General features: G+C 39.1%; 8 protein-coding genes across 10 annotated transcripts in view; 4 read left to right on the top strand and 4 right to left on the bottom strand.

Moving 5' to 3' along the window:
- Nucleotides 1–111,612, top strand: part of LOC134654203 (beta-1,4-N-acetylgalactosaminyltransferase bre-4-like) — a 325,142-nt gene extending 213,530 nt beyond the window's left edge. The window contains exons 2-10 of one of the 2 annotated variants that reach the window (XM_063509666.1): nt 100,546–100,649; nt 105,342–105,549; nt 105,819–106,168; nt 108,134–108,269; nt 109,009–109,106; nt 109,456–109,645; nt 110,139–110,261; nt 110,683–110,778; nt 111,225–111,609. In XM_063509666.1, the coding sequence (XP_063365736.1) occupies nt 105,371–105,549; nt 105,819–106,168; nt 108,134–108,269; nt 109,009–109,106; nt 109,456–109,645; nt 110,139–110,261; nt 110,683–110,778; nt 111,225–111,357 (1,305 nt within the window). In that variant the 5' untranslated portion in view covers nt 100,546–100,649; nt 105,342–105,370 and the 3' untranslated portion in view covers nt 111,358–111,609. Of the gene's footprint in view, nt 1–100,545; nt 100,650–105,341; nt 105,550–105,818; nt 106,169–108,133; nt 108,270–109,008; nt 109,107–109,455; nt 109,646–110,138; nt 110,262–110,682; nt 110,779–111,224 lie in introns of those variants that run through there. The other variant, XM_063509667.1, reaches the window with a different exon arrangement.
- Nucleotides 111,613–119,612: 8,000 nt separating this feature from the next.
- LOC134654285 (beta-1,4-N-acetylgalactosaminyltransferase bre-4-like) lies at nt 119,613–124,679 on the bottom strand. Its single transcript, XM_063509751.1, has 8 exons — nt 124,612–124,679; nt 123,979–124,181; nt 123,357–123,492; nt 122,744–122,841; nt 121,921–122,104; nt 121,436–121,558; nt 120,863–120,958; nt 119,613–119,913 (listed from the first exon to the last, which is right to left on the bottom strand). The coding sequence occupies exons 1-8, from the start codon at nt 124,677–124,679 to the stop codon at nt 119,613–119,615; spliced, it is 1,209 nt and encodes a 402-aa protein (XP_063365821.1).
- Nucleotides 124,680–127,457: 2,778 nt separating this feature from the next.
- Nucleotides 127,458–130,931, top strand: LOC134654357 (beta-1,4-N-acetylgalactosaminyltransferase bre-4-like). Its single transcript, XM_063509821.1, has 7 exons — nt 127,458–127,509; nt 127,870–128,008; nt 128,483–128,581; nt 129,573–129,761; nt 130,032–130,154; nt 130,407–130,505; nt 130,685–130,931. Exons 1-7 carry the CDS (start codon nt 127,458–127,460, stop codon nt 130,929–130,931), a joined length of 948 nt encoding a protein of 315 aa, XP_063365891.1.
- Nucleotides 130,932–132,107: 1,176 nt separating this feature from the next.
- LOC134653848 (uncharacterized) lies at nt 132,108–134,330 on the bottom strand. 2 transcript variants are annotated; one of them, XM_063509211.1, is made up of 2 exons: nt 134,145–134,330; nt 132,108–132,298 (listed from the first exon to the last, which is right to left on the bottom strand). In XM_063509211.1, the coding sequence occupies exons 1-2, from the start codon at nt 134,231–134,233 to the stop codon at nt 132,118–132,120; spliced, it is 270 nt and encodes an 89-aa protein (XP_063365281.1). In that variant the 5' UTR covers nt 134,234–134,330; the 3' UTR covers nt 132,108–132,117. The 2 variants fall into 2 exon arrangements, with proteins under 2 accessions (XP_063365281.1, XP_063365282.1); XM_063509212.1 differs by having other exon boundaries at nt 132,108–132,295.
- A 980-nt stretch (nt 134,331–135,310) lies between these two features.
- Nucleotides 135,311–147,809, top strand: LOC134654356 (beta-1,4-N-acetylgalactosaminyltransferase bre-4-like). The gene is made up of 7 exons (XM_063509820.1): nt 135,311–135,554; nt 136,692–136,815; nt 137,058–137,155; nt 137,531–137,714; nt 138,174–138,293; nt 147,045–147,140; nt 147,626–147,809. The coding sequence occupies exons 1-7, from the start codon at nt 135,311–135,313 to the stop codon at nt 147,807–147,809; spliced, it is 1,050 nt and encodes a 349-aa protein (XP_063365890.1).
- A 315-nt stretch (nt 147,810–148,124) lies between these two features.
- Nucleotides 148,125–175,715, top strand: LOC134654228 (vacuolar protein sorting-associated protein 11 homolog). The gene is made up of 19 exons (XM_063509698.1): nt 148,125–148,238; nt 148,479–148,547; nt 148,973–149,146; nt 150,770–150,919; nt 151,310–151,440; nt 151,819–151,966; nt 153,301–153,493; nt 154,676–154,893; nt 156,762–156,897; nt 157,699–157,838; nt 158,490–158,709; nt 162,114–162,336; nt 162,891–163,049; nt 166,432–166,610; nt 167,712–167,793; nt 168,336–168,551; nt 169,019–169,141; nt 174,017–174,198; nt 175,232–175,715. The coding sequence occupies exons 1-19, from the start codon at nt 148,224–148,226 to the stop codon at nt 175,609–175,611; spliced, it is 3,138 nt and encodes a 1,045-aa protein (XP_063365768.1). The 5' UTR covers nt 148,125–148,223; the 3' UTR covers nt 175,612–175,715.
- LOC134654284 (bombyxin A-3 homolog) lies at nt 160,502–161,691 on the bottom strand. Its single transcript, XM_063509749.1, has 2 exons — nt 161,373–161,691; nt 160,502–160,700 (listed from the first exon to the last, which is right to left on the bottom strand). The coding sequence occupies exons 1-2, from the start codon at nt 161,492–161,494 to the stop codon at nt 160,502–160,504; spliced, it is 321 nt and encodes a 106-aa protein (XP_063365819.1). The 5' UTR covers nt 161,495–161,691.
- Nucleotides 175,716–185,080: 9,365 nt separating the features above from the next.
- On the bottom strand, nt 185,081–257,555 carry LOC134654227 (kinesin-like protein unc-104). Its single transcript, XM_063509697.1, has 39 exons — nt 257,405–257,555; nt 251,520–251,677; nt 236,372–236,454; nt 232,742–232,820; nt 230,731–230,885; nt 230,112–230,296; nt 229,196–229,307; nt 228,303–228,446; nt 225,765–225,928; nt 224,692–224,831; nt 221,427–221,471; nt 219,605–219,736; nt 218,874–219,074; nt 217,067–217,224; nt 216,599–216,740; nt 215,919–216,082; nt 215,510–215,624; nt 214,549–214,682; nt 211,797–212,008; nt 209,890–210,081; nt 206,678–206,815; nt 206,064–206,194; nt 204,353–204,517; nt 203,543–203,723; nt 202,316–202,406; nt 202,136–202,234; nt 200,766–200,978; nt 200,498–200,636; nt 197,451–197,571; nt 196,495–196,597; nt 195,094–195,268; nt 194,460–194,572; nt 193,813–193,941; nt 192,198–192,324; nt 190,705–190,831; nt 187,877–188,063; nt 186,783–186,919; nt 185,922–186,023; nt 185,081–185,244 (listed from the first exon to the last, which is right to left on the bottom strand). The coding sequence occupies exons 2-39, from the start codon at nt 251,617–251,619 to the stop codon at nt 185,193–185,195; spliced, it is 5,187 nt and encodes a 1,728-aa protein (XP_063365767.1). The 5' UTR covers nt 251,620–251,677; nt 257,405–257,555; the 3' UTR covers nt 185,081–185,192.
- Nucleotides 257,556–261,337: the final 3,782 nt, after the last annotated feature.

Genomic DNA, 261,337 nt, shown 5'->3' with positions numbered 1-261,337 from the left:
AAATGTCTACGAGGGCTGTTTGATAAGTACCCGTTTTCCAAATGTATTAATATCACGGGCCGAAAATATGTATACAATCGTTTTAAGCCATTTTTCAGAGGTGGGAAAATTAAAAAAAAACAGCATTCTTTTGTTTTTTTCTCATTTGACAGCGATTCAGTGAAAGCGTGAACTTAAAATTGTGAAAATGGAGAAAGAGCAGTATCGGTCTGTAATTAGATTCTTGTTTTTGGAAGGAAAAACATGTGATGAAATAAAAGTAAGAATGCAAGCGGTTTACCATGAATGTGCTCCTTCTATGACAACCGTCAGATACTGGTTTAACGAGTTTAAGCGGGGGAGAACAACCGTCTTTGATGAGGATCGCCCAGGCCGCCCAATTGAGGTGACTAACAGACGATATGGTTAAGAAAATTGAAAATATCGTTTTAGCCGACCGCCGAATTGAACTTCGAGAAATCGTTGATGCTGTAAATGTTCCAATCAAGCGGGTACAAAACATATTAGAAGAAAAATTGGGTATGAAGACAGTATCAGCGAGGTGGGTGCCGCGTTTACTCACGGAGGAGCAAAAACGGAACCGACTGACTACTTCGGAGCAGTGTTTGGCCGTGTTCAAACGTAACCCGAAGGAGTTTCTGCGTCGTTTCGTGACCGTGGACGAAACGTGGGTCACCACTACACCCCGGAAATAAAAGGGCAGTCGAAGCAGTGGATTTTACCGGGTGAACCTGCGCGAAAGATAGCAAAAATCGTTCCATCGGCTGGAAAGGTCATGGCGATCGTTTTTTGGGATTCGCAGGGTATTATACATATTGAGTTCTTAGAAAAGGGGAAAACGATAACAGGGCAGTACTATGCCAATTTATTGGATGAATTTGACGCTGTGTTGAAGGACAAACGACCCCATTTAAAAAATAAAAAAGTACTGTTTCATCACGACAACGCACCAGCTCATTCGTCTAGAGTTGTGATGGCTAAATTAACACAATTACGCTACGGCCTATTGCCTCACCCCCCGTATTCTCCAGATTTGACCCCATGCGATTTATTTTTGTTTCCCAACCTGAAAAAATGGCTCGGTGGGTAAGCGATTTGGATCAAATGACGAAGTCATTGCCGCCACAGAGGCCTATTTTAATGACTTTCCGAAATCATACTTTTTGGATGCTTTATTGAAGCTTCAATATAGGTGGAACAAGTGTATAGAGTTAAAAGGAGACTATGAAGAAAAATAAATGCATATAAACAAAAACAACTGATTATTTTTTTCATAAACGGGTACTTATCAAACAGCCCTCGTATATAAAGACACCCGTTCTCGTTGCTATTGAGCGCTGCTTATTGTTGGGAAACAGCTGTTTTTTCATTAACTTTAGGTAACTATACGTACCTGTTTACAATTCTTTCTAAAAACATTTTATGTCGCATAACGTCACCTTCTGAACTGTTTATACGACAACGGTTTCACTCACTTGAATTTTTAGTCGCTGGCGACAAGTTTCGGGCCCTTCGGGGGTCCTTCCTCAGGCTCGAGTGCTCGCGGCGACTGCAACTCGTGCACGTGAGTGAAACCGTGTCGTCGTATAAACAGTTTAAAATATGTCTCACGAAAGTTTAATATCGGTCACCTTCTGAGTCTGCAAAATACGCTTTTCTTTTAAAATTTTCATCTCCATCAAACTAGAGTAACAAATAAAATACAAAGTTTCTCTCAGCGTCGTATTGAAACAATTCGCACTGTACAAATTTGCCTGTAAAAGTAGTCGGTACGGAGCTCCAAACAATTTCACACGAAATACTTCGAGCGCTATCCCACGTACCTACGAATGGCGTCAGGAGAAAATTAGAGCTTCGTGCCACACATACAGATGAATTAATATATGTACCTATGAATTTGAAAGCCAAAAAATAAATTTATCTCCAGCATTCGCTATTTTCATAGCGAACTAAGAGAACACGAGTTATGGAGTCTATTATACCTACCTCATTTGATATTTAAATAATAACTAGTTCTAGCGTTTTCTACTGACAATGCGACTGATAAAAAAAAACACAACCGATATTTGAATGATATCGGAATCATATCAGTTATTTAGCCAGTCTTCTCCGAGACCACGGGGACAAACGCCGTCCTCGAAACGTCGGAGGTAGGTAAATTTTAAACTTATATTACACGATTAAGTCCCGATGTAGTGAGTAATAATGAGTAAAAATCGTGAAAATTTTAAATCTGTGTTTTTCGTCAATTAGCTTGAGCAATCTTCAAGGTCGTATCAAAATGAGATCAAAATCGTCACAAATTGTTACATGTCAATCGGGCGCTAGGAATCGTGGCTTGTAATGCTCACAGCCCCAAATAACTCCCGTAATTCCAAATTCCCCTCAGCAACGGTATCGGATAACGATGGCTTTAAATTGGACTTCATAGAAGCAGCCAATCGGACGCTTCGCTCACGTGTCTGGTGTCCGAGATAAGCACGCTGCACAGAGCACCAAGTTTGCATTCGTAAAATACACCATTCGAAGATTGCAGTTTGAACTGTTTAGTGTAAGGCCTGAGTGCACGCTCGAGTTGGGCGTGCAGCGGGGCGGGGCGTGCGGCGTGCATGTTAAACAAATGCAAGCGTATAGGAGCGGCCTTAGTGCACGCTGCTCACATCACGCGTGAGCCCGACGCCACGCTGCACGCCCCGCCGAACGCTCCGCTTCGAGCGTCCACTCAGGCCTTACACTTAGAACGACAACGGTTTCACTCACTTCGTCGCTATTGGCGACATGTTTCGGGCCCTTTCGGGGGTCCTTCCTCAGGCTCGAGTGCTCGCGGCGACGGAGTGAAACCGTTGTCGTCTAAACAGTTTAAAATATGTCTCACGAAAGTTTAATATCGATGATTGCAGTTTGATATCAGTTATAACCGAATTGTTAGGAAAAAGTCAGTAAAGAATCAGCCTCAAGAACTTAAGTTTTGTGTTGTGTGTGAGTCGTACAGTCGAGTCCAGTCAAGTCAACTGGCCTTTGCGTCTATTGCAGACGATTTATGGTGCAAATCGGAGAGACAATGACCTCTCCAAACTTAACACCACCTGGGACGGAATTAAGGAAACGCAGGGATGCCCAGCACCTGCATTACCCTCTCGGCTTCACTGTCTTATCCCACAGGAAAGGCGAGCCAAGACGTGTGGAGGCAGGTCAGCTGCAGGAATCTGCCGCTTATTTCAGGTTGGACCCTACTCGCGCCTTACTGTAATTCCATACCGGGATTTAATTTTGGAGTATCCTTCTCCTAGATGGATTGCAAGCTAATGCTAAGAGGACCATCTTCCCTGTGACGAAACAGCTTTTTGCTTCGTTTGTTAGTCGCCTCGTACGACACCCTTATCCCATGTGAGGGTTGGCGCTATTCTAAAGCCGGCCACCACATGGCAAAGTCCAGTCAAAACCTTCTGTCAAAGAATCTTATATGTATATGCAGCTTTCCATCAGAAAAGGGTCCTTATGCACACAGCATAAGAACCCTTTAGGCATGGACCGCCACATATGTACGAGTATATTATGTGCACTAATCAAATGGCCCCCGTCTGGCGTTATATTATACCCCACTGTCAGCCTTCTATGTTGTCCTTTATATGTTGGACTGTATTAGGAAGGAATAGAGGCGGAAATAGAGTGACAATTAAAAGTATTAATAATGTTGAAATTGGTTGCATGTATATGTGTGGATTTTGTTATCAATAAATAAGAAATTGTTTTATTTTTATTGCAAAATTATATTTAGACTGCAAAATTATCATTTAACGAGTGTTTACATTCAAATTATTCAAATATTTACAAGCCAGTGAGGGGTTGAATGATTCAAAATATGTAAGGTATTTTGAGGTATGCTATTAAGACGACTGTACCGCATTACTGAATTGTGGAAAACATTCTTATACATGCCTCTAAAAACCTAGAATTTTCTCTTTTCTCAAAACTAATTTTTCATAGGCTGGATGGGGTATTTTTAATTTGATTTGGATATTTTAAAGTTTTTAAGCGAAACACATAATTAAAAGCTGTTTTGTAGCCTAAGTACACTTTCAAATTATTTTTTTTTGTTATTTAACTTAATAATATCTACTTGTGCAAACTAAATTCCTAACTAACAATGAACTTTTCCACACTAAATGGGTTACCTAATCAACTTTTTCTTGTCACACGTTGCTATGGTTACGGTCCCCTGAGTCACTCTTAAAATTCTAGGTTTTTCGTATTTAAATGAACCAAACTTGCATTTTATGGTAGTTAAAGACCTTTCCATAATGGGACATCTACTGAGCATGTTAGTAGAACATGGTACAGCAGTTCTTCTAACAATCTATGCTACTATTGTCTTCTCGCTGATGGGACAGAATAACAACAAGAAATAGTTGATTGACCCAAATACAAGCAACAAAGTGATACAGCGAGAGAAAAATCTACCATTCTCCGTAAATATATCGCGCTACGAACACTGCACGATAAGCTCTACGGCTGTATCGCTACGAAAGCTGGATTTTCCGCGTTGACTGCTACGGCGTAGCGTAGCTTGCATTTTGTGTGAAATAGCTACGATTTGGATAGGTAAAAATGTAGCGCGAATGTATATCGACACATCTCTTATTTCCACTGAGGTTTATTTTGACCGTGTGACTTTAAATTGAAGCATCGGGGCAGTATTGAATTATGTTTTTTTTGTGTTGTATTGTGAAATCTCTGCCATAGTCCTTCCAGTTAGACTAATGGTGTAGCATACTTACTTATATTGGATATTTTTACGTAATTAAAATCAAATAATCTATTATGCCTTGTTAGAGTTTTGTTATTTACGTAGGTAACAGTGGCGGCATGTCAAACATATCCATAGGCAGGCCGGGCTAATTTGGCTTACGTATTTCCTTTACAACTCTGCTCTAACGTCCAAAAACAGGCAAGCCGGTGGGAATCGGCTTTTATGAACGTGTCGCCACTGGTAGGTTATAGGTATATCGATCCAAATAACATTAATTCCGTAAAATAAATGCAGCCAAATAAATACAGAACCGCTTAACAACTGCCCTGAATTGATTTACCAACCAACCAGGCCAAACATACCGGAGAAACTTACTGTCGATAAGATCGTGCGATAATCTAATGTTTCGAACAACTCAGTCGAGTCCGGTCCAAGTCGGACTTGGACTTACAAACTTCGGAACTAGGAACTGGACTTGGTGTTATTCACAAAGTTCAAGAGAAGGAGATCAAATTTTAAGTTCAATTTAGGAAAACTCCTAAAATTGTAGACTGGACAAGTTCTATATTTTCAAACCCCTTACCCCTTATTCGTAAACGCGATACAAACTTCAATAAGCTAATAATAGTTTGTCCTTATCGGTCATTTTGACTTATGTATTTGTACGAAAGGGATAAAACCTAATTTAACTAAATCAGCCAGCCTATTATGGATAGCTTTATCCATCTTTATCCACGTGATAAAATAACTGTCACTGTTTAACACCGTGGGAAAGAAAGTGACGGACACCGTTTTATCACACTGTCACGTAGACAAGAACGACCATCATATCCGTACAGACCAGCTATCATGGTCGCATTTTTATCACCTGTCATGCTATGCGTCACTTACGCACTTACATATTTATTAGATTAGAACGTGACAGCCATGGTGACAAATGATAAAGAGCCGGCCATCTTAGCCCTACAGGCCCGTAAAGTTTTTATGAATAAGGGGGTAAGACTTAACTGTTCCTCTTGGCTGTTACTCGATACAATATTTGATTTATTGCCTAAGTATGTTTTGATGTTACAATTTTTCAGCTAAACTCCTGATCCTTTACAACGTGCAATTGTTAAATTTGTATGTTTGTCTGGCTATCGTGCTTAAACTGCTGAACCGACTTACACTACTTATTACTTACTTATTTTATGTCCTTTCCCGAGATTTCGATATCCATGCCAAGTTTCATGTAAGTCGGTTCAGCAGTTTAAGCACGATAGCCAGACAACCTACCTACCTACCTACCTTACCTTGATACCTTGGTATGCGCTAAGTTCGCAGCCGGTTACGTTGTTTACCCGCTCTGTAGCGAAATACGCCTAAGTGTAAGGCCTGAGTGGACGCTCGAAGCGGAGCGTTCGGCGGGGCGTGCAGCGTGGCGTCGGGCTCACAAGTGATTTGAGCAGCGTGCACTAAGGCCGCTCCTATACGCTTGCATTTGTTTAACATGCACGCCGCACGCCCCGCCCCGCTGCACGCCCAATTTGAGCGTCCACTCAGGCCTTACAAAGTTAAACGGTAATGCTATAGAAAGAACAGTCGGCCGTCGGGAGTAAACGTTTCGTGAATGTCCCACAAGTTGACTATCAGCACCTGTCGCGGACTCGTGCCCTAATTTAATTTATGGTTAGCCGAAGTTGTGACAGTAACGGTTTGTTAATTACTTTGTATTTCCCTGTGAAGTTGGGGCACGCAACAATTTGCATTTTTACAGCTGTGTTGTAATAAATATAAGTTTCATGTCGACGTTTTTTCAATTTCAATTCATTTATTTAAACATCATAGTCGTTAGCCTTGGCTCCTACACTGTAACTTTTTTTATAGGCATTGCCTGTCATTTTCGATATTGATATAAACTTTTCTCGCCAACTGTACTTTTAATTCAACAGTCACTAGGTTATATTGAACTAGCTATTTTACGTTACCTGCTGCAGCTAACCTGCAGGCGCAGCTAGGTGACGTCTTTGGTAGAAGAATTGTCGCTTTTGACACTGACAGATTAGATCCATAATTAATCCAGATCTAATTCACAACCTGTTATTAAAATAAGAATACACACCTGATAGTCTCTGTCAAAATTTAACATTCAACGGTTTCGTAATAGGACAGTTATATTGTGTTAACTACAATACAATACAATACAAATCCTCTTTATTGCACAACCTCAGAATAAATGTACATGGAAAGACAAATAATACATGAAGACAGAGGTAAACAACATCAACAACGGTCTTATCGCTAAAGAGCGATCTCTTCCAGACAACCTTTAGGTAGTGGAGAAAGGAAAAATGATATAATTAGGACAGAGGATTACATTAGGATTACATTATTGGACTAATGAACAATGTTAGTTATAATGAGTAACTCGTCCGCAATCACATTCAATTGTAGGATGGATAAGGCTTAAGGTTCCCTCCAAGGCTAGGAACCGGTTTTTTCTTCATACAAAAAATACCGGTATTATTACGTTCTTTTTCGTTCTTTGGTTTATTATTTCATTTTTAATCGGACAATCTAATAATACAAAGGTGTTGCCTAAATACATGATTCAGTCTTACGTAAAAAGCATAAAATAATTAAAAATATTGGGCTATTTTGGATTTTACATAAAAATCGGTTCCGAGCCCTGGTTCCGTCACACAGGCGCATTTTCCGGGCGGGGCGTGTTTCATATGTAAAAGCGGCGCGCCCCGCTCACGCCCCGCCCGGGTAACGCGCCTGTGTGACGGAGCCTTTATCGGTCTGGGTTTTCCGGGATTTAATTGGCAAAACTCTTACATTTTTTGCGTTGGGGAAATGAATGTTACGGTCAAGGAATTAGACATATCTAGGTACCATTTTGCAAAATATATACCTACGGTCAGTTACTTTTAGGCAGCAGCAAAAATGTTAAAGAAAACCGTAGACTTTTTTTAAACACACCGATAAACGTTGGTATAATTACAATACTGTAATTTATTTAAGTGCAGATAGCAACATCGCGTAATTATACCGGCCGAACACACGTTTATGGCAACACCACGCTATTAATTAAAGCGAATGGTCATTCGTCGCGCGATACATACACATCGATTATTTGATTGTTTTTTTGTTATAAGCGCATTGAGTCCCACTGCTGAGCTTATGCCTCCCCGTTTTTAGGGTTCCGTACCCAAAGGGTAAAAACGGGACCCTATTACTAAGACTCCGCTGTCCGTCCGTCCGTCCGTTCGTCTGTCCGTCTGTCACCAGGCTGTATCTCACGAACCGTGATAACTAGACAATTGAAATTTTCACAGACGATGTATTTCTGTTGCCGCTATAACAACAAATACTAAAAACAGAATAAAATAAAGATTTAAGTGGGGCTCCCATACAACAAACGTGATTTTGACCGAAGTTAAGCAACGTCGGGCGGGGTCAGTACTTGGATGGGTGACCATTTTTTTGCTTGTTTTTTTTTGTTTGTTTTGCTCTATTTTTTGTTGTTTCCACTCATCTCGGTTTGGCCAGTCTTTCAAAATAGACCATGTTATCCCGCCATCAGCAACGAGGGGTCTTCAGACAAAAAAAATACGTCAATTATCGATCTCGTAAGTATGTAAAAGATAGGAACGTCACTGAGTTCAGTTTTATTCTTAAAAATGGAGTTAAATAGAGAGCGCCTCGAAAATTATTTTAAATTTTAAATATTAGTTAAAATTTTGACATTATAGCGCACCAATAAGTGCCAGTTTAACAGATTTCTAAATCATAATTCAGTCAGCAGCAGAAGTTGCTAAGCGGGCGAGGTGTTCAAAATTACCTTGACGCGCTCTTATTCTCTTAACAATAAAGTCTCGTCAAGATCATTTACCTACTGCTCTTAGATAGTTAAATGGAGTTTTTAACCTTTTTTATACAGCTACCCCTGTGATCGATCAGGGTAAAAGGCACAGAACATATTAAGTAAAAGGATTAGAATTTTACTACCCAACTACATAGTTATGGACGAATGCCTCGTAACGGCATACTTAAAGTAACAAAACCGGCCAAGTGCGAGTCGGACTCGCGTTCCAAGGGTTCCGTACATTAAGTCCGACGCTTGACTACACATTTATAATAGGTTTTCCTGTCATCTATAGGTAAAGAACTATTTTGTGTATTTTTTTCAAAATTGTAGACCCAGTAGTTTTGGAGATAAGGGGGGGGATGGTAATTTTTTGCTTATTTTCTTGAATAACTGCTAAACTATTAACCCTAAAATTATAAAAAAAATTCATTTGATATGTAACACGATATAGTTTGAAAAACTTTATTTCTTTATTTTCTTATTTCCCCCCAAAAATGGCCTCCATATTTAAAATTCACTTATTTCCGTTACACGTCCATCTTTGCGTCACAAACTTACATATGTGTACCAAATTTCAACTGAATTGGTCCAATAGTTTAGGAGAAAATAGGCTGTGACAGACAAACGCACGAGTGATCCTATTAGGGTTCCGTTTTTTCCTTTTGAGATACGGAACCCTAAAAAACAAGGAAAAATGTTCCACCCACGTTTCACCCATCGGAAAGATCTTTAAAACGATAACCGTTTGATGTAATAACCTCTCTTGCTAGAGATTTCCGCTGTAATAGCCTTAATCGACCTTTTTGGTATAATTACGTGTCCAAGAACTCAATTTTTGCCGGCATGCCCTTTTTTATGATACTCTAGTGCCTTTGAAGGAAAAAGCAGCTAAAGTTATTTAGTATTTGCAGATATGTACCTACCTAACGCTACATTGCAGTACTCTTAGTGTAAATTTCATTCTGTAGCGTGACGTACGCGTTTGCGTTAAGTGTCATTTTGTATGGGATTTTGAGTTTCCAAAATGTCCCGCTTGGCGCGCTGTTCAAAATCCATAAATAGGCAACGCAAACGCGAACGCTCGTCACCTTATCTAGGTGGTTAGGTTAGGTTCAGGTGCTTTTTTTTAATTTGTGATTATTTACTGTCATTTACTGACCATTAGCAAATTTTATTGCAACTAAATAAAGAGGCCAAATAGAATGAACACTTCGACATCAAATGAAACCTTAATAATGTCAAACCCACAACACAAGCCTTATTGAGCTTACTGTGGGACTAGGCCGATCTGAGTGAAATTATACTTTTTTTTTATCACAGTGTCTGCTTTAACACATTCAGTGGTTTAACACATTAAAACCGACTATCGGGTATTTTATGATTTCGTTCCCAGGCAGGACGACGCGATAGTCGGGATCGTGGTACTAAGATTAAGAATAAGAAACCATTTATTGCAACACAAAAAGCATACAGGTTACAAAACATAAAGGGATTGAAAAAATAATAATAATTGTGCGGCAAAAGGAACGGGCTCAGCATACGCTGCGTCAGTCATTTAATTACAAATTGCCTGCGCAGCGCTGATTTTCAGTCCGTCCCCTTCACTGAACCACATTGACATTTATGCGGGGGTTAAAGGAAATTTTCTAAACAAAAAACAACCACAAAGATAACATCTCTAGTTAAAGTAGGTAATAATAGTTTATAAGTCTTGTTATTTGAATAAGTCTTATCTCAAGTCGGTACTACAGCTTTATATGACGAAATTGTTGTGGCCTGGCGCGGAAACAATAATACCTGTTATTTTGTTCACAGGTAACGCCTACATCCAGAGTTATCACCCCGGCCCGGTGGCAAGTTTCTAGTTAAGATTAGTTTTATAGGCGTTTTCATTTTAAAGGAGAGAAGAATGACACAATTAATCTGTCAGCTCCCAGCGGCTCATATTTGAGCCATAACGCTTATGGGTGACGTCATATCGTGGGAAACGACAGGTTAATGACGGCACGACGGCAGTCAGTACAGTCAGGCGTGTCTCACTCCGCGATTTCGTAGCTTTGCTACAGGTATAGCTAAAAGTACAACCGTTCAGCCCCAATTTTGGGGAAAGCCATAAGCCGCGCGTGCCGCTGTCGCCACCTAGCGGCCATATCTATGCTGATCGTAACAGACGCTTTTTGTTAGAGAGTGAGTCTTCTGTACTTAGTACTATTATTTATTCTGTGGTACAGTCAAGTTCACAAAACTACGTTCCAAAAATATATTACGCAACCTTATTGTCAGTTACTTAGAGTCATTAGAGGCGTGTTAATATGGCTGATGTTTTGTGAACTCAACTGTACAATTTACTGTACTAACTACTGTATTATTTTTTATACGTATTACTTTAGCGACGCTATTCGCTATTCGTATTCGCTAGGTGCACGACTGATGCTGCCCTCATTTTGGCGGACTTTCTACGTTTAATCTTATGGAGTAAAATTAGTTCAAGCGGCTGCCGCTAGTACTAATGGCGGACATTCCATAAGATTACCTGTGTTTGTGACGATCAGCGCCACTTCCCCCTCCACCGACTTCGCACCTTGCCAATAACCAGACACTTAAATTACCATCACGCCACGCAATCTATGGGGATTACACGTGGTTATGAGTTATCCCTATAGATTGCGTGGCCTGGTTTTAGTATCTCATATTTTGTGTGACACTTTGACCTTCGATTATTACATTTTTAACAATTGTATATATCAGCTCATTAAGATTTTTAGTAATAAGTACATAAATATGAGCTCACTAAGATTTTTAGTAATAAGTAGGTACATAAATGGCGTTTTAATTCGAACGAGTACAGAATAAAACACAGAACATATTAAAGAGGTTAGAATGGCTATCGCGCGCAGTTAGTATCGGAACTAGGGTTGCCAACCGTACTATATTACCTATATAGTATTGTACTATATTTTGGCTCTCTGTACTATATATTTTTGGGAAAATATATAGTACGCTAAAATACTATATTTCCAATTAAACGTATATTTACACTTAAGTTTAGTATTTTATCTAAAAGTACTATATTTTTTTGAAATGTATTATATTTTTGATGCCTTATTCTGGAAAATACTATATTCCACCAAAAAATAGTTGGCAACCCTAATCGGAACCGGTGTCGCCGCTCGTTCCTCTCCACATTTACTAACACTCGCGCAACGGTAGTAAAAACTTGTGTGCGTGGTGAATGGATACGCCTCTTTTAGACAGATTTGATGTCTGGCTTCTTAATCTGAAGGTTATTGTGGCGCAAAAGGCATGTTTACTTCGTTTTTTGGTCAGCGCGGCGCGGGCGAGTAGCATGCGAGCGTGTAGCATGCGAGCGTTTGCTCAAAACCGGCGGCGACACGTACTCTGCTCGCATCGCCATTCTAACTTGTTCTGTGGAATAAAACTACCTACATATAGGCAATATCTTCGTTTCAAAATTGAGATATGTATCATTTTTGCATTGCGAGAAACCTGAACCTGATGCAATTTTTTAGGGTTCCGTAGCCAAATGGCATAAAACGGAACCCTTATGGATTCGTCATGTCAGTCTGTCTGTCTGTCCGTCCGTCCGTATGTCACAGCCACTTTTTTCCGAAAGTATACTGTTGAAACTTGGTAAGTAGATGTATTCTGTGAACCGCATTACGATTTTCACACAAAAATATAAAAAAAAAAACAATAAATTTTGGGGGTTCCCCATACTTAGAACTGAAACTCAAATGGATAGGTCTTCAAAAATGATATTGAGGTTTCTAATATCATTTTTTTTTCTAAACTAAATAGTTTGCGCGAGAGACACTTTCAAAGTGGTAAAATGTGTCCCCCCCCCCTGTAACTTCTAAAATAAAACCCTTCATGGGCGAGTCCGACTCGCACTTGGCCGCTTTTTTCAGTTTAGTGACAAAGCCATTATTGAGAGTAACAGTTCTTATTGTTTACCTGTCTTTAACGCAGCGCAAATGCAGCCACATACATGTTATCTATAAATAAGTAGTATAAAATAAGTAGGTACTTCTTTGATAAGCTATCTTGGAGAAGCAGAGTATTCAACAAATCTCAACTTCAAGGTAAAGTGCATACGTGTGTGAGCTGTGCAGTGTTTGTTTAAAGCTGCAGGCGTACGATGGATGCCGTTATCAACGTGATAAAATTAAGTGTCACGTTTTAACTTTTCACGAATAAAAGAGAATACTGTCATCATTGTCACGCTGTCGCATAGACAACTGCGACCATTATAATGGTACTCTTCTTAAATTCTTCTTCCTCGCATTATCCCGGCATTTTTGCCACGGCTCAGGGAACCTGGGGTTCGCTTGACAACTAATCCCAAGAATTGACGTAGGCTCTAGTTTTTACGAAAGCGACTACCATCTGACCTTACAACCCAGAGGGGAAACTACGCCTTATTGGAATTAGTCCGGTTTCCTCACGATGTTTTCCTTCACCGAAAAGCAACTGGTAAATATCAAACGATATTTCGTACATACAAGTTCCGAAAAACTCATTGGTACGAGCCGGGATTTGAACCCGCGACCTCCGAATTGAAAGTCGCACGATCTTACCGCTAGGCCACCAGCGCTTAAAATACTAATTAAATACTAATTAAGAGTACGAACAGAAATTCAGATACCGACTTTTCTGACAGGCCAATTCGAAATAACACTGACATCAGAATGATATCGTAATGATGTCAATTAGTTATCGGTCTCACTCGCGCCAATACTCGTACGAACAAGTACGGCCGAAATGCACGATATCAGAATGGCATAATTTATGTCATTCTGATATTAGTGCATTTCATTCTGTCGGTTAAAATCCTCAGAGGCGCTACCACGAAAACCGAATTTCGCAAATTGCGGGGATATTTCTCTTTTACTCCAATGAAGGCGTAATTAGAGTGACAGAGAAAAATGCCCGCAATTTGCGAAATTCGGTTTTCGCGGTAGCCCCTCAAGATATGGTAATCAGTAAAAAGGCACCGTTAATGTGGGGAAACGAGCGTATGTTTTACTCAACAGGTCCCAATGTAAAATTTACTTTTTTCGTTTCGGTTTCTTTTCGCTAATTCCGTCGTCTCGTGCATATAAATAACTCATTAGGGTCCTTTTATGGAATTGATAAAGATAAGATAAAAGATTTTTTCGTGACGTTCACAAAACATGTACAGACAACAACAGCAAGAACAGAAGAGAACAATAAGTGAATTGCCCTCATTCTTAAATTTTTAGGAGTGTATTTAAACAGTGCCTTCAGTGCACTTGTGTCATCTTTACATGAGGTCAGTCACAAGGGTCAAAAACCTATTTATTAAGAGTTATATAAAATAAAACGAATGAAAATTAAAGATCGGACTTACCCTAATTTTCGTACTTTATGGCCAGTTTTGGGAATAAATCTAGTTTACGTTATTATACGGGTAAAAGATGACTCACGTTAGACCGGGCCGTGTCCGGGCCGGAGCTTCCGGCGCTTACTTTTCTATGACAGATAACAGGTGATCACGTGATGCTTTCCATAGAAAACGAAGCTCCGGAAGCTCCGACCCGGACACGGCCCGGTCTAACGTCAGTCATCCTTTAAACCTATAACGAAAATTATGAGTATGTTACAAAGACGACAAACTAGAGGTAGTGGTCCTGTAAGATAGCCTAGTAACGTACGTTAAATTAAGCCTGATATCACCAACGGTTACCGAGTAATCGGCTCTCACGACGTCCCACGGTGGGCTGAAAATCGGCCTCCATAGAAATAGAAACCGAAGTCTTAAATTTGAACTTTTTTTTTTATTGGAATAGCTTTTGTTAGGTTTTATTATGTCCCAAAATTAATCTTAGCTAATTTGGTTGGAAAAATAATTAATTATAATTTTTTTTCAAAATCTTTGTATGGCGCGTATCAGAAAAAACGAGTTTTCTCCGAAAATAAAAAGTTAACCGTAATATCCTGACAGATGATTTTAAAACCAATTATTCTTGATTTTTCCACATAATTAGAATTTTCCTACGGGGTGCACTTTTTTTTTTTAAATCGATATATTTTTTTATTTTTATTATCTTATTTTTTATTTTAATACGGTTATACTCGTTATTTTGACTACAAAAAATGAATTTGAGTTTGATCGAACCAATAACTTACGCGTAGTGAATTTTTGTTGTAAGCAAATGTATGGAGCGTACGAGTAAAACGGATTTTTTTTCAAAAATTAAAGGTATACCGTAATATCCTTGCAGATGATTTAAGTACCAATTATTAATGATATTTTGACATAACGCGAACTTTTCTACCGTGTGCACTTATTTAATAAAAAATAAAAAACTTATTTTTTCATGCTGAAATAGCTTTTTCTCATTGTTTTAATCAAATAAATAATAAACATACAACAGTTACAAGTAGAAAATTGAAAATAAAACCATTACATCCTTTACATTATTACCATTGTATCCTCTTTATTACATTATCTTTGTACTTAATGAAACAGTATTTAACAAATGACACATTGACAACTTATGAGTCTAAAATTAATGATCATTAATGAGGTCCGGTTACAATCGTTAGTAGATATTATGAATGCAGTTTAATCATTAAGGTTTTAATCATAATGCTTATAATTAGACGTAAAACTAATTATAATAGCAATGATATACTCGTAGAATGGTGGTGTTCATTAGTACTAGCAATAAATAGGTAAGGGGTACATTTTATATTTTAGTTCATCTTGAGCTTCTTAACCGCTAACTTACACGACCATAAACCATGGACAGTCTTATTACGAACTTGGACTTGTTTGTTATCCTAAAATCTCAAGGATCTAGTTTAAATCACGAAGCTTTGTTTGATTGTTAAATATTGTTTCATTAAGTACAAAGATAATGTAATAAAGAGGATACAAAGGTAATAATGTAAAGGATGTAATGGTTAAATTTTCAATTTTCTACTTGTAACTCTTGTATGTTTATTATTTATTTGATTAAAACAATGAGAAAAAGTTATTTCAGCATGAAAAAATAAGTTTTTTATTTTTTGTTAAATAAGTGCATACGGTAGAAAAGTTCGCGTTATGTCAAAATATCATTAATAATTGGTACTTAAATCATCCGCAAGGATATTACGGTATACCTTTAATTTTTGAAAAAAAAAATCCGTTTTACTCGTACGCTCCATACATTTGCTTAGAACAAAAATTCACTACGCGTAAGTTATCGGTTCGATCAAACTCAAATTCATTTTTTGTAGTCAAAATAACGAGTATAACCGTATAAAAATAAAAAAAATAAAATAATAAAAATAAAAAATATATATCGATTAAAAAAAAAAGTGCACCCCGTAGGAAAATTCTAATTATGTGGAAAAATCAAGAATAATTGGTTTTAAAATCATCTGTCAGGATATTACGGTTAACTTTTAATTTTCGGAGAAAACTCGTTTTTTCTGATACGCGCCATACAAAGATTTTGAAAAAAAAATTATAATTAATTATTTTTCCAACCAAATTAGCTAAGATTAATTTTGGGACATAATAAAACCTAACAAAAGCTATTCCAATAAAAAAAAGTTCAAATTTAAGACTTCGGTTTCTATTTCTATGGAGGCCGATTTTCAGCCCACCGTGCGTCCTCACAAGGAACTTTTTGAAAGTAGTTATTTATTGTAGGCTGTAGCAGGGATGTTGCGAACATCCGCATCCGCAACCGCGGAACATCCGCATAATTTTCAACATCCGCATCTGCATCCGCATCCGCATAAAATCGATACGGAGCTTATGCGGATGCGGATGTCGAACAAGTCGGTACAGGGACGTCTTAGTGGCGGCGTAAGTGCTAGGTAATTTCGTCATTACTTATAACGAAATCGTCTAGATCCAGTAAAGTCGCCAAGTTACTGTTTATTAAATATAACGCACCTATATTCTTGCTCAAATACTAAAGGTTTCGTTTTTTTTTAATAAAAAAATACTAAAAATGTAATATTTGACGTTTTCTCAGTACCTAATCTTGACATCCGCATCCGCATCCGCATGCTTGCGACAGATAACCTACGTGGTGTAAAGCCCGTTAATAGGTACCAACGTGTATCAAGAAATCGACTCAGGACTCATGTTCCGACGAGGCTCCGATGGGTGAAATACGCATGAATCTTTAAGCTTTTTGAGTGTCTATGCTATTTATTTTTATGAAAACTAGCGACTCGCCCCGGCTTCGCACGGGTTACACAAAAGCTTAACATTTTATACACCTAAACCTTCCTCAAGAAAACAAGAATTCCGTTTAGTCGTTTTTGAGTTTATCGCGAACATACATGGACATACAGATAGACGCGGCGGGGAACTTTGTTTTATAAAGTGTAGTGATATAAATACGGACGATTAAACCATAACTATCGCATTTTTATCGTCATTTTAACTGGTTTTTAACGCAAATGCTCGATTAGCGATGCGAATAGCTAATACAATGAGACAATGCAGCACTGTAATGGAAATGTAATTTCCTTGTCATACAAACGTAGGTTCGGTCTAGACAATGTCGGGTTAGAACTAAAGGATATTAATTGTACATTTACACGAGCTAGTGTCATTGGCACTAATGCTAACCTCCGTAATATCTGCAGCTGTAGTGTTAGAGGTTTCATATCGGTAGGATAGTAACCTACTTACTGTAATCCTGGCCGACGGCATATGACATATCAAAATGTGATTGACGTGCTTGTTATTCTTTCTATTCTTGTTCTTGTTTTTACTCTTGTGCTGAATATACTCTGCTTACATATTTTATAATAATATGTGTTTAAATTAACCCATACATCAGGTTATGATCAGCGTAAAATAGTTTACCGTTGTTGTGAATATGTCGGAAAGTAACAATAATCATTTCTCACACGAAAAATTACGTGGACGTGAAAATTTCGTCGAATGGAAATTTGTTATAAAAAATGCTTTGATACACGACAATTTATGGACCTGTGTAAGCGGCTACGCCGAGGGCGACACTACAACGCCCGAGGTAAGAAATAGACGTGACGAAAAAGCAAAATCAAAGATTTGTTTGAGCGTCGAGAAGTCTTGTTTCGTACATTTGATGTCGGCGAACACGGCGAAAGACGCCTGGGATGCACTGGAACGTGCGTATGATGATAAAGGTCTCGGTTCTAGAGTGAGAACTCTCCAGAATTTGTGCGCTGTCAAACTTGAGAACTTCAACAGCATGGAAGCTTACGTCAATGGGATTTTATAGCTAGCGCAACAATTAGCGAATATGAACAAACCAGTTGATGACGAGTTTCTTGGTGCGCTGATGCTCAAAGGTTTACCGACGGACTACGAGCCCATGATCATGGCACTTGAGCATTCGGGAGTTGTCATTACGGCCGATCTTGTCAAATCCAAACTGCTGCAGGATCAACGGTGGACTACTCGTGGAGATTCGAGTGAGTGCTTGTCTTCGATGAGAAAAGGCGCTACTACGAGTGACTCCTGGACGAGAAAAGCGCAACGGCACAAGGCCGAGTCTAAAACGAAGGACACTACTGATCGTAAGAGAGAACCGTGGTGCTGGAAATGCAAACAAAAAGGTCACCTGAAGAAAAACTGTCGTAGCGACGTTGGTTGTTTAGGCTACTGTGACTTGTCAGCATACAGCACTGAAGCTTACTCTGAATCTTCGTGGTATGTGGACTCGGGAGCAACGAATCACATGACTAGCAGGCGCGATTTGATGACAGACTTTAGATCGCAGAGTGGATACATCACTATTGCTAGTGGAGATAAACTACAGTGCACAGGTATACCTATAGGTAATGTTAAGTTGTCGGATAAGGCGATGTTGACTAACGTGCTGTTTGTACCTAAACTGTCTGTTAATCTCATATCTGTTTCTCAAATGATTAAGAATGGTTGTATTGTACATTTTGATACTATTGGTTGTACAATTTCTATGTTGAGCGATGTTTTGATTAAGGCAAATGACGTAGGAGGTGTGTACAAACTTCAGACCTCTAGTTCAAGGGCGAACGTGACTATTAGCACTGCAACTTGGCATAAGCGTCTTGGGCACTTGAGTGGCAACAATATGAAGCTTTTGAGGCAGGGACTTGCTAATGATATTAGTTTTCAGGACGACCCTTGTAAAGATGTCGCATGTGAGGTTTGTTTGAAAGGAAAGCAAGCGCGATTTCCTTTTGTCAGCAATCCTGAGAAGTCTGTGGCTGCAAATCGGTTGGATTTAATTCACACTGATTTGTGCGGTCCGTTGCCGGTGAATTCGCTTGGAGGCAAGAGGTACATCCTGACATTCTTGGATGATCATACGAGGAAGGTGTTCGTGTATTTCCTGAAGCACAAAAGCGAGGTGAGTCAGTACACGAAAGACTTTATTACTCTAGTTGAAACTCAAACTGGTGATAAAGTGAAAGCCCTGAGATCTGACAACGGGACCGAGTATGTGAACAGAGAACTTGACAATTTTTTGAAAGGTAAGGGAATAGTCCACCAGGTGACAGTTCCGTATAGTCCTCAAATGAATGGAGCCAGCGAGAGGCTCAACCGTACCCTTCTGGAAAAAGTAAGATGTCTGTTGTACACGTCAAACCTAGATCACAAATTTTGGGCTGAAGCTGCTCGTACGGCAGCGTATTTGATAAACGTGTCTCCTTCAAAAAGGCTCTCGGGCAAGACTCCTGAGGAGGCCTGGACAGGGAGGAAGGTGAGCTTGAAACACTTACGTGTCTTCGGCTGTGAAGCTTATGCTCATGTTGATAAAGTGAAGCGGAATAAGCTTGAACCCAAAAGCAAGCGTTGTATCTTTCTTGGCTATGAGAGTAATGGATATAGGCTGTACGATTTGGCGAAAAATGAAGTTTTTCGTAGTCGTGATGTTGTTTTTAATGAAACAATTTTTCCAGGTGCCACCAGTAAACGGTCGGTGGATATATTCTTCCCTGTACGTGACGGCGGAGCTACCGATGAAGAGAGTCTTATGGAAGATCAGCCTGTGATTGAGCTTGAGGTGGAGATGCCAGTGCTACCAAATGTAGAGGTTCAGGTTGAGGCGGAGAGGCCAGCAGTACCTGAAGTTTGGTTTGAGGCGGATGCGCAGATGCCGAGTTCATCTACTGATACAGGCGGTGCTTCAAGGGAACCGCATGGTGACGGACCAGCCTATAATTTACGACCCAGATTACCGATATGTAATGTTACGTCGGCACTCGAGGCATGTGAGCCGACAACTGTCAAGGAGGCTTTGCAGTCGAGTGATAGCAAGCTGTGGCGACAAGCTATGCAGGATGAGATAGATTCATTTAATAAGCATGAGGCTTGGGAGCTTGTTGATAGACCGGCGGGCAAAAATATTGTGAAGAACCGGTGGCTATTCAAAATAAAACGCGACGCTAATGGAAAAATAGCGTGTTATAGAGCACGATTGGTTGCGAAAGGGTTTACCCAGAAGGTCGGAATTGACTATATGGATACGTATTCTCCTGTTGTTCGACATAGTTCGTTGAGAATGTTGCTGTCTCTTGCGGTCGACTTAGATCTGAAGATTGATCACCTTGACGTTAAAACTGCCTTCCTGAATGGCAATTTGAGTGAAGAGATTTATATGTCACAGCCGGAAGGATTCATCAAACAAGGCAATGAGCATAAAGTCTATAGACTCAAGAAAGCTGTGTATGGGTTAAAGCAGGCGTCCCGCGCCTGGTACGATAAGGTAAAGGAAGTTTTACTCACAGAGAAGTTCACGCAGAGCAAGTACGAGAGCTGTATCTTCAGTCGCCGTGTGGGTAAGCGAACCATTATTATCGCACTTTATGTAGACGATTTTTTCGTATTTTACGATTGTGACGAGCTTGCGAATAAGCTGAAAACGTCACTGAAGTCTCACTTCACTATAAAAGAATTAGGTGAAGTTAAACATATGTTAGGCATTAAAGTAGATCGCACTAGTAGTGAGTTGAAGCTGAGTCAGAAAAACTATATCGAAAAGATGCTCGAACGGTTCGGTATGAAAGACCGTAAAGTCGCAAAGACGCCCTTAGACTTAGGTCTGAAGTTTTCTGATAGTGTTACCCACGATAGTAATCTACCATATCAGGAGTTAATAGGTTGCCTGATGTACTTGTCTGTGACTACTAGACCTGACATTTCATTTGCTGCCAGTTTTCTTAGTCAGTTTAATAATCGTTTCACAGCTGAACATTTTGCTGCGGCCAAACGTGTATTGCGTTATTTGAAAAGTACAATGAATTTAGGTCTTGTGTATAGGAAAAATGATGTTAATGATAAATTTCGTGTTTTCGGATTTACTGACGCTGATTGGGCTAACGGGGCGGATCGTAAATCATACACAGGGTATTTATTTAAGCTAGGTAAGAATGTCATTTCCTGGGGTTGTTACAAGCAATCTTGTGTCTCACAGTCGTCTACCGAGGCGGAGTATGTAGCTTTGTCTGAAGCTGCTAAAGAGGCGGTATACGTCCGTGCGATTCTTGCTGAGTTGACAGGTCGTAGTAATACTGTTACTTTGTATAGTGATAACCAGTCTGCTGCTAAGCTGGCTACTAATCCAGTTTTTCCACAAACGATCTAAACATGTGGACGTTAGATATCACTATATTCGTGAGACTATTGAGAATAACGTTATAGAGTTGTTTTATATGCCTACTGAGCAGATGACTGCTGATATACTTACGAAGGCATTGCCATATTGTAAACACGAGTCTTTTGTTCAGGACTTGATGGAAGTCGTCCAAGATTAAGAGGGCGTGTTAGAGGTTTCATATCGGTAGGATAGTAACCTACTTACTGTAATCCTGGCCGACGGCATATGACATATCAAAATGTGATTGACGTGCTTGTTATTCTTTCTATTCTTGTTCTTGTTTTTACTCTTGTGCTGAATATACTCTGCTTACATATTTTATAATAATATGTGTTTAAATTAACCCATACATAATGTAGCAAGCAGCCATCTGTTTAAACAGTGGCATTACATGTAAAGCCCCGTCTCCATATCGCGCGGCAAACCATCGAACATTGGCTTGCGCGGCAGCCGCGCGCAATGGATACCGGGCGCATCGAGTGGCTCGCGCGGCAGCCCGGTATACATTGCGCACAGCTGCCACGCGAGCCAATGTTCGGTGGTTTGCCGCGCGATATGGAGACGGGGCTTTATAGCATTTAGTACGTACTGACGTAGGTACAGTGAACAATACTAATAGCTTAGCACTATTGCATAAAAATTGCTATGCTGACTATACACGATGTACTGACTTACGGGGGCCCGTTTCTCAAAAGCTTGTAAATTATAATCCAAGTGGAAGTCCCTGTCTAACAAAAGCTGTCAAAAAGTGACATCCGCTTGTATTTGAAGTAACAAGCTTTTGAGAAACGGGCCCCAGGGGTCAATCATACGGTAAACGTATACAAATCATCTAGATTGTTTACTTTATATTTGACAAATAGCATAAAGTGGCATACGTACAGAATTAGACAGGGTAAACTGACTGACTTTTGTTTAAAATTCAAAAGCTTAAAAGTTCTGTAAGTAGGCCTTAAGGGCTCTTTTATAAGTCAATACATAATTTACTATAGGTCACGACTTGAGACTCACACGAACACGCCGCTAAAAAACCGCTCCCATACAATTTACTTACAAGGTAATTACTGAAAAATTGCATCAGATTCGTCAAATCTACCTCACTTAAAAAATGTAACGAAACATATTCTAGTAATTCATATGAAATTATAAGGAACCCATTACCACTTTCAATTTTATAACGCAACTATACCGTAAGTAATGTAAATCAATTCTAGATTTCTTTTAGTACACAGTTTTTTGGGAAATTCAAAATGCCAATGGAATAAAGTTAGTGATATTAAGGGTGCCACGAGCGGTCGAAAGGCATTGTCGAATACTCCCCCTGAAACTTGTATTGTTGCATAATATTAATTACATCCGGTATAATTTAGGACCGGGGTCGTAGTAAGAGAAACCCTACGGGAAACCGTATCTGTACGTATGTGTGTATGGATTGTACCCTTTTCCCGCCATTTTATCCCGCGTCCCTTTCAAAACTTCTAAATTAAGTGCAGTTTTCAAATAACTTTTCGCTTCACATAAATTGTGAGTATTTTTATGGTATCGTCATGTATGAGACTTAATAACTTAGAAAAATATGTTAGAAGTATATTATTTATTTTACCTACTTACTTACCTGCTTAGATAATTTTGTGTCGTGTCCTAACTTCATGTCCGTCATAACTTCGTGTCTCGATTTTGATGAATGAGATGTCAATCGATCCATTTTTGTTGTCTAGAGATTGGTATCATTTCGAAAAGGTTTTCAACGGTGAAAAGCCGTCGTTCAATGATTGAAACTTTTTACTTGTAAGCAAATGTGGGAGCAATTTGTTATTTTTACTAGGAACAAAGTTGACAATAACAAATAAAATGAGCAGAAAATTCAAAGTGTCAATAATTGGTAAAACTTCCATGGCCAGACACGGATTAAACCCACTGCCCACACAAGAAAGTATAGCTCAAAATAGACTCCACCCACACAAGAACAATCAAACTGACACTATTCACTTAACACGTGTATGGCGAGAATTTAATCAAACCAGCCTGCCTACGTTTTACGCAGCACTATGAAATTAGATTAACCGCCAGACTTCAGTCTACAATATTGTTTTTAATTAAAATTAAACTCTTATGCGAACTATACTTAAACAAACCTAAATATCAATTTTGCCGAATAACAGCCGAAATGTTTATGTTCGGAATTGGAAGGTTGTTTTGTATAAAAGAGGTTAGATATTGGATAATATAATTTGACTGAGCGGCAGTCTTTCTTCAACCACAGCGCGGAGCGCACGCCGCTATTCCACTTTTCCTCTACGAATCGAACTGCCGGCTTCAATTTGGATCTGAATTTCAGTGAAATACTACTGTATATTTGTAGTGTTATAGTGACGGTAAAAATACTGTAGTGATTTTGTGTGAGTGTCTACAGTAGCTGACAGTGTATCTATTATTATTGCAGAAAGAACATAGTGTAATAAAAACTGACCTACGAATGATTTTAATATATTAAAGGTATGTTATTACGGTAATTAAATGAATAGGAATTAATTTAAATGGTTACAAGTGTAAAATAAATACTTCAATGTAGATTGAGGTTACAAAAATTGCTGCCGGCAATTTTCCTCATTCATTCTCGTTTCGGCCTGAACAATCCTTGTAAATACACAATATCCCGACATCGGGTTTCCCTTTCCATAACTTGAACGGGTTCAAAGTAAATACATGAATTAAGGAAGTAGGAAGTAGGTTAAATAATATTTAACCTCCTTCCTACTACTTATATTATAATGTTTCATAATTTAATACTTATTTCAGTTCAAGGCAAGGATAATCCAGAATAGATATTTAGGACATACGTATTTCCTTTCTGTTATTGCGTCACTTAAAATAATGTAATGTTACTCTATTGAACGTGATTCTATTGTGAAGATGTTAGAATGATTTTTTAGATATTTTGAGCATTCTGTATAGATTTAATGCAGATCCCTGATCCCTGCCTATGAAGCCGATGGTCCCGGGTCCACATTACTGACTGGACCTAGCTAAATGTTATTAGCAGAGATTGGTATAGTTCTATAGTTAATAATTGTCCGTAGTATGTACAATACTAGGTACCAACCTAGTACGTACTCGTACAAGTAGGTAACGTTAACGTTCCATGTTTAAATTATGATGTAATTATCATATCAGTTTTGCAAACAATGTAAATGTCGCAGGGAATTGATCAAAACAGAGATTTGAACAAATCTCTAAGGGATATATATGATCAAATCACGCAGGATGTTAAAATGGCGAATCTATATCATCATTTCCCTAGAAAAATTCAGTCATTTGACCAAATCACTGACTCTGTTTAGTGAAAAGACAAAATCGGCCAATAAACGCGAAACGCTTTTTCATTTCACTAGATCTGTTTAGGAATTTGATAAAATCCCTAACCACGACAGGAAGTTGACGAAACGAAATTAAAAAGTCAACTAGTTTTATCATTTCGTTAAACAGGTTTAGTGAAATAATAGTCTCAACTGGAAGTCAGAGATTTGATCAAATCGCTTAACTGTAGAGCAGCGGTCGGCAACCTTTTAGCAGCCAAGGGCCACATAGTAGTTAACGAAGTTGACGCGGGCCGCACGTTTTTAATATATTTATGACTTTATCAGACATTGTGGTTTGTCAATATTACATACAAAATAGCCAGGGAGGCTCGCGGGCCGCGGGCCGCAAGTGACAGGTTCACGGGCCGCATGCGGCCCGCGGGCCGCGTGTTGCCGACCGCTGCTGTAGAGTAAACTGTTGTATTCTGTACTTGCTTTCGTCATTTCATCAAATCACCATATACCATCTTCCAGTTGAGACTTTATCATTTCACTAAACCTGTTTAGCGAAATGATAAAACTAGTTGACTTTTTAATTTCGTTTCGTCAACTTCCTATCGTGGTTAGGGATTTTGTCAAACTCCTAAACAAATCTAGTGAAATGAAAAAGCGTTTCGCGTTTATTGGCCGATTTTGTCTTTTCACTAAACAGAGTCAGTGATTTGGTCAAATGACTGATTTTTTCTAGGGAAATGATGATATGGATTCGCCATTTTAACATCCTGCGTGATTTGATCATATCCCTTAGAGATTTGTTCAAATCTCTGTTTTGATCATTTCCCTGCGACATAAACATGACTTCTTTCATTTCTTACTAACATCTTATCAGTTTTTAGGGTTCCGTAGCCAAATGGCAAAAACGGAACCCTTATAGATTCGTCATGTCTGTCTGTCTGTCCGTCTGTCCGTCTGTCTGTCCGTCCGTATGTCACAGCCACTTTTCTCCGAAACTATAAGAACTATACTGTTGAAACTTGGTAAGTAGATGTATTCTGTGAACCGCATTAAGATTTTCACACAAAAATAGAAAAAAAACAATAAATTTTTGGGGTTCCCCATACTTCGAACTGAAACTCAAAAATTTTTTTTTCATCAAACCCATACGTGTGGGGTATCTATGGATAGGTCTTCAAAAATGATATTGAGGTTTCTAATATCATTTTTTTCTAAACTGAATAGTTTGCGCGAGAGACACTTCCAAAGTGGTAAAATGTGTGTCCCCCCCCCTGTAACTTCTAAAATCAACACTAGTACTCTAATTCAGCTCACTCTAAGCCCTACAGTTCTAGATCCAGATATAGTAGTCGACTCGGTAGAAAAGAGCAACAAAGAATCGGAACAAACAACGAATAAACCGAACCGTAAGCTTCGGCCCATTTTTACGGGAGCTGGTAGGAAAGACAATGACCTACTTACCATCGACAAACAAAAGTATGTACAAGCGTGGCTATTTAGACCTGAGACTACCGCTGAAAATGTTTTAAAATATCTTAAAGAACACATACAAAGTAATGACATAACCGTAGAAAAAAGAATTATAAAAACAGATAAACATGCATCATTTATAATTGGTTTTCCTGAGCGCATACAAGATCTAGTCTACACGCCGACTTCGTGGCCACCAGGCGTAAAAATATCCGAGTGGTTTCGACGTCGCACTGGCGGCGCGCGACCCGCGCGATCTGCCGATACTCCCACCACCGTTACCGATCCCCGCCGCGAGCGCTCGCCCGGCCCGCCCGCACCGGCCGCCAGTAGTAACGAGCAGCGGTAAACACAACATCTACGGGACGAATGAATCCAGTGCAAGCGACTCGCATGTAATTAAAATATGCCATCAAAATATAGCTGCCCTGAAAAATAAAACCTCACGTCTGGAGGTTTTGCTTCAAGATGACCTGTCGTGTGACATATTAGGGATTACGGAACACTGGCTATCGCTGCCGAAACTAAAATGTATACAATTAGATGGATACAAGCTAGGGTCGTGTTATTGTAGGAGTAATGCATTGCACGGTGGCTCATGTATTTACGTGCGGGATAGTGTTAAATGTGTCGAAAATACCGACTTGGTGCATTTATCTGTAGAAAAATATTGTGAGATATCTGCTATAGATCTCATTGAGTATGGAGTAACAATTATTTGCATATACAGAACTAACTTAATAAGTGTAAATGATTTCCTTGTAGTTTTTGAACGGGTGCTCGAAAAAATAGATGAATTAGAACTGCATTGCATTATATTGGGGGATTTTAATATAAATTGCCTGGGTGACGATAACGCACACCTTAAAAAATGGGCCGATATACTCTGTATGCATGGGTTCGAAAATGTAGTTAACTTTTACACGCGCATTACAAAAACCACTGCTACTTCTCTAGACCATCTGTACTCAAACTTGATGGCAGGATCCATCAGTGTTAACCCAGTAACTACCAATCTAAGCGACCATCTAGCAATTAAAGCGGAAGTAAAATTACGCAATAAAAAAATAGTAGTGAACAACACCCATACATTGTGTAGGTACTATTCAGAGAGTAACCAGGCACACTTTAGCGCTGCCATCTTAAGCGTAGATTGGGCTAACATACTTATAAAAAATACGTGTGCTGATAAACTCGCTACCGCAATTATAAATATAATAATAAATAAATATGAAATATGCTTCCCTCTCCGAAAACGAACCATTAGACAAAACCCATCTTGGATTACAACAGATATTAAACTGTACAAATCCCTTTTATTCGACATTATTGAGTTTAGAAATAAAAACCCAAGTTATGAATTAATTGATGACGTTGTATGCGACATGAAACACCGTTACGATAGTTTAGTCAAGAGTAGCAAATCTCGTCACTACAATAATATTATTAAATCAAGCAATAATGTCTCGAAAGCGTTATGGTCCGTAGTTAACAAAGAACGCGGGAAATACAATAGTTTAATGTTGGATGTCACTGATGCGATCCGAAATGATGACGGATCGGAATTCCCTACAAAAAAACACGCTATGAACGCAATGAATTTAAGGTTTCTGAGCGCTGCCACGGCCTGCGGCGCCCCACGGGCTGACGTCACCTGCGCTTTGCGCGAGCTGTGTGCCGCTCGACCAGCGTCAACGCATACTCTTTCTTTCAAACCGTTCACTGCAGGTGAGGTGCACAAACTACTAACTGTCAGTATACCACCAAAAGCCTCTAAGGACGCTTATGGAATTAGCATGAGACTGTTAAGACTAGCCCCTACTCCCCTTGCCTTTGCCATGGCCGAGCTGTTTAACCGCTGTATAGAGGAGGGAGCTGTCCCAGCAGCACTAAAAATCAGCAAAGTAACACCGATTTTCAAGGGTAAGGGCAAGAGGGGGGAAATTGATGGTTATCGGCCGGTCTCGATCATCCCCGCGCTGTCAAAGGTTTTTGAAAATGGTCTGAGTACTCGCCTTACCAATTTCTTAGTCGCCACGAACGCATTGTCTGACCGACAGTATGCATATCGTGCTGGCCGATCAACGACTTCGTTAGCCCGAGAACTAGTCCGTCGCATCATGGCCGCAAGAGAGTATCAACAGCAAGTAGCCATCTTGTGCTGCGACCTTTCCAAGGCATTCGATGTGGCTGACCACACCGTACTGGTTGCAAAGTTAGGACACTATGGCATTCACGGCTCAGCTCTGTCCATACTTAGAAGTCTACTTCAGAACAGGTCCCAAATTGTGGTAGGCGATAGTGGAAATATTAGATCAGATCCCTCAGAGGCAACGATGGGAGTAGCGCAAGGATCGTCAGTATCCAATATACTTTTTTCACTACTCCTCAATGACCTACCAGATGTGATACAGGCTGCCAACATTTTAATGTACGCCGATGACGTCGCTGCCATTGTAACTGCACCTACCGCTGAAGGTCTAGAGCGGGCCCTGAATGAAACGGCAGCTCAGCTTGCTCAATGGTTCACATGGAACGGCTTAGCTTTAAACCTCAAAAAGACACATTTTTTGCATTGTAATCTTTCGGGCCGCATTGTCACTCCGTTGACAGTCCAAATTGAGGGTAAAATACTCGAACAAACATCCACTACTACATTTTTAGGTTTTGAAATCGATCAGGGCTTAAAATGGGACAAGCAAGTTGACAAACTGTGTGGTAGACTGGGAAGTGCGTGCTTTGCCCTGGGTCGAGTTGCGAAGGCTGTAGCTCCAGAGGTGGCCCGGACATGTTATTTCGCCACCGTACACTCGTTGGTACAGTACGGTGCAGAGCTTTGGGGACGCTGTGCCGAATGGGAGAGGGTCTTTCGCTTTCAGAAACGAGCGGTCAGGATCATAGCGCAGGTACCAGCAAATACCCCGGCGAAAGACCTTTTCAAAAAATTAGGTATCCTCACGCTGCCTGCGATAGTCGTAATGCAGGTAGCCATTTACGTAAGAGAGAACCTGGCAGCATACAAGACGAACAACATGAGTTCCAATTACAACACACGAAATGCCGGAAAACTAGTAGGTATTGATCGTAAATTAGTGAAATCCAACAAACTAACTCACGTGATGGGCCCCGCAATCTATAATAAATTACCCCAAAGTATAGTCGAAGCGCCTAATTTATACAGCTTTAAATACCGCCTAAAAAACTGGCTAGCTGAGCGCCCGTTCTACAATCACGAGGAATTCTTATTGAATAAATTATGAGTATTAATTATATATTATTACCCACTGTAATGTTGACCTTTAACCGTATTAATTATGTACTAAGTATTCTTAATGTTGCTATTATATTTTTCTTCCTTTGACGTGTAAATGACTTTACAAATAAATGAGTATGAGTATGAGTATGATAAAACTAAAAAAAATATATGATGTACATTACCATGTAAACTTCCACCGAAAATTGGTTTGAACGAGATCTAGTAAGTAGTTTTTTTTTTTATACGTCATAAATCGCCTAAATACGGAACCCTTCATGGGCGAGTCCGACTCGCACTTGGCCGCTTTTTTTTTTATTTGTCACTATTTCTACGGAAGCTTGAGAAAAACGTTTTTATCTTTTCGATGCTGCGCAATTAGTTGTGTTAGAAAATTATCAGTATTTAATTTAAAAATCATCATGTGTTACGCATCTAAAATATTATGTAAAATCTCTACTATAGGTGCATTGGGATAACTTCGAAAACGAGGTTATTCCGAAAAGAACATATATAGCCGGTCAAACAAGTTTATCAGTAGCAAAAGGCGCGAAATTCAAATGTAATATGGGACGACTACCCTTCACGCCGACTTTTTTTTAATTTCGCGCTTTTTTCTACTGAGTAAAATGGCTTAACAGACTTTATCTACTAAAGTAACTAAACTATAAGCAATTTCTGTTGTAAGCTGCTTTATTAAGCGCTACAGTGTAGCGTAAGTGTTGCCAAAGTATTAAGTGCTTCTATTAGTTTAGTATAAACTAGCCATTTTTCACTATTACTCATTTGACGAAGTTATCCCAAGGCACCTACCATTAAAACTACATACCAAATTCTCGAGCAAACTATCAATTGTTATAAAAATAGGAACATATTTCAGGAAGTGCCTAAAATGGTCGCGTTTTTATCGGATTTTTGCAGCCGTCACGTTCTCACAAGTGCGAGAGCGACCGACACATGACACAATAGTCGATAAAAGTGCAACCATCGCATCCCGGCAGGAAACATTAAAAATTATCGGTCAGTCGTTTAAAACAGGAAAATGACCTAAAAATACGTTTACATTTTTGTTTACTGCGGCATAAATATTGTTGATAATTTTAACAAACGTTTGCGTTGGTGTTTCAAACCTAAAGGAGTATATTTTGAAGATAGGTAATCCGTTTTATTTTAATTAAATGACTGTAGTTTCAATTATTAGTGATATTTTGTAAAATATGTGTAAATAACAAAAATATTCCTAAAAAATATTTGTGAGCATATTTCACCCACGTTAAACTGGGGCACAGGCTGTGATGAATAATTACAAACCAACTGGTTTACAGTGTAATTAACAATGTCTTGTTGTTATCAGTCCCGTTGTACAGGGGACAACAGTGGCACAGTTTGTTAAAATACCTAAATTTTGTATCACACTACTAACATGCTTAGTAGGAGCATTATGGAAATGGCTTATTATAACTAACACGAATATACACGTTTAGTAAATTGAAAAACCATAAAAACAGGGTAATATAAGTGGCCCAGGGGAAAGTGACCATGGCAAAGTTCAAAAAAATCACATTAAAAAATTCATTGACCTAACTAACTTATTTCTTCTTAAGAACCTCGAAGCGTATAATTTCATGTATAACACCATGCAGTATTGACGCTGTAAACTCTTTACATAAAACTACGTATTTGACTGTAAAGGCGTTTTACAATTTACAAGCACATTAAACATGTATTGATCCATGGCATAAACCAGTCCCAATTTAATTGAACGTAAAACAAATGTAAAAGTCAAATAAAAGCTTATACTAACAGCAACACTCTTAACTGTCCAACAGTGGACCTTATGCCTTTTGTAATAAGGTTTACGAAGTGTCATTTGACAGTGTGGGCGATGGTTCTAAGTAAACACGATATACGCAGACCCCAACTTTTTCTGTTAGAAACAAACGTAAATATAGACTGCTAAAATAATAACGCTTCCGGCCTTTGGGGAAAAGGTATAAATTACCTACCTATTTAGGTCGCCTATTCCTTGTTATGAAGTGAAAGTGTAATTTTCGACTTCAAATACGTGTCTGACTCTCTGACCCCTTTTAATATAAATAAATCATTAATAAAATGATTTCACGCTCATTACAGTATTGAAACTGAGGTCAATAACAAAGATGATTTCTGATCCGACGTCAACTTGTATAGAGTAAGCCCAAAGAAAGTCTGCAGCGCTAGATTAAAAGTAGTTTTTAAAAATCAGTATACGACAACACCACAGAAAATGGATTAAATAGTCTTGATACTTGTGAAATTTCTACCATATTTACCGTCTATGAAAAAATTTAGCTGTATGCACAGCTTAATTTTTATGGTAAAATAAATTTCATTCCAACAATAAAGTGTCATTCAATAGAACTTGCTATGTAAACAAAAGTTACTAGTAAATTGACATTCACTGTCAATTTTAGTATGGCGGTTTGTTTACATAGTTAGCAAGTTCTATAGAATGATACTTTAGATGTAACTATTAATATGTAGACATATACTAATATTGATAAATAATATTGGGAAAATGTGACATTTGGCTTCATCAAAATTAATAAGCTTTTGTAATATCTGCGACGGCGGTAAATAGGTACAGAGGGCCTACCGCGAACACCGAAGTTCTCAATATGCGAGCATCTTTCTCTTTTACTCCCATTAAGGCGTAATTAGATTGACAGAGAAATTGCCCGCAATTTGCGAACTAAAGTTTTCGGAAAAACGAAATAAACCATTAAACAATACCTAAACATATATAAAAATAAATTTTAGCTTTAACTAGTAGGTACCCATGCCGTGAGCATAAGCATGGAGGTTGTGGGTTCGAGCTCAAAACCCGGCTAGTACCAACGAGTTTCTCGAAATGTTAGAGGAAGTTCATAAGTATGCCTATACCTATTAGGTGTGTTCAATTTGCTGTGAAACCTTAGTCTAAACCAATATTATATTATCTAAGTAGGTACATATGGTGAAGTATTAAGATGTTTCATTCCACTTACCCGTCATCAACTCCAAATTTTGTAAACATTGTCGTTTTTCAGCTTGAATCGCCTCGTGCTGACTTTTTACAAGTGTAAAATTATTCGTCATGCGGCAAAGTAACTCCCGCACGCCGGTTTTGTAAGGTTTCACCATGTTTATTCCGTTCATCACAAAACACAACGAATATTTAAACGATTTTGACAAACACATACCATAGTGCATGACGTTTACTGACTGCTAAAAAACATTGCCATATGTAGTTTTTTAATTCGATGTCAAATTATTGCGCTGCAGACTTTCTTTGGTTTGACTCTAGTAGTTTGTCATGAATATAAAAGTCACGTTTAAACTAGTTCTGAAAAGTTCTTCTCGCATCGATAACACAAGGCTCAGACTCCAAGCCTTGATAGCCCAATTTTGTTTATACTCGTCCGTTTATGAGGCTCGCTCGTAAACTCGTGATCACACGTCTCTACGCCCGCCATATTATGATTTATCCGGTCGAAGGACCAGAATTACTGAATTAAGGGATCGAGGGTGCTGTTGACTTTGAGACGCTGGCTTTGACCAAGACACTGGTAAATAACGAAGGAATTTACAAGCTGATATCATTTAAAATAAAATATTGAATATGCGGCTTGGCTTATAGTAAATTATATATGAAAATTAATAAACGAGTCAATTCGTAATGTGTGAATTGTAGATAGGGTTTGCTCGACGGATCCGAAATGTATGGGAATAACCGCGGATCCAGTAGGGCTAAGATGGCCGGCTGTTTATCATTTGTCACCATGGCTGTCACGTTCTAACAAATATGTAAGTGCGAAAGTGACGCATGGAATGACAGGTGATAAAAATGCGACCATGATAGCTGGTCTGATCCGGATAATTTCATACATTTCGGATCCGGATTGCAAACCCTAATTGTAGATGTAGATAAAATATTAGTAAACGGCGCCAACACGAGCCATGTAGCTGCTTACATTCTGTACATGTAAGCTGTCTGAGAATGACGTAAATGAAAGAAATGTAAGTGTATTGCGTTATTATTATAGAAATCAACAGCAAATGCTGAAAAAATGGCTTCGAGCACGTTTTTTGCATCATAATCTAAAAATAAATCTATAATACAAAAAATAATGATATTTTTAATATGTATTTTTGTACAATGAAGAGTTTACTAGCTACTACTACTAAAATTATTGCGAATGAAAATGTTCATAATAAAATCAAATAGACCTGAAAGCCAACACAACAAAGTTAAGAAATGTGACTTACAGTCTTTATTATAAACTTATCTCTAATTTATTATCATACGTCATGGGGTCCTCTTAAGGACTAATGAACAATGTTAGATGGGTGGCTTAATACGTATGGTCGTAAACTAGTCCAACAGAGTATGCGCGGTTTATTTATACTTATTGCTCGTCATAAGATGTGACGACGTACTAAGTTTTATGATGAATAATTTCCGTTTTAAGTAGGACTTGGATTACAAAAAAAATAAAACCGACTTCAAAAAGGATGAAATAAAATATTATTGAAGTCTATGCGTTACCAACTGATATGTTTGAAGTCGGTGCCAAGCCATGTAGTAACAATACCAGTCAAAAATGGGATTTATAGCCATAAAGCTGATTATTTTTGACTGGTATTGTTACTACTTGGCTTGGCACCGACTTCAAACATATCAGTTGGTAACACATAGACTTCAATAATATTTTATTTCATCCTTTTTGAAGTCGGTTTTATTTTTTTTGTAAAAAGTTTTTATTTTTCTATTTTTAGTTTCCTATTTTCTTACCTTAAGGTTGGATTTTTTTTCCAAATTTATAAACTTCGAGAACTTCGAGGTATACCCTTTCCAATAAAAAAATAATTATCAAAATCGAACTACTCTGTAAAAAGTTATGCGTGGTCATACATAAAAAAAAATATATATATATACGCCTCAGTTTTTTTCGTCGGTTTAAAAGTAGGGAATTACGTTTTTATATGACATACTTTTGGATTCAGTACACGTATACCGGGTGTGGCCTGTAATACGAGCAAAAAATTAAACTGTAGGATGTACTCCTCATACTGACCAACATTAGTTCAGCGACTTTTAAAAATTACTTGTGTTTTGGTTTTTAATACACTTTAAATTTTTTGAAGTGAAAACTTCTTTTGCGGCGCTGTGCACTTTTTGTGATGGGGAAAAGACGTTAAAGGCTTCGTCACACAGGCCTGTTATCCGGGCGCGGCGTGAGCGGGGCTCGCCGCTTTTACATACAAAACGCTCACGCCCCGCTCACGCCCCGCCCGGAAAAGGCTTCGTCACACAGGCGCATTTTCCGTGCGCGGCGTGAGCGGGGCACGCCGCTTTTACATGTAAAATGCTCACGCCCCGCTCACGCCGCGCCCGGAAAACGCGCCTGTGTGACGAAGCCTAAAACGCGCCTGTGTGCCGAAGCCTTAAACTCGCGAGAGTTTAAGACGTAAGACGTAAGATGTCATTGAGTTTTCACTTCTGTCGGCACTCCCGGAGTCCAACCCGTTGTTTTTTCTAAGACGCAATGTATTCCGAATTTTGTTATATATAGGCGTTACAAGCTACGTCAATCACAATATAATGGCGTACATTGAAGATAATATTTATTTTTTATGGAGTCTTCATTATTTTTAAGTCACTGAACAAATGTTGGTCAGCTACACTTAATGCTACAAGGCTCTACCAGTCAACCTTCAGCCTACCCTAACCAGCCCTACCCTACCTAGCCAACCTATTTATCTGTAAGATTTTCTTAGTTTGGGGTTAGGTCATCTGTGGAAAATTGTTCCTATAATATTTATTTTTATGAATCAAGGTGTGCTATCGAGTGATTTTAGAAGAGTTGCCTCTATTCATTCAGGATTCTCCCATCATATCTTGTCGTCATTATATCCCCAGGAATTGAGTGCGTCCTATAGAGAGTTACTGTCAAGCTAAATTATGTAGCCCCAGTATATTTACTGCCATCTTTTGAAAAAATATTAAAACTGTTAGACCGCCATTTGACTTTGACCCTTATTCTTTCACTGATATGTGTTAATTTGTTAAATATTGAAATTAACGTAATCTACCCGAGTGTAGGCCAAAGGTTATGGCGCCATCGCTCGAAAAGATTGCACCATACCTTTGGCCTACTGTCGGATAGATGGCGTTAATTTCATTTCAAATTCTCTTTGGTCCTATTCTATGTTTCGAAGTCGGTTAAAAATAGACTGTAATTCGCCTGCATTAAACCTGCCTTGCACTATATTAGGGTTAGAATCCATTACTGTCATGAGAGCCTTTATCATTAGCTTACCTACTGATTAACTAGAGTGGTACTATCGAGTGATTAGTGCGTGTGAGGTGGACGTAGGGTGACCACATCAATGTTCTTGACAGGACACATCTGAAATTTTATTTTCCTTGAATATCCATTAGGGTCCGGTTTTTATATGACTGAAGAAGAGACGGAGATTATTTTTTTGTATATTTTTTGGTACGCCTTAAAGTCTAAACGGCCAAACTTAACCCGTGGAGCGTCCTAGTATCACCCGTGTGATACTAAAACAATTTGGGCGTAGCGACTTTGTATCAGACGTGTGTTACTACAGATCAATATGGGTCAAATTGATTTGCATCAATTTGTTTTATGGTGGTCGTTCGACGGGTTAACGGTGTAAAATGTAGGCAGGTATTATATTACATAAGTAGGTATACCATTTTCATTTATTTAAATTTAACTGTGATAAAAAAATTATTAAAGTGTATAACACTCTTTAATGAGAAAACTTTCGTCAGACTCACATATTAAATCGGGTTACTCACGTTTTTTAAGTCGAAAATTGCTCGCCATGTTTCTCTCCATTTCAAGCGAGTTTCGACTTAATATGCGACCAAACTTTTTCACTGTATTATGGTCACCCTAATAAGTGGACAAGAGTGTTTGCACACGTGCTGTCAGCTACGTGATCTCAATATTGGGCTGATTAATTATATGTATTTACTACTCATTAGATATAGCTATAGCTGCATATATAATATGTAGTTAATAAACGGTAAGATATTGTATGTACAATTTGTGCTGTCAATGTCACATTTGTACTGATTTAACGATTCTTCATAAATATTTAATATATTTAAATAAAAACAGCCTTCATTAAAATCCATTTATTTTTTAATATAAACACAATATTTTAACGCGATTGTTAGCCATTTCCTAAATAATTATGTTACCTATTTGTATTCTTTTACTCGCACATTCCATTCTTACATTCAATATGTCTGTACATTTCCCTCATATAAGCTTGATCCCCAATAGCGCAGTTCAAGTATGCGTTACATTTTTACGAGCACCGTGATATGGAATCATCGGAGCGAAGGGAATCATACCAAAGTTTCATGACGTTTTTTATGAACAAATTACGATGACTACGGAGGCTGGGGCTGTTATTCCTAAGCGCTGGCGAGCTTTCGCCTTACAGGCAGTAGAATTGCGAAAGTGCGATTACTGCAAGGGATACTAATTTTTTTTCACACCACCTATTCGGAAAAGATCTTTTTCTTCCCTGCTAGGAGGGATCAAAGTGGCAATTTTCCTCCCTGCTAGGAGGGATCAAAGTAACAGTTTTCTGTTCAAGCACACTATTTTTAATTTTTTTTGCACATTAGGTTTTTAGCTTAAATAATCTGTTTAAGCATGAAATTGTGTCAACACTAAGATTTTTTATTTTCCTCATAGTTGATGTGAAAAGCAGTATGTGTCACACGGTATCAAAATTATTTCGTCTTGGGCGTTAACACTTGAATCCCTCATTACGCTCAGGATTCTACTTTAGAATCCCTCACTACGTTCGGGATTCCATTGTAGAATCCATCGCTTCATTCAGGATTCAATGTACGCCCTTGACGGAAATTATATATCATTTTGATCCCTTGTAACACAAACTACTATTTATATTAAAGGAAAAAATTCGTCGCTTCGGACGATACTCGACATGTGACTTTTCGGAACACCGGTCTGATCGCTTTTAATCGACTGGGCTACCGAATTTTACCACGAGCATGCGAATCTTTCCATTCCTTTCTTTTTATTGGGTAATATTCAAAACTGTATACCTATTTATGGAGAACGGATAATTGTCAGTGATACCTACCTGTCAGATAAATGTCAGTTAGCGGACCATTTTCTAAAGTCAACAATAATGTACTTAGATCTTGGTCTTTATATATTCCGCCGCTATTTACATTACGTATATACATTTTATATATAAACGATCGACATTTGTAAAGCTCCTGTTCATTCAGGTCATAATACATTGGTTTACTCACGAACTCATCGTCCGTTTCGCTTAGCCAATGAGAAGTACCTAGGAACGTAAAATCACGACGTGTTTTTTACGCCGCTGAGCACACGAGTGCTAGGGTTAACTGAAAATCGGCTTTATGAGGTTGTTTTCATGGGCCGTAAATGTCAGCGTAAAACAAGACGGTATAGATTGAGCGACGATGACGGGTTCATGCGGGTAGTTGGGCGTTTTTTTTTTTCAAAGTTGTCCCCTACACTTTTTTTTCAAATTTGGGATTTTTTATGTTATTTCTACTCAGAATCACGAGCTCTTTCTATTCTAATAGGAGAAAAAAAGTGTCCCAAAATTTCCATACATTTTTCGATCTTTCCATTCCGCGACCGCCATACAAAGTGTATGAAAAATGGTGACGGAATGGAAATAAAAACCTTAGGACACTTTTTTTCTCCTATTAGGATAGAAAGAGCTCGTGATTCTGAGTAGAAATAACATAAAAAATCCCAAGTTTGAAAAAAAAGTGTACGGGACAACTTAAAAAAAAAGCCCAGTTCTGGGTTTGTTGTTCGGTGTTCGTAGGCATAGGTTAGCACAGGAACGCCGCGACATAGACTATTTAATTAACTTATTTTACTGTATTCATTTATTGTTGAACTCTAAATAGGAACTTTATTTCTGTATGTAAATATGTTATAATATTTTGCTCTGTTTTGACATTTTGCTGGGACATCAGTTAGCCGCGACCACGACCAGTGAAATCTGTGTCGAAACGTCGGTAAATAAAGGTAATTGAATAAATTTCGCGTTAGACCCGTCTATAAATGTGAGTTAATATGTATATAAATAGGTTGTCGTAACTTAGAATACCTGAATTTAAAGATTTACGAGTGAGTAGGTATTCAATAAATACGTACGTGATAGGTAACTTAACTATGTATAATATTTGAAATCTAATATCGCAGTCGTGCGAATAACAAAGGGAATAGTCATTCGCGTCGCCACTTTTCTTATATGTACCTATTACTGGGTAAGGGTGCGATTTTTGACTGTAAGTACTTTTGTTTTTTTTATTTAAGCCAAATTGATTTGCAAATTGCATTCGATTAGATCTAGGTTACCTATCTTAATGATATTTAAAGCTGCAAGATATTTAAACGTTTCAAGTAAATCGTTCGTTATAACTAAAGTCCTTTATGTTCGACAACTCTCTACAGGCAAAGAGAATTTGCAATAGAGGCGGATTGTCAAAGTAAATTATGTAGCCACAGTAAATTCACTGCCATCTTTTGACAAAAGATTAAAACTGTTAGAGCGCCATCTACCCGAGAGTAGGCCAAAGGTATGGTGCAATCTTTTCGATCTGTGGCGCCATAACCTTTGGCCTTCACTCTAGTAGATGGCGTTAATTTCAATATTTAACAAATTAACACATATCAGTGAAATAATAAGGGTCAAAGTCAAATGGCGTTCTAACAGTTCTAATCTTTTGTCAAAAGATGGCAGTAAATGTACTGGGGCTACATTATTTACCATGACAGTAACTCTATTCACTCTATTCTCTTTGCTATAGGTTAAGCTATGAAAACAAACTGCAACTCCAATCATTTCGGATTAGACGAGCGAGCATCCGATAGCTAACGATTAAAACGATAATTCCACGTTATCGACTCCACTAACTGGGCTTTGGATTAAGCTATGGAAATAATTTACCTCATTGGTTGACGTAAAAGCTCACACAACAATTTGTATGTTTATGCTATTAAAGCCTGAGCTGGCTAACCATAACCTTCACTTTATAAGGTCACGCGAAATTCAACAATTGGGTATTTGACTACTAGTCAAATCAGATTCTTTTTTCGAACTGTCAAAACGGTTTTGCTACTATGGAATTTATATGAAACCCTAGCATGTGACGTCACATTCAAATAACCTCTTTATAGTTTTATACGGGTTTTAAAATTGTGTCTAAAAAATAACTGCTGTCTACGTTTCTCTATAAATTTTCTGGTGCTATATTTCATGCATGGTGTAAAATAATTTATTTTAAATACAGTAAAATACCCTATTGTAATATGTGACCGATTTAAGGTGACGTTCGGATGTCAAATGCAGTTGCATTAAGGTGATCTTCGGATGTCAACTGCAGCTACATTACTGTTGCAGCATCATTGCCGCCGCTGACGTTCATTCCGTCCATAGACTAGGAATCCTCTAGACGGAGTTTAGAGCAATTATTTCATGAAACCGATGCTGCCAAAAATACTGAGGTCCGGGGGACGAGGTGAGCGAGTCCCGTGCCGTGATTGGTCCGTTCAAAGACACGGACGTCACACAAAGACACTTTGACTCGAAAATGGAGTAAAACCACAGAACATATTAAAGAGGTTAGAACGGCTATCGCGCGCAGTTAGTATCGGAACCGGTGTCGCCGCTCGTTCCTCTCCACATTTCCACATTTCTCGCGCAACGGTAGTAAAAACTTGTGTGCCTGGTGAATGGATACGCCTACTTTAGACAGATTTGATGTCTGGCTTCTTAATCTGAACGTTATTGTGGCGCAAAAGGCATGATTACGTTTTTCGGTCAGCGCGGGCGTGTACTAGCATGCGAGCGTTTGCTCATAACCGGCGGCGACACGTACCCTGCTCGCATCGCCATTCTACTTGTTCTGTGAGCTGTGAGTAAAACTACCGTATATTTGTGGCAGAGGGGGTAGCGCTCCTATGCTCAGTCTGGAGGATGTCTTGTCTGTGCTTTGTATACTGGTTCTAAATACCCTTCCTAAGGATGTCTTGTCTGTGATTCCGTCTTTCATTGTATCATTGACAGATACAGCGGCGGCAACAACGACGCGGCAACAGTATTTATTGGACATCCGAATGTCACCTATAGGCATCGATTAAAACGATAATTCAGCGTTATCGAGTCTACTAATTAGGCTATTCAAATTAAACGGTGCAAATAATTTACCGAGCGAGCCACATTGTGTTACTACTGATAGTACTGATTACGTCGCTCATTTCGGCAAAATGGATAAATGTCATTTAGCCGTCGGATATACGAGTGATTTTGGAAATATGATTAATTTTTACTTATCTTACATAGAATACTATTGTGGCTGACACGTTAATGTGTACGTTTGAATAGGTATGTTATAGGTACATATGTGGTACATATTATTAAGTTTCACTTGTCCTCGCAAACCAAACGGCACACGACAACCCGGGTATGTATATCAATTGTATTGTATTCTTCATAAAAAATATTGCCTGAATTCTATCCTAACTCCTACTCTATAGGGATTCAGAGTGATAACATCAAAAGCTTCGATGAACGATCAGTCCCGACCCTCTAGGTGATTTTTTCTGCCCGGATTTTCTTAATGCTTATTCCTTTTTATTTTTAGAGGATCGAATTTGTTTGTATATTATGTGTAAACTAACTTAAGCTATGATAATAACTAGTAAGATTTTTGATACATGGACTATAGACGAATAACATTTATTTGCATCAGTCTTGAATAAGACATGAAAAAATATTTTTTTTCTATTTTCAATTATTTAAAATTTCTCGAATAGTAAAACTAGAGTATTATTACATAAATTATTATCATTATTGGGAGCCCATAGTGTCCCACGGCTGGGCAAAGGCCTCCCCCACTTTTTCAAGTCTTCCATTCCATTGCCATTCCTTTTAAAAGTACGTAGTCTAACTCGTAAAAAAACACAATATTCTCGAACCTTCACTTATACATCTATATTTACTATACTATCAGCTATCTGCATACGTGCTTCACTCAGGATTTTACCTCTACCACGCATCACATACGTATTTATTTGTGTAAGGCCTGAGTGGACGCTCGAAGCGGACCGTTCGGCGGGGGGTGCAGCGTGGCGTCGGGCTCACGCGTGATGTGAGCAGCGTGCACTAAGGCCGCTCCTATACGCTTGCATTTGTTTAACATACACGCCGCACGGCCCGCCCCACTGCACGCCCAACTCGAGCGTCCACTCAGGCCTTACACTTACACTTTCGTAATCAATCACACATCTATTTTAGCGTACTAGTAAATTCAATTTTCTTAACCCTTAATCAAACGGAACACTTTTTTTGAGATTTTTGAAAACTAAGAATGGTTTTTAGGTAATTTGGGTGCGTAGATTACGAAAAAATATATTTAAAAAATTTAAGTGGGGGGGAAAGGGGGGTTTTGCGGTGGGAAATAATTTCCCGTTATCCGTTATGGAATAGCAAAATTTTGAATAAGTGGGAAATAGTTTCCCATTGTCCGATACGGTTACGAACTTTTTACTAGTTAGTAGCTCCCCCCCCCGGCTTTGCTTGGAATTTAAGTATGATTTTTTAACGTTATCTTCAAAAATCAAAGAAATAAATAAAAGAAAAAAGAAGACTCAGATATTTTTGTGTAACAGGCAAACGGGCATATATTTTTATATATGGAAACAAATTAAAATTTAGGTATAGAACAAACACTGAGAAATAATTTCCCACTTGATAAAACCTACCAATTTTTTTGTAAATCGTAAGTTCAGGGACAAACAATGGGAAATAATTTCCCACTTACTAAAACCTTAAAATCTTGGCTAATTCATCACAATATTTTCAAGCAAAACACAGGGAAAATAAGTCTAGTTTATGATAGTATTCAGTGTATGCACTTACCAGATTTTTTTACGCACTTAAGCTCAAAACACCAAAAAAAATGTTGTTATTGCAAAAAAAATCACGATAACTGACATTGACTTTGACATATGGTCACAAATGGCGGCCATTAGAAAAGTGTTGCCATTTTTCAAATTCAAAATGTTACTTACATTTTAAATCTGTATGGTTGGTATCGCTGAGTACTGCCATTAAAAAGATAAAAAAATATTTCGTAAATTAGAACGACGTGGGAAATAATTTCCCGTTATTTGATTAAGGTGGTTCGACTAGGTTACTCAAAGCTTAACCCTCGCTAGATGGCGCCACTTTCGCAAAATTTCATGTTTTATTTTTTTGTGGAATGGTCTTGGTATTTGTATACTTAAAAGTATGTTTAGCGAACTCTTTAAGTAAATATTGAACTATTAAAATAAACATTGAATACTTCATTGTGCATAAACCACCCTTTAAAGTCGACGGAGTATTGCTGTCATGCTTTTTCCTACTATAACTCACACATGCAAATAGTGTTTACGTGATGCTTGTAGTAGACAATTTCACACAACGTAAGTATGCTGCAATAGCGTTATGGTATGTTCGTGGAAATACGTGCAAGAGGATTGGGGTTCAAGACTGGTGCGAGTAGGTAATTTCATTTTGTTTATTTTTGTCCTTTTTGTGTTATCTTAACGAGCAATTATTATATATATATTTATTTATATATTTGGATGATATCAGAAACGGCTCTAACGATTTCGATGAAATTTGCTATAAGGGGTTTGATCTCTTAGCTAGGTCTGATCTGTGAGAAAACGCGCATTTTTGGGTTTTTATATGTTTTCTGAGCTTTGGTCGGTCTCCCAGATATTCAATCTCTTCTTCTTCGCGTGGGGTCCGCTTGGCAACTAATCCCAGAATTGGCATGGGCACTAGTTTTTTACGAAAGCGACTGCCCTGACTTTCCAACCCAGAGAGTAAACTTATTGGGATTAGTCCGGTTTCCTCACATTGGTTTCTTTCACCGAAAAATAGGTATCGGTATATAAATAGGTTCCGGTAAATAGGTATCAAATGATATTTCGTACAAAAGTTCCGAAAAATCATCGGTACGACGGTACCTACGAGCCGGGGTTAGAACCAGCGACCTCCGGATTGCAAGTCGCACGCCCTTTCCGCTAGGCCACCAGCGCTTCCCCCAGATATTCAGTATCATCATCATCACTAAAGTCGCTTTCCTGTCTGTCTGTCTGTATGCTTAGATATTTAAAAGTACGCAACGGATTTTGATGCGGTTTTTTTAATAGATAGAGTGATTCAAGAGGAAGGTTTATGTATAATTTGTTAACCCGTGCGAAGCCGAAGTTTATCAACATTAAAAAAAAAAATTCAATAACCTGATTTTCAAAGATTATGATCTTTTTGGGTTCTTCCAACTCAGAATCACTAGCATATTCTTGTTGAATCCTGAAGCTAATATAAAAACTATGTCCCAAATATTTGTATAGAAGTTTTAGTTTCCGCTACGTCACGCAGGCTGGGAAACATTTTTGATACTAAAACCTGACGTAATGACCGACATTTTAGGATGTCTTTTTATGCTAGGATGGAGAATACCTACTGACGATTCTTAGTAGAATGAGCCCAAGGAAGTCCAGGTTTGTATTAGGTGTCAGGTATCAGTTTTTTTAAAGCGCTAATAGTTTGTTCTACAAGTAAAGCAATCCCTTACTGCCCAGGCTCTAATAAAGTAGTAGGTAATTGTAAAATAAATGGAAAACATTTTTTTTTTATTGTGAATAAGTACCTACAGTACATTTTTTCATATTTGTTATCCGTAGTAGTCCCTGTACCTGAAAGAATTATAATTATCATGAATCAAGATAGGAAAAAATCTCTAATGTAATAAGGAAGAAAGATGATGCAACAATATGGATTCTAATAAAGTTATAATCAAGTTATAATTTACTTACCTGGTAGTAACTAGTAATAATTGTGTTTTTCATTCATAGACAAAATTCCATTATTTTCAACCACAGGAAATTTTATACATTTCTTTTTTATTGCTGTGAGGATGTCCTGATTGTAAAAATCAAAGAGATTAGGTAGAGTATAATTTCTAATTATCTTTGTAAAAATTAAACGAATACGCTTAGCCCATACTTAATCAATCGATTTTTGAAAATAAGAAAAATTAAATAAAAAAAAAATAACAATACGAAATTTAGGTGTAAAAAAAATACAAAAAGTTATGTCCCCGCATACAATGACTGGGGATTGAACCGGGAACCTTCCGTTTGTAAGCAAAAAAAGCGACTGTTTACAAAACGCACCATGATAGTTCTTAGCTAAGCTGACGAAATTCGGGTACTTATTCAACAAAATCGGGTAGGTCAACAAAATTGCACTAAACATGACGGCACTTCAAATTCACGCCGTGGTCAGCCCGGCAACGTCGGAAATGGTATGGCAACGTCGCAAATGTATCCGTACACGACATTTGTGACGCACACATACGTAAAATTGATGAAAAGTTAACTATGATTTTTGCATGATTTCTGTATGAAACATTGTTTTCCTATTCATTTAGCAAAAATGAATATTCGAAAGAAGATAAATGCGGAAATATTTATGTAGTAATAGTGTGTAGTTACTTAATGAAAGTCGATTGAATTTTGTATGAAAATCGAACCACCTTAAGGGTTAAACAAAGATTACAGTCGCTTTTAGAATAAAGATTTTTGGTTTTGTTAATAAATAATTTATGCTAGTGGGTCTCGGAGCAATAAAAATCTCTTACTGTAAGTGATAGGAGGTAAAAAGATATATTATTAAGTGTAACCCTTTATCATACGCTTGTGCTTGGAACGATGGAGTGGCAATTTGAAACTGGGTAATAAATTGCAGGATCTGCCAGTTTTTCTCATATATTCATCAAGTTTTGTGTCAGAAGTAGATATGAGGTTATACCTATCCACTAGTTTATATTGAAGTAAACTGGTCTAAAGGTAAGGTATTTAAGAGAAACATTGGGATTGGGGCAATAAGATACACTTGTAGGTATTCTTCATACTGTATGTATGTATGTATGTAGTAACATATATACTTTATTGCACATAGAAATAAACACAAGAGAAACACAGTTACATAGTAAATTAAATACAACAAAGGCGAAATTATCCCTTTATGGGATCTCTTCCAGTTTACCTTTGAGGAAACGAATAAAACAGAAGTAACGATGAATGACAAACAAAAACAAAAGTGTACAATCGCTAAAATTAATGAAATGCAAGTCTCTTGCCCCGAGCAAAATAAACTATAGATATTCTTTTACACCATATGACCTAATAGTATGTCTTTCCGTACACGGGACAGTGGTGTCTCGGACATTTGGAAACCGTGCGCGGAGCTGAAGCCAACACGTAAAGGCTATTTCGGCAATTAAATTAAATTTAAGGGGCCCACCGAACGGATGCCGCCCTCGCCCTCCCCTCCCTCATAAGAAAATAAATACATGTCATTTCAATTTAAACGAATGCAAAGTTGATAGGTACCTACACTACCTACGTATCACTATCAACTTCTAAAAGTAATAAGTTCTCTCACCATATCTAAGGCCTGAGATACACTTGCAAGTTTTACTTACGTGAGTAGGGACAAAGCTATTTGTTAGAATGAGATGACGATATTCATCTCTCATTCTGTAGTATAGCTGTGTCCCTACTTACGTAAGTAAAACTTACAAGTGTATCTTGGGCCTAACAATCTAATATACAAATACGGTCCACTGCAAAATTTACTCAGTCCTCCGTCCTTCCTATTGGCTACCTGAAACGCAAAAAATAAACTACAAGCCCCAAACCACACGGATAAAAACCCATTCTAACATCTACCCGGACCGACAGACCGAAAAACGAAACAAAACGGTTAGATTCAATATTGTGCTATCGCGAGTTAGCCAACCCTATTATTATGTTTTGCTTGACAGTTGAATAGATAGACGTTCAAATTAAATATAGAATGGGAAGCTTGTTGTTGCCTGGCTTAAACAATATTAACCATGGTATAATAATATACTCCGCCTGGTACTCTCTTCCGAGATTCGCGAATGACCTAACTGTCACTTGCCTACGTCATCATGCTGTTTACAGGTTCTCAAACTTTAAAATGTGGGAGAATATTAACCAACGGTGAAAATTATTTTAACGGCATTAATTTTAAGTTATTCATTTAGAAACATAGTAAAATAAAACAAATCTATACTGCACTTTTCACTCCTACTCTTACAGTTCCGAATAGAGCAGCCAACCATTTTCGTAACAAATCATTAATTACCAAGCTTACGACGTGAAAAGTTCGGAAAACACTGCGACTGCTGACACTGAGCGAGAAGGAAATAACAATTAACACGCGTTCGACAAGGATGACGGTCAGGGACAAAATGGCGGATTGTCAAATGTGACAGCGCTATCCTGTGATGCCAGTAGTGTAAACAGAATTACCCGAACGTCTGAAATTTCTTTCGTGAATCGGAAGATATTGCTAACAAATAATAAAAAATGACGTGTTATTGTGAAAATTTAAGATAGAATACATATAAATGAAAATTATAAAATTATAAAGAAATATTTTAACTTATTAACCATAGATATAATGTACCCATGTAACATGTTATGTTGAAATAAAGTGGCAATGTTATTGTGACGTAGGCAAGTGACACTCTGGGAAGAGAAGACCATGTTTTATTAGACCATGATATTAACCTTTTTCACAGTCAGAATTAATACATAGTCGCAGATGAGACCATTCGACACACACATTCATACTTAAAAGCTATCATCAGCTCTTAAGATTTACGTAGGTAGTAAATTTTGACTAACGCTGATAGTATTTTTTCCAGGAGACTAGAATTGTGTTTAGGTATACATGTATCACACACAAAGTTAACTTTACAGACTTTTAAACTTTTATAAAATAACATTAAAACAATAAAGTGGTTCTCAAGACAGGGAAGAAAATAGATGAAGTTTCGATTTTCGATGTTCTTGGTAGACCCCTCGTATAGGCGCAGGTGACGCTACGTCAAACTTCATTCATTTTAATGAACTACGATCGCTAATGTAACAAGAGTATTCCCCAATCCTTAACCTTTACAAACGACATATTTTAATACAAACAACATGGCACTTACGACCTTTTCAGGGTCTATTTGACATTAGTTAAGTAAAGTTAGGTTAATAGACGGCAGGGGAATAGGAGTTATTCGTAGTGTAATGAATACACTGACGTTGTATTAACGAGATTAAGAGTTCAGGGTGAACTTTACGCAATAGCTGCACAGGTATGTTTGATCAGCTTATGTTGTTAAATAAATGTTAACAGATAAAATGATAACAGCTGTATTTTCAAGGATGTTTGTTAACAAATAAAACCACGTGTATTCCAAATTTATGCATCACAGATTTGAAGTATCTAACCGAAAATTGTCACCCTTATGAAGTATTGTTAACAGCTCGCGTGAATATAAGTTTTTTACGGACGGAACGGAGACAGTATATTGTGTCATGTGTATTTGTGCGCACGTGTGAATGTCCCATCCATTTATCTCAAAACTACTTGGCTTTGCGGTTTTTGCTAAATGTCACACGATCCACTTCATATAGATATAAACTCATAGGTAGTTAGATACTCAGTAGATGGCACTGTGTTACAATTAGAGTGGCGTTTTAAAAATGTCCCCTAAAATTGATTGTATAAATGTAGTACCTAAGCATTGCGTTGTTCGTGCGTGTCTCTTCGAAAGGTGATCGACGAATAAGCAGATCGCACCCGCAATCTACATAGATAAATATGTTTTGTTGCTCATTCCCTAAAGGGATTCAAGAAGAAATTAAAGGGTCGGAACCCGGCGTAAGTTACGGAACCCTCATTAAACCAAATGGAACCCTAATAAAACCCCTAAATAAAGCATACACGACTACACGTCTTCACTTACACACGGCAAATGATTGCGGTATGTTTCCCCGACTGGTAATTTTAGTAGTATGTACTTAGTAGTAGAGTAGATAAAGACGTTCGAAGTAATATAAATAAAAACCGGCCAAGTGCGAGTCGGACTCGCGCACGGAGGGTTCCGCACCATCAACAAAAAATAGAGCAAAACAAGCAAAAAAAAACCGGCCAAGTGCGAGTCGGACTCGCGCACGGAGGGTTCCGCACCATCAACAAAAAATAGAGCAAAACAAGCAAAAAAACGGTCACCCATCCAAGTACTGACCCCGCCCGACGTTGCTTAACTTCGGTCAAAAATCACGTTTGTTGTATGGGAGCCCCACTTAAATCTTTATTTTATTCTGTTTTTAGTATTTGTTGTTATAGCGGCAACAGAAATACATCATCTGTGAAAATTTCAACTGTCTAGGTATCACGGTTCGTGAGATACAGCCTGGTGACAGACGGACGGACGGACGGACGGACGGACGGACGGACAGCGGAGTCTTAGTAATAGGGTCCCGTTTTTACCCTTTGGGTACGGAACCCTAAAAATACTATAATTATAAAGCATTTGTAACATACCTATTATTGTACGTTCGTAGCTGCATTATGTGGTTCATTCCATTACTCATTTTAAAACGGAAATTGACAAATACAAAGGCGGCAACAACGAACAGTTATGCAGCTGCAGTTACCTAAAAATAATATTATGCATTATATTGCACATACTGGCTTCAGAATCCCAGTAACAAGTACCTCTGACAGAAACATAAAAATAGATATTTAATAACCTGCTACTTGATAGATTTTGCGTACGAAGTATAAAAATAACAGTTATATTAATAAATGTCTCTTGAAGATACGGCGGGGTCATTAGGAAGCTGCGAAAGAAAATCTTGCTGAGAGCAGACCAATTAAATTTTTATCGCCAACTTTTATGAAGTCTTATTGACTTCGAGCCCAAGAAGCCTATTCGAAATTTAAAATCAAGCTTGATTAATTACGGATATGATACGAACAGTGCATCTTAATTATTTGCGCTAGTTTATTACATAAGTTCTTATCATATTTGACCGACCGAACGCGAAGTATGACCGCGATTCTAGTTAATGTTCCGTTTCGAAGCGTCGTGTTCACCACGACAAGTATTTCAGATAAATACGTCTTGAGGTAAGTGTAAAAATGGCTTTTATTTTGATTGAAAATTATTCAATACTTTCTAGAATGATATCAAAATGGCAGAGCCCTGGTGTAGTAAAATAATAGTAAATCAAGTCAGATTTATAAAATTCGAATGAGCGTTCAGGCAGATGCCACGCAGACAACTCGGGACTTTTCTGAAAACTTTATTTTTTAAAGTTTATCTTTACTAAGAGTAAGTATAATTAAGATTTATTTCTGCAGGAGATGGCCCGTTTCAGTTTTTGCTAAAACACTCTTTCAAAGAGGAAGTTACACTTTTTGAATAATTATAAAGCTTTTTGATGCATTTTTATAAAGAACAACTGCTAGTATCAAAATTTGAGTAAACAATTACCAAAAGGAAATTATTATCTTGTGCATAACTAAACCAATTTAATATGTATATTACATATACGTAAGTGCCTAGCACACCTAGGTATATTTTATAATATACATGCTAGATTTAAGAAATATATCTATGGACCAATAGTCGCCTGAAAAATTTTTTTTTTTCATGTCATTACATAACAACCACATTCTCAGTTTCTACGTGAATCCTGCTTCTGATCCCATGTATCCCAACTTAAACCCACACAATATCGACCTTGTCAAACTAATCCGCTGTCTCACAAATTCACATACCTACATATATCGTCGGGGATAGTGCATACCGCGTAACTAACGAAGGCGATAGAGTTCTAACTTCAAACAATGTAACAAAGAAATTGGACCTTACTGCATTTGTTAGTTACGCGGTATTGCACTATCCCCGACGATATGCACATACACATGCATACGGATTGCAGACACCATGCACCTGGGACTGGCTCGGTGCCAAAACTAAGTCCATATAAGTACGATTGAAATTCTAAAATTCAGGAACTTAGTATGGTATTATGGAGCTTCCCATATACGTACCTAGGAGCAGCCACTGCCTTTGATTATTATCATTTTACCAATCTAATCCCAATTAAATTGCCTCAGTTTCTAGTTATATAAGTGACAAGAAACTCAAGGTGAGGTTTGAATCCAAGATGTTCAATTTTAGACCAAAGCTTTTAAGTGTGAATTAAAAAAAAAAACAGAACTTTAAAACCGTGCCTTTAGGCTGTACTGAATGTACTTGGAATTCCGCTAACAGAATATATTGGAAACATTGCCAAAGCGGCCTCAAAGTTGAGAAGAACGATGATGTAAAACAATCATGTAAGTAAACCATCATTTCAGACCCCGTCCACTCTAAAAAGAGATGGCTAAAAATAGGTAGTAAAGATTTAAAAAAAGTAACCGATAATAGGTTCCAAACAAACTTGCATTTAACGCTTCAAATCCTTAACCCGCTTTGTCAACTTGCTTTTGAATTTGCCGTGATATGACGTCTCGTCGAAAACACAGTTCTCGTTAGGTGCAATTTGGCAGCTAACGGGAAAATCCGTCGCTGGAAAATCTGGATTAGCGATTAGGTACCAGGCAAAGTGGCGTGAAAGTGGGGCTTTGTGGGCCGATCTGGGATTGTTTGATTGAATAATCCATCATTATATTATGAGATATTTATCAAAACGTCTGATTGGGAGATAACTTTCGAAAAGCATTTTTCCTCGTTGCTTTGCGTCCTAAAGTTTCCTAAAATACTTATAGTATTTAAGTTTCTAATTGGGTTTTCTAAAAACATTTTGTCACTTGGCTAGGTTACCACGTAGCGCAACTATAAGAGTTAGTTTACATCATGTTTACATACATTTAAGACACACATATCCAATATACATCTTGGTCGGAGCGAACATACGACGTTGTATGTATGTAAATTGGGTAAAACTTTAAGCTGTTGAGAGCGTTCCTTACATACATAATGAGTCACCAAGAGACATTGTTTAACAGTTTTTTCTACTCCAGCACTTAAATGTGTCAATTAAATGACTGACAGTGATATCTAAAGCAATGTCATTTGAATGCTTTGTCTATAGGCTCATAAGATGACTGCTAGCAGTCGTCTTATGAGTATAATACAACTGCTTTATTTTTTTTAAAGATACAAGTTCCGATCATCTTGATTGAAAGAGGTATGTTTTCATTTACAATAATAACTCTTGTTTTTTTTAAATAATAACTCAATTTTTTTTAAATAATAACTCTTTTTTTTAATAACAACTCTTTTTTTTTTTTTTTTTTTTGCTGCAGCTGTCATAGAAAAAGTAATGTATGCAACAGCTCATAATTGGTTCTTAAAATTCTCGGGTCTTTTTTTACAAAACTCGACTACGTCTCGTTTTGTAACTTCGACCCTTGAATTTTAAGAACCCTTATTATATCACTGTTGCATAAACTACTATTATATTTATGTCGCCTTTTTACAATAATTTTATAAGAAGTTCCAAGTTACTGAAAAATAAATATTATGTTAAAACCCTTTTCTTAATATAAAAATGTCTTTCCGTTGCCTACGAAGTCGTAAAATCAAGGAGGCAGAGGCATCATTCTTGACAAAAAAAAATAATTCCTGAGTTTTCAGTCGGACTGTAGCGAACCTTTTTCGGTTGGCTTACCTCCGCCTGCGAAAGCAGGCCGCTAAGTCAATGATATACCTAGGTGTCAATTTAATTGTCTAATATAAGATATTCTTGTAATGTCAGAATAAATATTAATACGTTTTAGGTATATGAGATTAATTATTTATTTAATCCTAAATAGGAGTCCCACAACTGGTGACCCCGACGTGATCGACCCTAAAGGTCTGGGGGGGGCTGATGTAGCGAACCTTTTTCGGTTGGCTTACCTCCGCCTGCGAAAGCAGGCCGCTAAGTCAATGATATACCTAGGTGTCAATTTAATTGTCTAATATAAGATATTCTTGTAATGTCAGAATAAATATTAATACGTTTTAGGTATATGAGATTAATTATTTATTCTGACATTACAAGAATATCTTATCCCGGTGGTAGCACCGGTTGTAGAACAGCACCCGCAATAGTTCCTCCTGCTCCTCCTGCCGCCGAACCTAGGAAGACCCGTTCTGGTCGTCAGGTTTGGTTCCCTTTACGTTATCGACCCTAAAGGTCTGGGGGGGGCTGATGTAGCGAACCTTTTTCGGTTGGCTTACCTCCGCCTGCGAAAGCAGGCCGCTAAGTCAATGATATACCTAGGTGTCAATTTAATTGTCTAATATAAGATATTCTTGTAATGTCAGAATAAATATTAATACGTTTTAGGTATATGAGATTAATTATTGAGTGACCGTAACTAAAACTTAAATTCCATTCTGATCTTTAAATAATGTGAATGAATGAACGAGTCATATGGTTTTTTGTTTACATTCTTATAAGAGCTTATGAAATAAACTATACTTGTCAGGACTAGTAAGCAGACGTAATGCAGCCAAGACCCCTGTGTTTTGCAGATAGCAGGCGAACAATATCTTTTGTACCGACTCTCCTGTATATGACAAACAAGTTCCAAGTTTTATTGTTCTAATAATGTTCAATATAAGCGCACGTGTTGATGAAAGAAATTCGAATGTTATTAAGTACCTACACAATTTTGTTTTTTTTGAGTACCTAATAATATTGAAGTGAGCTATAAAAATCCGCCCGAATTTAAATCGCTTTGGCTTCACCAATTCAAATATACGCGGCATTTTAATATCCCTCCTTTTAGGGGATAACTCGACAAATCGACACTTCGACGGAATATTACTTTGTCTGTAACCGACAGAAATTCGATTGAAAATTTGGGATTTGGGAGGGTTGCCAGGACGGTTTTTTCTTGACATATCAGAAATTGACACTGACAGGGACGTAGGAATGTCAGGATTTTGAAGGAAACATCGAAAAGTACGCAGGGTGGTTCTGAACAATTTATCAATGTCTGTCTTTCCGATGTTTAAATTAATTATTCTGATGGGGGCAGCGAGCAGATCTCATTTTGAAGCGCTGAAACCTTTTCAGCAGGCTTCTATTGGCAGGTATGATAACATTGATAACTAAGTATTTCTTGTGATGTAACACGTAGAGTTTGCACGACGGATCCAAAATGTATGGGAATATCCGCGGATCCGGATCCGGATTGCAAGCCCTAGTAACAAGGTAAAGACAAAAGTGATTTTATTTAGTATTTTTTTCCAAGCCATTAGCCTTACTTTATTTACATCAGGTATCACAAACTAAGATAGCAAAAGAGATTAAATACAAAACTTTTTTCCCGAAATTACAGATGTGTACTGGATAACCCAACTGGGTTATCCAAGACAAACAACGTAATAACTTTTTGGCCGGGAAGTAACGAAGTTCGCGGATTATGTACCTACTTAAATCCTTTCATATTTTTAATAGGCAGATTGAGGTCGGCCTTCTCCTATCTGTTTACCTCAGGTTTACCTGTCTACTGGTAGACTTTGACCCTTCCGGCAGAATATCGACTTGACAAGTGCCTTCGCTGCTTGATGTGTCTCAAACTGATTTGTTTGAAGGTGGCGAAGGATTGGAACTCCAAAGTTTACCAGTGGGGTGGCGACGGTTTTCCGTAATGTTTCATTGACGAAAATAAATAAAACACTGAGTTTGCTAGTTGTTTGTGTATCACTTTTCTCTTCAAAACTTGTGACAATTAAAATCATCAAACTTAGAAAATGCCCGATCAGAACATAACATAAGATACTTAAGTAATCCCATTTCACATAAATGCTACGTACGTGAGGAGAACCGTTAGTACCGAGTTAACAAAGCGAAGTTTATACCTAAATAGCTTGTAATTACCTTCATTGCGCATGTAACTGAGTTGAATACAGAATTCCAGACTCCTAGGGTTGTTCAAGACCGCCATGTGCATATTATGAATTTGCTTTGTATTTAAATCGAAAGCAAGGATCCCTTTACAATTAAGAGAGTTCTAAACTGGTAATGGATATTCGAAATTAAACTTTCGTGAGACATATTTTAAACTGTTAAGACGACAACGGTTTCACTCACTTGAATTTTTAGTCGCTATTGGCGACATGTTTCGAGCCCTTCGGGGGTCCTTCTTCAGGATCGAGTGCTCGCGGCGACTGCAACTCGTGCACTGATGTGATGATGTGGTAATGGATATCATATACAAAAGAAAATGTGACCAAGCCCTCCAGTGCCTGATATTGAACCAGCGATGTATAATCAAATGTATACCATATAAATAAAATGATGACTGGTTAAGCCATATGCGACCCTATTGACTATACTGATTTAGAATTTGTTACTTATGCTTAAAATATGTTTTATTTATAATAAGTTAAGTGACATAAATATCACTCTTGAAATGCTGTACCTACTAGTATTAGTTGAATACGTACCTTACCTACCTGACCTGTAAAACATTGACTTTTATGAATAAATGTCTTGTATCTTGTATCTAGCGCTAGGCCACCCGAAACACGGCGGCACCAGTCGAAAGTTCTCTTTAAAGGCTTACGGTGTGTGCCGTCTCTCGTATGTGACATAACATAGATCAAAATATTTTAATAAAATAATTTGATTTATTTCCTAGTTATTCAAACTTCGCAGTTCGCTTTTTTCGCATTTAGCAGTTCGCTATTATATGTAATTCAAATAATACCGAGCACCTTAAATAAAATTTCGTAATAAAGACCTTTTCAAATGGAAATAAATCATTTGACAGGATTAAATAAACCGAAAAAGCCGCGAAATTGTCTTCGGAGAAACAGAAACAGGGGACAGGATGTAATTTACTTAATGCGCGTTGTCTTGTTTGCATTGATTTAATGTTTTATTCGGAGCAATGATATTATATAACCATAGATAGGTTATATTTCCTCATACTCGTACTTGAGGAGCACAAAAAATACTTCCATATTTATTTCTGTGCTTACGAAGAAATGTGTTATTTTTGATTAATTTTCTCATCTCATCCACCTTTGTCACACTCGTTGTTAAACATAAGGTCGTCTCTTTCTCTTTCGGTGTGCGGGAGCTCGTTAGCACGTGGCACATTTCTCGCTTGTCCAGCCGCGACTAAAGGCAACTTGTCCAATTTGTAACAAGGTAAGCGCTTCAATTTTGGAACGCGTATAACCTATCTTGAGTTATAAATCATTGATTCGGAGGTTTAAATGGCTCTGCAGGCTCCCGAGGGCCTAAAACCTCATCAATGGAACTTCGGCCCTCCGAGTAACTCTTGTACATATGACACATATTATTGTTGAGTAACATTTGACGATTGGTTCGTGTTAGAGCGCTGCTTTCTTACAGCTCGACCTTCGGCGTCACTAAATTTTTAACAAATATAAACATTTGTTTCAGAAGCTTGGCATTTGCCTCGCATGAAAGCTCACCGCGCTGGTTATAAGTACGCTTCGGGCTTATTAAGTAATGTGAAGATTTCTGAGCTCGACCTTCAGCCTCACTTTTTACCTAAATTTTTGGTTTGTCTTCCAAATCTCCTCTTCTTCAGCTTAGCCTTTGACCTCGCTGCGCCAAGCTCGGCCTGCGTTCTCGCTTTTTAATACAATGGACATTGGTTGGCGTCTATGCTCTAGCTGAGCTTATCCTGAAGTACGGCTTCGACCTCGCATGAAAGCTCGCCTCACTGGGGAACTTCGGATTTTTAGGCCCGGCCTTTTTAACACGCTTTCACAATTTTGTCACAAAAAATTTCGCGGTCGCTGCGCTCGCGTTTTTTGCTGGTTGACCCTGTGAATCTCCATGACAGCTTGACTGGTCAATGAATAGTCATTTAAACACATGGAAAATTTATCTCCGAAACTACTGTGCTACAATTTTGAAAAAAAAAACACAAAATAGTTCTTTACCTATCGATGACAGGAAAACCTATTAGAAATGTGCAGTCAAGCATGAGTCGGACTTAATTACTTAGTTTTTGATGCTACCCCTACGGGTTTTTTATAGACATTTCACTCACGTTTCACATGAAAAAATACATTGTTAAAAATCCCTTAGAACCCTTAGAACGCGAGTCCGCCTCGCACTTGGCCGGTTTTCTTTAAATGTCCCGGTCTGAGTCCCCACACATATGGCAACCCTACTCTAAAGGAAAAAACGGAACCCTTATAGGATCACTCGGGCCCCTATCTCCGAAACTACTGGGTCTAAAATATTGAAAAAATAAACAAAAATAGTTATTTACCTACAGATGATAGGAAAACCTATTAGAAATGTGCAGTCAAGCGTGAGTCGGACTTAATGGACGCAACCCTTAAATTGGAACGCGAGTCCGACTCGCACTGGCCGGTTTTTTCTAAACGCAGGCGTATTATGGTTAGCTTTATCCACGTGATAATACATGTCACTTTTTAACACCGCGGGATAGAAAGTGACGGATACCGTTATATCACGCTGTCACGTAGACAAAAACGCAAATCCTAATGTCCTTGTACCGACTGTAGCCGACGTATACTCGTTTTTCATTGGATATCTAAATATACTGTCCTGGGACATCTCGAACAAGAAACTGTCCACAAACTCCCACCGAGCCTCATTAGCTAAGCAAAAAAGGTTTCACCAAGGGATTCTTTCATCAAGGGCCCAATCTGTTTCAACTGGTCTGTGACAGGGATGTTGCGAATATCCGCATCCGCAACCGCGGATATTTTCAACATCCGCATCTGCATCCGCATCCGCATAAAATCGATGCGGAGTTTAATGTGGATGTGGAACAGGTCGGTACAGGAACGTCTTAGCATCGGCGTAAGTGCACTGCTAGGCAATTTAGTCATTAACCAAAAAACCTATTAGAAATGAGCAGTCAAGCGTGAGTAGGACTTAATGTACGGAACCCTTGGAAATAAAAATTACTAAAATGTTATATTTGACGTTTTTTATTTACCTATCTTGACATCCGCGTCCGCGGATGTGAGCCTTTAAAAATCCGCATCCGCATCCGCGGATGTCAATAAATCGGCATCCGCAACACCCCTGCGGGCTCAGCATGGTTCCATTTTTATCGACTATCACTATGCCCGTCACTTTCGCACTTACATACTTGTTAGAACGTGACAGGCATGGTGACAAACGATAAAAATGCGACCGTGCTACTAAGGCTGGTCTGTGATTTGTGTCTACAATCAGGAACCCCCAGAGTATTTTGTGATTTCACGGTCTGTGGTCGCATTTCCAAACTAATTTTGAAACGATTCTGCTTCGTATGCAAATGAGTCGGTTGACTGTTGAAGATACTTTTGATGTATGAACCAAATTGATATTCGGAAGACAGGAAAGTTTGAAGTATTGATTTAAGTTAATCTATTCTGACTTTGGTTATTATGTAAAGAGATCACTTGTATTATTCTAAGTTATTTGGATAGTCTTCTATAGTAGCTAATGAGTTTTAATTCGCCAGTCGCCACAATATCAGAAACACATTAGTGCGCATTATATTCTATAGCCAGCCATTTGGCCGGCCTATGACGTTTATTGGAACAATAATTGACGATTATTATCTCAATTTGCAAGCGTTCCGACGTTGATATTCAGAACAATAATTGTATTAATTGTTAAACAGTATATTTTAGAGCTGGAAGGTGGAATTTTGAATAATTTATCAATGCTTAATCAGAATCAGAATATAAATTTGTAGATGTATTTGATTCAAGTTTACCTTTTTGGCATTTTGCCTAATCCAATGGATTTTCAGTCTATATGCAGCTAATAAAGTTTGTAAAACGTTAATTAATAAATTATTTCTCTCTTTTCAGGTATGTAACAGCATCAACATAAGTTTGTCTCTATTTAAAGGTAGGTTATTAAAAATAACGTGAAATATCTTAGTAATTCGATTCTAATTACATCGATGCGTGGTATTCACAATTACAAAATATTAATGGAATTCAATTTAATATTCAATAAAATTTTCGTCAAAATCAAATTGGTGTCCATTTTAAGTTTCTAAATCTGCGAGGGAAATACGTGGAAATTAAATGTATCACCAACTATATGGATTATGGATATACGGAAATTGTGTCGACGCCGTCAAGCCATATGTGACGTCAACTGTTTTCGTCCTGTAATATTGTAATGGTTACTGTTACATATTTCTGCAGGGAGATAGAATATCTCTAAACAAGAAGATCTCTAAACAGGTCTGCTTACCCCTAGTTGCTAGTCCCCAATTCTGTTAGTGTTTAATTATTTTTTACTCTTGTGGCTGACATGTTGCGTTTATGTTTAACTTTTAGCTATATTTCGGTTTATTTTATATATTTATTATATGTAGGTATTGTAGGTATGTTTATGTGTGTCTATTTGTATTTTATGTGTATGTTTATGTACAGTAGTTGTGTATATAAAGTTGTGCTTCATAACGTTTTTGCTACTACTACTTTTTTGCTTAAATTCTCTTTTTTGTTCTACCCAAAGGTTGTCTGCCTCTATCTTTATTCAATTGCCATATATTTTACTGAGGCATGGCAATAAAGAGTATTCTATCTAACTAATTCTGATACTAGCACGTCAATTCTTCAATCTAACTCCTCATTGATTTCGCAATACCGGCCCAGTAGCGTTCTTGTGTTTTCACGGCGCGTATGGTGCCGTAGATAGATAGTTTTAATCAAACCCATTGTTCAGCCAACGTCCGCAATGCACACACGTGCGACATCACATTGCTTGCGTCAATTTAAGAGCCAACAGGAGCTAAGATTTAAATATTTTAGATAAATATACCCGTCTCGCTAACGGAAGCGGCTCCTAAAACTAGTGCGATAAGGACAAGGCGAAAAATCCTGCGTAAAAATATTAAAAATCGAGGTTTCGTACTCGACTGTTTCCTCCTCCAAAACTTAACCAATCGTAACCAAATTTGAAAATCTAAATGATTATGATATTATCTGTGTAGGACCGTTTTTGACTAATTGATGTCAGTTTTGAATAGCACGCCTCTCATTGCGGCATAGTCAATTAGACCATTTTGGCCATTTTTGAAGGGCTCTAGCGCCTTAAAAAACAAAAATATCAAAAAAAGCAAAACGGTCCGACACAGATATTGACAGTATTAATCTGTGTTGAAAAAATCATTGCTCTAGCTTCAAAACCCACGGAGGAAACAGTCGAGTACGTTTGTATGGAGAAATGACCACTCCTGTTGGCTCTTAAGTCTTCCATCGCTTACTTATATGTAAGTACGTAGGTATATGCCGATGATCAGAATAAGTCAGAAATCTATTATTACTTTTATTTTATTAAAACTACTGTTATCGACCAAGTTATAAATATACCTGGATTAATGCAGAATAATTGCAGAGCGGGATATTACTGCCGACTACATTACTGCCACAAATGTCAAAATCGATGTGGCTGCCCTGATTCTTGACACTTGCCGCTGGTGTAGTCTGAATCAGTAACAATTGGATCAGCATCAATATTACGGGCCTTAACACCACTGGAATTTACGTGGCCATAGGCATCGACAACCGCTTACGAGTACTACTAAGTTTGTTATTTTTTACCCGAAAAAAATCTTAATTATCTAAATCCTACACTCGTTTAATTTTATAACAGTTTATTAGGATATTTAGGGTATTATTATAGAATCTTAAATGAAATTGATACAGTTTCAAATCTTCAAGCGTTTACTCATGTTTTCACAGGACCACGTGTGTAGACTGTTCGAGTAGATAGATAGTTTTAATTAAACTCTTTGTTCAGCCACCATCCCCCGCAATTTAACATGGCGCCCGCACGTTGCTTCGACGTGATAAAGCAAGCATAACTCCGTTCTTAATCAACGTTTGTTGTTGCTTTTATTAAAGTGGCTGACAACTGTATGGGTTTAAAATGAAGCTGGTTTTGGAAAACGTCTTCGTGTCTGTCTTAAATCTACGCAAACTGTAACTTGTATCGTATCTGTTAGATACTAAGTTTGTGAAGACAATTTTGCGACAAATAAATCGAGAAACTTCCTTGATACGAGGAAATATTAATGTCTCCATCGCCTATTACAACATGTTAGCGAACAATTTGCTTAATGTAGCGAATTAGCAGACGATTTAGCTTAGTCTGCGTTCGAGGCTGACGCCGTCGCAAAACTCCTAAAATAAAATGGCCGCAACCCACCGGTTGACAGTAAAATCCTTTGTTAAATGGGTACCTGCGTCCGGCCGTGGTTAATTCTGCTTCGCAAGGCCTCAAAGCCAACTTGAGTCAAAGTGCCGCCTAAAAGTTTGCACATTATTTTTTTGTCCTCATTTCAAATCTCTCGCCTACCAATTTAACTTTTTGCGACAATAATTCTATTTAAATTAGGAGATCTACCACGGTTCAATTTTCGTTTCCCGTTAAACGAATTTCTTTATTGCTGATGTTTATTGGATTCTTGTTAAACTTCTGTAAACTGCTATTGACCGAGTCATTAGACACCTGCTACTTCGTTGTGATACCTAAATTTACATTACAAATGAGATTACTTCGAGTTTATAAATTTTGATCATAATCTCGTATGTTAACAACTGATATTGTATTCGGTTACCGCGATAGTTATTCGTGAAATGATTATAGTTTACTCAGTATAGATAGACCAAACGACGACATGTAGTTTAAATTCATTATACGCGATGAAATCCGTTTACATAGTTTTATTTCATGTTAAAAACTGGTAAAATCTACACATGAATGTAAAGTCAGTTATGGTAGTGTGCTGGTTGTTTACTCGCAAAAAAATATTGTTAGTCGAAAACCTTGTTAGTTATAGTAAGGCAAATATACTCTGATTAATTTCTACATTTTCACGAGCTGTCTTCTTTTAACAAAGAGCGGGCCACGATTATGCACGCCTAAGGCTTTGCTGATTTTCTGATCTTCGACCTAATAGGGGCCGGTATCCCCTATTCTTCTAAATAAATAAATCTAAGACGCTTGTCCGAGGGGAGAAAATATATCATCCGAATAGGAGAAATATTTTAGCTTATTCGGCCTCAGCAGTATTTATATAATGCCCGGACATTTAGCTGAGCGCGGCCACTTTGCGCCATCAAATGCAGCTCGGCCGGTGCCTGATGTGCCACTTTATCTTACTGTGAGGCAAATGTTACCATTGTAATAAATTTACTAAGTTGGCTTTAGTGGAGACGATTAGACGTTAAGGTTTTACAACAGGTTTAAACGTGTTTTGAATTTACAGTGACATCCTTGTGTGATCTTCAGCAGAAATTGCCGCCATACACATGGCGTTACCGTTATACAAAGTGTGTAGTATTAAATACTCAAGACGAGAGAAAATGCGCTATATCCGGTCTATTTACACAACTACGCCTAAAATTACTATTGTTGAAAATAGTTAGTCTTGAAATATTTTTTTTTACTAGGATTAAATATACCTATACTTCAACATGTTCTCTTAAAGTTCCAGTTTGTGTACCAAAAAAGGTTCTATTCGAAACACATCAATCTACGCACACTCGTATGTAAACTAGATGAAGCCGTAAACACGTTAAAAGGCGCATTTGCGTGCGACAGTGATTTCTTACTGGGCGCCCAACGTGGGACCGAGTAGGGTTACCAAATTTTATTTAAACATTACATAAAACAGCTACAAAACGGAGCTCATGTGTCAAAAACACAATTTATGTCCTGCCAAAGTCTGTAATTCATAAATTAAATTAAGTGGCTATGGTGTTATCCTGTCTGCTTTGTTTTGGATAGATACCTAAATAATTTATGCGTTGATAAGAAGCTATGAGCGATCAATTTGAAATGGTAATTGGATATATCCGATCCGAACTGTCGATATATCGTCTAAAATGCCATGATAACGATAACGAAACCCGTCCCACAAAATAAATGTGACGCCAGCAAAACACATGGCCGTATTTCCCGGAACATTCGTGCTGTTACTTCTGCACCAAAATTGACGCAGTAACGAACGCTTAAACAAACTACGAATTCTGACATGTCCCGAAAACCAGCGCAGTGTCTTACAGACAGACACTGCTTATGTTGAGCGGCTAATGTATGTTTATTTTTTACGCCAAATAAATATTTCCTATTTCTGCTCAGCTCTCACTAAAAACTAGAAATTTATTTTCTAAATCACCTGGAAACCCTGTCGATCTATCGCCAGGGGAAATCTGCCCGCCGGTCACTTCCACTCTGTCACGTCGGCCACGCAACGAGCCTGCTCATCAATTCACTTGATCGAGGGCCTTCTTATCGATTCATGGGCCTGGCCGAAAAATTCACTAACTTTAGCACGAAAATATTCTTTTTGTAAGCATTTCTTTTCTCTTTGTTTTAGGTTTTTAGCAAAAAAAAATCAATCAAAGTAATTCGATTTCATGCTAAGTCTGCTCGATAACTAAATTCCAAAATTAGCACTTGTAATAATTTGTACGAATGCGCCTGACATAATATGATATGACCTTTCTTTCAACCCAAGGGAAACTGAACCTTATTGGGATCAGTCTAGTCTATTAATGATCAGTCCAATGTTTTTACTTACTGAAGAGCAACTAGGTCAAAAACTTTTTATACTAGTATGAGTCAAGGTTGTCGTCTTTCCTGTGGATATCATAAAGTAAACTAACTTTAAAGCCTAATTTTCTTACTTTAACCTTGTAGACGTTTAAAGCTTCTATTTCTACTGATTTCCCGAGCGTTTTTGCCCCAACTGGTAAACATCGTAAACAAAGTACTGAGAAACTCCTATGAGCAAGAGTTCCCCACGACCTCACGATTTGGGAACTGTCATGTGTCATGTGCACCTGCTAGTCTGGAGAACGAATAGTCCCCTTTATAAGGGATCTCTAGAGAGTTCCATAAGTGAATTTAGGTATAGCAATGATACAAGATGAAATTTATTGATTAATGATATACGTACACAACTTGTATAAGTATAACTTATAATATTTTTATTCCTATTTCTATTTAGCCTTGTTGTCAAAGAAATAACTATGCCTCGGGCGTCTGCAGATTTGTTGTACTGTGCAAATAACAGTTGGTCTAACTGATAAGTCAACAAACTCAACTATGTACAACAACAAAGTTTCGTTCTACATAGTAGATAAGAAGTCGAATCTATATTAGAACTCGGCTCAGATTTACGCCACTCTTCGCTTAAAGCGCGTCAGAATTTTTATATTAACGAGTGCCTTATCGAAACTTTTCTGAGTCCGAGTCCGAGTCCTTTAGGTACATATATAACTATATCGACAAATTACAAGGTATGTATACAGTGTGTAAATCCAATACGGGCGAATATTTAAACGGTGGTTAGCATAGGACCTAAAAAGTAGTATATTGAGATACATTTTACTTAGAAATGCAATGAAAATTTTAACCATACAAAATAATTCGGCCCGCAATGTAATACACCACACGTTACAGGATACGAGCTTGTTAAAGTAACTGTCAACGTTTGTTAGCAGTTACAATAAAAAGCTCGTATCTCGTAATGTCATGTCATCTTCTGTTTCTTAATGTTTGCAGTACATTGCTGCTTGGTATATGTGAAAAAAATTCATTACGGAGTCATATTAAGTGTAACTTTAAAAAACTTCTTAATTAATGATTAGACGAGTAAATTCTTATATCTGGTTTAATTTATTGCCCGTATTGGACTTACACACTGTATAAGGTAATAACTGTCAGCCATATTCGAACATTAAGATACTACACTTTTGACACTTGTTTGACACTGACATATCCGATCCATATCGTTTCGATATCTAATACTTGACGTATCTTAAAGTTCGAATATGGCTGATAGTCTATTCAAATATTTTGTTTCTTTATCTATACACAACCATAGAGAAAAAATACATAGATTGCTCACTCCATACATCAGTTTTAGTAACAAAAAGACTATTAGCATCTAGCATCGAGTAGCGGAACTATCAGTACTGCTACTTGACAATAGATGTAGCACCGACCGGAAAGTCTTATGCTGTTGAGATAAGACTTTCCGGTCGGTGCTCATCTACTGTCAAGTAGCAGTACTGATAGTTCCGCTACTTGATGCTAGATGAAGACATTGAAATTAATAGTCTAACTGATGTATGGAGTGAGCACTCATGTCTTATATTATTTCTCTATGACATAACATATTTCATGCCATATTTCTGAAGACAACGGTCATGATTGGTATGAAGCCTCGAGTTATCAGAATACGCCGCCATAAATCCCCTAATGTCAAACTTTCATTACGATGGCGATTTGGCGAACCCCAAGTTAATTCGATTTTGGGCGCCTGCGGAATGACATTACATTAAAGACCATCTCCGCCATAATCACAAGGGGCGACAAGGGCGTGTCAGTGTGCTTTATGGCCAAGATATTTATAGAATTACGGCGCGATTCGGGAAATGAATTAGTGATTCGCTAGATAAAAAATAATAAAGATATGTGACGTTCCACGGCAAAAGGTACGTTATGGCGGCTGGGCCTTACGCTATTATTAACGCCGCTCCAATATTCAGCCGGGACAATGGTACCTTTTGCCGTGGAACGTCACATATCTTTACTATTTCATATCTAGTGAATCTCTTTTTAACCGACTTCCAAATCTAAAAGGAGGAGGTTATCAATTCGGTTGTATGTTTTTTTTAATTTTTATTTTTTTTATTTTTTTTATTTTTTTTTATTTTTTTTTATGTTTGTTACTTCATATCTCCGTCATTACTGGACCGATTTTGAAAATTCTTTTTTTGATTGTATGTATATGCATACAGATTGGTCCCGTTTTTGTCAAAACCCAGTTCTGATGATGGGATCCATGAGGAATCGAGGGAACTCCTCAAATCTTAAATCATATAGTGATTTTTGTGTTTTTATCAACAAATCAAGCATATACATTCAGAAACGTGACATTTGATGAAGTGGAACTGCTGATGATGATCAGAACGGAACTCTTCAACGACGCATAGTTCACGTTTGGCGATTTGTCCTCTTCGTTATGTTTGTTAAGCAAGTTAAGTTTTTAAGCCACATTTTTGTCAAGCTCGAGTTCTGATGATGGGATCCATGAGGAATCGAGGGAACTCCTCAAATCTTGAAGGCGTGCGTATAGAGATTTTTGTATTTTTATCAGAAAATCAAGCATTTTTATTAAAAACTGTCGCATTTGATGAAGTGGAACTGCTGATGATGATCAGAACAGAACTCTTCAACGACCCATAGTTCACGTTTGGCGATTTGTCCTCTTCGTTATGTTTGTTAAGCAAGTTTAGTTTTTAAGCCACATTTCTGTCAAGCTCGAGTTCTGATGATGAGATCCATAAGGAATCTAGGGAACTCCTCAAATCTTAAAGGCATACATATAGTGATTGTTGTGTTTTAATCAACAAATCAAGCATATACATTTAAAAAGTAACATTTGAGGAAGTGTAACTGCTGATGATGACCAGAACGAAACTCTTTAACGACGCATAGCTCGCGTTTGGCGATTTTTCCTTTTCGTTATGTTTGTTAAGCAAGTTAGGTTTTTAAGCCATATTTATGTCAAGCAAAAGTTCTGAACATGGGATCCATGAGAAATCGAGGGAACTCCTCAAATCTTAAAGGCACACGTATATAATTTTCTGTATTTTCATCTTAAAATAAAGCATTAACATTAAAAACTGTCGCATTTGATGAACTGGAACTGCTGATGATGATCAGAACAGAACTCTTCAACGACGCATAGTACATGTTTGGTGATTTCGAATTTCGACTTTGACTTGGACTGGGACCCGGACTCGGATCCAGATCCGGCCTCGTACCCGGATCCGGTTCGGACCCGGACCCGGACTCGGACACAGACCCGGACCTTGACCCGGAAAACTACTATGATACCTAAACTAAACAAACTACTATGATTACCTACCATAAAATGTAGGTATAAAGTATGATGAGGCCAAACCCCTCCCGCTCAAACCCCCGTACACCGCACCGCATGCGCCGTTAAGTGGGTTAGGTTAGGTTTGAACTGCTATCCTCACAGAACCAAACAAAAGTGGGTTAGGTTAGGTTAGAACTGCGAGCCTTACAGAAACGAAATGCTACTAGAAAAGTGGGTGGTTTTACCTCCTTTTCTACATAGCGATGATCAGAACAGAACTCTTCAACGACCCATAGTTCACGTTTGGCGATTTGTCCTCTTCGTTATGTTTGTTAAGCAAGTTTAGTTTTTAAGCCACATTTCTGTCAAGCTCGAGTTCTGATGATGAGATCCATAAGGAATCTAGGGAACTCCTCAAATCTTAAAGGCATACATATAGTGCTTGTTGTGTTTTAATCAACAAATCAAGCATATACATTTAAAAAGTAACATTTGAGGAAGTGTAACTGCTGATGATGACCAGAACGAAACTCTTTAACGACGCATAGCTCGCGTTTGGCGATTTTTCCTTTTCGTTATGTTTGTTAAGCAAGTTAGGTTTTTAAGCCATATTTATGTCAAGCTCAAGTTCTGAACATGGGATCCATGAGAAATCGAGGGAACTCCTCAAATCTTAAAGGCACACGTATATAATTTTCTGTATTTTCATCTTAAAATAAAGCATTAACATTAAAAACTGTCGCATTTGATGAACTGGAACTGCTGATGATGATCAGAACAGAACTCTTCAACGACGCATAGTACATGTTTGGTGATTTCGAATTTCGACTTTGACTTGGACTGGGACCCGGACTCGGATCCAGATCCGGCCTCGTACCCGGATCCGGTTCGGACCCGGACCCGGACTCGGACACAGACCCGGACCTTGACCCGGAAAACTACTATGATACCTAAACTAAACAAACTACTATGATTACCTACCATAAAATGTAGGTATAAAGTATGATGAGGCCAAACCCCTCCCGCTCAAACCCCCGTACACCGCACCGCATGCGCCGTTAAGTGGGTTAGGTTAGGTTTGAACTGCTATCCTCACAGAACCAAACAAAAGTGGGTTAGGTTAGGTTAGAACTGCGAGCCTTACAGAAACGAAATGCTACTAGAAAAGTGGGTGGTTTTACCTCCTTTTCTACATAGCGCACCATCTACAATAATCTTTCACCGGGCCGCATAGAAGTCGGTTTTTTTTTTTTAATTATTTTTTTAGTGCTATTATATTATATATTTACAATATTTACACAGGTATTACATACATTTTAGACGAAACCTAATGTCACCTGGGGCATAGTCCCCAGGACACTGGCCGCATTTCCCCTCTGTATTGTTAAACTCAGCCTTTGGGCAAAATATGACCCTGCTCGTAGGTCGCCAGACACCCCAACAAGTTTTCGGGAAATATCCTTTATTAATGTTTTGGTGTCTGACGACCAAGGCCCAAAAGTCTCGACCGCAAGTGCCGCAAATTCGTAATTATTTTTCAGAAAATCTCGTATTCATTTTCCGAATCGCGCCGTTAGGTGTTATAAGGTTGACTTATTTCCACAAGATCTCGCAATGACTAAATTTAGTATAGGAAACATGAAATTGGTATTCCTCCATCCATTAATTTTGCAATAAAATGTTAACTTTCATTGTCAGTTTTTAGGGTTGACATCTTATTGTAAAATGAATGTGGGTTGACACATTATTGCTTAACAGCATCCTCAGGTAACCCTTTAAAGCAAGAGAGGGACAGTTATATGGAATCTGAATATTCCCTTTACCTCGGTTAAAATATATTTTTCTTACTTCACCTGACATTAATTTGAATGTATATAGAGGTACAGTCAGCAGCAATAGTTGGTAAGCGGGCGAGGTGTTCAAAATAATCTTGACGCGACTTTATTGTTAAGAGAATAAGAGCGCGTCATGGTAATTATGAACACCTCGCCCGCTTAGCAACTTCTGCTGCTGACTGTACTGTACAAATAACAGTTGATTAAAATGATAAACATGGCTCGTGTTCCCCTAATATCAGCGTGGCATTAAGGTGGAACCTCGGTTAACTCGATTTTAGGAGCCCCAGTAGATCAACGTCCATGAAAATTAAACTGATCTTGCAAATACGGGATGGGTTATGAATATTGCCCGTGCAAAGCCATGCGATGGAAAATACGGCTAAAAGGACTCGCACACATACACTATACTATGTGTGGTTTGATATGGGCAAATGTAGGACGTGGGTGTAAATCAATGTTAGAATCTATTAAACTCAGAGATGTTTATATGTCTCACATAGAATCTAAATCTCGCAATAACAAATATTTTGCCTGCTAGTTAGTGCTCTCGAAAGCTTCTCGACATCAACTTTTTTGTTTATATTTTGTATTTGGACACTAATCTCTGTGCTAATCTCCTACAAAAATTACCGAAGATGTTTAAGAACACAATTAAGGAAACAATGTGTCCGTATGAAGATGCACAGCTTTATAATAAATTGCCATCTGATCTGAGAGGGATTAGGTTCATTCAATGCATTTAAAACTAAATTATCGCAATACGTTTTAAACCACTACTTTAAAAAAATAGTTGCGTGAGCGTGTACCTCTCGAACAACCTTTTATGGTACCGTAAATAAGTTTCTTTTTCTCTGTACCTAGAGGTTCTCGTGTAAGTTACTTATTGTATGTCTTTTATGAGAATAAATATCTTTAAACCTAAACCTAAAAAATGTATATAGGGAAAGGCCGGGTAATCACGCCTGGGCAATCGCTAACGCAAAATCTGAATAACAACTCTCTAAACCTCGACTCATTTGTTACAATTCATCTTATTGTGTAACAAAAGACTTACAAAGATAAAGCTTCCATGTCTACCCACAGTTAACCCCCAACCGCCTAATTGGAGCATAAATAATTCCCAGAATATATTATCTTTTCCCGTCTTCAATAGCGCCTAACCGCCACAATAGCAAAGGGAATCCGTTTAACACAAATCCCTTAAATTGCGGTAATCAGGAGTAATCCTGCATGTTACAATCGGTCCAATTAACAGGTAATTTTGACCAGGGCGAGTTTTTGATGCGAGAGTTAAGGGCTCTCGGGAGCTAGTATAATGTGACTAGATTCAAGAATTATCTATTATTGAAAACGCACTTATTCTGATTGTGCCCTCACTGTGGAAGAAAACCGAGCCCCGCATAGGACCATAGGTTGGGTGTATCTCAGCACTATCGAGACAGACCGAAGGCTGAACTGTATGGGAACAAAGCTATGGTTAAGTATGTTAAAAACCAAACTATAGTAAAGCAACCCAACGGTCCGAAGGCCTTCCGGAGCCTGCCAAGGCCGAGCTCCACTAAGGGCCGGAGGCCCAAAGCGTAATTTTTCGAGCACTATCTTGTTTTGTTGATGAATTTTGATTTTTGAAAGATTCACTTGTACTGGTTTATCCGAGACTTCGCCTGAGCTCGTTCCGCGATCATAATGCCCCTGGATCAGACTAACCGTTACGTTTCTGTCTGGTTTTAATACGGCGTAATCCCCCGGCGCGGACAGGTGGGATTACAGTAGATCTCGCGTCTCTAAAACCTTGATTGTCGTTTTTCCTGTGAGCCATCAAGTCCGCCATTTTGATTTTCAGGCTGGGTAATTGAGCGTTTTCCGCCTCTTTATTTATCTCATAATAGTTATTTTCGATACAAGTGCGAAAAAAGGGAAATTCGAAACGAATGGCGATAAATTAAAACACGACCGAAGGGAGTATTTTAAATCGAGTTGCGAATTACCTATTCGCACGTGTATCGTACAACGTTTTACTACATATGGTCCTTTAAACTTTTGACATCGCATGAACGCACTAGTGGGGGAAAATAGGACCATATGTAATTATGTACTGTAAAAATAATTTATATACCTCTAGCCTAAAAAAACAGTAATGTTCGTTTCATGCATGTCGTTAAATTTTAGCATACACATTTTTATTTGGATATCGCGCTGAAAAAGTTCTCATGTTTTTCTTAAAAGTCAAAGCAAATAACCACCTACTTTTGCCAATTATTTCATCCTGTAGCCATCTGTTTGAGATAGAGTCTGTGCGGAAAGAGAAGAGTGGTGGAATATATGGGGCCCAATACATTCCACGACTCTTCTCTTTCCGCACAAACTCTACAGACAAGACTAATTACTCCTGACATGATGTCAAATCGGCTACATCTTTATGTCGTAATTCGGAACGGACTTAAGCTCCGAAGTCAACCAAGCTAGCCACAATTTCAGCGTTACACGCTTCGCCGCCCAGCCATATTGCAACCTAGCAAATTAAAAGCACGTTTGAAATGTTGCCAAGAAGCCTTTTCTGCTTTAATTATAACCGACAATCTTAACAGAACTAATTACTGCCAACAAAGCACCTTTTAATAAATTGTAGATTAATGTATGTTAGGAAATGCCTTTATTCTCGCTACGCGTACAATGGTATTAATTAGTGGCAGCGGCACAAAAGGAGGCAGAATCGCGTACTATGAATAGATTTTTTAATCCCACGCCTTATTAGGGATTTCTTGCTCTATTTTTAGCTCTCTAGGGCATGAATACAGAGCTATAAAAGACTATAAATACTTTGTAATTCCAGTATTGGGTACTCTTTTCTTTTAATAGCTGCCTGAGCCTTTGTTTTACAGACTTTTGCGAACTTAGCGAGAGGACTGGATTGATTAAACATTCTAAATGTCATACCTACTTATTCATTCAAGTCGGTACTCTCGAAGTCGTAGTGTTTTGGCAATATTTGTCTGTTTACTGATTACAAATAGCATAGTGGTAAGAAAAGCGTTGCCAATACAGAGGTTTAAATAATTTAAAATTTTAGTATCTAATAGGTACTAACAGATAAATAAAACGTCTCGAAAGTTTTGTTATTACAAAACGAATAATGCTTATACCTGCTAATCTAGATAGATACCACTTTATGTCAGTCGAATCCGCAAGACATCCATACGACGCACCCACATATGGTTGCTATATGGCAATATAATGGCTGCAAAATTACCACTGTTACAATTTATAAAACTGAATACGCTCTTAATACGCGATTAAGTCCCGATTCAGTCTTATAAATTATATGTGTAAATCGTGTTAGTTTAAATCACTACTGGTATTATAGACGGCTATAATATATCACAGCTGAGATATTGATTTTTTTTTAAGATTGACATAGCATAGGCGACATGTCGAATAGCACATGTCGAGCAGAGGGGGAATTTCGCAAATTGCGGGCATTTTTCCCTGTCACTCCAATTACGCCTTCATTGCAGTAAAAGAGAAAGATCCCCGCAATTTGGGTAGCCCCTCAGCACACCCATGATCGCTACTTAGCCTTTCTCTAGTCTTAGTATTTCACTATGTCAACTCAAACTGGGCCCTGATACTGTAAATACCTACGAAGCATTAGTCACCGTCAATCAAATCAAAGATTCGGGGCTATATTTCTTGAACAGTAAAATATAAATTGATTGGACACGCGATCGGGCAATAAGGGTGTGGCGCCTTAATTAGATTGGCCCTTCAATTTATTCAGGTACTTTTTTTGTGGAAATTCAAAGGGAGCGTCAAACGGAAGAGTTTCGACGCTTACGAGGAAAAATTTTGTGAAAATATTATGAGCTTATGAATATAAAAGCTTCTAGTATACAATACCGAGATTAAATTTTTCCTTAAGCTCCACAACATTTTTTTCTTAATTTTTTTTTATAAAATTAGAAGTCGAAGCCTACATCTTTAAAGGGTCTGGAAAGAAACAAATTTTCTTCAAATCTAAAGGATTTTTGATAATTCAACTACAGAGTGGAAATAGTGTTGAAATTTTTATGACTTTCATGCGAAAGAACTTGCGGGCAAAATATGGTTTCTCATAATAACACGTAAAGTTAATTGCTTTGCTTCAAACATTTTGTCAATCGTTTTACGTACCTATCCTAATTGGGTATAAACACTTTTGCATGGAAACATTTCTTGAATTGAAATCAAATACGTTCCCATTCGTTCAATGCAACCTGCAAATGTAACCAAAGTTTCAATCTACCTCGAGTTAGAGCTCCAATATTTGTGCAGAGAATGTAGAAAACTGAACTAAAGAAAAAATCATGAGTCTATCGGAGAATTCAATTCTAACCTGATAGTCGTCTACCTTGTTTCCCCGTCTCGTACCAATGAGTTTTTCGGAACTTATGTACGAAATATCATTTGATATGTACCAGTCGCTTTTCGATGAAGGAAAACATCGTGAGGAAACCGGACTAATCCCAATAAGGGCCTAGTTTACCCTATGGTTTGGAAGGTCAGATGGCAGTCGCTTTCGTAAAAACTAGTGCCCACGCCAATTCCAGGGATTAGTTGCCAAACGGACCCCAGGCTCCCATGAGCCGTGGCAAAATGCCGAGACAACGCGAGGAAGATGATGATTCGACTACCTTATTTAATGTCACATCGTCACATGTAGTGTAATAGGAAACAGTTACTTATCTGTTACCTACTTTTGACATTACCTATTCAGAAAAATACTGTACCTATTTGATATTTACTTCTAATTTAACTACCCTTTGGCCTCCCTTATATATTACTGGCGTCTATAAGGTTAAGCGTAATATAAATAAGTACATTAATTACCTTAATATTAATTAATATATGAATCTTAGCTATAAATAGGTACCCGGCCGTAGCTTCCACATGTTTCCCCAATCGTGACTCACATTAGTCACATTATTAATATTTATATATGCCTTTATTGTGTAAGACCTTTGACCTTCTAGCTTCGTTATATTGGAACAGAATTTTGATTAAACCGTGTTTGAGATCATCCATTAATTACGTCACACGAATTTCTAGGTTTTTTTACCCCTCTCCCTCCCTCCCTCCCCTCCTTATCACACTTGGTCACATTTTGCAAACCCCTCCCCCCCTGGTGTGACGTCGCATTTTAGGCAATTTTGTTTTCAACGAAATCGACAATATTATCGACATTATTTTTTAATAAAAAAATATTTTTGATATATATAAATATTAGTAATTTTATAGCACAACGAAAGTTACATCCAAAATCTCATTATTTAACTGTACAGCGAATAAAAAAATATAAATTAATAATCGGTTACTGATGAAGTTAATTAAGGTGACTTCACAATGTTTGTGACTCCCCCCTCCCCCATGTCACAACATGTCACATTTTCTTGACCCCCTCCCTCCCCCTAAACGTGTGACGTAATTAATGGATGACCCCTTTCTGTTTGGTAGAAATCCCTGAAGGAACAATAAAATAACTATAGGAATCCAGCCACTAGGCCGTAACGGGCGTTGGCTTTATTTAGTAATAACTTTCTTTCTAATAAAAAAGTTCGATTAACTTCCCCTAAGTTCATAAATGTAAGAGCGATTTCTCATTGTCCGATCCTTTATCGCAGGGCTCTCCAAACCCCGGCCCGCGGGCCACATGGGCATTTTCACTTAACTGTGCACCTTTAACGGCCGTTTAGCAATCGTTACAAAACTGACGGTCAATGTCAGATCCCATACATTTTGTCAGGAATGTAACGGTTAGACGGTGAAACACGACTTTATCGGATAACCTTTGGAGAAAAACACCCTATGTGATTTAGGCCTTTTATTTTGGCACAAACAATACAATTAGACAGGTGGAAATCGGCCTGTTTCGAGAAAAGTCGTCGACATCTCTTCTAAATACCTAAAACTGGTATGGATGTGTTCCTCGTGATCTCTAGAATACGAAATGACCGGTTTTAGTTTATGGAGTGGGGGACGGGTCGAAAAAAAGGGGGGCAAAGATGGCGGCCGACCATTATTGATATTTGTTCACATCTTGAGTCCTATGGGACCGATCGGTACGTGTGAGGTGTCGTTTGAAAGAGTATTAAACGTGCTATTATTGTTTCATAATAACCGTAGTCATAACTGTAGTCGTTTACAAAATATTTTAAAATATTTGATTTTATACCGTGCATGGATGGCATAAGTACTGATTAAATATGCGCCAACTCAATAAATTACAACAATACCGCAATTATTTTATTACAAAATATACGAGACATTTCATTAGCTTACCAAAAACATAAGTTTTATTGGCGTATGATATTATATAACCAATTAATAACGAATTTTGTTCAGCATGGGTCACTACGCACCGTCACGTAAATGGCGGGCGACCGACGTAAACTTTTCATTATTTCTCGGGTTCTATTTTATTGATCAATTGCTGATAGGTACCATTTGAAAGGTTATTAAACGTACAATAAATGGTTTCTAATAGCCGTAGTCATAACTTTAGTAATTTACAAAATATTTTAAAATATTTGATTTTTTTACCGTGCATGGATGGCATAAGTACTGATAAAATATGCGTCTAACTCAATAAATTATAACTTTACTCCAATAATATTCTTACAAAATGTACGTGAAATTTCATTAGCTTTCCAAAAATATAAGTTTTATTGGTGTATGATATTATATAACCAAGTAATTACGAATTTTGTTCAGCATGGGTCACTAAGCGCCGTCACGTAAATGGCAGGCGATCGGCGTCAACTTTTCATTATTTCTCGGGTTTTATTTTATTGATCAGTTCGTGATAGATAGCATTTGAAAGAATATTAAACGTACTATAATTGGTTTTCAATAACTGTAGTCATAACTTTAGTCATTTTCAAAATAATTGAAAACATGATTTTTTACCGTGCATGCACATAAGTACTGCTAAAACATGGTTCTAACTTAATAAATTATAACTTTATCGCAATTAATGTATTTACAAAATATACGAGACATTTCATTAGCTTTCCAAAAACATAAGATTTATTGGTGTAAGATATTTTATAACCAAGTAATAATGAATTTTGTTCAGCATGGGTCACTGCGCACCGTCATATAAATCCCAACAAACAATTAGGCGACACTTAGCACCTATTTTCTTACCTAAAGACAGCCTGGCTCTAGAATAGCTACATCTATAGTCTTAGTTTACAGTTTACAGGCTCTGGTGAGATAAAAGTGTTTAAAAGGTTCATCTAAAGATTTAAGATCTACAGTAGCTGTTTTGGGCGCTATATTGCATGTTAAGCTGCTAGTATTATAGCTTATAGCTCAAAGTGAATTGAACAACCTTAACATCTATATGAGTAATAATCTGCAATTTGCACTTAAGGTTCTAAACGTGTGATAAAGCCTTCTACTTATAGATTTTTATATCGCAATCGCTACTTAACTCTCTTGTATGACTTACAGTCGAACAGAGAAGTTATGAGTCGCTATTATAGATCTAAGATCATGTAGTTACAGACGAGCGTTATTTAAATACCGTAGTACATCTTATAACTGTCAATAGAGTCATACTTACAAGCTAAAACTACAATGCCAAACGCCAATGAATCAATAGGTAAGCAAAAACTATAAATTAGACCGTAAAATAAAATAGTAAATAAATATAATATAGATAGTTTACTCAATATTGACCTTATCTTACTATTACTATACTTAAAACCGGACTTCACGGATAGTTATTATGTGGACATACGCTGCTACTCAAATAGTAGTCACTTATTTTGCATCCTGGAGCGTGCGGCGACAAATATCTCTTTAACGCCACAAGCCTCAGATCTCACTAAAAAGGTGATTTTAAATTATTAACTACGGAGTGGGTTTGAAAACGTTTTACGTGTAGACGCGTGAGTCAAATAACAACACAGATATTAAGTACTTCATATGCAGTGGTTTTGCAATCATGAAAGCTACGAACTTAACGATGTTATGAACCTAGAACTGGGCTTTTGTCAAAAGAGTCAAAATATACTTAAGTTTCCTGTGATAAAAAAACAAAACAAACAAACCATCATTTATATCGATATTTTATCATTTTGGATACCTACATTATAAAATGTACTGTCAAACAATAATAGAATGCTGCTGGTCTACCAGGCGCTCGCCGCGCCGTGTGTTTGCTTGCTTGGCGAAATTGGTCCTGGCATACCTATATAGTTGTACGGTAACTAAACAATATTTTTGGAAAGTTAATAAATAGTTTGCTGATTTTACTCTAAAAATTTCACGCTATATTTACTACATTATCTCTTTCTCAAATTATTTCAGTCACTAAGCAAACCTCTAAGGTAAAAATTAAACATTTTCTTTAATATTTTTAAAATGGTTATTTTGGGCCTCAGATTTCAAACAATCGAGTATTCACAAAAAATTTAATATGCTTGCAAATGGTATCCACCATGTATCAGAAAAATAGAACCTGAAATATAATGAAAACTCAACGATGGCCGGGCTCCATTTACGTGACGGTGCACAGTACCCATGCTGAACAAAATTCATGATTACTTAGTTATACAACATTATAAAGCAATAAAACTTATATTTTTGGATAGCTCATAAAATTTCCCGTATATTTTGAAAATATTTATTGCGGTAATGTTATAATCTATTAAGTTAGAAGCATGTTTTACCAGTACTTATGTCCATGCACGGTAAAAATCATATATTTTCAATTATTTTGTAAATGACTACAGTTATGACTACGGTTATTAGAAACAAATTATTGTACATTTAACATTCTTTCTAATGGTATCCATCACCAATTGATCAGTAAAATAGAACCCGAGAAACAATGAACAGTTGAGGTCGGTCGCCCGCCATTTACGTGACGGTGCGTAGTGACCCATGCTGAACAAAATTCATCATTACATGGTTATATAATACCATACACCAATAAACCTTATGTTTTTAGAAAGCTAATGAAATTTCTCGTATATTTTGTAATAACATTAATTGCGGTAAAGTTATAATTTATTGAGTTAGACGCATGTTTTGTCAGTACTTATGCCATCCATGCACGGTAAAAAATCATATATTTTAAAATATTTTCTAAACGACTACAGTTATGACTACAGTTATTATGAAGCAATAATAGCACGTTTAATACTCTTTCAAACGACACCTGAAACGAACCGATCGGTCCCATAGGACTCAAGATGTGAACAAATATCAATGCTGGTCGGCCGCCCACATTCCCCCCCTTTTTATCGACACGTCCCCCTCTCCATAAACTAAAACCGGTCAATTCGTATTCTAGAGACCACGAGGAACACATCCATACCAGTTTTAGGTATTTAGAAGAGATGTCTACGAAAATCGTGAAGGAGACGACTTGTGTTTAATTTAACTCCAGACTAAATACTCTTGCAGAACATTGCAGTGATACTTCCTATTCGCATCTACTTTATATAACAAAATTGGACTGCCAGAACTATTTAATGAGTAATATTTAGCAGTAAAAAAAATTACCAGTATGTGTATAGATTATTTTTCTGTTCTAAATTAAGGAATATTTTAGCTTCGCGCTTCTCAATTTTTTCAATCTCGGATCATCACGAGCAATTGACATCGTGCAGTATAATTAATTCCTAAGACATAATTACTTGAAATCTTATTATTTAAGTGTAGTTTATGTAATGACGTTTTTACACAGTGGAGCTTATTTTAATTTAAGAAATTGCAAAACTACCTTCAGTTATTACGAAGTTTTCAGAAACTAGCACTAGGGGAGCATAAAATCTCGACGATTTAAATTTGAGGAAACTTATAAAGTAGTTTAAAGATATATAGCTGTAGATAAAACGCGGAGTTTTTACCTCGCCGTTCTGGGGGCTCATAAAGATAGTATCTTCGGCGTAATGAAAAGGACGCTCACTATAATAAATCTAGTGGCGGAGCCAGGCTTCTGTGATAAAAGTACTTAATTTCTGTGTTTAGGGTTCCGTAGGTAGCCAAAATGATAAGAAATACCGTAGCCAAAGAGAAAACACTTTTGACTGGTGGGGAACTGGTAGATAATATTTAAGTTTAAGTTCCCCTTTTGTACATTTTATTGTACAATAAAGATGAAATAAATAAAACAGTGCTCCTGTGCCTGTCAGAGGTTTTTCAGTGGCTCTATATTTATAGTGTTTTTATGATAATGTTCAGTTGTTTTTAGGGTTCCGTAGCCAAATGGCAAAAAACGGAACCCTTATGGATTCGTCATGTCTGTCTGTCTGTCCGTCTGTCCGTCCGTATGTCACAGCCACTTTTTCCGAAACTATAAGAACTATACTGTTGAAACTTGGTAAGTAGATGTATTCTGTGAACCGCATTAAGATTTTCACACAAAAGTAGAAAAAAACAATAAATTTTGGGGGTTCCCCATATTTAGAACTGAAACTCAATTTTTTCATCAAACCCATACGTGTGGGGTATCTGTCTTCAAAAATGATATTGAGGTTTCTAATATTTTTTTTTTTTCTAAACTAAATAGTTTGCGCGACCCCCCCCCCCTTGTAACTTCTAAAATAAGAGAACTTCCACCGAAAATTGGTTTGAACGAGCTCTAGTAGGTAGTTTTTTTAATACGTCATAAATCCCCTAAATACGGAACCCTTCATGGGCGAGTCCGACTCGCACTTGGCCGCTTTTTTTGTTATTTTACCATTATTAACAGTTTCATAACGTAGATAAAATGAAACGTGACAAGGCTACTGTAACTAATATACTGCTAAGTAACCTTGCATTATTGACGAGACGCTAATATGTACTTTAAATACTCACTTACCATTTAAAAATACTGAAAACAGATACAAAGGATGACGTAACAAAGTACAGAGGGGTTTTGAGACTTAAGTCTGGGGAGTAAGGTTTAAAATTGTACGTGAATACTGTGTTTCTACTGACCTAGAAGTCGAATATTGAATTTTTCTCATAGTAAGTAGCACCTATATAAGTATTGTTTTTATATTCGTGAAAAGATCGTTGATATAACAAAACCAACATTTTCAATGAGGTTGGCCGGTCGAAGTATTTAACAGATGGCGCCAGAAGCTTGCACTGTCAATCCCTAGAATTGTGTCAAAAAAATTTTTTAATGTCCTGGATGCCAGCCCTTTAAGGCAAATCTCATAGAAAAAGGGGCAAGCTATGATGGCGCCATCTATGCAAACCTTTGACAGTTGCCAACCTCATTAATTCAAAAAGGGGTTTTACATCTAAAAAGCCACAACCCTTTGCAAGCGGCCCGTCAAATCAAAAGTTGGCAACATTCTGTTCGTGGCACTCCAGAGTGATGGCTGCCTATCTATTCACAAAAATGTATTTTTTGGTTATTGTAAGGAGAAACTTTTTATGTATAAAGGCTTCGTCACACAGGCGCGTTTTCCGAGCGGGGCGTGACCGGGGCGCGTCGCTTTTACATATAAAACGCTCACACCCCGCCCGGAAAACGCGCCTGTGTGACGGGACCTTAACTTTAATACTGAAGTTCTTATTACGATGACATGTTTAAAAAAATGTAAATAGCAATAAACTAATAAATATATTGCAACGTTTCAGAAAGAACATAATTTCAAAAGCGGACAAGAGGACTTGAGGACTTGAAAAACGATCTAAAAAACAAGTATTTTTTATTGTATTACTTTTTAATAAGGTAAACGTACTGGTGCTCGACGCGGTCCCAGTACCTACAATCTACATGTCATCTTGAAACTTAAGTCTTTGTCAATAGAGGTGACAGCAGGGTGCCATGTATTGGGTATTATCATGTGGAGCACTAGTACGTTTACCTTAATACAAGGTCGTTGATATAAATATCGTTTAAAATCATTCTTACTCCATAAAAAAATGTAAAGTGCTTCACAGTTTTAAATCAGTGTTCAGACACTACACTAATTACAAGTACAACGAGTTTAGAATTGTTCTCAATCTCCTTTTTTTTAGGTTGGTTAAAACGACCTCCCTACTACTACTGTGGTTTAGATTATACTGGTAGGAATCGTTTCTTTTTTAAATATTATTGAGCGGTTGATTAATGCCGCGTGTGTCAACTGCCAATCTCTCCCAAATCGGGTAATGGACCGCAAAAACCCGCTTAAAAAATATTGAAATTCGGGTGGGGTTACATACATAGGGTTTATCTGAAATTCGTTCGGTTTTGCAACGCTTTGAAAAAGAGCGCGTTTGCAAATAAAAATAAAGTGTGTTATTATTTGTATCTCCATTTTTGGAATTCACGGGTCTAAATCCCGGTCTTTTGATAGGCTTGCGTGGGGATATAGATCAGGGATGTTGCGAACATCCGCATCTGCATCCGCAACCGCGGAACTTCCGCATTATTTTCAACATCCGCATCTGCATCCGCATCCGCATAAAATCGATGCGGAGCTTATGCGGATGCGGATGTCGAACAAGTCGGTACAGGAACGTCTTAGCGACGGCGTAAGTGCTAGGTAATTTCGTCATTACCTATAACGAAATCGTCTAGAACCAGAAAAATCGGCAAAGTTACTGTTTATTAAATATAACGCACCTATATTCTTGCTCAAATACTAAACGTTTCGTTATTTTTTCTACTCCCGTACCTTTATTTGTCATTTAAAAGGTCGTACACACACCTTTAAACCCCTATGTTATAGTTGTCAAGACAAGTCTTTAGTCTATTCCCCAAAAAAGTATTTGTGCATACACGCAGTATCTTTTTGGTACTTTTACGATACTTCGTGTAATCACCACTTAAAAAATATTGTATGAAATACATTGTTGCCAACCTAATTTTAATTGTCATCTCTGACAGATGAGTACTAAGTGCATTGCTGCCAATTTACAAAATATCTATTAGGTTCTATAGTAGAAACAATAAAATTGCTTTAGAAGTCAGAAACGCGCATGTGACACCCGTAATATAGCAAGATCCATAGACTACGAACACCGCTTAGCGTTGCTTGTTAGTCTCCATAGGCTACTGTGGCCAAAATCGAGAAAAAAAACTATCCAAAATTGTAATTTAACTAAGAGCAAGTACCAGGGCCTCATGAGTTACAAGAAGGTGTCGCTGACCAACCGGCCGTGGGGCGCGGGGCGCGGTGGCCGGGTTTGGTTTGTTTACCTACATATATGTCCTATTTGATTCCACTTGTTTATAGTATTATTTTTGTTGAATGAAAAATATTTATTAAATTTTCATTCTTTTTTTCAAAGTAAGTTTGGTCGTAGAAAAAGTATTGTATGCAACGTTGTTTAACTGAGTCAAAAAATACTCGTGGCGTCTTTATTAACAATTTTCGGCTTCGCCTCAAATTGTTACTCACGCCACTCGCCTTTTTTGACCCCTTTTAAACAACGGTTGCATAAAATACTATTAATAAAAAAAATACTAAAAATGTAATATTTGACGTTTTCTAAGTACCTAATCTTGACATCCGCATCCGCATCCGCGGATGTGAGCCTTTAAATATCCGCATCCGCGGATGTCAAAAAATCTGCATCCGCAACATCCCTGATATAGATCCAACACGTAGATGCCCTTTGGAGGGCTTTAATGTCATGTGTTATTATTATTCGTGCTACGCAAAGAGAGTAAGGTAAACGTACTAGTGCTCGACATGCTAATTCCCAATAGATGACACCCTGCTGTCACCTCTATTGACAATGACTTAAGTTTCAAGATGACATGTACTGGTAACGCGTCGAGCACCAGTACGTTTACCTTACATGACAAATAAACATAAGTTTACAGAGAAACACAAGTTTTTTTCTATATTATATTATGTGCGTATTATTTTGTCGTTTGTCCACACTTTAATTAAAGACGATAGAAGCGGAATATTAAACATCGCAATTAGGGCCCATAACGTTAATCCAATATGTCCACTAAGCGTAAACAATATGAAACTTCGTACACACCCTCATTATCTCACTAAACTCGCGTTAGGCATGCATCTCGCTCGCACGTATACCCTTAAACGAGGTCGAGCGGGACAGCAATAGCTATTTCATGAGCGGTGCAGATTACGAGAGATCTAGCATGCAAAAACTGTAGGGTTATTCCTATGAGTATGTATTCGAGTATTTCCGAAAGGAAAAAAAAACACAAAAAAGTGGTGGATAATTCCGAAAAGAGAGTCTTATGACAACGGCGTAAGAGTGATTGTTAAATGATTTTCGGGATTATCCAATTTCCGCCACACGAGAACGAGTATTTGAACGTGAGCTATTCAATGAAACCACGAAAATAAAAGGTAATTTCATAGATTTCTTCTGACCCCATGGCGATGTATGGAACAGACATTTTTTATCACAATTTGACGAAGGGGAGAAAACCTATTCAATATGACTTACTTACCTATTCTTAACAATGTAATGGCTAAGGGCACAGAATAAATAATAGTACTAAGTACAGAAGACTCACTCTCTAAGTGTAAGGCCTGAGTGGACGCTCGGAGCGGAGCGTTCGGCGGGGCGTGCAACGTGGCGTCGGGCTCACTAGTAATTTGAGCAGCGTGCACTAAAGCCGCTCCTATACGCTTGCATTTGTTTAACGTGCACGCCGCACGCCCCGCCCCGCTGCACGCCCAACTCGAGCGTCCACTCAGGCCTTACACTAACAAAACGCGTCTGTTACGATCAGCACAGATATGGCCGCTAAATAGGTGGCGACAGCGCCACGCGCGGCTTATGGCTTTCCCAAAAATTGGGGCCGAACGGATGTACTTTTAGCTACCTGTAGCAAAGCGACGAAATCGCGGAGTGAGACACGCCTGCTAAGGGTTGAAAAAAAGACCCTATATAATATTTAATATTAAAAATGTGAATAAAAGACCCTGTGCTTTACGCTACCATAGAGAAAAAATACATAGATTGCTCACGCCATACATCAGTTTTAGTACCAAAAAGACTATTAGCATCTAGCATCGAGTAGCAGAACTATCAGTACTGCTACTTGACAACAGATGTAGCAGTACTGATAGTTCCGCTACTTGATGCTAGATGTAGACACTGAAATTAATAGTCTAACTGATGTATGGAGTGAGCACTCTTGTCTTATTATATTTCTCTATGACGCTACTGAATTTAACCTTGTCACCCAGACATCAAAACTTGCCAAGACTTAAAAAAAAAAAGTTAAATTAAAGATTCAAATTTGAATGGAACGAGGGATATTTATAAAGGCCTCTGGGTGGCTAGAGGTACCTATAAGTGTAAGGCCTGAGTGGACGCTCAAGTTGGGCGTGCAGCGGGGCGGGGCGTGCGGCGTGCATGTTAAACAAATGCAAACGTATAGTAGCGGCCTTAGTGCACGCGGCTCAAATCACTTGTGAGCCCGACGCCCCGCTGCACGCCCCGCCGAACGCTCCGCTCCTAGCGTCCACTCAGGCCTTACACTAAAGTTTTACTAAGGAGCAAATGTTGGCAACTGTGCTTCACCATGCAAATCCCATTCGTACGCAGTTCAGTACTCGCTGTTGCCAAATGGAAGTGAAACAGATAGGTATCTGCAGTATTCAAGTCAGATAAATTATGATAAGATATGGTTAGGCTGAGTTGTAAATTACTAGCTACATGACTAGGTACGATGACATTAATATAATAACTAAGACAATAATGTATCTGTAAGAAATTAGATTTTACTAGCTTTTATCCGCGACTTCACTTGCGTGGGATGATAATGATGACGATTGATTGTTTAAGAAGCGCTAGTGGCCTAGCGGTAAGAGCGTGCGACCTGCAATCAGGACTTGCAGACCTTGCAGTCACAGGTTCAATTCAAACCCCGGCTCGTACCAGTGAGTTTTTCGGAACTTATGTACGAAATATCATCCAGTCGCTTTTCGGTGAAGGAAAACATCGTGAGGAAACTGGACTAATCCCAATAAGGCAATAAGGCTTTGTTTACCCTCTGGATTGAAAGGTCAGATGGCAGTCGCTTTCGTAAAAACTAGTCTATGTCAATTCCTGGGATAAGTTGCCAAGCGGACCCCAGGCTCCCATGAGCCGTGGCAAAATGCCGGGGCAACGCGAGGAAGATGATGATGATTATTGATAAAAACTATCCATTTCCATTCATATTCAATCCTTTATTTGCGTAAAAAAACTCATAGAAATGCATGCAAATACAATTTTTAAAAACACAGAGATCATAACAATACACAGATCAGAAATAATAATACACACATACCTAACTCAAACAGAAAAAAAAACAAAACAATTAATACTAAGTAAAATATCAGGTACAATGGTCAAATAAATACAATTTCTACGACGTAACTTAAGGTTTCCAACCGCAGCTGCACTACTGTTCATTTTACTATGGAAATTGACAGTAACACCGACGCGTTCAGTACCAGTAGTGCAGCTGCGGTCAGAAATGGAATGTTACCCTTAACACATTCAGTGCCAGCGCAAGCTACGCGCTACGAGCGTAGCCGATAACACGGGAAAAACCGTATGTAGCGAAAACCGCCTACGAATAGTGAACTCCCTTAGCAAGTCGCTGGCAGTTAATGTGTTAAACTAAGGCAGTTAGATTTAACAATAATAAAAATAAAAACTATGTCCAAAAATAATAATTACCTTTGCCTAAGCGTAAGCATCTGTGATCTCACTCACGGTCTCACTAGAATTCATAGATTCCCTGATAGCTAGTGTTCGAGAAACCATACTCCTGCAATATATGCTGTATATGGCGTCTGAAACTAGTAGGATCAAAGGAAAACTGTTTGCGGTTAAACTAGTACAGAGTGATCATGTTTGTGGTTGAAGGGCTTTCGGGCCCCTTTGCTGAGCTTATGCTTGTTTAATTATAACATTACAATGTTATTGTAAACGTGTTATTGGAAGTCTTATTAAATTTTTACTCTGAATAGAAAGCTGAAAGTTACTACATATAGGCGAACAATTGTATATAAATATGATACATAAGCTGGCAATCATCAAGATCCAATTGTCCTAAAGCTGTAGATATCTTCTACTGAGTTGTTTAATAAACAGTATACTATCTATATTATATCAATCCACAGGTATTATATAACTCAATTAGGTATTAGCCATACTATTATTTTGAGTAATACGTGTACGTTACGTACTTAATAGTACATATGTATTGTTTGATACCCGGCTCAAACCCCGGCTCGTACCAATGAGTTTTTCGGAACTTATGTACGAAATATCATTTGATATTTACCAGTCGCTTTTCGGTGAAGGAAAACATCGTGAGGAAACCGGACTAATCCCAATACGGGCTTAGTTTACCCTCTGGGTTGGAAGGTCAGATGGCAGTCGCTTTCGTAAAAACTAGTGCCCACGCCAATTCCTGGGATTAGTTGCCAAGCGGACCCCAGGCTCCCATGAGCCGTGGCAAAATGCCGGGACAACGCGAGGAAGATGATGATGATGATGTATTGTTTGATCAGCGTCTGATCGTTCATTATCTGACTTTAAAAAGCGGCCAAGTGCGAGTCGGACTCGCCCATGAAGGGTTCCGTATTTAGGCGATTTATGACGTATTAAAAAAAACTACTTACTAGATCTCGTTCAAACCAATTTTCGGTGGAAGTTTACATGGTAATGTACATCATATATTTTTTTTTTTAGTTTTATCATTCTCTTATTTTAGAAGTTACAGGGGGGGGGGGACACACATTTTACCACTTTGGAAGTGTCTCTCGCGCAAACTATTCAGTTTAGAAAAAAATGATATTAGAAACCTCAATATCATTTTTGAAGAGCTATCCATAGATACCCCACACGTATGGGTTTGATGAAAAAAAAATTTTGAGTTTCAGTTCGAAGTATGGGGAACCCCAAAAATTTATTGTTTTTTTTCTATTTTTGTGTGAAAATCTTAATGCGGTTCACAGAATACATCTACTTACCAAGTTTCAACAGTATAGTTCTTATAGTTTCGGAGAAAAGTGGCTGTGACATACGAACGGACAGACTGACGGACAGACGGACAGACGGACAGACAGACAGACAGACAGACAGACATGACGAATCTATAAGGGTTCCGTTTTTTGCCATTTGGCTACGGAACCCTAATAAAAGGAAGTTCTTAGTACCTCGGATTTTTATTTACCTAAAAAAATCCTAGGAAGTGAGACCCTCCTAGTATGTGCAGCGAGCTGCTAAATTGAATGGCCACATTATTAATAGATACACTTTTGCAGCTGGGTGTTCATATCCACACATATATAGGTATAGATTTTCAAATACGCACGCATCTATTAATTTACACGGAGTGGCTTTATTACCAACTCGGATACTCACACAGTCACTAAGTACCTACATATTTAAATGACAAGAACAAACACAAATCCAACTTCGTCCGAGTAAATACGAACCCCGGACCGCTATATCCATATATATGCTAGTGCGTTCTGGTCAAACTTTATCAGTTAATTTAATCGGGAAAGCTGGTCGATTTCAAATCCACTATGTTAACTATGTATGTACCTACTAACAGCACAGATAAATAAGTAAGCTTAGAATGCTATACATATAAGCAGGCCTCGGAGTTTTTTTAGCACGGTAAGACTAAGGAGAGCTATGGAGTCTTTGTTAACATTAAAATTAAGTTCATACTCATACTCATCCTCATTAATTAAGTACAAGTAAATTATGTACAGCTCTAGACCTAATAAATATCAGCGATCATCACAATAACGAAATACGTAACTATATATTCATGACATAATGTGACATCTGATTTACTCATACACATATTTAGGTAAAGAGGTTTAATCATAAGTGGCCTATCACTTAAAAAAGTACTTAAGACATGCAACCTATGATTATAAACATTGGTAATACGTATTCGACATATTAAAACGATATTCCATAGATATTAAAACTGTTTATTATTCATTAAGGTTGATATAGAGCTACAATATTTTAGAATAGTTATGCGTTACTCTTCCTTACGTCTACAAAACAGTTCGTTCACACATAATGGGCAGTATAAACGTCGTAAGTCGCATTCATGGGCATCATTTACAAGACACCAATAGTGACGGCAGCAATCTTCACAATATCCAGTTGATTTCATCCCTTCATCTTTAAGAGATATAGCCTCACGAGGTAGTCCTTTGAAGAACATGTCAACGTAGATTGTATGAGGAAGTTTCAAACAGTAAAACGTGGACCGCATATTTTCTATCTAAAATAAATTAAAACAATATAAACTGAGTGTAAATAATCACGCTGACACGGAAACGCTACAATAACATTATAATAACTTTACTTGATCCAAAACTGGATAATCATTTTCGAAAAAATCGTATGCCTCTCTTATAAGACCAATAACTTTCACCATTGCAATATGGTACAATGATTGTGGATTTTTCGAGAACAGTTTTTTAATCGCGTACTTCTTGGACAGCATTTTTATTACTTAATTACTTAAGATTCAAAGGTGCAATGCAAGAGCTAACAATGACATATATTACAATAAAAACAAAATCGAATCGCTTTATCGTCAAAATACTTGTTTTTTATTTTGTTTTAAAGAGGATTTATGCATAAAGTTCTTTACCGGTGTTAGAATGGTTTAAGAGCAAAATGTAACAAAATCCAACCAACATATTTTTTTAATTTTGACACTGTTGCTTTTCGATTTTAGCTGTGAAACTAATATGACTGACATACCATTAAATAGAGTTTTTATAGCAATGTCATTTAGAGTGGTCACGCCTTCGAAACTAAAAAAAAAAAAAATTTAGAAATTTTGACTTACGTGTTTTTTTACAGAAATGATAAAGATAGAGACTCAATACTTTCTGAGAAAATACTTACTTTTAAGTTGACTAAAATGAAATAAAGATAATATGATAAAGTTCAATACTTTTAGAGAAATATACTTTTTTAATATTTCGGATTTTATTTTTTTCCAGCTGAACCACATGTTTTTTTTTGACAAAACTTTGCACAATTGTACTACTAAATGTAAGTAATTATAGAAAAAAAAACAGCGTTGAATTCCAAAAGGGCATATCTTCTTCCCTTATCTTGCTACGGCCTTTAGTTCATAAAATAAATAATAGCTATAAAAAATACACCACCATCTTCATTGACGAGTAACAAATAATATGAAGGTAAACAACCCCATAGAATTAACAATCAATATCCATAGAACACGTAGCTATAGGAATGAGTTCTTCAAAATCTTCACATGGTACGTGTACGTTGTTTATTTCATCAGTCCAGTTGTAAAATGTGTAAATAATTGAGACTTTTTCCATGTTCTCTGGAGTGAAACATGTTCTATGTTGGTCAAAAATCCACTTATGACACGAAAAAGATCTTTCCACATCGACTGAAGTTAAAGTAGCATGTTTTAGAACTTCCTCAAATTGTTGTGAGCTTGCCATCGTTCGTATTTCATTAATATCTGGGTTCCTTTGGAGAACTTTTACAAATTTATCTCTAATCGTGTCAGGGCCGAAACATGTAAAAAATTGTGTAATGTCGTCTATTACTTGAAACGCTTGCTTTAATGGAATATTTGTACACTGTAATTTTGTAATAGATTCAACAATAACCTGATAATTGTCTTTAATAAAACTAAGCTCATTTGGCATGTTCATATCCATCAATGCGGTTTGGGCGTTTGCTATAGAGATGGCTTCTTTTCTTGAAAATTCAAAAATAATACTTTTTATTTGCTCATAATGATCCGCGTAGTAAAATGCAGCATTCAACCATGTCCCCCATCTGGTTATTACAGGCCGCGGCGGTAGGGGCACATCAGGGGCCATCGTCTTAAATATTCGTGTTCTCTGTGGCGATTTCAGAAATATCTTTTTTACATTTGATATTAAGGCGTTGACTCCTTCATGTTCTGATCTTATTTGTTCAGCAACACGATTTAGGGCATGCGCTAAACAAGTAACATGTTTCATGTTGATAAATTTCCGTTTTAAAATTTTGCCTGCGAGAAGCATATATGCAGCGCTGTCCGTGCAAAATATTAAAAATTTGCCAATGTTACCTTCGAAATTACCTTGCCACAAAAACATAAGACTATTTTCTACCACTTCAGCGATCGAGTTTCCATTGACTTTTTCTAATACCTTACATGATAGTAAGAAGGGTCGACACGAGGATCCTTGTAATGACTTTACTATAACATTGACAACGCAATTACCAATAACATCTACTGTTTCGTCCACGGAAAGCCACAGGTAACAATCTTTAAATGAGTTCCTTATTTTGTCCATAACTGGGTTGTACATTTTTTGGAGATAAAATTTTCTCAAAGTTGATTCGTGTGGAAGTCTTTTATTCGTTATTGGGCAGCAATATTTTTCCATGAATTTTCGGAATTCGGGATGATTAAGTCTGTTCCAAGGAATGTTGCAGGTAACCAGGAACAAGCAGAGATCAATATAGAAGTCGCTTATAGCTCCACATTTCTTTTGGTGCTTGTCAGAATTAACATGTTTCAGAACGTTGTCCTTTTTCAATCTAGTTATAGAACTTTCACACACAGTGCAGTATATAACTGCTTGATCGGTATTATACTCTAACTCTTCATAGGGTTCTATCCAGCGCTGTATAAACGAAGAACGTTGGCGAGATTTTGTATTGTGTAGAATGCTGTTGACATGCTTTAATATAAAAGTGTGTCTTAATTGCGTGAGATGTACGTCACAAGACACACACATTACTACACATTTTTCGTGATCGTATATAAGATCTTTGTACGGTTCAATCCAGTGCAAAATTTCAGATATTTGTGGATCCGTCATAATGAAATCAGCAATTTATTCCGAAATTTGCCTTAAATGAATATATTGAAGTAACAAATCATACGTCTTAATATGTTGATACATGACATATGATGTCATTAAGTGCATTATCTAAAGCGGCCAGTGACAACGTATAGTTCCTTATCTTAACAGTAATTATAGTATGTAGGTACGTTAAGTACTTAAATAAAATATTGGAGCGATGACACTGCAATATGGGTAATATAATAATATTAACATACACATATACATATTATTACTTTTTTATAATATAACATTTAATTAAATATATGTAAACAGAATTAATTACATATAAGTAGTCTAAGTATTTATAAAACGATTCGGACGAACTTAATTAATGAGGATGAGTATGAGTATGAATTTAATTTTAATGTTAACAAAGACTCCATAGCCCTCCTTAGTCTTACCGTGCTAAAAATACTCCGAGGCCTGCATATAAGTATGGGTAAGTACATTACTCTATTTAGTGCAATATCTGGCCAGCCTCTCAAGAAGGAGTCCAAGTTATCTCGCCATCGCCGACGAGGCCTGCCGGCTCCCCGGTTAGACTCGTGGGGCTCCCACTCTGTGGTCAACTTGGCCCACAAGTCGTCCGGCATTCGGCAGACATGACCAGCCCAGTCCCATTTTAACTTAGCCGCTTTCTGAGCTACGTCCATTATTCGAGTCTTAGAGCGCAGCGTGGTGTTTCGGACTCGATCCCTTAATTTTACACCTAATATGCTGCGCTCCATAGCTCTCTGGCAATCCCCGAGTTTGGACTTCTGAGCTTCCGTCAAAGACCAGGTCTGAGCACCGTAGGTGAGAACTGGGAGTACGCACATGTCCATGAGCCTACGCTTGAGTGATGGAGGTAGGTCTCCCTTCATCACTGGTGTTTCATTGACCAATAACTCTTCCAGGCGTTTTCGGTGCGTCTTTGGACTTCTTTCTCCTGTCGCGCCTGGAAAGAGGCTATTTGGCAGATATTGCACTAAATAGAGACGAGTGGAGGAAGAGGGGGGAGGCCTTTGCTCAGCAGTGGGACACAGTGGGCTCTGAATAATAATAATAAGTATATACATTACTACTTCTACTACTAAATGGCGCAGCGACGCAAAATTGGTCTTGGCCTCCGACACGAGTAAACATATATTACCTACATAGGAAACATTATATTATACCTACATATAGGTATATCGCCGTTTAGTATCAACAACACAAGCCTTATTTAGGTTACAGTGGGAGTGGGACTAGGTCGATATTATAAAGAAATCTATAATATTTATTTTTCATTTAACTAATGTTTTAAAAGGCGAAATCCGCAAAATTTTATTCTTAAGATGTCAAATAAAAACTTAACTTGTAATTTATTATGCGTAAACGCGAATGGTGAGTCATGCAGCACTCACTACATACAATAGTGTGGTGTCACGACCTATCCGAAAACAACTCAAATAGCACTCTGGTCATCGTATTACGTAATCGAGGGTCAGGGAAGGTCCGAGGAAATAGTTACAACATGACCCTCATTTTTGCGATGCAAAGGTCCGAAACTGGTTCAACTGGTTTGTACTTACACTTTAATATAACAATATGTATATTTTTGTTATTTAATTAAATGTATTTAAACGGACCAAAACAATAAAAACTAGCTTAAATTATAAACGATAAAGTTGCGTTTTAGTTTAAATATGAGTGAAATTCGTATTAGTTTACATATAAATTAGGCACATGAAAATTGACACGAACATTTACTTAACATATGAGTAGATATATATGTCGGGCACTAGTCTTTGTTGCTAAAATTGTTATACAACAAAAATAGAGCGACTACTAATTTAAGCGAGCGAGATTTTAAGTACCTATGTAAAACTTCGACTTGCTCAAATTTCTTTGTTTTACAACTTCTAGCTACGAAAACTAGTAAACACCAGACATAGGTTAAATATTTCATGTAAGTTTGGAAGCATAACACGTTGGGATCATGTGACTCTTAAAGTCGTAATAAACAGTTACTAAATGTAACTACTTAAATTAAATTAAAATTAAATAAACTAACCAATCTATAAAACTAAACTTATTTAAGTATATTATGTACCAGACTTCGCATAAGTAATAATGTAGGTATGTTATGTACTTACTTATGGTTATTTTCCTTGTATTTGAAACATATATACTTAGTACTAATTAGACATGATTTATCGTTTTCCTCGTGATTTAGTAAATACGAGTTAGTGAATTAATTTACATTTAATATATGGATATCACTGATATAAATACAGTTATAACTCTTCAACGATTTTCAATAAATATTGGAAACAAATTCCGCATTTTAATAAAGCAGTCTTTGTATTGTCCAGTCACTAACGAGTATTATTATCAGCATCGAAGTCGCGCATAATTGTCAACAGATGGCGCTACAGCGCCGCGACGTTATCTCGTGTGATGCTATTTCTGTCACACGCCTCGATTCGCGTATCTCGCTATTTCTTTCTAGTAATAAAATCGACGATTAAACGCATTAAATTGCACTTTTAACAATTCTATTCACTACTAATGCTGTGGTTAAAGTGATTTGCATACTTTAAGATATAGTTATAAGCTTACTTATGGGTGATAATAGCATGTGTCCTAGATCGCACTTTTGAAGTTTTTTAAGCGCTTGGCATATATACGTTCGCGAGGAATCGATGAGCGGGGAGTCCGTTTCTACACAGGGAGGTAGTACCAGGATAGATCTACTCTAAATCTATCCACTGAGGTTCCCAATGCAGACATTAGGGTATGGCTCATTGTGGAAAAAGGCACCGCTTAAGCGGTTTGGGTATTGGAATCCCAATAGTGACGCCCTGTGAGGCGGAAGTTGAAAGGCCGTAAGAGCCTGAATTTGTAAGAGGTCCGTAGAGGCCCAGTGAAATACGACTCGTCGAGTCTAGTGAACAGAGGGTGTAAGTCCCTCACCCCCACTGTAGTAGAAGATTTGACTCTCTTTTACGCACCACTGATTAACCTACGTCCCAAGTCTTTATTACTAGTACAAATTAATACCTCCAATTAAATTAATGTTAAATGGATTTTAGAGTTCCTTTTGTGTTGTTTCGTTCGATTTTGAATCCAATTTGACTGTTAGTATAGTTTCTTGTATGGTGAGCCGCTAGCGGTTAAAGTAGGTACTTTTCGTTTATCAATGATAAGATTAGCAACATATTTCTGTAAGTAAAGTGCTTCGTATTCTTTGACGAAAATATTTTGGCTTTTATTGCTTAAAATATAAAAGTGCGATTATTGGTTGAATAATTTGAGGTTTTGCGTTTGCTTAGACCAGCGGTCGGCAACCCGCGGCCCGTGAACCTGTCACTTGCGGCCCGCGAGCCTCCCTGGCTATTTTGTATGTAATATTGACAAACGACTGTCTAGTTTAGTCATAAATATTAACAAAGTGCGGCCCGCGTCAACTTCGTGAACTACTATGTGGCCCTTGGCTGCTAAAAGGTTGCCGACCGCTGGCTTAGACAGATGTGTGAGCTTTATTTAAGTTGAAGAGGTACTAAAGTACATATGCCAATAGGTATATTAGTTTATTATATTATCAACACATTGCCAGATACCTACTTAAGAATTATTATTCGCAAAAGTTTCCATGTTAATTATTTTTGAAATATATTTTAACTCTTATGATGGGCACAGTTTGAACAATAGGTACAATTCATACCTAAACATTTCAATTAGGGTTTGCACGACAGATCCGAAATGTATGGGAATAGCCGCGGATCCGGATCCAGATCCGGATAATTTCATACATTTCGGATCTGGATTGCAAACCCTAATTTCAATTAAGAGTTCCTTTGAAACTCTCGGAGCGCTATCGGTACTAAATATTTTAATAAAGTACTTCGAACATAACACTGTGGAAATATTTAATTTGGTTCGTTACGCCGCCATTCGTTATTTCATTTGTGATATAAGGACTCTAGCACACTGATGCACATTTTATCTTTTTACGATTCTACTAGGGGTACAAGATTACAATCGTACCTAGATAGAAAACACCAATCGAAACATAAGTTAATGTATGGAAATAGAATAGTCTTCGTCACATTTGTCATCCCGATACATTTCTCCTATTTGTGTGGGATTTGTCGATGTACGATTGCTATGTTGGCTAGGCCCCCTGATCTTGATTGTGATCTTGATCTTTTTAGTACTTATCAATAACTACAAGTTTGTATAGCTTGTACCCGACTTGGGACTTGGGTTTTCGCATTAATAAATATATTTTCGTGACATAACTTTTTCATTTACCTAAACAAATTAGCAGAAGCCAGATTTTAATGGCATAAGGGGGCAGGTAGGTTCCTACGTATGTTGATAAACTTAAATTACGATGCTTTTCTTATACACATACCTACTTATTATCAGTCTTAAGTTTTTTATTAAAAATAAAATTTTGTGGTAAGTATAAAAAAATAAAAAACAATGACGCAAACACTATATACCTAAAGGTCCAAACTTGATATTATTAAATTAAATTCAGTCACTTTAACATGATTAGAAGATTAAGATAAGAGTATAAGTATACAGCCAACTTATCGAGTTTAAACTTTGTCGCCACTAACCACAACACCAACACGCTTATCCCGTTACAAGTTTTCCATTCACCATGTTGTTCTATATGTATTTGATAAGTAGGCTGTAAGTAGGTAAGTACTTCGTTTCATTGATAAAAGGATAATAAAGACTAACTTTTTAATTTTTTTTGGACATGCATGTACCTACTTTGAAATTTAGATAATTTCACAACTTTTGGTGTAAAAATGATTACTTAGGTAATCAAAATCAATTTTTAAATCCGTTTAACGAACGCTGTAAAGGGTTCGAAACGTCGGGATGTAGAATAAATTCAATATACGCGATTAGATTTATTATTAAAAGTATTGAAACGGATTATCCGTTTTAATAGTTTTATTTCAAATCCTTTTAAGTTAAATTGAGTAAATACTTATCAAATGGCATACTAAAGAGGCATAATACATTTACGTACATATGTATTTGAAAGTATGTATACGCCATATGTATTTCAAAGAAAGAGATAAAACATGAGTGAACTAAAGGCTTGTAAAGTGTAGGCTATGATGTATTTCAAAGAAAGAGTTAAAACATGAGTGAACTAAAGGCTTGTATAGTGTAGGCTATAATGTATTTCAAAGAAAGAGATAAAACATGAGTGAACTAAAGGCTTGTAAAGTGTAGGCTATAATGTATTTCAAAGAAAGAGATACAACATGAGTGAACTAAAGGCTTGTAAAGTTTCATGAATAAGGGTGTTCGTCTTTAATATTAACTTGTCTCTGCATTACTTGTGATTTTACGTATATTTGTGTAGAGCGACCCACGGTTTGCTGAGCACTTCGGAAGTTTCTCGTAAAAGGTTTTTGTTACATACCTACCTACTTATCGCCATAGAGAAATATAGTAAAACAAGAGTGCTCACTCCATACAGTCCATACATCAGTTTTGGTACCAAAAAGACTATTAATTTCAGTGTCTACATCTAGCACCGAGTAGCGGAACTATCAGTACTGCTACTTGACAATAGATGTAACACCGACCGGAAAGTCTTATGTTGTTGAGCATAAGACTTTCCGGTCGGTGCTTTTGGTACCAAAACTGATGTATGGAGTGAGCAATCTATGTATTTTTTTCTCTATGTTCGGAAGTTTCTCGTAAAAGGTTTTTGGTAGGTATATACTTACTTATTGCTAAGCACAGATGGCGGCGGCCGAGTTATTTTAGTGCAAGACTTTCATATCGGAGCTCTTTGGTTCGAATCCCGATTTATATGTAATAATTATAATATTAATGACGACCGGTCTGGCCTAGACGGTAGTGACCCTGCCTATGAAGCCCCTGGTCGTGGGTTCGAATCCCGGTAAGAGACTTTATTTGTGTGATGAGCACAGATATTTGTCCATGGGTGTTTTCATGCAATGTTTTTAAGTATTTGTATATTAGGTACGTATATAATATATCGTTGTCTCTCTGAACACATGCTTTCTTAAGCTTACTGTGGACTTCGTTTTTAGGGTTCCGTACCCAAAGGGTAAAAAACGGGACCTTATTACTAAGACTTCGCTGTCCGTCCGTCCGTCTGTCACCAGGCTGTATGCCATGAACCGCGATAGCTATATAGACAGTTGAAATTTTCACATATGATGTATCTCTGTTGCCGCTATAACAACAAATACTAAAAATAAAATAAAATAAATATTTAAGGGGGGCTCCCATACAACAAACACGATTTGTTTGCTCTATTTTTTGTTGATGGTGCGGAACCCTCCGTGCGCGAGTCCGACTCGCACTTGGTCGGTTTTTTTTTGTGTAAGGATTTGGTATAGTGGGATGGCCAATCATATTTATTTGTTTATTATATTTATATTTCTCGAAGCTAATGATATTTCACACCAGTTATTCGCTAAAACAAAACGTCGTGAGGAACCATTCGTAATTCTAGGATTTGATTACATAATATACTTATTGTTATAATTACTTGGAACTTAGCAATAATAGATAATTACATTACATTACTCCAGTCTTAATATAATGTCGTATTTAAACCTTACGTTTTCTCAAAAATTTCCCCCTAAGTCTCATAAACTTTCTTATCTATTATCGACTCGCCGCCCAAAGTTTCACTTAAAAACACAAATGTTAATCCTAAATCGAAAAGTTTACCGAAACTCAATTGCAAACTGCCTTCATAAATCAAAGCGCGAACAGCTCTATCCTTTTTTTCTCGACTAATCTCCTCACATGTTTGAACAGGTTGGAAAATCCATTCATATAAGGAAATGGGGAAAAAATACACTTCTATTTATTTAATACTGATAAATGTGGGCACGCCCGGAAGCATTAGGACCCCTGCCCTGTGGTAGGGTTGTCACGTGTTTACTATTTTTAGTGTTCCGTACAAAACTTTGTTCACGGAACACTTATGGGATCACTTCGGTCTTGTTTTATTGCTAAAGAGCGGCGAGGTGAAAAAGTAGGCCATATTGAACCAGTTTAATTAATGCGTGCCTACCCAGAAATACACCACCCCTTATTAAATCAAATATAATAATAAGAGCTTTGTTCAGATACTTACCTACTTGTGGCCGCTCCAATACATATGATGGTAACTGTACAATGAATATGTATTGAAAAATCTTAGTGACGTATATTGATTGGAACAACAGGTTAAGAATTTGATATGGGTTTGTTATGGATGATCTGTCAGTGTCAAAAGTAACGTTTCTATTTGAAGACCCTGTACCTGTTATGTAACCAGTTATTACAATCAAAATACGCCTCCCCGCTATTTGCGAACTCCGACAAAATCCCAAAAAAATATAGATTATTTTTCCTTCACATGTCAACCCTGTCCGGTCAACCCTTTCTGTATTTTTCTGGTCCTCCAAGCATTTTATTGTTATAATATCTTATCGATCCTTTTGTTCCGGCCTGTGTTCGCGCCGGCCATCTGCTTTTTGTCTGTACTCATACCTATACAGTTACTGTTACTCTTGCCCCGAGTAAAATAAACTGTTTGCCTTACCCCCACATGCCCTTAATGTAAAGCAAACAGGACATGTTCAAATAATGGAAAACTCTTATATTCAAATATTTAAAAGAAATATTTTAATGAATGCCCATTGTATTTATACAGGCTGGCCCAAAGCATGTCGATTTAAATTGAGAGCTTAAAGGTCTCTGCCCACTAGCCCGTTCCGTCACCGACCATACCCGTAGCGTGCCATACACGGACCGTCAAAAATTGTCGGCGAGGATATTTTGCCGGTGCCGAAACGCTCCGTGCATGGCACGCAACGTTGACAGAACGGTGCGTGCAGGCGGCGAAACGGTGAGCATACGGGTTACAACCGCGTATGGTGACCGTTCTAAGCCCGTTATAAACGGGTTGCCGTATCTGTTGCTCGCTCTTGCCAGTATGATAACCATTCGCTCGCTCTTTCTGATGAGTCTGGCTCTCGCGAATAAAACGCGGGTACTAAGGGCATGAAACGCGGATGCTACAGGGATTATATGCGGATGCTATGGGTATGATACGCAGTTACTACGGGCACTAAACCCGTTATGCACGGATATGAAACGATGTAGACACGGTGTAGTGGGCATAGTAGTCCGTGTCGCGTTACATTCCGTGCCTGATACGTTCATAGCACGGTCATGGTATGATACGGTGTAGTGGGCAGATACCTTAACTTCTATTGTATAGTGGCGGTTAAGTTAGCCAATTAGCGCCTACACCCACTTTATGGAACCTACCATTTTTTTAATAAGTACTTTTAGGTACAGATATAGTAGAAAATCGAATCTAACACCGTAACCCAGGTGTAGAACCTGTGCGGAAAGAGAAGAGTCGTGAAATGTAGGGGAGCCCATACATTCTACGAATCTTCTCTTTCCGCACAGACTCTACCCAAGTATACAATGGGTGCTAATGGGTTAGTGTGATTCTTAAGCGTCTATCATCACAAACTCATTATAAAGTCAATAAATCATTAATCAATATCACGTCCATAATTGCTAATTACAGCTGGCCCATGTGAATTAAATTCCACTGCAGTGCACAGTGCAAATTCGGCAATAATCGGGGTGACAATGCAACTAGCACTGACTGCAGCTAGCGATTTTATTGTACTGCTGAGGGTACGCGAGCGTTTAGCTCGGCGAACCATATGATTATGAAACTTCGGATCCTCTATCCGGCTTTTAAGAAGGGGAATGTACAAGGTGGCCTGACAAAAATAAAAAACGTGATGAAAATCGGAATGATGTCAAGTTTCATAAGAATAAGAATGATTTATTGCCGTGCTGTGTACATTTGTAGATGGTAATCCTTACAATTTATTGGTTTCAAAAGTTACCCATTTCGGGTATGCAATACGTAATTAATTTATGAACTTATGATAATTACAAACCAAAATATTTTTATAAAATGTTTTATCTAGTTGGAAGTCATTGGAACTATTGGAAGTATTGAATTCAAAATTAATATTTGATTGCGTAAATTATATTAGTGAAACCTATATCTACTCTTTGCGTTCAAAAGTATCTCCCATATGGGCCATATGTAATAATTCTAATTGTTCTGCATATATATTTATGTTAAGCTATTAGAGAGTGGTAGAAACTTTTGACGCATATAGTCTATACCAGCCATACTCTGTGTTCTGCGGAACCCTAGGGTTCCGCGACACCCCTGCAGGGGTTCCGCAAGAATTTAGAACACTATGCTTTAGTCGCCTCGAAAAATTTTACTATGCCGCCACCGTATTGTAGGGTTCCATCAAGTATTTCGCTTTCCAAAAGGGTTCCGTCAAAAAAAAAAGATTGAGAACCGCTGGTCTATACGTTACTATTGATATGATGCTGACTCCGTGAAATTCTAAAAACAAACTCTCGCTAACCGTTCGTAATTACTCGAATGACTGTACGCCGACGTGACGGATTCGTTACAATTGCCAAGCCAATTGACAGGCCAAGGGGCCTAAGCCAAGATGCCAATGAAACGAAAGGCTAATTTCTTTCTCTCTTGTCTGTGTGTTGTTAGAGTGATAGAGAGACAATTGCCGTTTCGTTAGCTATGGCGGGAACGATTGGCATCTTGGCTAGGCGCTCAGGACTCACGATATGGATGCGTATTTACTCAGAGAAACAATGATATAGAGGAGAAAAGGGGGAGGGAGGATACGACCGAAGATGGTCTTATGGAACGTTCGTATTGGAAGGATTCACATCATCATAGTAATAATAGTAACAATTTGCTTTAATGTCACAATACTACTATTATATTTGGATTTAATAATAAATTAAATGCACGCTTTCAAAACGCATTACAATTCCAACCTCCGGTACGGGCCGCGCGTTAATCTAATAGCAAATTAAATTTATCCCAGCTTTCAGCTACCTTTGTCCGTAATTCAACTTTATCTTATTAATCAACCTGTTAATTCAATCTGCTGTCTAAAACAATAAATGCAATTAAAAGGTATATAAATATAGTTAAAGTTTAATCATTAATACTTGTAGCTCATCCAGCGAAATTGTGAACAAAAAAATTAAAAATACATCTCAGACGGTATAAATAACGCGACAGTAAATAAGGTTAAGTGCTTTCGCGTTATAACGTAAACAAGGATAATAAATATTAAGGTGACACGGTAAAAAGTTGAGTGTTTATAAAGTCGTTTAGATTTTGCGGCTATCCCGTGCAGGTGGTGTCAAAGGCCGGGGCCCTTCTTTTCTTTGGAATCTTTTGACACGCTCGTCCGAAGACTTGGGTCGCACTTTGTATAATTGCGGGGCTTTTGATGAAATGGTTTTTATTTTTGCGAAAAAACTGTCTTTCGTTATTTTATTATCTTTCACTATATATTTTCAAATCTATGTGCAGGATGTGGGTAAAATTTAACGTGAAATGTTTAAATTAAAAAGCTTAATATAGCGCTATATTTTTTTTTATTGTAAATAGTTTAAGGGTTGTATTTTGTATTTACTTTAGGCATTCACACGAGTGAGGAGTACTTAGTATGTACCTATAAAAACCCAAATTTGGGCTACCAATAAACTTTCGCAAAACGTTACCACATGCTTAAATATATGATAGATGTTTTTTGGTTTTCCTTATAAGTATTTTCCGTTGTTACAGATAACCGCTATGGAGAGAAGACTGCATACCAGAAGGCTTAGTTTTAATTGAAAAGGATGGGACACTTCCATCGTGCTCCATCTTTACACATTACTCCCTTGAAGGTAAGCAGAGCAGCATACGTTTACCTATATACCTACTCTCGTGAGCTGTGGCTTAGCTAGGCATGGGCGAATGGGGCCTCCGCCCACGGCCTCGCACATAGGGAGGCCTCACAAAGCCAACATTTTCATTACCTTAGGAAAACACATTGAAAAGGGCCTCGCAGATGAGGGTTTCACCCACGGCTAGATTGGTTCACGCTACGTAATTATACGATGATACGCAATGATACGCAATTTTTTACGCAAAATTTGCGTACCATCAATAAAAACAGTATTGTACTTATGACAAACAGCGGACCAAAGAAATATTGCACACTGATTTTGCAGAAGGTTTACGTAGGATTGTGTAAGCAACATTGCCCGTTTCTGCAGTAATCGGAATGTAACCTTACCAACTTCTTACCAATCACCTTGGTTACGTAAGATACCTTTAGAAACATTTAATAGAGTCGGACAAAAAAAAAGTCTGCAGCGGATTTGATAGCCCACGCAGTGCAAGTGTTGTTTATACGTCATAATTTCATAGAAGTTTGACGTTTAAAATAACACTTGCACTGCGTGAGCTATCAAATCCGCTACAGACTTTTTTTGGTCTGATTCTACCTATGCTACATGGCCAAAACGGCTTTTAAGAAGCATAACGTACTGCATTGAGAGGTACAAGTTTGGAACGTACTCGTAGGTGAACTTTATGAAAGTTTTCGAAATCCCTCAAGGGCCTCAAGAGATGAAAGTTTGTATAGAACCCAGTCAAAAGTCGGATGCTTCCAGAGATGCTGATGGAAAATCCCTTTGGACAAGGCTAGTTATATCTCAAGTTATACGTAAAGTTGTATAATTGTATTACCAGTAATTATACGTAAAGTTGTATTACCACTTCTTGTTAAGCTTGAGTATGTATTCGCGTAAGGTACAGCTTGCTACTAATAGCATATAAGCATATAAGCTTGTACTATTAGCAACAATGTTGTAAATATTCAGGTCATGTAAATACGCAAGCCTTTGCGTCATTTTGAGTTTTCCAATAATTAAACATCATCACTACCAGCATATTCCTAAGTACAGTTAAAGAATATACTGACATGAAACGCGATTGAAAATTAAATATTTTTCTATTATAATTTAATCTGACATTGTTATTTTTTATGTTTTATTGTTTTTTTTATCTCTTATTGTTTTTAGCTGTTAATTGGGTATTTTAATTTGACTTTGCAATATTATTATTTATTCTGACATTATATTAACTAGGGTGCCCTAGCATTATATACATTTTGACCGCTTTATACTCTGCAAGAGATAATTTTTTGACATTGTATTTAGTATGTTTATTATGCTCTGACATTCTCTGACATTTCATTTTACTGTATTTAACTTTTACTTTTAATTTAATGTATTATTGTTTACAATCTGACGATCTTTTTGTCAATTCATGTTATTTGGAAACATTGTGACATTGTTAAATACCATGTAATTTCCAATAAGAAATAAATAAATCTATCTTATCATCCTACTGCTAAGCACAGATTCTCAACGTAATCGAAGGTTTGGGATAGCCCAATCCATTCGTAGGAACTATAGAGATCCCACGCTAATTCGGATTGGTGATTTTTTGTACACACCTTTGATTTTCTTTCCACATAATTCGTCAGGCGACGAGTTCCCTTTGACCCGTTGACGGACGCATGATTGGTAAACCAGTATAAAGCGACTCACTATTCCGAATAATTGCGCTAAATCGGAAGTCACACTTATATTTGATGGCGTAAACTCGCATGCGCTTGGTAAGCGTCGGGAATGCACCATATGGTGCAGCTTAACTGCACGAGTTAAGCAATCCGAGCCGGTTAGTAACGTATTTCTACCCACTTTGTAACCAAACTAATGTTTTGTACTTTATGATTACTTATTTGACTTTGTCTGCACGTTAGTCCTAAGATATATTATAAAAATTGTATTCTCAAGTAAGCGAATTTTGTAAATTCTTTTTGAGAATAAAGTTCTTAAACCATAATCCAGAAAACTATACTTTATTGCCCAGCGCTCAACCTCATCTGACTAATTCACTCATAATTCATGCATGCGACTTTAGTACCTACTTTAAAATTGTATTATAATTAGCGATAAATGAGTTACCAGTAACCAGTAATGAATTTCAAGTTTCAAGCGAGCGATAAGCGGTAAGCAATGTAGTTAGGTAAACAAACTCATGGTTGTTACTCGCAGAAGCTCTCTCGGCAATGTTACATATAGTAGGAGAAACAGAACACGTGTAAGATGTGAGTAGAATATTATTATAAATATACCTATTTGGGTCGAACACATTTCAGAAAAAGGTCACTTCTGTGGACAAAACAATAAAAGTTAAAGGTTCGGGCAGATAAATAACAAGTTTTTGTTGTGAGTTTTAGAACACAAGGAAACATAAGAAATAACACAATATACATATTTTCTTCCTCTCATCTCATATCAGCAAATGATTCCATTTTCTTCTACATGCTACGTGTCTATCTACCAAATGTTCGTCATTTAGGTAAAGCGCCACGCGGAAATGTGATCAAATGGGAAAGAATATGTGAGATGAATATATGAATGTTAAATGAGTATGTGATGTGTAATTAAACTTTTGGATTATATAGAACTAGCGACCCGCCCCGGCTTCGCACGGGTTATTATTACTCTTGAATAAGTACTCTATCTATTAAAAAATACCGCATCAAAATCCGTTGCGTAGTTTTAAACTTACTTTAAAACTGCTGTCTGTACAGACAGCGGGAAGCGACTTTGTTGTATACTATGTGGTACCTATACAGTGTAGATTTATCTATACATCGAAATGCAGGTATATAGCAGCTGCAGGTAACAATTATAGCGCGACAATGCAGTCAAAATCGCAATGCAACCTTAAGGTGCCGTGGGTTCAGCGAGTAGAGTTTTTGAAAAGTCGTAATACGACATACGTTTGAGAAAAAGTATTAATATTAATCTTGAGGCCTTTCTCTAGTAACTTCATCGATTCGAAACCTGTGTAAACAACTTTCGCTCAATAAAAAAAATCACGAACATAGATTTAAAACGCACCATTATAAATTTATATTAATGTTTGCTCAAGAGCTAAAAATATGAAACTTGCTTCTAAACATGCGTAATTTTATTTTTGATCAAACTCATCGATTACTCTTTTTTTGTTAAAATATATTAAAAAGAACAATTTAATGTCTGCTCAGCTCAGCCTTAACAAACGCGCTCTCGAATTTATCGTACGCAATGTATCTTATAAATTATGTCTTATCATATTAAACTACTGTAGTTAAACAGAGAAATTACATAAGTTTATGGGAAGTAATTTCCTATTCAGCCGAGCGTCTAACAAGGTGTCCTGGCACTGTTTACTTTCTGAAGATCGCGTCACAAACAATGTTGTTGGAAAAGCGACTCTGTATCGTATGGTAAAATGTTTATGTTTCCAAAACACGTTAGAGTGAAATGTGGGGTTGAGTATTGGACCGTGTATTGTCATTGCTTGCCCAAGCGCAAGCGTATCGGATTCATGGGGGAACCAGTGTAATTTTACCACGAGATTAACTGATAGTTTTTTCTACACTCATCTTTTATTTTTAGCCCCCGACGCAAAAACAGAGGTGTTACAGGACTTATAGGTAAATTTGAACGCCATGTGTGTGTGTCTGTCTGTGGTACCGTAGCTCTTGAATGGGTAAACCGATTGGGGTGCGGTTTTTTTACTTAAACGCAGGTTTTCTAGTGGTGGTTCTTAGATATGTTTTATGAAAACCGATAATTGTTTGTCCTTATCCGTTATTTCAACTTTTGTGTTTGTAAAAAAGAGGCAAAATTTTACACAGGTTTGCTTAACTTTTATCATGGAAAAGCAGTAGAGAAGTAAGTAAGCATAGAGAGCTCACTCCATACATAGATAAAAACCCATTTACCTATAATAAGTTTAACTAGTTCTCTATGGTTTTATGAATAAGGGGTACTCCCCTAGGTACTTCTAAACCTAGTTGGTAGTCTGCGATCCGTTAAAGCTAGCTAAGCGTTTGCAACGTCACCCCGAAAGCCCTGAACGCTTACTGTGTGACTTGCTTCATTGTAAACTTGACTACGTTTGCACAGGAACGACAGGAACGTACTTCTTGCAAGTTTCACATTCCAAAATGGGACTGCAGTGTTCCAAACTGTTACGGTTGAGTGAATTTTGGCGTGTTTGACTGCATTTAAACAGTGCCCAATTGAAGGAACTTTTTAGAAGTTACACAAGAATGTATTATGAAGCCTTATTATGAAACTTTGCATCTAAAATGAACTGTCATCGTGTGATTTTCAGTGTTTTAGATTCATTTTACACTAACTACTCTTAATCGCAGTGCCTCCGGGCGTAATCATTAATTAGGTATGAGTAAGTATTACGAACGAGATGCATATCAAACCAAGTTATTCTAAAAGTTTGAATTCATCTCCTAGTCCAGACACACGAGTCTGAGATATTTCATTCAATGTAGAAAAGTTTTTAGCAAACTTTATATAGGTACTTATTTATATGTTTCATAATTAAATGCTGTAAAACCATCAAACAAAAAATACACCTGTGGGGCAGACAAAAATGTATTAAGTCCGAACAAACCATACGACTGCAACATATGCTCGTAATTTAAAATCATACCTTTTCTATTCCAGGTGCGTGCGTGCCGTGTGCGCATGCGTTGATGGACGCAGCGAACGGGGCCGCGAGGGGCGGCCGGGCGGCGCGGGCGCTCCGTCTGTTGCTCCTGTTGGTTCTAGCGCTTGCCGCTGTGGAGTACCTTTTTGGTTCCATATTGGAGGCGTCACCACTCCGGACGTATCTGTATACGCCGCTGTACAACGCTACACAACCTACTATCAGGTACATATAATTCTGCTCTTAGTTCTAGCGCTTGCCAATGAGAAATATATATTATATTTACTCTTGCCTTGCCATCATTGGTTCTTGAACCACTCGGCGTGTAGTACTATACACTATACCTAACTAATTTATATTTTATTACAATAATTTTTATGTTCCCAAAACATGATATCAAGTCGTCTAAAAAATAAATAAAAAAAAACAGGTACCTAGCCTGTTTTTATGCTAATTTTGTGACTTAAATACCTAAGAAGTTTATCTCGTTCCAGATCCGTCGACCACTCGCCTTGGCCTAAAGCTCTCCAAGCCGAAACTACTCAGAACACTAAAAACTTAACCCAAAACAGCACGAATCAGTCAACCGGACGCAAACTCGACCTAATCGGACGAAAACCCGAGAACGCAACTCTAAAGAAACCTGAGAACACGACCAAACGAAAACCCGACAACGCAACCGTCAACACACAGTCAAACATGACCCGGACAGATCTAGAAGACAGCACTACGCTGCTGATATCTAAGATTATGGACAGTATAAAGAATTCTGCGACTACTGAAGGAGAGTTTAGGAGGAACGAGACGGAACTACCGTTATGCGATAGCATGCCGCCGGATTTAGGTAAGAATTTTGCCGAGTGTTGCTTTAGTCTTATTTCAGTTAACAACGCGCAAAGCCTCAGTAAATTAGACAGGCGACCAAGGTATCAGGCAATTAAATACGATGAAAGGACACATATATCACTTCCGACGTTATAGGCGGACTAGACTCTCGCGCGAGCCACGAGACGAGCCGCGAGCCGCGCCACGAGACGCGAGTGTAAGCGGTGGGCTCGCGACTCGTCTCGTGGCTCGCAAGCTCGTCGAGCTAATATACGAGGGGTATTCAAAATATTCTCGGTATGAGAATGAAAACAAACAAGTACGAAAAGTTTGATATTTTTATTTTTCAATATACTCCCCCCCTATGTTCATACACTTAAAAGATCGATCAATTATTTTTTTTAATCCCTCGTAAAAATATTTTTTATCTTTCGTGTAAAAATGCTCCTCCACTGCCGCCTTCAATGCTTCATCGTCAGAAAATTTATTTCCACGCAGATCCTTTTTAAGATTGGGGAGCAAAAAGAAGTCGCTGGGGGCTAAGTCCGGACTATACGGTGGGTGAGTAACAGTTTTAAACCCACGTTCAACAATAGCTGCCTTGGCAATATGAGCAGTATAGACGGGGGCGTTGTCATGCAGAAGCAGAATACCTTTGGTTAACTTTCCTCGCCTCTTTTCTTTAATTACATCCTTTAATTGACGTAGAATGTTAGCGTAGTACTGTCCTGTGATATTTACACCTTTTTCTTTATAATCGATTAGTAATACTCCTTCACAATCCCAAAATATCGTGGCCATGACCTTGCCAGCTGAAGGGATGACCTTCAACTTCTTGGGATGAGCTGAACCCTTAATGTGCCACTGCATGGACTCTTGTTTACTCTCTGGGTCATAATGATGAACCCAGGTTTCATCTCCAGTAACTATTCTTTGCAGCACCTCATCAGGATTTTCACCGCACAGGTCAATAAAATCGGAACAACAAGCTACACGCATGTCTTTTTGAAGCCGAGTCAGCATTCGCGGAACCCATCTTGCACTTACTTTTGACATATTAAGATGGTCATGTATAATATCATGTACGATACCAATAGAGAGATTGGTTACTTGTGCTATAGATTTTACCTTCACTCGACCATCTTCCAATATAAGTTTTTCCACTTTATCAATATTTTCTTGTGAAGTAGCTACTACAGGCCGGCCAGGTCTAGGGTCATCTTCAATACTCTCCCTTCCGCGTTTAAACTCGCTTGACCACTTTTGAATGGTAGATAAAGAAGGAGCAGACTCACGGTAAACACAATCCATTTCCTCTTTTATGGTTTTTTGATTTTTACCCTGTTTTGTCAAGAATTTTATCACGCATCGATGTTCTAATTTAGTTAACATTGTCAATTCGCACAGGATGTTCATGTTTGTTCAGCAATTGCAGAAAAACAAAAGACTATCTCGGTTCGAATTATACTTTTTTTTAATGTCAATGAATAAACCTTAGCGGCCAGTAACGAAAGAAATTTTAGAAGAGGTCGTAAGATATCAATACCGAGAATATTTTGAACGCCCCTCGTAATTTAAACACTAACGGCACGGCATAAGGTTTATAACCGAATGACAAGCCGAACGCGAGTGTAAGCGGTGGACTCGCGTCTCGTGGCGCGGCTGGCGGCTCGTCTCGTGGCTCGCGCGAGAGTCTAATCCGCCTATTAGAAGCGACATAACGTTACCATATATAACATCTACCTAATACTGCTATTTAAATTCAATATCCTTCCTTTTAGACCGAGTTGAACTTAATTTCCTAATTGCATTGATAATCGTGTCTTTTGTCATGTAGGAGAATGGGGAATGAAAATTGAAAATGCCATAGACAATGGAATTGGCGGATGATTTTCTTTTCGGGCATTGTAGCTTTGTCAATGGTGCGACATCAGATTTTGGAATGTATTAGATTTAATTAAATTGCATATTTCAATCATTTCAGGTCCGATACCAGTAAATAAAACGGACATGGAGCTAGACGTGGTCGAGAAAAAATACCCCGAGGTGCACTGGGGCGGGCGGTACTCCCCGCCCAACTGCACCGCCCGGCACAAAGTTGCCATTATAGTGCCATATAGGTTTGTACATACATACTACTATAACTAGGCACAGTCGACTACAAAGAGATGTAACCACTTTTTCACTTTATTACAAACTAGCGACCCGCCCCGACTTGGCACGGGTTAACACATTATACATAAACCTTCCTCTTGAATCACTCTATCTATTAAAAAAAACCGCATCAAAATCCGTTGCGTAGTTTTAAAGATCTAAGCATACAGACAGACAGACAGACAGCGGGAAGCGACTTTGTTTTATACTATGTAGTGATATTACAATGCAGTTAGGTAAAAAATTGGATACATCTCGTTGTAGTCGACTGTACCTAGACGATCAATGTGACATAAATCGGTCGCACAAGTTATTGTGCCAACTACGAGTATACTAGTGCGGCATCCCTAACAGCTGAACCGATTTGAGTCCACTTTTCCATTAGAATAATTGTGATATATCCGCGTTAGTCCTTAGGAATCCAGGTTTTGATGGCACAGACTCACTTACCCATCTACACAATTGTTAAATAAATTATTTTAAGTAGAGGAAACATCCGCATTGCATGATATTGTAATTTGTGATATTACCAGTGTACCTAATTAATAATAATGAATAGTACCTACTTATAGGATAAGAAAATAACATGGAAATCTTTTTATATTTTTATCAATAAATGATCTATCTATCTACTGATTTAATTTTGTCGGAGGTTTTTAAATAAGTTATCGATGATTATGCATAACTCCAAAATTTGTTTTACAGAGATCGCCAGCAGCATTTGGCGATTTTCCTGAATCATATGCACCCGTTTCTAATGAAACAACAAATAGAATATGGAATATTTATCGTCGAACAAGAAGGTAAGGGAACACTGTCAAATCCCCCAATTTCTCCTTAATATTATGTAATATGTAAAAAAATCAAACTGGTCTACTCTCAGATGATATCATCATCATCATAATTCTTAAGAGCCAGGCTCTTGTTGGTGGAGTAATTGCCATTCCGTTCTTCTCACTGCCACTGTTTTGAGCTCTCGATACGTCACAATTTTTTTTTTCTTTAGCCTGGTCCAAAAACGCACGTCTCGGTCTTCCTCTGCCTCTCTTTTTTTCTATTCTTCCTCAGATGATATCAGATGATTATAAATAAACCTCGGATGAAGGTAAATTGCCGAGAAAATAACAATTTACCTATTTGTATCCTTTCCAGGTACACACGAGTTCAACAGAGCCAAGCTCATGAACGTAGGCTTCGTGGAGAGCCAGAAGCAGAAGGCCGGCGGCTGGCAGTGCTTCATCTTCCACGACATAGACCTGCTGCCGCTCGACCAGCGCAACATGTACTCCTGCCCGAGGCAGCCGAGGCATATGTCGGCGTCCATCGATAAATTAAACTTCAAGTAAGTTTGCTTTCATAATCCTGTTACTAAATCCTTGCTAGCAAACTATGAAAGCTATCCAGCACCATAATCAAAAGTCTAAAAAAGTTCAACGACACAAATACATCTCATCTATTCCACCCATCCTCCAAAATATTTTCACATGCATCACCATCATTATCATCGATCATAATACTGCACAAGACCAGTATCACATAATTCACGAGAGCCATAAAAAATCCCACGGACCACAGAATTTTTAATACATAAATAAATACTTGCTCAACCAGCGCAATTTGTAGTCAACGTAGTAACAGTGTAGTAACCCTTCTGGTGATTATCAATGTATGAAGCCAAATTGCGATAATTTCTCCGAAAATATACATTTCCACTGGGTCAAATCGGTAGCTCTTAAGGTCCTCTATCATTGGCTTTCATTTACCTGGTACTGAACGCGACACTCTGTATTTTTAGCATTCTAGGCAATCTCATTTAAAGTCTTATTCAATTTCAGACTGCCATACGAAGACATTTTCGGCGGAGTATCGGCCCTCACGCTGGAGCAGTTCCAGAAAGTCAACGGCTTCTCCAACCGATACTGGGGCTGGGGCGGCGAGGACGATGACATGGCCTATAGGTTACATACTTGGTTTTTTACCATCCACTGGTACACCATAAACTAGCAGGAACATCGGGAGTTATGGAGAACCAGGGGAGAGGCCTTTGCCTAGCATTCGGAGACTCGCTTTGCTGCACTTCAGCGCGTTATAGGTGCGCGTGCCGCGGCCGCTGCTGGAAACTATCGCCAGCGAGGATTTATGGCCGAAGGGTGTTGTATTTCGGCGGTTCCGTGGCAATCTGCTGAGTCCTGAAAACTGTGTCGCCGACATGATTTTTAGCTTATGAGATTGCTTATTTTTATTGTATGTATGTATGTTTGTAACCTATGTAGGTATCTCCATAGCCCATGCGTTAGTTGCCTAAAATAAACAAGTTCGTACATAAATGCAGATTGTGATGTTTCTGCCACTCTGACACGTATATGTTATTGCTTTCAGGTTGAAGAAGATGAACTACCACGTCGCAAGATATAAAATGTCCATAGCTCGGTACGCTATGCTGAACCACAAGAAATCCAATCCAAATCCAAAAAGGTATATATATTCAACAATTTCATGCTAAATTAGATCAATCCAACAACTAATCGCTTAGTCAGGTTTAGGTATCGTTAAACAAAATATAGGTGACAGTCCATTTCCAACCGCAGCTGCACTGCTGTTCATTTTACTATGGAAATTGACAGTAACAGCGACGCGTTCAGTACCAGTAGTGAAGCTGCGGTCAGAAATGGAATGTTACCCTAACCTAATAAGAAAAACACGAATTTAATTGTCTGTCTCGTACGCGTGAGACTGTTGCGGTGCACTTTTTTGGGGTACTGTAGGCTCATATATGTAATAATATCGGCCAAAACAAGTTTCGACATAATTTTGGGCTGTACCAAAATGGTGGAAATCTGTTTCCCTATGATCTTAAATTTTGAGAGCATAAAATTCGATGTAAGATCTTATTGTGTATGAATCTTTTTACATGTTTACAGGTACCAGCTTCTCTCACAAACGAGCAAAACCTTCAAGAAAGACGGTCTATCGACCCTGGAGTACGTGCTAGTAGAAGTGGTACACCACCACCTTTACACGCACATAGTGGCGAACATAGACGAACATAGCTGATGGACATACTTCGCCAAACTCCTGTTTGGCGACGAAAGGTAACAAGTGACTCGCTTGTGATATTACAGTTACCATAATGTTATTAAGTGAATATTACTGCATTTGTAATTTGATGTAATTTGCTCTGCAGTCACAGAACAGTGTTCAATGAAAGTCACAAATTAAGTGTTGTGCCAGGAATAATTTTATGATTGCGTTTGATGTATATCGTTAAGTGTAAAGTGTATTATATAAATCTGTTTTTATTTCGTTTTAAATCATCGACATTTTGTAATATTTGTCAATAGGGAATATTAGTTTTAGTTTATTTATTAACCATAATGTAACATGATCATTACATGGTAAGTCAGCATTTCACAATTACGCGAAAGTCTGCGTAGGGGGCGCCACTCCCACAATAAATCACAATCTAAGGGTCTACCGCAAACGAGAGATTCGAAATTTTGTTATCTAACCTCTCTATCACTCTTGCATATTCGACCGATAAAGAGGCAGATAGCCGAGTTTCGGTTTATCGTTTCCCGGCCGTAAACAAACCGCCTTGATGTATCAATGACATATTTGATTGTCTGTGAAAACTTGTCAAAAAACAGTTTTAGGTACAATATGTATAAGTTACTCTATAGTATACTTATGTCGCTAGTGCTGCACTCTGGCGGCAAAACATTGCAGTAATACTCCCTATTTTGAACACTTTATTTTCATTGAATGTATGGGAATCTGTGTCAAAATATTATTTATTAGCTTTATTTTTCTGCTGTTGCTGTTGGTGAAACGATATTAATGAAAGGCGTAGAAACGATTTTGTGTTCATGTCGGAGATTTTAGGATAAAAACAAAACAATGGCACAGAGAACAATATCTGTTAATATTTACTGTACCAGTTTTATTGCTGTTATTTGTATATCGGCCAAATAAAAGACACAACATCACGATATAATATATGGGTAAACTGCAGAATACATTAGGTTAGTTATCGCTTCAGTTTCGTTACAATTTTATCAATTTCGTAAGGCAATTGTTTGGAACCAGAGGGCCTATCTCGAGACATGCAAGTCGAAATTCTCTTTAGTTCGAATAACATGATAGACTTAGATAACGAAATATCGATTTTCGTGTTTCGCAATAGTACGTCCTCTATTACCAATTCGAAATTATCCAAACTAATCTATGTCTATTCTGCGCTTCGCCTAATAAGCACCACTTCAAATAGACCTATTTGTAATATACCTAATATGTAGATAACAATGTACAGACTTGTTAGGTCCATTTCAAGTACAGATAATGACAATATACAATTACTAGTCTCGGTATTTGCTGTATAATATATTATAAAATCGCTCAGAGCGTCCAATTGTTAACTTTTGCATAAACTATGTAAAATTTAGGGTAAATTATTTGGCCCCTTAATCTCAAAAGCCAAACCTCGAATCTAAGTTTAAAAAATGTATCTTGTCCTGTACATAACGTTTGTAGGTTAGGGTCGGAACCTCCAAAAAGTTCGTCAAAGTAAGATGGGTACCACATATGGATTATATCAGTGGTTCCTAACCTGGGGGTAATTACCCGCGTGGGGGTAAAACTGGTATTTTACGGGGGTAATAAGCTAACCTAATTTAACAATACAACAAACGTACACGTTTTATTTTTTATTACCACATTGGGACGAGGGGTAAAATCAGGTTCCCTAGTTAGTCATAGGGGTAACCGGACTGAAAAGGTTAGGAACCACTGGATTATATCGTCATGATATTAATTTTTGGGCGCAGTCGATACCAGGGAATATTATAATAGAGTAGGTAATGATTACGATACAAGTGCGAAAAGTAGGCGATTGGCGATAAATTAAAACACGACCGAACCCCACTAGTGCGGTAAAGTACTGTAAAAACAAGTAATGACTATGAATTGGTAAATAGATAAATGTTTGGAAATATCGTATCTTTACATTTTTTTTTACAATTACCAGCAATACGACCATATGGAATCCATTCTACTTTGGCGTGATCGAATAGAGACCTTCACTCAATTACGCTAAACCCATATTACTATAGATACTCAAATTATATTAAATACCCCTATTAGCTTATTTATAATACTTTATCTTGTGTTGTTCGGCTCTAAAATTGTGATAGAAGCGAAGCGTCAGCTCGCATGTACATAAGAGATATTTTATTTTATTCTTTAATGTTAAGGTAGTAAGATCCATGTGATAATGAAAATCTGTTCGGAAAAATCTGCGTCGAAATTTAAGTATTTTCAGGAATCTCGTGAGGTTACGTAGTCTTTTTAGTTTTATTTAACTTATAAAAAGCGACTTTTCTGCGTACAAAATAAAATTCAATTTTAAACAACTTATCAATGCAAACTTTAGAAAGTACATTTAAAAAAATATTTACTCGTTCATAGTTCCAATGTCTGTCCGCAGGCCTAAGTATTAAGCCGAAAGTTGTGTTGGCAGGCGATTACTTAAGCATACTTATATTTTGTTTTATATGTATTTAACTGTTTTGCTAGTTTCATAAATATTTTATTTTTTAAACGTCGCTTACTAGGGAATGTTCGTTCGTTTATAGTCGAATATTGTTTTATTAGCGTCCAAATCTATTTTTTGTAAGATAACTTGTAGTAGTAAAGCAATTTAGCCAGGAAATTATGTACTGAATGAATTAAGTCAATATGATAATGTATAAACGTAGAACTTTTTATATTTTTACGAAATCTGTGAGATGCAAACTTGGATATTTCAATAGAATTTAGCGAACCAGAAATAGCCTGACCTGCCAGCAATTTCCACACCACTTTAAACTTTAAAAACATATGTTTATTGTATATTATCACGACGTAACACTATGTGGCTTAGTGTAAGGCCTGAGTGGACGCTCGAAGTGGAGCGTTCGGCGGGGCGTGCAGCGTGGCGTCGGGCTCACAAGTGATTTGAGCAGCGTGCACTAAGGCCGCTCCTATACGCTTGCATTTGTTGAACATGCACGCCGCACGCCCCGCCCCGCTGCACGCCCAACTCGAGCGTCCACTCAGGCCTTACACTTAATGTTATTTGCTTCGTGGATGATGTGCGCTTTCTATGTTCAATTGTTTTTATGATTATTGATAGTTATTAATAATGCTTTTGCCTTAGCTCCTAGGACCCTGCTCTTGTAAAAATGCTCATGTAATTTTGTTTATTGTTTTTGTAAGTACAGTCGCCATCAGATATATCGGAGCGGCCAAGGTGCTCACAAATATCTGAACACCTCAATTGTCAAGGCGTTAGAGTGCGTGTTCAGATTATGTGAACACCTTGGCCGCTCCGATATAGTTATATGATGGCGACTGTAGAACAGATACGTATGTTGCGATACATAAGAAATATTTCTTCGACGCAATTTCTTGTTTTTTTTTTGTTTTGTATATAATTTTTTTAATAATAATTTATGTGCGTGTATTTCACTCTTAAGATTGTGTCCTTGGAGCATCATGTCTAGAATAGAACGCCGTTACACTCTGTATCCAAAGATAAAATATGGTTACCTACTTGAATTCTCTGCTTAGCTAATATTAAGGCCTAGATTATAAAAGAAGGGTGATATTGACAGTGGATTGTTAAACATTTTAGAAATGAGTTTTAATTGAGGTAGGGAGAACTAGGCATAAACTATTTCCCCATTCCCTATGTTGGACTAAGATCAATGTGGAAAAGATCGGCATATACAATATTTGGTTGAGAACACGTCATAGGGCAGAACTCTTGTACAGATGTAGTCCATAGTCCTTTACCATCGTATTTTCTCGAAAACGTTCGTATTTGTCATAATACGTTCGTGCGTTTCCGTGAAAATAGGTACATTCGATAGTAAAGGATCTTGAATCAATTTTTTACCAAGCAGATACGTCTGTCTGGGTTCAAGTCCTGCCGGAAGCGTAACTTTTTCCATTTTTTCCTTTAATATAAAATTTAAAGGATTTTGCACTACATCTGTATTTGTATACGTACTTCGCTCAGACATAGTCAGAGAGGAAAAGCTTCGTTCTTCTGCTCTGCAGACCTTCTGTAAGTGTGTAGTCGCCATCAGATATATCGGAGCGGCTAAGGTGTTCGCAATATCTGAACACGCACTCTAACGCCTTGACAATAGAGGCGTGTTTTGCGCAAGAGTTAGAAGCGACGAAACAGCTTGTAGACGGTCTTACATGATATGCGGCCTTCACCACATTGACCTCAGTTACTAAAATCAACTAAGGTACTTTTAGTGACACTAGCTTTTGTATCATCTCAAATTAATCACATTATAGTTTTTGCTTTTGACCGCGTGGGTTATTTAAAACTAGACTTTAAGTGAACGCAGTAAGAACCACGTTACAAAAGCGAGATTATAAAGCAGGACAGCGTATACTTAGAATTTATCTTCGTAGCAAATTTACCTTAACGTCGAATTTAAAGGAGATTTACAGAATGCATGCGTTAACTGTTGTGAACATTGAGGTATATACAAGAGACGACATCTCGAACAAAATATTTCCGCACCTCAGAGAAGTGCATGCACTTCTTTGCTTTTAGTACGTCACCGATCACTGACGAGATGCCACACATGTACAGAAAAAAAAAAATTAAAAAATGGCTTTGTGCGTGTTAAAGAGTTGCAACAATAGCACAAGAAAATATAATAAAAGGGATGGAATAACATTTAACCGGTAAGCAATGGAATAACTGTTGATTTACTATTATTTAGTTTTCAAAGTAAATGTTTGGTCGTAGAAAAAGTATTGTATGCAACGTTGTTTAACTGAGTCAAAAAATACTCGTGGCGTCTTTATTAACAATTTTCGGCTTCGCATGCATGCATGCACTTCTCTGAGGTGCGGAAACATTTTGTCGAGATGTCGTCTCTTGTTATATACCTCAATGGTTGTGAAAGGATACAGGAATCTTATATACCACCAAGGTCACGTTTAATGAAGCAACTTCACGGTTTGCCTCTCTTTCAAACAATTACCTATATTTTTGACCTTTGTTTCTAACAAATATTGTTATTGTATTGGATAGGCGGATACTCGAATTACGAGTTATGATTATGAGATACAATTCACTTAATGTCATAACTAATTATATAATCAAAAGATGTATTGTAGACCTATTTGGGCAATTTGTATCTCAGTCATGGATCTTAGAAGCTATTGTTCTGTTTTTGAATTTGGAACCTTGTTTAATAGGAGTTATAATTACATTTTGGGGTTTGAGGTCTCTGGGAACCAGGACGCGGCAATAAATTATTTGTTGGCATTCCGTGAAAGATAATTTTAAAATTGTTTTAGGAAAGCTTATAAACAGTACATATAAAATAATGCAATCGACGAACAACTAGAAATATGTATTTAAGTTTACTATATCTGGTCAAGCAGATCTTGTCAGTAGAAATAGGCGGCAAATTTTAAAAATGTAGGCGCGAAGGGATATCGTGCCATAGACAATTTGAATTTCGCGCCTTTTTTTACTGACAAGATTTGATTTATAATTCACGATAGCAAAGTCCGTTGATGTATAAGATTTTTGGACGTGGGTCTAAAGAAGGTTATTTGGGAATGTGTCAAGCGCGAAGCGCACGTTAGAATGTATATACAACCGGTAGGTAATATAAGTGACCATTGAGATACTTAAGATAAGGTGATAAGCTCATTGAATTTTATTTTGTCTTATTGGTTTTTATAAATAAATTTTTCGTTTTTTAAATTGCTTGTATTTTATTCTCCTACCCTTTGTTAAACACTGGAAAGTGCGGATCGATGTCCCGAATATTTATGATGTTGTTCTTCAGTTATAAGACTTATAAGAAACATACAAAGAGAGAAGGGTTCAAGTAGACATATTTTTATTCGGTGGTCGTCTAAACCAAGTCGTTTATTTATTTCTTCAGCCTTTCTCTGAACGTCCAATCGCCGTGTTTAGGTGTAAGTAGTCGCGGCAATTAACATATTCACTGCCAGTGTCCCGCTAAGCGGGTGTTCTGTTCGTAGCATTGATATAGTATAAAGAACTGGATACCCAATCAGCCGCCAAAAATGGCCCCACAAAAGTGATGTCAAAACAGATCATGCATTACTTTTTCGTTTAGTCTTGTTTGAAACGCTCAAATGTGAAGTTGTCAACAATTACGAAATGTGCCGTTAAAATATGTACAAATAACAATGATAAAACAAGGAAAAAGGATGGAATGTATTTCTTTCGGTTAGTTCTTTGGATAGCATTACATAATTTATGTAATCTGGTGGTAATTTTATGGTTTTGAATAAATTAATTTGTTAGTACCAAAGAAGGGATGTTAAGGAACAAAAATCTAATGAGTCGATGTGAGGTCAATATTTTTTTATATTTTTATATGGAATTGATAAGAAATAATATTATGTTTAAATTCAAGATTTCCAAGAAAACCTATGCGACGTGCAAAGTGGACTGCTATTTAATTATAGCAAGAGATAGGGGTGATGCAGTTTTAAACAAGGCTAAACGGCACTTGTGTGTTCGGCCCATTTCCCTGTTTCCGACATATACACCACCAATAAGGGCTTATATCGACTAACTGTAAATGCTAAACCTGTCGGAACACAGTGACAACCACAAGATTTTTTTTATAAAGTATAGGTAGACTTTATAAAAAAAAATCCAATCAGTATCTAAATGTCCCCGTGCACCCGCGCTATGAGTAAATGTAGATCTTAAATACACAGTTATTTAATAAGTAGAATTTATTTCAAGGAAATTAGTATTTAAAGACGTATACTTACGAATTAAAAATTTGATTTGTTTGAATTTGAACCACGAATTAATTTTATTTGAGCTCCCGATTAAATTAAATTTGTTTTATTTATTACTTCAATTGGTTTTCCTGTACAGTAATACCTATTCAAGTGTACCAAAGTGACTCCATTCGTTCATTATTCTCGTTTGACGTTGTTTGACGTAAATACGTTACGTTTAGTGCCATCGGACTAAATTTTTTAACAGTGTTGGTACTTATGTTTGCAAATTTGACACTTAATGCTTACGACATTAAGCTCTTTTCTGTACGAAACATTTATCTTGACTCAAAATTTACGTAAGCGTTTTTATCATCAATGCAAATGGTGCGAAACGTCATTGGGATCCACATTTCTTGACGTTTTTGTTCTGCTTTGTGTGTCTATTTCTTTTATATTAAGTCAGTGGTTCGTAGGCGTTTAACTACGTTCGAGTTTTCCCGGCTACGCTCGTTTCGCGTAACTCGCGCTGGCACTAAGGGATGATTTAGACGGCTTGATGCGAACTCGCATACGATTTTAGTTACATTGCGGACTGTTGGTTACATCCAATAGGCTACATGACTAATTTTCATTTATGGTATCAATCGATCGGGTTTGTTTTTAGGATCAAATGTCAATATGGGACCCATTGCATTAAAGTAACACAAAAGTCAGAAATTGTAGTCAAAGGCCGACAATCGCACTTCACTCGTGAAACGCCCTTAACAAAACGACAAGTGAACGTGACGTCAAGGTCTCTGAGAGCCCATCTTGTAGTATGGACAAAACAAGAAAATTGCGTTTTTGTCGGTGAAATATTGCGTTTGTGTTGCTAGTAGTAGTTGCTATACCTACAATATTTTTTTGGATAAAATGTAAGGAATTGAATGGTACCCTTACATTTATCGTTTTTGGAAGTAAAAAAAAACTTAAATTTTGAAACTTTCAGGTCCTGTATTTTTGTAACATTTCCATATTTTATTTTAATATCCACATTATTGTGATAAATTCTCCGTTTGCTATCTATTTTACTAGATTTTGTTCTAAAATTCAACATGTGTCATAATCCCTATTCAACCGACCGATCGGAACCCGCAATGAAACTCGCATGCGAGTTGTCGCACCGTCTAAATGAGCCCTAAATGCACACATTCACTGCTAACGCGGATTCCCTGTTCGTAGGCGCTTTTCGCTACGTAAGGGTTTTCTGATGTTATCGGCTCCGCTCGAAACGCGTACCTAGCTCATGCTGGCACTGAATGTGTTAATGCCAAAATTGCAAAAACCGTCAGTCTGTCTGTCATTACATTATATCGCAGGCATTTTTTAACGAACTTGATTTCAGCATTTAAATTTATTCGAAGTCCAAATGCGAAAAGTAGATAGGAGAGCAAAGACCCGTTAGCAAACACTTCTCCAGATCAAAAAAGATCTCTCATCATCAAAAAGGCATCCTGGTACTTTAAGAATAATGTTCTCTGTTAATTCGAAATCTTGAATGAATTAGGTCTTGTAGTTCCTGGTCGACGTTTACGTTTATCTTGGGTAACAGTTGTTGATTCGTGGAGACGACTTAGTTTTGCAGGGAGAACAAACACTTCCTTCAAATGTTTAAAATTGTTATGCTCTTGAAATAGCTCTTGTACTTCATGGTAGGTATGGTCGATGTTGACCACTATGTGTGTGTAGAGTTTATAATGAGTTTTGGAAACAAGTCTGTACTCCAAGGAGGTCAATCCGTCGGATTGGAGGGCCGAAATCGTTTGAAGAAGTAGTCGGTATCTGGAAGAATTAGAATCTTAGAAAATTGGTCTACCGTTGCGTCTATATACAAATTCATGCCGTCAGAAATGACCCTAACAACTAAAAACCATTAAGGCTTCGTCACACAGGCGCGTTTTTCGAGCGCGGCGTGAGCGGGGCGCGCCGCTTTTACATATAAAATGCTCACGCCCCGCTCACGCCGCGCCCGGAAAACGCGCCTATGTGACGAAGCCTTTATTGTTTACAATTACCTACCTACTCAAACAGGACACGGTTTAGGAGCATACTACCACGGAACATATTTAAGAATAAGCTCATATTTAATACTTAGCTCGTTATGGTACAACTATTTATTTAGGTATATCTTTACGTACCTAGTTACAGTCAGTATCAACATACCTACAGTTGCGAATATATTAGCGCGCCAACGCCAAATGTATCAGGCATTTTGGAATAGGTACTTTTGATCCGTTACTTTTGATGCTGACTGTACGTGTACAATAACCGTACATGACAAATTTTCATTTATGGTATCAATCAATCAGGTTTGTGTTTAGGATCAAATATATTATTTCCATATATTTTTTTAACATCCACAATATTTATTATGATAAATTGCTCATTTGCTATCTATTTTGCTAGATTTTGTTATAAAATTCAACATGTGTCATCATCCCTATAGTTGAATATAATTCAAGTAATGTCGTCCTACACAACGAAGGCCGCAAAAATATCTGACACGAGCTTATTTGCAGAGCCCTAAGAGCGTGTCACATATTTTTGCGGTCCTCGAGGAGTAACATATTATTGCAGGTGACTGTATATTATATACCTATTTAAATCAACCTTAATAGAGTCTGTGCAGAAAGAGAAGAGTCGTGGAATGTATGGGGCTCGATACATTCCACGACTCTTCTCTTTCCGCACGGACTTACCAGACCTTATGTTAATTTAGAAACAATGTTACCTTCTTGGGTTCCGTGATTTTTGTTTGTGCTGTAACGCTCTATACCGAGCTATAGTTGAGTTGTACTGGGTGACTGTGTACCCCGAACCTGACAGTCTGCAATTACAATCAAGTTTACAGACCACTAAGCACTCAATTAAATATTTTTATTTAAAATAATTTAATCCATATTTTTAAGTGTTACATACGTAGTACAGCTAAACTTATAAACCTATAAGCACCTATTAGTGACAAATATGAGTAATACAAAAACTAGTTACAAGCAACGGCAAGTCCCAGCACGTATTTCGAAAATATCGAATCGCTGTTTCCACAGATTTTCGAGTGAGGAAATCGAGCGCTCGAAATTAATAAATCGGCCCCTTACGATATGGCACTTACAAGAACAAGGCCCACGATTCGATAAGAAAAGATCTATAGCTAAGGGCTCATTTAGACGGCGCGGGAACTCGCATGCGATTTTAATTACATTACGGACCATTGAGGTACCATCAATTCAGCCCACCGATCAAATGACGCAATATAATGAAACTCGCATGCGAGTTCTCGCACCTAAATGGGCCCTATGCTTACCTGTAATACAAGTCATTGTCCTCGCCGCCCCATCCCCAATAACCATTGGAGTAGCCGTTAGCATTGGCAAATTGCTTCACAGTCACGGCAGTGACTCCACCAAAATTCTCTTTCATTGTAGCTCTAAAACATTAAAAAAAAAACCGGCCGAGTGCGAGGCGGACTCGCGTTCCAAGGGTTCTGTACATTAAGTCCGACTCACGCTTGACTGCACATTTCTAATAGGTTTTCCTGTCATCTATTTTATATATTTTTTTCAAAATTTTAGACTTAGTAGTGTAGGAGAAAGGGTTGGGAATGGTCGGACAGACAGACAGACGCACGAGTGTTCCTATAAGGGTTCCGTTTTTATCTTTTGAGGTACGAAACCCTAAAAAGTATTCATAGTCATAGAGATTATTGACTGAAAAATATGACTGAAAAAATTATGAAAGTGTTGATTGCTGCATGAGAAATAAGTCCCCAGTATTTTTTTTTATTCTTACTTGAGCTCATTTGCCTCCAACGCACCGGCGTTATACAGCCTCGGGTGCCGCGGGTGCGGACAAGAGTAGAGGTTTCGCTGGTCGAGTGGCAACAAGTCAATGTCGTGGAATATGTAGCACTGCCAACCACCAGCCTCGAGGAAACCTACGTTCATGAGCTTGCCGCGGTTGAACTCTCGTGTACCTGAAGAAACGGTGATCATCAAGGCAGTGACACACTTATCCCACGTACGCAACGTATGCAATGCATTATAACAATCTGTGAACCCTGAAAGTTGTATGCTTAGAAACATACTTGTCTTGCGTTGCGTTGCGTATGACAGGTATGTTTCTAAGCATACAAATTTTAGGGTGCAGATGTCATAATGCATTGCATACGTTGTGTACGTGGGATAAATGTGTCCCGAGCTTAATTATGAGAAGTGAGAACCATTATTCTAAGAGGGGTCTTGCTAAACAATTTTGATTTTAAGACAAGTTCCAAAATACTTAGTGAAAAAAAATTTGTTGTTCCAGAGAAATATAGTACAAGTAGCAAAAAATGTCAACAGGCCAAACAATTTTTGCCACTTGCACGTTCCAGGGTTAGCTAACTCGGAGTTAACCGTTAAAGCTCGGAGTTAAAAGTATATTTTAACCGTGTATAAACGGTTAACTTCGAGGAATTTGGCTAACCCTGGAAAGTCGTGCACGTATCTTCAAAAGCGAGAAAAAATAAAGCGCGTTAATTTTGAAAATGTCAGAACATAAAAAGTTTTAATTAATTAGGTATTTATTGGACGGCTAGCACCAAAGTGATACTGTTTTTTTTTTAAATAGGTACCTTTTTGTTCCACGATGAATATACCATAATCTAGTTGTTGTTTAATCAGAAACGGATGCATGTGATTCAAGAATGTTGCCAAGTTCTTCAGTCTATCTCTGCAAAAATAAGTTAACGAGAACCCTATTCAGATTCAACAATTTGTTACGTTTTTGATTTAATTTTGATACGACCTTGTAGATCACACGCGCTGATTGGTGCAGGCGTAATGAAGTGGAAGTTATCGAATTTAAACTGATGTGAGACATACTAACATTGAATAATTTAACGTTTTGGGCTCACTTGTTTGAGTCACTCGCGCGAGACGTTTCAGTGAGCCTAGGTCTCCTTTCTCAAGCAGTACGTGCAGCGTTCACGCGCGCCGCAGTACGCGATACACGGCCGTCGTGCACTCGTCGTGACTAAAAATAAGTGAGTCCAAACCGTCAAATTATTCGAAGTGAAGTCATGTGTGAGATGTGCGCCAATCACTAAGATAGTCGCCACAAGGTCGTATCAAACCCAGTTCAAACGCACAATAAATTGATAAAATAACAATCGACCCAATGAACCTAGGGCAAATAGAGCTCATTCAAGCAAATAATATAAACATGTCTATTCCATGTTTGCGAACCTGTAGGGTACTATGATCGCAACTCTGTGCCTAGCCAAGCAGTCGGGCGGTGAGTACCGCCCTCCCAACTTCACCTCAGGATATGTCTGCTCCACGACATCTAGCGATATATCTGATGTATTCGCTGAAATTGGACCTGAAATGTGAATTTAGTTTATATAATAAGCATTAAAATTAGTCATTACCCGTAAATCAACAATAACATTAAAAATAATATTGTTAATCACTAAAACAGTACTTAACCTGCACCCTCACCATGAGTTTTACACGGCCCTGCGTACAACGCAAACGCAATGCATCTAGCTAGCACCAATGATAGTATGAGAGAGAAATGCATTGTGAGTTAGTTTACGCAGTCGCTAGCACTTATGTCAATGTCAAACTCGTGGTAAGGATACTAGTAAGCAAAACGTTCAAATTGAAGATCAAACATCAAAACAGCTCGCGCAGATAGAAAATGTTGTTGTCATCTTTAAGCTGCCTATTAGTCTCCGGGACCACGACGACAATGTCAACCTCGAAAATACAATCATTTTCAAGGTAATTTATACGCGATTAAGCCCTGTTTTAGAAAATAACAATATTGGGTAGTACGGTTCAAACAAAATGATGAGGAATGTACCTAAATCCGACGGCACATCACACAACTTTCGTTCGTTATTTGCTAATTCATTAGTTTCTTCAGTGACGTCACTGACGAGGTTGACGTCACTCAGAACTTTGAAGCCACTGACATTCACGTCGCCCTTGACAACGCTTACGTCCTTAATGACGTTGACGCCACTGACAACGTTTACGTCACTGACGGTGCTGCCGTCGCGTCCCCTGACGACATCATTTAGGTCAAGAAAGTCATAAAACTTTCCGGTGACGTCACTGACGTTTTTAGGCCTTAACGTTTCGGGCCGCAGAGTAAGACTGGGATTATTGGCCTTTTCTTTTGTATCGGCTGTGCTGAGTAGCGCTTCGGTCCACTGTGGATGTATAAATCTGGACGTAGAACTGTGGATTTATGAAAACGGTATTATATCTACAATGTAAGATCGATACAGGTAATAATTAATAAGGCCCACTTGCACCGTTAAGCGGTTAAATCGTTAACCTAGTGTCAATTTTTACTGGTAACCATGGTAACTCCAGGTCTAACCGGTTAACCCCGCGTTAGTGGAATGGTGCAAGTGGGCCTTATAATAAAGCACTGATAAAACTGCCTTATGTTGACCAAAGAGTTTTTAAGCTGCAAACAGTTTCTTACGTGCTTTCCTTTGTGAGGAAAAATACTGTGTATTTTTTAGAGAGTCTTCGTTCGTTTGATGAATCCATGAAAAATGAGTACAATTCGTGCATGATAAATAAGAATGCAATCGCCAAAATAACCCAGAAGCGCAGTGGCGCTTGGTTTGCCCTCCCTTTTGCCGCCCTGCGGTAAACCTGGAAAAATAAGATTTTTTCTGTTCTTCGTGCGGAAAACGTCACATTTCGATTCGGTGCGCTAAGCGCCGTTTTCCCACTTCGTCGCAGAGAAAAGTAGTAGGTATACACAGAAACACCTCGGCCAATCAATAAGAAAAACCGACTTCAAAAAGGATGAAATAAAATATTATCCTTTTTGAATTCTATGCGTTACCAACGTTACCAACTGATATGTTTGAAGTCGGTGCCAAGCCAAGTAGTTATGGATTTATAGCCATAAAGCTGATTATTTTTGACTGGTAGAATATTGTTACTACTTGGCTTGGCACCGACTTCAAACATATCAGTTGGTAACGCATAGACTTCAAAAAGGATAATATTTTATTTCATCCTTTTTGAAGTCGGTTTTATTTTTTTTGTAAAAAGTTTTTATTTTTCCATTTTTAGTTTCAATCGGTGAGTGAAAAATCAATCATCCCCTATTTTCCTACCCTTAAGGTTGGATTTTTTTTTCCAAATTTATATGGGACCAACTCCGAGGTATACCCTTTCCAATAAAAAAATAATTATCAAAATCGAACTACTCTGTAAAAAGTTATGCGTGGTCATACATAAAAAAATATATATACGCGTCGACTTGAGAACCTCCTCCGTTTTTTTTCGTCGGTTAAAAAAATCGGCGCTCTAAATTCCACTTTATGAAATCAAATCGGAAATAATTATTTTATTATTTAGTGGCAAACAACCACACCGACCGCCAGATTGTAAGTGCTCACCGTAGTCCATGGACGCATTTAATCCAATTATAGGCATATACGTCACCAATGCTTTAAATGTTTTGATATGTCAGTTGAACCTGGTTTTTAATTAGGTAAGTACATCATTCGTCAGCTTTTAATCAATCGATTTGTATCACAGACCAGTTGGTATCTCACTGCCTAGTGAGATACCAACTGGTCTGTGATACAAATCGATTGATCACACACACAACACACAGACACACTCGCAACAACTCAATTGTTGGTGGTTAGGTACCTACATTGCGTGTTATGTGCTTTTTATTATATACTACTCTTAAAAATAATTAAATGGCTTGCGATATCAAAATTACGTTTAAATTAAACGTAGATTGCGCGATAATAAAAACGATAACAACCTAATGCCCAGTTTTTGAACAGTCGCCATCAGATATATCGGGGCGGCCGAGGTGCTCACAAATATCTGAACACGCCTCTATTATCAAGGCGCGATGTCAACATAGTAGTCTGTGCGGAAAAAGAGACGCGGAATGTATGGGAAGCAATTTTATTTTCATCCAAATCAACCATCCATCATTTTCATCGACGAAATCGGGTTTTGGCGCCCTTCGTTGAAGTTTTCAAGCGTATTTTCCACCCCCCCCCCCCCCCCCCTCTCGCTCTACACTAGATCCGGCCCTGAGCACAATGTAGTGCTTATGTCGAAGATTTAAAGATATACACGTACGAAAAGGTAATTCCTACTATTCGCACTCCTTATTTTCATCAAGCACACAACATCAAGCGGAAGTCTTAAGAAATAGGTAGAATTAAAAAAGTACTTTCGGCATGACATTTGACTTCATTTGACTTGCATTTCATTTGCATTTGGGCATCTATCACAGATTTCTCTTAATGCTATTTTTGCAAACATAATAATTTAAACAAATCGAGTTTAAGTCTGGACACCCAAATTAGGATAGATTATATTTTTCCTGAAACAACTTACTTAGTTTAATTAAAGGTTCGTACCAGCCTATCCAGTCAGCATGTATTAAGTAGCTGTTTTAAATTATATTGCGTATTTTCCGAATTTTAATTAAATGATAATGATAACTTCGGTAATATTTACAAAAATATCCTACCTACTTAGGTAAGGGCAATGTGGCTAATTCCTTTATAGGGGTATTTCCGTCTACGAGCGTATATTTCTTCCCATCTGCGTTTGATTGCTGAAACTAAAAGCAATCGCTGCTTTGTCGATGAAATTATCAATTTTGTTCGTTTTTCGAAAAAAAAACACTAGTGGACGTGGACGGAATAGTCCCTATGACGCAATTAGCCACATTGACCTTACTTCAAAAACAATTTTTTCAGTAAGTATATCTACACAATTACACATGCACTTCATATACGTTTTAGCCGTGAATCAACATGCAGCGAAAATTATCAAGTAGGTACCTATGTTATATGTTCCTTTTACTATTTTTAATTAAATAAGTAGTATATATTTTTTGTACTTATTGTAGTAATTAAATTTATATTAGGTTTAGTATGTTTCGATAGCTATAAATTACATACAATTTCAGGATACGGCCTGGTCTTAACTAAGCCTGATTTTCTACGAAGGAGAGAATATGTAATTATCTGCTTCTTACTAACATTTGCAATACTTGCCTTCCGAATACTTTGCAACACACTTCACAACTATCGCAGGTATAGAGTTTTTATATAATTACAGAATTTTGTAGCTCGCGTAGAAGTATTTTAACTATGTAGCGAGATGATAAATAGCATTGTGATAAGTGATGTTTAGATGTTGGTTTAAGCTGAGGTAGACCCAGGCGTGGTATTTTTGATTAAATATTGTGCGTAATTATTTATATAAACTTAATAGGAAATTTAATCTTGCACTTATAATGTAATATGTATATGTTCATGCAGGCACGAGATGCTACAAGTACGACACGAAATACCGATATGCGAATTACCTCCAAATTTAGGTAAGCTTATAGGCCAAATATAGGCTTTTAAATATATTATGTATATTATATACTTGATAAGTCTGAAGAGTGCAATAATAATACCTAAGATAGAGATTTATTCGCCACCATGTCGCCACTATAAAGTTCGAGTTATGACCACGGCACACATCTAAGAAGTAAATCTTCTCAGAGTGACCCATAATATGTTGCGCAGCCGCTTCGAAGGCCGCCAAAATATGTGACATGCTCTTATGGCTCTACGAATAAGATTGTGTCAGATATTTTTGCGGCCTTCGTTGTGTAACATACTATTTCAGGTGACTGTTTACAATGATGTGCATAGGCACGTACCAGCTGTCAGTTTTCGTAATATTTCAGGTCCCATCTCAGTAAATAGGACATACATAGACCTGGAAGATTTGGATGAGCATGCATTTCCAGAGGTAAAGTGGGGCGGGCAGTTCTCGCCACACGATTGCACCGCCCAACATAAAGTGGCCATTATAGTGCCTTTCAGGTACGTAGACTACAATTTTGTTAGTATTAGCAAACTTGTCTAGAAAGCTGAAAACCTGGGCAAAACCCTGTGGTGATTTATTTGAGTGATGACCCTGAATATTTGGTAACTAAGGTAAAAGGTACGTAGGTACTTAGTTAGATACAGTCAGCAGCAGAAGTTGCTAAGCGGGCGAGGTGTTCAAAATGATCTTGACGCGACTATAAGAGAATAAGCTAGAGCATGTCAAGGTGATTTTGAACACCGAGGTGTTCAAAATCACCTAAGCTAAGTTAAGTTGCTAAGCGGGCGAGCCCGCTTAGCAACTTCTGCTGCACTACTACTTGTACCTACTCTTAGCAAGGATTCTTACTGACTTCGTTTCTAAGATTATAATTATTGTGCACATGTATGTTAGTCTGTAAGGCCCATTTTCGATTTATTTTGATTTGATTTAGTTCTGTTGTTGTTTATTTATTAATGTATTTGTTATAGAGATCGCAAGCAGCAGTTGCCGATATTCCTAAACCACATGCATCAGTTCCTAATGAAACAAAAACTAGAATACGCTATATTTATCATCGAACAAGTAAGGTAAGACGTGTTTAAATAACAATAACTGATTTGTCTCTTGCGCAGCTTTTATTTAATTTGTAATGTTTGTTTGTACCTACTTAATATGTCTGTTCGGATCAATTCTTGCTAGCTAAATTAGACCCACTTCCCAATTTTCGATTGAGCTTGAACTGCACAAAGCTATAAGCTGTAAGCTGGGTAACAATGCAATATTAGATACGGTACGGTACCATCGAGCTGATCTGATGATCGACACAGGAGGAGGTGATAGGAACTCTGTGATAAAACAACGCAGCCTAAATGTGATTGGGTTTGTTGGAATTGGTTCGATGAGTATTGCCTGTTGAAAGAAAAGTACAGTTAGCGTTAATGCTTGTATAACAACCAGCCAAGTGCGAGTCGGACACGCGCACGGAGGGTTCCGCACCATCAACAAAAAATAGAGCAAAAAAATCGTGTTTGTTGTATGGGAGCCCCCCTTAAATATTTATTTTATTTTATTTTTAGTATTTGTTGTTATAGCGGCAACAGAGATAATTACATCATTTGTGAAAATTTCAACTGTCTAGCTATCGCGGTTCATGAGATACAGCCTGGTGACAGACGGACGGACGGATGGACTGACGGACGGACGGACAGCGAAGTCTTAGTAATAGGGTCCCGTTTTTTACCCTTTGGGTACGGAACCCTAAAAATGATATTTTTGACAAAATACTTATATGATATTGATTAGGTATTATTATAATTATTGACATTTCATACCTCTATACTGTGCGTGTAGACTAGAATTGTAGACCTATTACAGGTCAATTCACTAGAGCTGGCACGAATGGAATGAATGAGTGAATGAAAATATCTATGTCTGTATGACATTAACCAATAATAAAATGGTGGCTCTGACTGTATACCGATGCCGATGATGTGTCACTCATGCAATGAAAATTTCGTTCATTCCATTCGTGCCAGCTCCTGTGAATCGACCTGTACTTTCTCGCTGATGTTACAACAGGTATGACTACTTCAATCGTGGCAAGCTCCTGAACGTAGGTTTCCTGGAGAGCCAGAACGTGAGCCATTGGCAGTGCTTCATATTCCATGATATTGACTTACTACCGATGGACGAGCGGAACATCTACTCCTGCCCTCACGAGAAGCATCCAAGGCACCACGCTGCTGCTGTTGACCGACTAAATTTCAAGTAAATATAGGGAATGTTAAAAATAAAAGCAGACTTCTTGGACAGCTAGATGCAGGCTATATAGTTATTGGCAGTCAATGAATTAATTAATTAATGGCCATCAATTCTCATTCATTCGTCCCATACGAATGAGTGAGTGAATGAATTTTTCCATGACAATCACAACCATCTAGCAAACTTCTCCAAGTTGATGTTATAGCCAACGGTTTTTTTTGGGTGGTGGTAGTTCTCTTGTAAAATGAATAAAATATTGGTAAGTGTTCATTGCAGGCTTCTTTTCAACACCAAATTCGACGGAGTAACAGCCATGACACTGCAACAGTTCACCGACGTCAATGGTTTCAGCAACACATACTGGGGCTTGGTCAGTGAGAACAACGACATGATCTTAAGGTGAGCCTGTACTTTTTGCATTAGTATATTAATAAGATGCTTGCCAAGATTCCACAATACTATGGGACTGGGACGCACTTGTAGGTACAGTACTTACCTACGTATTTAGGAGATACGAGTACCCTAGTGGGCCACCACCACCTACCGCCTCTAACCAACGTAAATCAGCGTCCTGTGAGTTGTCGAATCTAGATGACTGGTTCATTAACAGTCAGGGATTTTAAATATTATGTCAAGTATTTTTGATTACAGACTGCATATGAAGGGTTACACCATATCAAGATACAACATGGCTATCGCTCGATATGCTTCGTTGTACCACAAGCGAAACCCAACCAACAAGAACCAACGGTAAGTATTGTATTAGTAAAAAATCTCTTTCATCATTATTACTACCATGAAAGTGACTAGTGAGGCTTCCTATTCTGGTAAACTACTTAACTAACCAAAAAATAGTGGAAGAAAATTAATCAGCTGACATAAGTCATAGTTTACTTATAAATATTTTTTAATTATAACTTTTAAAACAGATACAAATGGTTCATCGCTATGATGGAAGCCAAGAATACTCTAAAAAACGAGGGCCTGTCCACTCTAAAGTACTCCGTGAAGAGTGTCGTCCCCCACCGCCTCTATACCCACATCAAGGCGGACATCGGCCGGTCGCCCACCTACCATCAGCTGTCGAAGATAATCGAGAAATATAAAGAAGCGGACAGAATAAGCATGCGAGAAAGAATTGACAGTGTGAGGAAGGAGCTCATAGCTATGCTATAATTTCGCCAACATTTGTCACATATCTGGGCATTTTCAGTTAACAACGTTCACTGTCCCAACTGTTAACTGTCAACCTTACGGCCTTGCGGTGACCCATATGTGGGGCACGGGACAGTGAACGTGTTAAAAGTGTATTTATACTTTTTTGGAAAAGTTTTTCCATAAAATACAAATAGTATAGTATAGTTGATAGTTATCAATTTTTGCGTTATTTCTACTGATAATCACCAGGACTGTCGATTTAAAAGGAAAAAGATACAATTTTTATGACGCTGTTTCCTATACCTACATTTTGTATGGACCATCACAAAACTGACACCCGAAATTTGTATGAAAAACTGGGAATACCTCTACTTTTAGGGTTCCGTATTTTTCTTTACTTCAATCTGTCTGTGTCGTGATTCTGAGTTGAAATAAAATGTTGCAAATTTCTCGAATAACCGCATCTCCTCTTCTCTACAAATATTTTGAGATGGTCAAACATTTTGAGCGTTTTTTGTGCAAGATATTTTCAGGTAACTTCAAATCATCACATCTTAGATGACTGTGCCGGGATGATAAGTGAAATTATTCTATACATGTATCTATGCCTAATAAAAGAGCAGCTGTTTTAGTTTTATTTATTTTATTTCATTAAAATTGTCCAGGATTTAAAGGAAATTGGAAAACAAATTAAGTACCCACTAGCAATAGTACAATTTTCACAAATAATATTAGCCAGTTATACCTTTGAAAACACGACTAGTCGTTGAGAAATTTCAGTTGGTCAACCAAAAACATACAAATGAGAAAATCCTGCACGACGAAGAAACTCTGGCGAATGCAGTGCTAGCTCGCTTCATTTGCGAACTAAATATTTACAAAATGTCGCTGTTTGCGTGCATTTCCTGAAGTACTATGTTTTAAAGTGCGCATGCGTTTCGTGAAAGGCGAGCAACAGGAGTCAGGCTGCCTTTCTACTGAGGCGGAGATAAGAGGAATCGACCAATAGCATTAGTACAACTAAATCTAAATCCACGGGAGATGTGGATCACAACCAATGCTGATACTGGTTGATTCCTCTCATTTCCGCTCATCTCCGCCTCAATGGAAAGGCAGCATTCTTAGGACATTATAAATAGTATAATGACTGAATACATAAAACTTTTGCACTGGTAAACATCATGCTGTTAAGCTGGCGTAGCCTTCACCAAGACGGCTTGACTATGAAGATGGCGCGTCCAGCAACAGACGAGAGCTGACGCAGCGGGCCTGCGATCGTAGGGCTCTCGCGCCACGCGGTGCGGCGCAGATACCAAGATGGCGCCGCGCACACTAGTGTCAGGCCGAGGATGTCTTCAGGCAGATTGTATGGATGCTCGGGCCTTCTGGTTAAACAAATAACATGCTGATATTACATAATTATATTACTTTTATCTATATGAAAATGAATGAAAGAATGTTCTATCTATAGACTAAAACTAAAGTAACAGCTAGTAGACATCAATTAAAAAATGGTCTTATTAAAAGGCGGTAAAAATGACATGCCAAAGGTTGCTAGATTCTTCACCCGACCTCCAATTAAAATTGGTTATATACCAATGCAGAGGATTGGTTCCTAACCTGGGGGGTAATGACCCCGTGGGGGTAAAACTGGTATTTTACGGGAGTAATAAGCTAACCCAATATAACGATACAACAAACGTACACGTTTTATTTTTTATTACCATTGGGAGGAGGGGTAAAATCAATCAGGTTCCCTAGTTAGTCATAGGGGTGACCGGACTGAAAAGGTTAGGAACCACTGCTCTAAGGTATCGACATAGAATTAGAATAGACAAGAACAACTGTCAATCTTCAAAAGTGCGACCAAAAATGAAATGCAAGTGTGTGCGTAAATTGTCTATGTGAGATCAAAAATAGTGATGTCATGTTACAACATATTAATAATCTGTCGGTGTTTGATTACTTTATCGACTACTTTTTCAAATGTTTTATTTTAAACGTTAAAATTCTACGACATTATGATGTATAAAATAACACCTGCACACCGTGTGCTATCAAAATCGTTACAGCCTTATCTTAGTCTAACTCTTACTGTGTTGGAAGTTGGAAAGTGAAGTTTAAATTTACTGTTAAACATCTGCACCTTCAAAAAGGGTATAACAATCGTTATTATTTGAAGTCGGTTATCAAGGTTAATATCTTAATTATGTCTTGTGAAGAAATGATTACATAGCTATTAATATACCGACAAGTTATCGATACTGTCATCTGAACATTTTGTCAAGCCCTAGCGTAAAGTAACAGTTTATGTTTTTACACAAAATATTTTAAATTATTGAGTAATATAATAAAATATTAGCACACAAAGGAAGAACAACTTATAATCAACTGTATAAACCGGCTTCTTACACTTTTTATGCTGTTAATTTGACAAAATATCGTTTAGAAAATTTCGCTCGGAATATCATTATTCCTCTGAGGGCCTACCGCGAACCACGTTCGACGTGTTGCCTCTCTGTCGCACGTGTAAATTCGTACGTAAGTGTGACAGGGAGGCACCATTTCGAACGTGGTTCGCGGTAGGCCCTCTGAAATGAGTATTTGCTAGGTTTATTTGGCCCCGTGACACTGAAATCCGGTACACTACAAGACACTATCTTCATTGTATTACTTTATCAAATAGTTTTCTTCCGAATTTGTGTATATTTTTCAAATCGAAAATTACAGTGATACGCTCTTGGCCGTCCGCGGCCGTCGTCAAACTCAAAAATGGTCACGTTTTCTCGTTTGTAGTCTGACTCTTTCGCACTCATGCGATGTTCATATACGTGATGGCTTCCCTTTCGCACACTTCAGCTGTCTGTCAAGCGCGAGCGCGAGAATGACAAGTCTGTGGGTATCGACCGGGATAAATGCCACTATGGGGTTATTGCGTCTATTTGAGGCAATAAGCCCTTTTTTTCAAGGTGAATTACAAGAGCTCTCGTCATCTAGTGATAAAAGCCTGCTACTTGGTAATAAAACGTAACATAGAGGGTGAACCGACCAATCATATTCGTGAAATAACGAAATAGATGCAATTATCCCATAATTGCATTAATCCCGGTTGACCTTACATGTTGGAATGGCACCAGAAAAAAGGAAAAAGGAAATTAACTTTTATAATTATAAGACACACTTTGATGTCCGCCAAGTTAGATAATTAATATGAATTAAGGTTCCACTTACTTTTGCACTTCCGTTTTAATATCTTTCTCCTTAATTTGCCTTGCCTTGCGAGTAGGCGTAGTGGCTCTGAACCTGTAATATTTCGGCATATTTTTAATTTTAAATTTGATAAAAAAAACATTCACTTAAGCTATGATATTCAAATAAAATAGGTATGTTTATTTATGATTTGTCATAGCAGAAGCGATTTCATAATTACTTAAAAAGAGAAAGTGTTGACATTTGATACGTCTGTTATACTTTTTTTTTATTTGCGATAGGTAACCTAAAGTGTCATTCAATAGAACTTGCTAACTTTGTCAACAAACCGCCATACTAAAATTGACACTGAATGTCAAATTACTAGTAACTTTTGTTTACATAGTTAGCAAGTACTCATTGATATAGAATAAAGTATTAAGTCAGTGCAAGTACTATTGAATGACACTTTACCCCATTATACCCAACCACCAGTTACAGAAAAAATGCAGAAAAATCTATGAGAAAAACCATACCTAATACCCAGGGGTCGGACAAAAAGTGCGGATGACGTCAAACCACTTATAGGATGATTTCAAATAGTATTTTTGATTTTCATAAACAATTATCACTTATCATTTATCAACCTCTTTATTAAACGATATCGCCACTTGAAATGAGTAAGTACGTTTTTGACTGACACATTGTCAATCAGATGAACAATAAATTGACTTCGTTATTGTTTAGCTATTGTATCTTCACGATTATATTTAGCTAAAATTTATATTTACTAATGTTTAAGAAAACGCTCTAAAATGTCATCTTTACTCGAATATTGTGGCAAGTTTCGTGAAATTTATTTTATTCACTACATCACCCTACCACCTGTATTATTAATTCCATGGATTTATTTACGATTATTTTGTTACTTCATTAATACTACTTTGTTACTACATGTCACACGGAAGTTTAAATACAAACTCAACCTGTGTGCAAGATTACGTCATTTTTACGTCATCCGCACTTTTTGTCCGACCCCTGCTAATACCCAAAGAGAATGTTCACCAAAGAATACAATACTCACGTCAAGAGTCTTAATGTCATTCTGTGTCATTCTCAAACACTGTTCTCAAATTATTTATTGCATTTTCTTTAGTGATTATTTATTTTAATTGGGTTCATGTCTTAATTCGTATTTTATATACACCATGCCTCCTATCGTTCGAATTCTAGTATTGTTGTGTCTCGCTGCCATTATTATGAACACATTCCATGGTTTCTTCAATAGCTCATATTCTGCTAAATCCTATGAGGCTTATAATAACGAGTTTACCCTGGCAGTTTCTCCGGAAACATATGAATCAACTGAATATGTGAACAACAACGCTACTTCTAGCAGCAAAAGTACCACCGCAACGTCTAGCACTTATTTACAGAATGCTTCAGTTGAAGGTAAGTAAGTACACTTAACTTTAAGACGAAATAGGAGCTGAGATTTAAATATTTTAGGTAAATATACCCGTCTCGCTAACGGAAGCGGCTCCTAAAACTAGTGCGATAAAGACAAGGCGAAAAATCCTGCGTAAAAATCTCAAAAATCGAGGTTTCGTACTCGACTGTTTCCTCCTCCAAAACTTAACCATTCGTAACCAAATTTATAAATCTAAATGATTATGAAATTATCTATGTCGGACCGTTTTCATTTTTTGGCTAATTGATATCAATTTTGAATACCACGCCTCTCATTGCGGCATAGTCAATTAGGCCATTTTGGCCATTTTTGAAGGGCTCTAGCACCTTAAAAAACATAAATATCAAAAAAAGCTAAACGGTCCGACACAGATATTGACAATATTAATCTGTGTTGAAAAAATCATTGCTCTACCTTCAAAACCCACGGAGGAAACAGTCGAGTACGTTTGTATGGAGAAATGACCACTCACTCCTGTTGGCTCTTAAAGGTACAAAACAAAGAGTAAAGTAATTATAATAGGTACAAACGCTGATAGTGACCAATAAAATGAACCATTTATGGATAATTACCATTGTATCAATCAAATTAGCATAAGTTTTAAATGAATAAATATTATCTTATCTTATCTTATTTAAACCATATACTATTACTTATTCTGTGCCATTACCATATTACTTACGAACTATAAGTAGGTACATAGTTTTTTTAGCATTAGTAAAAAGGTCAACAATCTTAACGTGTTTTTTTTATTGAAAAACACTTTTTAAAAATAAGTCACGGCATATTTGTAACAATTATGAATCATATACGATAATTTACATTCTTTTGCTTTCATATAATACATAAGTAAAGTTAGGTACCTACTGGTTTTTAAAAAGCGATTTCAATTAAAAGACACGTCAAGATCGCGTAGTCTTTTTCTAATGCTTATAAAAGCTTAAAGGGAGTACGTACTTAATACTTAACTAACGACAAAATAGACATAAAGGACAATAAAAGTGCCAAACAGGGACTCTTACAATGATCTAACGAGATTAAATTCCTCGTAAATCATAACGTACATTCTGGATTTTAGATAAAATATAGGATAAAATATTTTATATTATGATTCAGAGTATTTTCAGACATAGACCTAGATGTGGTGGCGAAAAAATATCCCGTGGTGCGTAAGGGCGGTTTGTACATCCCGTCCAATGTTACCACGACGTGGTACAAAGTTGCTATCATAGTGCCATACAGGTTTGTATCATTCTTTTTCCACATTTTTTTTTTCGACAATTTTGACCAAAACTCAACGTTTTTTGCTCCTCATGACCTTGCATTTTTTACAGTCTGTTTTCGCGTCTCTAGATCCCCGAATTATGTCCACTTTCTGGTCCGAGACAAGCATAGTGGAAATTGTTTTTCGCACTTAATGTGGCCTTGTGGTTTAGTACATATTAAGTTTTGGTTTCTCAATATTTCATTCGTGTGTTTTACAGGGATCGCCAAAAGCATCTGGCGACATTCATAAAGTACATGCATTCGTTTCTTATGAAGCAACAAATAGAATATGGAATTTTTATCATCGAACAAGCAGGTACGTATAGTCATTGTCACCAATTCATCGTAACGCCATCCGAAAGGCTAGTAAACAATGTATACAAATGTATATATTTAAATAATGACGTGGCTCTTCGTTCACATTTCTCATTCCGATACATATTAACTTTTCGATTGGCGTTTACGGATTAACGAATTGTCACGATGGCTACGCCCCCACACCTTCTATACACCATCAATGGTCTTAAAACTACAAAAGCTCACAAACTCATTCTGGTTCTCAAAAACATTCTCTGGGAGTTCTGGGACCTTTGCAGCCTTTATCATAAGACAAGTACACCTAGGTTGGACCTTTTTAACTCCTGCTGATAATTTTCTCTCAATTAATAAATATATTATCATTTATGACCAGGAACGCGTCCGTTCAACCGCGGCCAGCTCATGAACGTGGGGTTTTTGGAGAGCCAGAAGATGGGTAGCTGGGAGTGCTTCATCTTCCACGATGTGGACTTGCTGCCGCTCGACCGGCGGAACCTGTACCAGTGCGACAAGCAGCCTCGACGCTTGGCCGCTGCCGTCGATACGCTCGGTTTTGAGTGAAGTGATAATTATTATATACATTACTAGCGACCCGCCCCTGTTTCGCACGGGTTAATAAATAAACCTTCCTCTTATTGAATCACTCTATCTATTTAAAAAAACCGCATCAAAATCCGTTGCGTAGTTTTAAAGATCTTAAGCATACATAGGGACAGACAGACAGCGGGAAGCGACTTTGTTTTATACTATGTAGTGATAATACTTACCTATCGTTGCTGAGGCGACGGAATCAGCTTTCCGTACTACTATATACTCACCAAAACAACTACACGCTGAATCAAAATGTCCAGTGGAGTTTAAGTGTAGGCGATTATAATCAGAATATTCCTCAGAACACTCAATGGTTTCCTTTCATTCGTTTCGCTATTAAACGTGACCACTTATTCTGCATCGGCACCTGTTGTCGGTGCGTCATATTTAGCACAATTAGCCACCAATTTTGACCCCTCTTTCAGGCTACCGTATGGTATATTTGGCGGTGTGACAGCTATGACGTTGGAGCAATTCAAGAAAGTCAACGGCTACTCAAACCGCTACTGGGGCTGGGGCGCCGAAGACGACGATATGTTTCACAGGTTGCTTATCCTCGTCCAACCCAAGCATTTTTAAGGAACTTCAGGATTCTGCCCAATGCTCTCAAGTTTTGTCCCGATTTTCTGGGCTGCAACTACATAAAATAAAGCGTTCTTTATTTAGAACATTGAGCAGGACGAGATTAGTCACGCATCGTACCATCTTCAAGTTTGTTACCTGGAAGTTCGTAATCCTTATTGCCGAGACAATAAGTATTGTGGCCTACTCCACATCAGTATCAAAATTACGCAGATTAAATAAATCTACAAAACCTTCTTCGTTTGGACCCACAACGAAAGTCGACAACATGGCGGCGCGCGAGCCGGCAACCGTTGCTAGGCAACGATCGTCGCTCGCGCCGATGCCGCGCGCACCGCGCCCCTCCGTCAGTGTTACCTACGTCACGGGAACTATCGCACGCGCATTACCCGCTGAAATCCTATCCGTGTACCGACTGTGACATCTTATTATAAATACTGTGACACTAACCAAAGACTCATCGACTAATGATATAATGGTGTGGTGCATGAACCTAACGAGTGTTTTAGTGAACTGTGTGTGCTCTTGCTAACCGCTTGTTTGAATACTAACGTTACCTAACAAATAATAAACACTGTAATTATAGAAATTACATATTGTTTACGAGTGCGTGCATTTATCATTTACGATCCACGTAGGTTCAACACCCACACTGGTGACCACGACAACAAGAACATGGCTGATAATAACCTGAACAGCGATAATTCTGTCAATATGCCTCCGGAAAACGACGTCGAAACGAACGGGCCACAGCAAGCCGGCGGCATAGCACCCGTCTCGCTCCCACCTGCGCAGCAAAACACCGCGCCCGCCTCGCTCATCGCCCCGCCAACTACGCACCCGCCCGGCGTTTCTACGACCCAGCCGAACAACGCCGAAGCTGAACTTTCTCAACTTACGCAGGCAAGTTTATTCCGAATTGGAATTAAAGTACCAGCGTTCTGGGCGGATAACCCTGCGGTGTGGTTTGCGCAACTAGAGGCTCAGTTCGATCTCGCACGTATCACATCCGACTCGACTAAATTTTATCACGCTATGGCGCATCTAGAACGTGAAATCGCTGCAGAAGTAGAGGACGTTATTATTAACCCGCCGAAGGAAAACAAATACCTTACGCTAAAAACTGAGTTGATACGTAGACTGTCCGTATCACAACAACAAAAAGAGAAGCAGCTTTTGATGCATGAGGAGTTGGGTAGTAGAAAACCATCTCAGTTTCTCCGCCACCTGATTCACCTCGCTGGCCCAACCAAATTACCAGAAAATTTCATACGCACCGTCTGGTCGAGCCGGCTCCCACTCCACTTGCAAACTGTAGTAGCTCAACACCCTGACATACCTCTGGCAAAATTGTCTGAATTAGCGGACCACATTCACGAGATTGCCTCGCCTAGCCCTCGCATCGCGGAAGTGTCACCCACAGCTGCCCAATCGCAACCCCACTTACCCGTCGCCACGCCTTCAACGTTGTCAGCGCACAACCCATACTCTACGCCGCACCCGACGTCGCCTCTAGAGACGATGTCCTCACAGATCGCTGAACTCACCCGACAGATGGCAGCTCTCACCAGCCACGTGTTTGAAGTTCGCTCTCGCTCCCAGACCAGGTCATCCCGTCGGAGCAATAGCCGTTCACGCTCCAAGTCCGGGGCACGCTCTCAAGCGCGCGACGGCGTGTGTTGGTACCATCGTAGATTCGGCTCGGAGGCAACGAAGTGTACCCATCCCTGCGAATATGAGACGGAAAACTAGCGCGGCAGCCTCAAGTGGCCGAAAATGACTGCCCTACGCTACCCGGCCGCCTCTTCGTAACAGATAAAAACAGTAAAGTACAATTTCTAATCGACACGGGAAGCGATCTTTGCGTTTACCCTCGATCAGATGTCAGAGGTCGTCGATCCAAAACCGACTTCGAGTTATACGCCGCAAATGGTTCTATCATAGCAACATACGGATATGCTCACCTGGAACTGGATCTGGGCCTGCGGCGATGCTATCGCTGGCGATTCATTGTTGCGGACGTCACGAAAGCCATAATCGGAGTCGATTTTCTGTCTCACTATAACCTCCTCGTTGACTGCACCAACAAGCGCCTCATAGATTGCCTAACGTCGCTGCATTCCCCAGCGAAACCCGTTCCACCATCAAACACGATATCCTCAATCAAGACTATCATTGGAGAATCAAGATACTACGATATTTTACGTGACTTCCCTGATGTCACTCGTCCGGCCGGCACCCACCGTCAGTTGAACCACGGCACTGTTCATCACATACGTACAACACCCGGTCCCCCAGTCGTCAGCTCACCTCGTCGCCTAGCGCCCGATAAGTTGAAGATAGCGAAAGCGGAATTTCAGTCGATGCTCGAAAGTGGAACAGCTCGACCTTCTGAAAGTTCATGGTCTTCACCCTTGCACCTCGCACCGAAAAAAGACAACGGATGGCGTCCATGCGGTGACTATCGGATGCTCAACGCCCGCACCATACCTGATTGCTACCCCATCCGTCACATACATGACTTTACACAGAACATCACAGGCTGTAAAGTATTCTCCACCATCGATCTTGTAAAAGCCTACAACCAAATCCCAGTCAATGAAGGCGACATCCCGAAAACGGCTATCACTACGCCATTCGGCATGTACGAGTTCCCCTTCATGACCTTCGGACTCCGAAACGCTGGTCAGACGTTCCAGAGGTTCGTGGACGAGATGACGCGGGGACTAGACTTCTGCTACACATACCTGGACGATTTTCTGGTGTACTCTACGTGTCATGAAGAGCATGAAGAACACCTCCGCCAGCTGCTCTCCAGACTCCAGCAATACGGGATGGTTATAAACACATCCAAGTGTGTGTTCGGGAAGTCGCAAGTTACTTTCCTCGGTTACAGCATTTCGGCAGACGGCATCAAACCTCTGGAAGCAAAGGTTCAGGCCATTAAGGATTACCCAGTACCCAAGACGGTAAAGGAGCTTAGAAGATTCTTGGGCATGCTTAATTTTTACCGCCGCTTCATCCCACATGCAGCCAAACTCCAAGCGCCGTTGAACGCTTTCTTGACTGGCTCCGTAAAAGGCTCACACCCCGTGGACATATCGGGCGATGCACTCAAAGCATTCGAGGACTGCAAGCAAAGCGTATGCGATGCAGCACTCCTGGCACATCCAGACTGCAATGTTCAGCTCTCTTTGGTCACAGATGCGTCTGACACATCGATTGGCGCAGCCATACATCAATACAAAAATGGAGCATGGCAGCCTCTGGCATTCTTTTCGCGCAAATTAACTACAGCACAGCAAAAATATTCTCCTTATGACCGGGAACTTCTTGCCATCTACGAATCCGTACGCCACTTCAGACACATGCTAGAGGCAAGAGACTTTACTGTGTTTACCGACCATAAGCCCATCACTTTTGCTTTCACCACAAGACGCGACAAGTGCTCGCCAAGGCAGTACCGTTACCTTGATTACATCGCCCAGTTCACAACAGATATTCGCCATATCTCTGGCATAGATAATTCAGTTGCCGACGCGCTGTCACGTATAGCATCCATCGCAGTAACCATAGACTACAAGGCACTTGCAGAAGATCAGGATTCAGATTCTGAACTGCAGGACCTCCTAACTAATGGTTCCTCCTTGCGACTGAAAAAAGTGAACACCGAAGGCGCAAGCATATACTGCGATCTCTCTCAAAGCGCACCAAGACCTTATTTGACACCACCGTTCCGCAAACAGGTGTTTGACAGCATTCACAATTTAAGCCACCCAGGCGCCGCAACATCCGCCAAATTAATCGCTGACAGATATGTGTGGCCCGGCGTTCGTCGCGATTGCAAGACCTGGGCACAGAGTTGCCCAGACTGCCAGCGCAGCAAAATACATCGCCACACTTCAGCTCCACTTACTCCGATACAAACCCCTTCCGATCGCTTTTCCCATGTACATATGGACCTCATCGGCCCCCTTCCCGTCTCTTCAGGCAACAGGTACTGCCTCACCGTCATCGACCGGTTCACAAGATGGCCTGAGGTGTACCCACTACCAGACATGACGGCAGAGACGTGTGCAAAAGCCTTTGTCTTCGGCTGGGTGGCACGTTTTGGCTGCCCAAACAAAATAACGACAGATCGTGGAAGACAGTTCGAGTCGCAACTATTCAAAAGCATCGCAGGTTTCCTCGGCTCCAACCATTGCCCGACAACATCATACCACCCTGAGTGCAACGGCATGATCGAACGTCTGCATAGACAGCTAAAAACCGCAATCATGTGCCATAATAACCCACAATGGTCAGAGATCTTACCACTCGTACTCCTGGGAATAAGGAGTGCCTGGAAGGACGACCTCAAAACATCGGCAGCAGAACTGGTTTACGGCGAACCCCTCAGATTACCAGGTGAATTCTTCAACCCATCCACCAACCTGGACATCGACGTTACTGACTTCGCCTCTCGCCTGCGTAGACATATGGCTAACCTGAGCCCAGTTCCAGCATCGTGGCATACAACAAAGACGTTTTATGTACCAAAGGATCTGCTCTCTTCGGAATACGTTTACCTGCGTCAGGGCCCCGGCCGAAGATCCCTGGAAGCTCCATACTCTGGTCCATACAAAGTCCTGGAGAGATGCCAGAAAACTTTCAAAATAGATATACAGGGCAAAGAGTCAACAGTTACAATAGACAGATTAAAACCAGCTTACCTGCTTCGCAACTCCTGCAATCAGCCACAACTACAACCAGATAGAGTCCCCGATAAACAGACCAGAAGCGGCCGAGTAGTTCGATTTCCAGCTCACCTAGATCACTATCGCCCGTGAAACGGTCTCGGCGGGGGAGTATTTGTGGCCTACTCCACATCAGTATCAAAATTACGCAGATTAAATAAATCTACAAAACCTTCTTCGTTTGGACCCACAACGAAAGTCGACAACATGGCGGCGCGCGAGCCGGCAACCGTTGCTAGGCAACGATCGTCGCTCGCGCCGATGCCGCGCGCACCGCGCCCCTCCGTCAGTGTTACCTACGTCACGGGAACTATCGCACGCGCATTACCCGCTGAAATCCTATCCGTGTACCGACTGTGACATCTTATTATAAATACTGTGACACTAACCAAAGACTCATCGACTAATGATATAATGGTGTGGTGCATGAACCTAACGAGTGTTTTAGTGAACTGTGTGTGCTCTTGCTAACCGCTTGTTTGAATACTAACGTTACCTAACAAATAATAAACACTGTAATTATAGAAATTACATATTGTTTACGAGTGCGTGCATTTATCATTTACGATCCACGTAGGTTCAACACCCACAGTATTATACCTACATATAGATTTGTTTATTTGTTTATTTGTTTATTTATTAGGATCACCAACAGAAGATACAATTTACATACGAGTATACGTTACAAACTAAGAGGGCACATTTATTATTGATCCCCCACTTAAAGGCAATCACAGCATGCATTAAGTATTATAATGTTTAATTTAAACTGTAAGTTAACTCTCAGAAAAAGACTAAGCTTAAATTACAATAATTTAGAAAAAGTACCTATAAAATACTAATTAACAACTTAACATTAACAATAAATTTTCCACACGACGCAACTAAGGTGAGTTAGACGAGCTAGCTGAGGTTGCCAACAGATAATAATTTGTTTTTAAATAAGGCTTCACTGTCGTGAAACACATCCAATGAGGGGACATTGTTAGCATGCTTGTTGTATAGGCGAGCCAGGCGAGGCAAAGGGGAATGAGCTAATAGGTTAGTTCGACTACGACGCACATAAAGTAAGGCACAAGGGTAACGTGGCAAACGAGACGGCACTTTCAGCCCTATCTGACTAACCATATGCATGCAATCAATCCTGCCGTTCAGAAGCTTGTGCAAGAACATTAGGTCCAGCATAATACGCCTACTACTAAGAGATATTAATTTAAATTGTTTTAGTCTAGTCTAGTCCTTGGCAGCCCGTTCCAAAGCGATACGCAAGATGTCTAGTAAACCGTTTTTGCAATCGTTCAATCCTTTCAATATGTACTTTATAACTAGGATTCCAGATAATGCTACAGTATTCTAGTTTACTTCTTACAAAACAGTTAAAAAGAGTCACCATTGTTGAACATTCTTTAAACTCCCTAGCACATCTTAACACAAACCCTAGAGATTTAAAGGCAGCATTTATTGTCTTATCTACATGACTCACAAAACGTAGTTTGCTGTCCATTGTGACACCCAAGTCTCTTATTTCATTGACTTCCTGCAAAGCTTTGTTAAGAATGATGTACTCTGATGGAATAGGATTTTGTTTCCGATTAAATTTTATGTGGTAACATTTACTGGGGTTAAGTACCATTTTGTTAGTCCTACACCACTTTACCAATACGTCCACGTCCTCTTGTAACAGATGGACGTCCGATAGATTTTTTATTACCCGTACCAATTTTAGATCATCCGCAAACAGCGATACGGCCGAATTATTGAATATACAGGTAATGTCGTTAATAAATATGTTAAAAAATAATGGCCCCAAATTAGACCCCTGTGGTACACCGGAGAGTGCAATGTAACAGTCAGACTGAGTGCCTTCTATTACCACAGTTGAAGGCCTGCCTTGAAGGTAAGATTGGCACCAGTTAAGTAAACTACCTGCAATGCCGAAACTGTGCAATTTATTAATTAAGATTTTGTGATTAACTTTGTCAAAAGCCTTCGAAAAGTCAGTGTAAACCGCGTCTACCTGATGACCACCATCGACAGCTTCTGTAAGGTTAGTGACGTAGCTAAAAAGATTTGTACAAGTAGATCGCTTAGGCATAAACCCATGTTGATATGGAGAGAGCCCGCCTTTGACATGATCAAATAGTGCAGCATACACCAGCCTTTCGAACACTTTGGCCACCGAAGACAATATGGAAACGGGTCTATAATTTGCAACTAATTCCCGACGGCCGCTTTTAAATACCGGAATAACTCTGGCTCGTTTCCACGCTGATGGGAATAACCCTGACTTTAGAGACGCATTATATATAATCATAAGTGGCATGGAAAGTGACTTAGCGCAGTTTTTTAGAAATACGGGGGGAATATCATCTGGGCCTTTACCCTTCGTAGCATTTAATCTCCGCAATTGTAATTCAACCTCAAACTGTGTGAAAGATAACTCACCAGATACATCACCCGTCCGTATTACAGCTAGTTCCCCGCTACTCAAATTTGGTTGATTTACACTATTATTCGTGTCGCTGTCATCATACACTGAACTAAAATGCTCTGCAAATAAGTTTCCAATCTCACTAGAATTACTAGCTTGTTTATCCTCATACAACATGACTGGAGGATAATTTGAACTATTTTTACGCATGTTCTTAATATGGGTCCAGAAATACTTAGGATTTTTTTTAAATCTGTTTTTCTATAGAATTTATGTAACTATTGTAGCATGTTTTCATAATCTTTTCACAGTCAACCCTCAGGTAATCAAACTCTAGTTTATCTAGTGGATTTTGGTACTTTTTAAATCTAACGTGATATTTATGTTTTCTATTTAAAAGATATATTAGATGGGTTGAGTACCATACTGGAAAGGCACGGTTGCAATTGTGCTTTGTCATGGGCACATTTATTTTGATAATATCACGCAAAATCTCGTAGAATCTTTCTACCATTTCATCGATATCGCTATATTTGTCTAGTATGTCGTGCCATGAAATTTTATTTAACTCCCTTACAATAATGTCATAGTCAGCTTTATAAAAATTAAAATTGGAACTAGATTTATTTATCCTAGGCATTATTTTATCAGGTAATTCAATTACTAAGTCTAACGGCGGGTGAAAAACATCTATGTGTTTAATCGGAGATAAGCTTTCTGAGACTTTAAGAACTTCCTCATTACACAGTGCCAAATCCAAAATACGGCCTCTCGAGTTAGTCACCGCGTTGAATTGCTTAAAATCATTTAACAACATAAAATCAACCAAAGTACTTTTAAGCAAGCAGTTATTATATTGAGTAGGCCTAGTATATGAAGCATCAGCAGTCCACATTATACCACTGAGGTTAAAGTCCCCCACTATTATAGTATATTTACATGGAATCTCAAGAACATTATTTGCTTTATCAACAAATTCATCCAACGTTTTTTTCGAGATCGGAGGAGGCAAATAAACTGCGCATAACCTTAACTTGTCTACCTGCCCACCACACTTTATGTCTAATGTGACCCACAAGTCCTCACACTCACGATCACCATAGATCCACCGATGGTCATGGTCAATCAAGATCAGGGGCGGCGTTAGGCGTTAGGCGACGAGAGCCACAGCCTAACTGCATCGCGGTCTGTGTCGCCTCACGCCCTAATGGTTTATGCCCTTTATGTATAATTTGTCCACCAGAGGGCCTCGCAAATTCGGCAAAATGTACCTTGCCCACATCAAATTTTCGCCTTGCGCCGCCACTGAATTCAAGATTGTTACTGTTAGTGCGTGCGCAGACATATTGTCGCAGTTCTCACGTCACGTCATCGCTATATTTTAAAACATCAGATACTGCGAAAGTTAGAAAGGCTGACACTCTGTTGCCTAAATCGGAATAATTAATTTATTCAAGAAAGGTAGAAATAACAACATGATTTTCTTATACCTAGTCTACATTCATACCTCAGGTACGTTCTATATCTTCTAATTCTCATTCTTACAGGTTACGGATGATGGGTTACCGTATCACACGTTACAATATGTCCGTAGCTCGGTATACTATGCTCAGCCACTCGAAAGCACTGCCCAACCCTAAAAGGTTAGAAGACTTAACTGGTCAGCCAACTAAGTATAGTCTGGTTTTCACAACTTGTCAGTCCCGGGACCAGTGTAAAACGACATAGGTATTAAAACGGCGTCGGCAAATGTCGGTATATTACCTGATCGTCCCTTAATACGATACCGAAATTGAATAGAGTCTGTGCGGACGGAAAGAGAAGAGTCGTGGAATGTATGGGGCCCAACCCAATACAATCCACTACTCTTCTCTTTCCGTCCGCACAGACTCTACCTACCTACTGGTATATTTGTATGGAACATATACTTGGTCAAGCAGATCTTGTCAGTAGAAAAAAGCGGCAAATTTGAAAAATGTAGGCGCGAAGGGATATCGTCCCATAGAATATTTGAATTTCGCGCCTTTTTTTACTGACTAGATTTGCTTGACCAGCTATAATTATTATACTTACCGGTATTCGGTCCCTGATTAAGCGAGTTCTACTGCGTTTGTTTTTCTGTTTCCAGAATGCATCTGTTGCCAGGAATGAAAAATAAAAGCAAGAAAGACGGATTATCGTCGCTCGAATACGTGGTTATTAAGAGAAACCTTCACCAACTGTACACGCACATCATCGCGAACATCAAGGAGAAATTGGACAGCATTGACCTACCATATCTCGCAAACCAGCTGTTTGGTGATAAATTGTAAATGCAAGTGACTGAAAGAAAAAAGGCAAAGGAAAGGAAAGGGGTACTCAAAGGATTGTCTCATTTCAAACATAGACAGAGAATCATACTATCTTTGTCTTACACTAGTACTAGCACCCAATAGAAAAGGATGAGTATAGTTTTCCTAATTGTAACTGACTGATAAATTGGTTTGACCAACTATTCTAGCAATTTTTTTCCAAATAAACAGTTTGACAAAATGATATAAGACCGTAAAACTTGTGGCTCGAACAGTTCGAAACATGACGTTTGTATCACGTTTGATAATTTTGACATTGACAGTTGTTGATAACGTTCCTTGAAGAAGATACACAGAAATTCATTTATTGTTATAATTGTTATAAATAATTATGCTAACAATATAATGCAAATTATTTAGTTATAAGCAAACACCATGGCGTTCTTAGAGGTATGATTTTCTGTAAACTTCTAGCTTTAATGGCTGTAGTTTGTATTAAAACATGAAAGTTTTGTTAACATAGGTACCTGGCCAAATCAGCCAAACGATTACGCCCGCTTTTGCTAATTAACGGTTAAAATTTATAATAATTCAGTTACAAAGCAAGATTATCCGTCCTGATATGATCCAAACTGATTTATACTTACTAATACATTTATTTAACTGATTTATTTTATTGTATTTTTTCAGTGGCGTCGTTTTACATTTTTTGATGTACACAGAAAAATTGACAATGGAAAAGTGGCAGAAAATTTACAAGTAAGTTAATGACGTCTGATTTTTTTACAATGAGGCTAAACTGTCCTCCCTCTTAACTTAATGAGTCATTTGATGTTCTAACTACATTCCATATCTTTTTGTCATATATTTATGTATGTCGTATATTTTTTATCTTTGTAGCACGCAAAGGTCTGTCAGTGACACTTTTGTCTGTCTTAGCTATGTTTGGTAAAAATTGGCTGTTCGAAGATTCTCCCCTCTTTTGATGACATTAGCATCGTTTACAACTAATGAAAATTACATGAATTTAAATTAGAAGGTGGCATCTTTAATAAATTTATAGACATACCCACTTAACCTCTGAAATAAGTGTAATAATAAAATAATACAATTGGTTTTAATTATTTAATATCCAGAAAAAATCTTGCTTCTCCAGCAATGTAATAGTTGTTAATGATTTGTAGGATACAACAATAACAGCAACCACAAGTGGCAACTCTCATGTGGTGCTGTGTGACAGCACTGGCTGGACCCACCTGGTGTCCCGCTCCTGGAATATCACTTTCTTCAAAGCATATGAACTCAGGGTCACACTCGCCCAGCAGTTACCTCATGACCCATTGTTGGTCACTATTGGGGTGAGTATTCTTGTGTTATGATTTACTCTATCAAAACTCATCTATTGCGACAGATATGACTGTTACGTGGCGCAAGCGCAAGCAGGCGTCCGTTCCGTACGCGGCAACTACTATGGCCTTAGTTTGACACCAAATTGGTGTGGGGCTGCATGTACTTGTAGCATCGCAACGAAATCGCGGAGTGAGCCACACCTTACATTACTTCTTGCTGGAACCAAGAAGGCTAGGAGGTAGTGGGAGAGGGGGGAGGGGGGGGTTTATTAGGAAACTTGGTAGATTGTTTACTTGTACAATCAATCTCAGTTACAATCTCTATATTTGGAGATTATTACTTAAGTTGTAGGAGAACATATCAGTTTCAGATATTTGTTATGGTGAAGTAATCATTGCAATAAAGACTCAACCAAATGCATGGGTATCATATATCTATATTCCAGGCGGAGGTATACGCCATCCTAGAATGTGCGTCAATCAATCTGCAAAGCAACTACGGTAATCACACAATCTATATCCATTCGGATAGCCAGGCGGCACTCTTAGCCCTAACCTCTGATGTCACCACATCGAGGCTGGTTGAGAACTGCAGGCAACTATTGAACAACCTTGGAGCCAGGAACAAAGTTGTTCTACGTTGGGTCCCAGGGCATGCGGGTATCGTAGGAAATGAAAAGGCCGACGAGCTCGCGCGAGCAGGGGCTAAAGGGATAAACTACAGTCCTGAGCCGTTTTGTGGTATCCCCAAAAGCCTAACGCGGCTCACCCTAAAGACCTACTGTCAATACACAACAATTCAACTCTGGAGGGAAACAACAGGTTTGAACCATTCCAAAGCGCTTATCAAGGCCTTCAGCAAAAAGGCGTCCTCGAACGCCTTAGCGCTGTCTAGGAACCAACTGCGCAACTTGGTAAGGGTGCTTACTGGGCACTGTTGCCTAAATAAGCACATGCACACCATGGGGAAACGTGACATGGGGCGGTGCAGACTCTGTATGGAGGCAGAGGAGACGCCCTTGCACATCCTCACAGAGTGCCCTTGCCTAATGCGTACTCGTGACTTAATCCTGGGCGGGCACATATTGCGCCCGGAGGAGGTAAAGTCTCTCGAGTTCAAAAAGATCCTGCAGCTATTTGAAGTTGCATGTTTGGATCGAGAGTTGTAGTAGGTGGCGATCACAATAGATCAGCGATGGTCGCAGTGATACATAGGCTTTGGAGCCTTATATAGCCCCTAACAAGAAGAAGAAGAAGAAGATGGGTATCATCCTGAATTGCAAAATATTTGGAGTGTCGTCCTGGACACAGGAGTACCAAATTAACACGCTCTTTGTTAAATAATGCCTAAACCAAAACTTTTATAGACGGGTAAAATTGTTCAATAAAATTTTGGTGGTTTTTGAATGAATTAATGAATGAATGAGACCTGTTGGACCATGCCAATTCTAATTGAGAAAGACTAAATAGAATTAATCTTAACTATCATTATAGAAAACTAGTCTAACACAACGCGATTCGATAGTACAAATTTGTAAGTTTTGGTGCGGCCGAAACATAATTTTAACATAAACCGTTTTGGCCAGACACTACTTAATATTTTACTAATGGACATATTGAATAATTGTACAGGAAGATGAAGCGGGCGCGCCGCTGGTGAAAGTATGGGACTGGTCACGCCGCGATCGACACGACAACCCGACATGCGTGCGAGTGTCGCGCGCCGTGCCCTCGCACATGCGCGCCACGCCCGCCACCGCGCTCGCCGTTCACGACAACAAGGTGAGTAGCGTGGGACTGGCGTGGTGACACAGCAACTCGTGTTCATGTACAGTCAGCTTCAGAAAAGAGGTACCACCCCAGCATAGAAGTTTGTATGCAAGGGTTGGTACCTTTTCTCTGCAGCTGACTGTACAGGAGGATGAAGCGGGCACGCTGTTGGTTAAGTCTGTCACCATAAGCGTACAAGGTGTTTGGGTTGTTCAGTAGAGTTGGCTTCCGTCTGGTAGTTTCTACCCGAAAGTGTTCATTCTTGCATTGTTTTTCCCGTGAATATGGCTGTCTGCCTTTACATTAGTATTTTAATGTTAGACGCACGTGTTCAAGACAAGGCTATTTGATTATATCTAAGTATATGTACTTTTTTTACATAAAATATTGTTTTGTCTGCAGAACCTGCTTGCTGTGGGTTTCCAAGATGGTTCAGTAACGTTATACCGAGGGGACATAGCCCGTCAGCGCTCCGGAAAGATGAAGACTCTCATGGACTCTGGAACCAGCCCTATCACCGGCCTCGCCTTCAGGTAAGCTTTCATAGCCTTCGAAGCATCAAGATGGAACGATGGAACATGTTTTGATCCTTTTTGTACAAGCTTGTAAATACTTCGTCTCAAAGACTAGTAGATGATTGTTGAAAGAAAAGTACAGTCGGCAATAACAGCTTGTTTTTTTTTATAAAAACTTATTTCAACTGAAAATGTAATTGCAATGCAATAATGACCTTTTTTGTGTTCTTTTTTAGTCAGAATCTGCTAATATTACTCTGTTGTATGTATAGATGGTCAAGCAAATCTTGTCAGTAGAAAAAGGCGCGAAATTCAAATTTTCTATGCCTACTTTTCAAATTTGCCGCCTTTTTTTACTGACAACATCTGCTTGACCAAGTATATATCATTTTCCAGTGGCGCAGACAAACTGTTTGTGGTGTCTCGTGCCAGTGTGTTGGTGTACTGGCTGGGCACAGAGCGCTGCGTGACATTAGACAGCAAGGGAGCGTTGGCAGGCTGCTCGGTACACGACAGGCACCGTCTCACCGTGGCCACGGACGACGTGAGTATATACTGCATTTAAATAACACACCACCTATGTTATAAGTGTTATAACACCATTTTTGTAGTGGCTACTTGATACTATTTCAAATAAAATCCAGGGGTAAGATTTTTTAGTTAGGTGGGCGGTCTGCTCGTGGTCGGTGAACGTTTATCCCGTAAATACCACTTCGCCTGGCAGACATGGCAGTTAATGTTTGTTAAATAGTATGAAAATATTGAAAATTGTTTATATTTATAGCATGCGACGACAACCGCTTGCTTTCCCCTCAACGGTGCACCCCCCACATAGCCATTAAACTTTACTAATCGAGCTATCTTGTTTCTCTGTAACAAATTGTTTTTATAGTCTGTCAAGCCGGAATTATGTCAGTAGCAGTGTAAATCAAACTAAAGTATAGTATCCCTAGGAAACGAACAAAAAGCAGCAATGTACATCGAACAGCGATGAAATGTAAACAAAGCAGTTCCACAGATAGATATATGGGTGAATCAACTTTTAGAACACTGATTTCGTGTCCCTAGACTTCCTAGCAAAAACAATCGATTTTTCAAAAACCATGTTGATTTTCTTACTTTTTTGTTTACGCGGGCATTATTAGATAAGTAAATATTTAATTAACACAATAAATTAACAACTTGATGAGATAAAAGTTACATTTTGTACGGTAACGCAGTAGAAAATGGCAAAAATGTTGTGTGATTGACCTGATTTTTGTATGGGAGATAACTTTCTGATCAAGTTGTTAATTTTAATGTGTTCTTAAATACTTATGGATCTAATAACGCCTGTGTAAACAAAAAAGTAAAAATATCGACATGGTTTTTGAAAAAACAATTTTTCTTTGGTAGGGAGTCTAGGGACACGAAAAGTGTTCTAAAAGTTGATTCACCAATAAATGACGCGCGATTTTAAAACAATTCAAACGTAGTGTTGCTATCCCGCGATTTTTCAAATTTGCCGCCTTTTTCCACTAACAATTAAGATTTTCCACTAACAAATAAGAAGGAACTCACCATTAGTTCGCGCCTTACAGTACCTAAACGCACTTCTCAAGTCAACACCTGACTGCGATGTTTTTGCCAGTAGTTGGAAGATGGTATGTGACGAATGTAAGAGGTTATGTGAGGCGATGGATGATCGTCCGTCTTCAGTTAGTCTTTAAGATTATTGTTATTGTATAACACAACTTTATGTTAACGTTTTAGAATAAGTAATAATCATATTGTATACATTCCACAGTGCCTTAGTGTCTCACTGTAATACTGTGTAATATGTTTGAATAAAAAAAAAAAAAAAAAAAATTTGCTTGACCGTATAGTTTAATATTCCAGGCAATATTCTGCTACACGAGCGAAGGGCGTGGTCCATGCTACGCCATAGAAGGCGAGAAGGTCCGTCTGGACTGGTTCCACAGCTACCTTGTCATCACGACCATCGCGGCCAAGCACGGCGCCGCACCGGCACACCGGCTCACTATACTGGATATACAGAACAAGTTTATTGTGTTCGAGAAGACTTTCGAAGGTTGGTATAGTATTTAGGTTTATAAGATATTCTTTTGACGACCGGTCTGGCCTAGTGGGTAGTGACCCTGCCTGCTAAGCCGATGGTCCTGGGTTCGAATCCCGGTATGGGCATTTATTTGTGTGATAAACACTAATATTTGTTCCGGAGTCATGGATGTTTTCTATGTATATAAGTATGTATTTATCTATATAAGTATGTATATCGTCGCCTAGTACCCATAGTACAAGCTTTGCTTAGTTTGGGGCTAGGTTGATCTGTGTAAGATGTCCCCCAATTTTTTTTTTTATTTTTTTTTTTAATAATTTAAATTTAAATATGGCGGGATGACCTGGACAACTTCCTGAACAATTGGCCGGAGGAAACACCAAATCGGGAGCCGTGAAAATCAAGGGGAGAGGCCTTTGCCCAGCAGTGGGACACTCATATAGGCTAATAAAAAAAAAATATTTTTAAAGATAAGCAGAATAGTAATAATCCTTTAGGGATTCCACAGCTATCGACTTGGCCAGCACGCACGAAATATACCTAACATTAATATACTGTTAACCCACTCAAAATAAACGTTTATCTAACATATCTAAATAAACGTTAATCGGGCAAATATAAAACAAATACCATGATTAGGGTTCCGTACCCAAAGGGTAAACACGGGACCCTATTACTATGACTCCACTGTCTGTCTGTCACCAGACAGTATCTCATGAACTGATGTGTTTCTGTTGCCGCTATAACAACAAATATTAAGTGGGGCTCCCATACAACAAACGTGTTTTTTTTGCCATTTTTGCGTAATGGTACGAAACCCTTCGTGCGCGAGTCAGACTCGCAATTGGCCGGTTTGTTTTTGAACGACACTTGAGCCAATGAGGCTTTTGAGAACTGTGTAGAAAACAGCCTCATTTTATTTTTATTGTCATTACTATGTTGTAAAATTGTGTCGGTGTATTAAGCCCCGTCTCCATATCGCGCGGCAAGCTATCGAACATTGGCTCGCGCGGCAGCCGCGCGTAATGGATACCGGGCTTTAAAGTAACAAAATGTTTTACATATATTTCTCATCATCATCATCATCCTGGCGTCACTCCCAGCTGTGCCCCCGCGCGGGGCGCGAGGACCCGGGGTCCGCCTAAATTTCTGTTTACAGAAACATATAACTTTTACATATATTTCTGTTTACAGAAATCGAAGCCGTCCTAACAGAATGGGGTTCATTCTACATCCTTACGAAAAACAAGGAGATGATATACCTGGCAGAGAAAGACCTGCACTCGAAACTGTGGCTGCTGTTCAAAAAGAACCTCTATGACGTGGCGATAAGGATAGCGAGCGGCCAGCAATACGATGCGGTGGGGCTGACGGAGATATACAAGCAGTATGGGGACCATTTGTATGGAAAGGTGAGCGGTCTGATATTGTGCTGTAGTCTTTGAATGAGGATGTTTGAATTCGAAACATATACACATTCCAGTCGTCTAGTATCTTATACCTAGAAATTAGTATTTTATACAATCGTGATATAATGGAGAGCTTTTTACTCATCCCGTCACGAGGGGAGCAAGACGGGTATGACGGACTAAAGGGCAAGGACCTCATCATCTTCCTCGCGTTGACCCGGCATTTTGCCACGGCTCATGGGAGCCTGGGGTCCGCTTGGCAACTAATCCCAGTAATTGGCGTGGGCACTAGTTTTTACGAAAGCGACTGCCATCTGACCTTCCAACCCAGAGGGTAAACTAGGCCCGTATTGGGATTAGTCCGGTTTCCTCACCATGTTTTCCTTCACCGAAAAGCGACTGGTAAATATCAAATGATATTTCGTACATAAGTACCGAAAAACTCATTGGTACGAGCCGGGGTTCGAACCCGTGATCTCCGGATTGCAAGTCGCACGCTCTTACCGCTAGGCCACCAGCGCTTTTTTTTTTTTGGGCAAGGACCTACTACCGTCTAAACCCAACGAGTGCCACCTCCGCCTATAACGGAGCGACGCGGGATCGCGGTGTGCATTCAACTGCGACGCTCCAGCGGGCAGCCCGCAACCGGGCTGCAGGCTCTGTGGGGCATTAAGTAATTTAGTGCCCCCCGTTCAATGGTACTACCATAGCGAGTGATTCCCCAATCCCCACAAGGCTCTACTAGGGCGGAGGTAGCAAATGCGTATAACGTCTGCGGCAACCTCCTGGCCTACGTCGACGGAGCGGGTGCGCTTCCGGATCGTTTTCTCGCTCTCGTTCCGAAGCCTCTTTCTGCGAAATTATGTCTTCGCTCGCTGTCAAGCATCGCCCATACAACGCTTGGCAGCGAGAGGTCGGCTCCCACATCTTGGCATAATACGGCTCAGCTGAGTTCCCAGGCGGGGCATTCTTCAAGCGTGTGGCGCACTGAATCTACTTGTGCGCCGCACTCGTAACACGAACTCATGAGGCCCTGGTACTTGCTCCGCGCTTTCGATTGGTCAATTTCATTATAGTTGACTAAACTGTATCGAAATGAATATTATAGTTGCCTAAACAGTATCGAAATGAATATTATAGTTGAGTTGGGGACACCATAGTGAAAAAAGTATGCGATTTCACTTTGGTATACGAAGTCTTAATTCAAGCATTGCAGTCGACGAGTAGAAAAAATTACATTATACTTCTTATTAGCTATAAGTTATGTAACACATACCCATATCTACAAATTATCTGTATGGTCAGCAGCCTATTAAGGTACCTATATATAATTTTTGCACCATAGCTATAGCGTCGTAGTATGTTGATAAAGCGATCGAAAGGTGTATCAATGTGCAAGGTGAAACTTTGTGCAATTGATAACAAATTAATAGCATAGAGAAAGAAATACATAGAGTGCTTACTCCATACATCAGTTTTAGTACCAAAACGACTATTATTTTCGGAGTCGACGTCTAAGTAGCATCGAGTAGCGGAATTATCTGTAGGGTCTTGACAATAGATGTTGCGACGACTGAAAAGTCTAATGCTCAACAATTTTCAGCTATTATTATAACCCGACTAACCGGAACTCTATTTTCAACTCCTTCTGCTTTTAATATTAGTTGTAAATTGTTGTTCAATACAATTTTCGTGAGTCGCGACACTAGATGATAATTCTAGTATCAAGTAGCGGTACTGATAATTCCGCTACTCGATGCTAGATGTCGACTGCGAAAATAATAGTCGTTATGGTATCAAAACTGATGTATGGAGTGAGCAATCAATTCTTACTACATTTCTCTATTTTAATATAGTGACCTCTTCCGCAGGGTGATCTAAAAGGTGCTATCGAACAATATATCAAGACGATAGGCTGGCTAGAAACCTCATACGTCATCCGGAAGTACTTGGAATCCCGTCACTTGGAACCTCTAGTGTTATACTTAGAAGAGTTGCATAAGAAAGGTAAGGAATTTGAACCAATTTCAAATTTATTTTCTCTATTTTTAATATTCTTAGTTATTAAGTACGCGCTGTGTACAAAAAATACCTACCCGTGATATTTTAGAATAAAGAATAAAAAAAACAATTATTGACACACACAAAAAAAAGAGAGATTACAGAATATGTAGGTATATTATATAACATTAACAATTGACATGCGCGACAAAAGGAACGGGCTCAGCATATGCTGCATATTTTGTCTACCCCCCTGACCCCCATTTTCATCGTTTGTGGTATTTTTCCGTCTCTCACGTCCGCATAAAGTGTCACATCATTTCTGGGTGCATCCTTTCGTAAAAACTACTGTTAAGTGTCAATTTCTGGAACTCGGTCCCGAGCGGACACCAAGATCCTGTGCAAAAACCAGGAAAACTAGAAAGGGGACAATGGTTTTTAGGATTCCGTACCCAAAGGGTAAAAACGGAACCCTATTACTAAGACTCCACTGTCTGTCTGTCACCGGGCTGTATCTCATGAACCGTGATAGCTAGACAGTTGAAATTTTCACAGATGATGTATTTCTGTTGCCGTTTCTGTGTCTTTTTGTGATGGGGAAAAAATGTTAAACTCGCGACAGGTCACGTGTCCGTAAGATTCGTAAGACGTAAGACGGACATGTGACCTGATCGAAAAACTGTTACAATGTCATTGAGTTTTCACTTCTGCCGGCACTCCCGGAGTGCAACCCGTTGTTTTTTTTTAACACATCACAATTCCCGTCGTTTCTGAACCGATTTCGAGAATTCTCTTTATATTTGAAAGGTGGTGCTACGGAAGACCATACGACTCTGTTGCTGACTTGTTACGTCAAATTGGACCAGCATGATCAGCAGGGGAAGTTGAAGGAGTTCATCAATTCCAAGGACAAGATTATTGAGTTCGATGTCGATGTGGCTATTAAGGTATGTAGACTTTAGTTATAACGATGAAATTTGTTAGTTACTCACGATCTTGTATTTTTGTGATGGTACTCTTTTGGATACATCTACGTATCTACAATGCAAGCGTGTATTAAACAAGATTACCGCGTTTTTGTATAAAATTCTTCAGTTTACCATGATGTTCTTAAAATACCTAGGATCGGAACGGATTGACTCGCTGGATGTTTTGGACTCGCTTTTTTCACGACAAATGGAATATTCATCCAAGAAATATCGATTCATTTTAAATAGGGTATTTTCCTACTAGTAAAATCAGTTTCTTTTTTAGAACTGTCAAAACGATTTGCTAATATGGAATTTATATGAAACATTACATCGTGACGTCACGGTCAACTCGCCTACTTTTTAATCGCCGATTTATTAAATAGAACTTGTGTTTAAAAATAACTGCTATCTATGTTTTACAATTAATTATCTGGTGCTTTATCTCATGCATGATGTGAGATAATTTATTTTAAATGCAGGACCAAATTGTCAGGTTTAGACACAAGAATCTGTTTTTGTTAGAAAAATTTAGCCTTATAGGTAGTAAAAGTTACTAAAACATGTTGACCTAGAAAATAAACACTTAGCCTTGTGAGGTTAAATTATAAGAAAGTTGTCTTACCACAGGTAGTCCGCCAAGTCAGCATCGAGGACGCCCTCACCCTCGCGGCCAACCACAAGCGCCACGACTGGTACCTCAAACTCATGATAGAAGACAAGAAAGCATACAGCGAGGCACTGCACTACCTCTCAGACTTGGAGTTTGACGACGCCGACGCGTATATGAAGAAATACGGCTTGAAGCTGATACAGCATCTGCCTGAAGAAAGCACCGAGTTTCTTATCAGTAAGTACTTATAATTTCGAGACTACGCGACTTGTACCATAAACTCACTAAAAGAGGGTATCAATAATGCCTTAAGTTTGTACATACCTCAAACTCATGTTTGAGGACAGGAAAACATACAGCGAAGCATTGCAGTTACCTTTCATCTGACTTAGAATTTGACGACGCGGAGGCTTATATCGCCGCTGTACTTACTCAACCTCATATCTGCAACACTCATTTGATGACAAAAACACCCGTATTCCGAATGAAAGAAAAGCGACATTTCATCAAATGATTGTTGCAGATATGAGGTTGAGTAAGTATAGCGACGATATGAAGAAATACGGCTTAAAGTTGATACAGCATCTGCCGGAGGAAAGCACCGAGTTTCTTTTCTTACTAGTAAGTATTTATTTCCAGAAATGTACACTCAACTGGTACCGTAATCTCATTAAAAATTTAATACTGGTGTCAGGATAACAATTTAACCTTTTGAACGCCAATGACCGATATATCCGCACCGTAGGTTCAACGCCAAAACCGATTAATCGGTCACAGACCACAGAGCAACATAGACCTACGTGCATATGCATAAAGTTCAATTTCTGCAGTTTTGACACTTCGGTGACGTGGCGTCAGCGTGACAGCTTTTGTGTTTGACACGGCGTCGAAAAGGTTAAAGAAGCATGAGAGCATGACACCAGTAAATAGACAGGTAATGATGCTATTAGTCCTTTATTTTATAATATACACCAAATGAATATATGGAAGAATATTGTTCGTTATATATTGAGTAAGTGCTTACATACCTACTCTATGCATAACCAGATTTGAGCACTAATCAGGGTGTCTAAACATTTTTGCCGCAATTATATTTGGCCCTATATTACAAACAGTCTTATTCTTCTCGTGTTATTTTATAAAATGTTTGTGAAAAATTGAGATCAAAACATGTTATTCAATTAAAATCGAATGATTTCTAACAGGTAAATAAATAAGATACTTACTACACAAGTAAATATTTACTACAGAATTTATTTTTCAATGTCACAGCTTCAATTGGTTATACTATTTAAATATTGATCAAGAAACTGAGATTTCACATAAAGCGTATCGTAGCTTAAATTAGCTTATTATTATTTAATTATACCTGCCAAAAAAATACTTTACGTTATACCTTGATTAACACAATTGTATCTTAATTATAAATGCGGTATTTTAACGTGGATAATACATTTTTGCACATAGTTAAGACCTTCATTCGAATTGTACCGAACTATTTTTATAGGTTACTCTGGTTACTAATTGAGAAAATAAAAGCCTTAAATATATACACAAAATTAAATCCACTTCTACCTACTTCACACTCAGTAAAAAATCATAACCTTTTATGGGTCAGATAGACGGTGAGAGAACTCTGTCAGAGGTACAACCAAATCAGCCGATCGAACAACCAGAGGGCCTACCGCGAACCACGTTCGACGTGTTGCCTCCCTGTCACACTTACGGGCGAATTTACAAGAGCGACAGAGAGGCAATACGTCGAACGTGGTTTGCGGTAGGCCCTCTGCAATGTAACGAAACTCGAATGCGTTTCGCACCGTCTACATGAGCCTGAATTAAATACAATCTACGGTACAAAAAAACACTGGGCAGTACTCAAGTAGGTCCTCAATGGCACAAGCTGTGTTGCACAACATTCCGCCATGACGTCTTGCTGGCCCCGCCCCGTAGCGCTGTCTCGGCCAGCCAGTACAATCAGCAAAAAATCATTACCTAGATTTAAAATTAAATTATTTTCAAAAATAGATCACTGTGGGGGTGGGCAATACGCGAGTAACTCGTCCACTGAACAAGCTTTGTTGCAACATTCCTCGACAATGCCATCTCTCTTGCCGCGGCCGAGCCGGAGCGCCCTTTCCGGCACCAGCCAATAAGGCGCGTAATACGGCAGGATGGCGTTATAGCGAGACCGTTTCGATGACGCCATGTATCCTTGCTGCTTTTCCCTGGAAATTGAAATTGAAATAAATTGTTGTGCTATTGGGGTCTGTTTTTATACAGCTGAGAATATAACTACAGAGACTACATAACATTACGTTTGAAGAGATTAAGGGCCAGTTGCACGTCACAGCAGAGAACTACGAAACTACCTACTTTACACATAGGATAGTATATAATGCAAGAGAGGTATAGACAGAGCCAATTACAGTCGACATCATAAATATGTATAGAATTCATTATTTATGAACTCGGCTGTACGGTCACGCTCCGTGATTCTTGAACCATTTAGGTTCCTAGCTATATTGATTAATCAATACTTACGCTATGGAATGTCCAATTTAGCTAGAACCCTAAATGGCTCAACAATACGGAGCGTGACTGTACATGAATCACGTGAAAGAAAAGTACGGGCCATGGTATATCAAAAAGCCAAAGAGCCGGTGCCAGTTGGAGAAAGCTGAAAGTTACTCCACCGACAGGAACGTGACTTTTAAATTGATGAATAATTTAAGAAGTTTAGCTTTAATTAGTAAATACGCGTACTAATTACTGACGCGAAAATTTCGTTATAATTGTGACTTTTTGTTCATGCACTATGGAACTAATTACAACATTTTCCCCGTAATTAGTACGAGTGTGAACTAGGATATAGATATTTTTCATTAAAAAAATATTGCCTTTCCGCCCTGCACAGCGCAGCGAGCGTGATCGCCAGGTTCCGACCGCACAACTTCTGACCCTCCTCCTGCATCGAATGGCCCACCACGCTTAAAATCACCAGCAGCAGAACAGCCTGCATTATGAACTTAATAGTTACAGTCTAATGCCACCCGAGGCTCCCGCCGGGGGTTATATAGGGATAACTTATAAATATTCATATCGATGACGTGTGAGATGTCACGCATGATTTGCTTCGGAAATTTCTAAGAATTGTTTGTACAAACTATAAATAGGTTTATTATGGCTGGGTTTTAGAGACGTCAAAGCAATTTGGAGTTAATCGACTACATGTGTGTTGGTATAATAAAGGGCAGTAACCCTTTTACCCTTGAATCTGTAATAGCGAACTAGACGTTTCCATTAGCTGTGAATATCATTAACCTTTCGTGAAACTATAATCGAATCATCAATATTTGAATTCATAGTCTCGATCGTTAGTGCTACATGTGACCGCTAGAGGTATTAAGTATAGAAGTTTACTTTCAAATCGTTTTCGCCTTCGCTAGTACGCTTATCGTAAATATTAGGGTAGGGTTGTCAGCAGATCTAACAACAACTCTTTCAGCAAGCCTCTTGTCGACAAGGCAACCCTAAGCGGCGGCTACAAGGAACCCGAGCGTGCCAACCCTGACGATTACATACACATATTTCTGTCCTACTCCGACCAGCTCATTCCTAACTCTACGCCTCTCTTTCAGCACTGTGCACGGACTACAAACCCCGCAACAAACCCCTAGTCGACGAGGCAGCCCTAACCGGCGGCTACAAAGAACCCGAGCGCGCCAACCCTGACGACTACATACACATGTTTCTGTCCAACTCGGAGCAGCTCATACACTTCCTCGAGCACATGACGAAGGCGGAGTCTCAGAGCTCTACGCTCGTCTATAATGCGCTTATAGAACATTATATACATGTGTGGTAAGTAGGGAATGCAAGTCGGTTATTTTCGGTTATTTTTTGTATGGAAATAATCGGTTATTAACCGAAATCGCGGTTATTTCCATACAAAAATAACCGATTTGCATTCCCTAGTGGTAAGAGATCTCCTGTTATACCTACCCCTTTTTTCAGATTAGAAATTTTATAACCTCAAACTTTTTTCCTCCAAAATTAAATCTGAGTAACTATGCACTGAATTATAATGTCGTTAACATATTATTGTACCGCAATATTAGACATCATAGGAACGCTAGCATTACGGAAGAAAAAGTTAACTACCACTACTTTTGAGGTTAGAAAAATTCTAATCCTAAAAAAACGGAGAATAGGTTAGGTTTGTCTGCTTTCGGAAGCCAAAGGTTACAAGAATTTTTATAAGCATTTTCTAAACCATATCGGAAGAAATAAGATATAAATATCTATCTTTACTTTAGTCCTTTGGCTAGCTTAAATTACCATTTTTTTTTAATAATTTAATACAATGTTACTGTGTAGTTAAATAAATTAATATAAATTTGCCATTTACTCCTTAGGGCTAAGTTCCCCGCCGACAAGAAGGCAGAATACGAAGAGAAAATTATGAAGGTGCTACAAGACCCCGTGGCCAACTACGACAAAGACCAGACGTTGGTCATCTGCCAGATGCTGGGCTTCCGATCTGGCATGCTGTATCTGTACGAGGAGAATAAACTGTAAATTGTGTAATTGTATAAATTATGAAGGTGCTACAAGACCCCGTGGCCAACTACGACAAAGACCAGACGTTGGTCATCTGCGAGATGCTGGGCTTCCGATCTGGCATGCTGTATCTGTACGAGGAGAATAAACTGTAAGTTGTGTAATTGTATAAATTATGAAGGTGCTACAAGACCCCGTGGCCAACTACGACAAAGACCAGACGTTGGTCATCTGCCAGATGCTGGGCTTCCGATCTGGCATGCTGTATCTGTACGAGGAGAATAAACTGTAAGTTGTGTAATTGTATAAATTATGAAGGTGCTACAAGACCCCGTGGCCAACTACGACAAAGACCAGACGTTGGTCATCTGCCAGATGCTGGGCTTCCGATCTGGCATGCTGTATCTGTACGAGGAGAATAAACTGTAAGTTGTGTAATTGTATAAATTATGAAGGTGCTACAAGACCCCGTGGCCAACTACGACAAAGACCAGACGTTGGTCATCTGCCAGATGCTGGGCTTCCGATCTGGCATGCTGTATCTGTACGAGGAGAATAAACTGTAAGTTGTGTAATTGTATAAATTATGAAGGTGCTACAAGACCCCGTGGCCAACTACGACAAAGACCAGACGTTGGTCATCTGCCAGATGCTGGGCTTCCGATCTGGCATGCTGTATCTGTACGAGGAGAATAACCTGTAAGTTGTGTAATTGTATAAATTATGAAGGTGCTACAAGACCCCGTGGCCAACTACGACAAAGACCAGACGTTGGTCATCTGCCAGATGCTGGGCTTCCGATCTGGCATGCTGTATCTGTACGAGGAGAATAACCTGTAAGTTGTGTAATTGTATAAATTATGAAGGTGCTACAAGACCCCGTGGCCAACTACGACAAAGACCAGACGTTGGTCATCTGCCAGATGCTGGGCTTCCGATCTGGCATGCTGTATCTGTACGAGGAGAATAACCTGTAAGTTGTGTAATTGTATAAATTATGAAGGTGCTACAAGACCCCGTGGCCAACTACGACAAAGACCAGACGTTGGTCATCTGCCAGATGCTGGGCTTCCGATCTGGCATGCTGTATCTGTACGAGGAGAATAAACTGTAAGTTGTGTAATTGTATAAATTATGAAGGTGCTACAAGACCCCGTGGCCAACTACGACAAAGACCAGACGTTGGTCATCTGCCAGATGCTGGGCTTCCGATCTGGCATGCTGTATCTGTACGAGGAGAATAACCTGTAAGTTGTGTAATTGTATAAATTATGAAGGTGCTACAAGACCCCGTGGCCAACTACGACAAAGACCAGACGTTGGTCATCTGCCAGATGCTGGGCTTCCGATCTGGCATGCTGTATCTGTACGAGGAGAATAACCTGTAAGTTGTGTAATTGTATAAATTATGAAGGTGCTACAAGACCCCGTGGCCAACTACGACAAAGACCAGACGTTGGTCATCTGCCAGATGCTGGGCTTCCGATCTGGCATGCTGTATCTGTACGAGGAGAATAAACTGTAAGTTGTGTAATTGTATAAATTATGAAGGTGTTACAAGACCCCATGGCCAACTACGACAAAGACCAGACGTTGGTCATCTGCCAGATGCTGGGCTTCCGATCTGGCATGCTGTATCTGTACGAGGAGAATAAACTGTAAGTTGTGTAATTGTATAAATTATGAAGGTGCTACAAGACCCCGTGGCCAACTACGACAAAGACCAGACGTTGGTCATCTGCTAGATGCTGGGCTTCCGATCTGGCATGCTGTATCTGTACGAGGAGAATAAACTGTAAGTTGTGTAATTGTATAAATTATGAAGGTGCTACAAGACCCCGTGGCCAACTACGACAAAGACCAGACGTTGGTCATCTGCCAGATGCTGGGCTTCCGATCTGGCATGCTGTATCTGTACGAGGAGAATAAACTGTAAGTTGTGTAATTGTATAAATTATGAAGGTGCTACAAGACCCCGTGGCCAACTACGACAAAGACCAGACGTTGGTCATCTGCCAGATGCTGGGCTTCCGATCTGGCATGCTGTATCTGTACGAGGAGAATAAACTGTAAGTTGTGTAATTGTATAAATTATGAAGGTGCTACAAGACCCCGTGGCCAACTACGACAAAGACCAGACGTTGGTCATCTGCCAGATGCTGGGCTTCCGATCTGGCATGCTGTATCTGTACGAGGAGAATAAGCTGTGAGTTGTTGAAATGATTCTAAAACATTAACCCTACGGCGGTTTCTTTCGAGGTAGTGAGAGGCGCGCTCAACGTCACCCCGCGCGCCGCGGCGGTTTACTATGAAACTTTCCATACAATCAAATGTGCAACTGACCCTAGTCAGCTCGAGGTGGGTTCATTTGATACGTCAAAATTAGCTATTTAGCTTAATAGCGTTCCACAGCAAAAGTAAGCCTAGTTAGTTCCAGATTCAGATTCAAGGTTGTCCTAAGGACATGTTTTACGCCCCGCCGCTGCAATGCGCAGACTTGGTCGTTTGTCAGATGTTGGGTCGCAAGTACAATTATTGGAGCCTATATGTATAAACATAATTATAATAACCAAGATTATTCTGGCAGCTTCCTCGCACAAAGAGTAAGTATTGCTATACAGCGAGGAAATGCTGCCAGCATCTATTGAACCATGCCGCAGGGGAATCGTTTTTAGTTATTTATTTTAGGATTCGTTATATTTATTTTTTAAGTTTTATAGGTTAGTTATTTAATTATATTTTATTTATAGGTATGTATGTTAAGTTTGTATGCAATGAAGAATTATTAATAACTGGATCCATAAATATGAATTAACCTCCTACACAGACAAGATATCCTCCAGACTGAGCATAGTAGCGCTACCCCTTCTGCCACAAATATACGGTAGTTTTACTCCATTTTCGAGTCAAAGTGTCTTTGTGTGACGTCCGTGTCTTTGAACGGACCAATCACGGCACCGGACTCGCTCACCTCGTCCCCCGCACCCCAGTATTTTTGGCAGCATCGGTTTCATGAAATAATTGCTCTAAACCATAGAGAAAAAAATACATAGAGTGCTCACTCCATACATCAGTTTTAGTACCAAAAAGACTATTAGCATCTAGCATCGAGTAGCGGAACTATCAGTACTGCTACTTGACAATAGATGTCGCCACCGACCGGAAAGTCTTATGCTGTTGAGATAAGACTTTCCGGTCGGTGCTACATCTATTGTCAAGTAGCAGTACTGATAGTTCCGCCACTCGATGCTAGATGTAGACATTGAAATTAATAGTCTGAACTGATGTATGGAGTGAGCACTCTATGTATTTTTTTCTCTATGTCTAAACTCAGTCTAGAGGATTCCTAGTCTATGACCTCCTAAGACCGTTCGTGATGTTGTATGCATCCCACAGATGGCGCGCACAAGTGGCGCTGCACATGCGCGCAGGCATGCCGGAGCGCGCGCTGGACGTGTGTCGCCGCCGCGGTGGCGCCGCGCCGCGACTGTGGCTGGAGGTTCTGTGGTGGCCCGTGCGAGCCGCGCCCAAGCCCGCCCCCACACCAATACTGCCCGAGCTACTACATGTCATTGGTATACTTGGTCAAGCAAATCTTGTCAGTAAAATGATAAGTTTTTGGCAAAAAAAATCATTTTTGGTACAAGCTTTTATCGCTGACTGAACTTTTCTTACAACAGACAACTAATACTCATGGAGACAATTCTAAAACCCCTAACACAATTAGGTTGCGTTGTTTCATCACAGAGTTTCCTATGGCCACCTTCCAGCTCCATCATCAGATCAGCTCTATGTCATAATAATATTGCATTGTCATCCGATTTATACATGCATGCAAAATTTCAGCTCAATCGGAAACCGGGAAGTGGTTCAAATTTAACTTGCAAGATTTGATTACAGACCGACAGACAACGGGACAGATGAAACTAAATAAAAGCTTGTAAAAGGGCGGCAAATTTGAAAAATGTAGGGGCGAAGGGATATCGTCCCATACAAAATTTGAATTTCGCGCCTTTTTTACTGACAAGATTTGCTTGACCAGCTATAAATATTATTTCTAACTAAAGAATTGGTGAGCTGTAATTCAAAGGTTGCTCCGTTAAAACAGCAAATACCGCGGGTAGATCTTTTTGCTGTTGCTAGTACGAAATTCGAACCATACACAAAAACTTTTGTGTTATTCCCTTGGACAAGTCGTTCCGTCGTGGTCAACAAGGACAGACTTCTTATTTTATCTCATTTCTTTGTACGAATATAATATTAAACTAACGGCCACGCGACCTCATCATCATCATCCTCGCGTTTGTCCCGGCATTTTGCCACGGCTCATGGGAGCCTGGGGTCCGCTTGGCAACTAATCCCAGGAATTGGCGTAGGCACTAGTTCTTACGAAAGCGACTGCCATCTGACCTTCCAACCCAGAGGGTAAACTAGGCCTTATTGGGATTAGTCCGGTTTCCTCACGATGTTTTCCTTCACCGAAAAGCGACTGGTAAATATCAAATGATATTTCGTACATAAGTTCCGAAAAACTCATTGGTACGAGCCGGGGTTTGAACCCGCGACCTCCGGATTGCAAGTCGCACGCTCTTACCGCTAGGCCACCAGCGCTTCAACGGCCACGCGACCTACGCGGCCTATTAGGATCCCTAAAAATATGTATGTTTTTGTTTCAGCCACGGAGAAACTTTTATCTCCGATTCTAGTCATCGATTGTCTAGCAAACGTGCCTTCATACACTCTTGGAGATGTCCGCAAGTAAGTATGATTAATAAAGACTGATGAAGATTATAGTAACTGTATAGAATGCTATTGTTAAGGTAAACGTACTGGTGCTCGACGCGGTACCAGTACATGTCATCTTGAAACTTAAGTCATTGTCAATAGAGGTGACAGCAGGGTGCCATCTATTGGGTATTAGCATCTCGAGCACTATAGTTCGTTTTTTTTAGCATTAGAAAAAAGGTAAACAATATCTAATACGATCATTTATATTCTTCTGCTTTCATAAGTATAAATTACTGATTTTTAAAAAGCATTTTTCAATTAAAAGACATGTCAAGATCTCTTACCTTGTTTTTAATGCTAAAAAAACGAACTATAGTACGTTTACCTTAAAAAAATTTTAAATATCAAGTGGCAGGCTGTGATGTGTGTTCTTTTTTCTGTAATTTGATATTTTATTTTAATTTTAACAAGTAACTTTGATAAGTAAAAGCTTGCTTTCATTGCGCCATTTTCAAAAGTCGTCACATTACATATGAAAGCAAAGTCAACATACCGTTTTATATTAAATCCAGGTACCTGACAGACGTGCTGAAATCCGAAGACGACGTAATAACCCGCGAGCAAGAGCTCGCTGCCAAGTACAAGGGGGAGAGCGAGCGAATGAAGGCCCAGATCCACACACTGCAACACGAGCCAGTTCCCTTCCAGAGCTCCAAGTGTGCTGCTTGCAACCGTCCGTTAGAACTACCTAGCGTTCACTTCCTGTGTCAGCATTCCTTCCACCAACAGTGAGTAGTGACATACCAACTAACAACTAGCAGCCAACAAGGGATGAAGGCCCAGATCCATATAAAATGAACCACTTACCAAGTTACCACCACTTACTTACTTCGGACTAGATGGGTAGTTTTCCCCCACTAGAGGGGGCCCCTTGAATAGATTTGCGCCCAGCAAAGGAACATATGTATATATTACGATGTACTCGTAATATATATGTACAATTAACGACTATTCGCATTAGACTTTGAAGATTGTATTACTGTTAGAACATCCAAACTGACCAAGCCAACTCGTAAAGAAGATGCCACCTATAAGTCGATTTGGACTTGTGTTTACCTCAGTCAGACTGTCTAGCATGAGTTTCGTTCTCGCGCGCGAGTCCATACTTGAAGTCGCGCCAGATGTATGGAGTCGCGCGCGAGAACGCAACTCATGCTAGACCGCCTGTTGTACTAAAGCGCGTATTTGTCCCCAGCTGTTTCCAAAGCTACTCCGAGTCGGAGCGCGACTGCCCCGCCTGCGACAAGCGCACGCGCCGCGAGCCGCCGCCTCCAGCTGCTGAAAGTTTACACGCCAGGCTGCACCAGGAACATGACCCGTAAGTGTATACACACAGAGCACATATTTCCAAAGCTACTCCGTGGAAGCGTGCCTGCCCCGCCTGCGACAAGCGCACGCGCCGCGACCCGCCGCCTCCAGCCGCTGAAAGTTTACACGCCAGGCTTCACCAGGAACATGACCCGTAAGTGTATACACACAGAGCACATATTTCCAAAGCTACTCCGTGGGAGCGTGCCTGCCCCGCCTGCGACAAGCGCACGCGCCGCGAGCCGCCGCCGCCCGCCGCCGAGAGCCTGCACGCCAGGCTGCACCAGGAACATGACCCGTAAGTGTATACACACAGAGCACATATTTCCAAAGCTACTCCATGGAAGCGCGCCTGCCCCGACTGCGTTAAACTCACGCGCCGCGAGCCACCCGCCGCCGAGACGTCAGGCTGCACCAGGAATATGACTCGTAAGGACTCATTTAGACGGCGCGCGAACTCATATACGATTTTAGTTACGTTGCGGACCATTGAAGTTACATCAATTCAGCCGACCGATGAAATGACGCAATGTAATGAAACTCGCATGCGAGTTCTCGCACCGTCTAAATGAGCCAATAGTGTACCTTATCGTATCTTAATACTAGGGCTTTTGCGGATACACTTCGGCCCATAAGGATATTTTGTACAATCGCCCTCTCAAGCACTGCCTTGTAGACACAAGGCAGACACTCAAGAGGTTGTTCGACCTTTGAATTCCTTCGGTTCCAGGTAGCCCGCTCCAACGTCCTTCATTCTCCCTCTGGCGAGGGCGTGACATAATATTTCTGACTCTTCACACATTCGACAATCGGTGTCCTATCTTGGCCAAGATGAATTAGGCTTCTATATATTCATTTTTATAACCAGAAATCGGACAAATTTGCGACATTGCTCGCAATAATGTGGACATGACTCCAAAATTGATTAAATAATCAATCACTTAATTAATTTCTTACCTGAGGTTTAATTTTGATTCCTAATCAATAAAAAACAAAGATTTCTTATAATGTAAATTTATTAAAGAATTTAATCAGTATGTTTTCTAAATTTTCTGTAGGTACTCATTTTTTTATATCAATAATATATTTAAGTGCTATTTATTGACGAGGGAACAAAATTAAATCTCAAGTAAAAAATTAATTAAAATAATTAAATGATTAATTATTTCATCAATTTCGGAGTCTTGTCCACATTATTGCGAGCAATGTCGCAAATTTGTCCGATCTCTATTTATAACCCGGGCTTGAAAAGGAGAAGATTCTATATGAAAAAATCAACAGTTTTTAAACGGTTTGCAAAACCAGATCGTCTAGCATGAGTTGCGTTCTGGCGCGCGAGACCATACTTGAAGTCGCGCAAGATATGGAGTGCTAGCAGATCAGTAATATGTATAACTTAATCAAGATTGTCACTGATCACTGCCCTCAAAACAGGTAGAACAATGGCTGCCGATAATTCAAACAACCCATTGTCATATGTTGGCACAGCTGAAATTACCTCGCGCATTCTCCAAGCATTTTGACTCGACTCATACTTGTGTCCAGTATAAGAGACGTACGAGATTCATTGCAGTTACATAATACCGGCCAAGTGTGAGACGGACTCGCGTTCCAAGGGTTCCGTACATTAAGTCCGACTCACGCTTGACTGTACATTTCTAATAGATTTTCATGACATTTAAAAGTAAAGAACTATTTTGTGTATTTTTTTCAAAATTTTAGACCCAGTAGTTTCGGAGATAAAGGGGGGGGAATGGTCGGACAGACAGACAGACAGTGATCTTATAAGGGTTCGGTTTTTTCCTTTCGAGGTACGAAACTCTAATAATGGAAGACTTATATAGTAGATATCTATTTCCATTTCATAATGGTAATGATTAGTTCATGTTCCGGTAGGCCATTCCGTGCGTTTTATTTTTAATAGTAGCACTATATCTACTATTTATTATAGTGGAAACAATATCCCACAGAATGTATTTGCCGCAAATTCATATCATAACTTATTTGTTGTACATTATTAAAACTGCATTTCCTTTTATAAACACAATACGGGATACTCCGATATTAAAAGTGTAATCACATTCAGATTATTTTCCCCAATAATAACATAACATGAAAGAATACCATGTACTCGTATGACACAATATTTTCTTAACGAACCCGACGGCATATTTCATAGTCGTTATTGTCTTATCATAAAGTTCTTTTTCGAATAATCCGTCTGCATAATTCCCATCATAAGTTTGTGTTCGCACCTCGTGGATTATCGTTTGACAATTTTCAGTTGCCTACCTCACATCACACAATAGCGTTGTCTTCGAATTCAAACCTTATTCCCTTGTAACAAGGCCGTGTTTGTATATCAGTTTGTGATCAGATACGAGCTTGTAAATATTATGGTTTGGATAACGTGTATGTAGTATAGTTATAACTTATTATCTCAACAGTAAGCCGTTTGGGCCATTGTAATAATTATCGTCGTCGATATCGGTGGCGGCTTGTATATATTTTTAAATAATTTAGTGTTATTTGTAATGATTTCTCGTATACCGCCGTTTTCGTGGTGCCTGTCTAATGCCGTGGATGAAAACTGGTAGGTTTTCTTTGAAGAATTATTTTTATTTTAAATATTTATTATTGTTTTGGGTAAAGATTTCGGTGCTAGCATATGTTGCCGTAATAATAAATTTTAATGGTTTTAATGAAACAATTTACAAATTTACAATTCAATTTACAATTTACCTACATAGTTTCATGTGCCTATTAAATGTACCATTTCGTTATTTTAGAACAAATTACAAAACGAATAAAAGCTAATTTTAATTCAGAATAGTACCTAATTCATACATGCATTTAAATAAAGACCAAAAGTACCTAATGTTAATGTAAATTATGTACCTAACTACTGCGGTTTTATAATAATTTGTCATAAAATATCAGAAATGTTATTTTATGACAATTTTTTATGAGCTCGCGGTGAATGGTTTCGTATTATTTTTCGCACCATTATTTTACCATTTATAGCGTTAACTATAAAACAATCTATTTTATTGTTATTGTTTTATGTATTATTCAACCGAAAAAGCAATGAAACCAAAAATTATGTCACGACTTTTCGTAAGGGTGGTATTCCATCTGTCCAATATGTTTGTCCAATTTCATGGCGTCTCACTCTCTCTCTCTCAAGCAAAATGTGAGACAAAACACACATTGGACAAAGAAATTGGACAGGTGGAATACTACCCTAATGAATTCTCATGTGTAATAAATTAAATCAAAAGAATCATAGCTGTGTAGGTTATATTGATTTAATTCTGATTAAAATAATAAAAATGTTTTTACTAGTGGCTCTGTGAGCTCTAGATCTCGCGAGCGTAACTTAGAACTGAATAAATGTATGGCTCTGCACTTCAAAAATATCTAAAACTGATTCGATAAAAAAAATATTTAATTATCGAACCTGCTCACAAAAATTCACTAGAATCGGTTGTGAATTGCGACATGTAGAGGAGAACATCCGGACATGCGAAAGCATTTTTGCCCAAGCTGAAACTGAGACCTTCGCTAAAGCTCGGTCAAAAATGTATAATAGAGACAAACCAAAGAAAGTCTGCAGCGCTAGATTAAAAGTAGTTTTTAAAAATCAGTATGCGACAACACCACAGAAAATGGATTAAATAGTCTTGATACTTGTGAAATTTCTACCATATTTACCGTCTATGAAAAAATTAAGCTGTATGCACAGCTTAATTTTTATGGTAAAATAAATTTCATTCCAACAATAGATGTCACTATTAATATGTAGACATATACTAATATTGATAAATAATATTGGGAGAATGTGACATTTGGCTTCATCAAAATTAATAAGCTTTTGTAATATCCGCGACGGCGGTAAATAGGCACAGAGGGCCTACCGCGAACACCGAAGTTCTCAATATGCGAGCATCTTTTTCTTTTACTCCCATTAAGGCGTAATTAGATTGACAGAGAAATTGCCCGCAATTTGCGAACTGAAGTTTTCGGAAAAACGAAATAAACCATTAAAACAATAAACATATATTAAAAATTAATTTTAGCTTTAACTAGTAGGTACCCATGCCGTGAGCATAAGCATGGAGGTTGTGGGTTCGAGCTCAAAACCCGGCTAGTACCAATGAGTTTCTCGAAATGTTAGAGGAAGTTCATAAGTATGCCTGCTTAAGTTTTCTTTCTGTATGCTAGTTAAATATTTCTTAAACTACAACTTGTTGCTACGGAGGAGCGGGGCTTCCTGATACAGGTATAATATACTTAATAGGGAGTCCCAACCTGTTACCTTGTTATGTAACATTTATTAATGTAAATAAAATATTTTCATTTTCATTTTCAAAAAATTTTCATTTTCATGCCTATACCTATTAGGTGTGTTCAATTTGCTGTGAAACCTTAGTCTAAACCAATATTATATTATCTAAGTAGGTACATATGGTGAAGTATTAAGATGTTTCATTCCACTTACCCGTCATCAACTCCAAATTTTGTAAACATTGTCGTTTTTCAGCTTGAATCGCCTCGTGCTGACTTTTTACAAGTGTAAAATTATTCGTCATGCGGAAAAGTAACTCCCGCATGCCGGTTTTGTAAGGTTTCACCATGTTTATTCCGTTCATCACAAAACACAATGAATATTTAAACGATTTTGACAAACAGATACCATAGTGCATGACGTTTACTGACTGCTTAAAAAACATTGCCATATGTAGTTTTTTAATTCGATGTCAAATTATTGCGCTGCAGACTTTCTTTGGTTTGTCTTTAGTTAATTTTCTTTAAGAAATAATAAATCTTATTTTTATGATCACGATTGATACAGTGATGAAATAACCCTACTTTATAATTACAGCTACGCAGTGGTATCAGAGTACTACGGGCGCGGGTTATTCAACAAGCTGACCGTTATAACGGACGCCCAGGAGCCGGCGGCGCCCCGGCCCGGGCCCCCCGCCCCCGCAACCCCCGCCCCCGCCGGCTACGGGCCCGGCGCCGAGGCTAAACTCAGGCTACAGGAGGGACAGAGCAAGCAAGGTTAGCAGAGACCGTAGACTAGGAATCCTCTAGACCAGTGGTTCCTAACCTGGGGGTAATTACCCCCGTGGGGGTAAAACTGATATTTTACGGGTGTAATAAGCTAACCTAATATAAAGCCCCGTCTCCATATCGCGCGGCAAACCATCGAACATTGGCTCTAGACGGAGTTTAGAGCAATTATTTCATGAAACCGATACTGCCAATTATACTGGGGTGCGGGGGACGAGGTGAGCGAGTCCCGTGCCGTGATTGGTCCGTTCGAAGACACTGACGTCACGCAGAGACACTTTGACTCCATAATGGAGTAAAACTACCGTATATTTGTGGCAGAGGGGGTAGCGCTACTATGCTTAGTCTGGAGGATGTCTTGTCTGTGGCAGAGACCTCCGTCGTTCTTAAAAATTAGCAAACTCTTGTTAAAGTTTGTCTCTTTCTGACAAACATAAATGTCAAAATGATTTATTATCGGCATTTCAGATTTGACAGACGTTTATAGAATTTTTACAAGAAACCGATAGGTTCTGTCTTGTTATAATAATGTTTACAAACAGGTAACTAAATCGTAAATTATTATCATTGTAAAACAAAATTAATCATTCTTCCTAAAACAATATCACATTAATACCTATAAACAAACAATGTAAGATTTTAGCATTTAAAGATATTACTTTGCCCTTTGTTTGAATAATACTTCAAAAAGTGTGTTTTACACAACTGAGAAAATATTGCTTTTAGGTATTTATCAAAAAAGAGTGGTCGGGGTCACCTTTATAATCAAAACTCCAAATTCAAAGATTCTTGTTTCATTCAACAACTTTTCAATCGAACCTCAATTTGTCTATTAAAAATATGATTATTGTTATATAAACTATACGCATAACTTTTATTCTGTACTTTTAATTTATTATTATCTTATTTTTATTTTATTATGTCAATTTTCTCAGTATCTGATCATTCGATTAATCTATTAACGTATATCAATATGTCTAAATCAACTATTTTACTTCATATTCTCACTGTTATTTTCCAGTATTCGTATCAAACGCCACCAAGCAAGTGGCACCGAAAGGAACCTCCGTGATCCCAGTACCAGAAGGCCGCATGCGCCTCATAGAACAACAGCAATACAGCTCCAGTCTAGAAGCCAACATTTCCCGACTAGAGCCCAGAGTCCACAACCCCACCAAAACCTCCCCCCTAGCCTCGCCTATGCCTAACAGAAAAATGGGACCGAAAAGCCTAGGACAGTCTCCAAAAATATCATCAGCTATCAGTAATGGAGCAAACAGAAACCCGTTCGAGGAAACGTACGATGACACGAAAAACCCGTTCGCTGATGATGAGAATGACCCCACGAACCCGTTTGGGGAGGATGACGATTATGACAAAAATCTGAACCCGTTCTCGTGAGGTTAGTTGGATTGTGATCTCAGTACTTTTAGGAAACTAGAACTCGCTCTGAGACCTTGGTGAATGGTGTACTAACGAATTTTGCCTTGGTTAAAAGTATTCACCAACGAGCCGAAGGGCCAGTTGCACCAACCACAATTAGCGGACTGATAAGCGTCTATGAAACTTCACATACAATAAAATTTAGCGAACGCTTTAAGTATCAGTAACTGACGGTTTGGTGCGACCGGCCCTAAGATGGTCACGCGTTTGTCATCGTGACAGTAACTTTCTAACGAGTATGTGCAAGATTGATGCATCACACCATGATAAAAATGCTACTACCCTATACACACAGGACTTAAAAGAGTTATATAAACCATTTTGGCGTGCAAAGTGCGTAAAAAGCGAAGACAATTTGGCCCGAATATTCTGTTTGATATTTGTTAATTATGTAGTCTTTTGGGGCCATCCTCATTCACGTTGCCAGTAACATTAAAGTTTTATATGAAATTATTATTTAATATTTTTATTTTCTTATACTTTTTTATTCGAAGTACCCAACTTATATTTATGATATTTGTGTTTGTTTAGATTTCTGCTCAAGATGACTTCCTGATTCTTTTTATTAACTGATTCCACCCGGATCTTAAAGAAATCTAAACAAATAGAAACATGCGACTCGTCGTTTAACCAATGATATAACTCTATAGATACAAAATATTGTATCATTGATCGAATGACCGAAACACGTGGGTTTTTTTGTTTACATTATGTTAGGATCCAAATATTCCGTATGTAATACCGCTACCCTCGTCCTGTCAACGTTTTTTTAACCTTTTCGACGCCGTGTCAAACACAAAAGCTGTCACGCTGACGCCACGTCACCGAAGTGTCTAAACTGAAATTGAACTTTATGCATACGCACGTAGGTCTATGTTGCTCTGTGGTCTGTGACCGATTAATCGGTCTTTGGCGTTGAACCTAGGCGCCCAAAAGGTTAAAGAACTTCAGGATTCCGATGTGCTCAATGAAGGACATTTGATCCGATTTAGAAATTCCTGCGCAGGCACCACAAAGTGTTTTTATTGAGAACATTAAACAAGACTCAAGAATAGTTATGTATGGCCAAGGTTCTTTAGTCAGTCTATTATAATTCCATATATCTTCTGGAGGGAAATGTGTATGGCTTGCAATTTTATAATCGCTCGTCTCTCACACTGAAATGGGAGATTAGATATATTTGTATAATTTTAAATTATGTGATGTTTATAGCCTTTTAGTTAAAGAAGCACGCTAGGTTTCTATGTATAAGTAAGTCTACTTAGAGGTATTTTTGACACGAATTTATAATGTTGATAATCAGTCGGAATGAGTGCTACATTAAACTTGCCGCAAAACTAACTGGCGACTAAGATTATAATGACTAACTGTAATGTAACTGTAATGGTTAACTGGAAGAGATCCCATACAGGGATAAGTTCGCCTTTGTTGTATTTACTTTACTCTGTAACTATGTTTCTCGTGTTTTTATTTCCATGTGCAATAAAGTATATACATAGATACATACAAAATGGTATCTCCTTTACCCTTGTGAAGACCAAACAAGAGGGAAAGAGATGGCATTATGACCTGACTCGCCACTTAGTTTTGCGGCAAGTATAGTAATACAAGATGCTATGAAGCCCTTTCACCGTAGCGCACTTTACCCAGTCAGCTAAGCGTCTACGTTTGAGTCGCTTCTAAAGCCCCGTCTCCATATCGCGCGGCAAACCATCGAATCGCGGCAGCCGCGCGCAATGGATACCGGGCGCATCGAGTTGGCTCGCGCGGCAGCCCGGTATCCATTGCGCGCGGCTGCCGCGCGAGCCAATGTTCGATGGTTTGCCGCGCGATATGGATACGGGGCTTAACCCCTCTAAATAAGGAGCACTTGTCCCACTGACTAAAGAAAGGACGCTTAACACCAGGTATTTCGTACGTCGAACCGCTTGTTGCTATCTCTATCGCACGCGCATAATTATATTGTAGTCCCACTCGCACAGTGTCATTCACCGCCGGTATCATGGATGGGAGAGCAATATAACGCGTGCGATAGAAATAGTGTGTGTCCTTTCTTTACAAAAGTTTTCAGCGCAGGTTATTTCGATTACCTCGATATTTATATTGAAAACTACTCCATCACGCATAACAGACAGTAGGAACAAACGTATTCTCGCGCAATAAATGTACTGTTCCAATGATATTAGTGTCATAGTGGAGTAACGTGAACCAATCTAGCCGTGAGCGAAAACCATATCTGCGAGTCCCTTTTCAATGTGTTTTCCCAAGGTAATAAAAAAGTTGGTTTTGCGAGGCCCCCCTAAGTGCGAGGCCGTGGGCGAAGGCCCCATTCAGCAACGCCTAGCTACGCCATTGGATATTACTTACGGTTGTTATGTGTTGTGAAGCAAAACTGTATCCCTGACAATTCATAGTGTCATATCCTTATCTGTTGCACACACATGCTCCAAGATCGCACATTCGGTGCCATTTGACTTCCTCTTGCGGGTCCCCTCATTTCTAGTTTGAACACGCAATAAAACTAGTATAGCTTGCTCCATTTGAGTGATTAGTGCTTTTTTACAACGTAGCGACTTGTTTACAATGCTACAAAAGGTAATGCTTCTCCACTAATCACAGACCACCTCAAATATTAGACGGAGCACATAAAACGATTAAGGTCACCAGCGGGCGCAGCACGGTTCCATTTTTATCGCATATCACTATGCGCGTCCCTTTCGCACTTACATACTTGTTAGAACGTGACAGGCATGGTGACAAGTGATAAAAACGCGACCGTGCTACACCGCCAGGAGGCTACTAATTTAGTTGCGCCTACAACAAAAATTACATTGCACGCATGTGGAGTTTACCTTTAAGTCAGCGGTCGGCAACTTTTTAGCAGCCATTCAAGGTCCACATAGTAGTGTATTCTGTGCCACTATAATGACGTCTCGTTCTTTAACACAAAAGAAGAAAGACGAAGACTGTCCAGACCAAACTTTCAAAACACCGGTCGTTCGATATAATTAAAAAATAAACGCTTTAATTATTAGGTTTACATCATCTATAAGTGCTAAATGTATTGTATATTGCGCCGAATTCTTCGAAATGTCCTACCATTAAAATTATTTACAAGAAAATCAATGTGATGTACATAAATATAATGTTATTTATCAAATGTATATTGCCTTTTAAACTATTCCTTTTGTATACAATGATTTATAACTCAAGATAGGTTATAGGCGTTCCAAAATTGAAGCGCTTACCTTGTGACAATTTGGACATGTTGCCTTTAGTCGCGGCTGGACAAGCGAGAAATGTGGACGAGCTAACGAGCTCCCGCACACCGAAAGAGACGACCTTATGTTTAACAACGAGTGTGACAAAGATGGATGGAGTGAGAAAATTAATCAAAAATAACAGATTTCTTCGTAGGCACAGAAATAAATTTGGAAGTATTTTTTGTACTCCTCAAGTATGAGTATAACCTTGGAGGATACAACTAAACGGAGTAGTCATTAACAGGCTTTCCCCTCTGTCGAAAATAGGCGGCCAACGGTCATACACAATGTATGGACTGACGTTTATCTGACATGGCTATTTTTACGTTACGCATACATTTGACGTTCCCCTCCCCTGCAAAAATCGGCAAACTGTTTTGTACAGAAAATTACAGACATGGCGTCTCCGTTTGATTATATCCTCCAAGAGTATAACCTATCTATGGTTATATTGGTTATATAATATCATTGTTTGTATACTGACGTGTAATAATCCGTTGATAATAAATAAAAAATAAGTAAACGCATAGGATGTTTTATTGATGTCACGCTGTATTTTTATTGTTTTACAATAGGGCATAGTTATTGTTGAACCACTCGGGCTAATATTGATACCTACCCGAGCAAGCGAAAGATTCCAAAATTGAACCACGAGCGTATCGAATGAAGAAGGGTCGGCAATGCGCATGTAACACCTCTGGAGTTGCAGGCGTTCATAGGCTACGGTGACAGCCTGATGACAGGCGGGCCGTATGCTTGTTGTTTGCCACCAACGTGGTATATTAAAAAAAAGAGCTACAATGTATAGATACTGTCAGATACTATTTCAGAGTGACAGCTAAAATTGCTTTATTATTTACTAGTACTGCCAAAAATATGTAGACACTCAGTAGACACTGGTGCTGGGTCAGAAGCGCTGGTGGCCTAGCGGTAAGAGCGTGCGACTTGCAATCCGGAGGTCGCGGGTTCGAACCCCGGCTCGTACCAATGACTTTTTCGGAACTTATGTACGAAATATCATTTGATATTTACCAGTCGCTCTTCGGTGAAGGAAAACATCGTGAGGAAACCGGACTAATCCCAATACGGGCCTAGTTTACCCTCTGGGCTGGAAGGTCAGATGGCAGTCGCTTTCGTAAAAACTTGTGCCCACGCCAATTACTGGGCTTAGTTGCCAAGCGGACCCCAGGCTCCCATGAGCCGTGGCAAAATGCTGGGACAACGCGAGGAAGATGATGACTCAGTAGACACTACCTTAATATGGGGGTTATTCCCACTAGTTACCACCAAGTTCTTACCAGTGGTAACTACTGGGAATTTTTTCCCCACCTTTTACCACTGGTAACTTCTGGGAAAAATTATTCCCAGTAGTTACCACCAACTCGGTTTAGTGGTAACTACTGGGAATTTTTATTCCCAGTAGTTACCACCAAAATTTTGTTAGAGTTAAATACTAATAAAAACAGTATAGATAGTAAGAGTATAAATACAGAGTGATTTTGAATTACCTAATAAAATCACTTAAAAAATAATCTAAATGGATTATTAAATTTATTCTTACATATATTATAGTTTTTGTACTAGTACCGGTTAAACTGTTTAACTATATTTTTGATCACTTTTAAGGCAGTTTACTAAAACACTAATCGACTAACAATTATTTATTAAATCACTCGATATTTATACTATACTATTTATACTGTTTTTATTAGTATTTAACTTTAACAAAGTTTTGGTGGTAACTACTGGGAATAAAAATTCACAGTAGTTACCACTAAACCGAGTTGGTGGTAACTACTGGGAATAATTTTTCCCAGTAGTTACCAGTGGTAAAAGGTGGGAAAAAAATTCCCAGTAGTTACCACTGGTAACAACTTGGTGGTAACTAGTGGGAATAACCCTAATATGAGCAATAAGTAATATACATATTTTTGGCACTTTGTTCGTATCGATATATTTAGACGTGACTGTATTCACCTCCTAGGCTTTATTATTGTAAGGTTTTGCATATGGATAACACATTTACATTACACCACTAATTTAATGTCCGGATGGGAAAGGGTGTCAAAGGAAAACAACGGTTTGGAAATTTTCAAAGCATTTTATTTATGACCTTTAACACTGTGTATAATATATTTTGATAGTACATTTAGAGCAATGAGTAATATTACCAATCATTACATTGTTCTTATTTTCATAAATTGAATGAAATTTATAAATTATATGTAATATATAATTTTCAATATCATTCTCGGCCAACAATCAACTATCACTATCGTAATCACTCACGCGCTCTGCGGCGGTAGCACGCTCGCATTTTTCTCGCTTATCACCATGCCTGTCACGTTCTAACAAGTATGTAAGTGCGAAAGTGACGGGCATAGTGACAGGCGATAAAAATGGATCCATGCTGGTCACCGAGCAGCGCCTCAACCGAACAAACCAACAGAACGAACGCAACCAACTAAACAACACTACCCTATAAAAATAGCAGTATAGCTTAAAGAGTATACTCTATAAAAATATATATAACCCAGCGTCAGCTGTTATCTCTAATTTAAAAAGACCTTTATTCGAATTACAAAAATATAACGAAACAACTTAACGTAAGCTTCGCAAAATAAATTTCCAAAAAAAATACTTCATAAACAGTTGCACCCACAACACGACACACCCGTGATTTATCCTGCTCTATGTTTCTACGATAACATCATTTTGCTATGCAAAATACATCACTAGTTATTTGTGAAAGTAAATAGTTACAAACTTTGGAATGTTATACAAAAATGACTAGAAAGAAAAGGTATATAAACGATAATATAGCGTCGAATGACGCGAGATCTCCCTTCGTTGCGGTGTCGAGAAAATAAACAACATACATACCAATTAAACTCGCTGCCTATAATATATATTTTTTTTTTCATCAGTAGTTAGCACATAGTCAAATAGATAAAATAACAATATCCTGATGCCATTCGAACAAAACTCCCAGATTCATGTAAGATACTCGTAATCTCGACGACAATAATGGTAATAGTTTTAATTTTATTAAGAAATATAACACACAGCATGTCTAGACTTGGATAATACTTTTTTTGATCTTAACCTATAATAGTCTATGCTAAATTATTATCGGGATATTCTCTAGGGTCAGCCGAGCCGCTACAAGCGGGACTCGACGTAACTGGGCAGATCAAATCAACTAAGAAATATTTACAACGACTAAACGTCACAAAAGCTTACTTTGTCAAGATGGAGTTAATGGAAATATAAAACAGTCACCTAGAAGCGATATTATAGTGACAATATTAGATATATCAACATTTATCGAAGCAGTAACGAGAGTAAGCATTGCTCGGACTGATAGGTACATCGAAATAAGTTATTCAAAGAAATATCATCATCCATATAAAACTACCGTCACATCGATACTAACTACGCTATGTTTCCTGTATAAATATTAGTGTGAACTATGGAGCAGTAGTGACGTGTATATATGTATCACGCTGAGTGTACGACATTCACGGAACAGAACAACTTTTACTTACTATCTAAACTTGTGACTGACAAATATAATGTTTTATTGGAATCTTTCAAGTCAATTCTCGGGGCCGTGAAGATTAATCTGAATAAATCTAGATTGTGCGGACAATCCACAGACAAGACATCCTCCAGACTGAGCATAGTAGCGCTACCCCTTCTGCCACAAATATACGGTAGTTTTACTCCATTTTCGAGTCAGTGTCTTTGTGTGACGTCCGTGTCTTTGAACGGACCAATCACGGCACGGGACTCGCTCACCTCGTCCCCCGCACCCCAGTATTTTTGGCAGCATCGGTTTCATGAAATATTGCTCTAAACTCCGTCTAGAGGATTTCCTAGTCTATGGGACAATCTGACATAAAAATATCGGCACCGAGAATTGACAGATCAGGTTCAGGGCTGTAGGGTAGCACGGTGTCGTTATATAGCTACTCTATCACATACAATGTACAACACAGAGAGCACGATGACTAGAACCGGTCGGAATGGTTGTGAACGCGCCAGGGCGGCGACATCTGTCGTAAACATTAGCCTACTTTATACAATCCATTCAAACATACCTATATCACTATAGGAACCTAACAAAATCCAAGGTACATAACAGAAAATACAAAAAAACAATCTACCAAATAAGTAGTGTTAAATGATGTATAATTTCTTGGAACGCGTATTCTACATTTAACTACGATGTTATAATAATTATTATGTATTTACAATCAATTCTAAATGTGAAACGAAACGTTACGTATGACGTCATACGGACACCGCCACTTCGAATTGGCTATTTGAGCCTCAAAATATATTTACTCTACCGTTCGGGTCATACGTATATACAAGGTTAATTACATTAATAATGTATCCAACATTTGAAGAAAATCTATAAAGGTATTTTCAGTTTGTCTTTTCACAATACAATACATTCATTTAAATTCTTATATCTCGCCGTAGGTTTGTTATAAAATGGAGTCTATCGGACATCGCCGGCGTACGTTTGTGCGCAATTCAAGCTTATACTCGGAAGAAAAAAATAGTCGACGCTGTATAATATTAAATGTAGCACACCTTGCACGTCATAGGAAAGAAGTCTGAATTAATTTAACACGTCTAAGCGTGTTCTGCTATTTTGACTTTGCTCTTTAAATTACCAACCATGTAAACAATTTAAAGAAACACACTATGATGTAGGAAACTGCAACAGTTACATATTTTACAGCATCGGCGTTTTCCGACTACGAAAACAACAAAAGTTAATGTAATAACAGTAAAAAATAGTATTGCTGGTGGTATTTGTATATTTACCACGAACAAAGTACTCGTGGAGTAATCTATAGCATGATATCAATAAATAGCTTAGCGATAGATCTAAGATGTAAGCGCCCAACTAAGTATTACGGCACCATGCTTAGCCTAACCAGTACACCTTATTTGTATTGCGTTACGGCTTATAATTGCTAAGTTAAGTTTGTTGCCGTAAATACTGACCACATTCATTCTCTCACTAACAATATCTAAGTAGTAAACATTCACTATGGCCGAGATAGAAATACTTGGAATACATTATTGCATTACACAGTTCTCCGAACTCACAAATACCAGATAACTAACGTATAATAAATAACGTAATATAATATAACGTGCATCCTTTTGCGTATTTGAAACAGCTCAAAAGAGTCTTGTACAATTATTGTTCCTGCTTGTTAAAATTCGTCATTTTCATGTTACCCTTCTCCTAGTGCCGGCTTGGTCCCGCCTCTGACAACACTCATAATCTGCTTGTAACGTACTAATCAACATATATAAATGTATATGACTATTACGTATAAATCGTATGTAGCATTAAATGCATTTGTTTTATAATACTGTTAATAAATTGGGGATATGCTAAAATAATTGATCGCGTCTGGACTTACTATAGTTTAAAATTATAATTCATTTTTGTGGTCCCAAACATCTTTGAAAGTAATATATTGAAATATTAAATAAGATATATCCGTGGACCACTCCTCTTGGCTTTTTCTCGTAAATTTTCCTCATATTTAGGCCTTATGGAATGAAAGTCAAATATATGTTATATTCATGACCCGCTACCAAACCAGCCAAATATTTATCTAACAAACCTCTTTCGGATGTTAATCTGGTTTGTCTAATTATAGTCAGTTTCTATCATGTACTATTATATGAGGAAGACAGTATTGACTATTATGTTCCTTTTCAAACTTGAAAACCTCATAGTTAGGTATATTGAATCATCTCTCGGACTATTTCATAGTTCAATTGACCGATTTCAAAAGTTTATTGAAGAAAATACCATTTTTTCTACAACAACCGCTAATATTCGCTAAAGACGATTGTACAGTACAACCTTGATGGTTTTAATTTCGATAAAATTGTCTATAAGGTCTAAAATAAAGAGACTAAAATCGTTAGGGGAGACAGGTTTCAATCCTAATATACCCAAAGACAAATTAGTTACATTGCTGCGAAACCACTGTAAACCTTTTACAGGTACTACTGAAATCGCTCAATGACACCTTTCAAGATCCTAGACCCAGGCACTCGAATCGCGCGAACCGTCAAAAACAACTCGCAATTCTTATCCGGCCTTCTTTCGCGCGTCCGACGTTCAGAAACAGAATGAACAAGCCCTAGCAGTTTCAATGGCAAGGATGCACGTCAGTACGCTGGCTGGAGGCGATGCGCTTAATAAACGAGGATAGACTCCATGGTGAGGTCTCATGCGGGCGCGGGCGCGGCCGCCTTGTCGCCGCGCCGCGCCGAGCGGGACCTATATGCCGACAACTTCATCGTGTATATTGATCTGGCTTGAGCTTGCTAGCTCTTAAATTACGGTAGGGAATAAGAAATAGTCTTGGAAAGCGGCGAAACTGGTGACTAATCGATCTTAGGCATTAGTTAGTATACTTAGTATTATATAAACATGCTAATTATCAATTTAATACTACATATAATGTAAATTAAACATAAAACTACAAAGTGAGACAGACTATTTCTTATTCCACACAAATAAACAAATAAATAGAAACACGGTTTAACCCCTGGAGAACCCAACACACACGATAGGTGATACAAAATGTGTGAAAGATGGAAAACCCCTAGAACATAAGAGGTTTTTGACCTTGTCTATGCCTGGGATTCGGGGGGGTTAAAACGTCAACATTTAAAGTAGGTAGAGAAAAAACTAATTCAACATGCAAAAAGAAGTCGACTGAATTTTACTGTGTAAAATTAGGTTTGTCAACAATGCAATATTAGAATACCATCAGTCGCTAAAAAGTTATCTATTCGAATTAGTGAAAGTGAAAATCTTTATTCTTCAATTTAGGCATTACATTGATTAGCTTAAAAAACATTTGAGATAAACAGTTTTCGCCAACTAGTACATTTTACTTGCCAATGATTAGAAGTAAAATTATTATAAGTATAAGAATATGAAATGCTCACCTGATCTGTCCGGCGAGTAGCGGGTTGATGGCGTACAGCCAGTCGTGAACTTCCTTGTCACCCAGCGTCTGCAGCAGGTAGCCACGCTCCTTGCTTACAACGCTGCAACAAGACAGAAAAACGTCACACTGCAGACAATATTAAAACTCCCCGGCAATAATAAAACAGCGCTATTTTGTTAGTTGAAACTTATCTAAATACCGTCTCGACAGACAACACTTTAATTTTCAATCAATTGGTTCACCCGTTGAGGAGTTACAATGCCGCACACACAAATACGAATATTAATGAAACTTATAAAATCCCTATTTTTCCGTCGAAGTATACGTAATTGATATGGAATGAAACCACTTTCTTTTAAACTGAAAGTCCCAAGTAGGTACTTGCGTTAAAGACGCCTAATTAAAAAGATTGAGTGTCTAAAGTATCTAAATATCTGTAACATCACTTTCTTCAAAATGTCAAGTTATGTGTATGCAACTGTGCAATATGCAAATTTTATTTTTATTTTACTTTATTAGGTACACTAAACAGACATCGTACAATATCATGGGTAATACAATTGCACATTATGGCTTAAATCTAGCACGAGATCCAAAACAAGTGTACACAGCATGTTTTACAATTTAGCGGAAATATTACAAACTAATGAACACCATATTAACACCATATTATATAGCTACAGTGAAAAATATCAGAGAAGAAAAAACTATCTAAATATAAATACTCCTGGTCCTCGGAGTTGATGACGGAGACGGAGTCACGAACATAGGTTTATGTAAAAAATCCCTAATGAAAAAACAAATATCCTGGTCACGGCACCAAATTGTAACTGCTCTGCAGTAACGTGACGATAGTTACCTGAAAGTGTTGGGCATCCGCACCATCTGCTCCTGGTCTTCGGAGTATTCCACGTGCGCGTTGGCGAGGTTGATGACGGCGCGCTCGATGGGGTCGCGCTCGTCGCGGTAGATGAACACGTATGGCCGGCGGACCACCTGAAACAAATTGTGTTTTCATTAGTATTCACGTTAATCTGTCAGCTCCCACGGCTCATATCTGAGCCAGAACGCTTATGGTGACGTCATATCGTGGGATTCGACAGGTTAATGAGATAAAAAATGCCTTTTTTACTGATGCATTTATAGTGAATATTGTGATATTTATGTGCTAAGAACGGACTACGCAATTGTTTTTCTATTAGGATCGAAATGGTCGAATAACTTTGAATAAAAATAACATTAGATTAATTAAATATATCAGAATCGCTAAAAAGACATTTTTTTAAGAAATGTTGCTATAATTAGTCGAAACAACTCGCTTTTCATTGCAAAGGGTATCCTTGCCGCCATCATTCCACGGAATTGTTTACCGTAAAGCTTTTTGAGAAGTTTAAGGTCCACTCTCTCTCTCTCCTATTAATTTTTTTGTTAGGCGTATTTATTAGACGACAAAACCGGCGTGTATGTGGGATAGAACCCGTATAACGCTCTTTCCGAGGACTCGTTCAGCTGAGGTTTCCGGTTCCCGCTCCCAGGTGGGCCCCGCCCCGTGTCCCGCACTCACAAGAGTGATTCATGAAACGAGAAATATATATATCTTTTTTATCTATCACTCCGGAGTGCCACACCGCCGCACCGCACGCACCGCACGTGCTACTTACCTGCAAAAAAGGGTCCTAATTATTCTATTTGGCACCTGAGCGCGGGCTAGTCCAACGCTCAAAAAACCAGTGTAGGTGCGCTCTCCGATAACGCGCCTTTGTTACGCATCTCGATGACACATTTTAGACTGGTTCTGTAGCATTCGACTCGCCGGCACTCAGTAACCGAAGTACCGATTTTTTATGCAGGTGGTTGTGGCACGTGGCACGAGCGGTTTTTCTTAACAATAGACAATAGGATTAGCCTTCGGGGTCTATTAGAAAGCTACAAACTATACCCATGTCTACTCACCAGCCACCGCTTCTTCCAGCCGTGCGTGCCGTGCTGCAGCACGTTGAGATGGCCGCGCCGCGCCACGGCGGCCGACACGCGCACCTCCTCGCAGTCGGGCACGTACAGCGCGCCGCCCAGCCCCAGCGCCGCGCCGCCCCACGCCGCCATTGATTTCTCGAGGAGCGCGCGCTCCGGGGAGCATAGTCTATAAAAAAAAACAATTCATTTGTAGTACTCAAATCTAAAGGCTACCACACACTATGCCAGCAGTATTTCTGGCGGGTATTTGAAACCCCGTGCGGGTTGGTCCGGCGATAGAGTCTGGCTAATGAAAGTTGAGCCTGAGATAACGCGGGAATTTCAATAAAAACCGCACCTGGCAATAAAATTACTATGAAATTAAATGACAGCTCGAAACTGACAGCTTATTTGATAGGAAAAAAGTTGCCATATAAAAAGTTTTAATTAAATCTCAGGCTCAACTTTCATTAGCCAGACTCTATACCCGCGTGGCAAAAGCGCCGCCGGTATAGTGTGTAGGAGCCTTAAAGGCATAAAATCCGTCCTAAAAGTGGTAACACACTATCGCACCGCACCGCGACCTTGGATCGTCGCACCCATAAGTGAGAGCGAGAAAGAGTAGTGTGTTACCATTTTTTTAAGAAAAGATAAGCTTACATAGGCCTCTTTGACTCACTGAGTCTAGTTAGTTGATCGTGTGCGTGTTGTAGTAGGCGTGAAAGCTCAAGTTATTCTCAAACAAGCAGTTGATCCATAAATAATTGTACCTAATTGTAATTTTTATTATAATAAACAGTTTTTTTTTTCTAAGTAAACTTCTGACTGTGTAAACAGGAAAAAAATCAAAAAAGCAGACTAGATGCGGCAGTGTAGTGTAAGTTTGATAGTAAATAGTTAAGGTGTTTTCAAGTTGAGTCGGACCAAGTTAACTCTGCACAGGCTCTGCAATGACAGAGTGTGGAACTCCTACAGCCCTAGGAATCAAGTGACTTTTAGTGTAAAACCTGAGTGGACGCTCGAAGCGGAGCGTTCGGCGGGGCGTGAAGCGTGGCGTTGGGCTCACGCGTGATGTGAGCAGCGTGCACTAAGGCCGCTCCTATACGTTTGCATTTGTTTAACATGCACGCCGCACGCCCCGCCCCGCTGCACGCCCAACTCGAGCGTCCGCTCAGACCACACTTAGAGTTGTACTCCCACACTTTGTCCCATCAAAGTCTATGCCGAGTTAACTCAGATGGACCCTAGTACCTCAGAATGATCGACGCAATAGTCCAAGGGTATGGCGTGCATGGAAGTGGGAGCCGGGCGGGATACGATAAGAAGCTAAGGAAAAACATCAAATAAAAGTAAAGTCCACTTGAGTAAAATAAAAGCCCAGCGACTTTGTAAAAAAATTAAAAGTGGTGGCATAAAATAAAACATTATATTTAGTTAGTTTTTTAGCATTAGAAAAAAGGTAAATAATCTTGACGTGTATTTTTATTGAAAAACACTTTTGATTTCATAAGTAATAGTTACTGGTTTTAAAAAAGTGTTTTTCAATTATTAAAAGACACGTCAAGATCGCGTAGTCTTTTTCTAATGTTAAAAACGAACTATAGGAGAGATTACAAAACAAATAAAAGATATATAAAGATGTGAGTAACATAAAACACTGAATAGTGAATACTATTAAAATGTAAAATAAAATATGTAGGGGGTTTTGTTACTAACAATAATTTCAATGTGTGTTCTGTCAGGTTTTGGTTATCTGTTCACAATGGATGAGTTTGAATCTTAGTTGATATCGCTTACAGTGCGACTGTGAGTGTATGATAGAGACAGATGCAAAACACGTCACTGATGTCGACGGCCTTTTATTTATTTGGTACACCACATTTAGCGGACTGATCAATGTCACTCAATAGTCAACTATGATACTTCCAATACAATAAAATTTAGCAAACGCTTTAACGGTAACTGACTGTTTGATGCAACAATGAACAAACTGTAACACAGCTCTCTCAAATCTAATTCGCACTGTAAGCGATCCCCTTAGACTTAGACGCTTTTTGTTGTACTGCACATGGTCTAATAAAACATGGTCTTCTCTTCCCAGAGTGTCACTTGCCTACGTCACAATAACATTGCCACTTTATTTCAACATAACATGTTACATGGGTACATTATATCTATGGTTAATAAGTTAATTTATTTCTTTATAATTTAATAATTTTCATTTATATGTATTTAATCTTAAATTTTACAATAACACGTCATTTTTAATTATTCGTTAGCAATATCTTCCGATTCACGAAAGAAATTTCAGACGTTCGGGTAATTCTGTTTACACTATTGGCAACACAGGATAGCGCTGTCACATTTGACAATCCGCCATTTTGTCCCTGACCGACCGTCCTTGTCGAACGCGTGTTAATTGTTATTTCCTTCTCGCTCAGTGTCAGCAGTCGCTGTGTTTTCCAAACTTTTCACGTCGTAAGCTTGGTAATTAATGTTTTGTTACGAAAATGGTTGGCTGCTCTATTCGGAACTGTAAGAGTAGGAGTGAAATGTGCAGTATAGATTTGTTTTATTTTACTATGTTTCTACATGAATAACTTAAAATTAATGCCGTTAAAAGAATTTTCACCGTTGGTTAAAATTCTCCCACATTTTAAAGTTTGAGAACCTGTAAAGAGCATGATGACGTAGGCAAGTGACAGTTAGGTCATTCGCGAATCTCGGAAGAGAGTACCAGGCGGAGTATATTATTATACCATGTGTACTGCACAGTTGAGTACAGTCGAATACGGGCCTTAGTCCATAGTGATAAGGTTGGTACTCACTCGAAGCTGCTGGCGCTGTGTACGGAGGACAGCAGGGAAGGCGTGGACACGTCGGGCGCGAGGCCCTCGTCCACGGGGGAGGCGGGCGACTGTGCGCCCTCGGTGTTGGTGTTCATTCCTATCCGTCCTGTTCAATCATGAATCTAGTATAACTGGATTGGGCATAAGTGGTGGGGATAACTGACAGAACGGGATAGTCTTATGTATCTTTCAGTAGGAGTAGCAGCGAAAGCGCTATTATTGTTTGTCCTTGTCACAGTCTCACATCTTGTTTTATTCCCCACCGTAAATTGACCTCCGTGATTGGTCGAATTCATTTGTTGCCCACCATAACAAATAAATTTGACCAATCATTGCGTCGCATTGCGTATGTTTTGTCCCTCACGGAGGCACGCGTAGACCACTTCTATAGGATGCTACCTTCTATGTGTTCAATACAATATTCGTCTATTAAAATTGTATTTTTTTTTGTTATAATTTCGTTTAGGCATTTATTTTTTATTTTGGAAAAAAACTTGTCTAAACTTTCACGATTTATACACATTATTAAATTGTATAAAGTTTAAAGATTTACCTCCGACGTTTCGAGGACGGCGTTGTCCCCGTGGTCTCGGAGAAGACCGTGGTGTCGTGGTCGAACGTCGGAGGTAAATCTTAAAACTTAGATACGCGATTAAGTCCCGTTGTACAATTTAATAATGAGAAAACTTGTCGACAGAAAATCAGATCGTTAATTTGATATATCAGTATTTTTTCTCTCTCGCCTTAATTAACATAACAAAATATAAATAAGTTGATCACATTATCAAAGTTTTAAACATCCTTTCCTGTTATGATTTGAAGAAAACTGTAAGATTGTACGTCGCTTTTTACGGATACCATTCTTCCGACTCAAGAGAAAAGAGATAATTATGCATGTGCTAAACGGCTTCAACCAGGATTTCAGTGAGCTAGGCAGTTTCCAATCATGTAGACGGTGGTTTGCTACCAAATTGTATTGCGCTCCGAGTGTAGTAGTGAGCAAACAAAAAAGTATATAGAAATAATACTTCATTTTTCAACCCCATTGTAAGAATGTGCCGTCTGTACAACGACCTAGTATCTAAGCATAGCCATATTGATATATTCAACTCGAATTTTGCACTCTTTCGGAAGCAGGTTATGGAAGTTCTTTGCCATTGAACACCTTTAGGTTAAGTTTCGTTAATCACTTTTTAATTTTCTATAATGTGTGTTTATACTAAAGTTCTTTGCTTTATTTTCACTCTTTTCTTGATGTGAATTATTGTTTTGTGTCAAAAATTGCTTTACTGTGTAATTAAGTTAGTTAGCTGTATAGCCTTAGCATAGTTGTAGTTTTCGCTCCGATATGTTTTCATGATGTGCATACATGCTTTGGATGGCATTCCCAACTAAAACCTGTACTGAAAATAATTATTTCATGTAACAAATGTTATCTGTTTTGTGTGCCTAATAAATAAATAAAAAAAAACCTTGTATGAGCTTGAGGAACTTGGCGGATAGCTCGCGCTCGCGCGCCGTCATGTCCCACGGCTCGTACAGCGACTCGTCTCGCGCGTGCTGCTCGGAGGCTGCCTTGGCCGCCATGTTGCACACCTCCTGTATCCGCAATATGTGCTTGTATAATCCAAAAACTTTTACTAAATTGTGAGGAATTTTCAAATGTTGGGCGCCACTGCTGGCCTAGCACAGGACGCGCCAACAGTATCTCGCCCGTCCCTCTCAAATGGAATACAGTGAGAAAAAGAAGGGTAGTTTTTCTCGCGGGCGAGATACTGTAGCGCCACTAATGTGCTAAACCTACTGTAATACGTACTGATCGGTTAAATATCTAACAAACTAGTGTTTGTTTCTAGTCTACTAACTATAGCATACATGTATTGTCTTTCCCTAGAAGTGTAACAAATCACGACTAGCTGTTATATGTAGAAAGACATATATACCTTCTCTGTCTTGGTGAAGTCGTTGGGCGCGACGCTGTCCTCGTGTCCGTGTCGCAGGCGCTCGCGCAGCGCCAGGAAGTGCCGCGTGCGCCCCACTTGCTCCAGTCGGGTCATTTTATACTATGCAGTGAAACTGTACATACCTTCTCTGTCTTGGTGAAGTCGTTGGGCGCGACAGTGTTCTCGTGTCCGTGTCGCAGGCGCTCGCGCAGCGCCAGGAAGTGCCGCGTGCGCCCCACTTGCTCCAGTCGGGTCATTTTATACTATGCAGTGAAACTGTACATACCTTCTCTGTCTTGGTGAAGTCGTTGGGCGCGACAGTGTTCTCGTGTCCGTGTCGCAGGCGCTCGCGCAGCGCCAGGAAGTGCCGCGTGCGCCCCACTTGCTCCAGTCGGGTCATTTTATACTATGCAGTGAAACTGTACATACCTTCTCTGTCTTGGTGAAGTCGTTGGGCGCGACAGTGTTCTCGTGTCCGTGTCGCAGGCGCTCGCGCAGCGCCAGGAAGTGCCGCGTGCGCCCCACTTGCTCCAGTCGGGTCATTTTATACTATGCAGTGAAACTGTACATACCTTCTCTGTCTTGGTGAAGTCGTTGGGCGCGACAGTGTTCTCGTGTCCGTGTCGCAGGCGCTCGCGCAGCGCCAGGAAGTGCCGCGTGCGCCCCACTTGCTCCAGTCGGGTCATTTTATACTATGCAGTGAAACTGTACATACCTTCTCTGTCTTGGTGAAGTCGTTGGGCGCGACAGTGTTCTCGTGTCCGTGTCGCAGGCGCTCGCGCAGCGCCAGGAAGTGCCGCGTGCGCCCCACTTGCTCCAGTCGGGTCATTTTATACTATGCAGTGAAACTGTACATACCTTCTCTGTCTTGGTGAAGTCGTTGGGCGCGACAGTGTTCTCGTGTCCGTGTCGCAGGCGCTCGCGCAGCGCCAGGAAGTGCCGCGTGCGCCCCACTTGCTCCAGTCGGGTCATTTTATACTATGCAGTGAAACTGTACATACCTTCTCTGTCTTGGTGAAGTCGTTGGGCGCGACAGTGTTCTCGTGTCCGTGTCGCAGGCGCTCGCGCAGCGCCAGGAAGTGCCGCGTGCGCCCCACTTGCTCCAGTCGGGTCATTTTATACTATGCAGTGAAACTGTACATACCTTCTCTGTCTTGGTGAAGTCGTTGGGCGCGACGGTGTTCTCGTGTCCGTGTCGCAGGCGCTCGCGCAGCGCCAGGAAGTGTCGCGTGCGCCCCACTTGCTCCAGTCGGGTCATTTTCTCCAGCTCCCACTGTTGACATCAAAGTTTTTATTGAGAGACATATAGGTAGTATTAATAATTAGTAATATAATTTCATGACAAGTTTCAAGTCAGTCATAAACAAGTCATGAGATGTTTATAGGGACAACGAGTTTGAAGCAAGAAAGTTTGGAGAAATAACCACTTAAAGATTATATTTATTAGCTGAACGTCAACATTAGGTGAGCAGGAGACTATTACTTGCTCAGGGGTAAAAACATACCAATAATTAGCATACTTAGTCAGTTTAAATCTGAAATATACTCAAACACACCCAACTTGTCAGTAGAAAAAGGCGTCATATTAACATTTTCTATGGGAGATCAACATTTCACGCTTGTGTATCTTTTTAAATTTGTCTTGTTCTACCTACAAAGTGGTTGTGCCAGAGTATATTAGATTTTTACCCGACTACGGCAAAGCAAAAGGAGGGTTATGATTTTGACCGGTATGTATGTAGGTATGTATGTATGTGCATCTGTTCCCTCATAATTAGTTAATCTAGTTACCTGGTGGTCGAATATAAGCGAGTCTCCGCGCGGACGCCAGCCGTGTAGGTTCTCCTCTCCTCGCACGTATGTGCCGCTCGTGTCTAACACGCGCCTTTGTCGTCGCTGGACACCTGTATAAAGATACAGGAGTTGTCAAAATCATTCGGAAACTCTTTTAAGTTTGGTTATAGACGAAAACAACATACGCCAAACATTATTAAAGACACAATGTCATTAAAAGAAACCAGGAATTATAAAATATGTTCTAAAAGTTCTACGACGCGTTCTCACAAAACAACCCCCATTCTACACTGTCCCGATAATGACGGCCGAGTGTCGCGTGTATACTGACCGGGCTCCAACGCGAGATACAGTCTGAGCTCATACACTGTACTAACCGGGTCCTAGGTGTGTTTAGTGATGTGACCACAGTGTTGTGAATAACGCTTATTTTTAGGCTTAAAGACTCGAGCCCTCAAGACTCGTAAGTCTTGAACTATATTACTTAGACTATATTTGAGGATTGTATTGATATTTATTTGTAAGAAATCGTCTTTGCCGCCTTTGAGGCGTTAAGCCTCGAGAGTCTTGAGGGTTCGAGCCTCAAAATGAGCGTTATTCTGAACACTATGTGACCACCCACCGTACTGACCTGGCTCTAGTGCGCGGTGCAGGCTGAGCTCATAGACGCCGGTGAGGCGGTCGGCGCGCGCGCACTTGGAGCCGAACAGCGCGCGACGCAGCGAGCGACCGGTACGCGCTTCCCGTCCCACCACCACCAGGGACAGGTCCTTCGTGATGATGGCCGGACGGGCGCAGTTCTCAACCTGACGATAGATAATAGTACATTATTGTCGAGGTTCGGAAGTAGCTACTTGCAGGCTGAGGATTCGTTTTAAACGGACGACCTTGGGAGTCCGTTTAATTGAATCCGAAGCCAGCAAGTAGCCTTCCAGCCGAGTCATATATAGTGCTTTTCTCAAAAATGGTGCAAGAAATAGAAATGTTTTACAGAAGCAACGTTCTAATTTTCACAGAAAAAAGTAAAACCATTAAAAAGATTTGCTTTGCCACCTTTAAAAAAAAATAGAAGTGTATTTTTCTGCTGAAAATACGCCAACCTATTTGAGACACCTAAATAGTCGCGGTACCAACATTATAATAATAAGTACTGATTATCTGTTTGGCTGTTCAATGGACCCATGCCTTCATTTCATATGGCCATTTCAACTTTTAAAAAGTTTGGAACTCGTTAAATAATGAAATTTGTATGCGACATTGCAGTCCCGAAATCGAGACTGCAATGTTTTTAACTTTTTAATTTTTTGAATGACCATAAACTACGCACTTCGCGACCTATTTTTTAACCGGCAACGTCGACTTTGCCGTCCATTTTTGAGAAAACGTCTTATAAACTCTTCTCTACTTGGGCAAACTTCGCTAAAATAGTGGGTACCGTCCAATTTAGAATTTAAAAGAAATGTACATCCATTACTTAATGGAATTCAATGGCACAGTTATTACAAGTTGTGAAGAAAACTAAACACCTGGCCGCATAGCCAATATGTCGATCGCTTACGCTTCGTAGCGATCGAAACGCAACCGTCACTGTCGCACTAATATATGGAAGAGTGATAGAGAGACAAAGCGTTTCGTTGTCGAAGCGATACCGATTGTAACCTTGGCTAGGCCGGCTGGTATCAAAACTTCAAATCTAACTCTGTCTGTACTGATGTAACAAAAACTATTAAAACGGATTATATCGCGTATTATTGAATTTATACTACATTCCGACGTTCACCCGTTCCGTTCTAGTCACCCGTTGACCACGAACGCTGTAAAGGGTTCGAAACGTCGGGATGTAGTATAAATTCAATCCATATACGCGATATAATCCGTTTTAATAGTTTTATTTCATGAGTAACTATCGCGGTAACCGGAGATAATATTCTGTCTGTACTGATTTGACTAAATGGAATTAGCAGACGTCTAATATTTAAGTGATACTTCGTATGTTATTACAATACAAAATTACAAGTTTAGTGGTCGTTACCTCGAGGTATGCGCTGAGCGTGATATAGACTACTTCTCCGTTAGCGCTAACCCTGTTCAGTAGCGGCGAGCCGTGGAGACTGCTGTCCCACGCCGCTTCAAACCTGATAGAGCATAATACAATTAAAACAACCTACAATACAATGTAGAATGTTTTGTGAGGTAGTTTTAGTGGTAGATTCCAAACTTCGACTTTCCAAAATTGGAAATCGACGTCATATCACTTCACAAGCTACCACCGCCGCGACTAAAGAGCCGAAAGAGCTTTATGCGGTGCACTACCGCTATCAGTGTTTCGCCACCCGAAAACCGTCTGGCAAAGTAGTCGCGCACCTCCCGATGACTACGTCCGTCCTGCCGAAACGCTCCCGGCTGGGCATAAACAACCATGGCCGATCTGGAAAGCCTTAAATAGACCGCGTTCCCAAGTTAGACTCAGCAAAAAGAACTTGGTAAGGTAGGGCAGCCTGAATGGCTCGGATACTCTATGCGAATGTGGCACGGCTCCCCAAACGATGATACACATGCTGTCCTGCCCAGCGAACCCGCACACATGCTCCGTGCAAGATCTACGGGACGCAACAGACAGGGCGTTAAGCGTCGCTACCTTCTGGTCCCGCTTAATATGAAATACGAAACCATCGACACGAGGAGACGAAGATCACTTCTTTTATATATAATGTTGAGATAATATTCAAAGAGTGTGGTACATACCCATAGACTAGGAATCCTCTAGACTGCGTTTAGAGCAATTATTTCATGAAATCGATGCTGCCAAAAATACGGGGGTGCGGGGGGACGAGGTGAGCGAATCCCGTGCCGCGATTGGTCCGTTCAAAAACACGGACCAATCACGGCACGGGATTGACTCGAAGATGGAGTAAAACTACCGTATAAGTGGCAGAGGGGGTAGCGTTACTATGCTCAGTCTAGAGGATTCCTAGTCTATGTACATACCTAAATACAGCCCGGTCGTCGAGCGTGGGCCTCTCTCCTGGGAAGAGTCCTAGCGACAGCGCGCCATCTTCCTCGCCGTCCGCTGTGTCTTCATTAGCCTCTGGCGAGTTGCGGATGCGGCCTGAAAATAAACACATTGTTAAGCTTTGGATTCCTCCGAAAACGGTGCCGTCATATTACGGCCGCTATATAGCGTTGACTGACGTCACTAGAACGTTGTCTATGTAAACAAGATGGCGCGGTTTCCTAGACGGCGTTACGTTACGTTGATTGTCAACGTAACGTAAGATGACGGCCGTCATGACCTTGTCGATAGTTTCGTGAACGTTTTATTAGATAGCGGTGACGCCATTTTTAATAAATGACACGAGATTTGAATAAATGATTCTGTACACACATTGATATAGTATAAAGAACTGGATACCCAATCAGCCGCCAAAAATGGCCCCACAAAAGTGATGTCAAAACAGATCATGCATTACTTTTTCGTTTAGTCTTGTTTGAAACGCTCAAATGTGAAGTTGTCAACAATTACGAAATGTGCCGTTAAAATATGTAAAAATAACAATGATAAAAAAGGAAAAAGGATGGAATGTATTTCTTTCGGTTAGTTCTTTGGATAGCATTACATAATTTATGTAATCTGGTGGTAATTTTATGGTTTTGAATAAATTAATTTGTTAGTACCAAAGAAGGGATGTCAAGGAACAAAATTCTATTGAGTCGATGTGAGGTCAATATTTTTTTATGGAATTCATAAGAAATAATATTATGTTTAAATTGAAGATTTCCAAGAAAACCTATGCGACGTGCAAAGTGGACTGCTATTTAATTATAGCAAGAGATAGGGGTGATGCAGTTTTAAACAAGGCAAAACGGCACTTGTGTGTTTGGCCCATTTCCCTGTTTCCGACATATACACCACCAATAAGGGCTTATATCGACTAACTGTAAATGCTAAACCTGTCGGAACACAATGACAACCACAGGATTTTTTTTTTATAAAGTATAGGTAGACTTTATAAAAAAAATCCAATCAGTATCTAAATGTCCCCGTGCACCCGTGCTATGAGTAAATGTAGATCTTAAATACACAGTTATTTAATAAGTAGAATTTATTTCAAGGAAATTAGTATTTAAAGACGTATACTTACGAATTAAAAATTTAATTTGTTTGAATTTGAACCACGAATTAATTTTATTTGAGCTCCCGATTAAATTAAATTTGTTTTATTTATTACTTCAATTTTAATATTTTCCTGTACAGTAATACATATTAAAGTGTACCAAAGTGACTCCATTCGTTCATTATTCTCGTTTGACGTTGTTTGACGTAAATACGTTACGTTTAGTGCCATCACGGTATTTTAACAGTGTTGGTACTTATGTTTGCAAATTTGACACTTAATGCTTACGACATTAAGCTCTTTTCTGTACGAAACATTTATCTTGACTCAAAATTTACGTAAGCGTTTTTATCATCAATGCAAATGATGCGAAACGTCATTGGGATCCACATTTCTTGACGTTTTTGTTCTGCTTTGTGTGTCTATTTCTTTTATATTAAGTCAGTGTGTACACAAATAAACTGTGTCCGTCCTTGAATCTTGCTTAAACATGTTGAATCTTACTGGATTGTTTGCTGGTTGGTTAATGCAAACTAAAAAAAAACGTATTAATGAGAAAGTCCACGAATACTAACTCAAAGGCTACGAATAACCACCCCAACCTAATTAGCGTAAAAAGAAACGAACCCAGAAGACGCCACGCTACAACTTCCATCGAAAAATTTTACGCAAAGTTTTGCGTCGATTCGCCAGCAAGCGAATTTGTCCAAAGTGCTTTTTTCGTGGCTGAGACATCAGCATAAAAGGCCAACATACCGACGACGAGCTCGCGAACGTCGCTCCACTGCAGATCTCCAGAAGGTTCGTGCAGGATGGTGATGCGGATGCGGCGCTGGATGATGCAACATACCGACGACGAGCTCGCGGACGTCGCTCCACTGCAGATCTCCAGAAGGTTCATGCAGGATGGTGATGCGGATGCGGCGCTGGATGATGCAACATACCGACGACGAGCTCGCGGACGTCGCTCCACTGCAGATCTCCAGAAGGTTCGTGCAGGATGGTGATGCGGATGCGGCGCTGGATGATGCAACATACCGACGACGAGCTCGCGGACGTCGCTCCACTGCAGATCTCCAGAAGGTTCATGCAGGATGGTGATGCGGATGCGGCGCTGGATGATGCAACATACCGACGACGAGCTCGCGGACGTCGCTCCACTGCAGATCTCCAGAAGGTTCATGCAGGATGGTGATGCGGATGCGGCGCTGGATGATGCAACATACCGACGACGAGCTCGCGGACGTCGCTCCACTGCAGATCTCCAGAAGGTTCGTGCAGGATGGTGATGCGGATGCGGCGCTGGATGATGCAACATACCGACGACGAGCTCGCGAACGCTCCACTGCAGATCTCCAGAAGGTTCGTGCAGGATGGTGATGCGGATGCGGCGCTGGATGCCCTGGTGCAGCAGAAACAGCCCGCCCACCACCTGACAGATACAACATACCGACGACGAGCTCGCGGACGTCGCTCCACTGCAGATCTCCAGAAGGTTCGTGCAGGATGGTGATGCGGATGCGGCGCTGGATGATGCAACATACCGACGACGAGCTCGCGGACGTCGCTCCACTGCAGATCTCCAGAAGGTTCGTGCAGGATGGTGATGCGGATGCGGCGCTGGATGATGCAACATACCGACGACGAGCTCGCGGACGTCGCTCCACTGCAGATCTCCAGAAGGTTCGTGCAGGATGGTGATGCGGATGCGGCGCTGGATGATGCAACATACCGACGACGAGCTCGCGGACGTCGCTCCACTGCAGATCTCCAGAAGGTTCGTGCAGGATGGTGATGCGGATGCGGCGCTGGATGATGCAACATACCGACGACGAGCTCGCGGACGTCGCTCCACTGCAGATCTCCAGAAGGTTCGTGCAGGATGGTGATGCGGATGCGGCGCTGGATGATGCAACATACCGACGACGAGCTCGCGGACGTCGCTCCACTGCAGATCTCCAGAAGGTTCGTGCAGGATGGTGATGCGGATGCGGCGCTGGATGCCCTGGTGCAGCAGGAACAGCCCCCGGCACGGCAGCTCGTCGCTGTGCTCCACCACCTGACAAATACAAACATGAAAATAAAATAAAAAATTAAATGGTGACCACCTTTGGTCTTGGTCGGAAAATGGCTTATCAGTGTGCAGCTGCAGAGCTTTTTGTATGGAATAAAAAAATAAAGTACTCACAGCCGGCACGTATTCCCCGTTCGGCGCCAGCTCGCAGATCTCGAACCACACGAGCAGGTCGTGTTTAGAGTGCAGATGGGAGGAGCAGCAGGGCGGGGCCACGCTGGCCGCGCCCCACTTGGGGCTGCGCACGGGCGCAGAGATGGGGATGGAAGGCGGAAGCATGCGGCGGGGGGGCGTGCGCCCGGCCACTGGGCCGTCTTGTTTAGCGTCCTGGAAAAGCCATAAGATTAGATGGGGTAATCCTCATACCGTTTCTCTTGACTCGAGCAAAATAAACAATGTTTCTCTTAAGCCGCGTCTCGATATCGCGCGGCCGCCGCGCGAGCAATGTTCGACCGCGGCAAACCTGTATTTTGGCTCGCGAGCCAAGTTCGGTGCCATCTTGAACTATAGCGCAGCGGCCTCGCGCGGCAGGCGATCCGACGAATCCGACGATCGACCAGTTTGTTTTGTACTCGGGAACCATGGACGTACGTCGTCGTGCAGCTGCCGCTTTTATAATTATTTATCATATTATTCACAAGAAACCTAAACGGAAAGTTCGATGGTGGATGAAAAAGATGTTTATGAATAATTCTATTCATGGTGGTGTGAGACTTATGGAAGACATGAGATAAGAAGTTGATATTACATTACAAAATTTCACAAGAATGACATCAGAAGATTACGAACTTTTAAAAGCATTAATTCCATGCATCACTTCTTAATGATCTGTTGCGATAATCACTACATTTACTATTCCATAGAAACTGTTTAGTTCCGTATAATTTAATTAAAGTACGACACTTTTTATTATCCATGTCTGCTGCCGCGCTCGCGAGCCAACTGAAATATGTACACATCCGTCCCAACTGCGCGCGAACATTCCTTTGCCGCGCGCCGAAACACCGACAATGAATGGTTCGTCGCGAGCCGCGTTCGAGCGAGCGAATGATCGAGTTGGCTCGCGAGCCAGCCCGGTATCGATTGCGCGCGGCTGCCTCGCGAGCCAATGTTCGATAGCTTGCCGCGCAATATGGAGACGGGGCTTTACCCCACGTGACCTTACTTTGAAAAAGACCTGACCCAATCCGATGTCAAGATACGCAATTGCCTACTGCTGCATAAACTAATGACGCATGAATTTTACCGTTACTTACGAAATCTACTTTTGACGTGCTAAAGTGTCCTTGTGGCCTATTTGCTAAATAAACTGTTGATTATGTTTACTGTTTTAATTTCTCAGATAATGCTAGGTAGACGAGTTTTGGTTAAACATGCACTGTTAAGTATCATCACAACAAAAATCGAATTTTGCCAGTTTCAGAAGAAAATTCTTCAGTTCTTAGTGACTAGATTAATGTACATAACGATAGCAACAATCTTACCTTATGTAATGGGTGTTGCTGGTAGTGCCCGAATACTTCGAAAACAATGGGCTGTGTTTTAATATATTCCACGAATGACTTTGTTACTGGTACAGTGATCTGTAACGCAAAAACATATTAGATTCATATATTTTTTGAAACAATAGCTATTATAATTTAAGTTTTTAAATAGGTACATACGTTTTGTACGTGATAGAATCCGAGCGGTGTGTTCTTAATGGTGTTCTTAACGGGCTCTGTCGAGAATGCGTCTTCGTTACGGTGGAGGAAGCTGAAACAACAGCAGACAATTAAGTTCCATAGGTGTACAAAGAAAATTCGACCTTCGGCCTTAGTCATAATGTCCGACTCTATAAATCCTGTATACGAAAATCTATGTTTTACGAAATTTGCCAGTGGTCAGTCTAAATTGGGCTTTCTATATACCATAACAATGGAACAAAATCACTTGAAGTGACGCGGAAGCTAAACTGGACTCTAACGCAACAGCATATGGTGTAGACTCACTTGAACTGGCAGAACACGTCGGCGTAGTCTGTGGATACGCTGTGAGCTTGCAGCACGATGACGCGGAAGGTGAACTCCTTTCCCAGGGTCAGGTGCTCGGGCAGGTCTTCCTCTTTCAGCTCTGAGACGAGAGAGCTGTTCTAGTGAACTCTAACACAACAGCATAGGGTGTAGACTCACTTGAACTGGCAGAACACGTCGGCGTAGTCTGTGGATACGCTGTGAGCTTGCAGCACGGTGACGCGGAAGGTGAACTCCTTGCCCAGGGTCAGGTGCTCGGGCAAGTCTTCCTCTTTCAGCTCTGAGGCGAGAGAGCTGTTCTAGTGAACTCTAACACAACAGCATAGGGTGTAGACTCACTTGAACTGGCAGAACACGTCGGCGTAGTCTGTGGATACGCTGTGAGCTTGCAGCACGGTGACGCGGAAGGTGAACTCCTTTCCCAGGGTCAGGTGCTCGGGCAAGTCTTCCTCTTTCAGCTCTGAGGCGAGAGAGCTGTTCTAGTGGACTCTAACACAAGAGCATAAGGTGAAAACTCACTTGAACTGACAGAATACGTCGGCGTAGTCTGTGGATACGCTGTGAGCTTGCAGCACGGTGACGCGGAAGGTGAACTCCTTGCCCAGAGTCAGGTGCTCGGGCAGGTCTTCCTCTTTCAGCTCTGAGACGAGAGAGCTGTTCTAGTGAACTCTAACACAACAGCATAGGGTGTAGACTCACTTGAACTGGCAGAACACGTCGGCGTAGTCTGTGGATACGCTGTGAGCTTGCAGCACGGTGACGCGGAAGGTGAACTCCTTGCCCAGGGTCAGGTGCTCGGGCAAGTCTTCCTCTTTCAGCTCTGAGGCGAGAGAGCTGTTCTAGTGAACTCTAACACAACAGCATAGGGTGTAGACTCACTTGAACTGGCAGAACACGTCGGCGTAGTCTGTGGATACGCTGTGAGCTTGCAGCACGGTGACGCGGAAGGTGAACTCCTTTCCCAGGGTCAGGTGCTCGGGCAGGTCTTCCTCTTTCAGCTCTGAGGCGAGAGAGCTGTCGCCGCGGCCGCTGTCAGCGTCGCACTCACCGCCGGCTAACTCTGTAATTTTTTTTAAATATATTTTTATCGCTTAAAACGTCGCTTAAACAACTGTGACATGTGATTTATAAACAGGAACTTATACACGGTGTTTTTACCCACAGGTACTCTATGAGTACCTACAGCTCCAAATAAGAGCAAAAATCATTGCTTGTTTACTTTTTTAATAACAAAACTTCCGTGAGACAAAGACATAGTAAATTTTTCGACTTAAAATACGTGAGTGACCCGTTTTTAATATATTTACTAAGTAATAGTTGCTTGTTTACTTGTTAATTACTTCTCAAAGTGATTCGATTTTGTTTGGAGATTTGGTTGGTCTCATAAAAAACTTTCAGTATACAGTAAAATTCGTACATATTCCCGCGATTGTTATGCCATTTAGGGTCCCAGCTAAATTGGTTGTTCCATACTTACGCTATAGAATGTCCAATTTATCTTGAACCCGAAATGGCATAACAATCACGTAGAGTAACTGTAAAAACAGCAACACTCCTAACTGTACATCGGTGGAACTTACTGAAAAAGGTATAAGGTCCACCGATGTACAGTTAACAGTGTGGGCGATGGTACAGCGAGGCAAACTGTGAAAAAACATAGGTTTTTTTTTATGTAAGAGCGAAAGTTACCTTCTATTTTAATGTTGGAGTCGGCTAGATCGATTCGCTCCTCTAGATTGAGCGCATTGTTCTTTTCGATGACGCTGGCGAGGGTTTTGCGGCGCGCGGGCACAACATCGTCGTCGAATGAGATCTTGGCCGATTGCTTCACGCCCGCCGCGAACTCTGCATTGTCTTTAAGAGCAAAAATATTTAGATTTAGCATAGAGAAAAAATACATAGGTACTTATATTGTTGAGCATAAGACTTTCCGGTCGGTGCTACATCTATTGTCAAGTAGCAATACTGATAATTCCGCTACTCGATGCTAGATGTAGACACTGAAATTAATAGTCTTTTTGGTACCAAAACTGATGTATGGAGTGAGCACTCTTGTCTTACTATATTTATCTATAGCTTTAGTCTTCTAATTATTTATTTATTTATTTATCGTATGGCATACCTATACATGTCAATGCGTTATAAAATTAGAGTCTTCTAATGAAAGACGAATACTAAGACGTGCAAGTAGTGCAACATATTAAAGCCATAAGTGTCACAGATTCGTAAAGTTTGGGGGTAACTGGATTATTATTTATTAATTTAAATAATACTAACGAAGGAGAAGACCGAGGAAAAAGACGCCTTAGTCTTTTATTAACTTTTCTTTTTCTTCACGTCAGCAGGCGTGGCTCACTCCGCGATTTCGTCGCGCCGCTACAAGTATCTACAAGTACATGCGGCCCACACCAATTTTGGTGTCTAGCCATAGTAGTTGCCACGCACCGCTAAAGCTTTGGATTCCTCCGAAAACGGTGCCGTCATATGACGGCCGCTATATAGCGGTGAATGACGTCACTAGAACGTTGTCTATGTAAACAAGATGGCGCGGTTTCCTAGACGGCGTTGATTGTCAACGTAACGTAATAAAGCGGTGCCGTCAGTTGGATGACGGCCGCCATGACGTTGTCGATAGTTTCGTGAACGTTTTATTAGATAGCGGTGACGCCATTTTGAATAAATGACACGAGATTTGAATAAATGATTCCGTACTACGATTATTTTCCTCTTCTGATGATATTTCATCCTCCAAGTAAATTATAGATGGTCCAGCAAATCTTGTCAGTAGAAAAAGGCGCGAAATTCAAATTTTATATGGGACGATATCCCTTCGCGCCTACATTTTTCAAATTTGCCGCTTTGACCTTGGTGGCTGACGGCGTGGTACTTTCCACATGTCGTCACCGTAAAGACGGCCGTCTTTTTGCCGCCGCTATATGACGGCCGCTATAAGACGGCACCGCTTTCGGAGGAATCCAAAGCTTAAGGAATGGACGCCTGCCCGCGCTTGCGCCACCTAGCGGTCATATCTGTCGTAAAAGACGCGTTTTGTTAGAGAGTGAATCTTCTGTACCTAGTACTATTATTTATTCTGTGACGTCAGGATCAGATGAAAGTACAATTTGGTGAAGTGAAACTGGTAATAAAGACTTGTGAAGTGTGTTTTATTACAAAGATCATTTATTTGTAAATTAGTATACATTAGTGTAAGGCCTGAGTGGACGCTCGGAGCGGAGCGTTCGGCGGGGCGTGCAGCGTGGCGTCGGGCTCACAAGTGATGTGAGCAGCGTGCACTAAGGCCGCTCCTATACGCTTGCATTTGTTGAACATGCACGCCGCATGCCCCGCCCCGCTGCACGCCCAACTCGAGCGTCCACTCAGGCCTTACACTTAGACTTACTTTTCTCGGCGTCAATTACCGCCTGCACGGCGACCCGGAGGTAGCCTTTCACGTCTCCCTTCTCGTTCACGATCGCGACCTTGTGAATGAGCGGAACCGGGTACAGGAGGTTCGATAGGTACACGAAGCTCCTGGAAACGACAACGGGGTTATTCTTTTGTTCTATTGAATTAAAATAATTGCAGGAAAATAATATTTTTCATTTTCGGAAATCTTTCAAATTGGCGGAGCTCCGGGGCTTCGCGAGGTCTAGAGCTCACAGAGCCACTATAATCAACACTAATATTATAAATGCGAAAGTGTGTCTGTCTGCTACCTCTTCACGCTTAAACCGCTGAGCCGATTTAGTTGAAATTTGGCAAAGAGATAGTTTCAGTCCCGGGGAAGGGCATAGGATAGTTTTTATGTCGGAATGCATCCCTGAAGAGAGTGCAAAGGTGGGTGGAATTTAAAGAGTTAATGAATTGCCGAATAATTGCAGTATGCAAAATGCGCAAATTGAATGATTGCTATTAGCATTATCCAGGCGCTATACTTATTAGCTGCTGTCACTAATTCCACGCAGACGAAATCGCGGGCAAAATCCAGTATATTATAGTAATAAAAAAACGAACCGTCCAACCATGCGGAACCAGGGGAAGCGGTCGTAAAACGGGTCCCCGCCGGTGACGGACTCCACGTTGTGGTCGGGGGAGGTCGGGGACAACTCCGCCTCGTTGTGGTACATCTCGCGCATCAGCTCCAGCCTTTGTCTGAAAAAAATATTACGATATATTGACTAGTCTACGATTTTGAACCTTACAGAGCCAAAAGGTATGCGCGCATTGGTTTTGGTTTCTTTTTATTTTTGAAGTGAAAACTTCTTTAGCGGCGCTGTGCACTTTTTGAGGTGGGGAAAAAATGTTAAACTCGCGACAGGTCACGTGACCGTAAGACGGACACGTGACCTGATCGAAAAACTGTTACAATGTCATTGAGTTTTCACTTCTGCCGGCACTCCCGGAGTGCAACCCGTTTTTTTAAACTACACTATGCATTCGCATTAATCAAAATTCAATTAAAAAAAAAGCGATTTCGCTCAACTTGTTAAATAGGTACAAATGTTTAAAATGATGTTTTGAAACAATTGGATCTAAATATGTAACGAGGACTTATAGGCTTTCTGAATGCGAGCATACCTACTCGAATTTTACACATAAAATATTGCATTATTTTTAGGAAATTGATAGTGGCTACATGCATTGAAAATTATTATATTTCATGCAAAACAGTGCCTAAACAAGCTACATTGATAATTAACAAAATAAAATTGAGGCGATTTCTGCATTTATATGTTCTTGTACTTTAAGCTTAAAATACACGCCGAAGCAAAGCAAGATAGTGCATTATAAATAGACCAACTAAAGCAAATAATTAGTTTCAACAATACATTAAAATATTACATGCATTTTTTTAAGAAATGTGGTTTTATTTATTACCACTCCTGCCGTATAAGCCTACGGGCCTAGCCTAGCGTATGAAGGTTATTTTTATTAACTACGGGATCTAAAATAGATACTCTTTAAAAGGAGGCGCTTATCTAGTAAAAGAGCCTTCTTCTACATATAGATATTTACATGTATATTAGTTCTTATTCGCCACAACTGAATTCATGATCAAGTAGACAGTTTTAGAAAGTGAAAACTATTAAAATATGTAGTCCTCACATATAACTAATAGACGTAAAAAAAATAACAAGAATTTATAACATACATTTTACATTGTAAAGCGGATATCTTTGCGCGTCTAAAAATATACAAATATGTGTTATTTGAAGTTTATCTTTATTTATGAAAGACTTTAGTTAACAAACTTTAGAAATGTGTTATTAATTAGTCTTATAATTTACAGAGATCACTCATTGAAGTTAATTTATCATACGGGCATCCAGATTATCCAGAATTAGGAAGAGTAAACTGAAAATATACCTATATTTTTGACAAAGAAGTATTTCCATAAAAATATGAATGAGATGAACCACGAACATAAAAGTAACTTTAAGTAATAAATAGAATAAAAATTATACCATAACGCGGTAATTAAATTAAATAAATGCACGCAACTGTCAGTTACTCTTTCTAATTCTGTATACGAGTGTAAGTGACTACAATGCAAGGCAAATAAAAGTGCATTCAAATTATATTGATTTACAATCAGTGATATAAATGGTATTTCTATGCTTTATACATTTTCATACGTATATTTACGCATGTAAGTATGTGTATGTTAACTCAGTTGGTCCTATATAAATTAACCTATAATCTATGAGAGGTCCTATAAGCTCGGTTGAGGCCAAGAAAAAAAGGTGACGCAAGCCTATATAATATCACAACGACGCGTATAGGTTAAGCAAGCTGGCAAAGCGTCAGATCTGGTAACGGCGACTTGAGCTTTTTCAAAATGTTTAATAGTACATTATTGTCGAGGTTCGGAAGTAGCTACTTGCAGGCTGAGGATTCGTTTTAAACGGACGACCTTGGGAGTCCGTTTAATTGAATCCGAAGCCAGCAAGTAGCCTTCCAGCCGAGTCATATATAGTGCTTTTCTCAAAAATGGTGCAAGAAATAGAAATATTTTACAGAAGCAATGTTCTAATTTTCACAGAAAAAAGTAAAACCATTAAAAAGATTTGCTTTGCCGCCTTTAAAAAAAATAGAAGTGTATTTTTCTGCTGAAAATACGCCAACCTATTTGAGACACCTAAATAGCCGCGGCACCAACATTATAATAATAAGTACTGATCATCTATTTGGCTATTTAATGGACCTACGCCTTCATTTGATATGGCCATTTCAACTTTTAAAAGTTTGGAGCTCGATAAATAATGGAATTTGTATGCAACATTGCAGTCCAAAAATCGGAACGGCAATGTTTTTAACTTTTTAATTTTTTGACTGACCATAAACTACGCACTTCGCGACCTATTTTTTAACCGGCAACGTCGACTTTGCCGTCCATTTTTGAGAAAATACCTATAAAACAAAACAGATCCTACAAGGATATTTATAATGTACTAGTAGGTTTTTACGAGTAGGTACCTATGTGTTCTATTTTGTTTTCCAAGTGCAAGGCGAAGCGTGGTATTCTGTAGAAAACTGCGGCACACGGGTTAGCTTAGCGAAGCCGTACACGACGGCCCACGTATGGCATAACGAAAGTTAACAACCAACTAAGTTTGACAACAACCTTTGACTTTTGGTTTAAAGTTTGATGCGAACATTCGGATGATGAATATTCCTACGTAAGACCGGGACAGTGAGGTTGCGGTACGTATTTGGACAAATTATAAGAGAAGTAGTATGGTAGCAATAGTAATACCATGCCACCAAAAAGGATTAAGCCTCCATGCATTGTTTGACAAAACGTTTACAGGTTTGTAGAAATAAATTTTGTTAGTTTAATATTTCGTCAATAAAGGAAGACCGTGTTTTAATTTAACTGTTGTTTTATATTGTGTCTCAACTGCACGCACTATAATGCTGATGGTAATAATACATAGTCATTTTCAGTTGGGAGGTAAACTTATTACAAGGATGGTTTGTTGATTAATGCCTTTTTTCTCGCATATTCAGAGAATGTCTCGATTTCCTCTCTGTTTTGCTCCGTTGAAATCAATGAACAGAGGCGGATGGAGGCAACTCATACACTGCAAACGTACATTATCCAGTATTAACTTAGTCGTCACTGAACCAGCAGAGAAATAAATTTGAATTAAATTCCGCAACCCCACTGCACTAGCAACGGTATCGTGAAAAGGGCTCACAGCCCCAACCTTGGTGCCACGCACCTCGAGGGCAGCAGGTTCGCAAGCGACAGCCTGGTCTGCTGCGCGGCCGCCGAGATACACTGCAGAATGTCGGGCGTGGGCGGGGCCTGCGCGAGCGCGGGGGGCGGGGCCAGCACCAGGGGCGGGGCCTCCTCCTCCTCGCACAAGCTCTCGTTCATGTTGTATATCTGGCGCATTAGCTCCAGCCGGTGGCTACAACAATACCTCTGCCCTGTAGCCGTAGGGCCCAAGAACAATATAGCCTAGCCTAGTCCTAGGGTTGCCAGATGGTCGGGATTCGGCGGGATTCTCCCGATTTTTAGCATGTGTTCCCGATTCCCGACAAAGTGAAAAATGTCCCGAAAAACAGCTTCACGTTATAAAACAATAATTTCAAGTTCCGAACTGTCGTCGAGCGAGCAAGCGACCCGCGTCAAGGCGCGCGTAGCGAGATTGGGCAGAGCAGCTGACGTAGTGCCAATAATGTAAAATATCGTTGTTTTTAATACAATTAATTTAATTTGAATGGTTTTTTTCCCGACTTAAGGCCCACAATCCCGAATTTTTTTATTTTTTCTCGATAATAGCGCCTTTCGATCTGGCAACCCTACCTAGTCCATATGTTTATATTTGGATACGGTATCTCCATCTTTGTCGCTCGCACAATAGTCGAGGGAAACCGATCGTCACTTGCGACTCTTCTAGGCTTTATTATTCTGAGCGACACATCGACGCGTTTTGGACTTTGTGCATTGATAGTTAAGGTCGGGTTTTGGGTGCGTCGATATGACGCGGAACGACGATTGGGTAGCTTGAGATTTATAAACGTAATGCTGATAATACCTAAGTGTGTTTGTTATATAAATCTCAGTCACTTTGTTGCCTAAATGATGAGAACTAATTAATTGAAGACTAGGTTAATTTTCTAATTTTACTAATATTAAAAAAAAATAAAGAAAATCCAAAACCATTTCCATATGGTTTTTCATGTCATGTTCTCATAATTTAGCTTCTCTAGAGTATAATGAAAATAGTGATAAAAAATTAAAATAGTACGGATATACGGTATAGCATTGTAAATGATAAATTATAATAACAAAGCGGCAACGAAAAAAAGCTCTAGTAAAAATAATTTCAGTATTTTCTATACATTCAAAATTTTCATACAGGAGAAACACACTTACCCTTAATAAAATACATATTTACAACTATCACTACATACAATATCATATCATATCTTAAGTAGAACTATATCAGATCAGATAGAATTCATATTTTCATATAGAATTTCACGGCGCTAGCAAAAATAGAACCGTAAGAGACTTTACGTTCTTTACCGAAAAAAAAAACACAAGAAGAATAATATCCGAAGTAGACAACTTAATGCAACAGAAAATAAAGTAAATCAAAATATGGAATGAACCTGTAATAATTATAAATTAGTCAAAGTATAGAAAATTAGAATATTACACAAATAGAGTCGCGGACAAAAACTTGTACCGTGACCCAAAAAGGTCTACCTATACATTCTTTCAAAATATCACAATTCAAATAAGTGAGTCATTAAAACCTAACATTTCATCTTTCTATTTAAAATTAAGAAATGCCTAAATTCTAAATCCTTCTAACATCATTCAACATCACGCATCCAAACACCAATCTATGCTACCAACTTAACCACACACAAATTACCATTAATATACCTTATATCATTGCAATAAGGCATACAAATGGTCATCTTCATCTAAGGCGATCTTCACATATACGGATTTCCACGCTTCAGTGTCGAGCGGGATCGGTACATACGTCCAAAGCGCTGTCTCGCTCACACTAAAGCGGCGTACGAAACCGCATCAGTGTGATATCATCAATACCAATCACACCAAAATCAACCTTCACCCCAACCCCTAAACTCCCAATTCGCTTACCGCAGCTTCTCGAGCGTCCAGTAATGCGTCGCCCCGTTCTTGGTGTCGGTGACCTCGACGGCGACGACTGTGGGCGCGCTGGGGCGGTACTCGTCGTCGGCGTCGTCGCGGGGGGCCAGCTCCGCGGGGAGCGGGGAGTAGGGGGTGTCGGTGAGGAGCGTGAACTGGAACTGGACCTTCTTGCGTAGCTCCACGGAGATCGCGTTGGCTTCCTGCGGGTAAAGTTATTGGTATAGTTTGTAGCTTTCTATCCTAAGCTATAAGCCCTTGCTACACGGTCGCCGACAAGCCCCCAGACCGCGTGGCCTTGGTCCGTCCCGGACCGTGTAGACAGTTGTTTCCAACAAAATTAGACCAAAACTGACCAAGGACAGACCAAGGTCAGACGGTTAGAAGGCTTGTCGGCGACCGTGTAGCAAGGGCTATAGGGCTCATTTAGTCGGGGCGAGAATTTGTATGCGAGTTTCATTACATTGCGTTATTTGATCGGTCGGCTGAATTGATGTAACCTCAACGGTCCGCAATGTAACTAAAATCGTATACGAGTTACCGCGCCGTCTAAATGAGCCCTAAATTACACCTTATAGTTTGTAGCTTTCTAGTAGAGCCCGAAGGCTAATCCTATTGTCTATTGTTAAGTAAAACCGCTCGTGCCACGTGCCACAACCACCTACATAAAAAATCGGTACTTCGGTTACTGAGTGCCGGCGAGTCGAACGCTACAGAACCAGTCTAAAATGTGTCATCAAGATACGTAACAAAGGCGCGTTATCGGAGAGCGCACCTACACTGGTTTTTTGAGCGTTGGACTAGCTCGCGCTCAGGTGCCAAATAGAATAATTAGGACCCTTTTTTGCAGGTAAGTAGCACGTGCGGTATTACTGAACAATAGACAATAGGATAAGCCTTCGGGCTCTACTAGAAAGCTACAAACTATAAGGTGTAATTTAGGGCTCATTTAGACGGCGCGCGAACTCGTATACGATTTTAGTTACATTGCGGACCGTTGAGGTGACATCAATTCAGCCGACCGATCAAATAACGCAATGTAATGAAACTCGCATACAAATTCTCGCCCCGTCTAAATGAGCCCTATAAAAAAAGCATTTATTTCAGATTTCCTATAGCTTATGCCGGAACCACACTTCGCTATGCGTTATTTGTTATGCGCGTTATTCGGCCGCATACGACGAAGTGTGGAGGGTTCATTCGTCTATATTTGCTATATTTGCCCGCATAACGCATAAGCGCGAATAGCAAATACGCCTATCCGTCCACCTGTCGGTTTTTTGACACACTTCAAAGGACACGAATAAGCCGAATATGCGTCTCGACTGCCCACACTTCGTTCACTCATTCACTCGCTTACGGCGGTCGTGTCTCGACGTGTACCGTGTACCTACTAGTATTGTGTAAAGATTAACGATGCCTGGGTTGAAATAAAAAATAATATAGGAGAACCAACATGTACAGTGAAAGAACTTAAAAAGAAGAAGGATTCTCTCATGTCAATGTACCGAGGATATAGAACTAAAAATAGCAGCCACAGTCAACTAGTCCATTTTGTTTGTTCAAAGTCAAAACGCACCACATATGTTTGGCACACCGGCACGAAGTGTGGATGCCGTGTTTGTTGTTCGCTCACATAACAAATATTTGAGCGAATACAGCGTAGTCGCATAACAAATAACGCATAGCGAAGTGTGGTTCCGGCATTAGGATGAAAATGGTAAAATTCAGATATAATTACGGACTATATCTAGATGACAAATGTATGTAATTATAGAAATTTGTACGTAAAAAGTTTACATGATATACAAGATTTATTGAGTTTACCGTTGGTAAGTGCACAGAAGGGTCGTAACTGTCCGACTTGTTCAAGGATATGATGAATTACTTTAAGAGATTGACTTTGATATGCCTCTTAAACAGACGCGATATATCAGATGATATATGTACATATACGTAGCATTGCCGTTTCTAATATTTTACGAAGCAAAATTCTGTTTAGGATAAATTTAAAAGTGGAAAAATTACTGTCTTGTCATCTTGTGTGAGACTTGAACTCACAGCCTCTGGATAGATACTCCAGCGCTCTGTTCAAGTCTCACCCAAGACAGTAATTTTTCCACTTTTAAATTTATTCTAAGCTTAATAGCATCGATCGCAGACGTTTATGCTTGTTAAAAAAAACTGTTTTACGACGATTTCTTGAATGAGGGGAAAAACTAAAAACTCATTAACTATGTAGACACTGTTTTACCTTAATCGCCACAATGGCGGCGCAACAACCATTTTTGTTGGGGAGCCTGAGGACCTACCGCGAACACCGTAGTTCTCAAATTGCGGCACATCTTTCTCTGTCACCCTAATCACGCCTTAATTGGAGCAAAAGAGAAATATGCCCGTAATTTGCAAACTTCGGCGTTCGGTGTATATTTGCGGCTTAGATGTATTTTATAGTCATTGATGTGGTTTTTTTTTTGCTTCTACTCGTATGTAAATTCCATGTTGACATTAAAAGTGCCCGAAAAAATATGCCCGTAATTTGCGAACTTCGGTGTTAGGTGTATATTTGTATACTTGCGTGTATATTTGCGGCTTAGGTGTATTTTATAATTGTTGATGTGTTTTTTTGCTTCTATGTAAATTCCATGTTGACGTGTAAAAGTGCCCTTGTGGCCTATTTGCTGGATAAATGTTGATGTTTGACGTTCGCGGTAGGCCCCCTGAGCTAGTTTAGCGTGCTTACCTTCAGGAATATAGCGTTCCCCCACAGGTCGTCCCGGAGCGAGGTGAACTGGTGGTACTTCCACTTGCGGAACGCCCACGCGGCCAGCCCCACCTCGCGCGCCGACCAACACTCTGTCTCAAACAGGGGATTCACTAAAGGAACGGAAATAATGTCAGTCTATCTGATAAAGAACTTAAATCGGCTATTAACTATAACATGGAGACATGAGGTGCGTAAAGCGACATTTTAATTGACTTGAAACGATCTCTTAACGTACGTGCAAAATACTGAACATAAGTATTTAAGTAACCTTTGACCCTCTATTATTAGCATTTTTCGACTATTGACACAGAATAAATAATAGTACTAAGTACAGAAGACTCACTCTCTAACAAAACGCGTCTGTTACGATCAGCACAGATATGGCCGCTAGGTGGCGACAGCGCCACGCGCGGCTTATGGCTTTCCCCGAAATTGGGGCCGGAACGGATGTACTTTTAGCTACCTGTAGCAAAGCGACGAAATCGCGGAGTGAGCCACGCCTGCTATTGAGCGCTAAGGAAACTGGAACTAAATACCTTTCTTATGTAATGAATAAAGGGCTAAAAATAAGTGTGTAGACTGTGTAGGTATTTTAATACTGTATACGAATTACGCATCTCATGTACAAGGGTTTGGAATAAACAATAAAAATCTACTTCTAATATTCTAGGTTTAATTTCTATATCGGGTAAAAAATATTTGAAAATATTAATCTTGCTCAAATCAAATATCAAACGATTTCCTAAAAACTGTAAAAATAAAACTCAACATAGAATTAACCAAAAAAAACCCTACTAATTATCCACAAAATCATAACGTCATAAAAGTGCAGTTATGCTTTGGTAATTTAGTCATTTTGGTCAAAAATCGATGAAAACCGCAGGTAGCCCCACACTAACATAACAGTGATCACATTTTGCAGTTTCCAAATGCTCACCAAAGATATCCTCGTCATTATGGAAGTCCTCGGGGGTGTAAGAGCTGTACATGGACATGGTCACGCTCTGCTCCTCGACTTGGCGTTGCAACGCGTCTATACGCGCTTCGTAGTTCTGGAACAAATGTATACCTTAGGGTTGTGAGTTTAAAGTTCACTCTTGCGTGAACCCTTAACCCGGGAGTCTAACCTCCTAGGTCCCGAATGCCTTTAACTGACAAATCTACTTTTACCTTTTTTAAATTAATAACTTATCAAACAAGACAAGGTTCCAAATACAAAAACAACAAGTCTCTGGGATCCGGCTAAACTAGAAAGCCAAAACGACCTTAAAGATTTAAACTTAGAGTTGAATTTTGATTATCTTTGCTGACTAAAGCGGAGGATTGAATTTACAGTATCAATATACCTTTCTCTGTTCCTCAAACTGCTGGTCAGCATGCTCCTTCTCCCTCCGGAACTGCTCTTCAAGGGCCACAAGCCGCTTCTGCATCTCGGCCTTCAGGTCGATGCCTTGTTTCTCAAGCAGCTCGCATTGCGCGAAGTCCCAGTCTACGTTTTCGGCGTCATTGCCTGAGAAGGGAAAGTAAAATTTGATTCAAGCTGTTTAGAGAATAAAGTTGAATTTCGTTTGTCCTATGGTTTTCGATGTCTGAAAGTTTGCCAGTCGAGTTTAAATCAATACTTTATAAGAACAAACACTAAATTATCGGCAGTAATCCTGATTTGTAACGATTTTTTTTATGTGTAGATAGGCTATGATGCGTGAAGCGTAACACGTGGTACTTACCCATTTTGACAGTTAACCTCGCTTTCAGAATTACCAGCTCTATAACCTTAGAATAAGGTTGCTTTTTGAGTGAACTCTGACCAGTTTATTCAGTAATAACCTACCTACTTATGAGCCCAATTCAAGTTTCTTGCCTAAAGATGTCAGAAGTGGGATCACATTTGTATCAGAAGTGGGATCACATCTGTATCAGAAGTGGGATCACATCTGTATCAGAAGTGGGATCACATCTGTATCAGAAGTGGGATCACATCTGTATCAGAAGTGGGATCACATCTGTATCAGAAGTGGGATCTTACCAGCAGGGTCGGCGGTGGTCATCTCCTTATTGATGACGGTCTCCTTGTCTTCGAGCGGCTGGCCAGGGTGTGTGAAGCGGAACACGTGGTTCTTGCCCAGGATCACGCGGGAGCCCGTCTTCAGGATTATCGGCTCTGTGACCTGGGGGAAAAGAACACTTTTTCTGTAATGTTAAGTTAGTTTCTCTCAGCAGGGCAACATCCCAGTGATTAGAGCTATGTAACACTTAGGAAGTCGCCATATTTATCGACACGGAATCGGTATGAGCCGATTTCATGTTAGGACTACCAATAGTCGAATTAACTGGCCTACGTAAATAAGTAATGAAGTTACTTTACCGGCTTGTGTCAAGTCGAACAAAACAAATGACAGTTTCTTCCCTTAGCATGGATCGACTTCAGGAATCCCTTGTCGAAAATTCAGTTGGATGTCTTGTGGAACGTTCGTCTCTGAAGTTCCGAACTAACCTCACGCCCGTTGACGTAGATGAGCGCCTCGCGATGAGGTATGAGGCAGATGACACCGTCAGTGTTCTCGAAGATGCAGTGCTCACTGAGGATATGAGAGCCGCATAATTGGATGTCCTGTGGAACGTTGGCCTCTGATGTTCCGAGCCTGGTCACACCTGCAAAATTATACAATGTTGCACACTTGCTCCTTAAATACGTATTACGCATATGAACAACCAGGGGTGCCAACTTAACCCTATTGCTCGCCAAATAATGAGTTTCCCGGGTGTGATTCTAACTTTGTACCGATGTGCAAGCGATTGCACCATCGCAAATGTAAAATTCCTATGTAAATATGACACTTATAAGTAGTAATAGTAGCGATGCCACACGCAAGTCAATACGTGGTTAGTTTAGACGGACTTTATATTTCCTATCATCCCTCAAAAGGGACATAATGTTTTATATTGGTGGTCACCATCCAAATGCGAATAAGCAGAATGGACCATCGTTTATCCCAATTGTCCCTATAACACATTTTCACATTTGTAATCATAAATGAGGGTGTAAGACACTTGCATCTGCTAAAACTCACCATCCTTGATGTAATAGATGAGGCAATCCGACAGATTCGGGTCCTCATTCAGATTCACCAGATGAGGAGTCTTCTTGGGCGAGTAAACTCCGACTGTGATGCCTTCCTTCACCGCGACGCCCATCTCCGCGAACACGGCCTCGCGTTGCACGCAGATCTGCTCGGTGCGCTTGAGTTTAAGACACGTTCGTCAGCTAAAACTCACCATCCTTGATGTAATAGATGAGGCACTCCGACAGATTCGGGTCCTCGTTCAGGTTGACCAGATGAGGAGTCTTCTTGGGCGAGTAAACTCCGACGGTGATGCCTTCTTTCACCGCGACGCCCATCTCCGCGAACACGGCCTCGCGTTGCACGCAGATCTGCTCGGTGCGCTTGAGTTTAAGACACGTTCGTCAGCTAAAACTCACCATCCTTGATGTAATAGATGAGGCACTCCGACAGATTCGGGTCCTCGTTCAGGTTGACCAGATGAGGAGTCTTCTTGGAAGAGTAAACTCCGACGGTGAAGCCCTCCTTCAACTCGACACCCATCTCCGCGAACACGGCCTCGCGTTGCACGCGGATCTGCTCGGTGCGCTTGAGTTTAAGACACGTTCGTCAGCTAAAACTCACCATCCTTGATGTAATAGATGAGGCACTCCGACAGATTCGGGTCCTCGTTCAGGTTGACCAGATGAGGAGTCTTCTTGGAAGAGTAAACTCCGACGGTGAAGCCCTCCTTCAACTCGACACCCATCTCCGCGAACACGGCCTCGCGTTGCACGCGGATCTGCTCGGTGCGCTTGAGTTTAAGACACGTTCGTCAGCTAAAACTCACCATCCTTGATGTAATAGATGAGACACTCCGACAGATTCGGGTCCTCGTTCAGGTTAACCAGATGAGGAGTTTTCTTGGGCGAGTAAACTCCGACTGTGATGCCTTCTTTCACCGCGACGCCCATCTCCGCGAACACGGCCTCGCGTTGCACGCAGATCTGCTCGGTGCGCTTGAGTTTAAGACACGTTCGTCAGCTAAAACTCACCATCCTTGATGTAATAGATGAGGCACTCCGACAGATTCGGGTCCTCGTTCAGGTTGACCAGATGAGGAGTCTTCTTGGGAGAGTAAACTCCGACGGTGAAGCCCTCCTTCAACTCGACACCCATCTCCGCGAACACGGCCTCGCGTTGCACGCGGATCTGCTCGGTGCGCTTGAGTTTAAGACACGTTCGTCAGCTAAAACTCACCATCCTTGATGTAATAGATGAGGCACTCCGACAGATTCGGGTCCTCGTTCAGGTTGACCAGATGAGGAGTCTTCTTGGGCGAGTAAACTCCGACTGTGATGCCTTCCTTCACCGCGACGCCCATCTCCGCGAACACGGCCTCGCGCTGCACGCGGATCTGCTCGGTGCGCTTGAGTTTCTCTTCCCAAGTTTCGTTGAGTTCTGGATATACAAACAAGTATAAGTAGATTATTAAAAGTAGACTTAATGTTTAAATGAATCGAAGATTTCCGTCAGAAAAGATATTTCACGGCACTGGAAACAGGATAACATAACGAAGATAAGAGCAGGTTAGGTAAGTATTCATATATCGAGACAAGTTTCACTTAACCTATGCATAATGTTTCGCCCAAGGAGCCAATCCTGATCAAATTGTTTAGATCAAACTGATAGATATGCTTGATATTTTTATTTTTTAACTTAAAGGAAATTACAACATTGAAGCCAAGCTCCAGTGGCAGAAGATCAAAGAAATATTTTTAATAATTCCAAAAGAATTCCACATTCTAATTGCCTGATTAAATTTATTACTAATAACAAATTCTATGAATGCGTAACGCAGTCTCACGATACAGCATATATTGCAATTTATTACCACTTTCTTCCTGCATAAAATACAAATAACGCATTCTGAATTCTTGACTGTTTTAATCAATATTCACCCCTAAACACTTGAAATAAGGTCCACTCACCAGCGATAAGTTTCTCGGAGGCCTGCAACTGATCCACAGCTTCTTCGGCAATGGTCGTAGCCGCTCGGGAAAGCTTCGGAGACAGCACTTCGGCCTCGCTCTTCTTGCGTTGCGGAGACGCGTTCTCTTCGGCTGTTTTGTCATATGGATTCATGTTAATGTTGGATAGAGATAGAGATATTTTGCGTTGTGCGGCTTTAAATTGTGTTAGTGATTGAGTTGGAATTTTGAAAATCCCCTTTATTGTTATTACCGTAACCCCATTTACACTTGAAGTCAGCGATAACCGGAAAGGCGTGCTGATTAGTACAAATACTAAGTTAATGTGTTATTTTTCCTTAAAACCGTTGCACGCAGCATGTTTAAATATGTTCACAGAAACGATAAGATTATAAGTAATTTGTAACAGTATTTTGAGCATAATTAAATTATTTGTAATCATGAAACCGCGATCGTGATTGTGTCTTTTAACACTATTTATTCTTTAGCTACTTGCTTCAGCTTCTAAATTAAATATATGCCTTCCAATGTTTTAAGGCATTTTTTTTTACAAATAATATATATGTCGGAGAACGACTGAATTGTGCCATCTGTCGCCTTTGAGAGGCGTTTCATCACGCAATCTTTGACAAATAGAGCAAACTAGGGTGTTATGTGAACAGCTGAGTGGCGTTCGGCGCAGTTCCGCCAAGGCGTCATAGAGTGCGCTGTCAAAAACAACTGAAAGCCAGAACAATTGAAGTGATGCTGTCAATCAATCTTCAGATAAGAAGATGATGAGAACGAACGGGAGAAGATGACGTCTGTGGCGATTCCTGGGTCTAATCCACTGGTTTGCTTTGAATAAGAAGTGTAACGTGTGCTATGATTTGTAATCAGTCTTATCCAGTAAAGACTGTGAGTTGAATAACGTATTTCATTGACGAGGGCTCGTCATCCATGATTGAAGGTCCTGGTGTGCTCCTGATAGTATGATACGCCCACGATTCCGACATATATATTATGACTAATATAAAATACTAAATTACAAAGGACGTATAAGAGATAAATATGGCAACATCGAGATCTTAAACGTAGACAAGATATGGGAGCATGCAGTTTAGGCTATTAAGCTTTTCTGCAGCAACATACGCAAATACGCAACATACAATTGTTGACTCCCGTTCGCGACAGTTTTTTTTAACCGACTTCCAAAAAGGTTCTCTAGTCAGTGAGTTTTTTTTTGTTACCAGAGAACTCTGTCACTTATTTACCTTATTTGTATTTTTTTTCTTGCTTGAAAGTCGGTTATTTTGTTAAATTTAGTGTTTTTTTTTAATCGAGTGTAAGTTTGTGTAGAAAAACGCTCAAAAATGCCAATTTTGCCAGTGTCAGGCCGCGAACGGTACAAATAACTAAACATTTCAACAAAAATAAAAATACTTTAGGTACCTACGTGGTATGTATTTTGTTTGTTGAAATATTCAGTTGTACATGTACATACAAACACACAATAAATATGAATATCAAAATATAAACTATCCCAACCATTCCCACTAAATATGCATAAATAGACCATAACGTACACCAGTAACAAAAGCGCAGATATAATCATATAACTGACTTGAATATCAATAATATTGGGTACTCGTGAAGTGAACGAGGTAGCCTACGAACGCCACAAGCTCAGGACAAGGGTGCATATATCGATTGCATATAATATGCTACGTTGCCAGCTCTATATATAAATATATTTGTTTTTAAGCATGGCAACTATTCAGGAGGCCAAGCGTACAGGTGTGGTGTACAAGTACAATGCAGAAGCCTCGTTCAAATTACTTACTGGTAGGCAGATCTTTCTTTTCATAAACGACTCTACCATCTGGTCCTAGTTCGTGGGACATTTGGAAAACAAAACGTACGTTTTAGTATAAGGAATACGAGTTGGTTGTGGCGTTTCTGTAGCATGGTTATTTACACATTACGCAACTCACACAGAACGAGCTAACCGGTCACGTGACGGCTAAACAACCTAACTGGGCAACAGCAAGGGAGTCGCAACACTTATCGACGTGGAATCGGCTTAAGTTTTACGCTTTTAAGGTATTATTAGATGCGTTCCGACGTATTGGGACAGCCGAAAACATTCGGAAACATCGAGTGTCCTTTGATTACCGTCGGCCGCGTAAAAATAAAAAGAAAAAATCGCTACCTAACGTAAAGCGTTACAGCTATCAGAAGCAATTTAGTTAAAATAATCTAATTCGTAAAAATACGTTGTAGCATTTACCTCTCCGATCCCACGACCTCTCGACGCCTTATAATTACGACCCATATTTGAGCCATTGGGATAGGACAGATTAATCCTTGAAATTGATTTCAATGAAAAATTCTTGCTGGTTGGTTTATTCATATTTAAAATTTTACTGGATGTCATCATCATCCTGAACCTTTATCCCTATTTGGGGGCTTGGCACGGTTCCTGGTTAGGTTCTTGTCGATATTTTGTTCTTTGAGGTCTTTTTGGACCGTCGTCCACCAAGTGGCGGGGGGCCTTCCGCTTCCGCGCTTCGTCGTCGGCAAGTATAAGGCTGTTTTGACGATATGGTCTTCGGGTCGTCTTTGTATATGACCGTACCATCTAAGGCGTTTTTCAACAACTTTCTCGTGGATAGGAGCTACTTTAAAGCTGCCTCTGACATATTCGTTCCTGACTTTATCCATTAGAGTGACGCCGGCAATACAATTTTACTGGTTGTGAACCTATTAAGTTGTATACCAATATATAGGTAACCTAAGAAGTTTAAGGTACAGGAACAGAGGTATACTTGAAACATCCAGATTCAGACTAACCAAATCTACCAAAACGACGTATGCTATAGGCCCAAAAATCTATAATGCTATTCCTGTAGAAATAGCCAGTATTTCAAATGACAATTCATTTTATAATAAGTTAAAAAAATGGCTAATCGACAATGCCTTTTACGACATCAATGAAATATTGTAAAACACAGTAAAATAGAATAATTTTCATGAGTAATTTTATTACATACGTAATTTGCGTACACACAATAATTAATTTTATTGAACTCATTTGTGTATAATTTTCATATCATTATTTTAATGTAATATTGCTTTGTTATTATTTCACCGATTGTATATTTGACGTGTAATGTATGTGTACATTATTAATAATAAATATGAATATGAATATAAATGTACGAGTATACGCTGAACTACGTCCAATTATTTAATTTGGTTCACACTTCGATCTTTGTTCCAGGATGTTTGAGCCTAAACGAAATTAACATCTTTTGAACTGACATTTGACTGAAGCTTTCGGCTTTCGATTCTTGAGAACTGAAAACCAGCGCTGTGACAGCTAGTCTGTAACACAGCAAATGCTGAGTCCATTCCTTTTGTCACACCATTGTTATAGACTTAAGAAACTATGTTATGTCTCCTATCTACATGTATAATTGTTTGTTTTTCTCTTATCGTTTGTGTATTCTTGTATGTGTGTGGCAATAAACAATTTTTATTCTTTTATTCTTTATTCCGCGTCGATAAGTGAAGTGGCTCGCTCCTCACGTGAGGAGGACTCACCTTCCTCGACCTCGATGCCCTCGGCCTTGAGGAGCTCGCGCAGTTTGAGGATCTCCTCTTTGAGCTCGCGGGCTTCGGATTCAATTAAACGGACTCCCAAGGTCGTCCGTTTAAAACGAATCCTCAGCCTGCAAGTAGCTACTTCCGAACCTCGACAATAATGTACTATTTGGACCGTCGTCCACCAAGTGGCGGGGGCCTTCCGCTTCCGCGCTTCGTCGTCGGCAAGTATAAGGCTGTTTTGACGATATGGTCTTCGGGTCGTCTTTGTATATGACCGTACCATCTAAGGCGTTTTTCAACAACTTTCTCGTGGATAGGAGCTACTTTAAAGCTGCCTCTGACATATTCGTTCCTGACTTTATCCATTAAAATTTTACTGTATGTGAACTTATTAAGTTGGTTAATGTATTATAATTTAATTCACATTGACCTGAATGAGTCAATCAGTAGGTATAAATGTACGAGTATACGCTGAACTACGTCCAATTATTTAATTTGGTTTACATTTCAATCGATGTTCAGTCTCACAATGTTTGAGCCTAAACGAAATGAACATCTTTTGAACTGACATTTGACTGAAGCTTTCGGCTTTCGATTCTTGAGAACTGAAAACCAGCGCTGCGACAGCTAGTCTGTAACACAGCAAATGCTGAGTCCATTCCTTTTGTCACACCATTGTTATAGACTTAAGAAACTATGTTATGTCTCCTATCTACATGTATAATTGTTTGTTTTTCTCTTATCGTTTGTGTATTCTTGTATGTGTGTGGCAATAAACAATTTTTATTCTTTTATTCTTTATTCCGCGTCGATAAGTGAAGTGGCTCGCTCCTCACGTGAGGAGGACTCACCTTCCTCGACCTCGATGCCCTCGGCCTTGAGGAGCTCGCGCAGTTTGAGGATCTCCTCTTTGAGCTCGCAGGCTTCGGATTCAATTAAACGGACTCCCAAGGTCGTCCGTTTAAAACGAATCCTCAGCCAGCAAGTAGCTACTTCCGAACCTCGACAATAATGTACTATTTGGACCGTCGTCCACCAAGTGGCGGGGGGCCTTCCGCTTCCGCGCTTCGTCGTCGGCAAGTATAAGGCTGTTTTGACGATATGGTCTTCGGGTCGTCTTTGTATATGACCGTACCATCTAAGGCGTTTTTCAACAACTTTCTCGTGGATAGGAGCTACTTTAAAGCTGCCTCTGACATATTCGTTCCTGACTTTATCCATTAAAATTTTACTGTATGTGAACTTATTAAGTTGGTTAATGTATTATAATTTAATTGACATTGACCTGAATGAGTCAATCAGTAGGTATAAATGTACGAGTATACGCTAACTACGTCCAATTATTTAATTTGGTTTACATTTCAATCGATGTTCAGTCTCACAATGTTTGAGCCTAAACGAAATAAACATCTTTTGAACTGACATTTGACTGAAGCTTTCGGCTTTCGATTCCGCGTCGATAAGTGAAGTGGCTCGCTCCTCACGTGAGGAGGACTCACCTTCCTCGACGTCGATGCCCTCGGCCTTGAGGAGCTCGCGCAGTTTGAGGATCTCCTCTTTGAGCTCGCGGATGAGCTTGGCGTTGGCGTCCTCGTTCACGACCGCCTTGCAAACGATCTGTTTGGCGCGGTCGGCGTATCTAGAATATAACAATTTTGAACTCTATTTATATTATAATAAGCAGTGATCGGGGATTTCTATGCCACACCGCGGGATATCAAGTCGAATTGGTAATATGGATACGCCACTTGGCCCGCGATAGGAACAAAACTGTTCGAAAAGTAAACGCTATTTCGGTGTTGGTAATTCGTTTATAAAATAAAGGACTGTAAAAAAACAGTGTTGGTTATGATTTAAAGAAAAAATATTATTCAAAAAATTATTAAGTTTTATTAAATTTTTCAATTTAAAATTTTCAATTATTAATATTAATAATATATGCAATGCATGATTAATTGATTAACAGTAACATGCCAAAACACTCTCCTATATCGCACACGAATCCCGGAATCCCGCGGCATATCCATACTAGCATAATGATTGAGGTCATTCACCCCAAGTGGCATAGAAATCCCCGATCACTGATAATAAGGTATTCCTTGGCCACATTTTAATAATATATAAAAATAAGTAATAAGTAACACTGATTGAAACTTTCACGATTTTTACACATTATTAAACACGTCGGAGGTAAATCTTAAAACTTAGATACGCGATTAAGTCCCGTTGTACAATTTAATAATAAGTAATAAGTATAGTATTCATCATTTGAAAACTTGACACGTTTATCATCGAATTGCGCTTTTACTTTTCTATAACCAAACATTTAAAATGAAGTGTCCGACGTCGAGTTGTGACGTCATAGCGTACATACATATATGTATTTACGTCATAACCTCTAACCACCCTGAGGCCTATAAAAAAGGTCTCCTATTCGTTCCATATCGAATCTTTATTTTGATAGGTAATCAAATTGCTAGTGTCTTGGCAAATTTTTTGTGCCTGGGCTAGACTAGGAATCCTCTAGACGTCGATATCTATATGATAAAAAATAAGGTCTATATGTACATACCTCAATGTGCTAAGTGTCTCGTCGTAGTTGATGTCGGCGGGCGATATGGCAGCTATCATGGCGGTCTTGGAGTTCCCTCCCAGGTTCTCTCGGAGGAGCCAGGTTAGCACGGAGTCGCGGTACGGTATGAAGTCTGCCTTCTTCGATTTCTTGCTCTTTGACGCCTGACGAATAATAGTCGTATGAGAAAAAAACACGGAAAAAAAAATTTTTTCTTTCTGCTCAATAGACTTTAGTGCCGCTAAAATTGTGGTAAACTAGGTTCATTGCGCTAGTTTCCGTCCATGCTCTAGTTTTCGTCCACTTGACAGATTCGCAAAGAATATATGTGATTTTTAATTTTGTACTTGCGAAATATCATTTTTATGTAGACAGATATATTACATTAAAGATTGCTATACGGACAGATTTGTGCACTAATGTAGGTTTATATTCAAATTTCGTCAAGAAAACTAGAGCCGGACGAAAACTAACAAACGTATTTTCTTTGTAATTTTCTTCTCAATGAAAAGCTGACTAAGCGAAGTACAATGGAAGCTTGTTTACAAACAACAATTTACATTTTTATAGGTTTATAATATAATCAACTAGCTATGTCAAGGCCTGTAGTAACAAGGCTGTTTTATTACAGGACTTTTCCCAGTGGAATTCATCAATAGTATTAAATAGGGTTGGTTATAAAATCGGCGAGTAAAGGCGTGAAAGGTTTTTACTCAGACTTACGAAGTGTGGGTCACGATAATAAATCGTCGCTATACTTACTCAACCTCATATCTGCAACAATCATTTGATGGAAATGTCGCTTTTCTTTCATTCGGAATACGGGTGTTTTTGTCATCAAATGAGTGTTGCAGATACGAGGTTGAGTAAGTATAGCAGCGAAATGGAATATGTTATAAACATTACGTCTTTGGACATAAAACAACGTAATATACTTAAAGGTAAACAAACATACAATCTTTCAGATTTTGTTATGGATCAAGCATTTTTAAAGATATGAACACGCATTAAGGAAAACCTGGCGACTTACCGACTATAGTTATCCAAATGAGAAGGACGCAGTAAAGTAAAATATATTTGTATATAAATGTTTTGAAAATAATGAAATCTAGCAAAATTTATGGAAGGTACCTACCTAAGTAAAAAGAAAAGGTATCAATAGATACATTAGAGACGTTTCATCAATAGACTTAAGACGTAAGATCCAAAACTTTCTTTTTTTTGTGCTATCACATAACAGATCCAAAACTGATTACCAACTCGACTTATGTTGAGCATTTTAAACTCATTTTAAGTCTATACTATTCAGGGCCAAACCCAAGCTTACCCTACTCGTACCTTGTTTACATACAATTCCATAATTGGCTACTTTCCTACTAGTCAAATCAGCTTCTTTTTTAGAACTGTCAAAACGATTTGCTAATATGGAATTTATATGAAAACGTGTGTAGTGACGTCACGGTCAACTCACCTACTTTTTATATTTCAATCCAATTTATTAAATAGAAATAGTATTTAAAAATAACTGCTATCTATGTTTTTCTAATAATTATCTGGTGCTTTATTTCGTGCACGGTGTGAAATAATTTATTTTAAGTAGAGGAAAGTACCCAATTGGCCGAATTTTCAAGGCAGACAGAATGTTGCATCAATAATTGGTATTTTTTACCAATCACAAGTAAAAATACGGTATCAGCGTAATTCGTCCCATTCGTTTTTCGTTCATTTCTTATGTCCGTCTCATTCTGTGTTCGTCACTCATTCTTTATTCGTCTCGATCGCTATATGTCCCTATCGTCTTAAGTACAATTATGTAACCTGTCTCTTTCTTAACAAGTCTTTTTCGTTTTTCGTCACGGTCTTCCTAGGACTCATTCTTTCTTATTCCCTTTCGATTTTTGTCTCATTCACTTATTCGTCTCATTTTTTTTTCCTGCATTCGTTATTAGTCACATTCGTGATTAGTCTCATTCATTTTCAGTCTAATTCTAAGTTCGTTACATTCGTTTTGCGTCTCGGTCACTATTTGTAACTATGAAAATTAACTATCTTAAGTATCTTAAGTCCCAGACCCTTCAGGGCCCTCATTTTTTTCCGTTCTGTATATGTACGGGACATATAAACTTCAATTTGTTTATGAATTCCGATCCGGAGGACATATGAATAGCAACTAAGACCTACTAGTACGGGACGATTAGCGAACGTGCCCAAAAAAGAACGGAACGAGTTACCATTAAAGACAAAAAAAGAGTGAGACGAATAACGAAAGTGACTAAAGATAAAGTGCGAATGATACCAAAAAAGAGAGACACAAACAAAGACATAGTCCTAGGAAGACCGTGACGAAAAACGAAAAAGACTTGTTAAGAAAGAGACAGGTTACATAATTGTACTTAAGACGATAGGGACATATAGCGATCGAGACGAATAAAGAATGAGTGACGAACACAGAATGAGACGGACATAAGAAATGAACGAAAAACGAATGGGACGAATTACGCTGATACCAAAAATACAAACATAAACAAATGTGCTTACGATTTCGGCAAGCGCGGATATGACTTTCCCCAGCGTGGTGAGTGATTTGTTTATGTTCGCGCCTTCCTTCAGCCTGGTGCCCTTGGCGCCTGTCGAGTCGGCTCGCTCGGAGCCCGCCAAGTCCACTAAGGAAATCTTCGACACCTAGGACCAAACGTAACAACCATTAACCTGTCGAATCCCACGATATGACGTCACCATAAGCGTTCTGGCTCATATATGAGCCGTGGGAGCTGACAGATTTAAAGGTCTGTGCACACCGTATATATGTCACCGTAAAATTGTAAACACTCGTCATATTATAATCTCGCTAGTTACATAAACTGACGGTAGGGAGATTATAATCTAACCTAACCTAACCTACGTTAGATTATAAACTAACGGGTTCATAATCTTACGTTGTCATATACAGGGTGCCCAGTAATTAATGGATAACCTTCTAACCACCAACAGGGCACCTTAGGCTGGTCCAGAAAATGCACTTATAGGTCTAGTAAAAGTTTCGTGGTTTTCGAGATAATCGCACTTTTCTAAATTTGAAGTATGGTGCTAGCTATTAAAAACGACAGAAAAGTTATCTCGAAAACCACGAAACTTTTACTAGACGTATAAGTGCATTTTCTGGACCAGCCTAAAGTGCCCTGTTGGTGGTTAGATGGTTATCCATTAATTACTGGGCACCCTGTATACTGCAAAGCGCACGTGTGCGTATTGCAATATACAGATCTTTAAGAGAGACGGCACACGGGTTGCGTGACGTGTGCGTGCACTGCTTTTGAACCTCTACGCACACGCAGCTGGTGTCATATGGCTATATTCTTTCCATCTCACTTGTTCATAAAGTAATAATTTGAATATTCATTTAAAATCATATTACATAATTATATACATACCTTCTCAGACATAAGATCCGTGGTCTGGTCGTGCCTCTGTTGTGTGAAAAAGATAGTGAATACGGCGTGCGAGCGAGATGACGTCTCGTTCATGTTCGTTGCAGCCACCGTCCTGCAATATTAGCCAATTTAATAACGCATGGCTTAGTTACATACAAATCGTACAATACAAACCTACTGAAATTATCAGGGGCATTCCACAGACCACACTAAGACCAAGCATCAGGAAGAATGGGACAGTCTGACGGGTCTAAAGCACGCAAAGCTCTTTATGCAAGGAGTAGACTCCGGTTGGAGCAAAAAGCTCTGGAAAAGACAACTCCAAATCATAACAGGGGTGTTCACTGGCCATTACGGGGTCAAAGGTATTCTGGCCAAAATGGGACACGCTGACAACACCGATTGTCGTATGTGTGGCGAAGAGGAAGAGACAATAAAACACCTAATGTGTGAATGTCACGCCCTAGCCAGACAAAGAATGAAGGACTTTGGAGCAGGATATCTGGAACCAAAGGATTTTAAAACGCTACCCATGAGCTCCATCATCCGACACATGGAGATGGTGGGAAAAGCTCTTGAGTAGTTGACGGGTCTTTCCTAGGGGGTAATTGCACAAAAGATCCCTATGGGTCGAAGTGTATCCACAAGGCCCCCCGAACAACAGAAGATAAGATAAGATAAGATCAGGGACATTCCAGTAAAGTGTTTGGTACGCGACGTAATTTTTTAACACTTTAAAGCTTAGAAGCCGATATTTGGAATGATAACGTTTTCTAACTTAACTTTAAATTCAACGGTTTACAATACAGATTTCTGCAGATTACTAAGGTAGCTGTCATACGTGTCATGTCACCAACAAATTAGAGTTTTATGTGGAATGTTTCATTTTAAATTACAATGTTTATGATGAACTAACCTGGCCTTATTGCCCTCGTCGATAAGGTCGTAAATGTCCTGGTAAGATGTGACGGCCAGTTTGCTAAGGTCCTCGACGTAGGGTCCAAGGGCCGGGTGCTCGCGGACCCGCAGGTTGCCCTTGTTCTTAGGGTTCAGCAGGTCTCGGACGCGCTCGCAGTATATCTCCATGTAGGAGACTTCCACCTGGACAAGAAATCGGGAGATATATAAAATAAAAACAATTATGTTATTTACGATTCACAAAAAAATGCTGGCGCCTGGGTGCGTCGCTCGTGGTACGAATTTTTTTGAGTTTAGTAAGAAGCGTTCGACTCTAGTCGTTTGTTGTGAATCACATTACATTGTACTAATTTTCATCCACCGATACGTCTGCGAGCAAGACTCGAACTTGCTACCTTTCGGAACACTGGCATCAAGTGATAACGTAACATATAGGTCGTTCCGACCAATCGCATTCGAGAAATACGAAACGCAATAATCCCATAGTTGCAGTTACCCCGGTTGACCTTATCTAATATCTAATAAATGTATTGAATCTTTGCGCCAAACTCATTGCACTCACTATTATCTTACATACATAAATAAGCAATATAAAACCTATTGTTGAAGGTACATACCGAGTACTTGAGGTCATCAGAAGTGGTCTGCCTGATGCGACGGAACAGGTCCTTGCAGATGTTCGGGATGATGCCCTGATCTTCGTCGCGGCCCATCATCGTATACGACTTGCCCGCGCCCGTCTGACCGTAGGCGAATATGCATATGTTGTAGCCTGAAAACAGTTACAAGTTTAGTAGGCGATAATGGGTAGAATACAGGGCGAAATTGTTGGTAACTAGGGTTGTATTTGGTTGTTAAATTTTAACAACCCTTGTATTTAAATGTGCAAAAAAGTTGGAAAAGTTCTCGCAAATTTCAACAAAGGAAAACGAAACGGCATATCCTTAGTTGTGATAGCGCTACCTCCAAAATAATGAATGGATGTTGACAACTAGGTGATTGATAGTTGATAATATGTAATTATAGTTACTGCTAAAACTTTCTGGTCAACGACAAAGACAACCTAACAGCTGATGTATGTTATGTATCCTAATGAAAAGATGGATATCTTGACTAACGCTTAATTCTTTATTCGTGTAATTATGCAGCATTAATCGCAATAGCATCTTCTAGCAACTTTCATAAAAAATAAATCGTGTTTGTTTTGACTACCTACGATCATTTATAAATATAAACGCAGGTATAAAATTAAAGCAGATAAATTTTTGTTTGCGCTGCTATGTATGTATCTGGGTCTTCCCATACTTTATAAAACCGCTGCTACACAGGGTTTGGATGAGGTTTTGTCCAAGCTAGGCAAATCCAGGGAATCGTATTTCCATATATTATTTTTTGTCTAGAACAAGCTATTACTGAACTAGGTAGCAGTGGATGTGTGTAAGATTGTATAATGTTTATTTATTAGCGCAATCAAATTAGGAAAAAGCAAAGTCTTTGTCAATTTGGGAACCTTGAGGAAGCGCCGCCATCTTGGAAAATCTGTTTTATGTTTAAGAAATTCCCCTTTTACTCTGGATCTACCCACTCTAATGAACATAATAGTCTAGAACAACAGTTCTATTGTGCTAACAGTAAAAATACGCCGATGGAAATGAGCCCTAAAACGCCATGTCATAACCATAGTTACGTCACGTGTAAAATATAATAAGGAAGGTTGCGCAACCAAAGCACAACGCAGTCGGACCGAAATCACTAATGCTATCTTTGCGGATGCGAGAGAAAGCGGATGCCGTTACGAAGGTACCTACAGTTTCCGCGATTACAATATATCTAACTAAAGCCTGACCAGGAATATATGATCATTGTCAAGAGGGCGCTGTTATTCTAGGGTGACAGTTCAGTATAGTATGAAAAAGTTTGTTCCAGTGAAATTCCGCAACATGGCGCGTGATCATATGGCTTTCATTTTTATGGAAATGGAGACGTTTTTTATATTCTAACCTACTCTTGATAACATCTTGTAGCTGTTTTGGTAGGTACTCATTTATATAATGTTTTGTCTTTTCTGGACCTTAATAAATCCTAGAGAAATAAGAGCATTAATGCTTGATGCATAAAGACTAATTAAACTCTACAATTATTCATAGTGGCCCCAAATAAAGAACTACATGGAAACACTTATACTTTATAAAACATGCCGAAATTATTATTCAAGCTAGCAAACACATCAACGTTTCCGGTTTACGGGTGTAAAATTGTAACTTGTACTTTTACAATGGGTTATGGATTTTTATTTACTATATCAGCGCCAGTAAGCATAACTAGCAACACTACTACCATAGCATAGCGAGCGCGTCAGCGCGGATTCCTGGCCGAAGAGTGTGGCGTTTCGGCGGTTCCGTGGGAATCTGCCAAATCTTACACCGGAACAGACGACATAACAGAAAACCACCGTGTCGCCGAAATAAATTTTTTTTTTAGCTTTTAAGATTTTTATTACCTATTGTATGTATGTTAGTTTGTAAGGTATGTATCTATGGGCCTTAGTTGCCTGATAATAAATGATATTTGATTTGATTTGATTTGAATTGATTTAATAACTCTGACATGTTACTTAAATAATCTTACCGTCAAAAGCATGCTGAAGCATCTCTTCTCCGATGTCTTTGTACACCATGACTTGAGACGAGAATTCCGGATCGCTGGGCTGTAACGATAATGGAGTCTTAGAAAATATATACAAATATTTCTACGTTAAATCGTTCATGATAACCGAAATTCATAGTAAATAATCAGAATAGTACGACGATAGTATTCATAGTAAATATAGTTATTGGGCATCCGGTTTGCATAGTTTTGCAAAAGCTGAAGTACCTATTTTTGCCAAAGTGAGTTCAATCATGGAACTTGGAATTCAGTCGCTGTGTAAATAATGAAAAAAAAAAGGTTTTGTAATGGGGTTGGCAACCGTCAAAGGTTTGCATAGATGGCGCCATCATAGCTTGCTTTTTCTATGAGATTTGGCTTAAAGGGCTGGCATCCAGGGCATTAAAAAAACAAAAATTTTACACAATTCTAGGGATTGACAGGGCAAGCTATGATGGCGCCATCTGCTAAATACTTCGACCGGCCAACCCCATTGCCTTGACAAACATGTCGAGAGAAACATCTCTCGTTCCGTTATTTAATTAGTCTAATTAGGAAAAAGTACTAAGTTTGAATGGAGACAACCGGCGCGGCGATTCTTTTGATTTCAAATCTACTAATTTTACAATTCCATGATTTGATTTTACAAGTTTGAACTGGCATTATCGGTTAGAAAGCTTCTCACCATTAATCAATCGCATCGCCTAAGAGTCCGGTTAATACTTAAAGTAGGTACTTAAATTGTAACATGTAGCTTAATAAAACGAAATCAAGGAAAATCGCGCCTAAAAAACTACTTTATTTATTTATATATTTAAATTTACATCTTACTTACTAAACATTGAATAATTTTACGGTTTAGACTCGCGGCATGTCTCACAACAGTTTAAATTCGATTACTTACTAAACATTTATATTCTTGCCAAACTGTTACGTTTGATGGCGAGATGCGCTCAGTTTTATACACTTAACCTATTTAACTAATTATATACTTAGACTAACAGTTTCATAGGCCACACATAAATGTATTGTTTCTATAAATTGGTTTGTTTACATTATTTTTCCATTTTCTAATTATGTTCACTTAAAAAAAAATATATTGATCAATTGAGAAAATATTCTTTTAATCTCGTTTTTACTATAGACGAACGAGACGAACTAAACGAACGAAAAGGTTCACGAAACATTGCTCATAAAAATAAGCGATATTAATGCAAATCTGAGGACCCGGACGCTGACTGGCGAATAAATTAATAAATTTAAATACATAATTGGAGTTTGCAAAAGAGTCTCATTTTAATTACTAATTAAACCAAGCTCTTTGCTTTTACAATTAATTGTGACAAGCAGTTACGGTTTTGAAATGAATTGATTTATGCACTGAATTCGTTAAATTAGCTAATTCTAAAAAAACTTACGATAAGTAGAATTTTGTAAGTAATTTTAGATGTTGTAAGAAAAATCTTCTAAAAGTATCGGGCGGATCATGGCTACATAATACATATCATGTTTTTTTAATAGTAAATTACATACCTAGGGAGGTGAATTCGTAAATGCTCCAGATCGCAGTTTGTATGCGAAAATATGCGATCTGGGGCTTTATGAATATCCGCCCGTGGTTTGTCTAAAGTTTTACGTCTTGCCTTGGCCAGGAAGTGATTTCTTCTCGCGTAGCGGAAAGAAAATCCCACTTACGGGCCTAGATGACGTAAAGTCATGAACACACATCTTACGAATTATATTATTCGATTTTATAATTCAGATACTTTTATTCAGTATTACATTTAAGTGTCCAACAATATACAAACGTTGTTGTTTTGGCGTTTATTTAATATCGGAAAATAGCGAACTAAGCTAAGTTGGGGCTGAAACCATAGACGTATAATCCGATAATCGCGTTGCGGTTAAATCCAATATGGCGGCCACCCAAAATGAGCAAAATGGCCGGACGATTGGCGAGAAATCTTGTTACACCATCGCATCGGTCAAGCACTAACGAGCACATAGATGGAGATGAAAATGGCCAACATGGCCACCTGTCGAATCCCACGATATGACGTCACCATAAGCGTTCTGGCTCATATATGAGCCGTGGGAGCTGACATATTAAAACTTTGACGTCAGCAAGTGGAAAGTCGTCCGACATATATCTACTTGTCAAGGTACTAAATATAATACAAATGCAGCATCATTTCTAAACTCTTTCCAATTTTAATGTTTTACATTAGGTATACATTTTACTGTCGCTTAAGTAGGTAAGTGATTTGTGTCGGTGATGGAAATAGACGATTGTGATAAAACATATTAAGTCGAAAATTGTTCGACATGTCGAGTAAGATATGTGAGTGACCCATTTTAACATAATTAGTATGTCTGCGTCTCACTGGATTTTTTTAAATTCAAATTGATAAAACATATTCCGTAAAGATGATTACGCTATTATTTTAAGTCACGCTTTTATTTTGTAATTTATATACATATATTCACAAAGGGAAATTCGAATACTTTATATTTACATAGAATAGGTAGGTATATGCAGGAATAATCCTGTTTTCTTTTCAATACGGAAACATTTGCACGACGGGGTGAACAGGATGGTGTTTTCCATTAAATTTTCCGTCTATTGATAGAAACCCGAGCTGGGGCGAGGCAATCTCCCTGTTTGCCAGTGAATTACTACCGGAGATAGAGTTTCACCTTTACGCAAACTTTGCAAGTGTAGGTATCTAAATATATTTGTGTTTACTAAGTAAGAGTGCCTACGTTATGGCATCCTTTGTGATACCAACCTTGTATTGACTAACTTAGAAAATGGAAAAATGCTACATGGTACCTATTTACCTACATACATAACAAAAGACACAACCAATTTTAAAACTGCGTCGGCAGTAGGTACGAGTGAATTAGAGAACAATAGTTTGTCAAAGGACTGTCTCATTTCAAACATATACAGAGAGATTTTTTTTTTGTTCTTATTTACTGACAATTTGGTTTGACCGACTATACTCATGCTAATTTGATATCCAGAGAGGAATTTGTACTGAAAGGCGCTCTCTGATCTAGCGAATGCAACTAGCTTTTGCTGTAAATCAAAGCGCGTCATAGATGAGTTGCGCTAATTAGGTGCGCAACTAGGGTGTGCTCTAGGTACCTACTGGTTTTCTATAGGTACAAACTAAGTCCCGGAACCGAGAATTCCGGTTCTCAGCAACTCGCCATTGCTACATGTTCAGTGCCGGGAGCATTCCCTGTGTGCAACCTGAAGGAAATATGCGCACACTTGTAGCACAGTCGCTAGATCTGAATGTACCTTTACAATTTCAATTTATATCATTTTGTTATTAGGCTACCTTTTCACTAAGGTGGAGATGAAAGAAGACGCGTGGTAACCAAAGAATAGCATAGGGTGTAATCCAGCAGAGCGGAGAAGAGATATGGATGCAACCATACTATTAGTTGATTACCGCACGTCTCCTCTAATCTCCACCTCAGTGGAAAGGCAGCCTTATAAAGCTCGAATTCTACTCCTGACGTAAGTTATCAAAAACACCAGTAAATGTATAAAAGTTGGATAACATTGTGTTAAAGTTAGATTGAGACAGAAATACTTACATTGTGAGACCAGTATGAGAAATCGAAGTTGAAGCTTTTGGCAGCATCTTTGTTCCCAGGGGGTGCTTTCGGATTCACTATTACTGTAACAAAAGAAGATTGGATTGAGTTCATACGTACATAATGTTCGTTGTTCAACACAAGCACAAATATTAAATTATGAACGATATACAGGGTGCTTCCTGTAACAGGAGCAATAAATTAAACCGTAGGCTGTACTCCTCAAACTGACCAACATTTGTTCAGCAACTTTTCAAAATAACTCATGTTTTGATTTTTATTACACTTTAAAGTTTATTCTAAGACGCAATGTACTGCAAATTTTGTTATGTTTAAAGCGTGACAAGCAACGCCAAACACACTGATGTCAGCGTACATTGAAGGCAATATTTATTTTGTATGAAAAAGTGGAAGTCTAAAGGATTTATAATTTTTAAAAGTTGCTGAACAAATGTTGGTCAGTTTGAGGAGTACAGCCTTTGGTTTAATTTATTGCTCCTGTTACAGGAAGCACCCTGTATTATACATATGCTTTGATGTCAGCCATGTAAGGATTCATTGGCCCGTAAGGAAGGTAAAGGTTATCTAGTAATTAATATTTCTGTACGCTTGAGTCATTAACTGGCCTAGTTTTACACAATAGGTATTTTTATGATATAGGTAGGGAGGCAAACAAGCACTTAAATCGCCTGATGGTAAGCCTTTACCGTCGCCTATGGAGAGGGGTTGTCATTCTGAATCCCTAACAACGTTTGTCCTAAAGTCACTTGCCCTAACTGGTTTGTCCTAATGGGCACATGCCCTACCGATCAATTGTCATAACGATTATTTTCCATAGTGTAAAAGGTTCTGAAAAATGGTTAGGTTTTAGAACTTGCTGCCACAAAAGTGGGTTAGGTTAGGGTTCAGAACTGCGACCCTCGCAAAAAAGAAAATTAGCTTAATAACATTAGGATAAGCAATCAATAATTAGGGAAACCAATATTAGGGTTTTTAGTGTTAGGACAACTGATCATTATGACAAACAATATTAGGGAATGCAAAGATAGGAGAAATGACTTTAGGGATTCAGGTATAGATCCGTTGTAAATGCGTTAAAATGGGAGAACGCTCTTTTCTAGAAAGGTAGTAATAAATCTCCACCTTACATTACTGTTCATCTTCTTAGTTTTTATTACCTAATGCTAAAAAACGGAATAACTATAAGAAATTCGATATCGGATTTCAAGACTTATGACTTGATGGCAGATTTTGAAAACGACATCATGGTAGGTAATTATAATTAAACATAACTTAGTTACGCACAAGGATAAATGCTCATTGTCTAAATTGTATAAAGAGGGTGATCAATGACAATAGGGATGATGACACATGTTGAATTTTATAACAAAATCTAGTAAAATAAATAGCAAACGAGCAATTTATCACAATAATGTGGATATTAAACTAAAATATTAAAAAATTACAAAAATACAGAACCTAAAAGTTTCAAAATTTAAGTTTTTTTTAACTTCCAAAAACGATAAAAGTAAGGGTACCATTCGATTCCTTACATTTCACCCAAAAAAATATTGTATAGCAACTATATACATAAACGCAGTATTTCACCGACAAAAACGCAATTTTCTTGTTTTGTCCATACTACAAGATGGGCCCCCAGAGACCTTGACGTCACGTTCCCTTGTCATTTTGTATAGGGCGTTTCGCGAGTGAAGTGCGACTGTCGGCCTTTGACTACAATTTCTGACTTTTGTGTTACTTTTATGCAATGGGTCCCATATAGACATTTGATCCTAAAAACAAACCCGATCGATTGATACCATAAATGAAAATTAGTCATGTAGCCTATTTTGGAACAAAGCGACGACACTGTAAGTAGATCAAAATAATTTTCGTATTTTCACGTACTTAATTCGTCCTATCCTATCCCTACGCAATTATTGTAACTTCGTCGCACTCAACAGCTCGTGCATTTACAACGAACGCAAAAGTATATGAACGGTAGCAAGTGATTTTCAACTCTAGTAATTGCAAAACCAACCTCGCCTAATGTGAAATAAAGATTACATTCCAATACTCCGCAAAAAGGGTGGCGCACGCTAGAGAAAATTGTGTTTGATATTAAGTGATACTTGAGTTATAAGTATACGATTCATATTTTTACAGTCTGTAGCACACAAGTTTACCCTACGTTTTGTAGGATCACAAACTTTGTGCTTCAAATAACAGGAATGATTACGTAGGTTCTTGTGTGACGCAGACTGAATTAATTTTATGTTTTAAGTAAATGATGTCGTAAGGTTTAAGCAGCGTCGTTAGAAACTCTTTAACACCTGTGGCAGTGTCTGTAGAGGTGTTCTATACAAAGACATCCCTTACCAAATAATTCGCATAAAATCAGGGTTTCTTCACGCTTTTTTATAAACGGCGATTCATTGAAGAGCATGTGACATTCATGGCTTTTACCCCTCGTCGTCAAGTTTAGCCAGTTAAATTCTACCAATATCGAGGCGACTTTTGAGTTGTGAGAAGAGAATGTTCGAATAAAATTTGATTTTTGTGGGCGGATATGCTGAAACGTATTAAACAGTACAACTTGACAGTTTGCTAGTTGCATCACTTTACATTTGCACAAAAGTAGCTACATCACAAGCTTTCGAAAAACAAAACCGAATACTGCTCCTGACTGTTATTGTTTTCTTGATAGAACGCGAACCTACCGCCGTCACACTGTCTAGTCTCTCGTCCGATCAGTTCTTTTCATTGTCTCAGTGGTGAATCTCGTGAAAGAATCGGCTGAATCGACACAAGTGTGCGTGCGTGAGTTGTCAATGTGCGCGTGCAGCCGTGCCGTCGCGACGTATCGACCGACGCCGACGCCGCCGTGTCGCGGCCACTTCACTAACGCTAAATCCGAATCAGGTTTTACATAAGTTTTGTGAACTGTGAATTTTATGTGGAATGGAAAAAACCTCTTAGCCTTAAGCTTGCTTAAGGTTGACTGGTAGAGAATGTCTTATGGCATTAAGTCCGCCTTTTGTACTGTAAGGTTTTCTTTTGTGCAATAAAGGTAATTATATAAATAAAAAACCTATTTCTAAATTACCCTTCGTATTTCATTTTTCTGTAGGTACCATAACTGTTCAATTATTTTCATCAAAGTCGATTTCCGCTAAAAGACGTTCCCACTAAAACGAGTAAACCGGATTCGTCACCGACCGGATGGCTTCATCTGAAAATGGATTGCTAATCCGAGGTGTCTGCCGCCCTTCCGTTGCACCCCGCTGGGTGACTCACCGCTGCATCCTGCACTTTAATAATGAATACCTAATAGACTAACCTTGATGGATTCAGGGGTAAATGCGGGGTGGATAAATATGTTTTAAAGTAGAAAAACCGAAATATCTCATAGCATTGCTGCCTATATGCTACAACTGTGACCTAATGGCTCTATATGACCTGATATATAGACCTCGCGAACTTCCATGGCTTTCGCTCGACATAAATTTCATTCAATTATAGAATCTGCTCACAATCTTTCACGAGAATTTGTTGTGAAGTTTATGAAGCCATATATGAAAGCATTTTTATCTAAGTTGAAACGAAGACGGATCAATAAATCCCGGGATACACGGATACAAAACCACATCCCGAAGTAGAAAGAATAAAAAACCCGATAAAATCCTTATTTTTACTGAGTCTAATATTTTTCTACGGTTTACTTTGTGCAGGAAAGTGTTTTTCCTAGTCCAAGGTATCTGCCGCCCTAGTATCTGCCATCTGCCTGTTGCCGCCCTATGACTCATCGCTGCATCCAACTGCACGTTTACGATCTAATGTAGACCTTGAGAGAAAATAATAAAGTCTAATATAGAACGTAACTAACTTTATGAGTCAGAGTTGCATCCGACGCAAGTTACGGTCGACATTGAATCGTCTCGCTAATTGATTATATTGATGTGCAATCAAATGGCTATTCAGGAAGAGTATAGCTATCCACTGTAATTTAGAACGGACGGTGCATTTTATAAGGCCGCAATTTTAAATTCTATGAAGCTAATAGATTCGCATTTTTAGATCAACTAAAGGGGCACTGATGACGAGTCCGCCGAACGATATCGGACTGTCAGTTAAACGCAAAAGGTGACAGCTCCGAACAACTGACAGGCCGAGATCGTCCGGCGGACTGGTCATCAGTAGGCCCCTTAAAAGTTAGAAGTAATTGCGTCAATTAGCATTTTCTTAGATGTACAAGCTGTTGTGGTTGGAATCTCAAAACAAATGGAGAATATTTTCTCATGCACAGACGTAACTTATACAGTCGAAATGTTTTTTTTTTACGAATTAACGAGACTAACAAATTTGAAATTTGTGAATCTATTTATTAAAAGTGAGTGAAACCTTTCTGAGATCCAATTTTTCAGGATTCCTCCAGGAATGTCATTAAATTTTCCAGATTTGTGAGAGAAGTGCCGCGGCCAAGATAAAAGAAGTAATGCACCTATAGAGGAAGAAGGTTGAAAATAACCCTTTTACCAACTAAAGGCTTTCCACCCTTTTATTAGCCGTACAATCCTATCAGCCTGTTATTGTATGAACATGGCGGCCATCTTGGAAAGCGGAAGTAGGTCCGCGCGCCGGTTCCGGCAACAATACCACCGGAAGTTGGTGAAGCCTGCGCTACGACGGGCTTGAAACCAAGGTCATGACTGAATAACGTGTTTTGAATTCGATATTTCATTCGACACAATACAATACAAATACTCTTTATTGCACACCTCATTACAGAAAACAATACAAATAATACAGGAAGAAGAGGTTAAACAACAGGCGGTCTTATCGCTAAAAAGCGATCTCTTCCAGACAACCTTTAGGTAGCGAAAATTAATAAATTTATGTCATGTCAGTGGGTGTTTCATATTCAATATAAGAATTTTAGCACAGAAAAACACAATACAAAACAGTATAACACAAATAAAAATAAAATAAGATACATATACATATATACATATAAAAAATAAACGTAAATATGCCAGCTATAGGGAAAAGGAAGCAGGTAAAAGTATTACAGAGCAGATAAAAAGTGAAGTTTAACGAGTCTCTTGAAAGGCACATGTGGTGTACCTACAAAAAGCCTTTAACATACATACATGCAGCTAGATTTCGGTACGAAGAATACTAATGGATAATACAGAGACTGAAAAGCAAACTTTCAGGAAAATGTAAAGCAAATAGAACCTAAACTTCTATGACATTCATATACACCATTTAAGATTATACGAGGGTGAATCAAAAAGTCCTTAGAACTGGCTGTTTATAAAAAGTTTTTAAATGAAGTTTATTTTTTATTTTTAACTGTCATTATAACGTAATATTTGACAGTTGGTTTCATTCGAATTGTTCCCGCCGTTACATGGTAAATCAATATTTTGCGAAATAAGTCGACTAAAAGGTCCCATTATGGAAAAAAATGAGTTACGTGCCGTGATAAAGTACTTGTGTATGAAAAAAATTACTACCAAGAATTTTTTTTTGGATATTCAGCAAACCGTAGGCACTAGTGCTGTACCCTATTCCACCGTCGCTTTCTGGGTTGCCGAGTTTAAAAGAGGCAGATCTAGCTGCGAAGACGACCCCCGCTCCGGCCGACCCTCTACCTCAGTTAACGCAAAAACCGTTGAAAAAATTGAGAAAATGGTTTTGGACGACCGGCGACTAACAATTAAATACATAGCAGAGACTCTAAAGATTTCGTTTGGTAGCGTACATTCAATACTAACCGATGTTTTGGGTTTTAAAAAAGTGTCAGCAAGATGGGTTCCGCGAATGTTAACGCAGGCTAACAAAGACTTGCGTTTAGAAGTTTCGAAGCGGAATCTAAAGAAAATCTTGCATGATCCGGACACTTTTTATCGTCGTTTCGTAACAATGGACGAAACATGGGTTCACCATTTTGACCCTGAAACAAAAAAGCAAAGCATGTCCTGGAAACGGCCATCCTCCCCTCCAATAAAGAAATCTAGACTTCTAGAGTATTTCCGATAGCAGGTAAAGTTATGGCCTCAGTTTTCTGGGATGCAGAAGGAATCCTTTTTATTGATTATCTGCCTAAAGGAAAAACCATTACAGGTGCCTATTACACCGATTTGATACCAAAAGTGCGTCAAGCAATCAAAGAAAAACGTCGAGGAAAATTGAGTGCGGGAGTGCTTTTTCACAATGATAATGCTCCGGCTCGTCGATCACAAATGGCTCTCACTGCAATCCGCCAAGCTGGTTTTGAGATCTTTGATCATCCGCCCTACTCGCCAGACTTAGCTCCTAGTGATTCCCACTTGTTTCCGAAACTAAAGGAGCACATTCGCGGAACTAAATTTGATGACAACAACGCGGTCATGGGTGCCGTAGAGGAGTTTTTTGAGGCTCAAGAAAAATCGTTTTTTTATGATGGATTAGAAAAACTTGAAAAACGGTATAATAAATATATAGAACAAGAAGGAAATTATGTTGAAAAGTAAAAAAAAATAAAAATGATATTCGTTTGTTTTTGACCCTATTTCTAAGGACTTTTTGATTCACCCTCGTACATAGGTACATCAAATGCGCTACGGAATACGGCGTAAGTACAAATTGGCTTAAGGTTTTGTGAAGCTAAATCCTAAACCTCCCTGCATAGTTTGAAGACCAGAGTCATCGACATGATATAGCTTTCTAGGTATAGTTTCCCAATTTCAAATCTAAAGTACTTAAAGTCTATTTTTTTATTCGGTAGACTGAAATGACAGTTAATAGTATGAAATGACATTTCATGTTCATACTATTAACTGTCATTTCAGTCTACCGAATAAAAAAATAGACTTTAGTTTTCATTTTAAGATATATGGCATAGTGTATTGTATATTATTATTACGAGATTCACTAGCTGTGACTGGCTCGTTACAATTATCTGCACAGAACAAAAGAAACGAAACAAAATAACGTACAATTGTAATATTTTCAAGTTAAAACAAAAGAAATAAAAACGAGAAAATGCTTAATTACACTAATGAATGACATTTGGGTATAAAAGCGCGAAATCCCCAAACAATGACGTTTAAAGAGGTCAAAGTACAAGAGTGATTCAGTGAGGGCAAGTGCTGTTATTACACAGCAGGCCAAAGCTTGCCTCAGTCGAATCAGTATAAGTTAGATCTCCAGATCCGTAAGAAATGTGCTTAAGTGAAGGTCACAGTTAAACTGGATTACGTGAGGCGAACGCACAGCAATAGATGGGAATGTAACAGCAGTAATTGTGGGGAATGGAGCGGAAAATATGGCAGGGAATTTGTTAGGGCGCCTTTGCTTTAGGGCGCTTTTAGTGGACACTATTCTGTGAGAACGGACGTGAGTAGGGCGTAAAAGTTGGCGCAATGGCCTCCTTTTTTAACACGTGTTCTGGAGCGTACATGTTTCTTATAGCAGATGAGAGAGACAATCGATATTAAGCAGTCAGTAAAAAATACTACGTTACTGTCTGCCAATATTGTATTACAAAAGAAAACGGTAATGTAACGTAAATTTATGTTCTGTTTGAAGTTTCTGTCATTCACGCCCATTTAATCTTCAATATTTTATAAAGTCTGCTTTTAACCTATCAAGGAATTATCTACACAAAATCAATGCCAATTTGCCTCTTTTGTGAATAAATGTGTTTCACTGTAATCACTCTTCCTTATGGCATAAGATCGCGATAAACTCACGACCTGCCCTACATATTCGGATTTGGGTTATCCGATATATCCTGCCCCGAATAAGATTTCCAGCCACAAAAGATGAAATTCTAGCTGAAATGCAATTTCGGCCAAACATACATACAAAACGAAATAGAGGTTGCGGGAATTCTCTCTTCCTTTAAACCTAGCTTGGTACCTATACAAATTCAGGCATGTAGACAAGCGCTAATAGTGAATACTTAAGTAGCAAACAAGAACTAGATCATGTTACCAATGCCAATATACAAGATCACACAACACGAAGTTATTTTGCTGAGATGTATCATGTAAGTGAATAAAGAACAGCACTTCTGCGATCTTTTGTCGCTACTAAAGTGTTTGTTACTTTCATAAAGTCCTCACACACAGTTTTGAGCTAGTATAGGGCTGCACCTAGAACCTCCTTATATTTACGAAGAGGAGCATGTTTTATTTATTTATGTAATTTATTTCACACAAAACTAAATTTAAGAGAAGGTGTTTAGTGTGTGAACAACGTGTTTAGTGTCCACGGGGACTCGATTTAAAAAATGGTTAAATACATAGTACTACATATATGTTCAGTTTTCTTTGCATCGTAACACGGCAAATGCTCGCGTGTACAGTCGCCATCAGATATATCGGAGCGTCCAAAGTGCTCACAAATATCTGAACACGCCTCTATTGTCAAGGCGTTAGAGTGCGTGTTCACATATTTTTGAGCACCTCGGCCGCTCCGATATATCTGATGGCGACTGTACCTACTGCTTTAAATTCGACCTTACGTTATTATAAAAACACGAAGGTTGAGACGTCGAATATCAGAAAACGTAAACGCTATCAGTATTATTATATTCATAATTCAAGAGTTACTTAACTGCAACTTAGATAAAATAGGCATTTAAATTCCAGAATCAACTAGAAATTTAATATGCGTCAGCTGTTTCTCGCAAATCACCAAAAAAGCCAAAACTTCCATAAAAGCCGAGAAATTTGCATGAAAAGCAGATTTTATTGCCAATTTTCCATTTGAATGAACAGTAAATCCCTGAATTCGGGCCTCGACGACCGCAGAAAAAATGCTGACAGCCAAGGTCAATCGAGAATTGTGTTTAAAATGTTATTTATATAAGAAGCCTTTTTCATGGAATTCACGAGAATTTCGAAGATATTATAAATATGTACTTTGAGATGGAGCTGTTAAATATGAAATATTGCATATATTTAGCAAGAATATTTTATAGATATTAAAAGGATGGGATGATTAATCGCCTTTTCTGATAAGCACGGCATTTATATTCATACGTTTACCATATGTATGCAGAATTTTACGTAGATTAAATTCTTGATAAGACATCTAAGGTGACCGTTAATATACCCTCCAATAAATTGTTGTATGCAAGCAAATATCAACCAACAATTATGGACACGTTAGAATATTACTATTAAAATTTAGTAGATAAAGATAAAATGTATAAATTACACATTTATGATGTTGACTACGCGTTGCATCGAGCTGGGTTTTGGGAGATTAAGCTTGAGGAACATTACATAAAATGCGCATGTTTCATTAAAATTGGACGAAGTCCAACTTAAATTTACTTGTTGTGCTTTCAGGGTTGATATAAAGTTCTCTGCATGACTCACATTTTATGGAGAAAATATTGCGAAAGGAATACTCATTTTGTTCCATTATTATTTTTTACCAGACGATGATGTTACTCTAGCAAAAAAATTGCATGACTACTTAGGGGCGAGACTTTTTGTAACTTCACGTAAGCGTATATAGTTAGCTAGAGCATCCGCATCGCACTTAACCGATAATGCGCGTCATTGTAAAACTTCAGGTGCGAATGTATTACATTCGTAATGTAATTAATTACTAAAATGACCGAACCGCACTTAAACCAGATTTGCGTAAGTGAATTCAAGCATTAGAATTACTTCGTGATGGTTGCGTGTAGCACGGAATTTACGAGAATTGTCGGGAGTCCATGGACAACGGGTCACATGCAAATGCTTACGATTACGAAGCATGAACTAGTGAACTTATGGGAACCTGTAACACCCGTTCTTATTTCTTGATCGTCTATTTCAACCATTGCTCTCCAGGGCCGTCCGATTCTGAGCCTTGTGTATACATAGTAACTTGCAGTGTGGTAATAAATAGTTTTTGGACCATATCTCACCATCTCATGAGCGCATATGTATCCCCTACCTTTACGCCTTTATGCCTTTACGCTCGCGACACTTTATGGTACAGCCTCGTTGTTTTATTTAGCTCCTTTTGAGTGACATACAGTTGAAGATATGCAAAGCCTTCTACGACAACGTCGACAACATTACATCTCTAGCGCGTCTCTTCGTCAGTATACAGACTTTCAGTCAGCTTTCAGCGCCCACGTATCTAAAGCATGCCGGATGATCAAGAAGAGTAAAGTTCGAAAAAAAGGGCCAGTTGCGCCAATTAGATGTACGATGTATGTATTAGATATACTGATCAACACCACTTAGCAGTGACTATGAAACTTCTCATACAAAAATATTTAGCGAACGGTTTAGTGCAACCAACGCTTATTCCTCCAAATTTTTTATTCTTAAGGTTTTCAAAGTCACCCTTGATTGGTAGACCCTAAAAGTCGACTCGCCGAGGAAATGAGAATGAATGGCAAGGTTTATGGGTCATAATGGAATTTACGGCCCATTGGAGCGCATTGCGGTGGCTTAAGAGCGCAAAGGTCGCTGTTTACAGGTACATTTGTGGTAATATTTACTGAAAGTCGTCTTGCGTACTGTAAGAGAGGTTAGTTACTCGTTATTCAGGAAGGACGAATTTTTAATCGAAGACTTCAACATTGCCGATGCGAATATTTATTCAAATTCAGCAAAATGTTCTGCCGGTGTAAACAACTGTGGTAGGTAGTTATATATGAAGATACTAGTAGAAACTTTAAGCGTCGCCACGTGGGTGTAACCACCCTCAGAACGCCCAACTAATGCATATTCAATGTTTTCAGGTTTTATCGCGTGACGCACTTAATGACCTTACGCTTTTTACGGCGCGGCCATTCACAGATTTTTTGTACATGTCTCTAAGCTTTTGGTAGCCCACTTTGATCTCTACATTCCCAAACAACAGTGCGTATACAGGTCTACTACTTTTATTGGTTTGTATTTGGTACAATGGGTAAGCTATGTGAATTACTTTTTGGCTTTTACGCTCGCATTCTGACAGTGAACTTGACATGGGCATAAAATGAAGTTGCCCGTGGGTTGCCACTGCATTGATTTATGCTTTTGACTAGCACTAGCATGTAATACAGGCACGACATAATGACTTACTGGATTTGAGTTCACAAGCATTTTTGATGACAGCCCAAGTAGGCCTCGGCAAAATGCCGGGACGACACTAGGAAGATGATGATTGATGATCAGTGATCGGCACGACCCGTGTCGCACGGTGTCAATGACCTCAATCATTATGTGAACATGGATATGCCCCGAGATTTCGGTCTTTTTAGGAAGTCAGTATTTATAACATAGTAATATATCAATTTTTTATTTAATAATTAATTATACATTTTATAAGCTTATTTAACACTTTATCGTATATTTGCAAATATATATCATACAATAAAATTATTCTATTTAACAAAATCACGGAGTTATGTTATAATTTAATCATGTCCATATTATGATTTCTGCTCGTAATCCCGCGGTGCGTCACGGGTCGTGCCGATCACTGTTGATGATAGGTATTTTAATTTTGAAGAGGGTGTATCCAGGAGTATGAAAATCAACATAAATTGACATTTGAATCACTGTGTAAATACGCGCCGGCTCTCATATAATAAATTTGTTATATTCATCCCGCGGGAAAAGTTTTAATTAGTGTAAATTTTGTTCAACACAAATACGAACATTGTTATTTCCAAACAAAGCAAACATACATCTACAGAAAACAATGCAAAATGAACCTGTACCTCTCAATATCCATACAGATGCGTATTAAACAGGTATTGGGGTCTGTGATAAGCAAAAGGGCGCATCTACATATGGATTTATTTGGAACGTACGGCTTTTCGGCCTAGGGTGGTAAAGTAATGAGGGTAGCACGTTAACCCGGTATTGCTAATGAATAAACCTTATCGCGCAGCTGCTAACAGCCTTCATTGTATAGTGATCATGGTTATGGTAATCAAATATGCACAATCCAGTCATTTTGTACGTAAATTCGTGAGCGATATGATTTTAGTCGTGTATACCGTTATACGCGTTGACTAAATCCAGAAACCAAATACATAGATACTGTCATTGTATCATGTCTAGGACCAGAGGACTTTAATTCATGTTAAACATTAACTTAAGTATACATATTATATTACGTTTGGAATGTTCGTTTCAATATCACACGTAGTCGGAAATTGATTAGTGTTGACATTGTGAACGTTGTTAGGTTTCGCTGTCTAACCTTCCTTTGAGTATCATGTCTATTGCCACTTACATAGTAAGCACTTATGCTTGCTTGAAATGGTATTTTAGATGTTATTTTATTATATGCAATTATTAGTGCGCTTTTTTTTTTCAATACTATGTTAGCAGTCGCTGATAGTCAAACTTTCATTACTTTTTCTTTTAACGCAATGTGTTTCATGTAAATACATATACGTTATATTTAGCAGACACTTTAAATTGCTTATTTACTTTATTAAACAAAGCTGGAAAGCATTCTACATAAAGAAGTAATTGCAAAACTATATTCTCCTAACTGACCCAATTTCAAAACATTCCATTTCAAGTGCTTCACTGTTAAACCTCCAAGTATTCGGTGAAAGTAAAAAGTTTAAGAGCTTTTATTGCGCAGTAAACGCCAGTCATGATTACAAAGGGTCAGAAGGCCGGTTCCTATTTTACAACTTGTTATTTTTTCGATCTTGTTATGACACCACCTTGACACGGCTTGCAGTGCATCTCCTGTGCACCAACAAATGCGAAATGCCTTATGAGACGACTCCTGATTGCCTTTCGTCAGCATCCAGAGCGCGAGGGCTCAACGCTGATTGGTCCTCACGGTCAAGGTCGTAAGCATCGATATCAAATTGCTAAAGCAGAATCAGCCTCCAGGGTTCGCCATGGAAACTAATTTGATAATGTTGGGTTTCAAGGACAGGTACCCAAACTTTACAGGCGCGCCCAACAACTTTACTTAATGGGGAAACGAGGGTATAACGTATGGAGTAATATGTTGTTATTGTGGTATATTCGGGACCCTTTTAACAACACTTTGTGTGCAATAAAGCAATAAAGTTAGTGTTAGTCGTGTTTTGTTCACGTTTTGTTTATGTTAAGGTCTGCTACAAAAGTAAACCATTACTCATTAGCAATGGAAATGCTAACAAATATTAATGGATATCTCTGTTTGAAGCTAATATACACTCATAGCATAAAAATAAATTTTTGTCAAAAATTTCATTTTTGGTACAAGCTTTTATCGCTGACTGTACTTTTCTTATGACAGACAACTAATACTCATCGAGACAATTCTAAAAACCCCTAACACAATTAGGTCGCGTTGTTTCATCACAGAGTTCCTATGGCCACCTCCTGTCTCCATCATCAGATCAGCTCGATGGTACCATAATATTGCATTGTCACCCGACTTACATGTGTATGCAAAATTTCAGCTCAATCGGAAACCGGGAAGTGGATCAAATTTAACTTGCAAGATTCCATTACATGTTAGTTACATACAGGTCGACCTAATAAAAGCTTGTTAATAATTCATCCACCCTTTGCTACTTTTAAAATGTTTTAAAATGATCAAACTTTCATTTAAAGGTACTATAAGCTACTGATGGCTGTGCATATATTTTGACCAGTTTACTTTAAAGAAACCTTGAAAGTAGTTGAAAGGACCCATCCTGAGTTGAATTTTTTGTTTATACGAGATGTACTTGAAATCTTCTTTCAATGTGGGTCTATTCGTTATGCTATTCGAGCCTTCTCGTCACGAGCCCACTAACCTTGCAAAATGTTAACATTCTGTAAAAGCAACCTGTCGCGAGTGCCAGGCACTGCGATGACGTTTGACAGCAATATTCACCGCTGGCAACCCTACCAGGGAGTAGTGTATCTATGGTGAGTAAACAAGCTTCATGGTCTATGGAAGTCTCTATGGTCATAATCTTCATTGTCTATGGAAGTCTCTATGGTCATAATCTTCATTGTCTATGGAAGTCTCTATGGTCATCACTGTCTCCGTACACGTGGCTAATGAGATATCATACTTTGTCGCCATTCCGAGAGGAACAGTGAAGTGTGTTAGAGGTTATGTTCATCCTACGAAGCAGGGAACCACATGGGCTGGTCCCCCTAAAGCTGAGTATTCTCCACTTGTTTGTATTTGTTTTGCTCTCTATCCTGATCATGTAATGTGAACTCATAATGTAGCTAATTTGTTTCACTACTAGTTTCATGACTCTTGATACCTAAGATCCTCCATGAGAATTACTTCTATAATGTTTGTCCCCGTAACTGGATAGATGTGACCACAACTTAGATAGGGTCGACGAGGAGATGGAGGAGGAGAATGGTTCAATATCGGCAGCCTGTAAAAGGGGGCGCTAATGCCTGGAACAAGTCTGACGAGACATATCTATATGACGGCGGCCCGTGCGGCGTTCACGCCTTGACTATATCGGCGACCATTTGGTGGTGTTAACGCCTCGAATGTATCTTATCCGTAACGGCAACCACTTGTGGTGTTTAATGCCTTGAAGTCTAATCAGCGTGTATGATCAACGGGACATTACCGACTAACTGACCAAGTAACTTAGCAGAGTCTCCACGACATTACTGACCGACTGAATCTCTATTAGACGCATGTACCCACCATATCTTCATCATGCCAACTTGTATTAGTAGCTTCGTGAAACCCCAAAAGATATCCGAGATACTCAGTGATAACGGTGATGTCATAGATCACTTAAAACCCTTAGGTGGTGCGCTGGAACACCGCAGGCGTGGACTATCATGCGAGGAGCACGAGTTGTCCGAGGGCATAGACGTGGGAACCTCAAGGCTTATACTAGGAGATAAAGGTAAGATTCAAACATCTTTATCTCATACCATCGCGACGCCTTGTCAAGTCTCATTCACTCTACCACTGTAGTTACATAACATTCCCATAATGACAAGGGCGTGTCGCGACACAACCTAAACGGTCGTGAACTGTCCGTTAGAGAAAAAACCTCCCGCGAATGATCCGGCTGTGGAATGAGCTCATGATTTTCTCGAGGAAGGAAGGAAGGAGTATGATGTTCTTCAAAAACCCCCAGGAGTTGCAGGCGTCCATAGGCTACGGTGATCGCTTACCATCGTCATGGTATAAAAAAAAAACAATATGAGGGGAATCTTACCTGTAGTGTTGCCCGACATCTCTATGATGCATTTGGAGTCCCTGGCGATCTCGCGCGAGTTGAAGGGGCGCACGCGCACCGCCACCTTCACCGACGACATGGCGGCTTTTGTTGCTTTCCTGTTGCACTAACACATCGGTACGGGGACCGATTTACACCTGCAAAGGAGATACCATGTTAGAATAGAGGTTTGTAGTCTATCACCGGTAGTACTATTAGTTATTCTGTGCTATCACACACATTAGTTTATATCAGTTGATCATGTTACAACAGGAGGCTTAAAGAGCTCCAGTGTACAAGTGAAATGCACTGCAAGTGATGCCAACATGAAATTAGAGTTCGACTTCGAACCGGAACTCGTTCAAAATCTTGTGATGATTTCAGGTTCATGGGAACTATAACTCTATAACTGACAAGCAAATCCAAACTTTCCATGTCAGCTACAGTTGTTTAGACCATACATGTTTTCTTTCATATAGGTACAACGTACAACCAGCAAAATTATTAACTGAGCACCCTTGCATACAAATGTGACTGTAACGTATCGGTTATTCAACTACGAAGAACTTCTACTAGGGAGGTAGGGTTTCTTCCCTAAATAAATGAAGATTGCAATACTTAAACTTTAAAATTGTACAGGCGTCAATTATAGAAATCCAATAACATGAATTGTATATCATTGTTAATGGTCAACACGGCAAAAGAAATATTACAATAATTTGCAAAAGTCATAACGAAAATAGCAATCTTGTTGTGTTCAGGTATGTAGTAATAGTAAACCTCATAAAAAATAATGATAAATTAAACAACCTTTGTCTACCTCAACGAAATTGACATCAAAACATGTTAGGTATTTGCCCTAATGCCCTCATGAAGGTTAAAAAGACAGATACCTAAAGTCACTCGTATCACCATTTGCTATTATTTCTTAAATCAACGTTAAAGCATTTTAATTACATTTAGGTTCTAACGAATGATCGTCACAAACATCGTTAAAGAGCTGGGAGTAACTTCTGCCAAGTAACTTTGAATGTCGCTCCTAGAAAGCAGCAGCGCGGAAATATTAAAGGAGCATTTCTGTACCGTCTCAGAAAAGCTAACGAGCTATGTAGGGTAACCAGACACGAGTTTATAAAGTGATTATGTAACCAGTATAACCACTAATTTTTACCAGACTGCTGAAAAGCGTTGTTTTGATGAAACAATCCTTATTGGTAAAATAATCCGCTACTAGGGTTTGCACGACGGATCCGAAATGTATGGGAAGATCCGCGGATCCGGATCCAGATCCGGATAATTTCATACATTCCGGATCCGGATTGCAAACCCTATCCGCTACTCTACGAAAACATGTACTAAATCATTGAAGGGATGTTTACAAAAACAACATAACTGACTACACTGATTGACACCTGCAACGATTAATAATGTTCTTAAAAAAGTGTCAACCGCTCTAAGCAGTTATGTTGTTTTTGTAAACATCCCTTCAATTATGGTAGTTAATGCTTGTAGCCGTGAAGACAAATTTTCTCGCCATAAGCGATGGTGATCTTTAGAAGGACAAATAACACGATTTTTTTTCATCTGGTAAACCTAACATGTAGGCGTAGGGTGGTTCAATTGGGAGACTGTAGACTATTTCATTCCCCGTAAAGATTTTGTAAAGGCAAGTTCATGTTAGGGAAAATGTTTACATCTGGTAGCGCTACAACGCATGCGTAGCGTAGGCGTAAAGAGGTTCCGCTCCAATTGCGAGCCTGAAGTCAATCTCCTTCAACATAAACTATCGAATAGCAAGTGACTCGACCTCCAGACGCCTGGTAACCCTACGTGTAGGCGTAGGGAGGTTCCACTCCAATAAACTACCGAAGGACAAGTAACACGTCCTTAATAAAAATCGTTTCATCTGATAATCTTATTCGTTACAGTACTCCAATTGCGAGTCTTGGAGGCAATTTCCTTCGCCTTAAACTATAGAAGGACAAGTGAAACGACCTTTAGAATGCCTGATGCTTGATAACCCTACATGTAGGCGTAGGGAGGTTCCACTCCAATAAACTACCAAAGGACGTGTGACACATTTTTAAGAAACATTCTGTTATCTGGTAACCTTAAAGCCTAAGCAATCTAAGCATACGGTTCCACTCCAACTGTAAGACTGAAGACAAAATTTCCTTCGCCATAAAGACTTTAAAACGACAAAGCGACGTACACATCGGGTTCCAGAAAAATTATGTCATCTAATAACTTGTTCCGTTAGCGTAGGGAGGCCCCACTGCAGTTGCGAGCGTGGACGGTTTTATTTGGAATAATTTTTTTAAAAGGACTAATGGGAAACTTGAAATATCCTGACGTCTGGCAACCCTACTCGCAGTTGCAGGGAGGTTCCACTCCAATTGCGAGCCGAGACATTCCCTTGCGATAAAGATGGCGATCTTTGGAATTAATGCAAATGCGCAGTTTGCGTCATCGGCGTTAGACACGGGATGGCTTTTACCCGGTCATAATGCCCGTCGGAGGCGTTAGCATTTGCGAATTGTCTTGGGAAATTCCGCTATGGTTTTGTCCTTTAATTCGTACAAAAGTTTGTTGTTTTGCTTAAATGACAGTAATAATTGTGAGTTTTAAAATAAATGCTACCACTTTACGCAATATAACTACAACATTGTCTAATTGTCTTACATTGTAACACCATAAACCGTAATGAGATTCCCTTATTGAAATCGGAAATGGCGTTGTATAAACATTATGAAAATGTTTCGTTAGCCATTCCCCAGTGTGTAATTTGTGCAAGGTCAACCTTAGAACATTCCAATCTCTTACTGAACAAGGGCGACGAGTGACTATATAGTCCGAAATTTAATGCTTAATGGGAGGCGAAAAGTTAACGTTTGGAAAAATGCTTGAAAAGTAGTTAAATTTAGTACCTCTTAGTACCTAGTAGGTACCTCAAAGTCTTACGTTATTTTAGAAATTCATTACCTTGTATCTGAGAGTAGTAGGTATAATAAGTATAATAACTACTTCAAATGAATCTCTGCGGCATCTAAAGTCATTAGACTATTTACACGTGGAAACGATGGTCATTAATCATTATCAAAAGTCTTTGCGCGAAAATTTCCATGAAAAAAAATAAAAATGCTTAGGTTAATAGGTACCACAGAATCAAATGGAACCCCGTTTAAAAAGTACCTCGTTTCATACCGTTATGTATTTTAAGGTCAGATCGCACTTGTTTAATCTAAAAACTCGACTCTCGCGCACGCGCACCAATGGTAACGAGCTTAGTTTTCGTTTTTTGACATTAAGTGTATGAGTAATCGTAATTCCACAACCGTAACATACACTTATATGTTACTCCATCGAGACCTTAGTTCGTCAATGTCTTTCACTATTGCGCTGTTTATTATGGCGTTCTTGATTGTGATATTTATTCATATTTTATTTTCAAAGCGAAATAGTAGTTTATGCAACAGTGATATAATAAGGGTTCTTAAAATTCAAGGGTCGAAGTTATAAAACGAGACGTAGTCGAGTTTTGTAAAAAAAGACCCGAGAATTTTAAGAACCAATTATGAGCTGTTGCATACATTACTTTTTCTATGACAGCTGCAGCAAAAAAAAAAAAAAAAAAAATATTATTAAAAAAAAAGAGTTATTATTAAAAAAAAAGAGTTATTATTTAAAAAAAATTGAGTTATTATTGTAAATGAAAACATACCTCTTTCAATCAAGATGATCGGAACTTGTATCTTTAAAAATAATAAAGCAGTTGTATTATACTCATAAGATGACTGCTAGCAGTCATCTTATGAGCCTATAGACAAATCATTCAAATGACATTGCTTTAGATATCACTGTCAGTCATTTAATTGACACATTTAAGTGCTGGAGTAGAAAAAATTATTTCTATATTTCGGTTTCATTTAAAATAGTTGAGACTATTTCCATAATATTTTGGGGTGTATTTAGGTATTCTTCATAACAAGATAATCAATTATTTTCCATTTTGTAATGTTTTCTTTTTATTATCTATTGAGGTATGCAGTTAGTTAGTGCTTCTGGGCATTTTCCGTAAATCGACAACCATTGTGTCTATTTTGCGTGAAACGAGGTACCGCTACTCGAACTACCCCAGCTCCTCCATGTTTTTAGGTTACTAAATGCCTCTTTTAGTGTGCACGGAGTCCCTAGGTATTATTAAAAGGTATTATATATTGAGGTATGCAATTGCACCTACTATAAATTTAGACAATCTTATTATCTTTTTTTTTTTTTTTATTCATCATAAAAGCTAGTCAAGCCAGCTTAAATCTCAAGTAGCGGTAAAGTCTAATGGCGACAAAAACAGTAGCAAAAGCATTTTGTTAACATTCCCCGTTACACTTCGCAAAAACTCAACCGCTGTAAATGATTTAAGGTACCATTTTGGTGGCCAAACATTTCCAAACACGCTCTTACGCCACTGACAATAGAATCTTGCTCTGTTGCAGACTTTTTTTATTTCCTCGGCTATTTGACCTTAATGTTCTTCTGCTATACCATCGTCATTGTTACCTGACAGTTCGTAAACTGTATTGCTAAGAAATACGGTCTACATTTAGTATAAGCTGAAGTACAAAGACGCATACCAACAAAGTCGGAACAGTTAAACCTTATAACGTCTTCTAATAAGCAGCTCTGCGTGCCTTCGCATGTACGTGTCTAATTTACGAGTATAAAGAGAATATCGGTTGCAACGCAAGTGTAACAGTAGATTAATGGTTGGGTCAAGTACCAGTGTAATTGGTGCGATCGACACGGTCCAGCGGGCGGCGCGCGCGCCGACCGACAGCTGATACGATCGTTTCAAAACAAACGTTAACAAAGATCTTACAATTGATTTATTTAGCAGAGATCTACATCAGCAGACAATGATTTACTATTTTAATGCAATTTTTAAGTGGATCCTTGTTGATTTGCAAATATTTTTAAGCAGAGTACGCTTAGGAAACAGTAGTCACATTCGTAATAACGTCAACAGAATGCATTGAGTAAGAATTGGTGGTGTTGTCAAAGGTGATAGGTGTTGTCATTGTCATCCACAACGTCGACAGGCCCTTGTTCTTTACAGGTGTATCTCTTTTGTATTATTTTTTTAATTATTTTCACCAAAATAGTAAGGAGAGGCTTTGTATGACTAAGAAAACGAACTTGCCACAAATAATAGTTATTGCAAAGATTCTTCCAGATTACTCTGACTTCAAGAGATATACACATCAATGAGTGGACCAACATTAGAGATCTAGGGCTGAAAACCCGACGGCAAACAACATTCGTCAATACAGTCTTCACAACCATAACATTTTTATTACACACACTATTGCGACACTAAAATACAACGAGGAATTCACCACCAAATCAATACCTACTTTAAACCACAACTCAAAAATGTATTCCAAATGTCTTTCCACCAACACTTATTCCAAAAACCACTTTCACAATCCAACATAGAAATCACCGAAGTTCCACGTCTCCGAGACATTAGCGCGCACGTCAGGCCTCATGACGACTCGGCACAGAAACGGCACAGTTGCCAGCATAAGATCCGCGGATAGAATGGTGAATGTTTTCCTGAAAGCAATCCTCGCGTGCGGTAATGGGGCGCGCTCGAGTGCGCACCGGTACTCGAAAGTGTCGGTCGTGCTCGGCGCTGCACTGCTCACGCACTTACGTAACCACTGCATCAGCCTCACATCTTCCTGCCGATCCACAAGATCGAAAGGGCGGCCATGAAAACTCGTCGCCGCAGAGATGACTCACCGCGCGCACTAGCGCCCCCTACTTCGCGGAAAAGCACGTCGAAAGCCTTCAACCTCGGGCTGTGGAATCCGCTACGGACTTACCAGAGGCTCCGTGCGGTAGGGGTCCGAGCGACGAATCCAGTCGCGGTTTACACTATTGGGTTAGAGCGGTGCTCCGGTCAGGTCGCAGCGTCGGCCGGCATGGCGCGTCGCAGGGCTACGCGGTGCGACTGCGGGCCGCCAGCGGAGACGGCAGCGAAGCCCCGTGGCGCATGCGCGTACCCACCCCCGCGGCACTGGAGCCTTCGATCTAACGCCGCGCCGCTGCGCGGCCGATCGGCGCGCACCCACTACCGCAAATATCATTAACAAATCCACAATAACCCGACCGCTCCGAAGGATAGCGGTCACCATAAGTGCTATTTTGGGTTACGTCTCTAGTAATTACAATAATGTATAAAATTCATTTTCTCCTGATGACAGGCTTGGTAATAAAAGGACTCGAGCATGATTCATGTCGTAATATCTATAATTCACAACTAGTCGACGTTTCGTGTCCGGACAAATTACCCGGTTCGAGAAAGAGGCGCTCAAACAGCCTGCAGCCTCAATAATCCCATTCCTCTTGCGAGCTGGTTGCCCTTGCGTTTACAAGAAATTTCTTTAACCTTATTTAGAAACGTAACAGCGCAATTCAATTACTTACTTACAATGCCGAATTTATGGAATTTTTTAGCAAGAAAATAACGAGAATGTTGAGTTATTTTAGGATTGTCGGTAGCTAAAGGCATATCTAACCACTAGCTGGTTTATTAATGCAAATGACGAAGCGATCAGCTGAAATGGAGCCCGTTACAGCAATTCGGAGCACGTGCGCTTTGATTTCATCGGCTTGATCAATCTAGCTAGTCAGTGATCCACAGCCTGCTTTGAATGCTTGTCGATCCAGACACTATACCACAATTACATCCACTATCATCGTTACCGTAATTACTTTTCGAGAGTGCATTTTATCTATAAATGTAAAACAGTTCCGAAAGTTATGTAAATACGGACAGTCAGTCTTGAAATATACTAGTACCTATATATCTTCACATATTGTCGTGCACCACTAAGAAAAGATCTTGAAATTAAATTCCAAGGGGGTGAAAAGCAGTTGAAAGAGCAGAGGCTATTTGGCTATATATAAACTTAATACCTAGTTCAAACTTAACTTTGCCATCGTCAAACGGTCATCAGCTAGGTCAGTGAATGACCGAAACTACGCATTTGTCCGTACCGGGGCTCTAAACTAAACAATGACGCAGTAGCTACGTATTGATTTAACCTGCTACGCAGACGATATCTAGTCGAGACAAACTTCAGACTTAAGAAAAAAAACATTAACCTAAACATACCTATTCGTAACATACTAATCGCAATGTGTAATGTGTAATATCTTATGTAGGTAAGTACGTAGGCAACTTAGGCAACTTTGCATTTGTAAGATCCAACATTGTTTCAAAAACATGGATGGACATAAGTCTAAATAAACATAAAAAGTCAACGAAGACACTGAGTAGGTATCTGGTCTGGAGTTAGCATCAATAAGCAATTACATCGATTGTAGAAACTACTATCGTTAGGTAAATTGCTGTTCGGGTACGCATTACAGCATAACGCGTCGATAAAAAAAGTTTATGAAAGAGTCCGGAGCGAAACACGTTTCGGGTCACGGCTCGAGCCTTGGGGTCTTATTTATTTACCACGCGATATTGAACCGACGGAATTATTTCGGTAGGTACTCTTTGCGGGATGTTTGTGTTACCCCGGGGTACAACTTTTGGCGCAATAATTGATGGTCATAATAAACTCAAAACCAATAAAAAAGGTACATTTGAAATAGGTATTTTAGTTTTTTCTCGTGAGTAACATTTCGAAAATTTATACATTTACAGTTAGCATATTCAAATATTGTTACCTACATGTAATTCGACATGTAACTCATATTGTTTCTGTAATATGTATAATAAAATATTAGATGTGCCCATAGGTTTGCGGATTTTATACAAACAGCGGGCATATGATGAATGCGATTATAGACGTGACAGGGCAAACGCCACTTTTTAACTCCGCACAAGTAAAAGAGACAGATAATATGTATTGTCATTATCACGCAATCACGTCAACAACCGCTACCGCGGACTACACTGTTGTGCTTCTATTCTAACGACTTACTACTATAACGTCCATTCATTCTATCACAGTGGCGGCACAAATTACAATATGCATTGCCAATTGCGTCATATGTACAATCGCTTGCAATAATATGTTACACAACGAAGGCCGCAAAAATATCTGACACGACACGTCACATTTTTACGGCCTTCGAAGACTAACATATTATTGCACGTGACTGTACAGAATAATTCGACCTTTCCCTAACTCTGTACTCTCTGTAGCTTAATGACACCGCGTGAGACGAATCTGTGGCCAAGGGAAAATGGAGGCGCAAGATACGGGGCACCAAAATAGAAGATACACAGTCTAGCCTGTCAGTGACGTACTCGTAGGTTTTATATCGTCGGCGAAGTTTTTATATTTAATGCTAATAAGCACATCAACCACCCATTCAACGTTAACGGGTTAAGTGTAATTTTTAATTTTTTATCATATTACAACAACGTGGCATTTACGATATAACGTACTTAGGGTTGACTAAAATCATACCTATTAACCCTAAACGTACAGCCACGTTTAATACTAGATTCTGCATAAGCTAAATTTACACTTCCACAGTTTGACACTGCAAAGTCTGTGCAGAGTTGACTTAGTCTAGCTAGCTTGTCTATCAACCTGCAGAATTAACTTATATGAAAACGTGCAGTTTTCTTATAATTTAATTCGCTATTACTTCTAGTTTGCAATTTCACGAAACCAAGTTGAATGGCGTCAATTAATTGCTTAACTAGTAATTGCATCGTTTGATGTTAAATATCACTGTATATATCTTGTTTGTAAATAAAAGACAAATAGGTAATCTTCCAAATCGAAATCTTAACGCATACGATTAGTAAAGAAAAGAAAATCTTTGAATATACATAATTTTAATCAGTTGGTAAAAAAAACTCTGATTTCTACGCGTAGAAAAATGTTGTGGCGTTAAATAAATGTATTTTCTTTCTTCCTGTCTTTTCTAATTAATTTACTACTCGTTTGATTATCAAGCAGACACGCAATATTTGCTCACTGTTCGCGGATTAATCGTTGACCATTTCTAATATTTGTTGCAGATTTGCAGAACAAGGACTGAATTTTATCGAACGAGCGAGCGAAGCGAAGCGAAGTTCTTACATTCGACTTTGAACACGCGGCTGGCTAGGCACGTCTCGGCATTTCGATGTTTTTAAGCTGAACTGTCAGAAGATAGTTTGATACTCAATAACTTAAGTAAATTTGTTCTAATTTAAATGAAATTGGGTAAACGTGTAGTTGAGGGCATTATATTTTAGTCATTAAATTATGAGCAGGCCCGATCAAGAGGTTATTGAGCTAGAAGAGCTTAGAAGGCCAAAAAGCTGTTTGTGAGAGGTCTTGCTATTCTGGTCATTTTTTTGCAAGAAACATGGTCGAGTTTAGTATCAAATGAAAGTGCTCGACTTACACTTTTATAATATCGTTTTTAGATTTACCATTTTGAAATAATTAGCAACATAAAAATAAAATACAATAAACATAATATATGTATTTGACATTTGACAGGAAATATTTCGGCTTAGCACAGATACAGTTTATTTTAATCTCTATGGTGGTGACTTAAATCCAGGGGAGAGACAGCCGTATACGAAGCCCTTTATTCGAAAAAATAGCGCCATTTATATTACTTAACGCTAAACTTGTAAATGGCGCTTCAAAATTGATGCAAAAAAGCAAATCTTGTCAGTAGAAAAAGGCGCGAAACTCAAATTATCTATGAGACCATATCCCTTCGTGCCTACATTTTTTCTACTGACAAGATCTGCTTGGCCAACTATATTATGCATACTACTCTTTGCT

This window comes from Cydia amplana, chromosome 14 (assembly GCF_948474715.1).
Source record: "Cydia amplana chromosome 14, ilCydAmpl1.1, whole genome shotgun sequence".
NCBI lineage: Eukaryota > Metazoa > Arthropoda > Insecta > Lepidoptera > Tortricidae > Cydia > Cydia amplana.
Note: the sequence above shows the minus strand (reverse complement) of the source record. Positions and strands in the feature narration are given on the sequence as shown.

What these genes read in the sequence shown, in the direction of transcription:
- LOC134654227 (XM_063509697.1), bottom strand. Translation starts at nt 251,619, where the DNA reads ATGTCGTCGGTGAAGGTGGCGGTGCGCGTGCGCCCCTTCAACTCGCGC. An exon ending in GATTCTATCACGTACAAAAC is followed by an intron (nt 202,235 to 202,315) that starts GTATGTACCTAT and finishes TTTGCGTTACAG; the next exon opens with ATCACTGTACCAGTAACAAA. An exon ending in ACGGGGAATACGTGCCGGCT is followed by an intron (nt 200,637 to 200,765) that starts GTGAGTACTTTA and finishes TGTATTTGTCAG; the next exon opens with GTGGTGGAGCACAGCGACGA.
- LOC134654357 (XM_063509821.1), top strand. Translation starts at nt 127,458, where the DNA reads ATGCTACAAGTACGACACGAAATACCGATATGCGAATTACCTCCAAAT. An exon ending in GTTGACCGACTAAATTTCAA is followed by an intron (nt 129,762 to 130,031) that starts GTAAATATAGGG and finishes TGTTCATTGCAG; the next exon opens with GCTTCTTTTCAACACCAAAT. An exon ending in AACAACGACATGATCTTAAG is followed by an intron (nt 130,155 to 130,406) that starts GTGAGCCTGTAC and finishes TTTTGATTACAG; the next exon opens with ACTGCATATGAAGGGTTACA.
- LOC134654284 (XM_063509749.1), bottom strand. Translation starts at nt 161,494, where the DNA reads ATGCAGGCTGTTCTGCTGCTGGTGATTTTAAGCGTGGTGGGCCATTCG. An exon ending in GCGCTGTGCAGGGCGGAAAG is followed by an intron (nt 160,701 to 161,372) that starts GCAATATTTTTT and finishes TTCAATTTCCAG; the next exon opens with GGAAAAGCAGCAAGGATACA.
- LOC134654285 (XM_063509751.1), bottom strand. Translation starts at nt 124,679, where the DNA reads ATGGATTCATCAAACGAACGAAGACTCTCTAAAAAATACACAGTATTT. An exon ending in TTCCTCACAAAGGAAAGCAC is followed by an intron (nt 124,182 to 124,611) that starts GTAAGAAACTGT and finishes TGATGTCGTCAG; the next exon opens with GGGACGCGACGGCAGCACCG. An exon ending in GACAATGACTTGTATTACAG is followed by an intron (nt 120,959 to 121,435) that starts GTAAGCATAGGG and finishes TTGTAATTGCAG; the next exon opens with ACTGTCAGGTTCGGGGTACA.
- LOC134654228 (XM_063509698.1), top strand. An exon ending in AAGTGGCAGAAAATTTACAA is followed by an intron (nt 148,548 to 148,972) that starts GTAAGTTAATGA and finishes AATGATTTGTAG; the next exon opens with GATACAACAATAACAGCAAC. An exon ending in ATCACCGGCCTCGCCTTCAG is followed by an intron (nt 151,441 to 151,818) that starts GTAAGCTTTCAT and finishes ATCATTTTCCAG; the next exon opens with TGGCGCAGACAAACTGTTTG.
- LOC134654356 (XM_063509820.1), top strand. Translation starts at nt 135,311, where the DNA reads ATGCCTCCTATCGTTCGAATTCTAGTATTGTTGTGTCTCGCTGCCATT. An exon ending in TTTTATCATCGAACAAGCAG is followed by an intron (nt 137,156 to 137,530) that starts GTACGTATAGTC and finishes ATTTATGACCAG; the next exon opens with GAACGCGTCCGTTCAACCGC. An exon ending in GACGACGATATGTTTCACAG is followed by an intron (nt 138,294 to 147,044) that starts GTTGCTTATCCT and finishes TCATTCTTACAG; the next exon opens with GTTACGGATGATGGGTTACC.
- LOC134653848 (XM_063509211.1), bottom strand. Translation starts at nt 134,233, where the DNA reads ATGCCGAAATATTACAGGTTCAGAGCCACTACGCCTACTCGCAAGGCA. An exon ending in ATTAAAACGGAAGTGCAAAA is followed by an intron (nt 132,299 to 134,144) that starts GTAAGTGGAACC and finishes TTGTTTAACCAG; the next exon opens with AAGGCCCGAGCATCCATACA.